Consider the following 230,188-nt stretch of genomic DNA (forward strand, 5'->3'; position numbering starts at 1 on the left):
GGTTACCATGGAAACAAAATGACAGATTTTGGGTCTTTTCACGTCTTTTTTTTAAGGACTAGATGTATATCATGTAAATGCAGTGTATACGTTTTTGTCAGTGATATATACTATGTAATCAAATAAATTATTGATCACATAGCATTTGCCCGTATTATTATAATCATTTCTCTAGCTTTATAGTTAAGGACAATATGTCTGCTTTGCCCAATTTTCATACATTCTGAACCGGGTACCGTGGAAACATCGCTTGAAGATCTCTGTATAATGTAAAAAGGTTAAATTACGCCATGTGAGCACCTTCAGTGATTCCATGGTGTTTGTCCTCTACATTTTTTTTTTAATTCTATAATGGCTTGTATTTTGTTCCAGGCCAGAAATCTATAATACCTATTTAAATATCAGTACACAGTTTCTACAACAAAACCTATTTCACACAATAAGTTGATTTTCTGAATTCATTTTATGTACATAATATGCTATAACATATTTCTACATTTTCAATCACATTTAAGTTGTAATATACAAGTCAATCGTCAGACAGATTTTACATTTGTTTTCTTCATATAATATTAGTATTGAACATGGGAGCAGATTCAGTTTCTGTTGCTTTAGAATGTGCCAATTATAGTAACAGAAATAGTGACAACCACCCTATAAACTGACATGCCCGAAGAAGATACCAATTATTGATTGAGAAACAAACAAGAGGATAATATACCATCAAACACATCTTACGTTGGTGGTTTGCAGTAAGAATTTCAGTTCAGTTGCATAACTGTATGTAAGTATTCATTTAAAAAACTAGCATATAAACTCTCGTGTTTAGCGTCGAACATTTTCGTCGTGAGAGATTGAGGGAAAGAAAAGTATTGTGGTAAATATTGTATACACATACTAATAAAATTAATCGAGAGACCAAGTTGAGCATGTCACCCACTCCAAAAGAACATAGTTTAGTTTACATAATTGCTTTCTTAGACGTGTTATTATGAATTGTAAGGTTCGTACTTACTCGTACTGCCTTAGAAAGTGGCATATGAATGTCATCTGAAATCTACATAAACATTCTAAGACAGTGATAAATAGAGATGTGTAATTATGTTAACAATTTCATGTTAAGCAATGTGCCACTCACCGTTAACAGATGCAGAGTTGTGCGGTTCAAATAACTTTTTAAATTATTGTTTCTGTAGTGGCTAAAATTCTGTAAAACCATTTACCAGAAATCACCCACCTCTCTACCAACTATTTAGTCAGAAAGTCAGTCAGAAAGAACATGCTACTGTTGCAAGATGACTGGTTTCCCACTCGCTGTGTTTACAAAAAATATATATAAGTAAGCTTCTGCAGACGTGTTGTCATTGAATGTAATGTGAAAAGATCTTATTAATGTGAAAACAAACGTGTAAAATTACTATATCGTTATTGTCAATAAAATAGAACAACGGATCGGACTATCGCGGAGAGGCTGTATAATTTCATAGCTGTTGTCTAGCGAATGCGAATGTAAATAAAAAAACTGACAGTACAGGCAATAACACGATTAATATTCAAATCTAAAAACCGCCAAAAGCTTTTTTTGCAATTCGTATTATTGAATGGAAGGGGGAATCAGGTGAGCGGAAATTATTATCACGGCATACATAACCAATTCGATATGAATATGGTGGTCGAAACTATGTTGTCGAATTTAAACAACCTAACGAGTTTATGACGTCTTCTATCGGCGGTTGACGGATTCGCATGCTTACACGAGATATAGATATACCAATAAACCAACCTGATATGAATCAATGTCATATAATGACGTAATGAAATGTTATCTTTATCATTGAAAGAAAAGGTAACAATTGTGGCCAGACGTGGCGTTGTGTCACGGATTGCTTAGGACATCGCCATGATTATTCACCCATAGGCTCTTTGCGTACATAAAATATGTATGACCGCTAAAAGCTGCATATTCGCAAGGTTACATACACCTTGTCTAGAGTAAACAGGCGCGTATTGATTTACGTAGTACTTATGTCTAAAACGCTCAAAGGGGTAAAGTTCCTGGTATGCGATATTTGATTTTGATTATTATTCTAGATCTTCGTATGGTGTGCCAGTAGGGTCAAATTTGAAAAACACCAATAAATAAAAGAATAAATAAATAAATAAATAAATTAAAGTATAAAACAATAAACAGAAGAAAAAAAGAAAAAAAGAAATTAAAAAATAGGAGAATAAATAAAATAATAAAATAAAAAATAAAACAATAGAAAAATAAATAAAACAATGAATAAAAACTTAAATAAATAAATAAATAAATAAATAGAAACAAAGAACAATAATTAAAAGAATAAAAAAAGGGAATAGGAAAATAAATAAAAGAATATAAATTTTAAAATAGAATGAGCTTATTTAAAGAAGTGTTTTAAAAAAGTTGTTTAAAAGTAAACCATCGTTGCGTCGCAACAGAGGTAAAGCTTTGACTCCAACCTTTAACCCAAAAGTCCCAACGCACATGTCGAGGGAAAGTCAGTTTGGTATCTGCGACTGAATCACCTCACCGAGCCGCTGATAACGTGGTGTAATTATTGTACAAACACCAATACCAAACAAGTCGTAGTTCCAAGTTCACAAAACAACAGCAGATCCTAGAATAGAGTCCTTTCTAAAAAAAACTTCAGCAAATATACATATATAGGCGGCCCGAGTTCAACAAGTGTGTTGGTATTTCGGCCACACGTGCACCAAATTGTGAATAACATAGCTTGTCTTCGCTTCAGTAATTCAGAATATAATATGTTCATGAGATATTCGTGCTCGCCGCTTTTGATTTCTTCTCTAAACCAGCAAGTTTCAATTGATTCTTATCCTCAGTACTTGGCGTCTTTCACAAAACTTATGTGTCTGTCACGGTGTGTTTGGGACTTGGGTTAAAGGTTGTGGTCAAAGTTTTAGCTCCGTTGCGACGTAACGGCGGTTTACTTTTTACCTTCGTTGCGCCGCAACGGCTGTTTACTTTTTAGCTCCGTTGCGACGCAACGGCGATTTAGTTTTTAGCTCCGTCGCGCCGCAACGGCTGTTTAGTTTTTAGCTCCTTTGCGACGCAATGGCGGGTTACTTTTAAACAGCTTTTTAAAACACTTATTCAAATAAGCTCATTCTATTTTTCAATTCTTTCTTTTAATTGTTGTTCTTTGTTTCTATTTATTCTTTTACGTTTTTATTTATTATTTTATTTATTCTTTATTTATTCTTTTATTCTTTTATTTATTTTTTTATCTATTCTTTTATTTTATTTATTCTTTTATTTATTGGTGTTTTTCAATTTTGGGCTTTATGGTACACCATATTCGTTCCGTTGCCGCGATTGGTCACAATTTCCGATTACATTAGTTTAGAGCATCCGAATTTCTTGAATATTTCAGTAAGGAAGATGACATTGTTCCTCATACGTATTTGGGGTCGTTTCAATATTATAATATTGAAACAAGCATGTTTACAGCCCAATATATGCGTGTTGGTGTGGGGGTGTATACGATCTGTGGCTAATTCATTGCCATGAAAATCTACTTGAATGTACATGCATCCCTCAGAAAAAATGGAATATCCAAATTGTAAAAACCAGGCACAGCTTCGCACGGGAATAGTTGCTGACTATGTTTATACAATGTCAACAGAAGAGACAATAGCGTCTGGTTTGGGTTCTATTGCGGACATAGCTGTATGCACTTACTTAGTAGTGATGTGTAAGTTTTCAATTTAAGTGTTCTTAATTTCTGTAAATGTACACATTGTAACTACCATCCACGTAGATTTTACATCACACATATGTACTCAATGTGAACAAGCTAGGTTTTTAACATTATTTTTTATTTTTGTAAAACCTTGGTATTGATATATGACAAACGGCATGTAAAGGACGATCGTCGCGCAGTGCGTCTTCGTATTACATGTAAACAAGCAATGTATTTTACACGCGTTGTGAACGTCGCTACGCGGCGCGACGACCACCGTGTTATGTGTTAATTGAAATAAATAGTTTATGCTTTGTACGGTATATAGGTATATATAATTATTTAATTGAAACTTTAGCATGTTCATGTTATAACTTTTGAAAATCTTTCTCTTTATTTCATCAAAATGTTTCATGATGCGTGTTTTTTAAAACGTGTTCAGTGGAACGGTTGTTGTAACTGCTTTGCCAATGCGATAGGGTCGAAAATATCACACATAAGACGAATTTCAAATAAACAGTGTTTATTTGTTTTACAGACATTAATCTAATCTACTAACATTATTTACACAAGTAAGTTTCGTCATTATGATATTAACCCGACTGATGGATTGGATTTTCGGATCTTGAACAAGACAGCGTGATTGTCCATTACTGTCGACGTAACATCGATGAATGCCCCAATACATTCATTCAGTCAGTCAGCCAGTCAGCTAATCAGACTCGGCTCCTACCTCGTACCGCCTAAGGCGAGAGCTGGACTGGTCACCTGTATGCTGTTTACTTTAAATTTACGTTAAAATGTATACATACATGTTGTGGGACTGTATTTTAGGGATTAGTTAGCAAAGAATCTTCATTAACACTGTTAACATATGGTACTTTTAGTACCACTGTTTAAACCAGGTGACTCAAGTGTTATATCGTTTTTCGCTTTTACTGTTTATTATAATGTTGGTTATTCCTATCGTTTACTGAATGCGTGTCAGATTCAGTGTTTGTGTTGTTGTTTTTTCTGTTTGTATTGTTTTACAACACACCGGCAATTATTTCTAATACAGCCTGACATTTTATATAACACGCGGGCAATTACTTGGTAGACAGACCATCATATAAAGATGCAATCAATCATGACATCTTTTAAACCAAATATGCACCCTATTTCTAAAGGAAACACCGCGTATATACTTTTTAATTCGTTTGATGCATGTCCAATGTACTAAAAAGTAAAAAGGACAAACGTTGCAGAGAACTAGCTTTGGAAAGAAAAAATAGAACCCAATATTCAATTCGTGGTATTGATATGACTTAGTTATCGCCGCACAATTACATCAATCAACTCGATGTAGGATTCAACATTTTCACTCCCCAATGTTGCTACACCGTACGGCATATTACGTATTAAGTTGTAGAAACGTCTGAGTGGCGGGCAACTAGTCGAACAATCCCAACAACAATATTACAGAATCTAATGGTAAACGCTAGTAAATACGTCACAATTTTAATAATCAACAAAATATACATACAAAACTTATAAGTTACACGTAAACTATGAATAACAGGAAAGATACTTACTTAATATGTTGAAGTTCGAAATGTTCAATTCACTCAACTGCAACATTGAAAAGAACTTAGGTCAATTATCATCGGTTACATATAGGGTGAGATTTTCGCCTAAATTACCCATATCAATTGCTTCCCATTATTTGTGATTATTTCGAAATAGCTAGCTGATATTATATTATTTGTTAATTGTTACGTCATTTTTTGATCATCTGGGTCTTTATTTGAACATTATTATTGTTACTTATTCTAGAATTATTCTATTATTTCGTTGTTATTTTCACAACTATTTTGTCAATATTTTCCAATTATTTGAATATTTCTTTGCTCAACATTATTAAACTATTTTACTATTTAGTCAGCTTATTTCACAAATAATGTAATTAATTATTGTCATAAATATACAATGATTATTTTTTCACCTTTTTTACCTTTGTTTTAACGATATTTCATCATTATTCGCTTGCGTTTGGCGCCTGATAATTTTTATGGGAAAAAAGTTGAAATACTTAAAAAAATAATTGTTCAACCTTGCACCCAAACTTAAATAAATAGTCATATTCCCATCCGTAATGGTTATTTTGACACAAGTTAGCTAATTTAGTAATCTATATCAAAGTACAGCAAATTGAGTCTACTCTATGCGTGTATATATGTGCTCGCTTACAATCTTTCGTTCAAGTAATAGAAATAAATAATTGTGGCAGGAAAATAGCTCATGAGACTCATCTCTTAAAACAGAATCGTAGTCTGAAAAAGGTGTACATGTGTCTGGAAAGGAGTATTCTTTCCGCATTTTGACATTTTAGAATGGGGTGTGGGTTTGTATGTTCTGGTGGACACGTGACACTCCTACCTGTTGAGTACCCGGTCCTAAGAGTTTGACCACAACTTCCAAACCCAAGATCATTTGAAAGTGAAAATTATACCACATTTTAGACAACCCCTTGGACACACTGGCTTCCCATTGTTACCTTCCATCATTAAAATGTTTTGAAAATATTTGTCTACTGTTTTAGACCCAAACGATTGGTATGTTCACCTACCATTTTAAACCAATATGTGCGATATGTAGATAGTATTTTAGGCGAAATTGCTGAAAAATAATCCCAAACGAACAGTACGTCTCCATTTGTGAAAGTGTTTCCTGGGAAAAATAAAACAAATCGTGATGAAATAACAGTGAAAAAATATTGACCAAATTGTTGAACAGTAATGAACCCATAATGGGCGAAAGCTCACTTTGTACGACATATATGGATAACAAAGTGTGCTTGAGTCCATTATGGGTTGTCGGGGAGTTCATTATTGTTATGTTGTAGCGTTGTCATTACCAGTAGCGGTCTTTCATTCCTGGCTTGCACAACGCTACGCTAGATCGCCGCCGTTGCCCGGGGCACATGTACGTAGTCGTATCGTTGCCTCATTCCACGAGTGTGTTCAAACCATCAAGGTAGATGTTATTGGCTACTGTCCTGTATGTGTAATAGTTATTTTCAAATTGTACGGGAGGTCGGTGATTTGACGAATAATTTAAAGCCAAACGAAACAGGCGTAGCGTGCGAACGAACATGACCGGGAAGCTAGTGGGTGTGAGCCATCCTAGAAGGTGAATCAACAGTGATTTTAATCTGTTATAGGCAACATACAGTGCTTTATGATGCCGATTTTAGTATCAAATGGTTGTTATTCAACAATTTCTCTTCTTTTTCAATAGTTTCTCCTTTATTCGTTTTTGAAAACAGCATTGTATTTATATCCATGGCACAAGGCCTTGATGCTCAATAAAGGGATATATTATTGCAAATAATCTGCAATGACGTCATAAAATCCACTAGTATTGATAATGCAATAATATAATATAATATAATAGGAACTAATGATCAAATGAGGAAATATCCATATAATGATGACAATGTGACAATGAAGTCCAAGTAATTGTCATGAATTTGTTTTTGCCTATCTGTTAACCGACTTAATTAGTTGATTATTAGCGAATTGCTGTGTTATGTCTGCCATCGTTCAGGCCTATTTGAAGTTTTGGACGGAACTTGGCTCAGTGATTTGGAACTAATTACCAGATAACCGTCGCGATTCTGACAGTTGGTATCCATAGTTATTAATGTAGTGAACGATTAATCAAAAGATATGACGTATTCAGTACTTAGTGTGATTGGCTTTATGATTGAAGGTTACGCCCTAGAGTCTTTTTACTGCTTTGTAATTGGTTAGAGTTGTGAAAATGAATAAAGAGAGTTTGAGTTGGTCTTAGGGAGCACAGCACGATAGACGCGGTCGAGAGTCCAGTCCAGGGGCGAGCCTTGAGGCAGTCCAGTCTTGGGCGAGTCTTGGTTCAGCCTTGTGAGAGTCTTGGGTACTTTTCCCCAGGGCGCTGTGTCTTATAGAGTGCTCCAAAAGATCGACTAGGACGAGAGTTGAAACGTATTTCGTTGTGTGTGCCTTATTTGACTGTAAAGTTAAAGTGACTTTCCCGATCCCATACCTCAAGGGGACGAGATAGAGAGACGAGGTGAGATTCCCCCCTGACACGTGTGGAGAACCCTGTGGAGAAGATTTTACCCCTGATATAATCATCAAACCATTGCTAAATAATGTAAATTCGTAATACTCAAGTAACAGTAACAGGTAATTTCCACAATGATCTTATCTCACAGTTTCTCAATGTAGTTTAAGTACACAAATTCTATTTTGAGCGTGAACGGAACATGCTAAGGAAAGTGTTCTAACATTGACTTGCTGTTATTACGGCGCAATAGGTAATTCCAATATTCTCCAATCTGATGTTTTATCAGATATTAGATAACGTGTCTGTAATGAGATAAATGGTGTTTTCAATGAAAAAAATCAGTAGTTACTCACAATGCTGAAATCAATATTTGGAATTAATATGATTGAAAAATGGAGACATATACAAATATTCTGGAAAAGATTATTTTTCTGAGACTAATGATGTAAAATATGCTAAAAGACCATATACAACCATATATGTAAGTGGCATAGGTTCTAAGAAAACAATTTCTTGGCTGTGCGTCTATCAAACTTTTTAGTGCAATGTGATTTGCCTGTTATTTCGTGTGACTACATACGAGTATGACATGTATTATATGTGTATACATGTATTAGTATATCTATCTTTGGCATATAAAATCAATTTCTAACTATCGGAACAGGTTCAATTCAATTCGCATCTTTTAGGGTGAATATAACGTAAATACATTTCGGTTGAGTGTTTTACTTCATGCACATAAGTATACAAATTAGGTAATTAAAATAATTATACATAAATCGTCGCATCAGTACTTTCTGTTCTCAAGTTTAACGTTTATCACCATACACATTTACCCAGACATCATCTGGCTGTACTACATTCAGTGCAGTAACTCATATACATGTAGTCCATATTTTGTGAATTTAACAGGTTACCATGGAAACAAAATGACAGATTTTGGGTCTTTTCACGTCTTTTTTTTAAGGACTAGATGTATATCATGTAAATGCAGTGTATACGTTTTTGTCAGTGATATATACTATGTAATCAAATAAATTATTGATCACATAGCATTTGCCCGTATTATTATAATCATTTCTCTAGCTTTATAGTTAAGGACAATATGTCTGCTTTGCCCAATTTTCATACATTCTGAACCGGGTACCGTGGAAACATCGCTTGAAGATCTCTGTATAATGTAAAAAGGTTAAATTACGCCATGTGAGCACCTTCAGTGATTCCATGGTGTTTGTCCTCTACATTTTTTTTTTAATTCTATAATGGCTTGTATTTTGTTCCAGGCCAGAAATCTATAATACCTATTTAAATATCAGTACACAGTTTCTACAACAAAACCTATTTCACACAATAAGTTGATTTTCTGAATTCATTTTATGTACATAATATGCTATAACATATTTCTACATTTTCAATCACATTTAAGTTGTAATATACAAGTCAATCGTCAGACAGATTTTACATTTGTTTTCTTCATATAATATTAGTATTGAACATGGGAGCAGATTCAGTTTCTGTTGCTTTAGAATGTGCCAATTATAGTAACAGAAATAGTGACAACCACCCTATAAACTGACATGCCCGAAGAAGATACCAATTATTGATTGAGAAACAAACAAGAGGATAATATACCATCAAACACATCTTACGTTGGTGGTTTGCAGTAAGAATTTCAGTTCAGTTGCATAACTGTATGTAAGTATTCATTTAAAAAACTAGCATATAAACTCTCGTGTTTAGCGTCGAACATTTTCGTCGTGAGAGATTGAGGGAAAGAAAAGTATTGTGGTAAATATTGTATACACATACTAATAAAATTAATCGAGAGACCAAGTTGAGCATGTCACCCACTCCAAAAGAACATAGTTTAGTTTACATAATTGCTTTCTTAGACGTGTTATTATGAATTGTAAGGTTCGTACTTACTCGTACTGCCTTAGAAAGTGGCATATGAATGTCATCTGAAATCTACATAAACATTCTAAGACAGTGATAAATAGAGATGTGTAATTATGTTAACAATTTCATGTTAAGCAATGTGCCACTCACCGTTAACAGATGCAGAGTTGTGCGGTTCAAATAACTTTTTAAATTATTGTTTCTGTAGTGGCTAAAATTCTGTAAAACCATTTACCAGAAATCACCCACCTCTCTACCAACTATTTAGTCAGAAAGTCAGTCAGAAAGAACATGCTACTGTTGCAAGATGACTGGTTTCCCACTCGCTGTGTTTACAAAAAATATATATAAGTAAGCTTCTGCAGACGTGTTGTCATTGAATGTAATGTGAAAAGATCTTATTAATGTGAAAACAAACGTGTAAAATTACTATATCGTTATTGTCAATAAAATAGAACAACGGATCGGACTATCGCGGAGAGGCTGTATAATTTCATAGCTGTTGTCTAGCGAATGCGAATGTAAATAAAAAAACTGACAGTACAGGCAATAACACGATTAATATTCAAATCTAAAAACCGCCAAAAGCTTTTTTTGCAATTCGTATTATTGAATGGAAGGGGGAATCAGGTGAGCGGAAATTATTATCACGGCATACATAACCAATTCGATATGAATATGGTGGTCGAAACTATGTTGTCGAATTTAAACAACCTAACGAGTTTATGACGTCTTCTATCGGCGGTTGACGGATTCGCATGCTTACACGAGATATAGATATACCAATAAACCAACCTGATATGAATCAATGTCATATAATGACGTAATGAAATGTTATCTTTATCATTGAAAGAAAAGGTAACAATTGTGGCCAGACGTGGCGTTGTGTCACGGATTGCTTAGGACATCGCCATGATTATTCACCCATAGGCTCTTTGCGTACATAAAATATGTATGACCGCTAAAAGCTGCATATTCGCAAGGTTACATACACCTTGTCTAGAGTAAACAGGCGCGTATTGATTTACGTAGTACTTATGTCTAAAACGCTCAAAGGGGTAAAGTTCCTGGTATGCGATATTTGATTTTGATTATTATTCTAGATCTTCGTATGGTGTGCCAGTAGGGTCAAATTTGAAAAACACCAATAAATAAAAGAATAAATAAATAAATAAATAAATAAATTAAAGTATAAAACAATAAACAGAAGAAAAAAAGAAAAAAAGAAATTAAAAAATAGGAGAATAAATAAAATAATAAAATAAAAAATAAAACAATAGAAAAATAAATAAAACAATGAATAAAAACTTAAATAAATAAATAAATAAATAAATAGAAACAAAGAACAATAATTAAAAGAATAAAAAAAGGGAATAGGAAAATAAATAAAAGAATATAAATTTTAAAATAGAATGAGCTTATTTAAAGAAGTGTTTTAAAAAAGTTGTTTAAAAGTAAACCATCGTTGCGTCGCAACAGAGGTAAAGCTTTGACTCCAACCTTTAACCCAAAAGTCCCAACGCACATGTCGAGGGAAAGTCAGTTTGGTATCTGCGACTGAATCACCTCACCGAGCCGCTGATAACGTGGTGTAATTATTGTACAAACACCAATACCAAACAAGTCGTAGTTCCAAGTTCACAAAACAACAGCAGATCCTAGAATAGAGTCCTTTCTAAAAAAAACTTCAGCAAATATACATATATAGGCGGCCCGAGTTCAACAAGTGTGTTGGTATTTCGGCCACACGTGCACCAAATTGTGAATAACATAGCTTGTCTTCGCTTCAGTAATTCAGAATATAATATGTTCATGAGATATTCGTGCTCGCCGCTTTTGATTTCTTCTCTAAACCAGCAAGTTTCAATTGATTCTTATCCTCAGTACTTGGCGTCTTTCACAAAACTTATGTGTCTGTCACGGTGTGTTTGGGACTTGGGTTAAAGGTTGTGGTCAAAGTTTTAGCTCCGTTGCGACGTAACGGCGGTTTACTTTTTACCTTCGTTGCGCCGCAACGGCTGTTTACTTTTTAGCTCCGTTGCGACGCAACGGCGATTTAGTTTTTAGCTCCGTCGCGCCGCAACGGCTGTTTAGTTTTTAGCTCCTTTGCGACGCAATGGCGGGTTACTTTTAAACAGCTTTTTAAAACACTTATTCAAATAAGCTCATTCTATTTTTCAATTCTTTCTTTTAATTGTTGTTCTTTGTTTCTATTTATTCTTTTACGTTTTTATTTATTATTTTATTTATTCTTTATTTATTCTTTTATTCTTTTATTTATTTTTTTATCTATTCTTTTATTTTATTTATTCTTTTATTTATTGGTGTTTTTCAATTTTGGGCTTTATGGTACACCATATTCGTTCCGTTGCCGCGATTGGTCACAATTTCCGATTACATTAGTTTAGAGCATCCGAATTTCTTGAATATTTCAGTAAGGAAGATGACATTGTTCCTCATACGTATTTGGGGTCGTTTCAATATTATAATATTGAAACAAGCATGTTTACAGCCCAATATATGCGTGTTGGTGTGGGGGTGTATACGATCTGTGGCTAATTCATTGCCATGAAAATCTACTTGAATGTACATGCATCCCTCAGAAAAAATGGAATATCCAAATTGTAAAAACCAGGCACAGCTTCGCACGGGAATAGTTGCTGACTATGTTTATACAATGTCAACAGAAGAGACAATAGCGTCTGGTTTGGGTTCTATTGCGGACATAGCTGTATGCACTTACTTAGTAGTGATGTGTAAGTTTTCAATTTAAGTGTTCTTAATTTCTGTAAATGTACACATTGTAACTACCATCCACGTAGATTTTACATCACACATATGTACTCAATGTGAACAAGCTAGGTTTTTAACATTATTTTTTATTTTTGTAAAACCTTGGTATTGATATATGACAAACGGCATGTAAAGGACGATCGTCGCGCAGTGCGTCTTCGTATTACATGTAAACAAGCAATGTATTTTACACGCGTTGTGAACGTCGCTACGCGGCGCGACGACCACCGTGTTATGTGTTAATTGAAATAAATAGTTTATGCTTTGTACGGTATATAGGTATATATAATTATTTAATTGAAACTTTAGCATGTTCATGTTATAACTTTTGAAAATCTTTCTCTTTATTTCATCAAAATGTTTCATGATGCGTGTTTTTTAAAACGTGTTCAGTGGAACGGTTGTTGTAACTGCTTTGCCAATGCGATAGGGTCGAAAATATCACACATAAGACGAATTTCAAATAAACAGTGTTTATTTGTTTTACAGACATTAATCTAATCTACTAACATTATTTACACAAGTAAGTTTCGTCATTATGATATTAACCCGACTGATGGATTGGATTTTCGGATCTTGAACAAGACAGCGTGATTGTCCATTACTGTCGACGTAACATCGATGAATGCCCCAATACATTCATTCAGTCAGTCAGCCAGTCAGCTAATCAGACTCGGCTCCTACATCGTACCGCCTAAGGCGAGAGCTGGACTGGTCACCTGTATGCTGTTTACTTTAAATTTACGTTAAAATGTATACATACATGTTGTGGGACTGTATTTTAGGGATTAGTTAGCAAAGAATCTTCATTAACACTGTTAACATATGGTACTTTTAGTACCACTGTTTAAACCAGGTGACTCAAGTGTTATATCGTTTTTCGCTTTTACTGTTTATTATAATGTTGGTTATTCCTATCGTTTACTGAATGCGTGTCAGATTCAGTGTTTGTGTTGTTGTTTTTTCTGTTTGTATTGTTTTGCAACACACCGGCAATTATTTCTAATACAGCCTGTCATTTTATATAACACGTGGGCAATTACTTGGTAGACAGACCATCATATAAAGATGCAATCAATCATGACATCTTTTAAGCCAAATATGCACCCTATTTCTAAAGGAAACACCGCGTATATACTTTTTAATTCGTTTGATGCATGTCCAATGTACTAAAAAAGTAAAAAGGACAAACGTTGCAGAGAACTAGCTTTGGAAAGAAAAAATAGAACCCAATATTCAATTCGTGGTATTGATATGACTTAGTTATCGCCGCACAATTACATCAATCAACTCGATGTAGGCTTCAACATTTTCACTCCCCAATGTTGCTACACCGTACGGCATATTACGTATTAAGTTGTAGAAACGTCTGAGTGGCGGGCAACTAGTCGAACAATCCCAACAACAATATTACAGAATCTAATGGTAAACGCTAGTAAATACGTCACAATTTTAATAATCAACAAAATATACATACAAAACTTATAAGTTACACGTAAACTATGAATAACAGGAAAGATACTTAGTTAATATGTTGAAGTTCGAAATGTTCAATTCCCTCAACTGCAACATTGAAAAGAACTTAGGTCAATTATCATCGGTTACATATAGGGTGAGATTTTCGCCCAAATTACCCATATCAATTGCTTCCCATTATTTGTGATTATTTCGAAATTGCTAGCTGATATTATATTATTTGTTAATTGTTACGTCATTTTTTGATCATCTGGGTCTTTATTTGAACATTATTATTGTTACTTACTCTAGAATTATTCTATTATTTCGTTGTTATTTTCACAACTATTTTGTCAATATTTTCCAATTATTTGAATATTTCTTTGCTCAACATTATTAAACTATTTTACTATTTAGTCAGCTTATTTCACAAATAATGTAATTAATTATTGTCATAAATATACAATGATTATTTTTTCACCTTTTTTACCTTTGTTTTAACGATATTTCATCATTATTCGCTTGCGTTTGGCGCCTGATAATTTTTATGGGAAAAAAGTTGAAATACTTAAAAAAATAATTGTTCAACCTTGCACCCAAACATAAATAAATAGTCATATTCCCATCCGTAATGGTTATTTTGACACAAGTTAGCTAATTTAGTAATCTATATCAAAGTACAGCAAATTGAGTCTACTCTAGGCGTGTATATATGTGCTCGCTTACAATCTTTCGTTCAAGTAATAGAAATAAATAATTGTGGCAGGAAAATAGCTCATGAGACTCATCTCTTAAAAACAGAATCGTAGTCTGAAAAAAGGTGTACATGTGTCTGGAAAGGAGCATTCTTTCCGCATTTTGACATTTTAGAATGGGGTGTGGGTTTGTATGTTCTGGTGGACACGTGACACTCCTACCTGTTGAGTACCCGGTCCTAAGAGTTTGACCACAACTTCCAAACCCAAGATCATTTGAAAGTGAAAATTATACCACATTTTAGACAACCCCTTGGACACACTGGCTTCCCATTGTTACCTTCCATCATTAAAATGTTTTGAAAATATTTGTCTACTGTTTTAGACCCAAACGATTGGTATGTTCACCTACCATTTTAAACCAATATGTGCGATATGTAGATAGTATTTTAGGCGAAATTGCTGAAAAATAATCCCAAACGAACAGTACGTCTCCATTTATGAAAGTGTTTCCTGGGAAAAATAAAACAAATCGTGATGAAATAACAGTGAAAAAATATTGACCAAATTGTTGAACAGTAATGAACCCATAATGGGCGAAAGCTCACTTTGTACGACATATAAGGAGTACAAAGTGTGCTTGAGCTCATTATGGGTTGTCGGGGAGTTCATTATTGTTGTTATGTTGTAGCGTTGTCAATACCAGTAGCGGTCTTGCATTCCTGGCTTGCACAACGCTACGCTAGATCGCCGCCGTTGCCCGGGGCACATGTACGTAGTCGTATCGTTGCCTCATTCCACGAGTGTGTTCAAACCATCAAGGTAGATGTTATTGGCTACTGTCCTGTATGTGTAATAGTTATTTTCAAATTGTACGGGAGGTCGGTGATTTGACGAATAATTTGAAGCCAAACGAAACAGGCGTAGCGTGCGAACGAACATGACCGGGAAGCTAGTGGGTGTGAGCCATCCTAGAAGGTGAATCAACAGAGATTTTAATCTGTTATAGGCAACATACAGTGCTTTATGATGCCGATTTTAGTATCAAATGGTTGTTATTCAACAATTTCTCTTCTTTTTCAATAGTTTCTCCTTTATTCGCTTTTGAAAACAGCATTGTATTTATATCCATGGCACAAGGCCTTGATGCTCAATAAAGGGATATATTATTGCAAATAATCTGCAATGACGTCATAAAATCCACTGGTATTGATAATGCTATAATATAATAAGAACTAATGATCAAATGAGGAAATATCCATATAATGATGACAATGTGACAATGAAGTCCAAGTAATTGTCATGAATTTGTTTTTGCGTATCTGTTAACCGACTTAATTAGTTGATTATTAGCGAATTGCTGTGTTATGTCTGCCATCGTTCAGGCCTATTTGAAGTTTTGGACGGAACTTGGCTCAGTGATTTGGAACTAATTACCAGATAACCGTCGCGATTCTGACAGTTGGTATCCATAGTTATTAATGTAGTGAACGATTAATCAAAAGATATGACGTATTCAGTACTTAGTGTGATTGGCTTTATGATTGAAGGTTACGCCCTAGAGTCTTTTTACTGCTTTGTAATTGGTTAGAGTTGTGAAAATGAATAAAGAGAGTTTGAGTTGGTCTTGGGGAGCACAGCACGATAGACGCGGTCGAGAGTCCAGTCCAGGGGCGAGCCTTGAGGCAGTCCAGTCTTGGGCTAGTCTTGGTTCAGCCTTGTGAGAGTCTTGGGGACTTTTCCCCAGGGCGCTGTGTCTTATAGAGTGCTCCAAAAGATCGACTAGGACGAGAGTTGAAACGTATTTCGTTGTGTGTGCCTTATTTGACTGTAAAGTTAAAGTGACTTTCCCGATCCCATACCTCAAGGGGACGAGATAGAGAGACGAGGTGAGATTCCCCCCTGACACGTGTGGAGAACCCTGTGGAGAAGATTTTACCCCTGATATAATCATCAAACCATTGCTAAATAATGTAAATTCGTAATACTCAAGTAACAGTAACAGGTAATTTCCACAATGATCTTATCTCACAGTTTCTCAATGTAGTTTAAGTACACAAATTCTATTTTGAGCGTGAACGGAACATGCTAAGGAAAGTGTTCTAACATTGACTTGCTGTTATTACGGCGCAATAGGTAATTTGAAAATTTGACAGCAACAGCTGTAAATAATAACATTGTGTTAATCTCAGCTTGATGGGATATAACACTGCGTGATTTTTTTCATGAATGAATTGGACCATTGAAGATGACCGATAATGCTGCAAAATCAATGATACTTTGCTGTGAAATCATTAAAATGTCATAAAACCACATAGAATATTGTTATAATTAGTGCATGGCAATTATTTATAAATGATTTCCTTCCTATGATATATATATATAGCCAGCTGAATGTGGGTCATTGAAATACAATTCACAAATGTCCACAGAGTATGTCCACAGATGGGCGTCGTTGTGTGTTATGAAAATTTGCATAAATTACGTGTTTTCATGTTTTAGGTTTTAGCATCGCTAACAGTCATTTCGGAGTAGCTGAGCGATACAACACGCTGGTGGCGAAGAGTCTACTTTAACTGGAGTGTGTTTTATAACATCTGATCAGAATCTCTAAACTTGAATCGCGCGAGTGCAATTTAAAAAACTGTAAATACTGTGTCAAACTGAAGTAAATGTTTTGTGTGCGTGTTACAAACCAACGCTGTCGTACGTCACCTAATAGCAAACTACTTGATATTTGCATCGGAAATCGTCATTTTCAATTGTATACATTTTTTTAAATTGTCGTCTTTGGTCGTGTGTGTTTGCGTGTTTCAATATGTAAATTATGAGTGCATGTCCGAATTTTGGTTGAGCTTATTCTGTGTGAAATGTAGTATTAATGAAAAAATATCATAACAATATTTGTTTTCAAACTTGTGGTTTGATTTTGCATATGCAATTCTGTCTTATTTTTGTTGTTGTTTTTAATATTTACTCTTTGCCAATTAATTGATATGGTAATTGTTGGAAAATTATACAATTAATATTTGACAGTTTCAGTACGTATGTCAATATATTTGCTCTGCTTGTTCCATTCTACGTTTTGATTCGTAATAATACAAGGTCCATCTCAAATTCATATACATGTATATATACATACAGGTAGACATAAACAACATTTATCGCAGTGCATGCTGGAAAAAAGTCGAATTGTTCATGAGTTGAATGTTGTATGCACTCGACGGATATACATGTGTGCGTAGAATAGATAAACTTTTAGAAGATCACATGACCGTGAAAATTGAGGATAAGACGACAGGAAAGTGTTTTGGGAGTGGGAAACTGTGGTGTTTTGAAAGTTCACCCTGAACCGAACACAAAAAATGCACAAAGACGATCGAGCAGTACACAAAGACAGTGTATTATGTTTTAATTTTTACAAAAAGTCCGCATTTTATCAAAGAATAAAAAAAAGAAAAAAACGGCGGTGAATTTGTATTTCAAAATAAGTGTACCAGCAAATTGTCCGGTCCATAATTAATATTATTATTTTATTCGAGATACTAATGCCCAGTCATTAGAAAGGAGACACGTGACTATTTAGCACACGTAATACAAGTAAATTACTATACTAAAATAATGATTACTTTAATAATTATAATAATTTCTGTCAACACGAATCACAGAGTCAACTATGTCAGCAATAAAAATGAGCAATGAACATACATTGTTATGAAAATACATAATTATTGATTTGTGCCCCCAAATATAATCACGGCGGCACTAAACTGGAACCCCCAATTGTTGCACGGAATTTCATATACGTACCATTGTAGTAATAACATATTTCGACATCCCACATGCAAATATAAGATAATCATAATATTCAATAAGCAATAACAGTAGTTGTCGATATTTACCCATATCGCATTGACATGTTAATAGGCTCTTAGATAAGATACTACTTGATTTTTGGTAAAAGTGTTGAAACATTTGTTAGTTATTGCAATGACCTGTTCTTTAATGTGAGTGTCAATGAGTGAGTGTTACCCCAAAATACCAATATTTTTTATTGAAACCACATTTTAGTGACTATTCACCAAAATTGCCGTTTTGATGTACTGGATGTTAATTACCATTGGGAAGGACCACTCTTTTCCGGCGTAAGCTTGGGAGTTGGTCATATTTATTTAAGAAAGTCATAGGGGAAGTCATGTTAATGATGGACCGCCCACTTTAATTAAGGGCATGGACAATAGTTTAGAAATATCCGAACAAACCAAAACAGTGAAAGAATACCTCTTATCTCCGTAGTTATGTTGGTATCAGCAGTATGGATTTACCCTGATCATGCGCCTTACGGTCTGTCATGGTCAGTCAACTTGTGGGAAAGCATGTTCTAACTTATTTATTGAACGGTTTAATCACATCCATGTTTTGTAATGTATGTATAGGTTTGTTGTAATTGCATTATGTTCATGAGTTTGTAATTTCCCTAAGCGATTTTTGTTTAATAATCTACGGTTGTAAAAGTTAGTTTTACTATACCATCATTAGTGTGCTTATTAATCTGATGTATTAAAAACTACATCAACTACCTCTCATTGCACAATTGTTTCACACTAACAATCTCGTCATCAGTCTATCTTGTTATAAGTAAACAAGATAAAATATAGGAACCTGCATTCAATATTTTGCACAAAAACATTACATTCTTATTATAATACTGGATCGAATAAAATCAACCCATTTCTTCATGTCATCGTTCAATTAGTTCAATATTGAAATCAGCATACTAGTAGTTATAATTTTGGTCTGAGAGCAAAATATTTATTATATAATTGTGACTCTTCTCCCACATTTGTTTTATAATCGTGGACTTTTGCCCATATTTGTTATATAATCATGGATCATAATGGACCTTATTTATCATGTTATTCTTGAATCTCGTTCATAGTTATTGTGTGACCGTGGGTATTCGCCAGCCAATATTCAGTTTATAATCGTCGTCCTTCATGCATATTTATTATATAATCATGGTTCTTCATCGCCCATATTTCTTATATAATCATGGTTTTTCACATATATTTATTATTCATTATTGAGGTTAGATGACGTAAATTAATACTATACATTGTGTTAAGGTCAATCAACTATGTTGTCAGTGCATTTTGTTCTGTGTGTCCCTCAACAGCAACGTTTGATAACAGTACCCCTAAGATATATATTATTCTATGCTTGGCCTCCTATGGTATTGTTGGTTACTACGGCTTCAATGTGACACGAATTCCATAGAATGCGTAAAACCTAAACAAATAATCTAACAAACTTAATTCAGCACACGTTAATTAGGCAGCACGAGTGCTCTGTAATTCAGGTAATTCATGTGCATCCTCATTTCGTGTCAAATAACATTCAAATTTACCAGCGTGAGATGTGAGCTACGACGATTGCTATTGCATTTTCACTACTTTTGATTTTGTCTAGCAAGAGATTAATAACCAGGAAATATAACTGCAAATAGTAAACCTGTCTTATATCCCAAACAATTGCATTATGTGTTTTGTGAAACCAATGCGATTAAGGTTTTCTAGAAGCGTCTTTACATCGTTTTGTGAAGAAATCGGGACACCGCTAGCAGACGTCGAGAATAAGAAGGCAGACGATCTATGCACGTTTCTCCGGCAATTCTACGTGTCATTTCTGATACATTTGGTGTCACTAATGGTTTTGTTTTCAGACATTTTTATCGACACAGAAAAGCCATGGTTCATACCATAAACTTGCGTAACACAAACGTTTAACGCCAAATGGCATCGCGAATAAAAGTCAGCATCACACCATGTAAAATACCACCACAAAGACTAAAGACCGACACAGAAAAAAGCTATGGCATTGCATGAGGCCATCGGTTGAGCTTGATATTAAGACAGGGTTTTCTAAACGTTGATGTAGACATGCAATTCTAGGCACGGACTTATATTCTAAACTTTTAACATCGACATAGGCGATATTGATGTATCTAGTTAGCGTAAAACATGATGAACTGGGGATTTTGCTATATGTATTTGTTTGAGGAATGTAATATGTGTTTGAATACAGTGTTTATGCCTTTATCAGGGGGGAAGTTCTTCTACTCTCGGGTTCTCCACACGTGTCAGGAGGGAATCTCGTCTCGTCTCTATATCTCGTCCCCTTGAGGTACGGGATAGGGGAAGTCACTTAAGCCTTACGGTCAAATAAGACACACACAACGAAATACGTTTCAACTCTCGTCTTAGTCGGTCATTCGAGCACTCTATAAGACACAGCGCCCTGGGGAAAAAAACCCAGGACTATCGCAAGGCTGACCCAAGACTCTCTCCAAGACTGCGTCAACACTCGCCCCAAGACTCTCCAGGACTGGACCACGACTCTTCCCAAGACTCTCCAGGACTGGACTGCGTCTGTCGTGCTGTACTCGCCAAGACCAACTAAAACAACTTTATTCATTTTCAAAACTCTAACCAATTACAAAGCAGAACAAAGACTCTAGGGCGTAACCTTCAATCATAAAGCCAATCACACTAAGTACTGAATACGTCATATCTTTTGATTAATCGTTCACTACATTAATAACTACGAATACCAACTGTCAGAAATAGTAGTCTGAATAGCGACGGTTATCTCGTTATTAGTTCCAAATCACTGAGTCGATTTCCGTCCAGGACCTCGCCGCCTAAACGATGACAAACATAACACAGCCATTCGCTAATAATCAGCTAATTAAGTCGATTAACAGATACGCAAAAACAATTTCATCATACCTTTTACAATTAAAAATGAAACGAGAGGTTCCTATTGGCTGATTGAATAACAATGAAACTCTGTGCTCGTTGATTAGTTAGTTGTATTCAACTGCCATTCAAATTTTTAAAGATACTTTTGTTGCGCTGAGAATATTTATATTAAGATTTGTTTTAATTATTATAGCTTTTACATGTGGAAAGTACATTTTATCATATGCAAAATTAAAATACTTTGAGTAAAATACTTTAATAAACTTTAAACTTTGCTCAAAAGTATTTCACTATATGGGAAATACTGTCTCAGTCTATTACTTGTAACTTTATGTAATTTATGAATACATTCCAATATTAGTTTGACTAGTGTATCTTACCTGTTAATTTTATTTGTTGACTTTGTAAAGTAGTAGACGAGAACTTTGACTATATTCGCCATTTATCAAAGACTGGGCAATCTTTTGAGATTAATCGTGTATTTCGGTAGCTTGAGATTTTATTATATTTGTTCATGATATAAAGAGCTCAGTTTCCAAAGTCTTCTAATTACATCCCAGAAATTTTGCTATCAATTAAAAAAAGGGAAACTTCCAGTGTTACCACACTTTTAATTTGACTTAAAGTGATTAATCGAAAAATGTGAACATGTCATTTCCTTTCATTTTCAAAACAAAATTACAACGCACTTTGTACGTGTTAAGTTTGTGTTTTCATTTCCACCAAACATAACAAAGAACTTGTATGCAATAATTTAACAACAAGTCGCCCGAAATATATTGTAATTCATACAGTGCTAATAAATTACTACTTCTATTGTCTATTGTTCTATTGAGTATTTCGTGTCATCTAAGTTTCTTGTCTGCAACAGTTGTAACTTAACTGTAGGTTTAATGGGATATGATTTTCAGCAAACATCATATTTGCATGACTTAGATATCATGATATTAGGTTATTAGTGAATGAAAGTTAGAGGAGATATCAAAGAAATACTGTCTGCATCATGATGAAACATTTACCATTTATTTCCAAACAATGGCATTCTCATGGGTGTGTTGTATACATACTTCGATTGCGGGACATAATTCTGGCAATACATTCAGTGGAAAACAACATGTTACTCTGTCACTGTTGGTATTGTCTCTTTTAACAGCGCGTCAATAGTGCTCTGTCTTGGTTTGCTTGTTATTATTTTACCTTTTTTGGCAGAGACTGTTTTGTGTCCAGGGGGAGGCGATATGCTGCCTCGGTGTTCAGTCTTCAGTATGTTGCTCGGTGTCTATAAGTCTTTCGCTCTTCTTTTAGCAATGTCATGTTCTATTTTTCCCCACTCCACTAACTACAGTTTTTACAAGCAACCCGATCTTTTGCGTTCCATAAAAAATATTAATTTTGTAATTTCTATTGGGACAAGTTATGAGATTAAGCACATATTGTAGCCTAGAAATGCCCTTGGATTTACTAATTTATACCTTTCCAAGCAGAGTTAAATCTTCAAGTTTCCAAAAATGCAACGACCTCAACGTTCTCTTGGGATAAATAAATTCCAACAATACAATACAATACAATACAATACACAATTACATCATATCTAAATACTTTTCAAACGTATCTTACAGTTTTAATAATGTCTGAAACAACTACAATTTAACTTCTTAACATCTACATAAAATTTGACATTATTCGACCAGAAACATCAAATGGGTAAAATAGTTGCATTGTCGATCTATACCAATACATGCAACATTCCATTATTCCCCGTAAAGAATGCGTCATTTATTGCCCATTTGAAGTAGAATGAGCTTTAATTGAACTATTCGAACTATAAACCTCAAAAAAGAAGTGGGAGCACTATCGTTAGTCATAATCTAACATCACAATAACCAAGCAAATTTATGATTCCGGGAAAACAAAAGTGACAAACACAATACATAGACCAACAGGAAAGCAACCAAGATGTATTTGTTAGGTCTTTCAAAACAGGGCATTATTATAAGGTTATTAAGAGAATACATCAAAGTATGCACGAAGACCGACCGACGTGTATACTTTGAGGTATTTGAGGTATCGTAATAACTTTATTATTATACATCCTTTCCTTCCAAGGATACACAATGGGGATGTCGAAATCCAAAATGTTTAGAACAGAATCAGCGAACTTCTTTGTGTGGAGTCCGGTCAAACCCCGGTCCGGTGCCAGCCATGTTTGTTTTTATTATTAGAGGACGATTACGCGCGTAATTCGCATTTCCTAATACGTTAGGATGAAAATACCCCTTAAAATACCGCACAATTACGTTACGCTATAACTTATGGCGTTACAGTGACAGATGTATAATAATAGTTTATATTCTATGAATGTAACCTCTATTTCAAGTCTCAATTTGTGGCGTCTGTGCTGGTCGATCGTACTCTTGCAGTCTTGTTGAGTTAATCCCCTGATTGTATATTCTCCCGCATCCCAGTTGAATTTGTGATATATATATTGCGCAACGTTCAAACACCACTCTTGGTTGTGCTCGTCTGAGATATATATTAATGTGAACAAGCGTGGTCCGTGCATTAAACCAATCACTGCATTACTGAACAAATATGATTTATCATGATTATAAAGCTATTCATTGAAGAAGCGATATGCGCAAAAACATATTTTTGTAATATTGTTGTTTGGTACTGAGACGTTTGATTTATCAGAGAAAAGGAAATGCCTCTGATTATGCAAAACACTCGTATGTCTTACTAATAGTGGGGATTAAGGCGATGTTTGAGGTGCAGAAAAACAATAAATACAACGACCTGAGCAAAAATCAATGAATAATTGTTTCAGAAATTATTTCAATTTTCCTCGCCATAGAATGCAATTTTTTTACACTCCCACACAATTGTGTTGCTAAAGTAGAAATAAGTCGCCCGGATGTTCACGCTTGACATTTTAAACAAATCATATTTCTTGAAGCATCACGACACCTTGTGTGCAATATTATAATTCTCTGCGCAGTATTCAAGTTGTTTTGATCTTAAGAATTTGTGTGCGTTTCCTGTGCAAAAAGAACCGATCGGATGTTCACGCTTGAGATATTCAAAAACTTGTTATCACTTCAGTCCATAACGACATCCTCGCACTGAAGTTGTTGTTGTTGCCATGACAAATAATATAATGCAGCACATATTACAAATGCTTGAGACTATTAAAACACACCGGTGGAACGACGAGCTTGTGTTGTTTATGAAATGGTAAGCGGTTGAGGAGATCGATAGTTATTTGGATTGCATTGGATTAAAAAAATGTTGTCGTAAACCAATCGCGCTGAAGCGGGTTTCATGAAGGTTTGATTTTTTATGGACACTTGTATATATTTCTAAAACATTTCTCGGTATCGAATGATTCTCTCTTCGAATGATTCTCTCTCGCCTCATTCAAATCCGAAAGGATGCTTTCAGAGGCTATGAACTTTTAGTTACCCTCGATTACCAATTTACCGTCGTGGACACAAACGATATATTCTATTTGTTTGAACTTGTCTAAAAGCCGGCAGAGTTCTGACTACTGAGCGAATACACGTCCATAAGCAAGTGGGCTGCCACACTGCCTGTCACAATTAGCATACCATATATGTATTAAACCACAAATAATAGCAAACGAATAGAAACGCACCTCTGTTTAATTTCGCTTCACTTAAATGAACAGATATTGCATTAGTGCCATGACCAAGAGTTGTATAAATGTTACCTATGACGTTCAAAGTAAGAGGAAGTAAGGCAGGATTTGTACCGTGTCTTCAACTGAGTCAGTCTTTTATTCATCTGAACGTCTAAGTGCGAAAAGTGCAAATGTTCCATCAGGATTGTTAATCATGTTTTGTGGTGTTATATAAATATTAGCATAGTTTAAACCAGAGGGTTTAGATGTTAGTTCCGTATTTTATTCCCCTTCATTCGTGTTTTGGTCATCCCCATTTTCTTCATTCCAACACAAGTGAGCAATTTGTTCTCTCATAGCACACATGTTGTACTCATGTACAATACTACGCATTTTACTCATAGTGCGACTATAAGGCAGACATGATGAAACGTTCAAAAGAACCAGTTTGATAGATTTGCGTACTATCGGTTCTACTGGAATGAGTTGGTTACTGACAGTTATACCTGTGACAGATTTGTGTTCATTAAAACTACACACAACACAGAAGAATAAGTTATATGTTCATCTACGAGTTGTGACCAAAGCCAACGCTAAACCAAAGCAAAATATTATTACTACTAAACTAATCATAAAGAGGATTCTGACATTAACCCCTATGAAACCCCCATATCCGCCATTGTCTTCTTAACAGTAAACAAATCCTAGATGTCACTTCTGTGGTTGTCATTTCAACGGTCTGTGGAATTGTTAATGGAATATGACCTCACAACTTTTTGGTTATTCAAGATCCGAGATATCATCTCAGGCATAGAGCAGCACTCCTAAGTACTAAGCTAACTACTATAATGAGTTCACAGGGGTCAAAACTATCTCAAACAGACTAATGCTACATACAATCTGATCAAAGACAAACAATTCCATCTACACGCGCAAATATAAATATTGTCTAACACCATCAACATAACCACAAACGGCCATTTCAGAAAGAAAACAATTTTACAGTTGAACAATTCATCAGTGGCGCTGAGTTATCAGTACGCGTACGGAACCCATGAGATCCACCAAAACGATGTCAAACTCGCATTTCAATTTATAATACATAGTACATATATTTAAGACACAACTGTACAAGTTACACACGAGCCACAAGCACACAATAGCGTGAAAGGCACATGTACCAGAAGACTACTAAAATACATCCTACCCTTGCGAGTAGTAGTAGTAGTAGATATATATTTGATGGCCCTGGTGATATGGTGCCCTGATTTGTTAGCGCATAAACGTCAGGTGAACTACAGAAATATTATGTTATAACTATGGCCTTCACGAGATGTATAAGAATTAACCTCACACAGCTCATAGGTGACCATTAGAAATATTGAATAATATGTTGCAAGCAATGCCTGCTGAGTGACGTAACCTTAGATCGTTAAAGATCGTCAAAGTTTTCATTGCACACATGAGTTGAATATGGCGATGGGGGTGTAAATGGGAGTAACGATGGCTTGTGTAACGATGGCCCCAAAGACGGTTCAAATTTGAACAATTTCAGTCTATTGCCAGAAACAACAACATTCCAAGGATTTTTTGTATAATTTACGGAAAAAAAGATGGCACTTGTTTATTACCGGAAGTGTACTATTTTCAATTTTTAGTCAAAAGGGATATGTACAATACCATTCTCGCTTCGCTTATTATTAACATGGGATTCATATTAAAACGTTGATAAATGATTATTATGTGTTTATTGCAGGTATAATGTCTCTATTCGGCAATATAATTGTTTTAGTTGTGAAAATAAAAAACAGAAAGCAGCTAAAGACGCATGACTATTTCATTGCTAACATCGCCATCGCTGATATCGGTGCCGTCACTACAGGTTATCTGCTTGCAGCAGTTTCCGCCTGTAAACATATGGTATGTGAAATAGACCACTTGATCTTTAGTTGCACGTTAATTAGTTGCACATGTCAGTTGTTTTTGTAGATTGTTATCAGTCGTCATTTTTTTGGCTGCTGGACCTTCATGAACTCGAAATATACATATTGATTGGATGTGTTGCCATTTTCACTGCATCACAAGGAGGTGTAATAGTTTAATCAGTATATGCACACAACTTCTATTACATCAAATATGATTTGCAATGCACCCAGTTTGGAAGAACGTATTCGTTGAAAGACATATAGTTCTATAAAGTCAAAGAACAACTGTTGGAACATATAATTTCTGTTAACCAATCAACATATGTGCGTCAAAATGAGGGACTAGTGATCAAAATGTTATTTGGTGTTCCAAAGATTTAAGTTTTTTACAGTGTTGATTAGCATAGACAACAATTTACTTGTTACAGTGTCGCAGTATTATGTCGCAAATGGACATCTATATATCGCTGTTCTCTGTTCTCTGTTCTCTATACACCCGTTGCATTTGAATCAGTGGACGTGACAACGAGCAAGACTAAAACAATATTTAAGGGGCGAAAACTAGTCATTTGCATCTAGAGTCTATTGTAATGTTCTCAGTGTAATCGACAACATGATTGACAGATAATTAGAATTTTTAAATCATTAACAAACTATTTGTTATAACATTGATACATTTCCCCTCTTGTATGGTAATGACTACATGCTTGTATATTCTCAATCACAGTAATACATTACGCTTTTTTCATTAATTCATACATTTAAATGTTGAAGTCATCATGTTATTTATTGTGAAAGACCCCACACACATTATGACATTGTTCTTTTTGTATTTTTCTAGTGGTATTTTGGTTCCATTGGATGTTCCTTGGTTGGATTTTCTGGTTGGTTCTTCAACTGTGTCAGCATGGTAACATTGTCAGTCATCGCGATCATACGTTATTTAATCGTAGTAGGTAACCATGGTAAGTACGTATACCATTACACGTGTTAGAAAAAAACTCAAATATCAATCTCTTGTAACCAACTGCCAAATATTGAGTGGCTCGTTATACAGATTCCATCGTTATCGATGCGTGTGTGTTATGTAAATTATTTTAATAGTGGGCTGATGGTAAGACTAAACTGTATCTGAAATGAAATGAAATATCATTCTTAGTTTGCATCACAACCTTGCTCTGGGACTGTCTTTTAAAGACTGGTCGGGTATTGGTTGATCAAAGAAACTGTGTGATAGACGATTGACGAGTAAACCAGTACACTTTCCAAACACTAGTTTATGTCATTGCTAATGAACCCTACTACGGATTTATATTACTAGACCAATCTAACCAGACATATACAGGTTAAATCACTGATGCAAGTTCGATTTTAATTTAATTGAATACCCTCAATCTGAACAGTATGCTCAATCGTACATCAAATGTGATCAATCCTAAACCAAGTATGGACTAAATGGAATTAATCATAAATCATATATATCCAGGAAATGTTTATCAAATCTCCTTCATCATATACTTTATCATACATCACACATGTTCATGTGTATCAAGTTCACCTAATGCCCTCCCGAGTTGAAGTTTTTTTGTCTGGCTTTGGTCTATCAATTTCATTGACTACATGTGCCATGCTATGCGGAACACAACACATAATATATATGCAATCCACATTTTCATATTGACTACATAGTTTGACTATATCACTGTTCCGATGTATGTAATAAATTCCTGTTAGTTCAGCCTTCTAATATGGCATAAAATTTGATAACAATTTACTTACTTTTACTTGCATATTAAAGCTTATAAATCTTAGGTAAACAATTGTCCTATTTATTATACCTTTTGTAATAAATAATAATAATAACTTTATTTAATTAAGCGCAACAATTCCAACATATGAAGATCAAAGGCGCTGATACAATAAACAATCAGTCAAATATTAAAAGCAAATTTGAATAAGTGCGTTTTCAGTCTGGATTTAAAAATGTCTACTGAAGGACTAGAACGAACAGACAGAGGTAATTCATTAAAAAGTTTAGGACCTAAATTTTCAAAAGCACGGTCTTTGTATAACGCCTTGGACTTTTTACTACACACCTGACGAGTTTTAATAAGAAACTTCGATTCAGATCTTTAACTACGACTAGGTACATAAAATTCTATTAATACACATAGATAATTTGGGGCAAAACCATACAAAGATTTATACACTAGTAAAAGTAATTTGAAATTGATTCTTTGTACAACTGGTAACCAATGAAGTTTAATAAAAATGTCTGTAATGTGGTCATATTTTCGAGCACGAGTGACAAGGCGGGCTGCTGCATTTTGTACACGAATAAGAGGTTTTATCTTAGTTACAGGGAGACCAGACAATAATGAATTGCAGCTGTCTAAGCGAGAAGATATGAATGCATGTACCAACTTTTCAGTATCAGATTGGGATAATGATTTACGAACACGATTAATATTTCTTAGATGGGAATATCCAGATCTACAAATAGTAGAAATGTGTGTTTCCATAGATAGCTGCGAATCAAACAAGACACCTAAGTTTCTAGCACTTGACGAAGCACTAACCAATTCTTCACTAATTGCGATACTAGACAAAGGGCACGAGTCTTGTGAGAATCTCCGAGACGACATGCACACAAATTCAGTTTTCGACACATTCAAAAGTAGGGAATTACAAGACATCCAATCGCTAACATCTTGAATACATGTCTGAAGTATCACCCGGGCGCGAATTTGATCATCTTCAGAAACCGATAAATAAATCTGTGTGTCATCGGCGTAAAAATGATATTTTACGCCGTGACGTCGCAATAACTCGCCCAATGGACGCATGTACATTGAGAACAATAATGGCCCTAAGACGGAGCCCTGTGGAACACCGGTTTCTAATATCAGAAAATACATTTCCAATTTTCACTTTTTGAATGCGGTTACTCAAATACGACTCAAACCATTTGATGATGAGACCATTTAAACCAAAATTTGATCTCAACCTATCGATGAGAATCCTGTGATTCACAGTATCAAAAGCGGCTGAAAGATCCAAAAGTACGAGAGCAACTGAATAGTACATCGTTAGCGACCCGCAAAAGAGCCGTGATTTATTGTCTAATCTTATATATTTATAAATAAAAAGTATATCATGTCGGAAACAATTCCTGACCCACCGTTTCCGTGGCAACAGTGTTTTTTTTTAGCTTGGCCGATTTTGTTCATACTTGGCAGGTAGGCCATACCGTCACTCTAGTTGGGAGGTAAAATCGGGGAAAACTTCCTGGCACACCATTCTTATGGCAACAGCCAAAACCATCATCTTTGAATAGCTTCCCGCCAAATGTATCTCATCCTACAATGCTAGGACTAAAAATCTCTGACATGAATCATTATACTCCGCTTAAGTGTGGGCACAAATTAATATTTGTTTTTTTGATATATTTTTGATATATTTTTTAACATTTGTGTGTTTTTTGGCTGGGCCGATTTTATTCATACTTGGCAGGTAGGTCTAGTTGGATGATAAAATCGGAAAACGAATTCCTGAATTAATACTTTTACTCAAAATGTATTACCTCCATCTAATCTTGTAATAGCAGTGTTCAAATGATCATGCTTTTTATTTTGGCTAAGTTACACACCGACCAGAGATCACCGGCGCCGACATTGTTACACTATATCAACTTAAGTCCCAACGCAAGTTTGAACTTTGAATGAACTGTCACGGTAACGAACAAATGTCCCGTTTTTAGTACTTTGAGAAAATAATACCTAACAGCAATATATGAATGTTCGAGGCTTGTGTTTTTGCCGATCTACTTAAGGTAATTTGTTCAGTGTTTGATAACGTCTGTAACCGACGATCACTGGACTGGTGGACTGCACCGTGACTCCGTGATGAATCGACCGTCCACCGTATAATAATGTTCTCGCGATCAATCACTGGTACTCACGTTTTTGTTATTTAATTAAGTATCAGGGGTAAATCTTCTCCTCGGGGGTTCTCCACACTTGTCAGAGGGGAATCTCGTCTCGTCTCTCTATCTCGTCCCCTTGAGGTACGGGATCGGGAAAGTCACTTTAACTTTACAGTCAAATAAGGCACACACAACGAAATACGTTTCAGCTCTCGTCTTAGTCGGTCTATCGAGCACTCTATAACACACAGCGCCCTGGGGAAAAGTCCCCAAGACTCTCGCAAGGCTGAACCAAGACTCGCCCAAGACTGGACTGCCTCAAGGCTCGCCCCTGGACTCTCTCGGACTGCGTCTGTCGTGGAGTATTCGCCAAGACCAACTCAAACTCTCTTTATTCATTTTCAAAACTCTGACCAATTACAATGCAGTAAAAAGACTCTAGGGCGTAACCTTCAATCATAAAGCCAATCACACTAAGTACTGAATACGTCATATCTTTTGATTAATCGTTCACTACATTAATAACTACGGATGTCAGAATAGCGACGGTATCTTGTAATTAGTTCCAAACCACTGAGCCAAGTTCCGTCCAAAACTTCAAATAGGCCTACACGATGACAGACATAACACAGCAATTCGCTAATAATCAACTAATTAAGTCGGTCAACAGATACGCAAAAACAAATTCATGACATAAGCTTTCCGAAAATATATAGTTTTGTGGACAATGGAGGTCATCTTAGTTTCCTAATTAACTAATTAAAATACCTGTCAGGTAAACTGCATATCTACCTTAAGTAGCATTTAAGTAGTTAATTATTTATATAAATAATTATTTCGTGCGATTGACTTGTTTGTCTCAAGGTCACAGTGCCGTGTGTTTATATTCAATAGATGTGGGTATGTTTTGTCAACATTCACGTTTTAAGCGGTGCCTCGCCGTCAACAACGCCCGACAGCCTGATTTTTGGGGTGTGCAAAACAAACAGATTGTCAAAATCGGCAAATGTTTCGATAGAAAAACCACCGTGAAGAAACAAAAAAAAATCTTAGTGAGTAGCATATTTTGGGACTTATATTTCGTCATCGCCATCGAACGGCATTCCATGACTCGCAAAATCGAAGTGTCAATGATTAAATATTTGGACACGCTTCAATCGACTGAATCATTTAGATTCCCTATTGATACTCTGTGTTTATCTCACTGAATTGTTTAAACGACCCGAACTAGCTACGTTAATATCGGGACGATCTGGATTTGAATGAAAATACTGTTGGCTTAGTATCATGTATTATACAACAATATCATATATAATATTATAGTGTTACGCTATACACAACTATATTACAGAAAAGACTTGCTGACTTAAAAAAAAATATTCATTTTTTGACAAATTTATTTAACTGAAAATATATGTATTTAGTTTTTGAATTTTTGAATTGCGCACAAACTAGAGGTAGTAATACTAACACTAACAACCCTTTTTCTGTGTGAATTTATGCAACTTTATTTGTACAATAAGAAAATGATTTTGTTGCTAAGTGGTGATATGGAAATCAGTGCTGCTTCTACTGTGAAATAACAGGTCAAGATGAATTAGTTATTGCTGTTAATTCTCATCAAGGGTCACTTAAATATTTAGGTACCACTTCTGAAACCAGTACATGCACGACAAACAGTCTCGTAACCTTGGTAACTGATTATGGATGCTGCTAATTGGAACAGCGTGACGCTCCAAACGACTGAGTCATTTAGATTCTCTTAGTTTGATGGTTAACCTTAGTGTTTATCTAACTGAATTTTTAAATGACCCGAATTAGCTACGTTAATATCGGAATGATCTGGATTACTACCATATACTATACAACAATACCATGTTCAATATTATAGTGTTACACTATACACAACTATATTACAGAAAAGTCTTGCTGACATCTATTGAAATTATTCATTTTTTGACAATTTTATTCAACTGAAAATATATGTCTTTAGTCTTTGAATTTTTCATTGCACACAAACTGGAGGTAGTCATATTAACAACCTTTTTTTCTGTGTGGATTTATGCAACTTTATTTGTACAATAAGAGAATGATTTTGTTGCTAAGTAGTGATATGAAAATCAGTGCTGTTCCTACCTCCAACTTGTATAATATCAGGTCAAGATGAATTAGTTATTGCCGGTAATTCTCATCAACGGTCAATTAAATATTAGGGTAAGGTAAGCCAGTGCATGCATGACATAAAAGTAACTGATATATTGGTAAAGTATCTGATTATGGATGCTGCTAATTGGAACAGTGTGACTAATAATAACATACTAGATATGGGGCGTATTTTATTTAAAACGTATTCTAACAGTCATTCCAGTATATATTTACAGGTTGCTGATTTAAATAACTGCATTTCATTTCATTTGGCTCACATTATTTTGGCTGTATTCCATGCACATCAATGTCTGGGTGCCTTGCTGAAGTTGACTTCTACCTTGACTATGCATTTCAGATATTGAAGGTTTTTTAAAGTACTCGTACTTGATCATTGCACTATAAACCATTTTTTCATGCTATTTGACACACTCGGTATGTACACTGGTTTGGTATTTGATATTTCACCACTTTCCTTTGTAAATACATTGTAGTTTAATGGTTTAGAGATTGTAGTTTTCGAATTTAGATTTTATATTGTATTATAATGATTTAGTTTGTAGTAATGTGATTTTACTTGCAGTATTTTAACCGATTATGGTCGAAAGTGCACGTGGTAACCTTACTGAGATTTTCCTTCACATTTCAGGTGTATGTCTTTAAAATAGTACAGGGAGCGGAAATGCCAAGTGTGTGTTATTCAATTATTAATACTATTTGTTTTTTCCCTTTTCAGGAACAGCCATAACACAGAAGACGACAACTATTATAATCGCCATGATATGGTTGTACTCAGCATTTTGGGCGACTGCTCCTCTGATAGGATGGGACAGGTTCGCGGCTTTTTGTAGCTCGTTTTGTTTTGGTCAGGAAAATTATGAGTATGTTTTTTTGGTTAGCGTTTAAACGTAGAACACATAAGTGTGAACAATTGAAGTTGCTAAACAATAGATCAATTACAATATATTGACTTTTTGTAAGTGAATTAAACAACAACTTTTTGAGACTGATTAACATACGATACCACACAATCTATTATCGTTCTTTTATGCAACCAGTTACATAATTATTTCCAGGTATGCCCCAGAACCGCATCTGACATCGTGTACGTTGGACTGGACAAGTACTCAACCAGCTGATATTGCATACATTGTCTGTATATTCGTGCTGTGCTTCGCATTTTGCTTAGTATCAATCATATACAGCTATGGCGGCATTATTGCTAAGATTAAACAGACACAAAGAAACTTATACCCAGAAAGTCAACAATGCGAGATGAATAAAGAAGGAAGAACAACTAAGGTAAACATTATATTTATAATTGAACAATTCATGGAACGTTTTATAAACGCGTTGGTTGTAAATACAAGCCCTGTTTTAGAGTGAAGTATGGATACACGTTTGGACGTTTGGCTTGTGCTGCTTATGTGGCTGTTACAATACAGTGAATATGGTTAGCCACACCCACTATCCTGGTCTTTTGCCTATATATTTGTTATCTAGTTTCACTTGGTGAATATTACCCGAGAAATTAACTGATTTTATTCCCCATCCCTGTTTGCTGTTTGTAATCTCCAACTCACGTTGTCTGAATTGTTTTGGTTTATTTTCAGATGTTCGCAATTACCACAATATGTTACCTTGTTTCTTGGACTCCATATGCAGTATTATCCTTAGTTTTTGTAATACATGGTAGTTCAGCTGACATTCCAATAATAGTAACAACGTTACCAACTTTGTTTGCAAAGTTTTCATGCGCGTACAACCCACTGGTATATTATATAACAGATAAGGTATTTCGAAAATCGGTCAATCAACTTATTTGCTCACAGAGTTGTGTCAATTGGGTGGCACCAGATATGGTAATATGAAGGACCATTATCAAAGCAGTGCACTAAACAAGAACCAGAACACGTCTATTAGGCTTTATTTCTTTGATTTATTTCAACATTTCAACAGAATCAAACGTTCAACTCAAAGTGTTGTTATGGTACTCTCACGTCCTTCTATTCAAGAGCGGACCTATGTGTTTGTGTTTGCCAACGTATTCGTGCCTATTTATCACCTAAAATAAAAAGAAAAACTATGAATAAGGCATATTTGAAGAAAAATTAATCTCCCGCGGATTTAGGTGTAATATCAGGGGGAAATTTCTCCTCTGAGGTTCTTTCTGGGGTTCTCCACACGTGTCAGGGAGGAATCTCGTCTCGTCTCTATATCTCGTCCCCTTGAGGTACGGGATCGGGAAAGTCACTTGAGCTTTATAGTCAAATAAGACACACACAACGAAATACGTTTCAACTCTCGTCTTAGTCGATCAGTCGAGCACTCTATAAGACACAGCGCCCTGGGGAAAAATCCCCAAGACTATCGCAAGGCTGACCCAAGACTAGCCCAAGACTGGACTGCCTCAAGGCTCGCCCCAAGACTCTCCAGGACTGGACTGCGTCTGTCGTGGAGTACTCGCCAAGACCAACTCAAAACAACTTTATTCATTTTCAAAACATTAACCAATTACAAAGCAGTAAAAAGACTCTAGGGCGTAACCTTCAATCATAAAGCCAATCACACTAAGTACTGAATACGTCATATCTTTTGATTAATCGTTCACTACATTAATAACTACGAATACCAACTGTCAGAAATAGTAGTCCGAATAGCGACGGTTATCTCGTAATTAGTTCCAAATCACTGAGTCGAGTTCCGTCCAGGACCTCGCCTGCCTAAACGATGACAGACATAACACAACCATTCGCTAATAATCAGCTAATTAAGTCGATTAACAGATACGCGAAAACAATTTCATCATAGTAAAATCCCGCCTGTGGCAGAGAGTGATTCCGGATTTATCAAGCTCGAAAACAAAGACAATAATCAGTCTAGTCTTTTTGTCAGCGTTTGAAGGCAGACACTTATAAATCAGTCTCCGAGATGTGAGACATGTGCGCATGCAGTGGTTAAGTGATTCCATCCAAGATGGTCGACTGTTTATTGAATATGCAGTCTCTCGAAAATAACTATTTCTCTAAGACTTATGGAATATATTTATTGATTTTTGGTACATACACATATCCATGATAGCTTCTTTCATAATCAGATCAAAGATGGCCGACTTGCAGCTATCTTCTTTTTTGAAAATATGTGGTGTTTATTAATGTTAGGATCCATCACAATCCATCACAATCGGATAAAATATGTTGACTGGTAACTATTTACTTTCTTGGTCTTACTACTAAGTCTCTTTAATTAAGTAAGTTTGAATATTACTATACTGTTTTTGTAGTAGTACATTGTGGTGTAGTAGTGATTTAACGTAAACATATAGTGTGAGTTGCTGTGTTATACACTTTAATGTATTAGTAATGTGTGAACTTGAATAAAATAAGTATGTGAAACAGTATACTATTTATTTAGCACCGGTTTTCACTTCTTCACTTCTATACCTAAATCAATGGTTTATGGTGTTTCTGGCTTTAGGCGCTTATCTCAGATGCCCATTCCATATGAGCCTGCTTCATTACCTTCACCCACAAAAATAATTCTACACTAGTATAAGCTACACTAGTTTAACTGTCTAGAACTGACATGTGAACTTGAGAATGTTTGAAAAACTCAAGTTTGGGGTGACATTTAATGCTGACGAAATATACTTTGAAAATGCTTGTATACATCAAAGACACTTAAACACCAATGGTTAGCTACAGTCCTCTAATAGCTAGAAGTCTAGGCGTGTACCTTCCCAGAGAAAGAGCAAGAGGGAAGTAATAGTGGTGATGGGAAAGGTCAAATGCAATGAATGAAAGTGTGAGGACAGGTAAAAATGTTGTCCTTGACAAGCCTACTATTATGTCAAATTCAAGTATGATAGGTCATGTACAAGTAAATGTTATTTCTAGTTCTGAATGGGATCTGATTCATCTTGTCGGTATCCCATAAACACTATTGGATCATTTCAATATTCCTATAAGAATACTATTTGATTCGTTTCATTTCAAACATATCCTTTAGTCTTCATGGATTAAAACAGTTCACACATTTACATTCATATTTTATGAAATGTAAGAAGTAAAAACGACATTGTTTCACCATTATCAAGAGCCTTTTCAAGTGTATCTTAAATACCACATTGTACATGCAATGTGAAAAAAGCTAATGGCAATTAAAAATTATATTTCATTTGTGTTGAATACAAATTGTTGTGATGTCTTGGGAGTGATAGTAGGGCTTGACTTGCACAATTCAAACGGAAAGCGACGCATGATATTTGTGTCTAAAGACAATCCTGCAGAGAGTAAAATGCCGGAAACAAACGCCTGCAATAACTCGCATGAATGAACATACTCACAAAAATGTAGGTGCTATAAAATCATAATATTTATTGCAATATTTGGAAACATTGATATAATGATCAGCTACAATATGTGTTATAATGTAAAATAACCCACATTTTTCATTTTCGACATTACTCGCTGAAAATCAATGTTTCGTTCAAAGTTTTCAACCGTTATATACCAGTACTATCTTTTTTCATTAGATATATATCAACAATTCTTTTAAGATCTTTTTAATTAAACCAGCTAAGCTGGAATTGTCAATGGTTTGAAAAATGTGTGTTGTATTTACTCATGTTGTATCTTTTTGTATTTTTGTTGCTATTAACTTGAATATGGCGTTGCTATCTTGTTAATAAAAATACAAGAAACGTAAATGAAAGATGATTAATACATTGGCTGCTTTTGTTTTCCACATGAACATGTCTTTGGCCTATTTAATTCGCGTATAGGAAACCTAAATGACACAGTAAATGATAACAGTAATAATCACATAGCATTACCACATGGTTTACATTGATGATAAGGTAAAATAAGCTTATTAGAAAAACAATATTTCTTAAAACTCCAGTGTCAATAAATGTTGTCTTCTTTGGACGAGGATGTAAATGTTCATAAAACACAATAATACATACATTTAACTCATTGTAATGAGGCAAATATATTCTCTACTGTAACATCAAACTTTATTTTCTATTTAGAACTAGTTTGTAACAACATTATGTACAGATCTTTCTGTTTTGACTTTCAGACCGTAAAGTCATTGAAACCAATGTTTTAAATTGCGTTGTACTGCAATGAGAAGTACCAACTTGTAAGGCAGATTTTTAGATCCTCGAAAAAATACAAAGAACAAACTTATGCGAATATGCGAATTACATTATGTCAATATCAAATATCAACAGGTGGCTGCAGAACCTTATATTGTCTATTAGGTTGTTATGGGTTACTTTGATTATTGTCAGGTACCTACAAAATGGAATCCAGGGCTAGGTTAATGCGACTTGCAAAATACGATCAAGAACACATCAGACAACTCAAATAAAAATCAGCTGTCCAAAACCGATTCGATTTATCAGATAAGTGAGATAAAAATCAGCTGTTCATTTCACTAATGAATGACAAAACCACAGCTGGGAGTCGACTGGCATTATAGTGGTGGCGGTGATGATATCTCGATTGCATCAGCTAGAGGGTTTGGCAAGGACCACCAAATAGATTTTGGAAGGAATCTACGTCCTGAGTAATGTTCCTCTAAATCATGCAATGGGATTCAACTCCACGACTGACTCGCACTAAATGCTCATGAACTTACCAACTGGACAACGTCTGTTTTACGCGACAAATTACCAGATATGGAAGTATAAACTGTCCTCTGTTATGGCTAGGAAAAATTTGCTTCAATTCTATGAACTCAAGAAGTCAAGTAACTACACTGGATGCTACTATTATTAGAATTTGCCAGTAATTGGAATCATCGGTAGTTGGAATGTTGTCACACAATGTACCCAATATTGTAGATGTGTCACCAGCAGTCTGGAGAAGCATTATTAAAGGTATATGTATATAGCTACTTATCTTGTTCTTTTAGAAGCGGTCTTTGGCTTCCTCGGAAACCGTGATTCCCCCCGGGGGTCACTCTATATTAAAACCTTACACCATGTGCGTTCTTGCTAAGAAATAATAGGCCCCTAGGGCTGGCAGCACATTGGCAAACCATACCCCCTATTGTGGACGCAATGTAAATTTAGTACCCCCTAGAGCAGACATATTGAAGAAAAAAACACCCCCTATTTCAGACATATATTGAGAACATCCTATCCCCTATTGCGAGCATTCTCTGCCGTTTTATTGCACTCAGGTGGAGTGTGATAATCTCAAACAAGTAACTGTGTATGCAACTCCTGTTGGTGTCATTCGTTGTTTGATGGAGAAAGATGAGAAATATTGACATGATTGTGAATAGTAATAATAATAACTTTATTGTTATCAAATCTTTGTTGAGATATAGATAAAATTACAATAAAAAATAAAATCATGATAATAAAAAAGTAAAAACAGAAAATTCAGTTGAATATGATCATTTATTTGATAGTTTAATACACAATGCACACAACTTTGCCAGGATTAGATATCATTACGCAATTTTATGTTCAGCTCCGAGTGACTTTGGCGTGAATACAGGACAGAAAACCCAGAAAAAGCAGGAGCTGAATGCTGTTATCCCGTTTCGTTTCGTTTCATTTTTTCGATTACAATAAGCCTCTATATGTTCGTGTTGGAAGTGGCGGGAAAGTTCAGGCGGACGTTTGTGGCCTGGTCGGGGCTATGGGCCCGCCAATTCGCCTATTGCAGACATTAGCATTTTAAATGGGACCTATTTGCCTCCTTCGCGGGCCCGTTTTAAAAGGTGAAAAACACCCTGCTTTCCCGCTAAATTTGGAACGCACATGAGGGAGTAACAGCATATAGAGTGACCCCCCCCCCCTCGGTGATTTCACACTTAATAATGGAACCCAGTTCGAACATAGAGTAAATTTGAGCATGGATGATAATTAAAAGCATTAAAAGCGACCAGCAGAGTCTTGGAGAATTAAGGCTTCAAAAACTGATCCATGTCATAGGGGAAACGTGACCACTTTGCATAGCAATGATCTCTGTTGTCCTTTCAAAGCCTTGCAGAGATACATTGAGGTTATGCATTGCAGAAATCTATTGATTGAACCGCCAGTTCCATGGTTTCTCATAGCAACTGTTCACACGATGTCTCAAACCTCTCTTTGCTATTGTAGGGAGGATGCAACTGAATATTCAGGTCATTCATTTCGAATAGGGGTTGCCAACACGGAAGATCGTGCTAGTGTACAGAATAATGTTATAACTATGGGACACTGATCCTCTGGTTCGCGTTGCTGACACAGTCTTGTTGATCATGAGTCTGTAAGAGTCGCTCACTTGGCATTGATTAGTTCACTGTAGTTAGTTCCCGTAGTCGGGAGATTTTTCTTTATTCTCAATTGCATATATTTATAACATCTTAGGGTCATGATGTGTTTTGACAACCCATTATTTCGATGACGTTATACTTTGTTTTTATTTATTCATTTACCCTTATTTAAATGTTTATTCGGGTGCAGCCCTCGCTGCTAAACACTTCAGCCTTGGTAGTTGCAGCCCTGTTGTTAGTTATGTATCATTACAACCAACACAAGTTTGCGTCTATTGATAAACAGATAACGTTTTCATGCTGTAGTTTTTTCCATTTTGTAATATACAAATTACGAGAACTTTTACTCAAGAAGTAAATGGAGTATGTATTGGTATGCAGAACAGATGTTACTACACATTAAAAACAAAAATTATAAAAATAGTGGTAAAATATTTCTTTATTACAAAAACTATAAAAACCTTCAAAAGACTATTAAAAGAATTCTGGCCAGCAGATACAACTATTCACATCAGTCAATGGATGCATCTTGAATACATTAAAATTAAAATACATCTTACATTACCAGTACATAATTGATATAACAATAAACAAATGTAATTATTCTAATAATGTGCATGCTATAATGTTCACAATGACCAGCATTCGTAGCATGACTGGAATATTGATTTATATTACATTTGAACATTTGGTTAAAAAGTAATTTTTGTTATTAAGGATGGTTGTGGCTTTTGGGACAGCAGTTTTTTGTGATTGGCTGTTTTAAATCCCAAAGAAATAATGTTGGATTCTAGTTTTTGAATTATAAACATGAATTGTAAGTACGAATATTTTTCACATTTGATAAACAACATCAACATGATTTTATAACTTATTTTGTCAAGTTTGAAATCTATAATATAAAAGCATGTAAATGTGCAAGGGGACGGGAAACCATTGCTACTAACATTGAATAGTTGATTATTACTTTTAGTCTTTGTGTATTAATCATATTGACTAAACACTTGACAGTTAGTATGGCTAATATATTGTAAAGTTTGGTGATACGGAGAGACTACAATATGTTCAAAGATGTCTTGAGGTTAGTATTGAAAGTTAATATGTATCAAAGTTCCAAATTATTAATGGTTGTGAGTGCATGTACATTACTAAAACTTTAATAATTCCTAACACAACCCAACGAAAACTGAACGTAAGCACAAAACAGTAAAACATTATTATAACGCAAGGCCACAAAATCCAAAATATGTTTTAAATTTGAAATACAAGTTATCTTAGTGGGAATCTTCTTTCATTAAAGATGTTTTTGTCAAATTTGCTCGAACTCAAATTGTAAATATGTTATAAATATTGTCTCACTGTATTAAACTTTATGGCATTATGTTAGCATTCTGTTATAGTGTCAACTGTGCCTCTTGGTGGCCACAGGTGTGGGGAGGGCAGTTAGATAAGTAAATTATATTGGTATTAAACTCAAAATGTACAGAAAGTGTACATCAGACTTTGCTTTGAGTAGACTTTTTAGCACGACTACAAGAATGTGTCACCCTATTCCACTTGTCTGGGTGTCTTCTGAAATAAATCACAGTACCAACAATTATAATAATAGCCGCTAAACATCCTAAGACAATGCCTACTATAGCGGCAACGTCCGATTCTGTGCGCACAACTTATACGCCACCTTCCTGCGTCTCAAATAAAACACTGTCCCCCTGCTTGACTGCACTAACTCGATGCCATGAGGAAAAGGTATCCGCATTGCTACGATATACAGCAATGTCTTCAGTTGTTGGGTGAGTAACCTTTATCTTCATTGTGAAAGTTTTATCATCTTGCGTTACTTTTTGTTGCGGGTGAAGAACAACATAATCACTGGCATATCCTGTACCAACTGAAATTTGGCGACCAATCTGATGCATCGCTGCCTCACCTTGTTTGGCCGCCCATACCTCCATTTGGAATTTATAAAGATCATCTAAAGTATCCCTTTCAACATGTATACCAGCAAGCCTATAAAAGTCAATGTGAGAAATGATTACAGTATTTTACTAGTACAACCAATGATAAAACCGAACAAGATAATTTGTAATACATGTTGGTACTTGTTGTAATATAAAACACAAAACAAATATTAGTAGTGTCATTACTCATCTATCTCCAGATTGAAAAAGCTATTAACAATTAATATAAAACAAGTCATTGTTAATGACACACTCTCTGATGCAATTAGGGAAAATGTTATTCATACCTAAGATAAAATTATATGGCCAAAAAAAGCAAGATGGCTGCAAGTCTGTCATCTGTGATCCAATCACAAAGTCTTATTAAAATGCAATAATTGGGTTTTGATATATACTGGTAGACAGGAAATTATTATGAAAATTAGGTAATTACTATGCATGGATTTCAATCCAAACATCAGGTGTGATAATTCTTTATAAAATCGTTGATTATTATGTAAATTTGGTAATTATTATGGATGTATTTAAACCCAAAACTAGGTCATCGTACTGTTTAAGAGTATTTATATACCAAGATTCATAATTTTTTAATGTTTTTGAGTGGATATGAACATCACAGTTGTATGACACATTATTTCAGAATAATCTTTTTAAAGCTTCTCAAAAATTAAAGACCAACAACATTATTTCTCTATCGTGGCCAGCAAGTTTAGTCACATGTTTTCAAAATGGCAACTTGATTCAATTGAAAATGCTCAGAAGCAACAGGTCATGTGTTAATATGCAGTTGTTTGGTATATCTCTTCTCAACTTTCAAATATGGTGGCCACAGCCACATATGGCTGTTTAAGTTACACATGCGTGACAAGACAGGATTTTATTGCAGGTCGATTAACAATGCTGTGGGCTGATACTTGGCATGAGAAAATGAGTTTTTCTGGCATTTATAAATAAATTTCAATGTTTTGTGGTTTTCAGTAGCTTTTTGACTTGAAAAAACAATAAATTTGTAGGCCAGATGAGCTGATTGGCATTCTACTTTTCACTGAATAAAACCAGAGTCACAGTTTCTTTGTAATTTGAATTAATTGAAGTATTTTCTAGTTTTCAGTTTCAGGGTCAGCTCATAATAAACAGGCGACCCTAAATTATGAAGCTTACGGTGAAATAATTATCATTGGGATATTCTAATAACATTTAGAATAAAAACTCAAAGCCCAAGTATAACACATACTGATTATTCAAATGTGGTTGGAGTGTTCAACAGAGGGAACTCAGAAGCATGTGTTCAACTGCATCACAATAAACAATCCATTTTATGAAAAGAAACCTACCCATCAATTGTAAGATTTCCACCATTCCAGCCAATAGCAGCACCTGAAATAATTTGCTCCACTGTCAAGATCTTGCCCTTCTGACTACGATTGGAGAAATTGTTATTCCTCGTACACATGAAATGGTAGTGACCATTTTCTGTTGTCTTTCTTGGTCCAAGATCAAAATATGTACCCGCATCATCTAACTCTGAAAGCTCACCTCGAAATTGGTCTGAATAAAAATGAAAATTAAGTAGTAACATGTAGTTATCATCAGTGAAGTGTGTGGGGGGAATTGAGAATAGGGTTTCACTTATCTCAACCCTAACGAGCATAAAGTTCAAGGCGCGTAAAACAAGGGACGGTCGATCAAAGGAACAGGAAACAAATAAACGATATCAAGAAACTGCTTTTATTAACTCGTCACTGGAAAAGGTTACATGTACTCGCGTGCTAAAACAAGTATTCAGGCCTTTTATAGGCTCGGTAGGATCAGCCACCATAACAAATTTTAGCGGGCTTGGTGCTGATTGGTTCATAGTGCTATGACCTATGATTGGCTAATAAGAGAATAGCATTTGAAATGGCGTCTGCTATCGTTATTTGTGCTAGTTCTCTTCGAGTTAAACATGTAATAAAGACGGTTGAATTGAATAAACACAATAACAATATAAGAAAGAACTGAAACACAATTGAATAATATTGAATCAATAATACTAACGAATATCACAGTAATAATTAGGGAAATAACAGTGGTTTATTCTCCCTCTCATCGACAAAGTGATCAATTTCCTATATTATTATTTTCAGTGTTGTTTGCTTACATTTGTATCATAATAATAACAGTTCACAATTACAAGTCTCACAATGCTATATCTTTAAAGTTATGGAAATAACAACTTTAATAAGATGTAAAAATTATGTGTATGGTTGAAAGCAATGCCATTTATGATGACAATTTGTTTTGGTTGTGTGATTATATTTGTAAATAAAAATATAGCAAAGCTCAATCAACTGAGTCACCAACAGCTCAAAACAATGGAGAATGTACGGTACTTCCTACTGTACCACCCATCTACACATATCACATACAGGGCAAGTGCTGCGAACATTCAAACCATAGACCCTCTAAAAGAAACTGCGATATTTCTTCTGATCAATAAGTTGTAATCATTTAATCCCGTTTATGGTTCACGCATTAGTGATAATCTCAACAAAGTCTCGCAAGTTACGTGAAGAGGTTATGCAAATCACCGTGAGATTATGTAAATTATCAAATGTCTGTTTGTCACTCAAACAAAATTTCAAATTGGAGACGGGTGTATTCAGTGACGACGAGAAGTTCATGGATGTTTTTACGGATTTTGACGGCAATGAGAGTGATTTTAGAGAAGAAGAAAGCAATGTTGAGAAAGATAAACTGGTCTATGTTCAAAGCTACAAAATATAATGACACTTACTTGGATTAAGAACAGCTAAATTTATAAGATCCTGTTGGTTCAATCCTAGAAAAGTCACATTATCTAAATGCATTGGTGTATTCAAACCAAGATGTCCATATTTGTTATATGGTTCATATGGATTGGAGTTTTCTCCTTCTGTGTACACTTGTTCTCCTAGTAATACTAAGTTAGACCTATCAGTGCCAGCCAATCCCTGCCCATCGTTGTTATTAGGATTAGTATTGGAACCAGTCCACCTGGGAAAAATTACACAAATATGCATGAAAATTTAGTATTAATAATGTAATTAATTAATGAGTTAGTTCAACACAAGTTTTCAAAACAAAAATATTTTAAGTAGTTCAAATTTGTTAACACACAGTATATCTTGTCTGTTCGATCAAACAATCAATTCCTATTTTCTGTCCGTTATTTCTATTTTTAACCAAATTAAAACCATCATTTTGAATCAGAATAAAATTCTATTTTTAGCAAATATCAAAAATCGAAACAAGCAGCCTATCGGCTGAGATAGCTCCGCTGTTAGCAATGCACATTTCAATTAAAGAACTGAAGACATCATCAGAAAATGAACAATATGTATAGTATCAAAGCAATCGGACTTACAGTTTTTAACAAGAAGTCGAAAATATCACTTTCTACCAAAAATGACTAAAATATTCACCAAAATTAGAGAATTGAAGATATCATCACGAAATGAACAAATCTGAGAAAGGTCTACATGTAGTATCTAAATATGTAATATCAAAGCAATTGAACTATTGGTTTTTAACAAGAAGTCAAAAATATCACTTTTTACCAAAAATTACAAAAATATTCACGAAAATTAGAGAATTGAAGACATCATCACAAAATGAACAAATCTGAAAGAGGTCCACATGTAGTACCTATATATGTAATATCAAAGCAATCGGACTTGTGGTTTTTAACAAGAAGTCGAAAATATCACTTTTTACCAAAAATTACAAAAATATTCACCAAAATTAGAGAATTGAAGATATCATCACAAAAGGAACAAATCTGAGAGAGGTCCACATGTAGTACCTATATATGTAGTATCAAAGCAATTGGACTTGCGGTTTTTAACAAGAAGTCGAAAATATCACTTTTTACCAAAAATGATAAAAATATTCACCAAAATTAGAGAATTAAAGATATCATTACAAAATGAACAATTCTGAGAGAGGTCCACATGTAGTACCTATATATGTAATATCAAAGCAATTGCACTTGCGGTTTTTAACAAGAAGTCGAAAATATCACTTTTTACCAAAAATGACAAAAATATTCACCAAAATTAGAGAATTAAAGATATCATTACAAAATGAACAAATCTGAGAGAGGTCCACATGTAGTACCTATATATGTAATATCAAAGCAATTGCACTTGCGGTTTTTAACAAGAAGTCGAAAATATCACTTTTTACCAAAAATGACAAAAATATTCACCAAAATTAGAGAATTAAAGATATCATTACAAAATGAACAAATCTGAGAGAGGCCCACATGTAGTACCTATATATGTAATATCAAAGCAATTGCACTTGCGGTTTTTAACAAGAAGTCGAAAATATCACTTTTTACCAAAAATGACAAAAATATTCACCAAAATTAGAGAATTGAAGATATCAACATGAAATGAACAAACCTAAGAGAGGTCTACCCAAGGTACATATACACCAAGTATCAAAGCATTCAGGCTTGTAGTTTTCAAGAAGAAGTCAAAAAAGTAAAACATTGACACGGACGACGGACGACGACGACGACGGACAATCACTCATATGATAAGCTCCGCTCGACAAAGTCGACAGCGGAGCTAAAACAAGCAGCCTATCGGCTGAGATAGCTCCGCTGTTAGCAATGCACATTTCAATTAAAGAACTGAAGACATCATTAGAAAATGAACAATATGAATAGTATCAAAGCAATCGGACTTACAGTTTTTAACAAGAAGTCGAAAATATCACTTTCTACCAAAAATGACTAAAATATTCACCAAAATTAGAGCATTGAAGATATCATCACGAAATGAACAAATCTGAGAAAGGTCTACATGTAGTATCTATATATGTAATATCAAAGCAATTGAACTTTTGGTTTTTAACAAGAAGTCGAAAATATCACTTTTTACCAAAAATTACAAAAATATTCACCAAAATTAGAGAATTGAAGATATCATCACAAAATGAACAAATCTGAGAGAGGTCCACATGTAGTACCTATATATGTAGTATCAAAGCAATTGGACTTGTGGTTTTTAACAAGAAGTCGAAAATATCACTTTTTACCAAAAATGACTAAAATATTCACCAAAATTAGAGAATTGAAGATATCATCACGAAATGAACAAATCTGAGAAAGGTCTACATGTAGTATCTATATATGTAATATCAAAGCAATTGAACTTTTGGTTTTTAACAAGAAGTCGAAAATATCACTTTTTACCAAAAATTACAAAAATATTCACCAAAATTAGAGAATTGAAGATATCATCACAAAATGAACAAATCTGAGAGAGGTCCACATGTAGTACCTATATATGTAGTATCAAAGCAATTGGACTTGTGGTTTTTAACAAGAAGTCGAAAATATCACTTTTTACCAAAAATTACAAAAATATTCACCAAAATTAGAGAATTGAAGATATCATCACAAAATGAACAAATCTGAGAGAGGTGCACATGTAGTACCTATATATGTAGTATCAAAGCAATTGGACTTGCGGTTTTTAACAAGAAGTCGAAAATATCACTTTTTACCAAAAATGACAAAAATATTCACCAAAATTAGGGAATTAAAGATATCATTACAAAATGAACAAATCTGAGAGAGGTCCACATGTAGTACCTATATATGTAATATCAAAGCAATTGCACTTGCGGTTTTTAACAAGAAGTCGAAAATATCACTTTTTACCAAAAATGACAAAAATATTCACCAAAATTAGAGAATTGAAGATATCAACATGAAATGAACAAACCTAAGAGAGGTCTACCCAAGGTACATATACACCAAGTATCAAAGCATTCAGGCTTGTAGTTTTCAAGAAGAAGTCGAAAAAGTAAAACATTGACACGGACGACGGACGACGACGGACGACGACGACGGACGACGACGGACAATCACTCATATGATAAGCTCCGCTCGACAAAGTCGACAGCGGAGCTAAAAAGAAGTACAATAATACAATTGAAGTAAAAGTAAGAAATTTATTGGAAATGCGTCTTAAATTGAAAAGAACACACATTGCATGTAAGCCACAAATAATTTTTCTCAAATGTTTTACAAGCGAATTTCATCCATTTTGTTAACTATTTTAATGTACGTAATATTTGTACTTTCAATAGAGCAAAAACAATATTTATTTTATCCTAGAATTATTTGGATAATGTAACACTTACTGTATATGGACATAGTCATCCTTGGATAGTCTGAGTGTATTGGGTACAAAGTCGTATTCCACCGCAGGGTACACTTGTACTATGTTTCCTCTTTTACCACGCACATTGAAATTATATATACGAGCACTCTGTAGTGATTCTGGTCTCTTACGTATGGCAAATGAATGTGATCTAAAAATAAATACCATTAACCAATTATTCCTTGTTTTATGTTGTATATGTCAAATAGAATCAATACACAGAATAATGCAGTATTGTTATGAGTGTAACAGTGGTGTGAAATATTGTGTTTCAAATGCTGTACATACTGAAATAAATATTACAAGAATAAAATTGCTATTCATTGATACATTGTAACATGTGTCATTCTTACACCAATATAATGAGCTTACATTGTAATTAAAATAACCATACCAAGGTTTTGTTATTTACTGATATAAAAATTGCAATGTACACCAAATACCAAATAGATTACTAAATTCATTACGGTAAAAAACTTTCTTTTATAAACATGGAATTATTTTCGCTGAAAAGCAGTTTTGGGTTTTTTGTACAAAGTTTATTTTTACTGATTTTTGATGATAACAAAGTATTTTACAGAATTCAACATAATTCTGTCATCTTGCATTCTTGAATAGAGCAGGTGTACCTACTTTCATTTTATGAATGTCTACTTTTTGGGCAAAATATATTTAACCACTGAAGGTTGTGGTTCGTTTTGCATTAAAAGACGTATATCTATATACTCTAACCAACAATGTAAAATGGAAGTTTCCATACCTGTCTTGGAAGACTCTGCCATACTGATTTGTGTTAATAGCTAACTCTAAACCAAAATCTTTACCATCTTCAGTGAATTCATCAAAGATTTCAACCACAGGATTTTGTTCATAAACATAACCACGAGCTGCAGCTTCCTCTCGGCTTGAGAATCCAAGTCTAAAAATATATTCTTATTAAAAAAAAGTTGCCCAAGCACCTTGCAAACACACAACAACAATTTTTGTTTCTGTTATATGGGTAGCCAAGAACCCACATTGTATAACGAATTAAGTAAATGCAAATTACATTAGATGTGAAACACATGTTGATATCGCTAACTACTCAAAGTCATGATCAATGGACAAATCATAAAATTTGAGTCAATGTAACATAAATCAGAATGCGATAGTAACAAAATTAAAATGTTCATATACCTGGTATGAATATCAAGTGTACTAGGTTCATTGCCATTGCTATTTAGCGTTGAGTTGACATTGGGATCCCAGCCATCAAATTCACCAGTTGAAATATTATACCTGAAATCCATAAAATTAAATAAAATTTGTACGTGTTGTAAGATGTCACAGGAATATTATATACAGTTAAAAACAGAATTATTCATACCCCTACTGAAATTTCAATGTTTTGTGTTTTTCTGGAAAACCACAGGTGGATACAGAATATTTTGGCCGTGGTTGGATACCTTTACTTGAAAGGTAACAATTCTGAATGAGTTTTGTACAACCTCATTTGCATAACAAAAAAGCATATTACTAGTACTTTATTTGTATTCTGACTCACTCAAAATTATTCATACCCTTTGTTAAAGCATGGCATTTGGCCATATCCATCTGATATGCACATGCTTCAGACATTCCACATGTTGTTTTGTTCACATGTAAAGATGTGTAGGCCAGTCTGAATAATTTCGAAGGTGTTAGGTAAGTAAGTTTTTGGAATGCCATTGTCCTAGAGTATAAAATCAAGTGCAATAATGAAATCTTCCTCAGTTGTTATGATCATGGCGAAAACAAAGGAATTCAGAAACGACCTCCGCATGAGCATTGTGAATGCCCACAAAGATGGGAAAGGCTATAAAGCCATTTCCGAACTCTTCAGAGTGCTGGTACCCACTGTACAGTCCATTGTCCAAAAGTACAAAAAGTTCAATACAGTGAAAAACATTGGCAAGCGTGGAAGGCAGTCGAAGATATCTCCTCGTCAGGGCAGGAAAGTATGCTGTGAGGCCCTTTCCAATCCCAGAACAACAGTCAAGGCTCTTCAGGACAACTTGGGTGAGATGGGCACCAAGGTTTCACTGCATACCATACGCCGCACACTGCACAAGGAAGGACTACACAGCTTTCGCCCAAGGAAGACTCTTCTGACTCAGAAGCATCGTAAAGCTCGATTTGCATATGCCAGAGAGCACCGAGATAAGGATCAACATTTCTGGTCATCAGTTCTATGGTCAGATGGGACAAAGATGGAACTCTTTTGCCACAAAGATGTTTCCTTCGTTTGGCGCAAGAAAGGCGAGGCATTCAACCCAAAGAACACTGTGCCAACCGTAAAGTTTGGTGGTAGGAGCATCATGCTTTAGGGCTGTTTCTCTGCAAGTGGGCCTGGAAATCTTGTAAAAGTAGAAGGCATCATGAAGAAGGAGCAGTACACCCAAATTCTGGAAGACAACATCAGGCAGTCTGCAGAAAATCTTCATCTCGACCCCAACTGGACATTCCAACAGGACAACGATCCTAAACATAGTGCAAAGGCAGTCAAAAAATGGTTCAAGGATAACAGTGTGGAGGTGCTACAATGGCCAAGCCAGAGCCCTGACCTGAATCCCATTGAAAACCTGTGGAAAACCCTCAAGACGAGGGTGCATGCCCTCCAACCTGACAGAACTAAAGATCGTAGCCAAGGAAGAGTGGGACAAATATCCTGTGGAGCTCTGCCAAACCCTTGTGAATAGCTACAGAAACCGCCTGGATGCTGTGATCAAGAACAAAGGCTTTGCAATTGACTATTGACTGTGATATTGCCTTTTAAAGACATTGTTTAACATCATGGAGGAATGGCTTTAATTTCTGTTTTGAACTTTAATGTCTATGTTATATAATGATGTTCAGAAAGGTCAATAAACAGCCAGGAATATAGAAAAGTTTTGAAACTTATGCAGTCACTATCTAAAAACCTATGACTGAATATCACCACTGAATAAACATGCTGTCACAGTCGTTTATGGGGGTAATAAGTATGGTGGTTCTGGGCCATTCTGGCCACTTCTCTATTTTCACTCTTTTGAAGCACTTAAATGATGATTAAGTGAAGTACAATTTTTTTTCATGGCTTAATTTCTGCACCTTACCAAAGACACTGATACCATTTAGGACCAGTTCAGATTTGTTCAAAGTTCAACAGTATTAAACAATGCCTTTACAGTTTTATTGACAAAAGGTATGAATAATTTTGAATGAGTCAAAATACAAATAAAGTAATATGCTTTTTTGTTATGCAAATGAGGTTGTACAACACTCATTCAGAATTTTTACCTTTCAAGTAAAGTTATCCAACTATGGCCAAAATATTCTGTATCCACCTGTGGTTTTCCAGAAAAACACAAAACATTGAAATTTCAGTAGGGGTATGAATAATTCTGTTTTTAACTGTATATATAAAAGGGTTCATTGTCAATATTAATAGATTTCAATTTTTTTAGCTTTACAAGTTTCATTTCTTGAAAAAAATAACTCAATTATGCAAGATTGATGAATAATCTCTAAAACTGTTTCAATAGTCGTAAATTTCCATGTTGCTTGCTTATAATGCATTATGGGTAATTGAGAAACATTGTGACAACCGGTGGTTATGTAAACAGATGCAATATCTGTACAATTTTCCTTCATTACCTCATTCTTAGAACACAGTGTTCATGTATGATGTCATCAGGTATTGTCCAATTATATACGTTGGGGTAACCACCTTTACCATTGCCAAGGTGATTGTCTCTTGTCCACTCTGTTTCATGACATTCTGGTGGTGGAATATTATGGGATGGAAATTCTCTCCATACTCCTCTTTCCCCATTCTCATCATCCTCAGGATAGAGAATATACTAAAAAGCAAAATACCAAATACAATGAGAATCTGTAATGTTTTTCAAGAATCTGCCAGTATACTATCAATCAAAATGCTGACTCTTGTCATACCAAATACACTTGAGAACACAGGGAAAGTAACTCTGACTCTTGTCATACCAAATACACTTGAGAACACAGGGAAAGTAACTCTGACTCTTGTCATAGCTATAGAACACAGGAACAGTAACTACAGTATTTTCTTTGATTATCACATAGTTTCCATAAACAGCTGACATTACAACTGAACCATGTCCACAAGTTTCAGTAAATTGAATTACATTATTACATTATACCTCACAATCCCGCTTATTAGTCGGCACTACAGGGGTTCTTGAGTTGATGTTCTCTTTCAGGTATCCACTGGGGACAACACATGCCCATTTACTCTTGACATTGGCACTCTCTTGTTGATAGTATGGACACATGCGAGCATTGTTGGTCATCACAGCAATGTCCTATTAACAAAATAATACTTCAATTTTTAATTTTGTACAAAATGAACATCATCAAGATCCCACATAAATTCCAACATATTCTTATGCGTGAGGTATACGTGAGGTATGCGCGAGGTATGCGCGAGGTATGCGCGAGGTATGCGCGAGGTATGAGTGAGGTATGAGTGAGGTATGAGTGAGGTATGAGTGAGGTATGCGTGAGGTATGAGTGAGGTATGCGTGAGGTATGAGTGAGGTATGCGCGAGGTATGCGTGAGGTATGAGTGAGGTATGCGCGAGGTATGAGTGAGGTATGAGTGAGGTATGAGTGAGGTATGAGTGAGGTATGCGTGAGGTATGAGTGAGGTATGCGCGAGGTATGCGTGAGGTATGAGTGAGGTATGCGCGAGGTATGAGTGAGGTATGCGCGAGGTATGCGTGAGGTATGAGTGAGGTATGCGTGAGGTATGAGTGAGGTATGCGCGAGGTATGCGTGAGGTATGAGTGAGGTATGCGTGAGGTATGCGCGAGGTATGCGCGAGGTATGCGCGAGGTATGCGCGAGGTATGCGTGAGGTATGAGTGAGGTATGAGTGAGGTATGAGTGAGGTATGCGTGAGGTATGAGTGAGGTATGCGCGAGGTATGCGTGAGGTATGAGTGAGGTATGCGCGAGGTATGAGTGAGGTATGAGTGAGGTATGAGTGAGGTATGCGTGAGGTATGCGTGAGGTATGCGTGAGGTATGAGTGAGGTATGCGCGAGGTATGCGTGAGGTATGAGTGAGGTATGAGTGAGGTATGAGTGAGGTATGCGTGAGGTATGAGTGAGGTATGCGCGAGGTATGCGTGAGGTATGAGTGAGGTATGCGCGAGGTATGAGTGAGGTATGAGTGAGGTATGAGTGAGGTATGAGTGAGGTATGAGTGAGGTATGAGTGAGGTATGCGTGAGGCATGAGTGAGGTATGAGTGAGGTATGAGTGAGGTATGAGTGAGGTATGAGTGAGGTATGCGTGAGGTATGAGTGAGGTATGCGCGAGGTATGCGTGAGGTATGAGTGAGGTATGCGCGAGGTATGAGTGAGGTATGAGTGAGGTATGAGTGAGGTATGAGTGAGGTATGAGTGAGGTATGAGTGAGGTATGCGTGAGGCATGAGTGAGGTATGCGCGAGGTATGCGTGAGGTATGCGCGAGGTATGAGTGAGGTATGAGTGAGGTATGAGTGAGGTATGAGTGAGGTATGAGTGAGGTATGCGTGAGGTATGCGTGAGGCATGAGTGAGGTATGAGTGAGGTATGAGTGAGGTATGAGTGAGGTATGCGTGAGGTATGAGTGAGGTATGAGTGAGGTATGCGTGAGGTATGAGTGAGGTATGAGTGAGGTATGAGTGAGGTATGCGTGAGGTATGCGCGAGGTATGCGCGAGGTATGCGTGAGGTATGCGTGAGGTATGAGTGAGGTATGCGTGAGGTATGAGTGAGGTATGCGTGAGGTATGCGCGAGGAATGCATGAGGTATGAGTGAGGTATGAGTGAGGTATGAGTGAGGTATGAGTGAGGTATGCGTGAGGTATGCGCGAGGAATGCATGAGGTATGAGTGAGGTATGAGTGAGGTATGAGTGAGGTATGAGTGAGGTATGCGTGAGGTATGAGTGAGGTATGAGTGAGGTATGCGTGAGGTATGAGTGAGGTATGAGTGAGGTATGCGTGAGGTATGAGTGAGGTATGCGTGAGGTATGCGTGAGGTATGCATGAGGTATGCGTGAGGTATGCATGAGGTATGCGTGAGGTATGCATGAGGTATGCGTGAGGTATGAGTGAGGTATGCGCGAGGTATGCGTGAGGTATGCGTGAGGTATGCGTGAGGTATGAGTGAGGTATGAGTGAGGTATGCGCGAGGTATGAGTGAGGTATGCGCGAGGTATGCGTGAGGTATGCGTGAGGTATGCGTGAGGTATGAGTGAGGTATGAGTGAGGTATGAGTGAGGTATGCGCGAGGTATGAGTGAGGTATGCGCGAGTTATGCGTGAGGTATGCGTGAGGTATGCGTGAGGTATGAGTGAGGTATGCGTGAGGTATGCGTGAGGTATGCGTGAGGTATGAGTGAGGTATGAGTGAGGTATGAGTGAGGTATGAGTGAGGTATGCGTGAGGTATGCGTGAGGTATGAGTGAGGTATGAGTGAGGTATGCGTGAGGTATGAGTGAGGTATGCGTGAGGTATGCGCGAGGTATGCGCGAGGTCCCAAGCATGACATGCACCGTATTAAGAAGAATTATGATTTTGTCGCAATAACTTGAGTTATTAATTGATAATAATTAGGACATTAGGATAATAATTAGGACAGGGTTCAAATTGAATCAATCACTGCATTGAATCAATAACTAGATCCGATGACTATGACAAAACATTCGCTCATTTCTCCTCTCTCTTGATCCTGTTGTTGGAATTATTTCATTGGGGGGTGTAGTAATAGACAGACAAGTATTAGAATTTTTGTATTTAAGCAATTTTATTTGGGCTGTTCAATAATAGCATACATTTCTAACATAAAAATAAAACTCGTCATATACATACATTTCATTATTTATTCTATGATGTAGGGAATCAGGGGAGACCACTTTTCGTAGTGTGCATTTTCCTTTTCATTTTGTTTAGCAATTTGACCTTCAATTTGGAAATGTTTCCGCAATAAATGCATTAGGTTTTGGTAAGTTGGCTTGGTACTTTTATATTTTGAGAAATAAATATGTTTTCTCACCATCAAACTAGTAAAGTTAATTTGCCAACTGTATTCCGGATCTCCCAAAACTGCACACAGCTTACCTGGTACTTTATCCAATTGAAGCGGTTCCCCTAGACTCTTTATCACATCTTGCCAGAGGCTGACAAGTATTAGAATTGAGTGTTTTAACTAATTTCATGACATGCATCTTTGGTTGTGAAATCTCAAAATATAGTAGCAATAATAACTTTAGTGGAGTCACAGTGAATTTTGTGAAATTTTGTCTACACAGCATAATTCAATCAACTTAAAATTCCTTGCATAGTGTACAGTATTCACTATTTCAGACTATAATCTTTGTAACTTTTTCATTTCTCGTAAAACTACATTCTGGATATTACATTTCATCCGACCATAACTTATGTAAGTACTGTCTACTGATAGATAACTATATGTATCTAGGAATAGGGAAAAAACTTGTCTGGTAATATGGCGAAGCTCATACAAATCAAAATAATTCTTACCCTCCATGGTGATGGTTGCCAATAAGGATAATAATCTCTTTCTTCAGGACATTCATAACCATAGCGATTACCATTAGGATTTTGTCTTGTATATTTAGCAGTGGTTCCTTTCACATTCTATAACAATACAAGTACTATTAAGATCACACAGTCTAGTTAACCTTGTGCTTTACTGAGCTAGGGACTTGTACCAAGAATTTTGAAAATTTGTACACATTTGAATCACATGAAATCATTTTAAAGGCAAACCAAAACTGTAATCACACCAGATAAAAAACAACTTTTCATGTAATAAATTCATTTCAGTGGTTCTTAGATTGGTCATGACAAATTTAAATACCCCAGTGAAGACTCGTTATTGTAATCTACTAAACTGTTATATTTGCAATATACCTGTAATACTGGTATTTTCACTAACAACTATGGGATAAAAAGATAAAATACAATGCATGCCCTCACAGGTATGAAACCAAAATTTTCTTGTTTTTTTGAAAGGCAAATTATTTGCGCCACCAATTTATAACAATGAAATTCTTTTGTTTTTTTACTTCAATTGAAAAGTACAATGGAAGTGACATGTTCATGGTTTTCACAAGTTGACGTCTTCTCACAATATAAAACTACTGATATAACTACCTGATCAGCTGTGAAGAGACCTTGATTTCTTTCTCTTAATTTACAATTGTTGTAATAATCATAATTTTCTTGCATGCCATATTCTAAGTCATTATTACAATCATATCCATAACAGTTGTTTAGGTCTGTTGGTATAGTACTGAAACAAAATATCAATCAGAATTGCAACAATTAAGTGATCATTTGTTTTTCAACAATAAAATACTGTTGGTGAGTAAACCAATTTTCAGTGTAATCCGAGTTGGTACTTTGATCTCATTTACCATGCTCTAACATACATCAGCTTGTAATACAATTCTGTATTCCATTCAGTCATTACTACTTAGGTAGGTTGTTGTACTTGCTTGATTAATTGATATTGACTTGAAATTCCATGACTTGAAAGCATGTCATGCATGCATACTGAAGGTACTCTGTATTAATCGCAAATCTCACAATATATTTTTACATTTATTTTTCTTTATGAATGTTTCTCGCCAACAATTCTGTGTATAGTTTTATGTATATTTCTACAATTTGTTGATTAATTCTGAACCAAATGGGACAACGTGACATGTTGTGATCAATATTTTTTTTTAAAACAAATATGGAAATATTGTGAAAAGAGGACAAAAAATGGCCTCTGGCATTGAAAGGGTTAAACAAGAAGTGAGATAGAATTACAGGGTGGTGACCACAGTTCACAAACACCCTGTTATCAGTAATATTGAATGACTGAAAGCAGTGTAAACCAATACGTACGTTGTAACAGCACCATCCCTTACATTGTCATGGCACATGTATTGTATTATCAATTCACAATGACTGTTCAGATCACCGCAGGAATGTTGATTTGTCCTGTAAGATTAACAACCACACAGATTAATATTACTACTTGACATTAGATAAACACTTGACCTAACATGCCACTGTTTCCACGCTACCAAAATGTGGTCACTTCACTGTGTTAAGGGGGAATACTAAATATTCTGAAATAAATGAAGGAAATGTATTTCCTTAATTCCTTATGTAATTTCACACAAGATACTTTTGTAATAAATGAATATAGCAATTTGGGTTTATATGTAGATATCAAATTTGCATAACAACATATTTGTCATCTAGAAATTAATTATATCAAGACTTGCATGCATGTTGTTATTAATTCCAAATTTGATTCCCCCATACAAACACTAAAATTCAGAATTTCATATACAATTCATTGTTTTATTACACATATTACTTGTACACTAATGGAGAATGTTTACTTCCACTTATATTTATTTTATTAAGATTACATAGGTCAATTATTAACAAAAATAGCTACAACCTGTGATTCATCCATGTTTGTTTCAATGTGTATTTATTTACACATGGGGGAGGGAATGTCACCTGTGTATTATTTTAACCTTGAATAAGATTCAATCTTTCCAATAATAATACCCAATGATACTGACCTACTTAAATATTGTTTACAACCCAAACCAGACAATTAAATGGGTTCGATTTAGTTATACATGTAACAGGAAATATATACCGGTATATATACACGTAATATGCAACCTGGTGATATTGTTATCAGGTACTGGGTTAAATGCATAAAGAGCAACAGATGGAAGGCTATAAGCCCCCAGCAAAGTATTTAATAACAAGTACCACATACAGCTCATATATTTTTAGACCACATTTAAGTGCATGACTGTGTAATTTATTTCAGTGTTTCAATTATATAGACATTTTTTTGTAAAATTCCTGTCAATAGTAAATTAACCGCTGGTTAACCTTGATACTCTGCATTTTTAGTTACAGTTGTAGCACATAAAAAGTGGAATATCTCATTATCAGAGTGAATGTGTTCACAGTTATACATGTCCATTTTCTAATGCAGAAAAAAATTTCCCCTAATGAAGTATCATAGAAATGTCATTACTGGTATTATTATTCATTAACATTATTTAAACCATTGATTTTAATTTTGTTTTCAAACATTTGAATGTATAAATTTAAACAAAACAAAATTTAATTACATAAACCTCATGCCACCACATGTCAATTTCCCCCTGCAGTGTTCTTTTAATGATTGCCAGTATTACACAACATTTTTTTTGTAACTTTTTACAAAATAAACCTGCAAAATATTTTTTTTATATTTCATAAAAATTTATATCAGGTTCTGCAGCCCAAAATTAACAAAAGAATTATAGAAAACTTCATAAAATGTGCAGATTCTTAAAAAATTATAGCTGTGAAAATTAACACTGAACACAATTACTTGTACACTGGTCACATTACAATGGATGGATGAGAGACACAGTGTAAGCCAGAAACATGCAGCCAACAAACACTGCCAAATAAAGGCATTACCAAGCGCTCTGATTTCTAAGGATATAATATCACCAAAAATAATTACTTGAATGTGATGACACACAGTATTTGTATTCTAAAAATAGAAACATCAGTAACACATTACCCACTGCCATATATGGTCATTATTGCAGCTGTCATGTTAATGCGATACGGACTGGTGAACAGACAAATCATGTCCGTATAAATAAACACCAACAATAAAATAGCACTATTTAAACACACTGCAAACAAGTAAAGACATAGTAACTTCCTTACTTGGTCAACTTCCATCTCTTACTTGGTCAACTTCCATCCCAGGGATGGACTAATTAACCATATAGTGTTACTAAAAACTTGACAATTGGTACAATATTAACTTCCATATTTGGTCAATGACTCACTGAAATTGCATTGAAGTGGGACTGACAAACAAATACACGTTTCAATCCCAGTTGAATATACCAGGTATTCTAAAGACATACAAAAGGGAAGCAATAAGTTAAAAAAAAAAAGACATACCAAAGTATTGATCTAACCCATAACAATTGTCAACTTCTTTGAATAGAAATGCAACAAAACCACTGAATTGAATCTAACACGCATCACAAGGCATATAACTTCTCAATAAATGGACATATCCTGAATGCAGTGTGGCATTACATGACATTGTTTGAATATAAATTAGTTTATACCAATACTACATGTATGTGTGAATCGGACCACTGTCTACACTGTGAGTCATCCCCTGGTGATCACAAAGTCTGTGTGTATGAATGAAATATTCACTGTAAACATTCTAACAATGGTGTTACGCCAATGTACGTAATTACTTAATTGTCTCCACGGGCATTTTTTATGCCTATAGGTATATGTATCTGAACCACAATTAACAGTCTTGCTGTATAGTGGTGAAAATATAATAAATTACTAATTTTAGAGATTAAATATTAACCCTATTGTTTTTCTGACATTTCATCCACCAATTTTCAATACTACCAAACTAAATGTGCACTGTTGTGCACTGATGTCATAAGTCATTTCCACATGACTCTCCCACACTTTCACTCTAGTCCAATGGCTTTTTGTTTAATAAAACTTTGAATGCTAAAGTCAACTTTTGTCTTGTTTCACACAAACACATTTTTTCTATATTTTCACACTAATTGTGATCTGGCAGTAAATCGGAGATTGCGTCCATCTGGTCCAAAACTAACAACAAAGTTACAGTACCATAATGAAAACCACATATAAATGTGCAAAATGCCACACCCAATTTTGACGGGAAAAGCAGTAGCATTCAAGGAGTTAATTACTGATAATGCAAGTTTTGCACCTAGAACTCCTGATGTAATAAAACATACCTATCTATGTTGTCCAAGTCGATTCTTGTTTTCATTAATATGGATTCAATGATATGGCAAAAATACTAGATTAATATTTTGAAATAAATCAGCGAAATATACAATACATAACAAATACATAATTTTGTTGAATTCTGTAATTATTCAAACATACCATTCTATCTGTAAAATGGATCCTTCGTAATAATATAAGCCACCAACATTGTAACCACCACGATCGTTGTTCTGAGAATCAAACAACCTTAAAAAGGAAAAGAATAGTACATAATGCATTCAGTATACGTTACAAAGCTTTTTTTTATGCAAAAAAAAATTATAGGTGACACACTTTGTTCACAACAACTTCACGGAAAAAAAAAATTATTTCAATATTTACCTTTTGTCATTTTTTCTAGCTCTTGTATTTTCATCAAGTCTGTTATTGCTTCCTCTGAAAAAATGACATAAGACATATAATTAGAGCAGGCCAATTTACTAATATCTTGTTAGATTATTGACAGTGTACTTTAGAACAGTTTGTTTCAAAATAGCCAAATTTATTATCACATGACAAAAATGATACCCGTCTGTTTTGAATTGTCATGGTTAATTTGCATTTGTATCGTTTTTATTTATACTATGTTTTGGTATTTTGGTTATTTGCCTGGGAATGCAACATTTTGAATTATGTATAGGCAGGTATTTGCTCTATTATAAGAAACTGTTTATGTAAATGCTTCCTCTTCTTTTTTTTCAAAATATAGTTTATGACACATTGTTTTATCCTCTCAAGTAAAAAAAATAGGACCGTTCATTAACAATGGATTAACATATAAGGGCTAACTACTGAAAATGACAAACACTGTATTTTGATACAAGAAATCTGATAACTGAGTAATTCATTTGTTTTCCCCATTGAATCCTATTTTGTAATTTGTGTTAGGTGATTTAGTTTGTGACTCAAATTTGTTTTTCCTGTCTACAATCATGTACAGCAATAGGCAATATATTCACAAAGTATTATGAAGTTCAATTAAACTTAGAGATGAACCATTATTTGTGCAGGGGTGGGGTTATTCATTTGTGCTAAAAAAAAATTCAGTGAGTCTTATATGTGCTTTACTTTATTGAGAACACATAATATTTGCCAGGAGGTTACATAAACAATATATATATATATATATAACATACAACAATATAAAAGTTAAAGGGTGGTGGTTGTGGCACCATGCACGGAATATTGGAATATTGTTGCCTATGTACATTCTTTAAATGTACTCTGTGATCTAAACTCAAAGTCGCAATCTTTGTTCGTATGGGACCCAGCAGCAAACAATTTTGTCTACTGACCACGGATCTTATAGACCCCCATGGTCTAGGGCAAGTACTTTTGTGGTACACACTGCTACCAAAGTTAGCGTCAATTCGTCAATTTTCATGCACAGTGTACTATGTCAGTATTAATCCACGTCAGAGATGGACAAGTAGGCCTGCATACAGTAATGTTTGAATTTGGGTTGTGGTGTATACTAGCTATTCCCTATGAATGAGCAATGTGGAATGACATTTATTGCAATGATACAGAATGTACAAAGTGAAAATAATCTATGAGATCATTGTCAAACACGCCACTCACTCTAGACCATCATGAGGTATAAGAGTTCAGTTGACAAAGTTGATCACTGCATGGGACCCATATCTCCCCCATGATTGGCGCAACAATCATCAGCCGTTAATTATACAAAGTATAAAGTACTACAAAATAATATACAAATTGAGGTATTGCTGTGTTTTATTATTATATTTATGGTTTTCTCAATTATATTGTACACACACAGTCAGTATAAAGCATGTTGTGTACTGTTAATGATAAGATTTGTAAAATTACTTATACTTACAGTTACTGCATGTGCCCATCCCACACCGCATTCTCCCCTCTATACAAATGTACATGTCCCCATCGTTTAGCTATGCTAAAAGTTTAGACAGTCAACATATTCGACAGCTGGCTGGCTTTGTATGTATGTGATATATCCATCATTTTCGGTGATGATTATTTTTTTACCATTTTGAAAATGGTTCACCAATAGTCTGAGAATTTTACATCCTAACAACACGTTCTGTTTTGTTTTGTCTTACGTACAACTCAAAACTACATGTCTGGCTATGGAATGGATGTACATATAACTTAAGTATTGCGGGGCTAAATCCACAGTCAGCCAGCATGTGTATCACTCACGCCGGCTGACTGTGGCTAAATCACTCAAAACTTACCTTGGGTTGTGTAAATATATATCAGCCTGCACACCAAGTAGAAACAACAGTAATACTGTCACGGAATACATGATTTCAGAACGAATGAATTTTAGATGATCACGGCCAGCGCGATCAACTACGATGCCAAAAACAGCAGACTTCGTAAACTCCGAGTCTGTTTTGAAACGGTTCAAAGTTGTGTGTACAGTCACCTGTGAATGAACTCAGTTTCTGTGCCAGTTGAAGGTCATTTGTGCATCCGCGCCAAATAACGTAGTCCCGTAATTCAAACTTTTACATTCATCTAAAATAAATATATTGTTCCGTATCTGGCTTTATTTCTTAAATTCCAAAATAATGGCAAGTGATTTGAATTAGTTAATGTTATATAATAATTATTACTAGTAAGATTAACTTAATCGTAGGGATGATAAGTCAATGACGTCAGTGATTGGGTTTATGAGTAATTGATACCCGGAAGTGTTGGGAACAGTGGAGTCACGAGTCAGCTAAAAAGCGTAGGAGTCGAGATACCCGGGTAATAGTAAACTGTATCACAACATGCAACGCCGTGGCTTTCGGACACGTACTGTTCCATCGTGATACCCTGTTCTGAAAAGTGTGAACGTATTGTTTGTGACTCCCAACTAAACGTAAGTATTCTCTATCAATGTGCTTGTGTTAAAACTCATACTACAGTAGTGAGGTTTCAACACACCGCAACAACACGTCATGGGTGCTAGCGCTACTAAACCGGAGTTGACACGGTTACTAGTAATCCCTGGGATAACCCGTGCATGAAACTCCATACTAGAAAAAGTATGCCAAAGTCCGTTCAAGAGATCTCAAAATCGTATGTAATTAGATTGTTGCTTGTGTACTTTGGTTTCGTCTTTAGGATATCGCTACATATACAAGTTACAAACTGCGAAACTTCTTTTCAGTTTATTCAACAAGTATGAACTCTCCATCTCACTTCAGCAACTACGACTCAGACAAGGATTCTGTGATTTTATTTCACTCAAATCATGCTACTTTTATGTACGTACATGTGGACCATATCAAAGCAAATTTAAAATACAAATTTAAAGGTCAAGTTAGTTTTCATGAATTGTGTATCCCCAGACCCCCCCCCCCCCCCTGGCCATGCAATATAACAGTCTCTCTATTACCAAGTAACTTGTGCTTCACTTTAGTTTTAATAGTTTGGATCGTGTTAGATTTTTTTGGACAAGTCAAGTCATGATATGTCCATCATGTATGCACCATATATGGACTGTTTAACATTTCCTGTGTCCAAATTAGAATATTTACTTATTAACACCCACTCAACGGTTTTAGAGAGTACCGGTACTATTCTAAGAATGATACAAAGGCATATGCTGTATTAGTAAGGAGTATGAGTCATTCGTCAAACATATTGTTTCCAGATTTATTCACATAATATAATATAGAAATACCTAATATTTATTTATTTATTTATTTTATTTTCAAGAACCAATGATGAGACTGTGTATGTTTCTAGTGGTAATTGCAACATTTAGTGATGCAGACATTTATCTGCACAATCCACGTGGATCAAATGATAGACTCAATGAACAATCTGCTGCAAGAACTAATGCCAACAGAGTATTTGATTCACAGGTAAGAAATAGTGTTCTCCTTGAAGCATTATAAGAGGCCTAATCAGCTATGACATTTTCCAAAGAAAACTAATATGAACTTCTGTGATACTACTATTCATATCATACGATATAATTACCAAAAACCTATGGTCCAGTCTTACAGTTTACCCCCCCCCCCCCCCCCCCGTGCATATAATAATAATAACAACCTTTATTGATATCGTATCCCCTCTGGGATCTAGATTAGAATACAATAAGGATATAAGGAACAATAAAATACATAAGGAATAATAATAATAAAAAAAAAAGAAATAAATAGTAATACTGTGAAAATATTATTATATAGATATTTTTTGGTGTTATTTTGAGGCAGCTGGTAAATTGCTTTTCATGAAGTTCTCTCTTTTAGTGAAACAGTCGCTGATAAACTTGGCAATTGCTTGGACAGTTTCAGAATTTTTGTTATTGAGAAATAACAAAACATATATACATGTACTAGTAATCATATTTCAATAAACATTAGTCAGATAAGACCTGTTTTCTACTTATAAACATACTTAGCCAAAAAAAAGTTTTGCTTTTTGTCCTATGGGAAAATTGAAAAAATTATGCAATGACACAGTTTTAATTTTTTTAGCTCCGCTGTTGATTTTGTCAAGTGGAGCTTATCATATGAGAGATTGTCCATCTCCGTCATCCGCGTCAACCTTTTACTTTTTCAACTTCTTCTTGAAAACTACAAGCCCGATGAATATTTTTGTCAGTTTTGGTAAAAAGTGATACCGGTATTTTTGACTTCTTGGAGTAGGTCTATGGCAAGATAATGTGTGAGACGAAGCCAAACACATTATCTCGTCTAGACCCTTATCTGAATTTAATACGACTTCACGGTGGATTCATTATTGTTAAAATCAACATCAAAATTAAGTATATTTTGGTGAATTTTGGGACATTTTGTTGAAATAAATCTATCGGTATTTATAAATAGAGCTTTACATTATAAAAATCACTAATTATGATAGTGTTTATGATAACACAAAATAATGGACAGTCTTTTATTTCAATTTTAATACCCCACAAGGTCAAACAAATTATAAATATGTGCAGCTTTATATGCTTTAAACTCAATGGCTCAAGCATGCAAAAACATGCTTGTAGATAATTTTCCATATAAAAATGACCAGAATTTCTTAACATAAATAAATCATATGATTATGGGTTTCTTGTTTGAATAATCTTTATAAATGTAGACAAATATTATATTTTGGATATTTGTGCATAATCTTGTTTGTGCATTGTCCCCAAGCACTGCCTAGTTATCGTCTGTTAACTAGACAGTGCTTGGTACTACTAATCAACCAATGCGAACATGCCAATGTAGCGCACAGTATTATACATTATATTATACATTTACATAATATGCAAATCAAAATTATGAGTTTGATGTATGTTTTTGTACATAGAATAATGCCCGTGGTGGATACAACGTTGGTGATATCAGCGATACCGCAGCTGATGATGAAACTGGACAATACAGAATGGTAAGAATCACATAATCTCTTAAAAGGCGGTGGTCGTCGAGCCACTTCCTGTTCAGTATGGGACTTGAATTTCAAGAGTGCCAGTATGAGTAATACAGTTCTTCCTGCAAGGATTCTTATATGATATTATTAATGATTCCTAACAAAGTGGATTAGGAAATACCTGAAGAATTGTGCAATATAGCTAACAGTTTTATTAAGTTCAAACAACAAATTTATGTTTTTGATGATTAGACAGCACCCGTTTTATTGACATTTTAACATCACATTCAATTGCGCCCTCTATGGTAGAAATCATTGAACATTTGTCAAAAGTATTACAGTTTACCATTCTCATTTTTGACTCCCGTGTGCGAAGCACAAAAGGGAGTCTTTGCAGTTACCCTGTCTGTATGTCTGTATGTATGTATGTATGTATGTATGTATGTATGTATGTATGTCACTTTTTTTGTTCCACAGTTATCTCAAGAACCACTAATCAAATTTTTGTGAAACTTGGTACATAGATGCTCTGGGATAATGCGCAGAGTTGATTAGGTTTTGGTAAAAATCTATGAATATTAATTAACTAATTTGCATGATAATTAGCTGATTTTTAGCTCTTCCAAGACTGTTCCACTGATATCTGAAGAACCACTCATTGGATTTTGATGAAACTTGGCACATGGATGCTCTGAACTAGTGCGCAGATTTGATTAGTTTTGGGTAAAAATCTATGAATATTAATTATCTAATTTGAATGATAATTAACTGATTTCAAGCTGTTCCATGACTGTTCCACTGATATTTGAAGAACCACTCATTGGATTTCAATGAAACTTGGCACATGGATGCTCTGAACTAATGCGCAGATTTGATTAGTTTTGGGTAAAAATATGTTAATATTATTAATTACCTAATTTACATAATGATTAATCAATTTTCGGCTTTTCCACTGATATCTCAAGTACTAATCATAACATTTCAATAAAACTTGGTACATAGATGTCATATGACACTGCACAGACCTGGTAGTGTTTAGGGTAATATCAGTACATATTAATTACCTAATTTGCATAATTAATTAATTTTCAGCTTTTGATATTTCGAGTAGTAATGATCACATTTCAATGAAACTTGGTACATAGTTACTTGAGGACTGTGCAGAGACCTAATTAGTTTTGGGGTAAATATTTGTGCATATTAATCACCTTATTAGCATAATTAGTTAATTTTCAGCTTTTCACCTGATATCTCAAGTACTAATCATCACATTTCAATGAGACTTGCGACATTTTCTAGGACTATGCAGAGACCTGATTAATTTTGGAATAAATAATTGTGCCTATTAATTACCTAATTTGCATAATTAGTTAATTTTTTGCTGTTCTATGGCTGTTGCACTGATGTCTACAAACCACTCATTGAATTTCAATGAAACTTTTAAAGAGTACCCATCACATTTCAATGAACTTAGGACTATACACCATATTAGTTTTTGGTAAATATGTATGCTTCTTAATCACTTAATTAACATAATTAATTAATACTGATATCTCAAGTATTGATCATCACATTTGAATAAAACTTGGTACATAAATGCTCTAGGACAATAGACAGCCTGATTAATTTTGGGTTAAAATCTGTTCATATTAACTCTCTAATTAGCATAATAATTAATATTTTTTGGGTTCTAATCACATTTCAATGAAACTAGGTACATTGTGCAGACCTTATTAGTTTTACACTTAAATCTGTTCATATCAGTTACCTGATTTACATAATTAGTTTTCAGCTATTCCATCAATATCTCAAGTACAAGTAATTTTGAATTCATTTTTACTGTGTCTTCAATACTCTCTCAGCACACGGGAGTTCTTTCTAAGCTTTTTTTGATTTTGTATTCCCACCAAATACAAAAATATATTCAAATTTACCAAATATTGTATTTGTTGGCTTCACATCATTTGTCAAAAATCTTAATACCAAGTGCTTCATGAAAACTGCATTTTTGCAATTTTGAATCCTGATAAATTAGCTGTAATCTCTGATTGTGTCTTTACTGTCTAATATGTTGCCATCTTGAGAGGCTAAGTTTTCCTCTAATTGTTTTATGTGTAATTTTCAACAACAGTGTAAGTTGTGCATCATGATATTCTACTGTCCTCTCCTGATTGACTGATTGCAACAAAATTTTTACATTGCAATTCATGTGATATTCACTTTGTGTAGGGTCACCATGCAATTGTATCTAAAACAAAATATGATTTAGTCATCTTTATGTGATTATATTTTATAAACAAAAAAATCAGAGCTATTGTTGCTTTAAGACTATGTGCAAAATTGCCTGCATAGTGCAATATGAACATCATAAAATTTTTTGACTCTATTTTTGTGCCACATTTTCATTCATTTTTCTGTAATTTCTTCCGTAATTTTGACTCAATTTTCTTTCAGTCACTTGCCTTTTATCTAAACATTTGAAAATTATTATGCAGGTTGTTTTTATGAAATATATCTGTATATTATTTCTCATAGAAATATTTTCAGAGTGGTTCTGCAGTGAATGAAGGTACTGGTGAAAGTCACCTGACTATTGAATGGACCAATCAGCATGGATGTGGTGGGAGTGAGGATGATGATCCACATAAAACCAATTGTCATCTTGTTCTCCAATACATGTGTCAAGATGATGTCAGTTCAGCAACAGGTATGATTATATTATCAGAACTGATAAAATTGAATTAATCTCTTATTCCTGCGTAGCTTGCAAATGAATACTAGTTACTGTAAAATACTATATCTTAACCGGAATTAATCTTTGCTGAAAAGACTTTTTGGGTGTTTTGTATGGAATTTATTTTCACTGATTTCTGAGAAGTTGAATGTAAAATATAGGAAAAGGGTATATTTGCTGGATTTTATTTTCACTGCATCATTCCTTCAGCGAAAACAGTGAAAACAGTATTTTACAGTAGTCAGATTTATAAAACAAAAAATATTTGTTTGTATTCACAAGAAAATTATAAATTTATCTATAAAGTCTGGTGTACATTAGACCTCGCTACTAGTATTTTAGCTCCGCTGACGACAAAGTCGACAGAGCGGAGCTGTTTATATTACTGATTGTCCGTCGTCATCCGGCGTCGTCAACTTTACCGTTTCAACTTCTTCTTTGAAATCGCAAGTCAGAATGTTTTCAAACCGCAAGTCCAATTGCTTTGGTATTACATATATAGGTACTACATGTGAACCTCTCTCAGATTTGTTCATTTCGTGATGATATCTTCAATTCTCTAATTTTGGTGAATATTTTTGGTAAAAAGTGATATTTTTGACATCTTAGTGAAAACCGCAAGTCTGATTGCTTTGATATTACATATATAGGTATGTACTACATGTGGACCTCTTTCAGATTTGTTAATTTCTTGATGATATCTTTAACTCTCTAATTTTGGTGTATATTTTTGCAATTTTTGGTAAAAAGTGATATTTTCGACGACTTGTTAAAAACCACAAGTCTGATTGCTTTAATACTGTACATATTGTTCATTTTCTAATGATATCTTCAGTTCTTTAATTGAAATGTGCCTTGCTAACAGCGGAGCTACAGCCAACAGGCTGCTTGTTTTAAATGTATTGCTGAAATAATAATTTATTTCATCCCATGCAAGGTAATGATGATACACTACGCAATGGTAAAGACACCGACTCTCAGGAACACACACCCATTGATGATGAATTGGATGAAAGTAAAAATGACAAAACAAACAGAAAAGATGGTGATGTCAGCTCTGATAAAGTGATCCAAGAACAATGGGAATGGTATGATAAATGTTATAACAGAGAAAGAAACAAAGGTTAGTATGACGTGTGCTAACAAATCTGCATCAACCATGCAGGAAATACTGTGAATGTGAATGTAGCAATGTGAAATCTACAACTCTGCTTCAGTGTGTTAATATTCATTATTCACGAATCTCTCTCAAAAATATTATTCATTGACGAATGAACACTAATCAAAATATTCTCTCTCCATGAACGCAGTACCATTTACTTCAAAGAAGTAGAGGGCTGTACTAATAATAATGATGTATAAAAACAGTAACATGGTGCATAGTGATGATTGATTAGAATTGCTGGATACATTTTAATTGTAGAATGAGAATGATTTTTTTGCTGCAGTGTTATTGGTAGTAGGTACAAAATTTTGGTGAATTTAAAATTCATTATTAGATTTATTTGCATATATTTGTTATTTTTGTCAGGTTTGTTTACAGCTGACCAAAATTTAAAAGATAATGACAATGGTTACAGTTCAGCAATCTACACAAGACAGAATCCAAATGGTAATCGCTATGGTTACGAATGTCCTGAAGAAAGAGATCATTATCCCTATTGGCATCCATCACCATGGAGAGATATTTCAGTACTTGTACAGGAAACCACTTTGTGCAGGTTAGATAACTTTACTCAATAGTGTCTGTGCGTCATTAAAGAGCTTTGATTTGTGTATAGGCCTCACACTCTGATGTCATTTGTTTTAATTTTTGTCAACCAGCATGCGAATGTCGAATAACTTAATGTTGCTTTAATACTGATCAGCACTAGCTCGTGATCTGTTGTGACAAAAGTTGTTTTATTAACAGGAATGCAAATTACACAAATACAAAACGTTAAATGAGTACAATGGCCTATTATATAATAGTTCATAATAAATCAATTAATACTGAAAAAATAAATATAAATTTCACTCCCCAACCGAATAGTACTGAATAATAAGTTTCAATAGCGGTGAAATAGTATGTGGTGTGCAGCAAACAGGATACAGTGATCAGCTGAGCATGCTTCGCGCACTGTTTTAGACTTTGGTCCCATTCACACCTTTGAACAATAGCCGTTTCCAGATAGGTCTATAGAGGGACTGTGCTTCAATAATATTAAAACTGAAATTTGATAAATTGAGAATCTAATCAGTTTTCTTTTCACTGTAGTTATTTTCAAGAAGAAAGTTTTAATGTTAAGGAGAGATACGAATGTGTTGAATATTACAATGCTCAAAGAACACAAGCAAAACATTGGTCAAGATGGAATAATGAGAAAGACTGCCTGGACAATAATGGGGACTGGTTAGGATTTGTTAACTATCTTGAAAAAGCTCCAGGTAAGGTGGAAATTATTTCTATAATAGTCATGACTAACTTACTGTCAACCAGGATATATGTCCTGATTGGAATATATGTCTATTTCTATCAGGATAAATATCCCCAAAGTGATAATATTCATAGCTTGATTAGGATGCTTTCAATTTTTGTCACTCAATGTTTCTGTGGGCTAAACAAAGACTTGGCCAAAGAAAAATATCCTGATCTTGTTAAGTACCATTTAAATAAACAACAGACTGTATAGTGTGAGTGAAAACTGCTTCTAAGTTTTTTTCATAACTAGTTGAACTCTACATTTGCTACAGTAATAGTAGTGACATCATTGATGATGTCATACTTTTTGATTAATCTCCCAAAAGCTCAGATATCCAGAATAGCCCATATACATTGTATTGATTAGTGGGCAATACTTTTTATGTACAATTTTCTGTGATAGGTGACCCAATTTGCATGTATTCAACATAACCAAATATATATGTATACATTGTATATACGACACAATAGGTCGGGGGGGAACCACTCAGAAATTTTTTTTTTTGGAGGCCAAACATTTTGAATTTCTCAGCACTGTACATTATATTATTTTAGCTAAAATTTGGTTTCACAGAATATTAACTACCCTAAACATGCAAAGAAAGTAGAAAACAAGCAGCCTGTCGGCTGAGATAGCTCCGCTGTTATCAATGCACATTGCAATTAAAGAACAGAAGATATCATTAGAGAATGAACAATATGTATAGTATTAAAGCAATCAGACTTTTTATCAAAAATATTCACTAAAATTAGATGATTGAAGAACAAAATCATCGCGAAATGAACAAATCTGAGAGAGGTCTACCTGTATGCCTATGTAGTATATATATAATCAAAGCAATTGGACCTGCGGTTTTTAACAAGAAGTCGAAAATACGACTTTTTACCAAAAATGTTCATGAAAATTAGAGAATTAAACATATCATCATGAAATGAACAAATCTGAGAGAGGACCACATGTAGTACCTAGAAATATAGTATCAAAGCAATTGGACCTGCGGTTTTTAACAAGAAGTCGAAAATATCACTTTTTACCAAAAATGACAAAAATATTCATGAAAATTGGAGAATTAAAGATATCATCATGAAATGAACAAATCTGAGAGAGGTCCACCTAAGGTACCTACATACCAAGTATCAAAGCATTCTGGCTAGCAGTCTTTGAAGAAGAAGTCGAAAATAGCATTTTTGACCAAAAATAACAAAAATATTTGCTATAAATAAGATAATTGAACATATCCACACGAAATGAACAATCCCAGAGAGAAGCACCCAAGGTACCTTCCTAGAAAGTTTCACAGCTACACAGTTTGTGGTTTTTAAGAAGAAGTCGAAAATGTAAAGTTGACGACAGCGACGGCGGAGCTAAAAAATGATTTTTTTAATTTTCGTATTCTGCAGTATTTCACTGTAGTTATTTTCAAGAAGAAAGTTTTAATGTTAAGGAGAGATGCGAATGTGTTGAATATTACAATATTATTTTCCATTATCCTGAATTAAATGTTTTTGTTTTTTTGTCTATTGCCTTCAGATTACACCAGTGAAGAAGAATGCCAATCACATACCGGTAGTGGACAGAGATATATCTGGGCAAGGCCATATGGAAGTATTGCCAAGGAGTGTTTAGTTGCCTTAGAGATGCCAGAGTGTAAACAATCACCATGGACACGGGATAACCATCTTGGTAATGATCGTGATGGGTATGCTAGCAACTACACATGGGTATTACCTCATTTCCCATCACAAAAGGACAAAAGATGTGTGTTTCGTATAAGGTAGGAATGAATTTTAATTTGGTGAATATAGCTATCAAAGTTCTGGTTTCTAAATTGGGGTATGTTATGTACTGGTAATCAAGCTTGAGCTGTCATTGTCTATTAGATCTAAAGGAAATGGAGTTATATTTTCCTGTCAGCATACAGCTGTCTCTTTGTCATTGTTAGGTGCTGAATGTTGTCATATATACAGTAAACCAGGCCCGCCAATAAAAACAAACAGAACACATTTCAATAATTCCTTGTCATATGGAACATTTACACCTTATATCAGCCACAAGGATGCATATTACATGACCAAATTCTGTACTGATCGCAAAATGTGTACATTCTATACACTTCACTCTATTACCTTGCAGATACAATATTTCCACAGATGACTACGATCCATATAACACCAATTCAAGTCATAATCATAACCCGTGAGTTTATTTTATTATTTTTTTTTTACAGTATTGAATGCTTGTATATCTAATACTAAAAGGCGATGGTCGTCGCGCCGCGTCCTGTTCGATATGGGACTCATAGTGACGTATACAACGCGTGTAAAATACATTGTTTATTAACATGAATTTCAAACATGCGCTGCGCGGCGACCACCGCGCTTTAATGTTTGTATATTAAACACACTACTAAAGACAACAGTACATACATAACCGATAACAAAATTCTGTTTATTGTTGGTAAAACGCATTAAAAACTGTGATTCAGACTTTCTCTAAGTCACTATATAGCATGCTACTATAACAATCTATATATCTGAAATCTTAGACATAGGCGTATATGATGGTGCGTAAGCTGTGCCAATGTCTGTTTGACGGTTTACCCAATAGCGAGTATCGCTACTATGTCTCTGAATATTGAAAACACCATTTTTTGCTGGTGATTATTATAATACATGTAGTGAATTCAGGGAGGGGGAAAATCTTGCTATGAAAGGATATAGAAGTGGCTAGTTGCATGCAAGTATAAATGCAACCATACATTCCACTGTGATGTGCATAATTCAAATGAGGTGTATTTTTATTTGATTTCTAGACAAGAAGGTGTAATATCCCCTGTTGTTAATAATCCAGCAGTAGATATCGGTGCTGCTAACGTGCCACTGAGACTTGCAATCAATACTGCTCAGTATGGACGTATATTTCAAGACCGTACACATGTATTCAAACTGACACCAAGACCTGCAGGTAGGTGTAATTTGCAGTTCAACTTCACCTAAAATAGCATGCTGATTTACCTGTTTACCTGGTTTCCTATCCTTCTCATAAGAGGGGCTTGCTGATTTCAAATGAGTGAAACTGGGTGGTGATTTCAGCTATGGTTTTCTGTCCTTTTCCACATGAATGGAGATGGGTGGTGATTTCAGCTATGCATGGTTTCTTATTCTAAGCAATGATTATTTCATTCTTATTTCAGTGATGACAGTTTTTATGATTTGCATCTCTAATCTTAATCGTTTGAACATCAACATTTTTTTCATGACAATTTTAGAATAACATATTGCACATTTTCATGTATTTTTCTGTGAATTTAAACCTGATAGTCATAATTTCGCATTAGGTACACGTCTTCAAAGTTATTTTGAAGGAATCTTATATGGAGTTTGAGGGATTTGGCTATTTGTATGACAATTTCCATCAACTTCACTTGTGCAGTGCAATGCAATAAGATCCATCGTCATATAACAATATTTGTCACGTTTCTGTGATTTTCACGCATGCTAGAAAATATTTCTATCACAGTTTTAAATGAGAACATGTAGATGATATAATGCACTGTTAGATGATACACTGTATACTTTAAAACATTCAGTTGTCAAAATGTCTAGTGACTGCTAGTTTTATTGTTATAGGCATAGACACAAAGAAGATATATAATTTAAATGTACGTGGTAAAAGAGGAAACATAGTGCAAGTGTACCCTGCAGTGGAATACGACTTTGTACCCAATAGACTTACTATAGAAGATGGGGATTTAGTTCACATACAGTGGACTGGTGAGTAGAATAAATTGTATTTGTTACATTAGATGTACAATATGAATAAGGGTCTAAAGGATTTATCAACATTTACATAATAATCAACTTATGAATATTCATAATCTTACTTCAAACATAATACATTGTATAGCCCAATTAATGCCTGACATCAAGTTCCAGGTTGCTTATAGGCAGTGTGTCCGTCATACATGTATTGCCTTTTGTGGTTAATTCTTAGCCATAATGGTCAGTGTTATGCTTTTAATATCATGTCATCTATATACAAGTCCTAGAATAATTCACAAGAATGAAGAGATTTGACTTGGGAAAAATAATATAACCTGAATGTTTACAACTGACTAGTTCGGGGAAGTGCCTCTACCTCCTAGTTTCTCCCAAATACTATTTTATCAGGGTTTTATGAAATACCTGGTCAATATCAAAGTGTTTGTATTACTCATAAATATTACTTGATTGGTATTATTCATGGTGATTTATAAGAAATAAATAAATGAATTGTGATTTTCAGTGAAAATTAAGTACTACCAAAAATAATTCAAACTCCACAGTATTTATTGGACACTTGTGACCCACAGAATAAAAATGGGAATTCCAGAATGAGTTGGAAGTAATCACGTAGCACTCACCACTGTGTGTAACTGCTTTTATTTTTGTCAGTAATATTCAATGTGACCAATATTATATAGTGTAGCACCTATCAACAAGTCTTATATATGCAATTTGTTTTTAGGGTCAAACACACATAATAATGGTAATCCAGGTGGTGATGGTCAAACAGGGGATGATGGTCAAGGCACTACAGGTACGAAAAAATTCATGAATATTCATTTTTTTATACCGTATTCATTCAAGTACCATGTTTAGGGTTTCATGTGATGAGAAAAAAAACATATTTTGGTTTACATGAATTTCAAAGTAGATGACTTACCCTTGAAGAGATACTGTCAAATGTTTAATTTTCACTGCTAAAAATATTTCAGGAGTTTATGGCATTTGTGAAGAAAAATTTTGCGAAAATCAATCACAAACATTTTTTTTCTTGGGAATTTGAAGCGGTTGACAGTAACATTTACAAATCTTGCGAGTCAGAGAAATCAAAACAATTTTGTATGCTTGAACGAGTGAACTGGGAATCTTCAGCTTTTTAACGCCATATTTTTTCCAACCCAAATTTGTTAATTTTGGTCCAGATGAACACGATTTCCCATCGGCTACATATCTTTATCAACATTATTAATATTGGGGAAAAAAAGGAGAAAAAATTATGCAGGTGTATTTTGTGAACGGTGAAGTAAGTTGACTGTCATTCAGAGAGTTAAAATCATCAATTCATGAAACTTTAAAAGTTTATTTGTTGTGTCTAAAAATAATCATACTGTTTTAGGTACTGATCGAAATAACTTTGTTCAGATGAACCAAGCTTTGGAAAATTATCCCCTCCCATATGAGAATACGACGTTATGGTCCTCTGTGAAAGTTGTATGGATTTATCATGAGGAATCAAATGTTGCTGCGAAAGATCTAGCCGTTAACATGGCATCGGCTGGATACTACAGGTAATATGCCCCAAAAAAAGCAGGTGTCAATATTGTGTTCATAAACATTTTTTCACCTCGAAATGGCCCTATTTTGGAAATCAATATGTTTAGTGTTGATTTTGAAATTTTAGTATTAAAATGGCTTCCAGTTGAGTATCTTTAATCATTTCAGTAAAAAATGAAGGTTCCCATATATATCCTGATATTAGTAAAACAATATCTGGGATGCATTTATGAAAATAAGATGGCCACCAGACAGCCATTTAGAATCAGATCGTAAATGAACTTGCATGCATACATGTGAGGCATAATGTACAACATATGTGTGAAGTTGATAGGTTAAGGCATGGATGGATAAGACAACGAATACAGAGTATGACCTATAATTAATATTTCTCTCTATAGGTGTATGAAAAGTTCCATTTGTAACCAGCATTCCGTGGAAACTAAAGACGCTCTGAATAAATTACTGAACAATGCACCAGCATCTTATGAGGGAGCTCTACTGGAGTTTACCAAAGGAACGTACCATTATATGTGTACTAGAAATAATGATTTTACAAATCGGAGTCAAAAAGGTTATATTAAAGTTGTTTAAGAATTTTTTTTTTCATATTAAGATCTTGTTGACAAGAATCTTAGTGTGAATAAGTTGTACAATAATGTTATTACGAGAAGCAGTAATCTATTGCCATGGTTACAAAATTCTTATATATCTTAAATATTTGTATTGACTTTTTATGACCATCTATTTGTGAATATTTTAGCAACAAGTTTAAATGTGATAGAAGCAAACAGTTCATAACGCAACTCTTTGATTGGGGTATTTAAAAAAAAAATTGAATATTCAATACAAAACTCAATATGTAAAATATATACCCTGAGATTGAGACTGCAAATTAGTTTACAAACTTGTTATGCTTTTTAACAAGCTGGTTTAAAAACCGTTAAGATAATGATGTTGAAAAACGTTGGGATCATTTGATTCATATAAATTGTTTCATGTATATATTGAATAGATTGACAAGTACAAATGGTTTTTATATCACTGCATGTAGAGTTCTTGCAGTATTAAATTGTGTACCAATCTCATAGGTGGCAGTTGTAAGGTCTAAATTATCTAAACAAGTCAGATTGGACAGGTTAAGACCTCTGCAGCATTGTATTTGCTATGTTGGAAGCACATACACCATCTCCAATCAAGCCACAAGTATTTGTTTTGATTGTATCAGAAGTGACTTGATCCAATAACAGTTTTACCTCGGTGCAATAAAGCAAATATACAGTTGCTGTCACAAACACTTGTTTCATGAAATAAACATGACATTTATATATTTTTTAACTAATACTGATATTATACTCTATCTATAAACCATGACAATTGTTTTATATCACCAGATACCTTAATTGAAATATTTTACTAATTTTGAAGCAAATTGGTGTATTATATACCAGTAACAAGTATACATATTTTTTTCAAGTTATAAAAATGTTTTTGAGATATCAACAAACATTATTTTTGATACAATTGCATCTTCAGCTATTTGATGTACTGCGATAGATGTCTGCTGGTCCAGACTGTTTTAATAAATATTTTATACAAAAGCCGTATCCAATGTTTACTTTAATACTCTGTGATAAAAGCAAATTACCCACAATCCTATGGGGTGTATACTTAGATATTGGTTGGTAAGTTTGGTAAAACATCACTCGTGCACAGGCATCTGTGGATATTATTCTTGCATGCTGAAAACAAATCTTTTCTTCTCCAAATTACTGACAGTGAACTATTTCTAAGATGATTACGGTAATTTCCAGCACCTGGTTATATTTTTCAATTGATGAAACAAGTATTCCCCCCGGAGATTGACAGATTTCCTAACACCTATAAATTGTCTTTCACTAGATTGAGGTAGATTTGACAGTCCTTCATTGACGCGCATTGCACGAATGAATGAATGACTATGTTCTAGATCAAATGTGTATGCACACAGACGAATGAATGACAAGCCTTGGTACCACAAATGTACATTCCACTCTGATGTTAGTAAACGCTCTGCTGCACCAGCAATCATAAAATAAAGGAAAACTGAGCCTCTGACCATATCAGAATTGACAATATTCAAAACCCACAGAAAATTGACCTAACGCCTTCCTTTAATATTTGAACAATACAACCAACCCATTGTCTGCATCAAAAAGAAATAACAGAAAAATTGGAAAGTAAATTGGAATTAAAGTAAAAATTAAGGCTTGATTATCAAGTAATGCCCGAGAGATTGAACAGATATATTACTGTTGATTGGGTGTAAAGTAAATACGGTTTCACTATGTGAAATGACATTGTCACTGAGGTGAAAATTTTATTTATTATAAGTACTCTATAAAATATATCAGTTATAATTTGTATTATTTTTCATTGCTATCTCCATATATACATAATTCTATAAAAGGTACTTGAGGACACAAGTTAACATGTCACAACATCACATTTGGTGAAATACTGCTAGTTTTCAACATCAATATTGATAACCATTTCACATAGTTGCAATATGACATATGTTTACATTTTTTCCAACCAGAATGCAATGATGGAAAAAACAGAATATTTCAGTGTATTACAATAGACCAATTTCCTTCACTGAGACCCCATGTTATGCATGAAATTGGACATAACAAGCCACACATGGCACAATCCCTGTTAGTTATCAAATTTAAGATGTATAATAGTTTATTATTATAGTAATATAGTATTAAAACATGTCAGAGGTATGGATCCAGAAGTTGATGCTTGATTATGATTTTTTTTAAGATTAAAATGATTGACATTCAGTCATCTTGTATCTGACCATCAAATGAGTACTTGACTATATTGAGAGATATTGCTCTGGAACAAAATGGCCGCCAGTCAGCCATCGAACAAAATTTACCGGTACTGTAAATAGCCAAGATTTGGTTTCTGGATGCCAGAAAAGCTTGTTTTCAGTACAAAAATGGTCGCCATTCGGCCTCCTTGAATTAGATCATGAAACAAATTGATGTGCGTATAATATTGCATATGATGTATGTGTGAAGTTTAAATATAATCAGTCCAGGCATGTCTAGGCATGTCTAAGATATTGGACGGACGCACAGAGGTCAATACATAAGTCCAAATTACTTGATTTCTGTAGCAGATTCGTGCCTTTATGCAGTATGCAAGATCTCCCAGTGAAAGAAAAATTGCCTATTGATGGAATATTCCAGTGTATTACAATTGATGGAAACTGTTAACTCTTACTAAACCATTGATTGGTTTTCAAATATGTAATGGTATTATATACAAATATAGTATTTCTGTTTCCAACAAAATGACCACTCGATAAAATCACAATCCTATTATACCAAGTTCCTGCACACCTAATGTTCTCCAAGCTTGACTTTATTAATCCATTGTCTTGCTATGATCATTCTTTGAATCTGAGTAGTTCCTCCATAAATCTGTAACAAATACAGGTAAAGATAATTTTCTCACCACAATACTACGACAAAAAAATTCATTTAATCAGCATTTTTGAAACCTACCCTTCCATGTTTTGAACAAAAAAGGTATTCCTTATAACACAACCCACTGACAACATCACAGCACTTTTTTATCATACTTCAATTCATACTTAATTGTCATCATTTATAACATAACAAACTGAAATATTGTTTATCTTTCAAAATGGTTGCCGTACAAAATTCGATAATATATATGCCACCAGGTTTTATCAATATTCCAAATTTGAGAAGTAACTTTGGAACTCTGAGAAACAAAACACTTTAGGCCATATTGGAACAATTATGGCTGCCAGTCAGCCATTTTTATTCTGATAGAAAAACAAGATCAGAAATGTATGTATGCTATCCTACATTAAGTTCGGAAAAAATGTTTAAATATACCCAATGTCCCCATTTCATCCAGAAAATAATAATGACAATATTTGGTGATTTTTTGTGTACCTGAAATGCCTTGGCATCCCGCATCAGTTTCTCCACTGAATATTCACTATTATACCCATATCCACCAAATATTTGTACGGCATCAGTAGCACATTTATTAGCAACATCTGCAGCCCATGCTTTGGCAATGGAAGCCGAGTATGTGTTTTTATGACCTTGATCATATTCCCAACAGCATTTATAGATGGCCAATCTCGAAGTCTCGATTCCTATTGCCATTTCAGCTAACATGAAAGCTACAGCTTGATGCTATAAAAAGATAATATTATTGTAGTATAATGTGTTGATAAATGAAATAATAAGCTTTCTATGCTGGTACATGTTGGCCATGGATTGACCTGAAAAATGCTGAAACTAATCTAACATTGCATGATTTGTTGTGTTATTAACTGGTCATCACATACAATTGTATTCCAATGATATACCTGTGCAATTACTTTGCCCATAGTTTTTCTTTCCAGTGCATATTTAGTGGCTTCATCAAAGGCTCTCTGAGCAAGCCCAACATGACCTGCAGCAATCTACACAAAGATAATCATAATGTAAGTCTCTATGTTTTTCAGACAGTGACATCATACAACATGTATTCCACCACAGATTCCCCACCACAATTCTTCACTATAAGACAGCTTTTTTTACCTTTATTTTAGACCAATCCATAATACAGCAGGGATGGGCGATGCTATGCTACTCAAACCTAGCTAGTCTAAAACTGCACATATAATATATTACACCAGAGGTACATTACTTGGGGTTTGCAACTACGGTGACATAATACCAAGATCCCGTTTCAATCTCGCTCTCGCATAGACGTTCCAAGGTAACTAGGATACTGGGATGTCCAGGTGGATCAAAATAGCTGCTCACGATATGACGGATTACGATAACTATATTTTCTGTACATTTTCGATGTATTACATTTTTTCACTATTACAAACCGCCTATGTCATGTCAGAAGGTCGTAGCACCAGTCTCGCTATCTACAAGATGAGACTTGAATGGGATCCTGACATGTCACCATACAGTACTATGCGCGTTGCAAACCCCAAGTAATGTACCTCTGATTATACTTATTTCTCATACCCTATTTACTCTTAGAAACACATCTTCAATAGAACTGCATATAAACCAAAAATTGCATTGTTGTTTAATGAATCATTAAAATACAACTTATTTTGTCTTAGAAACATGTCTGTAATTTTCTTATAAGTGCATGTGTTACAAAAAGTGGTATGTACAACTGGTCATACTCATCTGTCTTGTAAAGTCTGTATAAAATATTATATTTTTTTAAAGATTTTTTGCAAATGTTGTTATGGGGGGGGGCAAGGGGGGATAGCTGATACAGGTTACAGGAAATAAAATATGCATTTAACGTTTTTACTGGAAATAAATGCAAAGTTCCATTTACAGTAAAAAATAAGTTTAGGTTACAGGAAATAAAAAATGAATTTTTCGTTTTTACTGGAAATAAATGCAAAGTTCCATTTATAGTAATAAATAAGTTTTTACACTTTACAGATAAAGCAAATTCATAATTACATTTTAACAAAAAATAAGATACAAATTATGAACAAATAAAATAGCTGATTACATTTTAACCTTGCCCATGTCTACGAAATTACGATTTTTATTTATTTAATTTACATTATTTCGAAAATAAAAACAATTGATTACAGCTTACGAAAATGCCCCTTGCCGACCTTTGATCGTTACAGTGTAAGATATATTAAAAATTGTATATTGTGAATATACTTATGTATAGCAATCATTTGGTAAGTCAATGAATAGTGACAATGTATTCAAAGACTATTAAACCAGAATTCAGGTTGTTGTAATGGCACAATCAAGGACGATTCAATGGACCTGGGTGTGTTGCAGTACATGTAGGCAAGTGCATGTGATGTCACTCTCATTTTATACTCACTGGTGGCCTTGTTCTATCAAAGGCAGCCATGGCAATCTTAAAACCGTCTCCTTCACCTAACAAGACGTTTTCCTTTGGTACAACAACATCTTCAAAAGTAATACCACGAGTGTCACTACAGCGTTGTCCCATGTTGAGTTCCTAATAAAAGTAAAACGATTATCACATCAAATTTAAACTTATTAATCAAAATGTTCAGCAACAATCATAAATGCAATAAAAAGTGAACAACAAATAAACAAATCATTGACATGACACAGTCCTCTCGTCCAATAGCAAACAAAACTGAAATGGTTATTTTGAATCAGAACATGCTAAAATGTACAACTTATGTGGATGTTGATTTTATCCTGTTCTAGAATGAGTAAAAAGAATAAAATGATTCTCAAAACAAATGCATGTGCGTATGTGTGACATGATGTATTTGTGAAGTTTTATTTTCAGAAATGTCTATGGAACAAATGGCCACCAGTCAGCCATATGACAAAAAATAGGACACACCTGTAATCTATAAAACACAATCACCATACTATATTTGGGCAAAATCACCTTTCTGGGAGAAACAGCTTCGGACACATCAAATTGTCATGGGGTTTGCAATATTAAATTGGATCACTACAAAATGAAGATGTATATGTCATGTGCATTTCAGAGAAATTATCAGGAACACTATAAAACAAATAAAACGGCCACCAGTCAGCCATTTTTACTAGAATCTCCCAAAGAAATACCAGGCACCTAAACCTAAAATCACAAAATTAAAATGACATTGCTCTGTTCATCTCTGTAAAACAGTTCTGATTATATGTTGAAGAGTTTAGTGAATTTGAGGACCAACATGGCCACCAGTCAGCCATATTTTAATTGAAAGGAAAAATTACATGGACTTTGTGTTTGAATGAGATGATCAAAGCATTTCTTAGAAACAGCTCTGAACAGATTCATGGATGGATGTGTGTAATCTAGCTAAAATAATAGTCCCCAATTTCTGACTTTGTCAGAAAATCCGAGCTAAAAAAACAACATAACATTCATCAATTTCAAATATGTCCATGTATGGCAGTTGAACAAAATCCATCCACCCATCCAAATATGACTGAGATCCCGTTCGTAAATACATAGAAAAAATACTTGCTCTTGATGAAATTTTAGAACTAAAATGAGACTAAATATATGATTGATGGAGCCTTGCACACTGATTAATTGAAAACAAATAAAAACACTCCATTACATTGAGAAATTTTTTAAATATTTAGGTCAATTTTTTTCCAATATACCTCATTATTTTGTATCAGACAATATCAGTGATGATGTTAGTTATTAGAAACATAATATCCACATGCACATACATGTACATACCTTTCTACCAGGTGTAACACCAGGCGTATCTCTATCAACAATGAACCCAGTAAAGGCACCACTTGCTGGTCTTTTTAGATCAGGATCTGTTCTAGCTAATACAAAATACCAGTTAGCTTTTCCTCCATTTGTAATCCACATTTTTTGTCCATTTATCACGTAGTGGTCACCTTTATTTTCAGCAAAAGTACACATCCTGGCAACATCAGATCCACCACCAGGCTCTGTTGCAGCATATGCCTAAGGGAAAATATGACCACTCACAATTTTTGAAGTAAATTACTGTGCATGTATCTGTTGATTTTCAGAATCAACATTATCAAGCTAATAGTTTTTTAAAAAAATAGTTGATATTATGTTTTCTTCCAATTTGACAAATATATCCTCACAAAATGAACAAATCTGATAGGAGTTACCGGGGTATATGTACATATCAATCAAAGCAATCAGGCTGGTGGTTTTCGATAAGTTGTCAATAATATAATTTTCAGACTAAAATGATCTGCATATGTACAAGAATAGCAATCTTGGCATGCATAGAATGGGATTTTTATTGAATTCATGTGACTGTAATGGTTGCAACTATTTAAAAATTGCCACATGGACAGCATCAATATACAGATCAAAGCTGACTAGTATCAAAGAATTTCTACTTACACACATTAGCGGTTCTTCCACCATTCGTCCAAGATATTTCTTCTTCTGTTCGTGATTCCCAGCAATAATTAAAGGTGCTTGCTACAGACATCAACATGCAGTAGTTAATTTATTCGTACAGTACATTAATACTATGATTCACATGACGTGTGATCATTCACATGCAGAACTTACAAAACAAGTCATTGTTAATGACACAGTCCCCATTCAACATTTTGTGATCTGACATATCAATTTGATGCTGATGAAGCCATTGAGATTAGATTGAAACTATTAATAGGAGATGGATTTGTAAAAAATTATGATTTAGTGCTTTTACACGAGAATTGGACATTGGGCAGCATATTGAATCAAATTACAAAAATAATGTTCATGTAGATGTATATTGCTATACTATCTTTGTACAAAATTTAAACAGAAATGTTCATTGCATTCAAGCGAAAGTAGCATGGCTACCATGAAAAACAAAATGGCCGGCAGTCGGCCATATTTGTTTGAATCACGGAAAAAATATAAGGTGCGCCTATAACCCAATATGTATGATCACCATACCAACTTTGATCCAAATCGGCCTAGTCATCTCTGAGAAACAGCTGAGGACATGTAAAAATGACGATTTAGCACTTTTACATGAAATTTGGGCATCAGTCAGCCATATTGAATCAAATCACAAAAATAATGAGGGTGTAGTTGTATCTCTTGGTATACTATCTTTGTACACAATTTAAACAGAAACGTTCATTGCATTCAAGATAAAGTAGTATGGGTACCATGAAAAACAAGATGGCCGCCAGTCGGCCATATTTGTTTGAATCACACACAAAAAATGACGCGCACCTACAACCCAATATGTATGATCATCATACCAACTTTGGTCCAAATTGGCCCAGTCATCTCTGAGAAACTGCTGCGGACAGGTTTAGGTATCAGAAATAGTAAATTTTACATCCAAAATGTCCGCCAGTCGGCCATTTTTGCTCCGATCATAAAGTAACTTGACGCACATATGTAAGACATTATGTATTGTCTTCATGTAAAGTTTGAATGAAATCCGTCAATGGTGTCCGTGATATAGCTTCGGATGTACGTACAGACGAACGGAACAAACCCAAATTATACTAGTAGTCCTCGTTTTCAGACTTCGTCCAAACGGGGACTAATAAACCCTTCAAACACCATAATTAAAATCAAAGAAAGCTTAGAAGAACTCCCATGTGCTGCGAGTATTAGAGACACATTAAAAATAATTCGAAATTACTTGTACTTGAGATATTGATGGAAAAGCTGAAAACTAATTATGCAAATGAGAAAATTAATATAAACAGATTTGAGTGTACAACTAATGAGGTCTGCGCAATGTAACAAACCATCTATGTACCAAGTTTTATTGAAATGTGATTAAAACCACAAAATTATGAATTATTATGCTAATTAGGGAATTAATATCAACAGATTTTAACCACAAACTAATCAAGTTTGTACATTGTCCTAGAGCATCTTGGTACTATATAAAGTTTCATTGAAATGGAATAATTTATACTTTAGATATCAGTGTGATAGCCTAAAATTGGTTAGGTAATTGATATGTACAGATTTTAACTCACAATTTATTAGGTCTGTCTATTGTCCTATAGCATCCATGTACAACGTTTCATTTGAATGTGATGGTTAGTACTTGAGATATCAGTGTGAAAGTTGAAAATTGGTTAATTATGCAAATTAGGTGATTTAATATGCATAAATATTTACTGAAAACTAATTGGATCTCGCATAGTTCTAGATTCATTGAAATGTGATGATTAATACTCAAGATATTAGAAAAGCTGAAAATTAATTAGGCAAATTAGGTAATTAATATGTACAGATATTATCCTAAAAACTATCAGGTCTGTGCAGTGTCCTATGACATCTATGTACTAAGTTTCATTGAAATGTGATGTTTAGTACTTGAGATATCAGTGAAAAAAACGAAAATTGACTAATTATGCAAATTAGGTAATTATTATACACAGATTATTATCAAAAACTTATCACATCTGCGCATTAGTTCAGAGCATCTATGTACCAAGTTTCATTGAAATGTGATGTTTAGTACTTGAGATATCAGTGAAAAAAAACGAAATTGACTAATTATGCAAATTAGGTAATTAATATGCACGGATTTTTACCAAAAACTAATCAAATCTGCGCATTGGCCCAGAGCAACTAAGTTTCATCAAAATCCAATGAGTGGTTCTTTAGATATCAGTGGAACAGACGGACACACATACATACATACACACATACACACATATACTCATACTTACATTGCTATATGTTTCGAGGACTTCATTTGATTAACTTTTAATATAGTTAATATTAATATAAACTGAACCATACCTTTCCCAATACTAAACCTAAGCTACGCAAAACCTATTAAGAATCAAATTAACTATTAATATAAATTATGTTTTCCGAGGACTATGAAAAAGGTCCTCGAAGGTGTGTATGTCCTCGGAAGTTGGTATATATATTTGTATTTATGTCCTCGCAACATATAGCAATCCAAGTACACACACACACACATACAGACAGACACACTAACTGCAAATACTCCCATTGTGTGCTTCGCACATGGGAGTCAAAAAATCATTTGATGCAACATCTTCCACATTTTTATTTACAATTCATAATTTATTTGTTAATTTTGGACCAAATAGACATCATTTCTCATTGCACACAGAAACAGAAAAGTACAAGTGCTCAAATTATGTTAAACATTGATGTATAAACTTCAGTAGCAGCAATATGACTGGAAGCCTAATTCAAATTAACAGGTTTAATTACACAAGATCTTTAAACCATGTTTATGGAATGAATTTCAATAACTTACACCAAGATTATTGGATTCCATAGCTACTTGCATAGCACTACATCCGTAAGCCAATTCTTCAGCAATTACACTAGCATCAAGAATACTTAACTCTGGCCCACCTGAAACGAAAAAAATCACAATCACTTTCAGGTAGATAGCATATTTTGTAAATCAAGTCTTTATATTTATATGGTATCAAATAGAGTAAGTCATGACACTAATAAACTTGTCTAGAAACCAACTTAAATCCTCAAAAAATCAGACATTTTAGAACTATGGCATTAATATTACATTCCAAGAGCTTCTCATTGGTCGTGAGGAACTATATTTTGCAGAGTGTTTGACAAACATATTACAAGTATGCACAAATTATAGGAAATATTTGATAAATCAATTCGGTTCACCAATAAATTGTGCCAAATTACAACAAACCACAGTGAATCAGAACAGACGAAAACCTTGGCAAATCCATACATGTACACGTCGGAATACTATTTGGAAATTCAAACACATATGGGAAGCTGGTTGGTCACTGATGTTTGGACTGAAATTTATACATGAATTCCATATTTCATCAAATATTTTTTCATTGTAGTCACTAGACACCTCAGCTATTTATACAAGAATGATATTAAGCTCTAGTTTAATTAATTGAAAAACTATTTATAAATTTATCCTTGACAGTTTTATTTTACCGAATCCGCTCTGGATGCAGAACAAATTTGATTTTCAAACCATATAATAAATATCAAAATAAAGTATAAGAATAAAGTAAACTTCCAGATTTATCATACAAAAATCTTAAATACAAGGCTTAGTTAAGTTCTAAGGATGCAGTTAGATACAAGGAGAAACATTTTGGAACCAAATGAAATGACATTCATTATTGGCATCACTTGAACTGGGTGGTCATCTGTTTCATAGAATTGATTTACCATATCTCTGTGGAATGAGTACATTCATCAGTCCAATTTCCCATGCTTTTTTGAGAATATCAACAGGAAACTAAAATAAAATGAAAAACTATGTACAAATAAGCTTTCATGAGTGAGATATAGCAGGGTCCATAGCACCAAGAGCCAAATGGCTTTTCCAGATCTTTTCCCAAAGTTTCTTGCATTTTTCCAAGACATCATCACCAAAGCTCATCAAAGTTCTGAGGATATGGTAGTTCCGCGGAGAAAACAAATTTTTCTAAAATGAATTAATAACTATGAAGAAATTTAACTTTTCAAAGATTTTTTATTTTTCCTGTAATTTAAAGACAACTCAAAGACTTTCCAGACCTCAAAAAATCCAAAGACTTTCAAAGTATTTTCCCAATGCTATGGACCCTGTATAGGTCACATGAATGCTCACATGTCATAAATAATCAAAGAAACTTTGGAAGCAATTTAGGCGAAGGTTCTCTGAACCCGCCTATTCACATAGTTCATACCCACCATAAACTCGGGTCAGTCAAAATGACTATTTTGAATTGTAGGCATTAATCAGCAATTCTGCCGGTGACAGAGAGATAGAATCTAGGTCAGGGGAAGCCCCAAGACCCCAAGATTCTCTTTCCCTTACGTCCCAAACCACGTGACCGAGCCCATAAAAAGTCTTTTCCGAGTCCGAGATGAAACACTCTACAAAAATCACTCAACACCCTAGTTAAGACTCAAAAAAGGGTGGTGTCTTACCTTGCCTGTGCTGTCCCCGGAGCAAGAAGCCAAAATGCTGCTACGGTGACAGGGTTCGGTGTGCCCGAGAAAGATAGACCCCAACCCAATTCTGGGGGGTAGTAAGCTTTCGAAGTAAAGACCGAAACAGTTCTGCATGAGGGCATAGGCCACAAAGCAGGACCTGGGAGCTTCCAGGGGAATGCTTATGGTAGAGAAATCTGTTTGCGGTCGTTCGGGCTGGGTCAGCAAACCAAGACTGACCCGCTACGACGGGACCCAACTTAGAGAGACCCTTTTCAATGGATTCGGTGTCTCTTAGGTGGATACGTTCTGCGTTCTCCAGAAGCCTGCCCTCCATGTGTGCTCGAGGGGGGGGCGCCTGACGCTAGCACTAGTGAGTTAGCAATCGCACAGACCTCATGCGCTCGTACTTGGTGTCTCTGCAAGCTCTGTGTTGAGGAAGTTAAAGTATTATAGACCTCTAATACAGTCGCAGTAAACCACCTGGTTATGGAAGTTGGGGAGGCCGGCCTATCCTGCCTGCCTGGGCCATAACACAAAGATATGTGCCTGGCACCCCATTCCAAATCCTTAGTACAGTTTGGTGGCAACTCCGTGCTCGAACCGGGTAGAGAAGCAATTCCTCCTGAACCTCCCGGCAGACAAAATTTGACAGCCGGGGGATGAAGATCGGGTGAGGATCGTGTCCAGGGATTTGGCTCTAGGCGAGAAACCCAATTTGTGTCTGTACAACTTGATTGTCCATAATGGTGGTACATCATCCGAGAAGGACAATGCCCCCAGCTCTGGCCGATGCCTACCTGAGGCGAGGGCCAGTAGGAAGACTATTTTCCACGTCAAAAATTTGAGTGATGCTGATCGGAGAGGCTCAAAAGGCGGTCTGCTTAGAGCAGACAACACAGCCGTCAAGTCCCAGTTGGGCGGCTCCCTTGTATGGGGTCTTGGCATCTGGAAAGCAGTAAATAGTCTCCTAATAATAGGACAATCGGCTAGTCTTGTTCCTGTACGTTTTGAGTGGTGAGGGACAAGGCCGACCTGTAGCCAACGATCGCTGCGTAGGACAAACCTGCTTCATCAAACAGGTGGACGAAGGAGCCTGCTACCTGGCCAATAGAGGGATGGTATGGATCAATCTCCCTTCCGCTACACCAATCAGCGTATGCTCGCAGCCTAGAAATGTAGACGTTGTTGGAGTCCCTGTTCACCTCGGCCAGGATGTTGGCAGCCCGCTCAGATAAGGCTTTCGTATGTGCGGGTCCACTGAGAGCCTTATGCGTGTAAGTGATACCTGCTGGGCTTGTTGGTAGTCCGCCGGCAGGTCCGGTAAGTCTGGAACACTGTTGGTGTTTCGACTAGCATTTCTGACAGAAGTGGAAACTACTGTGTAGGCCTTGCTTGGCCAATTGGGTGCGACCAATGATAATATGCAGGTGTGCACCTGTCAAAGTTTTCTCCAGTGCCCGGTGAACTAGCGGGAAGGGGGGAAAGGCGTACACAACTAAGTGGGTCCACGGGGTTAGCAAAGTGCCCCTGGCCCAGGCTCCTGGAGTCAGCAGGAGTGTTACATACTTTGGAAGCTTGGTGTTCCGGGGTGCGGCAAACCCGTCTAACCTTGGACCGTCCCACCGCCGAAACAGCCTGAAGGCTACCCACTGGGGTATCAGCCACTTCGTGTTCTGGAGACGGAGCCGTCCTGAAAGGGCGTCGCCAGATTGTTCCTCACCCCTTGAAGGTGGTGTGCGGTTAGCTCCACATTGTATTTCAGGCACCAAAGGAGGATTTGCTCCGCTAGGACTGACAACGACGGGGAATGCGTCCTCCCCTCCTTCTTGAAGGAGACCACCGCAGCGTTGCCTGTGTGGAGCAGGACTCTGTGGTCTCGAACTACTGGTAGAAAGCATGGTAGTGCTAAGTACACAGCTTTCAGTTCGAGCCGGTTGATATGGTAGTCCCGAAACTAATGTGGGGGCCATATCCTTGGGCTTGTTGGTCCAATAGATGTGCTCCCCAACCCTGGGGGAGGCATCTGTTACCAGAGTCATACCTGCGACGAGCGGGTCCAAGGGGCCCCCCTGTCCGAGGTTGGCCAGTGAGGACCACCAGGGCAGGGCTTCCTTCACTTGGTCCGCGATCGAACGCCGCCTATCTAGTTCCCATAGGAGGGCTCAGCGTTATAACAAGCGTTATACCTGGCGGCTGCATACATGTAGAGCGGCCTGGGGAACGACCCTTTAAGGTCATTCCGATGATCCGCATTAGTTCTCGGAGTGACACTGAGGGAGCGCTGACTAGGCATTCGGCTAGGCTGCTTAGCCCTAAGCAACACGCTTGAAATAGCTAAGGCAAGCTTACCTCTGTGTCCAAACTCCATGCCCAGGGACACCAACTGCGCGTTGGGTCGAGGTGGGACTTGTCGATTTACTAACGAGCCCAACTGGTGAAGTAAATCCTGCATTAGCCTGACGCGTTTGGCTATTAACCCCCTGCCTGGGTTGTTAGTAACCAGTAGTCTGGGTACGGATTGAGGTGTACCGACATCTGATGAAGCAGCAGCACTACCGGTTTCATCACTCGGGTGAACACATAGGGTGCTGTGCCTAGCCCGAACGGGGGGCACCCAAAATTCGAATACTTGGCCCAGCTGGGCAATTCGAAGAAGATAGCAACTCGCCTGGTGCATCGATATGTGCAGGTAGGCCCCGCTAAAGTCTAGTGGGGCAAGCCAGTTGAAACGGTGGATGGAGAGAAGAACCCTGAATGGTGTCTCCATGTGGAACTGATCGAGGAGCACGTACTGATTCAGTCTGCCTAAATCCAGAACTGGACGCCCGCCACTTACTACGAACACATTTGGGTAGAAGCCTGGACTTAGTTCCGGCTGATGTACCCTGTGTATGGCGTCTTTTCCCAGCAAACTGCTATTTCCTGTCTGATTGAGTCCCCTGGCAGTGGCCAACAGGGGAGACACTGACGGGGGGAAATGGAGATTTCAGCGGTATCCCGTAACAGGATGTCACCACCTGCAAAGGTCCAGGGGTCAGTCTCCCGCTGTCTCCAAACCGGACTACACCGGCACAATCTGTGTACGATAAGGATATGTGGCCATGGGTTCGGCAGTTGTGAGGGGGGGTGCTCCCTTCCCCCATGAGGTGAGTTCCACAAGGCCTGAAGTAGTCACTAAGTTGTGACCTGGCCACTCGCCGAACACATGTTGTTGCACGTAGATGTGCGGTGGCCCACCAGTAAAATGTTGCCTGGTCTAGGAGGCTGGTACGTTCTGCCTCCCAGGTCTCCAGAGTCCTGGGCGCGCACAATAATGCGCTCAAGCAACTCTGCCCTCAGGGCAGGATGGGTCGTCTTCGATTGGCAAGAACGCCCATGAAATGCAGCTGTCCCCCTTGCCCGGTTTGCCAAATTCGTGGTACCGGGGTCTGGGGAAGGAGCCTTGGGATCCGGTTGGGGGCGTTTTGGTCTCATCCCACGCTATGGGGTCTGATCCCAAAACCGCACCAATTGGGTAGCGTTTGGTCCAGCGGGAAGTGTTGCCTAATGTTTTCCCCACCCAGTGGCCTTAAGTGTTACATCCTCCACGGCTGACCAATCTCCGCCCATCAACACAGTTTGCGTGCTCTGCGCCCCACTCTGCACTCGGCCCGACAGGGAGAGACGTGCCGATGGGGTTGCTTTGGATCCTGACTCCCGTGATCCCATAAGCGTTGAAGCAACCTTAGGTGGTCGCCTTAGGATCAAGGGTGGGGGTATTTACATTGTATCACTGGGATCGATGATACTCCGCATCACCCCAAAAGCGTGGCTCACCGAGTCATTACGAATGGAAGATTCTGAGGGACCGCCCGGAGTACTGGCTGTATCCGACACGAGCGAACTGCGTCTCCTTTCACTTTAAATATGTGAAAGGTAGCGTGTTTGACTGTGCGTCTCACGACAGGGTCGGTTCCCTCTGGAAGGAGTCAAACTGCGTCTGATCTACCCGGCCTGCCAAGGACGCAATTGCCCCGACAGTCCTTCGACCAAAGCCCTCAACTCGGAGGCAAACCCGGCGCCATGTGAGGAAGGGTCCACAAAGGGACCCGCAACGGGCCCCATAAGAGGAAAGCCTCCAGGGGCACAGCCTCGCTGCAGCCGGTAAAATCGGGTAAACCACCGCATGAAAAAAACAGACTGTGAGGATGCCCTCCGATCAGCGGGGGAAGACTGAGAAAAATATCAGTACCTCCATCATCGGGCCTCCTACTCGACGTCCTGGTACACGATGCACCGGTAGCCGAGTGTGAGGACTTCCCACTCATGCAAAACACGCAACTCACTTTAACCGATTTGTTTACTGGACGCGCGACATTGCTGTGACACGGTCAGTCTCAGCGATTTTGATGGCTCTGAAAGAAAATCTCAGGCCTCAGAACTCCAATGAAAAATCAAAGAAAGCTTAGAAAGAACTCCCATGTGCTGAGAGTATTGGAGACACATTAAATATAATTCGAAATTACTTAGCTGAAAACTAATTATGCAAATCAGAAAATTAATATGACCAGATTTGAGTGTAAAACTAATGAGGTCTGCGCAATGTAACAGAAAATCTATGTCTCCAAGTTTAATTGAAATGTGATTAGAACCAGAAAATTATGAATTATTATGCTTATTAGGGAATTAATATGAACAGATTTTTATCCCAAACTAATTAGGTTTGTACATTGTCCTAGAGCATCTTTGTACTAAGTTTCATTGAAATGGAATAATTAGTACCGTGAAAACTCCAAAATTTCGACCCCTCTTAAAATTCGTACGCCTATTTATTTGCCGGGTTTTCTGTGTTTTATTTACTTACAAATTTTCGACTCCACTAAAAATTGCCGACTCATTCTTATTCGAAAATTGCGACCAGTTTTAGTTTTCCCCCAAACGAAAAAAAAAACGATGTGAGCGTTCAAACGGGACCTTCCTCGAAGGCATGAATCCGGGTTCCTGATTGACTGAGAGATTTTTATTTTATTGGTAACGAAAATATATTCTAAATAAACGAAGTTTCAAATAAAAACGAACACAAAAATCTCGGCATGCTGCGTTTCTGAATTGTTGATTATTACTGTACTCAGTAGTGATTATAATAATGTACACAAAATAAATTTGTTGAATGGTTATGAAATACAAATAAAAGTCAACTTAGTTTCATCGTAAGCGAATGATTCCGGTCTCGTATAAACGTTTGATGCTGTAGAATATCCGCCATGTTCTCTTAGGTCAAATAGGTCAAATCGCTAATTAACCAATCAAAAAGCTGGATGATGCCAACGTATTACCATAGCTTATTTAAATATGTTAATGTTATTGAACGCAATGCGGAAGAGATTGATGTTGTAGTACGATATTTTGGCTTGGATTTTGATGCGAAAACGGCATGATTTTTTTTAAATAAAAAAATTAGTTGTTTTTAAAAAATAAACTGGTCATCTGAAGAATAATTTAACATTGTTCACAGTGATAACAGCTCATTCTCGAAAGGAAGCTTACCCGCTCACGCTAGTCACGATAAAAATCATACACGTGTACTCTTGAATAGACAAATGTCAATGACTACGGTAAAACTTAGACTCTATTTTAGCCGGCAGGATTGATTGAAATGTCCGAAAAATGACGCCAAAATACACCTTAAAAGTCCCATTTTATTTTCTTAAATCCCATTTTATTTTTTAATCCAAGGGCGAATTTACGGCAGAATTTGGTCCCTCAAATAAGGGACACGTGTGCTTTGATTCTAACCGGATACATTGCACTGGGTCGGGGAGATAGTTTGCTAAACTTCCATGCATCTTTTGTCTAATGGGTACCTGTACTTCGAACATTCGCAAGTTTTTCTAGGTAGTGCGAGACAGCTTTGTCTTTTGACCTATTAGTTTTGTGCTGACCTCTTCTCCGCGTCTTGATGTTTTGTTTTGCTTGTCATACATACTCACTGATTGATGACTTTGTTTAGATTTTGAGTTACAACTCGGCCACGACCTTTGCTTTTACCGTGAAACATGAGGAAGTTTACGTCAATTGACGGACATTGCATTTTTTAAAAACTAATGAAGCACACTGTCTATCATCCCCATTTTTTCATTTGCTGATTTCTATTCTGAAAAATTCGACCGTCCGAAAATGCACCTTAATTTTGACTCTAAAAACACGTCACATATCTAACACCAATTATTTAAAACCGGTCGAAATTTTGGAGTTTTTACGGTACTTTAGATATCAGTGTGAAAGCTTAAAATTGGTTAATTATGCAAATTAGGTAATTAATATGTACAGATTTTAACCCACAATTATTCAGGTCTGTCTATTGTCCTACAGCATCCATGTACATTCATTGATATGTGATGTATAGTACCTTAGATATCAGTGTGAAAGTTGGTTAATTATGCAAATTAGGTGATTAATATGCACAAATATTTACCGGAAACTAATTGGGTCTGCATAATTCTAGATTCATTGAAATGTGATGATTAGTACTTTAGATATCAGTAGAAAAGCTGAAAATTAATTATGCAAATTAGGTAATTAATATGCACAATTATTTACCCTAAAACTAATCAGGTCTCTGCATAGTCCTAAAGGATCTATGTACCAAGTTTCATTGAAATGCGATGATTAGTACTTGAGATACCCGTGGAAAAGCTGAAAATTAACTAATTATGCAAATTAGGTGATTAATATGCACAAATATTTATCAAAAACAATCAATCTCTGCATAGTCCTTGAGTATGTAAGTACCAAGTTTCATTGAAATGTAATGCTAACTACTTATATCAAATGCTGAAAATTAATTAATTATGCAAATTAGGTAATTAATATGTACTGATATTACCATAAAAACTATCAGGTCTGTGCAGTGTCGTATGACATCTATGTACCAAGTTTCATTGAAATGTGATGATTAGTACTTGAGATATCAGTGGAAAAACTGAAAATTGACTAATCATTATGCAAATTAAGTAATTAGTATCCACGGATTATTACCAAAAACTCATCAAAACCTAGCATTAGTTCAGAGCATCTATGTACCAAGTTTCATCAAAATCCAATGAGTGGTTGTTTAGATATCAGTGGAACAGTCATGGAACCACTAAAAAATAGCTAATTATCATGCAAATTAGGTAATTAATATGCACGGATTTTTACCAAAAATTAATCAAATCTGCGCATATGTTCAGAGCATCTATGTACCAAGTTTCATCAAAATCCAATGAGTGGTTCTTTAGATATCAGTGGAACAGTCATAGAACAGCTAAAAATTAGCTAATTATCTTGCAAATTAGGTAATTAACGAGCATGGATTTTTACCAAAACCTAATCAAATCTGCGCATTGGCCCAGAGCATCTATGCACCAAGTTTCATCAAAAACCGATGTATGGTTCTTGAGATAGCAGTGGAACAGTCGGACACACATACACACATACACACATACACACATACACACATACACACATACACACATACAGACACACTAACTGCAAAGACTCCCATTTTGTGCTTCGCACATGGGAGTCAAACACACCTTTACGCAAAAACCCCAAACCACGCACGCAGCTACGACAAAGTATCTCAGATGCGGGTTCTATGCTGGTAAATTCTGAATATAACCACAGTCGACTCGAAACACAAGGAGACCAAAAGGAAAACGGCAGCAAGCCCTGGTGCTGTCATTACATCTATATATTGCTAAATACATTGTAAATAAAAGACAACATGCATGAGGGAAAAACGAAATACAGTTGTAAAAGGTGCCGCAACAAGACCAACAAGTGGTTACATAGTGGCGCCGGGTTTTAATTACTTTGTTGTGAAAAATACTACACACAAAGGGGAAAACGACACAAGGGTAAAAATGACAAGGAAAATTTATCCTACCAGCTACAATGTCAGATGCCGTGCAGAGGCAAAAACCCAAGCTAGAAACCCGGACAGGAAAAAAGGCAGTTGATCCAGCAGAGTCGCTAAAACTTCATCCCCGGCGAAGAGTGATTGTACAGCCGTCTATGGCGCTGCCATATGGGCTTGGTCACGTGGTTTGTGACGTAAGGGAAAGAGAATCGTGGGGTCATGGGGCTTCCCCTGACCTAGATTCTATCTCTCCGTCACCGGCAGAATCGCTGATTAATGCCTGCAGTTCAAAATAATCATTTTGACTGACCCGAGTCTATGTTGGGTAATTGAACGTACTGAATTAACTCCTGTGTGCTAAGATTATTTGAAAAGTAGAAAGAAGAATACAATATGTGCTATTTTAGCAGCACATCACTGAATCATTGAAATATGTCTTTTTCTGATCATACATTCATCTGTCATTTACATTTAAGCACATGAACTTCTAATATAAAGCAAATTTAGTATTAAGAAACAAAACTGCAAGCAGTAGTCCGGGTGGTTAAGCTATAAATGATGCCAAACATAGTAATGCTTGCATACCAACCCAATCTTAGTACTGCTTGCATACCAAACCAATCCTAGTGGTGCTTGCATACCAACCCAATCTTAGTAGTGCTTGCATACCAACCCAATCCTAGTAGTGCTCGCAAACCAAACCAATCCTAGTGGTGCTTGCATACCAACCCAATCCTAGTGGTGCTTGCAAACCAACCCAATCCTAGTGGTGCTTGCATACCAACCAAATACTAGTGGTGCTTGCATACCAACCCAATCCTAGTGGTGCTTGCATACCAACCCAATCCTAGTGGTGCTTGCATACCAAACAAATCCTAGTGGTGCTTGCATATCAACCCAATCCTAGTGGTGCTAGCATACCAAACCAATCCTAGTGGTGCTTGCATACCAAACTAATCCTAGTGGTGCTTGCATACCAAACCAATCTTTGTGGTGCTTGCAAACTAAACCAATCCTAGTGGTACTTACATACCAAACCAATCCTAGTGGTGCTTGCATACCAACCCAATCCTAGTGGTGCTTGCATACCAACCAAATCCTAGTGGTGCTTGCATACCAACCCAATCCTAGTGGTGCTTGCATACCAACCCAATCCTAGTGGTGCTTGCATACCAAGCTAATCCGAGTGGTGCTTGCATACCAACCCAATCCTAGTGGTGCTTGCATACCAAACCAATCTTTGTGGTGCTTGCAAACTAAATCAATTCTAGTGGAACTTACATACCAAACCAATCCTAGTGGTGCTTGCAAACCATTCCAATCCTAGTGGTGCTTGCATACCAACCAAATCCTAGTGGTGCTTGCATACCAACCCAATCCTAGTGGTGCTTGCATACCAACCCAATCCTAGTGGTGCTTGCATACCAAACAAATCCTAGTGGTGCTTGCATATCAACCCAATCCTAGTGGTGCTTGCATACCAAGCTAATCCTAGTGGTGCTTGCATACCAAACCAATACTAGTGGTGCTTGCAAACTAAACCAATCCTAGTGGTACTTACATACGAAACCAATCCTAGTGGTGCTTGCCTACCAATCCAATCCTAGTGGTGCTTGCATACCAAACCAATCCTTGTGGTGCTTGCATACCAACCCAATCCTAGTGGTACTTGCATACCAAACCAATCCTAGTGGTGCTTGTATACCAAACCAATCCTAGTGGTGCTTGCATACCAACCCAATCCTAGTGGTGCTTGCATACCAAACTAATCCTAGTGGTGCTTGCATACCAAACCAATCCTAGTGGTGCTTGCATACCAAACCAATCCTAGTGGTGCTTGCATACCAACCCAATCCTAGTGGTGCTTGCATACCAAACCAATCCTAGTGGTGCTTGCATACCAAACCAATCCTAGTGGTGCTTGCATACCAAACCAATCCTAGTGGTGCTTGCATATCAAACAAATCAGAGTGGTGCTTGCATACCAAACTAATCCTAGTGGTGCTTGCATACCAACCCAATCCTAGTGGTGCTTGCATATCAACCCAATCCTAGTGGTGCTTGCATACCAACCCAATCCTAGTGGTGCTTGCATACCAAACAAATCCTAGTGGTGCTTGCATATCAACCCAATCCTAGTGGTGCTTGCATACCAAGCTAATCCTAGTGGTGCTTGCATACCAAACCAATCTTTGTGGTGCTTGAAAACTAAACCAATCTAGTGGTACTTACATACCAAACCAATCCTAGTGGTGCTTGCATACCAACCCAATCATGGTGGTGCTTGCATACCAAACAAGTCCTAGTGGTGCTTGCATATCAACCCAATCCTAGTGGTACTTGCATACCAAACCAATCCTAGTGGTGCTTGCATACCAAACCAATCCTAGTGGCACTTTCATACCAACCCAATCCTAGTAGCGCTTGCATACCAAACCAATCCTAGTGGTGCTTGCATACCAACCCAATCCTAGTGGTGCTTGCATACCAACCCAATCCTAGTGGTGCTTGCATACCAAACTAATCCTAGTGGTGCTTGCATACCAAACTAATCCTAGTGGTGCGTGCATACTAAACCAATCCTAGTGGTGCTTGCATACCAAACCAATCCTAGTGGTGCTTGCATACCAAACCAATCCGAGTGGTGCTTGCATACCAAACCAATCCTAGTGGTGCTTGCATACCAAACCAATCCTAGTGGTGCTTGCATACCAAACCAATCCTAGTGGTGCTTGCATACCAAACCAATCCTAGTGGTGCTTGCATACCAAACTAATCCTAGTGGTGCTTGCATACCAAACCAATCCTAGTGGTACTTGCATATCAAACTAATCCTAGTGGTGCTTGCATACCAAACTAATCCTAGTGGTGCTTGCATACCAACCCAATCCTAGTGGTGCTTGCATACCAAACTAATCCTAGTGGTGCTTGCATACCAAACTAATCCTATTGGTGCTTGCATACCAACCCAATCCTAGTGGTGCTTGCATACCAACCCAATCCTAGTGGTGCTTGCATACCAAACAAATCCTAGTGGTGCTTGCATATCAACCCAATCCTAGTGGTGCTAGCATACCAAACCAATCCTTGTGGTGCTTGCATACCAAACTAATCCTAGTGGTGCTTGCATACCAAACCAATCTTTGTGGTGCTTGCAAACTAAACCAATCCTAGTGGTACTTACATACCAAACCAATCCTAGTGGTGCTTGCATACCAACCCAATCCTAGTGGTGCTTGCATACCAACCAAATCCTAGTGGTGCTTGCATACCAACCCAATCCTAGTGGTGCTTGCATACCAACCCAATCCTAGTGGTGCTTGCATACCAAGCTAATCCGAGTGGTGCTTGCATACCAACCCAATCCTAGTGGTGCTTGCATACCAAACCAATCTTTGTGGTGCTTGCAAACTAAACCAATTCTAGTGGAACTTACATACCAAACCAATCCTAGTGGTGCTTGCAAACCATTCCAATCCTAGTGGTGCTTGCATACCAACCAAATCCTAGTGGTGCTTGCATACCAACCCAATCCTAGTGGTGCTTGCATACCAACCCAATCCTAGTGGTGCTTGCATACCAAACAAATCCTAGTGGTGCTTGCATATCAACCCAATCCTAGTGGTGCTTGCATACCAAGCTAATCCTAGTGGTGCTTGCATACCAAACCAATACTAGTGGTGCTTGCAAACTAAACCAATCCTAGTGGTACTTACATACCAAACCAATCCTAGTGGTGCTTGCCTACCAATCCAATCCTAGTGGTGCTTGCATACCAAACCAATCCTTGTGGTGCTTGCATACCAAACTAATCCTAGTGGTGCTTGCATACCAAACCAATCCTAGTGGTGCTTGCATACCAAACTAATCCTAGTGGTGCTTGCATACCAAACCAATCCTTGTGGTGCTTGCATACCAAGCTAATCCTAGTGGTACTTGCATACCAAACTAATCCTAGTGGTGCTTGCATACCAAACTAATCCTAGTGGTGCTTGCATACCAAACTAATCCTAGTGGTGCTTGCATACCAACCCAATCCTAGTGGTGCTTGCATACCAAACCAATCCTTGTGGTGCTTGCATACCAACCCAATCCTAGTGGTGCTTGCATACCAACCCAATCCTAGTGGTGCTTGCATAACAAACCAATCCTAGTGGTGCTTGCATACCAACCCAATCCTAGTGGTGCTTGCATACCAAACCAATCCTAGTGGTGCTTGCATACCAAACTAATCCTAGTGGTGCTTGCATACCAAACCAATCCTAGTGGTGCTTGCATACCAACCCAATCCTAGTGGTGCTTGCATACCAACCCAATCCTAGTGGTGCTTGCATACCAACCCAATCCTAGAGGTGCTTGCATACCAAGCCAATCCTAGTGGTGCTTGCATACCAACCTAATCCTAGTGGTGCTTGCTAACCAAACCAATCCTAGTGGTGCTTGCATACCAACCCAATCCTAGTGGTTCTTGCATACCCAACCAATCCTAGTGGTGCTTGCATACCAAACCAATCCTAGTGGTGCTTGCATACCAAACCAATCCTAGTGGTGCTTGCATACCAACCCAATCCTAGTGGTGCTTGCATACCAACCCAATCCTAGTGGTGCTTGCATACCAAACCAATCCTAGTGGTGCTTGCATACCAACCCAATCCTAGTGGTGCTTGCATACCAAACCAATCCTAGTGGTGCTTGCATACCAAGCTAATCCTAGTGGTGCTTGCATACCAAACCAATCCTAGTGGTGCTTGCATACCAACCCAATCCTAGTGGTACTTGCATACCAACCCAATCCTAGTGGTGCTTGCATACAAAACCAATCCTAGTGGTGCTTGCATACCAAACTAATCCTAGTGGTGCTTGCATACCAAACCAATCCTCGTGGTGCTTGCATACCAAACCAATCCTAGTGGTGCTTGCATACTAAACCAATCCTAGTGGTGCTTGCATACCAACCCAATCCTAGTGGTGCTTGCATACCAACCCAATCCTAGTGGTGCTTGCATACCAAACCAATCCTAGTGGTGCTTGCATACCAAACCAATCCTAGTGATTGTCGCATACGACTTGTTTACCTCTTCCGTGTGACTGTGAGAATGTTCTAGAACCGTACTGTGTCTGGGTGTCATTTTTAGAAGCTGGTTGAATAGGTAATAGGACACTGTAGAAGGCAATAGAAGGTAATGGAACATTCTAGAAATTTGTAGTAAATTCCAGACTCATTATGTATGCTGATGTAATGGTCTATTTGTAGACAGTGTGGGTATATATAGGGGAGTTGTTCAGCACTGAGATCAGATCGGAGATCTCGTTGAATTGTGTTGCAGTTTAAGTATCTAGTTATTGGAGTAGTGGAGTTTTACCGCGTTATTGTACTTGATGTTTGCAGAGTATAATAATACCAGTACCAGTTGAAACCTCATCTGTTGGCTCCGTGTTCGTATTTTATCATCGCCGCCAGGGAAGTCTTTTTGTTACTGTTGCCATTTTGGTATTTGAACCATCACACCTGTACTATACCAATTACGGTAATATTACGTTGCGTGTGACAGTGGTGCTTGCATATGTGATATTTATTACATAAGTTCCAGTCATCCTGCAGTACTCCGCTACTTGTTGCGACAAGAATGCTGTGATTTGTTTACTTGCACTGAACATAAAAGTAGCACATTGGATCAACTGCTTTACATCCTCTCTATCTTGATACCATAGTCCCAACCCTGATTGCAGTGGCAATTCAGCAATGTGTACTATTTTTTTTTACTGTAGAGTGTGCGCAGCCGACCATGGGAGTCAATCCTGCAATCTCCCAGATGCTGGGTAGACATTAATCATTAAGCCACATCAAGTGACATGCCAGAGTCAAAACTGATTAATAATTCCAGGCCTGGGTTATAGTATGTGTACTGCAAACCAATTCAGTCAATTCAGAAGGTACCTCAAATCAGAGGCAGCAGCATTCCCTTGACTGGTTGAAATATTGATAGTGGTACATGCAAATTAACTACTGTATGTAATTGAAATCATAGAAAGGCTGAGTACCCTGGTCTGGTTGATACATAGCTAGTTGGTTTATGTTTGCATGTCCAGCAACAGTCGATTTGGGGCGTTTGAAATTATAAAACACTCTTAAAATTACCTCGCCTGTTCTATCATACTCAGCAGCTTTGGGTATCATTTCTTCTCTCGCAAATTTGCGAGCTAATTGCTGATATTCCTTCTGATCATCTGTCAACTCTGAAATAAATTTCATAAACCCTTACATTGTATTTGTAGAGCTCTGTAACATCTGGACAATAAAACAAATATGCAAAACTAAAAAATACATGTACTGCTGCTCTTGGCAACTTTCATTATTCAACATTTACCATTAATCAAATTCAATTATTTAATAACTCGAGAGCTTCACATTGACTACACCTATAAAGCATATGCAAGACTTCAAGTGACATAGCAACTGTGACCTCCCACTTATTCAAAATGAAGGGCTTGCTAATTAGATACTGTTGAACTAGCTCAGTTTTAAACCTACCAGTAATTTTCATGTATGAAAATTAATATTTATAAAACATTTATAATGTCTCCATCTTTATACCTTTCACTGTAAGAAATGTACTTTCTAAATGGATGCATTAAAAGAAGTATATTCTATATTTGTAAACTGTGTTTCAATGAACATTAAATTAAATACAGTAGTTTGTACTTTATTGGGTTGATTTCAAGTCTTTTTTGGGGTGCAGTTACTGTGGCCAAATTCGTGAGTGGAGATCTGCTACCATTGGCAATTAAGTCTCATTGCCTTTGCAGCGAGTTCAAATCTTGTCTCGCTTGTATATATGTTCGTAATAAGCTGGTAATCTATATTGGACAAACTACCCATGACATGTATCCATGTAACTTACCAAATGATATACCAGCAATTGAATGTGAAACAGCTTCAGTTCCTGGAATTGTAGTTAAGGCTCCTACATTATTATTCCTTAACAAACACTATAAATATATAATAGATACAAGTCTTTCACTATATAAATGTAAAATGTTTTATTCAGTATTAATAATGTATCTGTTATAATTATTTGTGCAGAACAAATGTACTATTTTGACACCCGTCAAATTTTTAAGCGAGGAAGTGTCAGATTGCCATAGCTTGTCATTGTTTACAAACAAGCGTCTACCCATGAGCCTCTGCGTTTTAGCATGTGTTGTTATCGTCGCTTGGGACTCAATTCCCGCGCGTGCGCAGGTGACGACCCTCCCGCTTTAATCAAAGGGTCAAATGCCACCTTTGACTCCGTTCATCTTCGCGGTTTCGAGTAGTTGTCTGGATATTGGAGGCCATTTTGACGTGTCATGGAAGTTACGTAACACAAATATATAATGAACGTCGCATGAAGTCACTTGAAAGCGCACTGTACTCCTCGACTATATAACTTTTGGCCGAGGCCGGGTGAGGGTGGGCAGACCCGATTCAACAACAAAGTATATTATTTTATCCATATACGTTAGATGTAAAACTGTCAACTACTCATAACTTGTTAGGTGATTGATACCATATATGTTAGAAAAATACCTTTGCTGCAGTATATCCGAAAGCCAAAACACGTCCAGCCATCTTTCTTTGAAAACGTTGGAAAAGATTTGTCATTGACGTAGAGGGCGGTACAAACCGGCGTCGGTCTGCTCGACGTGGAACTCATAGTTGTTTACATGATGTTGTAAACACGTCGAACGCGCGACGACTACCGCCCTTTAAATTGTCAACGAAAGTTATTATATGCCTCTACCGGTATCAAGGGGTTACTGTGAACAAATAACAACCCAATCAGCAGTATTGCGAACAAAATAGAAATACTGGTAGTTCAATTGTAACAATTTTGTATAATGGTCGTATATCAATATTGCAAAACAGTGAGCTATTTGCAAAACTGCTAATTGGGTTGCTTTTTTACAGTACATAGCCAAACTAAAGAAACTAATCCGTTAACCGGTGTTTCTGTTTGTACATTTTTCAGCAGCATTCCATATGGGGTTTTTTCTTTGCTTTTTTTTTTTTTTTTTTTTTTTTTTTTTTTTTTTTTTTTTGTAGATGTTGACTTATTAAGGACAACACACAATTACACAACTCCGATGTCAAGTCCCCTGGTATTGCACTGATGTCGTGGAGACAGACAGTCAGTGGTGACAAAGAATTCTGTACCGTCTGCTCAAAAAAAAATACGTAGCGACTCACAGGGTGATTCAAGTTGTTCTGTATTTCCAATGGGTTGGTTAGACCTACTTAATTGTTGACATGTCTCCATTAATATTACATATAAGTATTTAGCAGTAAACTTGAAAGAGTTCATATAAAATTTATTGAAAAGTAAAATGCTTCAAATTTCACGTATCATATATGACAACATTCAAATGTAAGGTGATTCCCGTTCACTGCGAGATATTGCGTAACGTGTGAAAGTCTTGAACCGAACGTCTGCCACAAAAATCGAACGACTTGATTTTGAACTTTAGTTTTTTGTTATATGGTTCAATGTTGAAATGCCGACCTTCGAAAGGTGAATAATACCCTTACTTCATCAAAATTGACCATCATATGTGTACAGCCATAGGTACGTTAGGTACGTTATGTCACAGTCCCTGAGTGTTGAGGGACTGTAGTTATGTAGAGCGGGGTGTCACGTGTCCCTGGTAAAACACATTATTAAACGACGATATACCATAGACCCTCCAGTAGACTCTACTGGAGGGTCTATGGATATACCCACAAAATACAATGTTTGATTTCACGCATAACCCGGGATCTCGCAGTAAATGGAAATGGCCTATTTTCGGTCTATGATGATACATGTATTGGGAATTCCAAACTCGCGTTCATCATTACGGTTATCAGAATTAATATCATCCGATGAGACACCTGAAACTTGTCGAAGACTCTGTAAAAACTTGTCATAATCGTACCGTGCCTACTTTGATTCTTATTTATCTGATTTTATGGAAAACTCCAGTATCTTATGTATTCGACAATTTGTGAATTCATTTTTGCTATTCTTGATCATTATCGATGATACTATCCCGATACTGAACTTCAGAATGATAATATCATGATAGTGACTTTCAGCTTAAAAACAATACAAGAACATATTTTGATCACTGATAGTTAACGGTAACAGTTTTAGTTAGTTAGTTAGTTAGTTAGTTAGTTAGTTACATTGTAGTTAGTTTTAGCCTGAGGTCTGGGGCAGCAAATGCTGAACAAAAGTTACCCGCCAAAAAGTAGTATTACTGTAGTTTTACGACCTCAACCATTACTTTTGATACTAACATCGTGATTGATACATTTGACAATCAAGCATTTTACTCCCAGTATTGATATCACCCGTTTATCTATTACTACATTTACACGACAGCATTTTATTGGAGCCCAACGCCGTGTGAAGGTGTTTGGCTCGAGCCAGTTCGGCTCTGATAAATCTCGGGGTTGAGCCCTGATTTATTCATTTATTTATTAACACACAACATCCTCCGGAGGAGATGAAAAGGGTTACAAATCAGATATTAGTAAAAGAAAAATAGCTACATAAAAAGTAAGGGAACAAAAAGGCATTAAAAAAAAAGATAAAAATTTGTATATACGGAATGTATTACTGGCTTAGTTTATGTAGGTGCTGCTGTCTTGTATTAAAACAGTTTTTTAAATATTGCGCTAAAGGAATTGACATTTTCTCGTCACTTAGTAATGATATGAAGTTATTTTCACTAGTAAATTTGTCAAAATTTGGTATTCATTTATTAGCTACAATGTAAAGTTTTAATCTTATTTCATTGTAATGAGGACAATTTATGACAAAATATTGTTCATCTTCAACATGGTCATTGTCGCACATATTGCAGACTCCGTCTTTAAAATCCAATCCCGTATGCCGGCCTGTTTCAATTTTCAGACAGTGGTTGCCAAGTCTAAATTTTGTTAAGAATTTGCGAAGTTCAATGTTTTTCATAATTGTTAAGTAGTTTTCTTGTTCTATTTTGGTTTTAAAAAGTTTGTAGGTTCTAAGTTTATTTTTAGAATTTGATTTTTTCCTATTGTCATTATTTATTTCATTTTTCCACTCAGTTGTAAATTCTTCTTTTAATTTCTCATCAATTGTTTTTAATTTTGATAATGAGATAATATTTGTTTCATTTAAAAGATAAAAATGATTTATATTTGTTAATATCAAATCAAGTGTTTTAAACCATTTACTTTTAATAATTTTATTGACATAGTATGCTTCTTGAAGTAGAGTATTTGTGGAATTTGCAATACGATTGGCATATTTTATCATTTGTTTCTTAATAAAAGAGTCAAGAGGTAATTTTCCCAATTCACTATATATTGCCATGATTGGTGTATTTTTGAGATACCAAGAATGTACCGATAGTATGTAAGCTGAACATCCTCTACAATTGATTTTGTAGAACTTTCTTCTCCCCAAATGTCACTCCCATATACAATAACTGGTCTGATAAGTTTATCAAATAGTGACAGTAGTATGGACATGTCCAGATTACCAGATATAATTTTGGTCTTTAATGAGAATAAGGCTTTTATTCCTTTTTTTTTAGGTTTTTCATGGCATCTTTAAATTTACCATTTGGACTCATAGTTAAGCCAAGATAATTGAAATCTTTAACTATATTGATTTCTTTTCCTTCATAAAAGAATATTTCCTTGTTAAGGAGTCTGTTACACTTATTGAATATCATTATTTTTGTTTTATCTGTGTTGACTGACAACTGCCATTTTGATGTGTAGGCTGGTAGTTAATCCAAACAGTTTTGTAATCCCTTTTTGGATTTTGAAAGAATCACAATATCATCTGCATAAAGAAGGCAATTAATGGGTGTGTTGTGTAACAGAGTAGGGTCACAATGATCATTATCAAAAATATCAGGCAGGTCATTAATAAATAAATTAAACAGACCAGTCTTTTTTTTTTTTTCTAATATATTTTTTGTGCCATGCGACAGTTACGGACATTGAATGTCACTGTTGTCTCTCCTGACTTTTTTTTTGTATGTACAAATTGCAAGTGCTAGTGCTGACACATGGTGCATCTTTGCCACAGAAGTCATATTCATGTTTGGGACTACATGACAGGGATGTGCGGCCATCTTCCTATCAAATGGCAATTTAAAGTCGTCCAGTCTTGATCCAATTCCCAGTTCACTGTTAAAAATGGAACATTTTACCTATTTTGTCTCCCATTATCCCATTATCAATAAATAAATGGGCTTGAAGTTAATACGCTAAAAAGTATCGCCCGATTGCTAATTTGCTTTATATTTGTAGGTTATTGAGAATATCGTTGCAGAACAGCGTCATCAGCATTTGTCAAGGTTTGTATTGATAATGTTTGTTCATAACCACATGATCTACCATTTGATTTACCACAGTGCATTGTCTTAGGCCCTATTCATTCCACTTTGTATTGTGCTCCCCTAGAAGATATTTGCTATGTTCATGTTATGGGATCTCGGCGTGTGCCGACATGTGTTTTCAGCAGCTGTGTCACGTTAGTCAGACCCACCCGTCTCATGCCGAAATCACGCCCTCATTCGTTGATCTGTTATTTGACCCAAACATGGAAAACGATACGCATATGATGATAATTACTATATTGAAATTATATTCATTTGCTGTTATGATATTTATGAATGGATGGATGGCCGAGAAGATTAAAAAAACAATTATTTTTTCACGTTGATGTAGCATTGCAAGAAAAAAATGGTTGCAGCATTACATGAATATGCATCACTGACAACGGTTTGCATTCATTTCATTCATTACTACACCATTTGACAATTTATAGCTTCTCTCCATCGTCATTTCATACTAGTATGAATCAGTATATTTTCTCTAAAATTCACCACTGAGGGTGTGATTTCATAAACATGCAACCTGACCAAAAGTGGTATAACTGTATACATCACATAGTGTGCTGGTGCAGTCAGCGAGGCACTTTGAGATACAATTCATGATTCTTGTCAAAGGGATGTAGAAGCTCTTTTGACAGAAAAACAAACATCCTGAACCTGAGCCATTGACTATTAACAGTCTTTTCACAGTGAAATTATTACAATATGTTACGAAACTTTGTATATGAATGATGAGATTTCATAACATAATGTGATATAGAAAAAAACAACAAGTTTTCCTTCACCATGATTTAATATTCAAACCTACATACAATATGTACAGTATATCATTTATAATCTATATTGATTTACAAATACTTCATCATTGTTTGATAAATATAACTCTGAGTCAAAATGCATATAAATACAACCTGAGTGAAACAAAGAAAATGCCAAATCACATGATAACTACAATTAGAAAATGGATGTTATGAGCACAACTTAACATTACGTAATCTTATACTCATGTTGTAAGATTCAACATATCATCATGCTCTGTTCATTTAGTTTTCTCCAAGCTTGACTTTATTAATCCATTCTCTTGCTATGATCATTCTTTGAATCTGAGCAGTTCCTTCATAAATCTGCAAAAAAAAAAAAGAGATGTGTCTTATTATTATAGATTGCTGCTGCCAGACAAGATGAACAGCTGAACACAATACGAGTCATTGATTTCCGATATACAACATATATATCATATTCTTGGACGTAATAAATAATGTAAGACAACAAGTATTTTGTAGTCTAATCACAGCTTCCTCTACTCTAATACTCTAAAATTCCCTCTCACTAACCCGAAACTCTCATACATAAGTATATAATATGGGATGGCACGTCTAGCTAGCAGGCCCCCTAGCAACCTGTAGTTGCGTCAAAGTACGGCAACTACATTTGTGATGCTATAAAATAATTGCTCAAAAAAATGCACTGTGGTATTTTAGCAAACATAAGTTCAAAAAAAAATATTGCTGTGCTGTTAGTCGCCCGAGTACGAACATCACCACTCGTTCATTTTTAGAGCTCAAACGAACTGAAATTGACATTATATTATACTTCTAAATGTCTGGACTATACAAATAACATTTATAAGACCCCCGTTAATATTTCTTTTATCGACAATACCCATAATCAACAAATGGTTGTAAAATGGTTAATGATTTTACTTCAATCAATTTACCTGGAATATTTTGGCATCCCGCATTAGTTTCTCCACTGGATATTCACTATTGTATCCATTTCCACCAAATATTTGTACTGCATCTGTAGCACATTTATTAGCGACATCTGCTGCCCATGCTTTGGCAATGGAAGCATAGTATGTGTTACGATGACCTTGATCATGCTCCCAACAGCATTTGTAAGTAGCCAATCGAGCTGTTTCAATTCCTATTGCCATTTCAGCTAATATGAAAGCTACAGCTTGATGCTACAAAAGAAAAGAAATTATTATTATGTCAATAGAATGAGTTTATTTCGTCTGTTCAGGCACTGTTACAAGAAGAATGGTTAGGAAACTCTCTATTCTTTTGTAGCATACTGCACACTGCCAGATCGAAATGGATCGAAAGTTGTCATCAAATACATCACAGCTGGTCCCACAATCCTCTGAGTTCTCAACACAGTTTTTCAGCAATTTACCTGAGTTGTTATGACAAAGGCAGACAAAATGGATGACCTCGCTAACCTAAAAAAAAAACAACGTTATTTTCTAAAGTTATGATAACTGCAGTTTCATATTAAAATACCTAAACAATAACGTAGTATCGAATAACAACATTTTAGAACATTTGCAGACCAAGTTTTTATGCTAAGAAATACCATGGTCAAATTTGATTCACAGACGGCAAATCTGTCAACAAAACAAACTACCAGAATTTTCATTTTTTTTAGAACAACAAAACCTTGAATATATGGTTGGACACTCATCAAAGAGAGGTCAATGGGTAATTAGCATATCTAACAATAGAGTTTCCTAACCATTCTTGTGGTAACTGTGGTATTAGGAGAACTAACTTGTTTACACTTTGCATATGTTCACAAATGAAAGCAAAATAATGATCACATTTAATATACATGTGTCCCAGTTAATAAAGCAACACATGGGCAACATAATTACAGTATTTGCGAGCAAGTTTTAGCATGCCCTTGCTGTTGGTAGAATAAAAGACATCACCATGCGCCAGCACAATACACAGTACATTTCACAGAATGATGATTATATTTCAGACATCACCCAGAGGTACATGTAGACCCTGAATGTACCCAGTAATCCAACATGACTGGCTGTGTTCTTATCTAACTCATGACATGCACCCTTACCTGTGCAATTACTTTGCCCATAGTTTTTCTTTCCAGTGCGTATTTAGTGGCTTCATCCAAGGCTCTCTGAGCAAGCCCGACAGCACCAGCAGCAACCTAAACAGAGATACCGGTAATTGCAGATTCAGTTCATCACAAACATTATTAAATCTTTAAATATGTTATATTTTGAGCATGATCTGTTATCAGATTAAAGTTGCTCAATACAGTTTCGAAAACATGGTGGGTTCAAAGTAAATTTGTTTATGTGAGGGCTACATTCTATCACCCATAAGTGTTGGCATATAGGACAAATTACTGAAACTATCATAAAATGTAGTTCCAGACACATTAGTGGTGTTCTTCTCACAACGCCTTTCATTTGAGAACATTGTAAAAATGTGTGTGAGAACAGAATACGCCATTGTATGGCGTCGGCGTTTTGAGACCGTTGTAAAAGGGGTGGATCAGATCCTAAACACCGTTGTCACACCGACTCTTGCACAATGCAATGTGCCGTGTGAACACAATATGGCGACCAAACACCCTTTATCGCAGACTTATTTATTTATGCAAGATGGCGTCAGAGGTTACAGAACGAATGTTGAACTGGTCAGACAAAGAAATGAAATTACTGAATAACTGTATGGAGAGAATCGAATATTCAAAGGATGATGGTCTAGGGATGCTAGAGTATATGCTGTGATTGCAGAAAAAGTGACTGAAAAGGGGTTGGATAAGACGTCATTACAATGTCAACGGAATATCAAAACTTTACGTATACAGTACAGAGAAGTGACTGTGCACAACAACAGAAGCGAAAACTATGCCATTTTGGATGAACTACACAAAATATTAGGTGGACAATTCAGCAGATTAATATTTGCACAACGAAAAAACAGTGTTAACACCAGCATTTTTTAGACGTGTGAGAACATGGTTATTGTCATGTTTTACTTTTCTCCTATGGACTCCCATGCATTAACTCTGTATCCACATACAGTGATATCACATTTACCTAAATAGGGCCGTCTCCTAAGACTTTTATTAAACTGTATTGAGCAACAATTGTAGAGTCTAAGACATGCAGAAAAAAAATCTAAATTTATTTGTTATTTGCATAAAGGTTATAAAAATAAAATTTTGTTTTTTAAAGTAGAGTACAGTAAAAAATGAGCTATTTTATACTCACTGGTGGTCTTGTTTTATCAAAGGCACCCATGGCAATTTTAAAACCTGCTCCATCACCTAACAAGACGTTTTCCTTTGGTACAACAACATCTTCAAAAGTAATACCACGAGTGTCACTACAACGTTGTCCCATGTTGAGTTCCTGAAGTAAAAGTTGCAATATTAATATATATTTTCAACAGTATATTAACCTGTGGCAAACCTAAGACAGTTGTTTCACAGTGAAGGAGATGAACAAATAACTGATTACATACCTTTCTACCAGGTGTAACACCAGGCGTATCTCTATCAACAATGAACCCAGTAAAGGCACCACTTGCTGGTCTTTTCAAATCAGGATCTGTTCTAGCTAATACAAAATACCAGTTAGCTTTTCCTCCATTTGTAATCCACATTTTTTGTCCGTTTATCACATAGTGGTCTCCTTTTTTCTCAGCACGAGTACGAATCCCGGCGACATCAGATCCAGCACCAGGCTCTGTTACAGCATATGCCTAAAGTAAAAAATACACGTACTTGTATTGTACATATCTTACATTGGGTAATAGCAAAATGTGATACATATACAATAATACATCTCGTATCGTCTAAGGTGGTAGATATGTTTATATATACAAATGACAAGCAAAAGGCATCTCATACAGAATAGTAGTCCAACTTACACACATTAGAGGTTCTTCTACCATTCGTCCAAGATATTTTTTCTTCTGTTCGTCATTACCAGCAATAATTACAGGTGTTTGCTATGAACACCAATATACTGTGGTTAGTATCAAACATTAATTTAAGAACTCTTTTCCATCACTGAAAGCCAGTGTTCACAAATTATATTCCCATTTGACAACTTTTCTTTGTCTGGTTATGAACACTTGTCAACAACAAGCAGCCTGTTGGCTGGCTGATATAGCTCCACTGTACAGTTAGACAGTTAAAAACAGCATTTTTTACCAAAAATATTCACTGAAATTAGAAAATTAGACTTGTTGTCATATAAACATGATTGTTCATATAAAAAAAAAACATTTTTACTAAAATTTACCAAAATATTCACTAAAATTAGAGAATTGAAGGCATCGTCACAAAATGAACAAATCTGACTAAGCTCACTCAAGATGTCTACAGGTAAAATAACGACGCAATTAAAGCCATTTTCAAGTCAAAACTATTGGTAGCATTTTTACTAAAATTAAAGATTTGAAGATATCTTTATGAAACAAATTTGTGAGAGGTCCACCTAGTATCAAAACAATTAGACCTGCTGTTTTCAAGAAGTCAAAAATGTAATTTATATTAAACATTAGTATATTTTATATACTTCTTTATTTCAATGCACTCAGAAGTCAGCAAAAAGAAGATTTAAACTTAGTCAATATCATAACAGCTCCATCAACTCCTGAAGCTATAAACATTGTACATTCTGTTCCTTCAATGTCAAACATAATACAAGATCTTTAAATCAAGTGTAATTCTAATGCCATATTATCTTACTCCAAGATTGTTGGCCTCCATTGCTACTTCTATACCAGTGCATCCATACGCCAACTCTTCTGTCACTAAACATGCATCAAAAATACCAAATCCTGGTCCACCTGAAATAGGCAAATCAACAAATCATTGTCAATGACATAGTCTGAGTTTGTATTTGGGTAAAATAACATTCAAAGAAACAGAACATGTTGTATATTTGAGATCAGTGAAGTCATGTTCAAGAACCGGTTAAGGATATAATAAAATGAAATCAACATGGCAGCCAATCAGCCATTTTGAATCAAGGCACACAAAAAACATTATGTTTGTTGTTCATACTAAGCTTGAAAAAAAATTGGCCCAGGCATGGCTGATAAATAACATTTATATTTGTGTTTCTGAAAAATGGAAAGAACATTTGAAAAGAAAAATGTTTGCCAGTCAGCTAATTTGAATCAAATTCCCCCACCATGAATGATGGAGGATTTTTTGAAAACTATAATTTATCAAGAATAAAGCTCAAAAGTTAGAAATAGTAAGAATATTTTTGAACCAAATGACATGATTCTATCCATTTTTGAGAAACAGCTAAATCCACACTGATTTAATTTTATGGATGACATCCTCTGAAGACCCCCAAAACTAATGCAAGAGAGCGAAAAAAAAAAAATCCTGCCAAAAAAAAAAAAATGCTGCTAAAACCACAGGACTACGGAGCTGTTATAACGAATTGAACCACAGTGTATCAAAAAAACGACAACAAGTTTTTATTTGTAGGAGGCACATGTTGATGTACACATCTCGTACTATATTACTGTCACATGTATCATCACCTTTGATTTTGAAAAGGCAAGAGGATAAGGCAGATGTTAGCTTTGCCAAAGGCATACACATCAACTCAATAAAAAAAAAAAAACTTACTGTGTTGTATTGAAAAAAAAAAAAATAATTAAAATGAACAATAAGTTTGTCAACAGCAACCTGGAAATTAACTTCTTTGACATTCAAACTACAGCTTTTAAAGTGACACTTCAAATAGACTAAGTGTAGACACAAATGCTCTAGAACTACTTCAACTAAGTTACAAATTATAAGAGGCTCGATATTGAAAAAAAAAACACCAACAGAGAGTCCACAAAAATTTTGATGCAGAAAATTATGTACATGTATTTTGATGAAAATTTGTCATATGATCAAAAAATTACTGACTGTGTGTGCAAGCAAATTATTCGAATCAGAAAATGAAAAAAAAAAATAATAAGAAACCTATCTTCACCCCGAAAGGGGACTTAGGCCGAGGAACTTCTGCTGCTTTCGTTGCAGTTTTGGCGACTTCAATGCTGACAAAGCAACCGAACTGACTTGTCGCCTGACCGACTTTTAGGCCACCATACACCTCCACTCCTCTCCCATTTCTCTCATCGTTGCAGAAAAAACGAGGAACAGCCACTCTGGACAATATGTCCTTACAGTTGTCTGGGCAAAACTCGCTTGCCGCTACCGATCTCTCGTATAGCTGTGTAAACGTCACATCTCCCTGGCCAACGTCAATTGCGTACCAGTCTACAACAATACCTCCGTTTTACCTCTGAACTTTTATGCTCACGTATTTTGGTGGTGTGGTCGCCATGTTGGATCATTTATGACAAAATTGGCATGTTTTGAGACAATCTCCTTCCCATAGGTCTTTGCGCTTTACGTATCGCGCATCTAACTGTGCAGAGTTTGGTTTTGAGGTAGTCCAAAACGAGTTTTACGACAAGTCGGCACTTTGCAACAATATGAGTCGGCAAGTTCCGGACAGAAAACCGATCTGTGGAGACTCGTCAGAGATTTTTTTTTTTTGGGGGGGGGGGGGGAAACAAGCGAAAACTAATGCGCATGCGGATGTCATCCATAAAATTAAGTTGGTATGGCCTAAAGATTGTAATTGACAATAGGTAGTAACTGATATATGGTTATATATGTTATCTGTTCTATATAACTAATTTACCATATTCCTGTGGAATGTGTGTGTTCATTAGTCCAAGTTCCCATGCCTTTTTAATAACATCAACAGGAAACTGAAAATGAATAAATAATTGCATTACACAAGGTAAATAAACAACTGTGACTGGACTATCCACAATTTCCAATGTTTTCATCTTTTTTTCCATTTAAAAAAATATGGCAGACAGATTTGAAAATACCATAGGTATTATTCTTCTTTTATCTATCTGCTTAAATCTATTTACCGGTATGTCTTTTTTATCTATTCCCCATGCCAAGGCACATAGTATATGGAACTATGACATATAAAATATAAATAATATTAAATAAAATTTTAAATCTGCTTTTAAAATACTTTGCTGCATAAAAATAACTTAATTTTAAAATATGATAAGTTTGTGTATAGTGTTTTTAAAATCAGATTTGATTTTGGGTTTACCACCTTGACCATTTTCTGCACAAATAAAAATAAATTTTAATAAATTAGCTATGAGTCATTCCAATATGTGGGTTAACCCTGATATACATTTTTGAAACATGCTAATGAAAAAAAAAAAGAACTTCATATACTTAGATTTTATAAGATCAAAAACTGTGAAATAGCTTATGTTATGTTTTGTATTACCCCTTGCCGTAACTTCACTAAAGAATTAATTGACGGGGACAAATTACCTCGCCTGTCCTATCATACTCGGCAGCTTTGGGTATCATTTCTTCTCTCGCAAATTTGCGAGCTAATTGCTGATATTCCTTCTGTTCATCTGTCAACTCTGAAATAAATTTCATAAATCCTAATTTAGAATGAGTAAATAGATCTTGTTCCTAAACATGCCTTTCTACGGCTAGTAATCGTATATGCAAAGAAACTTCTGTCTTTTCAATGGTGAATACATGAATGTATACACTTTTTGTTTTGTAAACAATTTTCATTGCAGTACTGCGTAGACTGACACAAATACTTTAGACAGCTGTATGATATAATGCCAATGTTTTTCTGAAATGTGGCTGTGATTCGAATAGAGGTTGTGTCAAGTCTATTCTGGGATGCTCACATAAACACATGTGTGTAGATTATATTTACTGTAAAATACTTTATTTTATTAAGCTGAAATTAATTTTCACTGAAAAGACTTTTTGGGTGTTTTCTTTGGAATTTATTTTCACTGATTTGTGACAGAGTTGAATGTAAAATATAGGAAAAAAGGTATATTCGCTGGATTTTATTTTCACTAATCATTCCTTCAGTGAAAATAGCGAAAATTAATTCCAAGCAAAAATAAAGTATTTTACAGTAACTTGTATTTTACAATAATTGTTACAAGCTTGGGCTAAAAAAATGAAATATTCTGATCATAAAGCGTTCAAAGGAGAGCTATGAAATATTAAACCAATGATATTTAGTACAAGGATCACCTGATGAATTGTATCGCCCGCCTAAAGCTATACGAGAGATTTAACTGATTGTGTATGTCTGGCTAAATGCTGCAATAGGCCATTTTTAAGTTCACTGCAACATCCAAAGCGAAAAGATCAGCTTTTCAACATTGAGATATGAAAAAGGAAATTCAAAATCAAACAAAGTCTTCCACTCAATAAATGGGATCTTGCATTAAAGTGGCATTCATCATTCATGTTGTTAGAACTCACTATATAGAGTCTATTGAGAGGTTATTGAGCTTGTGAAAATGTGCGGATAGCGAGAAATCAGCCCGAAACAGACAGTGACTGGAGAGAATTTTATTTTTCGGTGGGCCACCCGTAAACAAAGACCCGAACGTCAGCTACTCGGCTTTGTTATTGAAATCAGTTGACCTAGGGAGTCTCGAGCTAAATTGTTTTTATCGTGTGTATGTTTTTTTGAACGTGATTTGAGTATACATGATTTGAATATTAATTCAAAGATAACAATATTTAGACCAGAAAAATAAATTTTGTCATTCAAATTTTAATGGGATATATATATTAATCATGAAATAAATATCCATATCTGGAAAAATCTATGCTAGTACTAAATGATACAAATCATGTTGAAATATTATACCAATGTGCTCCACAATAATTTTTCTGCAACAGATTCCTATACATTAGACTGTATTTTGAAGCTACAAGATTCAATTTGTTAATAATACATATTTGTACATCTTGTAGGTCTTTTTAAGTTTTTATAAGTACATGTGATAAATGGAATTGAAAAACATATTTTTATGTATTTGTTTACATATTTGACGTATTCTGTATATGATTACTGATACTGCTCGACTCCTCATGACATCATAATGTATTCATGTAACTTACCAAATGATATACCAGCACTTGACCGTGAAACAGCTTCAGTTCCTGGAATTGTAGTTAAGGCTCGAACATTATTATTCCTTGATATCCACTACAAATACACAACAATGGAAGACAGTTACTACAACATATGCCATATAAAATGAAACAAGATTTGACTGGAATTTATATTCGAATTTTGTTGAAAAACAATTTATTTTACATGTGTTGTATACGTTAACCCATATCAAGCATTACGTAGCATTGAGACTTATTCACCACCAGTTTCGTATACAGTAGATTGTTCCTGTTGTCCCCCCAGCTGACAGGAAATTGCAGAATTTGAGGTCTGTGTCTTTGACTGGGCATTATACTACGAGAAACATAGTACAATCATGTCAATTGAAAGCTAATAAAATATGCTACCAAGCATTCAACTACTTCAAAAATGATATTTGGGTTAAAAAAATGCAGAATTGGCAACAAAAAATATATACATTGCATGTACAAATATAAAACATGATTCAAACTGTGTAATATTCACGAAATTGCTGCTGAATAAATGATTTTTGTGGTGAAGAAAAACAAGATTATTAATTTTCATGTTGTGACCAAAACAAAAAGACTTGCGTGAACACTATAAGAAGACAGTGTTTTCATATAATATATGTGTCACATAATTAACTGTTTTAGTAAATAAGGCCTTTTGGTAACAGTGGCTGCCAGCTGGGAGATCATCCCGGTTTCAAAAAAACATTGACATTGTTAAAACTATTGTCCTTGATTTCATTTTCATTGCAAGATTTACGGTTTTAACCTCCAACTGAATTCATGGGTGTGGGAAAAGTGAAAAGACTTTATACTCCATCAATGAATAAAAAGTCAATAGGCATGGTGCTCATTGATCATAATATAATGAGAATGTATCTCACTGCCATGAGCTAGGAGCATTACCAGGATTATAAAGAAAAGAAATACTAACAATTGTTAAATACAAGAATATATGTTCTCAGATGATTTGCCATGAAAAATTGATAAAGTGAAAATGTACTTGGAAATAATTTTAGTCAATCACAAACAATTCTGGTAAACTCATCCAGGAGCCATGTTTGATGTTTTTTATCACTTTCCAAATTCAGTACATAAAGGCCTAGAGCTTTCACTTGTTCCCCTATACAACTTGGATGCTTAATCATTACAGTGCCAAGACAGACAGTGGCCACAGGCCTCTTGAATAAGGTTGGCCAAGAAGTCATCAGATGTCTATTTCACCAAGAAAATCAAAATATTCTTGTTTATTTTCTGTTTTGTATATAGTTTAATTTTACTGATTTTTGATGAGTTGATTGTAAAATATAGAAATACTGGTCTCTGACTGGATTTTATTTTGACTGATTCATTCCTTTCAGTGAAAATAGCAAAAATAAATTCCTAGTAAAAATGAAGTACTTTATAGTAAATCATTTAGGTATTTGGATAATTTTTGATAGCTAATTTGCATAATTTTCAGAGAATCGACTTCTCATGAACAAATTTCCATCTATACTCATCAAGGCAGCTTCACAATAAAAATCAATTCAAATGGTTCAGCGTTTTTTGAGAAGACGCCCACATACATCAATAAATTTTAGATTAATAAGATTACAGTAGAGAACCTGTTGAAAACATCAATATGTTATAATAGATGTCTTGCCTGTAGTAGACGTAATTAATTTGAGCTGTCTTATAAACAGGTCAAGCTCTGTTTCATCACATATTTTGCTGTGTAGTGATAAAAACAGTCCCACACACGAAAGGCCTGTGATGCGATTTCTCACTCATTTGGTCTCACACTTTCACATTACAAAATCTCGCAAATATGCCTATCAGTGAAGACTTACAAAAAATATTCTTTCTATATATTCCTCCAATCTTCCGGACTCAGAAATTCAAACCCCCATATTGTAAGGGAAATTAAAAACACCTTTTTGTCAGTATACTAATAAAAGTGTAACCGTCCGTGCTGTTGTAGCGTGACTGGGTCATGGTCAAATAGTACAGGCTGTACGCTGTTGACTGTGGGGCAGGAGATCGTTTCTCGATGCCGCGTAACAACGTTGAACTTAAACATTTGTTTTAGTAATCTAGCAATATATTATTAGTACATTGTCATCCGTGGAAAACTATTAAATCGTCTGATACATAAGAAAAAATAAAGGAAATACCTTCACTGCAGAACAACCGAAAGTGAAAACACGACCTGCCATGTTGGAAATGGGAATGTGGTCGTAGAGGGCGATATACACAAATCGTCTTTTGTTTCGACATGAGATCAATTGGCTAAATGTGTACTAATGATGTGTGGTACCGTTGAAAAGGTCTTTGCGTGTATTTTTCCTAAATATGTGCTAGTCAAGTCAAGTCAGTAGCTTACAATGTAATGACAATTTAAAACTGTTGTCAGATTATGTTTTTTGCTTGTTATTTGCCTCCACGAATTTATATTCACACTTTGATACAAGAATGTCTATGCTCAAAAAATGTACACGACCATAGTACCGTGATAGAGGGACTGTGACACGACGTACTTATTCCGACTCTGCTCATTTGTTTATATCACAGTCCCTCTATCTGTGTTTATATTTTACTACCAGTCCACCATCTCAACATTTTATGGTGTATAAATCAGCCAGATGCTTACAAAGAGTTAATGTAACTTTGACACTGAGTTATTATTCAACTATATCACTATTAATTTCATTGTCTTCTATTAAAATCAAAGAAAGCTTAGAAAGAACTCCCATGTACTGAAAGTATTGGAGACACATTAAAAATAATTCGAAATTACTTTCGAATTTCTTGCTGAAAACTAATTATGCAAATTAGAAAATTAATATGAACAGATTTGAGTGTAAAACTAATGAGGTCTGTGCAATGTAACAGAACATCTATGTACCAAGTTTTATTGAAAGGTGATCAGAACCAAAAATTTGTGAATTATTATGCTAATTAGGGAATTAATAAGAAAAGATTTTAACCCCAAACTAATCAGGTTTGTACATTGTCCTAGAGCATCTTTGTACTATGTTTCATTGAAATGGAATAATTAGTACTTTAGATATCAGTGTGATAGCTTACAATTGGGTAATTATGCAAATTAGGTAATTACTATGTACAGATTTTAACCCACAATTAATCAGGTCTGTCTATTGTCCTACAGCATCCGTGTACAAAGTTTCAATGAAATGTGAAGATTAGTACTTAAGATATTAGTGTGAAAGTTAAAAATAGATTAATTATGCAAATTACGTGATTAATATGCATAAATATTCACCGAAAACTAATTGGATCCCTGCATAGTTCTAGAGTCATTGAAATGTGATTAGTACTTGAGATATCAGTGGAAAAGCTGACAATTAATTGATTATGCAAATTAGGTAATTATTATGCACAATTATTTATCCTAAAACTAATTAGGTCTCTGCATAGTCCTTGAGTGTCTATGTACCAAATTTCAATGAATTATTAATATGTACTAATATTACCCTAAAAACTATCAGTCTGTGCAGTGTCCTATGACATCTATGTACAAAGTTTCACAGATTTTTACCAAAAACTAATCAAATCTGCACATAAGTTCAGAGCATCTATGTACCAAGTTTCATCAAAATCCAATGAGTGTTTTTTTAGATATCAGTGGAGCAGTCATGGAACAGCTAAAAATTAGCTAATTATAATGCAAATTAGGTAATTAATATGTACATATTTTTACCAAAAACTGATCAAATCTGAGCATTGGTTCGGAGCATCTATGCACCAAGTTTTATAAAAAGCAATTTATGGTTCTTGAGATAGCAGTGGAACAGACAGACACACAGACACACACACAGACAAACTAAATGCAAAGATTCCCATTGTGTGCTTTGCACATGGGAGTCAATAAGTAAAATCTGCAATTTGTAATCCAAAGAGTTACTGCAATGAAGTTGAGAATAAGTAGCTGCATAATTTGTGTGTGTGTCATTGCCACAAATATTTTAATTTATGCAAGCAGCCATTCCCTGTATGTAAGGTCACCCCCAACTATGCCCGTCCTGTCATTTTTATGATAATAAGTCAAATAAAGTGAGACAAATTTGTTTCATGCTGTATATATTTTAATAATCAATGTTTGATATAATTGTAATCATGTGATGGTTATGTAACTTTGGGAGAGTTCTCAAATAATCTCCATTACAAACCAGGTGTAAAACAGTGTACAACTTAAAACTAGAACAGCAATTAATGAACATCTTCCCTGGGATGTTCAAGTGATATTCTTCCTCCTCTGTAAATCTCACCCAACACATACGATTCCGGCTAAAAATACGAAAGGAATTGCCTTGGGTTGTTCCTTTGAGACAGAAAACAAAAAGACAATCCGATACAACCGAAATTCTATCCTCGATGAACTCAACTCTGAAGTATGGTTATAATAATTTTTGCCAAACTTGTCTGCAATGCAAAGAAGTAGATCTGTGGGGAAAATAACTAGGCATTAAATTTTGTCACATTGAAAAGAAAATGTTAAAATAAAAATGTTATTGTTGTTCAAAAACTGCATTATATCACACGGATTATCAACATGCAAGAAGTTATGGAATAATTACACCACCCTTTTTGACCAAACTTTTGGAACAACAATTAAGCAAACAAAAATCCTAACAAAATTTACTGGGCGGTGTACATAAAATACATTTAACGGTAAAATGTTTACGTTCTCTACACGAGTCTACATCGGGTGATGATATACATAATGAATGTTTTTAAATTAGTGCAAACATTTCTTGAATAATAATTTGCGATATTGTACATAAGATGCCATTTCTTGAAAAGTATTACAATATTCACTAAGATGAAGTGTTTAAAAATACAAACCAACAGAACTACATTATATACACGCTATATGACACTGTAACCATGACAGTAAATTCAGCTTTGGATAAATTAAAACTTAACGAAATACTGTGCTTCTACACTTAACAATATTTTACATAGTTGTTATTCAATGGTCTCTCTGTAACTTTAATGTTGTAGTTTTGTTCTTACGCATATATGCAAATCATGCTATTCTCAATATTAATGTTGTTGTTTATTGTTGTTTACCCTAATTTTAAATTTACTGAACCAAAAACTTGCACTATAAATATGTATTGTGACCATTCATAAAGAAGTACAAGGAATTTACTTTTATTGTGCGAAAACCTTAATACAGTTATTTCCGTGGTCTGCGACCACAACCTTACCAAATGGCTTATCATCAGTGACACAGACGCCTGTAAGATTATTCAATCCATCTTGGTCACTATCAATACGAGATAGAAATACACCGTGTGAATCATATTTCATAACTCTGTGATTAAAGCAATCACAAACATACATATTACCATCATTATCACAAGCAACATCGTATGGACAATTGAATTGGTTATTACCATTACCCTGACTGCCAAAACTGAATAAGAACACACCATCTGAATCACACACCTGGATGCGATGGTTGTATTCAGCCACAATGACATTGCCCTTGTTATTAATGGTCATTCCATATGGGTTGCTAAACTCACATTGCCCATTACCAAAAGAACCAAATGACTTGACATAGTCTCCATCTTGTGTATAAATTCTGATACAGTGCGAACTGTTATCACAAACATACACTCTACCATTTGTAGGGCTGATAGCAATTCCGTCAGGGCATCCCAATTCCTGATTCCCAAAACATCTAATTATCTTGCTGTTCTCATCACATACAACAACCTGTTTGTTTCTATTATCTGTTATGAAGTAATAACCTTCCTTTGATACTGCTACATGGCGTGGGTCAAACCCTGATGTAAACGTTGTGAACTGAATAACACGTTGATGTATCCCATATAAGGAAAACAACTGAACTCGCTTATTGCCTTTATCACATACAGCAGTCACCCCATTCCCAAATACCCTAACTCCCTGGATATTTCTGAACTGACCCACACCTGAACCTTTTATACCATATTTACATAACAATCCCTTATTTGGAATTATGGTAATTACAGTTGGTGACCCCTCAACATGTTTGTTAAGAGCTAAAACGGATAATTCATGCTTTCCTTCTACTTTACCCTGATATTTCAGAGATAGTGTCTCGTCAAGGTTTTCTAAAACCGATACGTTTTCCTCAGATGCCCTCAGCTTGGCTCTAATTTCATTTATAGCTAGTGGTCTTGAACAGTCATCACTTTTTGTCAAAGAAGCTGATAATTCTTCACCAATTCTTCCATACTTTGGGACATCTCTGAGCTGAAAGTTATACCTGTGATAAAGTATAACTCCAAGGTTTTTGGTTTCGTGGAAATCGGATCTCTGGAATTCAATGTAGTCGTCTGTGATTGGTTGCTGTTGGGTCTTCACTTGTATTAGCATTTGTATCTGTGACATCATTCCCTTCTTTGCTGACATCATCTGTGCAGCATTCCCATAATGCATTATATTCCTCCCAAAGTCACGTACATGTTTCATGTCATTCTCTGCAATTTCGAGTTCCTTAATTTGTGCTTGCAAGTTTTGTTTCCGGGATTCATATTCACACTTCATCTCCGCCATCAGTTTACTCCCATTTTCACGGATCTTGGCTGTGATTTCTACGATTGTCTTTTCTATGTGTTCATTCAGTTTCTTCTCTTCTTCTTGAAATTGGTTCTCCAGAGCTTCTGATGTAGTTTTCACTTCCTGTTTACTGGCCCCTGCTTGTAGTTCCTTCTCTTGCAGTTTGTCTAACATCTCCATGATGTACCCTTTATATTCCGATGCCGCATCATTAAGGTATCGGTGGTTATGCTCAGTCAGTTTATGATCCAGAGCAATACATTCCAAACATATTGGGATATTGCATGTATCACAGTAAAATTTTACCTGGTTGTCATGGTGACTGCTACAATAAACTGGAGGCTGTACTTTAGCTGGATCGGTAGAGCGTGTATTGTTGTATGTTTCAAGCGACATCAGACGATGGGTCTTTAAACATTGGATCTCTTTATGCCCCTGTGTGCAGTTGTCACAAAGTCCAACTGCACAATCCAAACATCTAGTTTGTGATATTCCTTGTTTGCAACTACCGCATTTGTCGCCTTCTGCTAGTTTGCCGTCTCGCTTCTTCTCAATCAATCCAGCGAGTTCACTGAGAAAGAAATTCTTGGAAATACTTGCCAGTCCTTCTGGTAGGTCATGACTTCTTCTACATACGGGACATAGTACAGTCTTTCCACCAGCTTTCTCGACTAACGTACCGATACACTGTTCACAGTAGCTATGTAAACAAGGTAGAATTCTTGCATCTCTGTATCGCTCTGAGCATATCGCACAGATCAGAATATTCTCATCCATTTCGTCAAGGAGTTTTGACTCGGCTGTCGCCATAATGCAGTTACAGCGGTTGTGGTCGTTTATGCTGAACTTTACAGTCTTATTGAGTAACTTTAAATACGAGGCCATTTAAGATAATCCCAATTGTCATTACCACTCGCTACCGCCTTTTATCTTCACCCACCAAATACTATTTGACCATTGAACCTCATCTCGTATCGCCTGTGACATACGAGGCATTATATGACTGTATTAATTTGTTTTTAACTGACAGTGAAATGTACTTGGTGCCTGCAAAGTGTTAACCATAAAAGCATGTGTGATAAAACTAAGTGAGCTAAAGGATCCTGTTTGTCGTTATGACAATAGAGTACGCGGAAATTCGGAGAATAAGTCACGTGTGTATGTATATTGTATACAAATAAGATGGTTGCACTTCTGGGTATTTATGACTCTTCGTTGAGAAAGGGGGGTTAAGGTATATCGCGAGAAATAAACATAATAAATAGGGGTCACGGTGAAATGTATCTCAGTTGTTTGTGTTTCAAAGGTTTTACATAATTATTGATTTTGACACATGTCATGAACTTTTTGTTTTCTTTATACGAATTATTTTTTTCTAAAAACCCATATTGCAAATCTCCAGCAAATCTGATCATTTGTGTTTATGGTAGCCATATTTATACATGTATTATAATGAAAGTGACAACTATAAGACTGATATGGACACTACAGCTTAATGTAATTAAAAACAGATTCTGAGGTAACAATTCACATTCGACTGACTTCATAGTACTGGCGGGTACGGCGGGTACATAATATTACGCATTTTCTTACAGACAACTACTAGTCTATTATTCGCCTGATCACGAGATATTATGTACCGCCACCACTACAATGCTCGTCGACTGTGTTTAGTGTATATGAAGTCCCGCAATGAAGCATTCTGATTGGTCGAGAAGCATTGAGCTGATTTTCACTTGAGATTCTGCAGATTCTGGCAAAGGAAACGTGCAAATTACAGTGTTACGAATAAGTTCGATATTGGTAGATGGGTAGATGGTTCTAAACTCTACAGATACGTATCGAATATAACGTTTACTTCTACAAGATGGCATAATGTGTGGTTACTGACCACTTCTTGGTGCCGTGTCATAGCTATAAAAACATCTCTATGGCTCCCTCTCTCACGACGTGTGTTTATATAGGAAATTGCGTGTTCATTTCACCCATATCTGTTATAACTATATGCATCATGTTTTAACTACGTCATATTAAAAGCTTTCGTATAATTGGCATTTTTAAATTATTAAAGTTATCATCATCATCATCATCAATAATACGTAACCTATCCCATATATAAAACTCTCCATTTTTTTTCTCCATATACTCTCTTTTTTCATTACTGGTGACATATACTGGATAATTGGCAGCACACCGACATTGAATCACCGTCCCCAACATGAGAGACGGTGATTAAATTTTGTCGTCATGCGATGGACAATCTAAAAAGGGCACAATTTTAGTTTGTTCTGTTTCTGACCTACTGAAAGCAAAATATCATCCGTTGTTTACTCCTAGCATTATGAGTAATTCGTGACGCGCTTCTCAAAATTGATTGACTAAAGTGGTACTCATTCTGGTCCAGTATCAAATCTGTTCAGGACCATTGTAGCGACGAGACATACCGGCTGCACTTCACTCGTGGATGACGATGCACAGTTTGGTTTGAATGCAGAAGCAGGGTCGTGGACGTACTGAACTATACAATGTGTTTTACATTGTTTATATTTTAGACAGTTTTGGCGTTATAGTGATAAAATGTTAGAGATCTTCCACAAGTGGGACGTACTTAGAAACTAAAATTATCAGAATAATTGCAAATAGGTCTTTTTTCGAAAGCAAGACTGCACTTAAATAGCGAAAAGTAAATTTGGTTTTAAAAAGATGAGAAAATCTCCGTATAAATAACAAGATAGGATGGCGTCAATGGAACCACAGTTTGTTGTTTGTTTGAACCATTGTAAAACGAGCTTGATTGAAAACGACTACAATTCAGAAACGTTCGATAAAAACAGTAGTAACTTTAATAATTAATAAAATACAGTAATATGGTTATTATAATTTAGGATTAACACAACATTTTGAATGGAATGCGTATATCACATACAGTGTTAAACATGCATGAAGGGCAATTTATATAAACATAAATACATTTATTATAACAAATTATTTTCTGATAGTTCGTGACGTCACTGTCCCAGAGGGATGCGTACGCGGGAGCATAGTTAATCGCAGTTGTCCAAGGATTGGCTCTTCGATATTTCGGCGATAGAGGGCAGTTGTTGTACCTGAATAATACTTGGTCTCTTGCGTGGTCCAATGACGTGATTTTCACCTATGTTTAGTCTCTGCATGTCATCCACAGTCTGGTCAATGTCGCCATTTCTGTTGACACATTTCGGGGTATTGTCATTTGTCATTTCGAGGTCATTGTCACTTGGTGGGTTCGATATAATTACACATGTTGAATAAAAAGCGTCCTTGCGAAGATTCCGAAGAATATCTGTGGTAATACTGACGATTTCGTTGAACCACGGTCTTTTGGTTGGGTTCAGCTACAGATATAAATAGACAGTAAATAAATAAGTAAGTAAATAAGTAAGTAAATAAGTAAATAAGTAAGTAAATGAGTGAGTGAGTGAGTAAGTGAGTGAGTGAGTGAGTGAGTGAGTGAGTGAGTGAGTGAGTGAGTGAGTGAGTGAGTGAGTGAGTGAGTGAGTGAGTGAGTGAGTAAATAAATAAATAGTCAGAGTAGACCAAACAGTTAAATAATATATTGGAAACAGCATCGTACTAAACTTTATATCGACATCATGTGGTTATTAACTTAAATACACATCACTATTTACAAAAAGTAGTGCTTATCACATATATCTATAACGTGAACACATCTAATCTCAGACTAGTAATACTAGTATTACTACTCAGAGATCTAATGTACTAACAGTGTTATGTTTTACGAAATACGTAACTGGACTGAGAGACAAAAGGAATTTCAGTGGTAACAGACAGGTCTTAAAATGAGTGAGACGGTTGATCTTATTCAGATGTCATAGTCGATATATCCGTCCACAAAGAAATGGGACTCCAACCCCGCCCCCTGCGTGCATAGTCTGTACTTACATCGCAACAACACTCAGCTAATGACATAATATCGTTCGGACAGTCTTGACATTTCTCTCTGAAGTGTTTCACGTCCAAACCAAATGACTGCAATAAAGGTGGAAAAGTAGTTAATATATTGCAGGCCAATCTCCCAGGCAGAGTTCTATTTCCACGAATATGTACTTTCGGTGATCTAACCGCAAGGAATTCTAGGAAGGAGAATGATTGCAGGCATCACGGCCACTAACCTAAGTCAATTTTAACAACACAGCTTACCTTAAACCTTTCTCAAGGTAGAGGTCATGTTATGTTATACATGTATATGTGGAGTATATATGACGTATATGTGGAATGTATATGACGTTTTTGTGGAATGTATATGACGTATATGTGGAATGTATATGACGTATATGTGGAATGTATATGACGTATATGTGGAATGTATATGACGTATATGTGGAATGTATATGACGTATATGTGGAATGTATATGACGTTTATGTGGAATGTATATGACGTATATGTGGAGTGTAAATGACGTATATGTGGAGTATATATGACGTATATGTGGAGTTTATATGACGTATATTAGATTGAAGATGACGTATTTACTCACCTGGGTTCTCAATAGCTCATCAGGGTCAGCTTCTATCCTCGCAATAATTTCACAAAGTGTAATACCAAACGAAAACACGTCTACTTTTTTATTGTAGTTTTCACCGCGGAGCATTTCAGGAGCCATCCAGTACGGTGATCCGACCAATGACATCTTCCGTGGGGTGTCTTTTTCTACGTCGGACCCGGTGGAGACCACTCTCCGGGATAGTCCGAAATCTGCTACCACGCACTCTCGTCTCTCCGATAATCGTAATAAACAATTCTGCAACAAATGAACGGTAGTGTGTTCATTTCAGAGATCGTGTATTATTAAAAGATGGTATTCCAGATGTTAGTACACACTGTGTGAATACAAATACAAGGGCATTTGGTGGAATACAGTAATGAAAAAGATACGAAAACATTAACCAAACACGACATGCGTTCCGTAAGTTATGAGACATTTTGTTATTACTTTGGCTAAATCTATATAATTCATTTCATTTTCTATTCCCGGTAGACGAGAACAAACAATATGCCATACTCTTTTTAGAAGAACTACAGTCAGTTTGTAAGTTATCTCTTTACAAGTTACCAACATATTAATCTTATCCGTAACAGATGACAATAACTATTTATTGAACATGTCAAGATTTAGAAATTGTCTTAATTTAAAAAAAGTTTGACTGCATTACCCATGATTGGATAACGCTAGAGCATGAATTAGAAACCGGTGAACATATGTTATTTAAAAAAAAAAAAAAAAATTCTAGATCACTTGAAGATGAATTATTTTGCATATAGAATATTCTCAATATGGTGAACAAAAATGTATACTTTTAATTTGTAAATTTCTAACGGCTGTAAGAAGTTTCTTAGTGAAAAGTATACAGCCTTTTTTACACTATTTAAGTAAAAATACATTCGCGATCATAAAAAAAATGAGGTGGTCTGTGTCACGGTGAACAGGGCCCTAATAGATCTACCAGGAATCAACACATTTTATCTAAAAAAAGGAAAATCGATATTTTTCAGCAAAAATCTCAAGTATATAGGACAAAAATGTATAATGACTGTTTCCGCTGGAATGGCTGAGAAGGATATTATAACAGATAGAAATTTGACAATCAAATTTAACTACGTCTTGGAGACTAATATGGAGTACAATGTAAATAGTAAAATGGTCACTAGAAAATTGCCTGTGTAAATTGCGAATAGACAATTTGATTCCCTGTTTTCGTAGCCCAACACCCCCGCCTTATCCCACCTCACTATTTACGTAGATCATATACTTGCGTGATCAGCGCCCTCAACCGGCCGCTACAAATCTGGTTAAGTAAACGTCGACAGGGGGCGCAAACCACGAGACATCGACACAGAATCTGAATCCTTACCATTGACGTTAAATCTCGATGACAGACATTGCATTCGTGTAAATACGCCATACCACTGGCAATGTCTCTGGCAAAGTTGACTCGTTCCTCAAGACTGATCGGTTTTTCGTGGTCCAATAATAAAGTATTTAAACATCCTCCGGACAAATACTGCAATCGAAGAAAACTCCACAACTTAAAACATTGAAAAAACTGCACTCATTATATATTCTCGTTGTATGTACGTCAACTATCAAGGACCAGGGAGTCCATGTCACAAGTGTCAGAGATCAAAGTATTGACATTTTCAGAGTTCCGTATGTGTATCGAGTTATGACCCTCAATGAGGTAATTATCGTTCACTATGTCGTAGATAATTCTCCACTTTCATTGGTAAATCCGCTTTTCGAGTAAGTACAATTGACATTTTATTTTATTTATATTTGCTCCTTGCTGGAATTACGTTGAAATAGTATGCACAGTGCTTGATACGACCTCGAGTTTTACGATGGCCGATTTCTATGGGTTAGTGTGTCTTTTGTTAATGTTATTGATAAAAGGTAGACAGTGGACAATTTATCGCTGAGCACGTATTAAATGCAATACAGGAAATGGGAAGTAAAGTTTATTGGTTCGGAGTAGAAATTGCAAAATGTCCAGTTCTTGGCTTGAAAGACCACTAAAACGTAAAACATATAATTTACTAAGTATAGCCTGAAAACTGTCAGTAAAGGTGTGTTGATGTCGCATAGCAACATTAGTGAAGTACCTCGAGCATTGGATGCAACTGACCCTCCTTAATACATGCACCTTCCAATTTGATGACGTTGCGATGGTGTAATTTATTCATCAATTCTAGTTCTTTGACCATTTTGCACTGATCCACTCTGTCTTTTGACTTGCTGATTTTCACAACCATGACATCATGGTTGCCACGGTGACGCACCTGAAATTGAAACCAGACATTATAGAGCTGAATGACTTCCTATCGAGTATTGTTATCTACAAGTATAGCGAGAGCTGGTTGATGGGTGGTGCCGAACTAGTCGTTGAAATACCGGCGTCATGTGTTGTAAAAATTAAGTGAAAATATTTTAAAACTAGATCAAATATTGTATATACGCTTCTGTAGTCATCGCGTCGCAGAAGAGTAGGCTAAACGCCCCAAAATGCACTTTAAAGAGAGTGATATAATGACAGGTAGTATAATCCAAACATACACGTATAAGAACTCGAAGTGAGCGAACTGTTATTTGGTTTGAAGCCCCATTGACTAGATAACAATAGAGCAAAAACCAATTACCACCAGTCACATGACCACCTTTTATCACGCCAATCGATGGATTAGCGCGAAATATAAATACAAATCACACCCAGAAGATTTTTTTTTTCGAAAAATTTCAATTGTTCAAATTTATTTATCTTGTGGAAACGTCAAGAATACGCGACACTCCCACAATATTAATTTATCATGGGAATGCATGTGACAGTACCGTGTATTGGACATTTGTCATAACTGGTGGGCTTTCAATGAAGTATTTGCTGTCAAGTTTGCTTGTATTGCTACTAATACTACCTATTTCGATACCACCGATACGGAGGCCAATGCGATAACTTTATTGCCTCATTGTAAATAAATTAACACGGGGTTATATCTACGACTACGCGAAGATCCAGTAATTTTTAACTCAGTGTATCATAAATGGTAAATATTTGATGTCCATTCAGTAGTTTACAACAGTGTTCTTTACACAGGTGTTTGGTCAGCACAGCCCTAAGCTGGTAGCGCTGTGGAATCACGTAAGTGTTGAAGGCCCTACCGAAATGTATATTGCGCTGGGAGATGCGTCATATTTTTTTTGTCTGTGTTACAGACATTTGTTTACGGGTAAAAACAACTCAATCAGTATGAATCCCAAAACGCGTAAAATGTGACAAAAACTAATAGTGGTATTTTTGGAATGTAAAGCACCAGGTGAGGTGAGGTGTGTGTTCATCGAAGCGGTCCGTGACACAATTTCAGTCGAGTGTAAACACAGTACGGCCATTAATTATAATGAAATTGTGTTGACTGCATTCTTGGGTCTAATAAATATAGGACACAGGGTTGGGCATGTTAAATTTTACCTTATATACGTCAGCAAAAAAACCACTGTCCAATTTTTCGGTATCAAAATCTTCCCATATAGCTAGTTTAGTGACCGCGGAAAGCAGGGCGTCGCAAGAACTCCCTGGCTGAGCTTTGCATTCACTCGACTCTTCTGACGTGTCGGGGATCGACCCGTACCCTTGCTGTATCGTGCTTGTCACTCTGCTTGCCATCGTGCGTAGTTTGACATCGTTCCAAAACTGGTAAACTTTAGATTCCAGAGAGCGACGTAGATTATTTTACAGTGCCAAGTAGTACTACAAGCGTCTCTGAAATATGACAAGCACTGTTTTTGTGCGTGTTCTATTCACTACTCTGCATCATTGATGGCGGTCTATTGTTCTTTGGTGTTCTATTGCCATGACGTTGTAACCTTATTTGCATATCGTGTAATTCAGGTAGCGTACCTTGCCTATAGGTAATAATCACAGAGGTGCAGGACAATAGGCTTTGAATGAAACCGTTAATTACGTACAATTTGCTCGTTATACAGTTTGTTGTCAAATAGAAATCATCGAAACGTCTACCATGTCCCTTTACTTCACTCATTTCACACTTGCCTGAACACTATAATTATAACCACAATTCCCTTTTTGCCTCATTTTTTTTTATTTATTTCTATGTTTTCAATTTTATTTTTATTTTTAGACAAGGTACCCATCAACACATAACGATACAAATATATACAGACCAAATTAGCAAATAAAGAAATTCGACAATATAACAACAGCCTAAACAACTTCAGCAATTCAGGAATAACAGAGCAAATTGTGTAAAAAAGCAAACAAACATATAAATAAAATATAAATACAAAATTTTCCTGGGATTCATTTCATTTTAAATTTATTAGGAATGTTTTAATATGCGAAATATATTATTCTGGATATACAGAAAAATGAAATGTAAACAAGCATTCACACGATTCACTGAATATGTTGCTATCATCAAACATGTCTATCCGTTGCCATGGATATTATTATAACGAATATGTGAGTATTTATAGATTTATTGAGTTATATAATCATTCATGTTATATAATCACTCATACAAAGTTTACAAAATGAATTGTTTTCATATGTAAATTTTGCTATGTGTTTTGAAATCAACTTCGTAACGGTTTGATCCACGGTGCCGAACTGTGCCATTTTGTTAACAAATCTTGATAATATATGTTGTTGCTGACTAGTCGTGGTGAAATTAATACCGAGCATTCTAAAAATAAACCAATTGCTTGAGCTTCTCAGATATTTTGACAATGTATACGTCACTGGCAATGGTATATATAACGAATACCTTACTGGTTTGACATTCAATTTTGCTTTTTTGGGAGCTCAATACTAAAATTGTGCGAAAAACAACAAACAATGTCAACTGTGCCACTACTGTTGTTAAATAATTAATCTAAATAAGAAAATTGATTGATGTGTGTTAAAGTTGTGGTGATTGGTTTTATTTTATTCTTGCATGGAAATATTATCATTGATTCTCGGGTCGGGTTCAACTCTATTCGTGCAATACCGCCCTCATTAGGCAGTTCGTGCATACAATGAATGCTGGTTTTTCGAATGGGGTTATTTTTTGGATTTGTGCAATGCATTTGACCTCGCTGATAATCGTGCTCTTTTGACTATGCTCCAATGTTATGATGCTAATACTTAATCACTAAGAAGAATTCACAATCACAGACTCAGATAAGGTTCTGATCAAAACAGCCTTCAAATGTAACTTCTGTTAGAGAACTTTTTCACCTCTTTCTGCAGTTGGCATCTGGAGCGATATCCCCATCGGCATTAGAAATTGGGTCATAATCGCGAATTCTATTATAAACTCGTGTTTGTCATTAATAACAAATAATCTCCCATTTTGAACATATTAACCATCGTGACTTAGCTGTAACTGTTATTCCGAATAACGGAATCTTGAGGGCAATATCTCCTGGATGCGCTGTCATTGCTTGGTAATACGATAACCCGCGATCACACATTGAAGAACCTATTACTTGCTACGGCAAATTGTCTGTGTCATAACAATTATTACATATCGTATATTTAATATTTGTATTTTCATGTTTGTTTTTCATACTATATAACTTTCTTGTTAAATTAATAGAATCCCACATGAACCAATGACGTATGTAAATAACGGTTCTTGGTCCGCTTATAGCACGTCAGACTTCGATTATTCGTAAGGTGACGGTGAAGGTTGCAAATCAATGGTTGTAGTCGACAGAGGGCGCAACAACATTGTGTCTTACCAGAGGTACATTTCAATACGGACCTAAAAATACATGTATGTTTAAGGTCTATGAGTACATATACCTGCGGTATACATCACTTGGTTGTATCGGTATAGACAGAGTATGTGTCATAAAAGTATATAGTATATAAATTAAATGTGTATAGCAGCCCTGTGTACATACATGTAGTTGATTTAGACCTGTGCACAGAGCTATATGCGTAGATAACATTGTAAAACTTGTGATCTTGCACAGCCATAGTAATTTATTGTTTCATATAAATTAGTGGGAATTAGTCAGGCAATACCTTTGACGAACTATTAAACTGTGGGTACTGAAAGAGCGCCACCTGTGCGTTTCGCGGTCGTACCTATTTTTTTTTTTTTTTAAACCTAGGGGGTCAACAATACACGAAGCAAAGTAAAGATGGCGGCCTGGCAGAGGTTTTGTGTACTTATAGTGCTGATTTTGTTCGCTGCTACCACTGTTATTACGGCGAAAATTACCGACCTTCTTTCATCACACACGTCGATACTATCTAGTCCTTCGATGAGCCAGCAAAGAAGATTGTTGCAGCCTGTTAAATCGAAAAAACGTGATATCCGGAACTTGTTTCGCAGAGAGGCACCACAGTGCGGGGATCCACCCATTGAAATTACGAACCTCCAAAACGGCAAAAATCATGTAAGTATCCCTGAAAATGTGATGTTTTTTTTTATAATTTTGTTACTTCGATTTAATAATAATGGACGTGTATAATATTATGTTAACGTCCACTTTGTAGATTTGCCAAAAAAGTATGTAACCAGAAATGATTCGTTATTATTATTTTGGTGTCGTCATACTGATGTGTTCCATGCCTACTGGTTATTATGTATGTATGTTTGCGTATCACACCAGCTGGTGTTACCTCACAAATCACAAAACGTGCTGCAATTGTTTTCGATATTGTGCGTTATTTTTTATGAAAAATAGTATTATAAGGTAATTCCAGAAATTGCCTCACCTCAGGAACAGGTGATTTTAAGTTTTCACATTTGTCCCTGAAGTCGGAAGGTATGAATGTTGTCTAAAAAATTCAGTTTAGATATGGAAAATTCACTAAAATAATGTCTAAATTTGTGTAAACAAACAATGACATGACAAGGAGTATGTGTTCAGCAGATTTTGACAGAAACTTGTATTCTCTGAATTTCATCTCCTGTTTAGTTCATAGTGTAGCATCATTTGTTTACATTTACAGTCTCCCTGAAATCTACTATGACAACATTTTTAAAAGGGACATGTACATGTTCATATAAAACACGCAGTGAACAATACTGTTATTTTACCTTTCAGTGCAAGTGGCCGATTCTCTGCAGTAAGTTACTGTGCATAAAAACATGAGCAAAACATACAACAAGTGCGATGGCCATGACTGATATGTCGTCTGATATTTTAAAAAGCCTGAAAAAAATAATCTCACCAACCTATGTTAAGTTATCACACATTTTGGTATGGCCTTATTAACTTCAGTATTCATAATACCACTAAACTGTTTTAAGTAAATGTATCAATAAAGAGTGTATGGTTATAATGTCACAAGCCTGAAGCATGTAAAATAACCACAGCATTTATTGGCAATTCATGCTCCAAAGTAAACTGTAAAGTAAATCTCAAAGTAAAATCTCATCAGATTTTCTTACTTATTCATGCCTCAGTTATTTATATGAGTATCAGTTTAATCAATGAGTTAAAAGATGCTTAGTTGGGTATGCAGTGTATTACCAGAAATGCATGGGAAATGTACACATCTTACATTTTGATGGATTTGTGCATATTTTAATTATGTTACATTGTTACAAAAAACTGCTCACAAAAACAATAATCCAGAATGAATGTGTCACCAAAAGCTTTGCAAAGCATAAAACCATCTGATATTTTTTGGACCTACAAAATTGGCCATCAAGCAGTCCCTTAGACAAACATTGGTTTATTGGTATGACATACATGTATGCACTACCATTTTAGTTTGTATTAAATATTCAGATGATGTATGTGTTGTTATACTAGCAAGCTAGTAACTTTTGGAGCATGTCTTAATCACAGATCAATTTTAAATTATTCTTCCCTTGTTGCTACCTTGATTGTGTTCCCAGGGTCAAAATTTTTCCCGCTTCTTGAATTCATTGATTCACAAAATTTCTAATTTCTCATTCAAGTAGTTTACCATACATGTATATCCACCAATTTTCAGTAGGTATGTAAATGAATTTCCAATGTTGCTATGTTAATTGTATAAATCTAAATTTCACATCATATTGTTTTTTTTACAGTTTGAGTTTACCAATGAATCAAATTACAACATTGCGTTGACCTGGGCTGGTGTTGATAATGAGGTTAGTAGTAATAAATATAGCTGCAAGCAGCATTAGTGAAGTTTCAATTTCTTTGGTTGCTTAGTTACCAGATTCACCAATATTTCAGCAGAATATGCAGTTTCAGGCAGAAATTTAAGAATCTAGCTCTGTTTTCTACCATATACTACATGTTGATTTTTAATAGTAGGTAAGAAGTTTGTCGTATGATATATAACATCTCGATATATGTTGGTATAACGTTGTACACGAGTCTGATATTTCTGAGGGACAACTTTCAAGTATGGCTATTCAACTGAAGCAATCAGGTTCCTGAAGTCTAGTTATAAAATTAACACATGCCCAGTAATGTAGTAATCAGAGAACTCAAAGCTTGTCTGTTTGTTGTCTATCTTCAAAATATCTTGTTTTGACCATAGACTAACATATGTTATACAAAACTCATTTACATTAGGGCATCGTCTTCTATCACAGAAAATATGGTAGTTTTTGTACCATTAATTTTATGCATGCAACGATATGTATATAGCCAGTCTTGCTTTTGTTTAATTAATTAAAAACACTATACCCGCGTAATCAAATAACCATTCGTCTCGGATAGTATTCTTGTTTCAAGTAAATATATCGCGATCAGCTGATCGCATTACCATACTTTCTGTTCCACTTACATATACACGCCATATATGTGTGTTATGTCTGTTTTTAAAATCATGGGCACTAAAAAAAAATGAGCTGGTGATGTTGCAAACTATTGACGCCTTTCGCTGACAAAATGGGTTTTCCCTCTAATGTAATGTGCATTGGAGCACCTACTTATTATTGGTGTGCTCAATTTGATTTTCTTCTTTTGAAGTAAAATAATTATTTACAGTATGTTTTTTTTTTAGAATGTCCTGCACAATTGATTTATAAATATAAAGGGTGTCATATGTTATTAAAGATAACAATAATACATGTAACAAAGTGGTGTTGATTAAAACATCTGTTGCACCCTATATGATCCTGGCTGGATGTGTACCATCTATTACTATTATTATGTGCATCAAATGACTCATTGCTTTTAGCATATTTCAATGTTATTAAAGATAAAATTTAAAATAAAATGTATCATTTATTTTCTTATGTTTTATCATATCATTATACATTTTGTTTAGCATATCCTCGGGGGCGGAGCTACGTCACAGACGTTCCACGTTGCTAAGACGCGCACCACTGTACCATGCATTTCTATGGGCTCTGTGCGCGCTGCTGTGGAACGCCGGTCGAGCCGGTGAAAATTCGAGAAAACAATACAAACTCAACTTTGAAGTAATCCCGAACAATCAAATTTATATATGTTACACACGTAGGGCTAATCTTGTTGCACTGTTCAGAGGAGTCTCAACAATCACCCCAAAGTACCGTTTTCTGCGAGTTTTGGGCCTTTGTTTTCACCGCCGCGGGTTGCCAGGCGGTGAAAATGCCCGGATGTCCGCACCCGAGGATAGCGCATACTGTGAATAATATTGATGTACTTAATTAAAGGGCGGTGGTCGTCGCGCCGCGTCCTGTTCAATATGAGACTAATAGCGACGTATACAACGCGTGTAAAATACATTGTTTATTTACATGAAATTCGAACACGTGCTGTGCGACGACCACCACGCTTTAAGGAAGCATTATTCTATGTTTACAAGCCATGTTAGACTGTCCATTGTATCAAGAAGTATGCTAGATACAGTGAACACAACATCTATACCATTTGAAAAGACAAACGTTTTAAAAAACTGTAACTTGTACCTCAGACTACTATCTGAGCTTGTACTGAATGTAAGAGACTGTTTATATTTGCTATGGGTGGTGACTATTATGCAAATTATCTGTCAATTATGTCTTTGGCTGATTAATTAAACATAGCTTTCAAAACAATGACATGTGCTTTTGCTTTTAATTAACAAAATGGATTTTTACATCCTATAAAATCATCAAATTCACTTTTTTCCTACTGAGTGTTTGCTCCTTGTAGTCCAGCATTAAAAAATACATTAGGTTTCAAAGCAAAAAAAACATATACAGCATCCTTAAAAAGATTTTCAACAATTTGATCAACAATTTGAATGCTATTTTGTGAATGTTATATGAATCAGGTGCAAATGCCTGGGTACAACGAACAAACAAGTTCAAATATGTGTAAAAGGGTAGGTGGATCCATTTTGAATGTGCCAAAATTGTAACACATGTTTTTTTAATTTTTTATAGTTATAGTTTTTATTGTCTTAATCAAAATGTGCACAAACAAATGTATTTTGTGAGAAATGAAAAAAGTTGACAGACTTTCAATTGATTAACTGTGCTGTCATGCTCTTGTGTATACATTATTAAACAAATTTCAAAGTATTTTGTTTTTTTTATTTCTTCTAGGCAATAATAATGCTAACAACTTTTGAACTTGGTATGTTTGTTGGTGCATCGCATCTTTGGAGGAGGTAAGTGTTCATAGAAGTTGTTTACCCTCTTCTCCCATACATTCACATTTCATATTCCTCCAAGACAAATCTTTCACTGTAGACCTTAATTGAAGTATTAGTGTTGCAGGGATTACAAGATTTATGTGGTTATATTACTGTTGATTTAATATGATTGATTCTTGATGTTTTTACTCCTTACAGTTCAAATCATGGAAAAACTTTTGAACGCATTTCAGATAAAATAAATCATGCATATGTCAGAAGTAACAATGGTGTTTTTAAAAGTCCTGTCAAACCAAATATGGTGAGTAAGATGTACAATATTTACCATCAGTTCAGATTAAATACTTTTACATAGGTGATGTGCACAGTCAATGATGTATATATTAACATGGTAATTCTAAGTTTCATGAATTACTAGAATCAATTTCTTATTTTCAATCCCATGTGTACAGTAGTTATGCATGTATTCTGATCCGGTAAATAACAGAATCTTTTTTCTCTCTTGTGTACCGCCAGCCAATCACAGTTATTGTTATAACAGTCATGATGCGAAGGCTGTTGACTCACTTACAAACCATTCGTTACATTAACTTTTTAGCTTCGCTGTTGACTTTGTCGAGCGGAGCTTATCATATGAGTGATTGTCTGTTGTCGTCGTCGTCCATGTCAATGTTTTACTTTTTTGACTTCTTCTTGAAAACTACAAGCCTGAATGCTTTGATACTTGGTGTATATGTACCTTGGGTAGACCTCTCTTAGGTTTATTCACTTCATGTTGATTTCTTCAATTCTCTAATTTTGGTGAATATTTTTGTCAATTTTTGTAAAAAGTGATATTTTCGACTTCTTGTTAAAAACCACAAGTGCAATTGCTTTGATATTACATATATAGGTACTACATGTGGACCTCTCTCAGATTTGTTCATTTTGTGATGATATCTTCAATTCTCTAATTTTGGTGAATATTTTTGTCATTTTTGGTAAAAAGTGATATTTTCGACTTCTTGTTAAAAACTGTAAGTCCGATTGCTTTGATATTATGCATATTGTTCATATGTCTTCAGTTCTTTAATTGAAATGTGCATTGCTAACAGCGGAGCTATCTCAGCCGATGGGCTTCTTGTTAGAGTTTTCTTGTGTTTATGACAAATACACAGATCTTGTATCATTAAGTCAATAGATGTGTAATTTTCTATTTTCAAAGCAATATGTGTCTTAGTGCCTCTAGATAAAAAAAAAACCTTCTTCTTAAATCGTTCTTGGACAATTGTTGACGAAAAAATTATAGATGCTGCTTCGTCAAAAAGAATCCCATGTGCAAAGCACACTATGGAGTCTTTGTAGTGACCCTGTCTATATGGCTGTTCCACCAGTATCTCAAGAACCGTCATTTGGATTTTGATGAAACCAGGTACACTGTATATAGATACTCTGTGCATATTAATAACCTAATTTGCATGATAATAAACCAGTAATTAGTTATTCCAGTAACCAACCGTCTGTATTGCAACCATTTTGGTCACCTTGGCGGATTAAATTTTTGTTATTTTGATATCTTCAATTCTCTTATTTTGAGAAATATTTTTGGTAAAAGTGATATTTTCAACTTCTTGTTAAAAACTACAAGTTCAATTGCTTTGATACTATACATATAGGAACTACAGTTTGACCTCTCTCAGATTTGTTCATTTCATAATGAGATATCTTCAATTCTCTAATTTTGATGAATATTTTTTGTAAAAAGTAATATTTTCGACTTCTTGTTAAAAACCACAAATCCGATTGCTTTGACACCATACATACAGGTAACTACAGGTAGACCTTTCTCAGATTTGTTCATTTCCTGATGATATCTTCAATTCCCTAATTTTGATAAATATTTTCTCAGATTTGTTCTTTTTTTAATGATATCTTCTGTTCTTTAAATGAAATGTGCATTGCTAACAGCGGAGCTATCTCAGCCGAGAGACTGCTTGTTTTTTCTGTCACAAAAATCTAACCTGTTTTGTTGAGTAATTTAGCAGAAACGATAATGGGTTCACAGGTAAAATATACAATGGTGATAAGGCTTGAAACAAGAGAAACAAAATATATCAATTGGATAAAAATCCGTCCTCTCCTGTTCTTCTACCTTCCATGTGCTAACGAATTGCAAAGATAATCATATAATTGTATGATATGAAATCAAACATATATTTCTAAAAATACAAATGTAGACAAGTGAGTATGTTGGAGAACTTGGTTAAATTGGTTAGAATTATGTTATAAATTCTTGATACATTTTGGGAAACAATTTCTACTTCAAGGTCTCTATGAATAAATTTTTCTTCACACTCACTTTGTTTACATGTTGCATTACCTGCATCATTTTGTAAATTTAGAAGTCTATTTTAATTTTAATTTAAAGCTGGATAAAATTGAAAACCTGACTGGAAAAGTTTTTCTGATGAAGAGCAAGATATATTAGCTGATGTTGATCTTTTTACATTTGATGTTTTTGTCATATTTCAGTAATCTTTATTCTTATGTTTTCTGTGAATAATTCAGTTATTATAAACATTTTTAGTAAATTTTTAAACAGGTGTCATCACTAAACTGCAGCACCAAAGGTGTGGTTGTTATAACACTCTGTACAGACCACTTACTATAAACACAGCACTAATTAGTCCCCGTTCGGACGTAGTCTGAAAACGAGGACTTATGTTTTGCCCTGTGTGCGTCCGTGTGTGCGTCCGTGTGTGCGTCCGTGATCACCTGTATCTCGAACATGCATGGACCGATTAAGTTCAAACTTCACTCATACATCACACATTATATGGGACATATGCACATGCATTTTTTTCATGATCCAATTAACGATAGCCGAATAGCGGCCATTTTAAGGCCGAAAATGTATCAAAATCGCACATTTTCACCATTCCGGACCCGGATCTCAGTTATGCATGGACAGATTTTGTTCAAATTTGGTACATACATTAAACATAATAGGACCTTGATGCACGTCATTTTTTTTTTTTTTTTTGGATCGGGTTTGAAATGGCCGACTGGTGGCCATTTTGTTTTAAAGAATTCAGTTCTGGATCCGTATCTGAGACATGCTTGGATTGATCGAGTTCAAACTTCACAAACTCAAGGTACATCATGTCACAAATATGTATGTGCATTTGTTTCATGATCTCATTAACGATAGCCAAATGGCGGCCACTTTAAGGCCGAAAATGCATTGAAATCGCACATTTTCACCATTCCGGACCCGGATCTCAGTTGTGCATGGACGGATTTCGTTCAAATTTGGTACATACATTAAATATAATAGGACCTTGATGCACGTCATTTTTTTTTCCGAATCAAGTTCGAAATGGGCAACTGGCGGCCATTTTGTTTTAAAGAATTCAGTTCTAGATCCGTATCCGAGACATGTCTGGATTGATCAAGTTCAAACTTCACACACACAAGGTACATCATGTCAAAAATATGTATGTGCATTTGTTTCATGGTCTCATTAACGATAGCCAAATGGCGGCCACTTTAAGGCCGAAAATGCATTGAAATCGCACATTTTCACCATTCCAGACCCAGATCTCAGTTATGCATGGACGGATTTCGTTCAAATTTGGTACATTTAATGTATGTTTGGTACATTAAACATAATAGGAGCTTGATGCACGTCATTTTTTTTTTTTTGGATCAAGTTCGAAATGGCCGACTGGCAGCCATTTTGTTTTAAAGAATTCAGTTCTGGATCCGTATCCGAGACATGTCTGGATTGATCAAGTTCAAACTTCACACACACAAGGTACATCATGTCAAAAATATGTATGTGCATTTGTTTCATGGTCTCATTAACGATAGCCAAATGGCGGCCTCTTTAAGGCCGAAAATGCATTGAAATCGCACATTTTCACCATTCCAGACCCAGATCTCAGTTATGCATGGACGGATTTCGTTCAAATTTGGTACATTTAATATATGTTTGGTACATTAAACATAATAGGAGCTTGATGCACGTCATTTTTTTTTCCGAATCAAGTTCGAAATGGGCAACTGGCAGCCATTTTGTTTTAAAGAATTCAGTTCTGGATCCGTATCCGAGACATGTCTGGATTGATCAAGTTCAAACTTTACACACACAAGGTACATCATGTCACAAATATGTATGTGCATTTGTTTCATGATCTCATTAACGATAGCCAAATGGAGCGCTTTAAGGCCGAAAATGCATTGAAATCGCACATTTTCACCATTCCGGACCCGGATCTCAGTTTTGCATGGACGGATTTTGTTCAAATTTGGTACATACATTAAACATAATAGGACCTTGATGCACGTCTTTTTTTTTTTTCGGATCAAGTTCGAAATGGCCAACTGGCGGCCATTTTGTTAAAGAATTCAGTTCTGGATCCGTATCCAAGACATGTCTGGATTGATCAAGTTCAAACTTCACACACACATGGTACATCATGTCACAAATAGATATGTGCATTTGTTTCATGATCCACTTAACAATAGCTGAATGATGGCCATTTTAAGGCCGAAAATGCATCAAAATCACGTATTTTCACTCAAATATCAACGGAACGGGGACGTGTCATTGACAATGACTTGTTACAATGAAATCATCAATGTCCATCTTTGGTTCGCTGGATCCACAGAGCAAATTATGTTTAGAGAGATTTGGGTGTGGCCTTTAGTGACCCGTAGTATCATCCTCAATACAGTAAATGTTCATGCATTTATTCATTGTAACACTGTTATTGATGTTACACACTTTAGCAAAACGTACTGATAGATAAATTATGTAACCATATTCATGCATATATATTTAATAATCTAGTATATTACATATACTGCTTAACAAAGCAAGAACGTGTGTATGCAAAATAACAAATGTAATGTACTAAAAATTCACTCATGCAAGAGTTGAACAACGTCTACTCCAAAGAAAAATAATTAAAAACTAGAGGTGGTCATTTTATTGAGTGGAACACATTTCAGTTTATGATGAATTGTGCTGTATTTCATACATGTAGTTATATTCATGCATGGTCACATTTGCACATTTTGATATGCTTCTGTTGTTTTTATACCCCACAATACATTATACCATATTAAATGCCCACATTTACCTTGCACTCAGAATTCGTTTTTTGTTCTTCTTTGAATTTTGAAATCATAAAAGTGTGTTTATCCTATATTCATGAAAAGGGCAAATCACAGTACCTGTACATTAAAAATTAGATGGATATTTTGATGCCGTGAATTTTTAATGATTTAGAAATAGCATTGTCAACATTTTTGACTCTCGTGTGCAAAGCACAATTGGGGTCTTTGTGGTTAGAGCGTCTGTGTTATGTCCATTTTTCCGGTTATGTCCATTTTTCCGTCTCCAACATTTTCTCAGAAATTCTACAGCAGATATCAGTGAAACTTGGCAGGTTGATGAACAAGTCTCTGCTGAGTATGCACGTAATTTTTTTTCCAGATCTGAAAATCTCAAGTGGGTCTTTTTCACGATTTTCATCAAAAATTACCTCTCCCGGCAACATTGACAGAACGTCTGCGCATGCTCAGAATAAATTAATTACTGTAAAATACTTTATTTTTGCTTGCAACATTTTTTTGCTATTTTCGCTGAAGGAATGTTTCAGTTAAAATAAAATCCAGCGAATATACCCTTTTCTTATATTTTACAGTCAACTTGTCAAAAATCAATGAAAATAAATTCAATACACAACACCCAGAAAAAGTCTTTTCAGCGAATGATAATTCCAGCTGAAATAAAATATTTTACAGTAGATTACATCTGTGAGTAACGCTGCTGTTATTACGGCACGTGATTTCTCCATTGCGTGCAAGTTATTATAGTACATGTTTATACATGTATTCTGTTCGGCTCAGTGGTCTCATTCACTAGTTACTAGAAGAACTATTAACTTTATTTGATTTCAAGAACTTCAAGAAGGCGGCATAAGAAACGTGTTTGCAAAGGTAAGTTCTCCAGTTGCAGCAAAATTGAATGTTTATTGGGGTACGATTGGTGTACATTCCGTGACGTACGGACGTCAATATTATGATGATTGCCAGCTTTATATTCTTGTCAAAAGCCAAAAAAGCAAACAATTGTCTCCAATCTACGAAACTAGTTCGTAAACTGTCAAATTATTGTACATGGAGACATAGTTTTCAACTAAATCGTTATCCGGTCTTTTGCTTGTGTCGCGATTTCCGAAATATCCACAACTCGGGGGGGGGGGTGTCCCTGTATCGATCAATTTATTCATTATATAATAGTAGGTTGCCTATGATTATATTCGTATTTTTTATGTTGTGAGCATTAAACTGTTAGTTGTAATGAAGATTTTGCCGATCTCCTGCGATTCAACATGGCGGATGTACAGTGACAACACGTGTATGGACGGTCGGTCGAGTAGTCTGCAACGGACCATGAAATCGCCCGGCGTTTTTTCGGCAGTTTTCTTTTTAATATTTTGGATATTTCATTCACTCCTGACGCCTAAAAGGGTCTAATTTATATTTTACCGTAGTCATCGACACCTATTCAAGAGTATGATGTTTATTGTGAATAGTCTGAATGCGTAAGCTTCGTTTCGACAATGAGCTGTGTTATTTCTGTGAACAATGTTTAATTATTCTTTGAATGCTCAGTTTTTGTTTTAAACAACTAATTTTTGGATTAAAAAAAAAAATCATGACGTTTTCCCAGTCAAAATAGCATAAAGATCTTGCTACAACATCGGTGAATCTCTACAGTACCGCCTTGCGTTCACCACGAGGTCACTGAACTGTATTAACATATTTAAATGAGCCCACGTGTAAATGGAAACATGGCAGATATTGAATCGTACCGAGCATTTACATTCGACCGAAATCATTCGTTTACGATGAAACTAAGTTGAATATTACTTCAAATTCATAAAAATTCAACGAATTAATTTTGTGTGCGTTATTATAATCATTACTGAATAATAATCAACAATTGCAATACTTCGAAAACAAGTAAGTTATTCACTTGCGAAACACAGAATGACCAGATTGTGCTTCCGTGATCATTTGCTACCGGTACTAACCACTAAGCAATGTATTCGTGTTTGTATTATTCGAAACTTCTTTTAGAACATACTTTACTTTTCGTTATCAACAAAATTATAAAAATAATGCATATTACATTATGTGATTTGGGGATTCAATTCCAACATTTCGCGGTGCCTATGAACCAAAGGCCTTTCACTCTTCTCTGAGTGTGACACCTAAACCAGAGGTTTTATGGTGTATAAACTGGCACTAAATGAAAAGGCCGTTGAACCTTATTCAAATTTATAAATACATGTTATTATGTATTTCATTATGAAAACTGACTAAATTAAATGTGATCTTATTTTTAATTGTTTGAACAGAATGATTTATATCGGTAATGACGTTTTCATCCGATATTAATTGTGCAATTGTTAAAATGCCTACCTACACATTTATTGTTTTTGCTTCTGAAATAGACATTTGTAAAAAAAAAATTAAAAATCATGCTTGACTAAAATTCAAAAAAAAAAGATGTAGCCATGTAGCCCCTTTCTGTTATCTGTTTCCGACTTCTTCCAAAGTAAAACTGGCAAAGGCATGTAATTGCCATACAATCATCATTTGTGGGAAAACTTATATGTTATTGAAAATCTTTATTTTGTTGTCTGTGAATTAATATAATATTTGAAATGGCGTCATGGATCAAAATATTCTCAAATAATCTGTCTTCTGGTGGCACTACACTGCGCATTTATGCACAGTCAGTATCCCAATGCGCGATCTCAGCTTACTAAGTGATGATGGTGGTTGAAATGGAAAACTGAAAACAAAAATCCAGGAACATCTCAAACGAATTTCCGTCTGCTGTGAATGCATGTTTCGTTGCATCAAATAAATAACCCAATTTTATGACAGAAGCTTGCGATCTTGTGCCATACAGGGTCAAGTGATTGAGCAATAAAAAATGTGGTTTTATGTATCAGGTTATTGAATGTATCCAAAAACATGGTACCATTGATCTGAAATTTCTGAAATCTGAAATATTGTCTTGTTCTTTTTCAATCCTGCATTTCAGTTACTAGAATTCATACTAAAAAAATAGTTTCTGTTTTTCTTCTAATAACTCGGCCACTCTCAAAAACAAATATTTTTCCATGGTCGAAATGCAAGAAGAATACAAAACTACTGTGATTGCATAGCGATACCTGTAGGGCCATTGTCAATTAGTTCGCCTGATCAACACAGCGTTATACATAGGGCTGATATTGAATCACGGAGAGTAAAATCTTGTGATACTAATCTCTAGAACCAACTCAGATTGGTACATATGTCTTATGTACCCACATGTGTATATCTTTGACTATACTCATTTTAAACTTTTTTTTTTTTTTACAGTGGTGCTGTGAACTGAATTTTTTCTGGGTTCCTACAACATGGAGTGTCAGGGACTTTATTGAAATCTTGTACACAAATTTCATAAAATCCTGAATATATCTAGAAGTGAAAATTAAATGGTTTACAGTATTTTATACCCATTAATAATGATTGAAATGCAATAATATCACTGCACTAAAAAGACTTCGAACAATTATTGTTACTTCTCCATTGAAGGTTATGAGCAGACCAACCTTTATCACTACTGGCTTTCTTAATTATTACATGTACTTGCTCTGAAAACATAGCTTTTACAATTGTTTAAATTAACAGATGTTGTTCTATGTACAATGAATACATTTTAAATACTAGTAATAAACCTTACTGTGTTAACAAATTGTATTTGACAACATGAGAATGAATCTGATGCCCAGTGGTGATGTTGAAACAAACCCAGGTCCTGGTAATATACTAAGACCTGATTAAACAAAGAAGTCATGTACATCAAGGTTCACTCAGATTTATGAATGCAGTTTCTTGAGCAAGTATACATGTATGACAAATACAGTGTACCTAGTTTTGTTGCACTTGTGTACTCTGAGATTCTGAACATGGGTCAGTGGAAGTTTTTAGTTGTCAGTACAAAACTAGATTATGGGAAATCACTTGATGATGAGTTGTACCCACAAAGAGTACATATTTATTCACCTGTTTGCAGATGTGCCTTGTACTACCTGTATTTTATAATCAAATAACGGGGACTGTAACATTTCATGTCTTGTTTAAATACCTACTTTTCACCATCACTTCAGTTTACCATTGTAGTTATGGTGCTCGCCATTTCTACCTTGTAGCTTTGCTACCTACATATACTAATAAATCCTTTGTAGTACAATACCAATGTATCTATCAGTAGAGCTACCTCTACCATCTAACATTCCTGTAGTTACAGTTATTCGGTAACTACCTTGTAGTCGCAGTCACGCTGCTTCTACCGTTACTCTGTAGTTGCACTCAGGCTGCTTCTACCATATATCATTGTAGTTGTAGTCATGCTACATCTACCAGGACATCTCATTTACTAATGTTAACCCATCTTTATACAGTGTTGATGGTTATTTTTGTAGGCAGTGTCATCACAATTGTATCAAAATAGCTGATAGTTTTAGTAGTGTGATCATAAAGTTAATATTTATACATGCCTTTGTACATTTGTGCTCTGTACCCTGCATTGGGTTTAACTGCTGTATGGAGACCATTTCAATTGTTGAGAAATTTGGTTGTGTTGAGCCATTAGCTATGAGTGTATGTCATTAGTTGTGTGGTGTTATATGCCTGTATGTATCCTTCTTATTAATTACCTGTACTTCCTAGCCATCATTGCTCCCAGTGTTCAAATATATATATTTATTTTTAGTTTTACAACATGCATGCCTTGAATTCACAAAGTCATATTGTCAATTTGATGGTAGTATTGCTGGTAATTGGTGTGCAAAAAAAAACATTACCTAGTGCTTGTTGAAGCAGCCATTCATAACTAGTTTGGACATAATACATTTATGTGTAAATCAATTTAGATTCAGGGATTGAATCTTTCTCCATCATTGACTTCTCAATGGAGGAATGAAGGTGAAATCCAGTGACTATATATTTTATGAAAGGTCTTGTGTGTCTGATATCTGAGTAGACTTGGTCATTATTATGTGGGTAGAAAATTTAAATATTGGCACTCTGGCAGTAGTCATGAGTTTATTGTACAGATCATAGCATCAAAGATCATTGATCAAATTCATAAACTGATAAATCCAATGATAATGATATTTTCATTATTTTACAATAAATAATGCTAAAAATATTTCCAGGTGTGTTGTCCCAACCATAATATTAGGTTTGTAGTTCCACAATATGTATACAGGTATTCACTAAAAATAGCCAGTAGTTCGTCATGATAAATGTGTTTTCATGCTCTCTTTCTTAGCAGATATCTAGAATTTACATAAAAAGATACCTTTCAATAAATAATATTAATGAAAACCAATTTTTGATTGTTTTTATTTTTCTGTTACAGCTTCTTCTAGTAGCATATAATGAAGAGTCTTCACAGTCTTCCTCAGTGTTTTATGTGACAACTGATGGTGGGGAAAATTGGAGCTCTGCAAATGCACCTTTTGAATTATTCGGAACTATTGAATTTCATTCAGGGCAATACAACTGGATACTGGCAAGATCCACACCTTCTCAAGGAGTAAGTCTGTAATGAATTGGATTCAATTATTGTTACCTATATACATTGTATAAGCTTAAATGACAGTAATGGCTTGATACACAAAATAACTGTCTGTCTGGAGACATACATTGACATTGTTCAATGACCAGTATCTTTCAAACATGGTACAAAGACAATATATAATGTATATTTGTGGGTTTTTTAAAGATATAGATGCAGGTTCATGGACACTTTGAGTGAAATTATTTTTTTTTTGCTTTTTATTACCCAGACAGTCTTTGATATAGACTGTTAAAATTTCGCAGCTTTGTGAATAGTGAAACATATTCGAAAAAACAATTTTAAAATATACAAAACTGTTACAAACATGCTCCCTTTTGATTGCTTAGCAAGATATAGCAAGGATGTACATAAATATTCAAAAAAAAACATGGTGAAACAAAGTAATAAAGGAATCTCCGTATTATGCACGGTATTTAACTTTTTACAAAAGATTTTAAATTTAAGACTGTGAGCCAATTTAAATATGAACATTAGCAACAAAATTTCTGAGTGAATGGTTATTTCCACTTATGATTTTCAGTTTTCCAGGGACGTTAAAATCTAAATAGCTCTCACAAATGTTGTTTATTTCAAATGTTTGTCAGTTGTTATTAACAAAATTGGATCCAGGCTTATAGATAGCATGTTTAATATGTTTTTAGCTCTGCTGTTGACTTTGTCGAGCGGAGCTTACCATATGAGTGATTGTCCGTCATCCCTGTCAACTTTTTATATTTTCAACTTCTTCTTGAAAACTAAAATTTGTATTGCTTCGATACTTGGTGTATACATGTATGTACCTTAGGCAGACCTCCCTTTGTGATGATATCTTCAATTCTCGAAATTTGATTAATATTTTTGTAATTTTTTCCAAAAAGTGATATTTTCAACTGCAAGTCCGATTGCTATGATATTATACATATATACGTAGTACAGGTAGACCTCTTTAAGATCTGTTCATTTTCTAATATCTCGAGTTCTTTCATTGAAATGTGCATTGCTAACAGCGGAGCTATCTCAGCCGAGAGGCTGCTCGTATGATTTTAAAATGTCAGAGGCACTAATATTATTGACTTTTACTATGTCTTGTTTTCTTTTATTAGTCCCCGTTTGGACGAAGTCCGAAAACGGGGACTTATATTTCGGTCTCCGTCCGTCCGTGTGTCTGTGCGTCCGTGCGTCCGTCCGGAGTCATATCTCAGAATCCCTTGGATCGATTCCGTTCATTCTTTGCATGTGCCTAGTACTTTATGTGGGACATATGCACATGCAGTGGTTTAGCGATTTGATTCAAAATGGCCGACTGGCAGCCATCTTGTTTTTTGAAAATGTTGTATTTTGGACATGCTTTGTCAGTTTTCATTCAAACTTGGTACATAGATTATACATGTTAGGATACATGTCCATGATGATTTATTTCACAATTGGATCAAAGATGGCCGACTGGCAGCCATCTTGTTTTTTGAAAATGTAATATTTTGGACATGCTTTGTCAGTTTTCATTCAAATTTAGTACATAGATCATACATGTTAGAATACATGTCCCCGACCGTCCGTGAGTTCCTGAGTCTGTCTGTCCGTCCGTCCGTGTGTCCGTCTGTCCGTGCGTCAGTCTGTCCGTCATATTTTAGAATCCTGTGGACCGATTCCGTTCATTCTTTGCATGTGCCTAGTACCTTATGTGGGACATATGCACATGCAGTAGTTTAGCGATTCGATTCAAAATGGCCGACTGGCAGCCATCTTGTTTTTTGAAAATGTTGTATTTTGGACATGCTTTGTCAGTTGTCATTCAAACTTGGTACATAGATTATACATGTTAGGATACATGTCCATGACGATTTATTTCACAATTGTATCAAAGATGGTCGACTGGCAGGCATCTTGTTTTTGTTTTTTTATGCGGTATCTTGGACGTGCTCTGTCAGTTTTCATTCAAATTTGGCACATACATGTACTTTATACATGTTAGGATGCATGTCCATGACAATTTGTTTCAAAATCTGGTCAAGGATGGCCGATTGACAGCCATCTGACTTTTTGGCCTTACTACTATATTTCTACAATTTATGTACAATTTATGTATTTTCATTCGTATTTGGCACATCATACATATCAGTGTGTTTCATAATCAGATCAAAGATGGCCGAATAACGGCTGTTTTTATTTTGGCCATATTACTATGACACGAAACACGTGTTTTGATGTAAATAAACAATCTGTTGTATACGCCACTTGGAACTCAAGTTTCAAGGACACACTCTCGACAACCCCTCCGCTTTAATATGACAAGCACACAGAGAACTTAACGGGGACTGTGTCATTTTCAATGACTTGTTGTATATCCCACCAGTCAACTCTTTGGATGTCAACAAATTTTGGATTAGGCTGGCAATCACTGGGAGACGGAGTAGAAGAATTTAAATGGGGTACGGCTATAAGGGATGAAGAAGTTGTCTATTTCACACAAAAAGAAGATGCATGTAAGTATACTTCCAACCCTGACAGAACAAATCTGATATTCTCTTGGTGGTCCAGAGAAAACTACTCAATTTTGTAATTTGGGATTGCTTAAAATGATTCATCACACTTCTAAACTAACCCAACACATATCACCTGTGTTCTGCTAAACATAAACAAATTGGACTTGAGATGTGATGGAATAATAAATAAACGTGATGTTACATTATTTGCTGCAACTTTCTTTATTATAATGCATATGTGTAAAATAAGCTACTACATTACTACGCTGCTGTTGCTCCTTTGAAGGTATATATTTATATTTTCTTTTAGCTGTTACTACATATAATTTGGTGAAATGCAGTCAATTAGGGAAAAAGAAAGAAGGTTAGTGTACAGTACTATATTTGCTCTATTAGAAACACACATACACAACCAATAAACATTTCACAGCCTGAAAAGGGGACTTTATAATTCAGGTTATGTCCATTTTTCCGTCTCCAACATTTTCTCAGAAATTCTACAGCAGATATCAGTGAAACTTGGCAGGTTGGTGAACAAGTCTCTGCTGAGTATGCACGTAATTTTTTTTCCAGATCTGAAAATCTCAAGTGGGTCTTTTTCACGATTTTCATCAAAAATTACCTCTCCCGGCAACATTGACAGAACGGCTGCGCTTGCTCAGAATAAATTAATTACTGTAAAATACTTTATTTTTGCTTGCAACATTTTTTTGCTATTTTCGCTGAAGGAATGTTTCAGTTAAAATAAAATCCAGCAAATATACCCTTTTCTTATATTTTACAGTCAACTTGTCAAAAATCAATGAAAATAAATTCAATACAAAACGCCCAGAAAAAGTCTTTTCAGCGAATGATAATTCCAGCTGAAATAAAATATTTTACAGTAAATTAGATCTGTGAGTAACGCTGCTGTTATTACGGCACGTGATTTCTCCATTGCGTGCTATTTATTATAGTACTGTTTATATATGTGTTCTGTTCGGCTCAGTGGTCTCATTCACTAGTTACTAGAAGAACTAGTAACTTTATTTGATTTCAAGAACTTCAAGAAGGCGGCATAAGAGACGTGTTTGCAAAGGTAAGTTCTCCAGTTTCAACTAAATTGAATGTATATGGGGGTACGATTGGTGTACATTCCGTGACGTACGGACGTGAATATTATGATGATTGCCAGCTTTATATTCTTGTGAAAAGCCAAAAAAAGCAAACAATTGTCTCCAATCTACGAAACTAGTTCGTGAACTGTCAAATTATTGTACATGGAGACATAGTTTTCAACTAAATCGTTACCCGGTCCTTTGCTTGTGTGGCAATTTCCGAAATATCCACAACTCGGGGGGGGGGGGGGGATGTCCCTGTGTCGATCAATTTATTCATTATATAATAGCAGGTTGCCTATGATTATATTCGTATTTTTTATGTTGTGAGCATTAAACTGTTAGTTATAATGAAGATTTTGTCGATCTCCTGCGATTCAACATGGCGGATGTACAGTGACAACACATGTATTGGACGGTCGGTCGAGTCGTCTCCAACGTACCATGAAATCGCCCAGTGTTTTTTCGGCAGTTTTTTTTTTTTATATTTTGGATATTTCATTCACTCCTGACGCCTAAAAGAGTATAATTTATATTTTACCGTAGTCATTGACACCTATTCAAGAGTATGATGTTTATTGTGAATAGCGTGAATGGGTAAGCTTCGTTTCGACAATGAGCTGTTATTTCTGTGAACAATGTTAAATTATTCTTTGAAAGCCCAGTTTATTTTTTGAAAACAACTAATTTTTGGATTAAAAAAAAAATCATGCCGTTTTTCCCGTCAAAATCAAAGCATAAAGATCTTGCTACAACATCGGTGAATCTCTACAGTACCGCGTTGCGTTCACCACAAGGTCACTGAATCGTCATTAAAAAATATTTAAATGAGCCACGTGTAAATGGAAACATGGCGGATATTGTATGGTATCGAGCATTTACATTCGACCGAAATCATTCGTTTACGATGAAACTAAGTTGAATATTACTTCCAATTCATGAAAATTCAACGAATTAATATTTTGTGCGTTATTATAATCATTACTGAATAATAATCAACAATTGCAATACTTCGAAAGCAAGTAAGTTATTCACTTGCGAAACACAGAATGACCAGATTGTGCTACCATGATCATTTGCTACCAGTACTAACCACTAAGCAATGTATTAGTGTTTGTATTTATTCAAAGCTTCTTTTAGAACATACTTTACTTTTCGTTATCAACAAAATTATAAAAAAATAATGCATATTACATTTTGTGATTTTTTGGGGGGGATTCAATTCCAACATTTCGCGGTGCCTATGAACCAAAGGCCTTTCACTCTTCTCTGAGTGTGACACCTAAACCAGATGTTTTATGGTGTATAAATTGGCACTAAATGAAAAGGCCATTGAACCTTATTCAAATTTATAAGTACATGTTATTATGTATTTCATTATGAAAACTGACTAAATTAAATGTGATCTTATTTTTAATTGTTTGAACAGAATGATTTATATCGGTAATGACGTTTTCATCCAATATTAATTGTGCAATTGTTAAAATGCCTATCTACACATTTATTGTTTTTGTTTCTGAAATAGACATTTGTAAAAAAAAAATTAAAAAATCATGCTTGATTAAAATTCAAAAAAAAAACAAGATGTAGCCATGTAGCCCCTTTTCTGTTATGTTTCCAACTTCTTTCAAAGTAAAACTGGCGAAGGCATGTAATTGCCATACAATCATCAATTGTGGGAGAACTTGTATGTTATAATTGAAAATCTTTATTTTGTTGTCTGTGAATTAATATAATATTTGAAATGGCGTAATGGTGCAAAATATTCTCAAACAATCGGTCTTCTGGTGGCACTACACTGCGCATTTATGCACTGTCAGTATCCCAATGCGCAATCTCAGCTTACTAAGTGATGATGGTGGTTGAAATGAAAAACTGAATACAAAAATCCAGTAACATCTCAAACGAATTTCCGTCTGCTGTGAATGCATGTTTCGTTGCATCAAATAAATAACCCAATTTTATGACAGAAGCTTGCGATCTTGTGCCATACAGGGTCAAGTGATTGAGCAATAACAAACATGGTACCAATGATCTGAAATTTCAGGAGTGCTCGCTGAAGGTTTATCAATCTTGCGTATTGTCTTGTTCTTTTTCAATCCTGCATTTCAGTTACTAGAATTTATACTAAAAAAAATAGTTTCTGTTTTTCTTCTAATAACTCGGCCATTCTCAAAAACAAATATTTTTCCATGGTCGAAATGCAAGAAGAATACAAAACTACTGTGATGTCAATTAGTTCGCCTGATCAACACAACGTTATACATAGGGCTGATATTGAATCACGGCGAGTAAAATCTTGTGATACTAATCTCTAGAACCACTCAGATTGGTACAATCTTGGACAATACTCATTTTAAACTTTTTTTTTTTTTTTTACAGTGGTGCTGTGAACTGCTTCAATTTCGCAAGGCAATTTTTTCTGGGTTCCTACAACATGGAGTGTCAGGGACTTTATTGAAATCTTGTACACAAATTTCATAAAATCCTGAATATATCTAGAAGTGAAAATTTAATGGTTTACAGTATTTTATACCCATTAATAATGATTGAAATGCAATAATATCACTGCACTAAAAAGACTTCAAACAATTATTGTTACTTCTCCATTGAAGGTTATAAGCAGACCAACCTTTATCACTACTGGCTTTCTTAATTATTACATGTACTTGCTCTGAAAGCTTTTACACTTGTTTTAATTAACAGATGTTTTTCTATGTACAATGAATACATTTTAAATAATAAACCTTACTGTGTTAATAACAAATTGTATTTGACAACATGAGAATGAATCTGATGCCCAGTGGTGATGTTGAAACAAACCCAGATCCTGGTAATATACTAAGACTTGATTAACAAAGAAGTCATGTACATCAAGGTTCACTCAGATTTATGAATGCAGTTTCTTGAGCAAGTATACATGTATGACAAATAGTTTTGTTGCACTTGTGTACTCTGAGATTCTGAACATGGGTCAGTGGAAGTTTTTAGTTGTCAGTACAAAACTAGATTATGGGAAATCACTTTATGATGAGTTGTACCCACAAAGAGTACATTTTTATTCACCTGTTTGCAGATGTTCCTTGTACTACCTATACTTTATAATCAAATAACGGGGACTACTGTGACATTTCATGTCTTGTTGTTTTGACCTTAGGCCTTTCATCTACGAAAGTAAATGTGCAACTATAATAATAAGATTAAAATGGTTATTTGCATTATACTTACAATGAATAATTTCCTGTTTTTAATCAATGGCAAGAGATTATACTTCAAAATTGATAAAACACTTCTGTGTTGCATTCACAAAAGCAAATATTCAGACATTCCTGGATAATTTTCGGCTGCACCACATAAACTCTGATGATTGATGTGAACTATCAGTTTCCTCCTATGAAAAGTAAACACTGAAAAATCAACATGTCACCATCATTTTGCACATGTGCACATTCATTCGTTTCGTGGTCCATTTCAAGATGATTGAATTTTGGTCATTTTAATGTTAAAAATTCATCAAAATCAAACATTTCTGTAATTTCGGATATGGACCTCAGGTACAGCAGGTGGACCTCTCTCAAATTTGTTAATTTTGTGATGATATCTTCAATTCTCTAATTGAAACTGAGCTATCTCAGCCAAGAGGCTGCTTGTTATAATTGACACTAAACACCTAACATTAACAGTGACTTTTTGTTTGTTGCAGTAATTGCCCAAGATGTATTCACTTTTGGAGTTGAAGGAAAATTCCTATTTGCATCTATTGAAGTTGAAAAGGTAATTTCAAATCACAGTTCAAAAGAGATGATATCACAATAAAGAAATGCAGATGTACTTTTACATTGTTCTGCAACTGCATTATCAATATGTCATTCAAGACTTCCTTACAATATCAATTCAAATGAAATCTGAAAACAATTATTGGTTTATTTTAATATTCTGTTATAATATTTGAGCATATTATCAATTTCAGGGAACCGAAGATCGTTTGATGCACGTATCACTAGACAGTGGTCAGACCTGGAATGAAGCACAAATACCAGCTATATCAAAAGATAGGGTGAGAAATATATTTTATATTATTCTCAGAAATACAAAAATTAAGATGAAGTAAAACACAGAAAAATAAATGGTATAAAAATGTGAGATATGTTAACTATTAGTCTTACAACTATACATTTAGTTGAATTATGGAATGTTACATAGACCATAGTGTGTTGCAGTATATTTAAAGGGGAACCGATACTATAAATAGGGGCAAGATGGCCACCGCAATTAGTATGCTAATCCGAACCAAGTCGCTCACATCGTGGCGGGAGCTCCGGGAAATGTGCCATTTATGATGTTTAGAGATCAAGCTGTGATTCCTGGCCTGGCTGAGAAACTTTCCAGCCAATCAGTTCAATGGTGACATATTCTGGGAAATTTGATCAGTTGCAAGGACAATATTTTCTCGATTTGTGTGCCACCGTGCGTCGATAAAAATGCACAGGCCAGTCTGCTGCATCGATCAAGTTTTTGTAGCTGGCGAAAAGCAAAAAACTGTAAATAGGCATCACTCTAATTTAGGCGTCGGGGAGGAGTCAAAGGCCTTAATTTGGTTCTAAAATGGGCATCACGAAATGTTGAAAAATTACAGTCAATCAAAAAAACTGTTCACATAATAACAAAAATATATTTAATGTAATATACATTATTTTTTTAATTTTGTTGATAATGAAAAGTATATTCTAAAAGTTTTGAATTAAACAAACACAAATGCATAACGGTACGGTAGCGCAATCCTGTTATGCTGCATTTCACAATTGAAGTAACTTATTTGTTTTTGAAATGCAAGTAAAATTCAAATTAGTTTCACTGTAAGCGAATTATTTTGGTCACATGTAAATGCTCGATGCAATACAATATCCTCAATGTTTTTCCAAGCACATGAGTGACCTGATATGAGCTGCACGCTACAACAGCATCTGTGATGTTACTTGCCGGTCGTGGATTGAATGAGTCTTGGTTACCAGTTAAAATGTTGCTTATTTGGTGTTGGTGACCTTTATTTAGAATTGAGTATCAGTTTAGACTGATGACATTCTTGTGTCCACTTTATAATAGTTGTTTCGGAAAAACGGTACTCCTGAAAGGACTACTTTGTTTGCTCTCAGACCATTTGCATATGGGGTGTGGAAATATCAATTTTTATTTCAGGGACGAATCAAAATAAACTGCAGTACATATGTAATGATTGAAAGTATTGTTGCAGTATCCATATTTAAAATATTTACAAGTTTTCATTTTTGTTTTGTCTTGTCAGTTTTACTCCATTTTAGACATGTCAGAAGGCATGGTGTTTTTACATGTGGATAATCCTGATGGTAAGTACTGTGGTATTTACTGTGTTTTCCAAATCTGTTATTGATTTATTGGGGTTCAGGTGTTTATTGATACAAACAATCAAATTTTAGTGTTCAAGGCCTAGATCTTGGTCTTGATGGATTTTGTACTAACTTACTACTTACATTGGACTTTGATACCTATCTATTTTTAGATTAGATTTAAATTGGCCGATTGGTGGCCATTTTGTTTTAACAAATGCTGTTTGTCAAGACCGATCTTGTTTAAACTATACATTTTACGTGTAATACATAAGCACATTTGATGCTACAAATAGCCATTTTAATGTTAAAAATTCATTAAAATCAAGCATTTCTGCAATGTTGGATCTTGATATCAGTTGTGGATGTACAAATTTTACAAAGTCCTTAGTGCATATTATTTTGTGAACATGTTGGCTGATTTGTTTTCATTACATTGTTGTCATCTTGCAGACACTGGCCATGGTATAATTTTCACATCCGATGGTGATGGTATTGTTTTTTCACAGTCATTAGAGAGACATCTGGTAAGATAATCATCTAACTTGTAATTTTGATTCTGTTAGATTCAGTGGGCTTTATTATTAGTCCCCGTCGGATGCAGTCTGAAACAGAGACTTATAGATTGACCTCTTTGTTATGTGTGAATGCATGCGTGTGTCCAGACCTATATCTCAGACATGCCTGGACTGATTACATTCAAACTTCACACATATATCATACATGATATTATATCTCTCAATATGAACAAGTACTCGTTTGATGATCATGTACAAGGTGTCAATCATTTCAATGTTAAAAAAATCATTATAATCAATCATTAGCTTCTGGATCCATATCTATGGCATGTTTATGTTCCAACTATTCACTAACTGAACTATATATCTTAAATTTGATAACTAACAGTGACTGTGCCATGCATGGCTTGTTTCTAGGCCAGGGAGTTTTTAATAGTAATGTAAAGTTTCTTATTCATAAAGGGAGTTTACAATTAGTCTTGCATTGGTTTCTGTGATAGGGAGCCAAAGTGAGGTCTCTGCAATTTCTGGTGTAGAAAATCTGAGCAATGTATATTGTTTCTTGTTGACATAAGTCTTACATTTGTTTCTGTGCCAACAAGACCCCCCCCCCCCCCCATCTACTCGTGGTTTGATATTTGTAGATTCTAAAAATAGGTCAAATAGATACCTTCTAATGATTATAGCAATTTACATACTTTATATTATTGATTATAATGCAAATTAAGCTTTATCATTCATTTATGGTGTGGCAAATTAATCGTGTCTATGTGCCAGGTAGTGTGAATTGCTGATAGAGGGCGCTGTTATAACACCTGTTGAGCTTTATAAATACAGCATATCAAACAAGTGATACAAGCTTCACTTTTCACGTTTTCTTATAACTGAGTTTCCTCTTCCATTCAGTATCCCAATCATGACTCTGTGACTGACTTCTACAAAGTGGAATCGTTACGTGGTGTGTATCTCGCAAGTCAAATTAATAGCGACTCCAGTATTCGTTCAATGATTACCTTTGACCGAGGAGGAGTCTGGCAAACAATTCAGAAACCAAGTGGTATGGCATGTCCTAGTGGTAGTTCGGTGAGTGTATTTTGTTTGTTCAGTGCATGTGTGTTTACGTAAGTTGTTAGTATATCAGGCTGAGCTCAGACCACCAAAATAGAGATTAGCAACATGGCTTTTCCTTTGATGGGATGTGTGCCAGGTTTGTTTTGGTGTTTAACTCTTCAATTAAATAAACAACTGATAAAATAAATTTGTTTTTACGTGTTCTGGAATAAAAAATAATATAAAAATAGCAATATTACTCTTCATAAATATTGTAGATGGAAGTAGGAAACATTAAAAACGCTGTAACTCTCCCAAAAATTCTGAACAGAATCAACAACCTTCGAAGGTTTTATGCTCACAGATTGTATTTCCATTATGCTTGTGGCATAAAAATGATATTACAAAGACACACAAAATAAACCACCAGCAAGGTCTGCTGTGGCTCACATCCTGCAGTCTCAATCCCATTCACACCTAAAACAATTTCCATTGCTGGTAATAGAATAATAGGGCTGAGGTAATAGAATTCTAATTCTTAACTGACGCTTATCAGAGGTTGATCAGGTTCTTTACTCTGTATAAGTGTATTTTTTTAGCTCCGCTGTCGACTTTGTCGAGCGGAGCTTATCATATGAGTGATTGTCCGTCGTCGTCCGTGTCAATGTTTTACTTTTTCGACTTCTTCTTGAAAACTACAAGCCTGAATGCTTTGATACTTGGTGTATATGTACCTTGGGTAGACCTCTCTTAGATTTGTTCATTTCATGTTGATATCTTCAATTCTCTATTTTTGGTGAATATTTTTGTCATTTTTGGTAAAAAGTGATATTTTTGACTTCTTGTTAAAAACAGCAAGTCCGATTGCTTTGATATTACATATATAGGTACTACATGTGGACCTCTCTCAGATTTGTTCATTTTGTGATGATATCTTCAATTCTCTAATTTTGGTGAATATTTTTGTAATTTTTGGTAAAAAGTGATATTTTCGACTTCTTGTTAAAAACCGCAAGTCCAATTGCTTTGATACTACATATATAGGTACTACATGTGGACCTCTCTCAGATTTGTTCATTTCGTGATGATATCTTCAATTCTCTATTTTTGGTGAATATTTTTGTAATTTTTGGTAAAAAGTGATATTTTCGACTTCTTGTTAAAAACCAATAGTTCAATTGCTTTGATATTACATATAAAGATACTACATGTAGACCTTTCTCAGATTTGTTCATTTTGTGATGATATCTTCAGTTCTCTAATTTTGGTGAATATTTTTGTCATTTTTGGTAAAAAGTGATATTTTAGACTTCTTGTTGAAAACTGTAAGTCCGATTGCTTTGATATTACATATATAGGTACTACATGTGGACCTCTCTCAGATTTATTCGTTTTGTGATGATATCTTCAATTCTCTAATTAATTTATTTTGGTGAATATTTTTGTAATTTTTGGTAAAAAGTGATATTTTCGACTTCTTGTTAAAAACTGTAAGTCCGATTGCTTTGATACTATTCATATTGTTCATTTTCTAATGATGTCTTCAGTTCTTTAATTGAAATGTGCATTGCTAACAGCGGAGCTATCTCAGCCGATAGGCTGCTTGTTTATTTTCATTATAACTGTATTATTATTGTACATCTTTGCTCTGCTTGTAGTAGTAATTCATTATGAGTTAACAGCTAATTAAAAATGCCAACGAAAAATGTTTTGCACTGTGTAAACATTTGCCTTCCATTTTCATCACAAGCTATACTGCTTGTGTATTCAAGGAAAGTGCTTGCGAGTGCAGATAGATTTTTGAATGAATGCAGATACAGCTTTTACTGAAATGGCAAATTATATTGTTTTTGGTGATAGATGTATAATATGCGGTTATTACGAGGATATTGAAAAGTATGCACGAAACAAAGACAGTACAGCGGGAGTATCGACCGATGCACAGCGGAGGTTGATGCGACGGCTTACTGCCTGAGTACATAATTTTTGATATCCTCATAATAACCTTATTACCGGTATTATACACCTTTCCTCCCAAAATATTTAGAACAGAATCAGCGAAATTCTTTGTGTAGAGTCCGGACAAACCCTGGTGGCAGCCGTGTTTGTTTTTATTGTTAGAGGAAGCTTACACGCATAATCATTCTATATTTGGAATTTGCATTTCCTAATATTGTAAGATGAAAATACCACGTAAAATACTGCAGAGTTATAGCAGATGTATAATAATAAATGTTATGCTTATGTTACAGGAATGTACATTGAATATTCATTATCAATTCAGTCAAAGCAAAGGAATCAATGTGCCTTCAGGACCATTGAGTGCACCAAATGCTGTTGGTATTATTTTAGCACATGGTAAGCCAAAATAATGATTGAAAAATTAATCACTTCGGAACTGAATAATAATCTTATAATAATGTTATCAGGTTTAGAGATTTTGTTTCCTCGTATAGAATTTTCAGTTTAAACTTACAGTAAAACTCGATCAATTCGCGGTAGTAAAAATAATTATTCTTTCAAGTGCGCGAATTAATAGCGTAAAAACGGAAATTATTGTTTTTTGGTGCGCAAATTAAAAGAGTACTTTTAGATCGATTCAAAAAGGAGCTTTTTTCATAAATTTATTAGTGATTTGTTTTGTTTTTCAATGAACATGATTACAGGACGTTGTTTTAGTGCCTCTGAGACTTGTGGCTAGCGACATTCATGGCGTATAGTCGAGCAGAGAACACGCACTGCGTCGAGGACCATGCACCATGTTACACTTGAAATGGAACAGTGAAATGGCAAAGGTCACTCTGTACACAAACAAACAATGAACACGTGGCTACAAAGTAGCCATCTGGCTGCACTGCCTTTTTTTTTAATTTTTCTAGGCAGTACCGTCAGATACAACAGGTTCGACAGGACGTCGGCGGTTAAGCCGTCAAACCAATCACCATCTTCGTCGTCGTCGTTTAAAAGCAGATTAGCAATGATTTCTGCTATTTCAGTGTTGCTTCGGATAAGGTGGTCTTCTGCCCTCGTTGATTGCATTTTTGTAGCCATGTGTTCATTGTTTACATGATTGTTTCTTTTTTTTGTCTAGCACTTTCATCTATAATGAAAATGTGACACGAGGTCAATCGCCCCACCAATCAAAAACGTCAATTTACGCACCATAGGGCGGTTCACTTAAATGACGTAATAGAATAAAATCACTTTCCAAAATGGCGGGCACATGGTCAAGGCATCCCTGTGGACCAGCGACGAAAAGCCCTGTACTAAGCTTTCGATCACGGAAATTCGTAATCAATGTGCTGACCGATGGATATTTATCGACTAAGTAATAATCTTGCCCAACATCTGTAGTGTCGTGGGAAAATGACCAAACCTAAACTGCTTGCTAACTGAACGGCTGTAATGATGGAGATCGTCTGCAATTGCGGCTACACCAAGTACTGAAAACATAAAAACAAAATGTATATTTTTAATGTCTTCATGCAATATATTCTGAGTTATCCACTTTATTCTGGTCCGCGAATTAATAGGATAAAATTTTAAACATTTTTTTGAATGCCGCAAATTAAAAGGATACATTTAAAAATTAATGGGTGCGTGAATTAATAGGGACCGTGAATTAATCAAGTTATTATGGTATGTACTCGTTACAAACCACGCATAGACTGATAATTTCAAAGTTGCCAACATTGTGATACAAAGTGCAGTAAGTTCTGGTAAGCTCTGAACTAAAATTGCATTTGTATTACCAAATCGCCTAGACGACTGGGAAATGATTTTATCTCAAAACAAATTTATTTCCCTGCTATTATAATTATAATAAATAATGCCATATTATATGACATATCATCATGTGATTTGATTTACCTTACCCTAGGTCATGTGATTTGATCTACCTTACCCTAGGTCATGTGATTTGATCTACCTTACCCTAGTTCATGTGATTAGATCTACCTAACCCTAGGTCGTGTGATTTGATCTACCTTACCCTAGGTCATGTGATTTGATCTACCTTACCCTAGGTCATGTGATTTGATCTACCTTACCCTAGGTCATGTGATTAGATCTACCTAACCCTAGGTCGTGTGATTTGATCTACCTTACCCTAGGTCATGTGATTTGATCTACCTTACCCTAGCTTATGTGATTTGATCTACCTTACCCTAGGTCATGTGATTTGATCTACCTTACCCTAGGTCATGTGATTTGATCTACCCTTACCCTAGGTCATGTGATTTGATCTACCTTACCCTAGGTCATGTGATTTGATCTACCTTACCCTAGCTTATGTGATTTGATCTACCTTACCCTAGGTCATGTGATTTGATCTACCTTACCCTAGCTTATGTGATTTGATCTACCTTACCCTAGCTTATGTGATTTGATCTACCTTACCCTAGGTCATGTGATTTGATCTACCCTTACCCTAGGTGATGTGATTTGATCTACCTTACCCTAGGTCATGTGATTTGATCTACCTTACCCTAGGTCATGTGATTTGATCTACCTTACCCTAGCTTATGTGATTTGATCTACCTTACCCTAGGTCATGTGATTTGATCTACCTTACCCTAGGTCATGTGATTTGATCTACCCTTACCCTAGGTCATGTGATTTGATCTACCTTACCCTAGGTAATGTGATTTGATCTACCTTACCCTAGGTCATGTGATTTGATCTACCTTACCCTAGGTCATGTGATTTGATCTACCTTAACCTAGGTTATGTGATTGGATCTACCTTACCCTAGGTCATGTGATTTGATCTACCCTTACCCTAGGTCATGTGATTTGATCTACCTTACCCTAGGTCATGTTATTTGATCTACCTTACCCTAGGTCATGTGATTAGATCTACCTAACCCTAGGTCATGTTATTTGATCTACCTTACCCTAGGTCATGTGATTTGATCTACCTTACCCTAGGTCATGTGATTTGATCTACCTTACCCTAGGTCATGTGATTTGATCTACCTTACCCTAGGTCATGTGATTTGATCTACCTTACCCTAGGTTATGTGATTGAATCTACCTTACCCTAGGTCATGTGATTGAATCTACCTTACCCTAGGTCATGTTATTTGATCTACCTTACCCTAGGTCATGTGATTTGATCTACCTTACCCTAGGTCATGTGATTTGATCTACCTTACCCTAGGTCATGTGATTTGATCTACCTTACCCTTGGTCATGTGATTTGATCTACCTTACCCTTAGGTCATGTGATTTGATCTACCTTACCCTTAGGTCATGTGATTTGATCTACCTTACCTTAGGTCATGTGATTGAATCTACCTTACCCTAGGTCATGTGATTTGATCTACCTTACCCTAGGTCATGTGATTTGATCTACCTTACCCTAGGTCATGTGATTTGATCTACCTTACCCTTGGTCATGTGATTTGATCTACCTTACCCTTAGGTCATGTGATTTGATCTACCTTACCCTTAGGTCATGTGATTTGATCTACCTTACCTTAGGTCATGTGATTTGATCTACCTTACCTTAGGTCATGTGATTTGATCTAACTTACCCTAGGTCATGTGATTTGTTCTACCTTACCCTAGGTCATGTGATTTGATCTACCTTACCCTAGGTCATGTGATTGGATCTACCTTACCCTAGGTCATGTGATTGGATCTACCTTACCCTAGATCATGTGATTGGATCTACCTTACCCTAGGTCATGTTATTTGATCTACCTTACCCTAGGTCATGTTATTTGATCTACCTTACCTTAGGTCATGTGATTTGATCTACCTTACCTTAGGTCATGTGATTTGATCTACCTTACCTTAGGTCATGTGATTTGATCTAACTTACCCTAGGTCATGTGATTTGATCTACCTTACCCTAGGTCATGTGATTTGATCTACCTTACCCTAGGTCATGTGATTGGATCTACCTTACCCTAGGTCATGTGATTGGATCTACCTTACCCTAGATCATGTGATTGGATCTACCTTACCCTAGGTCATGTTATTTGATCTACCTTACCCTAGGTCATGTTATTTGATCTACCTTACCCTAGGTCATGTTATTTGATCTACCTTACCCTAGGTCATGTAGCTGATGCACTTCAGACAACTCCACCAGATGTATTTGTGACTGATGATGGTGGATATACATGGACTAAAACGTTAGATGGACCGCATCACTATGCTATCACTGATCATGGTGGACTCTTGGTTGCTGTATCAGCTCAGTCAGACGTAACCGATACTCTCAAGTAAGAAATTGTTATCTATATCAGGTTTTAGGAACATATTTTTGTTATAGAATTAGAAGAAAAAAAAATTCATTCAAAATAAATGCACAATTTTTAAAAGAATTTAAAAAAAAAGATTGTGTAACCCTGCATCTTAGCCATTTATATTAGACTTAAAATTGGATTTCAGGTAATTACTCTGATGGGGCAATGACAATAACTCAAAATAATGATCACTGAAAGTTCATTTGGAATAAATGTCTCTAAGAAGTGTGACATTTCTACCCATTGTCGGGGGATAACTGACTATTAATATGCTTTAGTTGTCATGCATAATTAGCATAAATCTGCATATGAATTACAAGCGTAGCTCTGTAAAATTTGATGCTCGGAGTCGGTCATGTGATAAAAAGGTTATCACCTGATTTTGCTTATTCGTAGAGTTGGTTGGTACTCGTCATTAGCTTCATTATCCACTCATTCACCTTTACTATCAGTTCATGAATAATACTAGCTCATGATACCAACTCTACGAACAAGTGATATCCGATGATAACCTTATAAGATTTAATACTATTTGATTTTAAGCTGTATATATTAATCACTTTCTTACATCGGTAAACTTGCCTTCACCTATTTTCTTCTTTCAGTTCAGAGCAAATAACCAACTAAAATCTCAATTTTATTTATTTGAAAGGTTTTCATATGATGAGGGTCAATGCTGGTATTCGTATAAATTCATAGATGAGCCAATCAGATTCACTGGATTGCTGACAGAACCAGGATCAAAAACATTGAGAGTATCGTTGTGGGGATTTGGTGTTGATGACAGACAATGGAGAGTGGTTGTTATAGATTTCACTGAATTACTTACTCAGCAATGTAAGTCTGCTTCATTTGTATACAAGGATCAGCACTTTTGTTTCTATGTTACTTTACATAATTGCACGCTCTACTTTTCACCTGCATTACTACAACTTACTTTACTTTCAATTGTTTCTTTAAAGAGTTATTATGATTAATTTCCATATTTTTGTTCATTCTAATTAGGTGATTAATATCCCACTTCTATATATGACCAGTCTATATGCATAGATGACCTTCTCTTTTGCCCTTTGTTATGTACTGGTATCATCACCCAACCATATGCTGTGATCTTCCCCACCCTTTATAGTCAAACTCTCCATCTTATGCTGTGATCTGCCCCACATATGTAATGACATCCTCACCCTATGCTATGATCACCCTTACATATACAGGACAAGCCATGTGTGTAGCGTTAATAATTCATATATGCGACAGAATCTGTCTGCACGCATTACCCATCATTCCTTGTATTCTGGTTGTCTCTAGGTATTGAACATGATTACGTGGAATGGACGGCACATGAATTCAATGAAAACAATGGCTGTCTACTGGGCAAAAAAGAAGTTTATAGACGCCTAAAAAAATCATCATTTTGTCGAAATGGTTATGGTTATGAAATTAAACAAGCTTCTTCGAAGTGTACTTGTACTAAAGATGACTATGAGTGGTATGTTGGGAGAATGTACATCCATATTCAATTGTGTTCTGTACTGTTGTCTCTATCACCGTTGTCACCTTTTTGTACAGCAGATATATGGATAATATGCAATGTATAATTTATTATAAAGTGAAGACATTATTTTGGCAGAAAATGGCAGTATTTGTTTAATGAAATTATTAATAATAGAAATACATAAACATGCTGATTATCTGTTGACATATAAACATTTCTGACAGTTATTTTTTCATCTGGTTTTGTATTTTTAAAGCGATTATGGTTTTTTCCGTAATACTAATCAAGAGGAGTGTGAAGAAAATCCTTCATTAAAAGGAAAAACTTTAGAAGTGTGTATAGAGGGAGAAGAAGAAGATCTTGTTACAACAGGGTTTGTTATGTTTTCACTTTGATGTTTTATTCGTAACTTTTTCAATTGTCATTGTAAGGGTTAGAGGTCAGAGGTCAGAACTCACATAACAATGAATGTTTTTTTTCATATTGTTAGAAGCCAGTTTTTGAGATTAGCTAAACGCCATTTGGACATTTACCTGATAAGTTAGTAGATATTAACAATCTATATGTATATGTCATGCTTGGACATGTTTAATAACAGCACAGTAGATTGTGCAATTAAAATGACGGTGTCACTTTAAACATTCATTTTATTCAATTACATCATTACTATAAGTCAGCACAATAACTGATCTGTTGAGAAATCCCGAAATTATGTGTATTTGTGCCTAGGATTAATTTCTGTTCACAGCTATGAATGTCATAGCATTGATTGTATGCCAAATTTATAATCGCTTGTGTGCTCAAAGGAAACAAAGTTGTGGAATCATATTTGAATAATTTACTATCACATAATGGCATCACTGGGAAACTGCATAAACTATTTGAAGTGGAGTTTACTTAAGGTAGCGAGAGGGGAAACACAAGTTATAGTTTGATTGAGATTAGGATTTTCTTTGCCAGTTACTAAGCATGTAGTTATGGCAATGTATATGTTTTCAGAAAGCTGAGTTATAGCAGAATACGATCATATATGTTTCGTCTTGATATTTGCTCAAGGGATTAAGTTACGATCGTTCCAGTGAACCTCCTAAACATAGAGTTTTTTTGCGGGATTGGCCGTTTCTCTGTGTTCCTTTTTTCTATGTTTCTGATCTTTTCACTGTTGCTTTATCAGATAACAATCTTTGAAATTACGTCTCGGAATTTTTATGTGCCCCACAGTTCCGGAGATAAAGTCTGTTGAACTTTATGGACTACATTTTATGATCGTCTCCATGTTCTCAAGGCCGTAACTCAACGTCAACGGCTCACATAAACGTCCATGAGACATCATATTTTAGCCCATTTTGTGGCATTTGTACATCGTTAGCGCAGAAAAAAGCGGTAAAAAATGATGTCTTCAATAGTTATGATAGTCAAAAAATAGTTTCCGTAAAAACGTTTCTTCGAATTTGGCCACAGATAAACAGCTAATTAATGACCAAATGTCTACCATTTCGATCATACTTTGTAAATATTCAAGTATCTGATCTGCGTGGACTGTTACATCGTGAAAAATTGGTTGGTTGTTTCTTAAAAAATGTCAAAACTTAGCAGTTTCATCGAAAGTGGGTGCTAAATTGAACAAGATGGCGTACCGCGCAATTAATTTATTCAAGTCCCTTTGCTACATTTGTTTGTTCTCTAAACACGAGGCGGGCCATCGTGGCAGCATATATTTACTAACGGGATATACATGCCTTCAAGTACAGATATGTTTACTTTATGCCTATGGAGAGTGTACCGTTATCGGATTTGTTATAATCAATTAGCTCCAAGTCAGCACTAGTTAGTTGTTTTTCCTACCGATGAAAACGAAATGTTGGCCATAGTCACAGAGAACCACAAGCAGTCTACTAGAGCACAGTACTCATTTCGCCCAACCTCCCGCCCGCTCCCGCTTTCCAATCGCTTTTTTTCGCTCACTTTTGCGACCGCTTGTTGAATTCGACCAAACAATTTCCGCTTTATTTTTGACCGCGCAAACCCGCTCGCCCTTATTTAAAATTCGGACTAACAAACAATTTCCGAGGTTCGCATTTTCTTATAATTGTCTTTCTGGTTTTCATACATGTAGATATTGAACAACCGTCAAAAGTTCAAATATTTATTGTTTTAACTATCTATAATTATAATTATATGCACGCAATCTGACCCTTTGACCTCGATTTGGCTGGGATTGAATATTTTATTTTAAACAATATTCTGACGTGAAATACAAAATGTATTTCAACACAAGTATGGCATGTTTGTCTGCGTTTTCTTTGCTGTTTGTTGAGTCTTCGCAATGTGTTTGTATATCGAAAGAATGTTCACTCTTTTTTGACGCCGGAAAAATATCAGTCGCGGAGTTGCATTTTTGATTCTTGCACTTATAGTAAAAATGGCTCCCCTAGCCATGTCGGATGTTCGTGTTTTCTGCCAAAACGACATCTATATATCACTGTCAATTTTGTTTACAGACTGTAACTCTACCATGATGAGTGAACCAGCGTCTGTATCCAGGATTTCCATCTCGTTGCCGTCATCGTTGTCGTCTGAACTGTCAGTGTCACAATCACTCAGAACAATTTTTTGCGCAGAACTTTTGTTGCTACTGTCGATTGGCTCGTCTTCAAGCCACTCTGCGGGCTGACTGTGATATGAGCCCAGGTCACTTTCATTTAGATATCTTTTAATGGCTTCAGACATTTTTCGTCATCTCGGAACTCCTTCCCATGATATAATAGTTTATTAAAACACTGAGAAAAGCTTGACTACAATAGCGTAATGTTTGTCTGTGCTTCGATCGCGTAACGGACACTACTTATAGATTACACAGGATATAATAAAGCTGGATGGTCAACAAATCAGTATGCAAATTAAATCCTTTGTCTTCAGTCTGTCACTCAACATGAAGTGTAAACGCATGGAGGTCCACAACTAGATTTCCGGGAATAAACTGAAATTACGCAACAAATGCACCACGCACTGTCAATGTGGACCAAAGATAAAGAAAGTACACAATATAATGTTTCATTATCCAAATTTTTTTTAAAAATGTTTTTTTACTTCTAGTTTTCCCCTCTCGCTACCTTAAACAGAATCGTAACACAGTTAGACTTAGAATTTCCTAAGGAGTGAAGGAATATTTCCTTCACAGCTCTTTTCACTGACCTTTAATTCTGTGTATCTTGAATGATCCTGTGTTGACTGACTACATTGAGCAAAAGAAACTTTGCTCATTTTTTTTGTGCAGATCTATGTTTAATAATATAGGATTCCAGGCTAGTTCAAAAGTTATGTTTTTTTGAGGATATTTATGTTTGGCTGTTCATATAAACTATTAATCTTATGTTTATCAATAACTTAAGATATGATGATTGCATTTAACAGTGCCTACATTGTTTTCATTTTGTAGATATCGTTTGATACCAGGTGATGAGTGTAAAGATGGATATGAACCTCCAAGAAAGTTAACAGATGCAAAAAAAAAATGCCAAGAAGTTGCAAAAGCAGCGGCGCCAAAAGAACTTAGTTCACATCCACACAGGGTAAGTTTGCAATCAGTATTCTTTCTGTAAATGCACTTTAGTTTCATGAGAATCTAATATTAGCAAATATTATGCAAGTTGCAATCTCATCTGATGCAAGTGAAGATTCCATTTCCTTTTTATCGCTTAACCAGTGTATTATATTGTCTGGCCAAGAGATAATATATATATATATATATATATATATATATATATATATATAAAACTATTTCTGGCCAAGCTTCTTTCCATGTTGCATCCAGATCTTGCAGGATCATGGATAATGACTTGTGTTTCAGACGGGATTCTTGTGGGTTATGCGCTTATCCTACAAAAAGGTGCTTCAGTGAACAAATTTTTGTGAACTTCTTCAAATAGTGCAAATGTACAGTACTTCTTATTTGTAATTCATGCCTCCAATACTTTCTTTGATTTAAAATGTTTTTGTTTTTTCTAGTCTTTCTTTAATTTTCATGTGTTTTCAACTGTGTCTTGTGTGTACCTTGAATGATTTTGTTGGAAGTAGGTACACAGACAAGAAATATAGTATACATTAGGCATATTTATATTTACTGAATGTCACTGACCAGTGCAATTAATACAATCTACTAAGAGAAGATTGTGGGTGTATACTCAATGTAACTTTGCTTGTAGCACATTTTTTGTCTAAAGAAATACATGACATTTTGTAGCAGTGAACATTTCATTGAGATCCATAGTCTTAGTAATTTTAACAAAATTCTTTATTTTGAGGTTATCAAATTGTGTTTTACTGTGTCTCATCCATAATTCTGAACCTGTTTTTTTGTTTTGTTTTTTTCTCTCATTAGGGTGGCCATACTGCTGGTATTGTTATCGGTCTCTTATTGCTTATTGTAATTGTAATTGCAGCTGCTGCTTTATTTGTACTTCGAAAAAATAAATATTTCAGGCACAAGTAAGTAACATAATTCAATACTGTATGAGTGGATTGAATACCAAAGTCAACTTTTTAGTCCCTATTCGGATGCAGTCCGAAAACGGGGACTTATGTTTTGACCTCCATGTGTCTGTGTGTGCATGCGTGCCTGTTTCTTAGAAATGCCTGGACCAATCACAATCAAACTTTACATATACATCATACATTATACATATGCACATCAATTTGTTTCATGATCTGATTCGAGATGACCGAATGGCAGCCATTTTTGTACTGAAAATCATCAAAATAAAGCATTTCTCGGCTGTTTACAGATAGATTTTGTTCAAACTTAGATTGGACATTATAGGACCTTGATGCACATCATTCTGTTTTTCAGATAAGATTCAAAATGGCCAACTGGCGGCCAATTTGTTTTAATGAATGGGCTTCTAGAGCCATGTCTCTGACATGCTTTGACCGATTATGTTCAAATTTGTATTATTCATTATACATCATGTCATAGATTTACAGATTTATTGGTTTGACGATCCTATTCAAAGTGGCCGAATGGTGGCCATTTTTGTGCTACAAAAATCATCAAATATCAAGCATTTCTGGCATTTATGGATGGATTTTGTTGTAAATTATAACATACATTAGACATTACGAGTTCCTGATGCACGTCATTTTATTTTTCAGATCGGATTAAAAATGGCTGACTGGCGGCCATTTTGTTTTAATAAATGGGATCTAGAGCCATGTCTGACATGCTTTGACTGATTATGTTCCAATTTTATATATTCATTATACATGTATTCAAAATGTGGACAATTATTCGATACAAATGTCGTAATCATATTTTCTGACATGGTTATTAGTCCCCGTTCGGACGCAGTCCGAAAACGGGGACTTATGTTTTGCCCTGTGTGCGTCCGTGCGTCCGTGCTTCCGTGCGTCCGTGCGTCTGTGATCACCTGTATCTCGAACATGCATGGACCGATTGAGTTCAAACTTCACTCATACATCACACATTATATGGGACATATGCACATGCATTTTTTTCATGATCCGATTAACGATAGCCGAATAGCGGCCATTTTAAGGCCGAAAATGCATCAAAATCGCACATTTTCACCATTCCGGACCCGGATCTCAGTTATGCATGGACGGATTTTGTTCAAATTTGGTACATACATTAAACATAATAGGACCTTGATGCACGTCATTTTTTTTTTTGGATCGGGTTCGAAATGGCCGACTGGCGGCCATTTTGTTTTAAAGAATTCAGTTCTGGATCCGTATCTGAGACGTGCTTGGATTGATCGAGTTCAAACTTCACACACACAAGGTACATCATGTCACAAATATGTATGTGCATTTGTTTCATGATCTCATTAACGATAGCCAAATGGCGGCCGCTTTAAAGCCGAAAATGCATTGAAATCGCACATTTTCACCATTCCGGACCCGTATCTCAGTTATGCATGGATGGATTTTGTTCAAATTTGGTACATACATTAAACATAATAGGACCTTGATGCACGTCTTTTTTTTTTTCGGATCAAGTTCGAAATGGCCGACTAGCGGCCATTTTGTTAAAGAATTCAGTTCTGGATCCGTATCCAAGACATGTCTGGATTGATCAAGTTCAAACTTCACACACACATGGTACATCATGTCACAAATAGATATGTGCCTTTGTTTCATGATCTGCTTAACAATAGCGAAATGATGGCCATTTTAAGGCCGAAAATGCATCAAAATCACGTATTTTCACAATTCCAGAACCGGATCTCAGTCATGCATGGATGGATTTTGTTCAGATTTAGCACAATGTGTTGTACATATGCAGGTGCATTTCGGTCATGATCTGCTTTGAATGTATATGTCACTCAAATATGAACGGAACGGGGACGTGTCATTGACAATGACTTGTATTCCAGCTATATTACTATAAACAAAACTTATATCCCTGCACTTAAACTGAACCACTTCTGGTCATTTTGCTCTGTGGGAGATAGACGAAAATAACACAAATGAGATGGAATGAAAGGCCAAGTATTCTTGACATTTATTGAAAAATGAGAGGCTTGTAAACCTTAAAAAATCCCTCGCCAGTTTCCTCAAACTGAAAGATTACAACAGAAAAACCTCCAAGGCGGTCCGGGTCAAAGGTCAACTGACGAGGAAAACTTTCAAAACAATAAACCAGTGAAAATTAAGCACAAATTAATCTCCCACAAAGGTGTGGGCCCCAGAAACGCCACAAGCCACACTAGTGTGTGGCCGCCCCACCCAAAATGACCAGAAGCAGAGGTAAATCCTTATGAAAGTACATTACTTAAGTGAACACTAACTAAATTGCTTGAATCCGAATACAGCGGCCCCTGCCTGACCTATATCGAATAGAAGGAAAAACAGAACAATGTAAGGCACCCATATATAGCAGCCCCTGCCTGACCTATATTCAAGTGCAAAACATGTTTCGTCTATTCCTATAAACATGTTACCATACTGCTGGTTGCCTAATATATCCCTTGAATGCATCTGACTTCCATCTACCTAAAACACGGATCTGAGCATCAGACAACCCATCGAAAGCAGCTTGTGAGGCTGCTCCTATACGAAAATTATGTCCCTTGAACCTATCAACATTAAAGCCACAAAACTCAAGAGAACACCTAAGCTGAGCTGTGAAATCACCCCTGTCCAATGCCCAATGCTCCAGGCAGGCAGGCAGGCAAAAAAGTGGGCCCGCATCTACTCCCCGTAACTGGCAAAAATCCCACATTGCCTGCACAGGGCAAAGGTCAGTCACCTCCCTCCTACAAAATGAAATAACAAATGCTGTGCCTGGTTTGCAATGCTTAAATTTGGATAAGGTTAATCTCATTGACTGAGGTTTACCCATGGTTCCAATAAACTACAACTGATTGAAAAGAATGGCCCCACCCACATCATGCCTATTTTTAATTGTAATTTCCCCAATCCTGAGGAACCTATAGAATGCTGTTAAAAACATTGCTCTAAATAAACACCCTTGATAAGCAGATTAAATAACGTGTGGAATAGCCTTAACTAGACAATGCAAAATATCACGAGTGATAGGAAGACGGTCATCCAGTTGAAGTTTTAACTTTAGATATGACTGCACCAATTTGTATACCATAAAAGACTTGGTTGGGTCTGAAAAACCTGCAATTTTATGAACGTAGCTATTGGCTGACAAGTAAGTTGAAACAGTGGATGGTGCCAGGTGCTGCCTAGAAAGGTAGCCAATAAACAAAGCAATGGTTGTTTCCGGAAGTGGTAATGATGGACAATGTGTACCCCCAACTGGCTATACAAAAATTGGGCAAAAACCTGCACGCTGATATGTTGTCCTACAAATAGCTGCAAATAGCCTGCTAGAAAAGTCTGGCTACTGCCATTTCCAATTGACTGGTAGCAAATGTGAAGGAATTGGGGTTGGATTGATATCCATGCCATAAGCCATTGATCTGAACTGATCCACCTGCAAACGAGAAAGACAGTCGGCCAAAATGTTATGCCTGTCTGGAATATGTTTTGCTCTAAAAAGAATGTTAAACTGAAGGCCAATGAGCACGATCCGATGAACTAAAACCATCAGGTCTTTATCCTTTGCCGACTGCTTATTCAAGACTGACACCAGGGCCTCATTGTCAGTGAAGAACAACACCTGCTTGTTACTGAGATAATGCCCCCACACTTCAAGAACCAGCATGATTGGAAATAACTTCAAGACTGCAATATTAAGAACTTTCCAGTCAGCTGGCCACTGCCCAAAAAACCAATGAGAACTAAAAATGCCACCGTACCCCAGTGACCCTGCTGCATCTGTGAACAAACAAAGAGATTCGGACGAATGCCAGATAGCATCCATAAAAATTGTCTTCCCATTATAACTATCCAAAAACTGCTTCTACACAAGAAGGTCTGCTTTAACCTCTTTGGTCAACTAGATATAAAAATTTGGTTTCTTTATCCCCTTTGTCAAAATAATTAACCTACGCAAAAATGCCCGGCCTGGAACCACCACAATGCATGCAAAATTTAAGGTCCCCACTAAAGACTGAATTTCCTTGAGCATCACTTTTTTTCTTACTAAGAAAGTATCAATCAAGCTGCGGCAACACAACAGTTTATCCTGTGGCAGTCGACACTCGCCTTGAACTGTGTCAAACTCAATACCTGCAAACACCATGGAAGTGTTAGGTTCCATAGTCTTTTCCTGTGCAATTGGAACCCCAAGGTCAGCACACAAATCCAAAAAAGCCTGCAAATCCGAAAAACAGCGCTCCCTAGTTCGTGCCAGAAATAAGAAATCATCCAAAATGTGGATAGTTGCCTCAACACCCACAACTTTAAGCAAAATCCACTCTAAAGCTGAACTAAAATGTTCAAAAATGCGCCATGATGTTGAGCACCCCATTAGAAGACATCTATCGAAAAAGAAATGATCATCCCACCTGAAACCCAACAAACAATGGTCATGTGGAGCTACTGGAATAATTCTGATTGCTGATTTGATGTCAGTTTTAGCCAAGAAACAGCCTAGACCCAGATCCCTAATAATCTTAACTGCATCATCAATATTGGCATACTGAACATTTGCCAACTCAGCTGGAATACCATCATTTATTGATGAGCCTGATGGACAAGATAAGTGGTGTATTAAGCGAAACTTGTTAGGTTGTTTCTTGGGCACTAGTCCTAAAGGAGAAATACGCAAATTGTTAAATGGTAGAGCTTGAAAGGGACCAGCAACCCTGCTTGCCTGCACCTCAGTTTGAAGCATATCCCAAACAATATCTGGATTATTCAATGCAGATTTCAAATTAGGGGATGACCCTCCAACTCTCGGTCCTACATATTTTAAAGAAAACCCTTTTGAAAAACCATTCAACAAATACAGCGCCTTCCCCACATCAAAACCCGTCAGTAATCTACTCATAATGGGCACTTTTACTGGGGTTACCACTAAAGGCAGCAGTTGGGGGTTTGGAGCCAACAGGACCTCGGGGAGTATAGTGGGGGCTCTCTCTTTTTCTGGTGTTAGCTTGCTGTGGCAATCCCCCATTGATTTGACTAGTGGAAATGCGGGAACCACATTTGAAAATTGGAAGAGTTTCCCCACACTTGAAGCACTTGTGGTCGAAACGGCACCCATGTCAGAACTTTCCCCCATAAAAAATTCAACAGAACCCTTTCGGAAAGGACTGAAATGAATTAGCAAACTCCGATTTGTTAGAAGTCGAAAAGCTTCGACCAGCATTGACATTTTTCCCCCAAATGTAATGCTTGTAACCATAATTCCCAGTGTGTCTGGTCCCAGGGTAGTGGGGTTGACTGCTTCAGAAAGCGAAATTGCTCATCATAAAACATCCAGCCAGCCTTTTTGGCTGCCAGATCATGCACCACCTCTCCATATTTCATAAGACCTGAAATATCCTCAGGCTTCTTTAGAGTATACATTGCTACAAAAATGTTAAATGCAGAAATCCACTGCTCAATTGACGCAATTTTCTTAGTACTAGCAGCGGGCTCAAGACAAAGCTGAGGCCTACCCACACCATCAGATAATGCAACGGTGTACCTACCATCCCGCAGGGAGGGATTACTAAGCAGAGTAGCGAAATCAATATAATCACCTGCCCAGATTTTAGATTTAACCTTATCTGACACCCTTGCTACCAAAGGTACAGACTGGCTAGTGAACAGTGTGGTTGGCTACAGCTCTCTCTCTCTCTCTGAACCCTGAATTATAGGTTGCTGTGTAACCTGAATTACAGACAAATCACTAATCTGACCCAGTGGCTGTCTAGCAGCCTGAACCCCCTGGCCTTTACCCGTAATGTCATTGACAACTGGTTGGACGACTTGAGATGCAGTAGCTGCTGCTGGGCTTGCAACGTTGCAAAGACCAGCATCCTTCAAACTTTGAATAACTGCACGTGAGATAGAGGCTGCTAACCCTTCTGGATCCAAATGTTGCGCTGCAGCCCTATTACGTGTTGTGACTGCAGCAGCTCGCTGTTCACCTTGTTGATCGGTAGTGGGGACTTGCAGCACCGCAGAAGGATTACTCCTTACGCTTTGCTGTAGCTGCCCTGGTGACTGGTGCTGTACGCTTTGGTGGCATACTGTTGACAAAATAAATTATTGACAGAAAATAAACTGTACTAAATATCAGTGTTCTATCGCATGATAATAACAATGGTAATAGCAACAACAGAAGTGAAAGGATACCGATAAAAATTACATGCACGTAATTATGAATAAACAGAATTAATTTTGTACAGACAATTAAATAATAATAAATGTTTAACAAAATAAAATCCATGCTAACTAAAGATGGTACATACAACCAATAAACCAATAAAATTGGTAAAACCACTCTGCCATGACAAGGTATGTCATTGGAAGAGGGTACAAAAACAGTACTAGTGCAAATGGCCACCAAAACGGTTACCGAGTATGAATATTGCACTAATCATGCTGTACTCAATCAAAGTAAAACCACCACTGGGTCAAGTAAATTAAATAAATATGCATGGACAGAAGTACTACATCTAATCCGTAAACAACAAACAAATTGCATATATATATATATTTGGATAATCACAAAATACAATCAAATTAATTGTAAGGATTTAAGTATTGCTCCACGTAAGCTTCTATAATATCTGACCTCACTGATGCCATTAAAGTGAATGCCATCGGGGCAGAAAATTGTTGCAGTGTTGCCAAAAACACGCCTATGCTTCCAGAAGTGTCCGTAAGCCACGCCCCCTAACTCCACCTCTAAGATATTGTTTAACTGTGCCACACGTTCGTTAAAGTTACTTCGAGCTGCTGTGACGCGAGGGAAAACCTGACACCCGATAATGACCTTGACGTTCATGCGATCATGCAAATGACGCACCAATTAATTAAACGTGACCCTACATTGGATGCAGAAAGTGATGCTAAATCATTTGTACCCAACTGTAAAATAACCACGTCTGGGTTGAAATCCTGAACGACATGTAAATCGAAACGCTGTATCTTTTCCATCGTACGCCCTCCGACACCATGTAGTTTTATTTCTGCAGAATTACTCAAATTGAACGAAAGCGGCAAAGCACGTGCGTTGCGTTCACTTGACATGGACGTACTCAATCGCGCCACAAAAGAATGACCCAAAATTTAAACTTTAGGCTTCATGATGACTTAAACAAACGTGTGAAAGAATGCCTGAAACCTCAACAGCGGAACGATAATCCCAGGTAAACCAGAACTTGCCTTAAAATTGTCGAAAATACAACTAAAATTGTAGAAGAAACAAACTGCAAGCCGGCAAGTCAACGGTGTAGTTCAAAAGAGGTGGATAAATGTTGCTGCCCCCCCTCTAAGGCACAGTTAAACAAGAATGCGCAAGATTATCAAGATTATCTGTCTATAATCTATGCTATATATTTTAAATTCAATAACAGGGACTGTGCCATACATGGCTTGTTAGTCCCCGTTCAGACGCAGTCTGAAAACGGGGACTTATGTTTTGACCTCCGTGTGTCAGTGTGTGCGTGCGTGCTTGTGTGCGTGCGTGCGTGCGTCCGGACCTGTATCTTAGAAATGCCTGGATCAATCACAATCAAACTTCACACATACATCATACATGATATTATACATATGCACGTCAATTTGTTTCACGATCTCATTCATGATGGCCGAATGGCGGCCATTTTTGTGCTAAAAATCATCAAAATCAAGCATTTTTCGGCTGTTTACAGATGGATTTTGTTCAAAATTGGTATATACGTTAGACATTATAGGACCTTGATGCACATCATTTTATTTTACAATCTGATTCAAGATGGCCGAATGGCGGCCATTTTTGTGCTAAAAAATCATAAAAATCAAGCATTTCTCGGCTGTTTACAGATGGGTTTTGTTCAAACTTGGTGTATACATTAGACATTATAGGACCTTGATGCAAATAATTTTGTTTTTCAGATTAAATTTAAAATGGCCGACTGGCGGCCATTTTGTTTTAATGAATGTGGTTCTCGTCCCATATGTCTGACTTGCTTTCACTGATTATGTTCAAATTTTAAATATTCATTATACATCATGTCATAGTTAGACAGATATATTGGTTTGACGATCCTATTCAAAATGGCCGAATGGTGGCCATTTTTGTTCTAAAAAAATCATCAAATATCAAGCATTTCTGGCATTTATAGATGGATTTTGTTCAAACTTGGTACATATATTAGACATTACGGGTTCCTGGTGCAATTCATTTTATTTGTCAGATCAGATTCAAAATGGCTGTCTGGCGGCCATTTTGTTTTAATGAATGGGTTTCCAGACCCATATGTCTGACTTGTTTTGACTGATTATGTTCAAATTTTTAATATTCATTATACATCATGTCATAGATATCCAAATATATTGGTTTGACGATCCTTTTCAAAGTGGCCAAATGGTGGTAATTTTGGTGATTTTGTTCAAACGTATAACATACATTAGACATTACAGGTTCCTGATGCACGTCATTTTATTTTTCAGATTGGATTCAAAATAGCTTACTGGCGCCTATTTTGTTTTAATGATTGGGCTTCTAGAGCTATATCTCTTAAATGCTTTGACTTATTATATTCAAATTTTATATATTCGTTATACATCATGTTATGTATATATATACATGTATTCAAAATGGCTGATTTTGAATGCTGTTCCAGAGCAATATCTCTCAATATGGACAAGTACTTGTTTGACAATCAGATACAAATGTCAATCATTTTAATGTTAAAATATCATATTTCTGACATGGTTATAATCCAGCTATATTACTATAAACAAAACTATATATCTTAAATTTGATAACTAATGGGGACTGTGCCATGCATGGCTTGTTTTTTATAATTCAGTCCCCTTCTGTCCGTTCGTTCCGAGTCATATTTCAGAACCCTGTGAACCAAATCTGTTCATACTTTATCTTGGACATGTGCACATGCAGTGGTTTACTTGCTTCAATCCAAGATGGCTCACTGACAGCCATTTCTTTTTTTTGAAAATGCGGCTTCGTTTGCATGCTTTGTCTGTTTTTTTTTGTTCAAATTTGGTACTTACATTTTACATGTTAGCATACATGTCTATGACAATTGTTTTGCAATCATCAAAGATGGCCAACTGGCAGCCATTTTTTTTTAAATGTGGTATTGTGTGCATACTTTGTCAGTTTTTGTTCAAATTTGGTACTTACATTGCACATTCTAGATTATATGTCTATGACTAATGACCATCTTGATGTCCATGTCAGTCAGTTTTCATAATTTCATAATCATATCAAAAATGGCCACCAATCGACCATCTTGCTTTTTTACCCATACTACTATAATATCTCCAAGGCTTATAGATCATTCATATTTGGCACTTGCATCAATTTGGCACTTACATCATAAATGTTCATGTCACTTTGTTCCATAATCAGATCAAAGATGGTCGACTGGCATCCATCTTGTTTTTTGGAAAAAGTGGTATCTTGGACAGGATTTGTTGGTTTTCGTTCAAATTTGATAAAAACATTATACATGTTGAGATACATGTCCATGATGATTTGTTTCATCTTTAGCAGCTGGAAATGCAGTTTAGATACATGAATACTATATCCTGCTTAATTTCTGACCATATGTTTTAATTTTGGAAGAGTCAATACATATAATTTCTGCTGATACTAACCCAGCCAACTATTCCCTCTCAATTACTAACTACATGTATTCTTCTAATCCATATTAATTAGTCCCCGTTCGGACGAAGTCCGAAAACGAGGACTTATAATTCGGTCTCCGTCCGTCCGTGTGTCCGTGCGTCCGTCCGTGCGTCCGGAGTCATATTTCAGAATCCTGTGGACCGATTCCGTTCATTCTTTGCATGTGCCTAGTACTTTATGTGGGACATATGCACATGCAGTGGTTTAGCGATTAGATTCAAAATGGCCGACTGGCAGCCATCTTGTTTTTTGAAAATGTTGTATTTTGGACATGCTTTGTCAGTTGTCATTCAAACTTGGTACATAGATTATACATGTTAGGATACATGTCCATGACGATTTATTTTGCAATTGGATCAAAGATGGTCGACTGGCAGCCATCTTGTTTTTGTTTTTTTATGCGGTATCTTGGACGTGCTCTGTCAGTTTTCATTCAAATTTGGCACATACATGTACTTTATACATGTTAGGATGCATGTCCATGACAATTTGTTTCAAAATCTGGTCAAGGATGGCCGATTGACAGCCGTCTGACTTTTTGGCCTTACAACTATATTTCCACAATTTATGTACCATTTTCATTCGTATTTGGCACATACATCTTACATATCAGTGTGTTTCATAATCAGATCAAAGATGGCTGAATAACGGCTGTTTTTATTTTGACCATATTACTATGACACGAAACACGTGTTTTGATGTAAATGTTGTATACGCCACTTGGAACTCAAGTTTCAAAGACACGCTCGCGACAACCCCTCCGCTTTAATATGACGAGCACAAAGAGAACTTAACGGGGACTGTGTCATTTTCAATGACTTGTTTATTTTTGGCATGAATAACATTTCCCCTAATTCTAACACTGACTTGTTTTTAATATTTTATTTTTGTGCCAGGCAACAGTTTGGAAAATATTATAATATGTCACTGTTGTCTCTTCTGGCTTTTTTATGTGCAAATTACAAGTGCTGACACATCATGTATTTTTGCAACAGAAACCCATAATCATGTTTGGGTCTAAATGACAGGGTTGTGCATCCATTTATCTATCAAATTGCTATTCAATGCATTGTCCTTGCGTCAACCAGGCCCAATTGAACACAAGCACCTGCAAACCTGAACCCAAGGTTATATTTATACTACACTGTCCTTTTCAATATCTAAAACATTCATATTTCTGGGCAAGGTCTCAACTATGTTTTTTTTATTTTTACAGCAAAAAAGCTGTGTACAGGTATTCCACACTGAACCAGGTTGATGAATTAGATAATGAGATTGACCTATTATCTAACGGAGCTAACACAACTATATCCTATCATGATGATTCAGATGAAGATATGTTAGAATGATCGGAAATCAAATACTGTAGAATACTTTATTTTCGCTGAAGGAATGATTCAGTGAAAATAAAATCCAGCGAATATACCTTTTTTCCTATATTTTACATTAAACCCATCAAAAATCAGTGAAAATAAATTCTATACAAAACACCCAAAAAGTCTTTTCAGCGAAAATAAAATCCAGCGAAAATAAAGTATTTCACAGTAAGTGGGAATATCTACACAGAAATGAACACACACAGCCGTACAAGTTAAGTGATCACACCAAGGCTCTCAAAACACTGGTATTCATTCATAGTTTGTAAATTTAAAAAAATACATTATTTAAGTGTTGGATTTGTGGTACTCATCATTACAAATTGTCAATGATTAAATTTATTAATTATTTGAATATTGTTGTACAGGTTTAATCTTTCTTCATTGCAATTTTGTCACTTTTTTCAAATTAATTTTCTATGGGTTCCATATCACAAACAGGGCATGGCGAAACGATCACCTCCTAAAGCTGTGTATTTAAATTGTTGTCCAGTGTGTAGCTTCTTTTAGCCGTAATGATTACAGTTACATTGAAATAAAATAGCTTTATTATTTTAAAGAGATATCAGTGCATTTGAAGAAATGATTACTTTGTTGAAATCAATCACAAAACATGCTTACGCAGTATATATGGGGTTTATTTTTTATTTCACTGTCATAATGCCTCCCTGTGTAGACATTTTCTACTTTAATTATTCTGAACAGACAGGAATACAAAACTTGTTTACAGTTTGAGATAAAGTGCGATGCATGTGTATATTTTACTTTATTTTGTCCTCAGTTGTACATTTGTTGGTTTTAAGTTTTCTACTGTAAGGTAATAGTATATTTATAACTGTGCTATCTGGGTATTTCTGATATTTATGATACTCAAGGTATAATGTGAGGGGAGGGGATGGGAAGGGTAGGGTAGGGGATACTTTTTTAATACATACTTTTTCTTTCTTTTTTTTATTTATTATTGAAAAAACACCTGCTGTGTAACGACTTGTCTTCCAAATAACTTTAGCCAACAGTTTTAAAAAAAGGTTAACTGCAGGAAAATGGGGGACTCTTAAATGTATATATTCTTGGTTGAGGAGGCACCCTTAAGACTTATTTACATAATGTATGTTGAATGAAGACCAATGTTTTCTATTTAGGTGCCTTTTTACATATACCTAGGTGGCCTTGGCTCATACATCTCAGTTTTATGTAGAAAACTTTACATTGTAATAAGCAATATTCAGTAACGGGATAACATTTGTATGACCTGTTTTTTTTTCTGAACTTTTGGTAAACTACTGTACAATCAACACTGTGATTGTAATTGAACTTAATTTAATTTGATTTATAATAAGAAATCAATCTAATTAAGGTTAAAGGGAGAAATAAATTTCTATAAATTCTATTGTCTGTGTGTTAATCTGTTGCAGTGTGCTGTGCTTGTTATCGAGATACTGTGATAAAACTATTTTTTTGTGTGTGAGTTAATAGAATCTTTTTTGGTTGATTCAGTAAATAGTGATTTTATTTTTTAAAGAAAATGGACACAGATAGACATAACATTTGCCATGATGTAATCTAGCATTGACAGGCTTAGCAGCAAGTCAGTGTCGTGCCGATGGAGCTTTGTAGAAAGTATGCAATTCTGCCAAAAATAATACTGTGACATCCAAGTTACACCCAAAATGATCATTCAATAAACTGGGTACTCTCATTTTCCCCACAAAATATATAATGCATATAATAATATATAATTGAGTAAGATGCTATCATAAATTCAAAATTATGCAACTGAGAGCTTGCACAGTCAGCTGGCGCACACATGATAATGAAATAAATACGATATTTACTGTAAGGGGGCCGCCATCTTGAATGCAGCATAAAACTAAATAAGAGACAAGTTGTGAAACGCGTTTTTCAGATTCTCACAAATCAGTACAAAAATACAAATCTTTCACAAAAATGCGATCCGTTGAGGTTATATTAAGCCAACCGATAACAAAATTCGGCCGAATTCTGCGTTTTTGTGTGGAAAAATCCCTTGCATACGAACACCTAATTACACGAAGAACATAGAACACTTTCCTGGGGTATTTGAAACCAAAAATTGTCATTCCAGCAGCCAATCATCAATGGCCTTACAGTCAGATGACAATTTCGGTTTCAAATACCCCAGGAAAGTGTTCTATGTTCTTCGTAATGTTACATATCAAATATCGAACAAGGATAGATCAGTAGTAGGAGGAATGCTCATAGGAAAAATTATATGTGTATGACCACCAGGTTTAATTTCATAAAGTCAATTGATCAAAGTAATGATGATTGAATATCTGTGATGGCAAAAGCTCATATTGAGGTTTTATATGTGAGCCAGAACGAATCGTTAACTCTGTGACGGTGAGAGTGGATGTGGGGGACCAGTTTGTTTATAACTTAAAATGACATTCCAAAAAAAACTAAACAATACTCACTTGTCTGACTGTCAGAATAAGTCAATGCTGTGTATTCTGCTGCATTCACAAACTTCAATTGTGCTTCCAGAGTAGATTCACATCTGTATTCAGTGATCAGGAAGCATGCTTCACTCCATGACAAATATGTCATAATGTGTGCTGAGAATGCTGCTCCTTAAAGTTGTTTGTGGGGAATGTTATTATAAATATATAAGGAACGGGTGCATCTAGTAATAGGTGATTTTCCGTACAATTGCGAGATCTCGCGAGATGCATGAAAGACGCGCGTCGAACGTCTTCCGTAAAAATCGAACGATTTGATTTTGAACTCGAATTTCTTTATTTCGTAGCTCACATCGACCGGCCGATCTTTGACAGAGGAATATTGCTTCCGAATACCCTCACTTAATCGAAATTGCCTATCATCAAATGTGGACAGCACATTATTAAGCATGGGAGTGTCCCCCAAAATACTTTCGCGTTTGTTGAATCCCACGCGATGTTTGACGCCACTACGACGCTATGACCTTTGTTTGTCCTGTTTTTACGTTCGATTTCACGCATAACGCGTGATTCTCGCAGTGAACGGAAAATGGTCTATTCTGCCTTCAAACATATTGCATATATAGAGTGAAATTATGGCAAATCACAGGTCATTCATGACATTATTAGAAATTTACAATCCGAAAAAAAACAATGACTTTCCCAACTTATATTGTATACCTAAGCTGCATACAAAGTCATATAAAGCCAGATTATAGCAGGTTCATATAAGTGCTCAACCAAAAACCTTTTCCAGATCATTTTTTTCTGCCATCAAAGATGGTCTTCATATACCCGGTATGTGGCGCTGTTGTATTTTCCCCATCTTTGTAGTAATCTCTCTCCCCCTTTCTCTCTCAAATATGGTGTATACGTTTTCCACCTTTTTCAATATTCTAGATTCACACTGTATATGGTTCTTGTTTCATGTTCGACTGATAGACGTTAATGTTAAAAGCAAGAATTAAAACAAAAAAAACTTGTGGACGACCGTGAATGAAATATGTGTGTGTGCAGCATAGCTTGTACTGAATGCAAGGAACTGTATATTTTCTATTGGTGGTTACTATTATCTGGGGGACATGAAAGTAATTACAAATCTGCCAACGAGGATGTACACCTAAGATACTGCCAGTATTTACTTTGCGTCTCAAAAAATACTCCCAAAAAGGGCATTTACAGAGAACTCGGCAGATACCAATTAGATATATTAATCAAAAAACAAATGATCTGATATTACATTTGCATAATGAATACAAATAATCTCTTCCGTAAAGAAGCTGCAGATTTAAACAAGAAAATTAATAGTAAATGGTGCAAGAAAGTGGAAACCCAATTTGCTAATATCAACCAATCATGATTTATTAACACTGAAAAAATAACAAGAAAAAACTCAATCGAAATGAGCAGACATACAAAACCTAAAACTTTGATTGACAATAGAATTTGTGACACACTGTGTAATGTCATGTAAAAATACAAACGGCAAAGAAATTTACTTTTTGACAACGCAGCAAAAGTAATTACTACGACCACCTCGGATTATAGAAGCATTTAACGTTTGTTTCTGTGTCGTTCCGCGTTTCGTTTTGTCACCTTAATGGGCACCAAACATTTAATACTAGTAAGAATGACAACAACATAATCATCCCAGTTAATGAAAAAAAGCTAACAATATTTTACTTATTGTGATGCCATTTTGAGGATTCAAGAATTCGAAAATGGAAAATAATTATTTGCATAAATAGTGCTACTGAACCCCGCTTGTGTCATTGTACGTATTTTACTTGTTGAGGAGTCGCTAGATCGCAATATAAGGCAAATTAGAGCAACAAGAGCGCTGGATCGTCAAGAAATCACGATGGCAATACTTATAACAAAAAATCGCTGAAGTATATCAATAAAAAACACAGACTGATACTTGCACTTAAATCTGACAAGATAAAATATTTATGGCAAAATAAATATATAGTAAGTTTGTGAAAAGTAATAATGGACGGATCTCGGCTAAAGAAAATGCGATTGTCATTTCAAGCTCGCATTTTTGTAAAAGGTTCGTGGGGTGAAATGAGTAAAGGCACGCCATCAACGACGAAAGTGGGACAGGGTGGATCATGAAGTGGCTACTAGTATTTGATGACCAGCAATGTGGCCTGCTACTTTCCTTTCTCTATAGATTGTTTGTATCATACTTCATATAGTATACATTTATTAAATGTAGTAGTAATACGGTTTGTGATTAAATGAAATTTATTTGTAGCATTAATGTTGAATGTAATGCATTCCGTTGGTAAAAAGAATATCATATATTATGTGGGTGTTCGTTTGAGAAATTACGTATACAGACATATACCAGAGGTTGCTTGTGATAAAAATTTATTCTCGTAAAAGAGATATGGATAGCAACAAGTCGTGAATCTCATAGTGTATGTACATTTAAAATATGTACGTAAAATAACACCTTTAACTGAAAATATCGCCACCTACCGTAGTGTCAATATCCGAGCATGGAGCATGATCCGAGTAAGCTCGGCTCTTTTCGCTGTCATGGGCTGATACAGTCGTATATCAGACACTGTTATTATAAAAGAAGTCTCTTTCAGATAAATTTGTCGTTGCTCTGTCAGTTTATCAGTATTTTTTTATATTCGACTTGCTAGACATGGCTCCTCGTACGAAGTTCGGTTTGTTGTGGTTTGGAAACAATATTTAAAGTGCTGCGTGAAGATAGGCGTGGCTAAGGAACGTCAGCTGACACACTGCGTCAATTTCTTTGTAAAAGTTGTTGTGCGGCATTATAAACATGATAAACGAAAGGTTGTACAAACTTCACCTGTCATCGTCCTGCTGTTGGAGATTCCGTTCACAGTGCTGGGTGGCGAACACTTGTATTGTGAGTTGCTGTTGTCATTCAACTAAGATATAGTGGAGATTTACAAACCACTAGGCTTAGAACCGACACCGGGGACTGACTGACCAAGTTAGTGATCTGTCCTTCAGTCGGGCGCATCGAGGCCGAAGTCTCACAGTACGAAGACGGAGGTTCGGCTCATGTGTGCAAGTAACCAAAGTGCACACAACAGAGAAGTTGTATATTTTCTTTTGATGGACACGGCTCTTCGATGCAATGTCGAGACGTGACAATTATTAAGAAACGGTGTCTTAAAACTATGTGCATGCAGCAGTTCTGTGACCCTGCTTGGATTCGAATCGAGTCAAAATGGTGGACAAAGTAGACGAAAGGAAAAAGAAAATTATTTATTCTGATCGTGGGAGCACTACTCCAGAAAAACAAAGTATATTTGGGGGATTATTTGGACGTGGGAAGTCAAAAGGAAAAGCTCGGAGGCCAAGGTCTAGGTTTTATGAAATCAGCGGGCCCGTCGACGATGGGGCAGTATCGTCTCCTCCCACCGAGAACGAAGCCACGCTTGCAAGCAAAACGACGTCGTCTGCAGTACAAATCGAAGATGACGAAAACGTGCCGGGAGCCGGACACCTTTTTGAGCCTTGTTCGCTCATAAATGCTACTTGGTGTGACAAGTGTGGAGACTTTATTTGGGGAGTTTATAAAAGGAGCTTAAGATGCAAACGTAAGTACAACATTATTAGAAATAATTGCAAATGTCTCGCATCATTATTCCCTTCACCTGTGTGTCGTAATGAGGTTGAGTCGTTTACTCAGACCCTGAAGTAGTCACAGTTCTATTTCAAGCGACAATTTTAAATACCGAGTATGTGTATTAATTATTTAATATAGAAAAAAAAATGTCAAAAAAGATGATATAGTAAGTACATAATTATTAAAAATGTATAAATTTATGATTTTCAATATTTCATATTGATATATGCACTCAATTATCTCCCCTTTTATAAGACATTGTCAAAATAACTACATATGCAATTTATCATATTTGTATACCTTTGTTGAAATTAATTAAAGTAAGCCAGAGAGGAGAATGCAGGTGCAAATTTCGACTGGTGTCTGGGGACCCGAGTTCAACTTTTCATCAAAAGGGCTTATGCACAACTCCCAGGTCAAACATCTGAGTGATTTCAAATTCCGGGGTATAAATTCACTATCAATTTCATTTTTCTCATCGTTTCTTAAAAAGTGCAAGCAGTTGGCATGCAAGTTCAAAAACATTTAAAATTGGAAACACAATTTTAGAAAATATTGATAATTTTTACATTATGATTTTCCTGTTGAAAGGTCTAACAAAATATAAATTATGAGTTTAGCTAGACAGCAAGCCAACATTGTTAAATATAAAATGTATTTTCACATGTAAAATGATTTACTATATTCTAATTTGAAGGAAAATCATCAAATAATAAATGATAGAATTCATCAAGTTTCTCCAGGACAATACCGATACGTCTAGAAAGTGCCAGAACTGGTGATTTTTGAGGTTCATATCCAGAGTCCTATCAGGTCTGATTTATATATGAATAGCGATTATAACTTTTTTTAAAGAAATTTTTTTTTTTAATCTCTCAATTAGGAAAGTCTTAGTAAATTTAAAGCTGTTTCTGTTGATTCTGTAAGAAATTCATAGTTTTGTATCATTAAAAGCACAATGAGGAGCTGTGATTCATTTGTGGCATGATTAGTAACCCCCCCCCCTTCCAAAAAAAAATCCACATGCTGCTATGGATCAATTTTGAAGAATGATATATGTACAGCCGCTTGACCTTATGTCCAGTGGTTCTGTCAAATGAGTTGAACCACCATCCGCAGTGTAATATTTCATGCTCTAATTTATAACTCTTTTATATGTTGTGTCAATAGAGGGAATTTTATTGCTCATTTCACCATCAGTAAAAATTTGAAATAAAAAAAAAATTTCTTTGAGTTAATTTTGCAGATGGTTAATTAATAATATCGATGAATAAAAACATGGTCATTTTGTTGGGATATATATGGGTTTTTGTGTAGTGGTCATATAATTTCAGTTGTATTTTACTCCAACCATGTCAACTATCTACAGAACCATTTTAAGTAAATAACATAAATAGCCAGACACATTTTGTTAACTGGATTTGTACTGCTGTCAACAAAATATGTTCCAATATAATTTAAAATATGTTATAAGAATAAATAAAGTGTGTTCTCATTTTAAGACGCACATCAATATTGGAACACTAATAGGAATTTAATTAATATTATCAACCATTTTCTGAGGTCTTTAGTATTTTGGTTTCTTTTTCAAGATAAGTTACCGAATAATTTAATGTTGCCTTGGAGTACCATATTTAAGTTGACGTGCAGCACAAGTGAAATGAAAGTTGAGACTTCTGTGAGTGAATTTTAAAGCGATATTTGACAACAGCAATCATAGGAAGAGATAGTATCCACCAAATATTGTCTTGTTCTAGTGTCAGGTCTCGCTACTATCGCTGAGTTTCTGTTCAACAGTTCAAAATAGGCCATATCCAAAATTAAATTAAAACCGATTGTGGTGTCCACTCTTTTCGCCATCCACGATTCAAACTAGGATTAAAGACACCATTCCGTTGATTCAAACTATTTCTTCGTTACTGACTTTTACTACTTTATGAAGAGACACAACATGTTGAAGTCCACCATGTTGGACATTTGTGACGTAACAAATCTGCAAAGAAAAGAGGGCTCTTTAGGTCTACATAAATAATGACGTTTTGACTGTGTGAAAACAACTCTAACTTTAATCTTGTTTATGTAACAAACAAAGAATTTGGGCAGGCCTTAGGCACCTAAATGGGAAACAGGCTAATTAAACTTGTTGATTATTTCATTCATAATTGTACGTACAACTAATGAGTACAGCACATATACCACATCATTGCACTTGTCATTAGTTGTAGAGGTAGGTCATATTACATGTATATGAGCTAGGTCAGGCGGCCTTCTACTTGTAGTATTGGTACACCTGTATCACTATGCAAACACTGTATTGTATATATTACAGCTCTTATTATTTATTGTACTTTTATATATGGTAAGCTGTCATGCAATCTCTGATGAATTTGAATATGGCCTCTAAAGTCGTATATATGGGCTATTACCCATACAATAAGATTCTTCACATTTCTCAAGCAAAGGAAAGTTTACAGTTTAAAAAATACAGATCACTTAGTATAAAACAACATATTTTTTTTACATATATGGGTATATTTGACAAATTCTAAGATTATTGGAATTTTGATCAAAGAATTGTGTATAATTTCTCACATATATAATCTACAGTATCAAGTATACATGTATTTTAATAGACATATATCTGCTTACATAATACCCTCATAGTAAGTAATTTACTCCAGTTATTGTAACCTAACGTTCATATTGCTTTCTCGGCCACATAACTATGCCAAATAAGATGCTTAAATACTATTGAATAAACTTTGAACTTTTTTGCCCATAAATCTTTTTTTTGTATAACTGTGTATAAATAGTGTAGTACTATAAACATGTTTTATATATGAAGTGATATTTATATGATTCTTTTATTTCTTTTAAATATGACACATTTTGAAAATTGTGTATATGTAGAGTATTATTATTTAGAAAGTGTTATCTAATGACTTTATGGAAATACCATTATAATGTAATATAATACTTAAATATTGAAAGAAAATTGTTTTATCTATTTTATTTTGAGTTTTTTACCATTTTAATGTTGTCCTTCGACATACCTGATAGGAGAGATTCCTGTGTACCCCCTATGTCACCATGGTGCTTGGCAAGCTTATCATCAAAATCAGGTCTACTTTGTGAATGCATGTATACATATATGGATAGGTCATTAACTTATTGAGGGGGGATTTATCTAGTGAGGGACAGGTTAATGAATTACACAAATGGGAGAGGGGTTAGAGATTGCACTAAAGATAGGTATTTAAAAGAATGGAATAATTCACACCAGGAACAACTAAAAATATAAGAAATTTGAAAGGAGTTTTTCTATAGTGTAAAATTATATACAATATATGACAGATTTCCCCATTTTTTTATTTTTTGTGATAACCTTACTCTTTCGATCATTTTGAATTAAAAATCAGACAAAATACGCAGCTGGGGTAAAAATTATAAAACCTAGTTACTACAAATACCGGTAAGCCTGAAATTCCTTTATGAGAAACTGTTAGACAGATCTATCCTTAATCATAAGATGGACAAAATAGAACATGGATCCTGCAAACCTCAGCAAGGATGAATTACGTGTAAGTGTAATAAGGAATCGCTTTACAATCAACTGTATTTATATATCCAACCTCCCACTGACTTAGGAATTATATACTGTTAGGGGTTGACCTATAGAAACTCCGGGGATTGAGGCAATGGCAGAATTGAAGAAAAAAATTGTACAGGAAAAAAATCCTGTGAGATTAATAACATAATTTCTTTATGCTTATTTCTGAGGGAAAACAGTGAAACACAAAATTAAAAAAAAAAATATAGCAAATTCAACATGGGGGGAGGAAGGATGTTTTGCGTAGTATCTCACCCAGAGTTTCTATTGGTCCACTCCTAATAAATATTTGTCTCCAGTACTTTGATAACAGAATACTATCCTATGGCATTTGTGGGATATGAAAATTATTTATTACACATGATTTAAATTTACATAGTTATTTGTTGGGTCATAATTAGTATTACATCAGCATACATTTGACGACCTGTAATAAAATCATTTGATTGCTTAATGAGTGTATTTTTCGAAATTGTCAACATTCAAAATACTGCATTCCTGGGTCTACTTAAGTATTTGCAGTAAAACACAAAATAAATATTGTATAACTGTTGTGACCTTTGACATCAAATTGATGTAAATAACAAAAAAGAAAATGGTGTCTGTTCACTTGATGTTGTATAGTGCATGTTATCTGAAGAATCAAATTTTTCAATTTTTTCCCCTTTTTATATTTGATATTTTGGACAATAAAATTATCAGGTGTTTTCATGCACAATATTATGCCAGCTGCTTGATAATGGTGAATTTCTTTTACATTATAGTACAATGAATGAAGTCACTTTCATGGATGATGACTCAGACAAACCATAATATATTCTGAGAAAGCAGTCATTTAAAAACAGAAAAGTAAAAACACCTAAACATATATTTTTTTTTTTAAATATACCATAGATAGCCAAATCATACCATAAAATATAGTTTTAGACACATCGTACAATTGCATGGGTAAAGTGATGTGATGTGATGTGAAAACGGTTGAGTAGTCTCCATCAGTGAAATCAGTCAAATTATTATGCTTGATGCACATGGGAAGTGACACCTAAAATAATCAGTGAGAGGTCATCAGAGAGAGGCTTACCCCCTCAAGATACATTGAATATTTCGCCCAGGGCCTCCAGTAAGTTGCCATCTTGTAACATAATTCCTGAGGTTCGCTTGACAAAACTGGATTTCAATAGATGGCACCCTCTATAGACCTGGACGCAACCCCGGCGGCCATCCTTTTTAACCTGCAAGTGATTTTAATATGCAACATCAGTATATAGCGAATATGCTATGCTTTCAATGTCTACATATCAGTGATGTCCATTACAAATTGGCACAAATGACACAGGAAATGTTTGATTCAAAATGAAAATCAGAGAAAAATGATCGATAGTTACAACTACTGTTGCTTTAAGTTAAAATTTTAAAGAAGCTGATTCTTGTTTATGGTAATATTAACAACCAGTGCTAAAACTATTCTACCTTTTTAATTGGAAAGGCCTAGATATGTTGTAGCTTTCAAAACTATTTATTGTACATTTATTTCAAAAAAGATCAAAAATATATATTTGTTTCTGTTATTTGACTGGTTAGCTTGGTGCTAATTTATAGCATTGGTTGAAATTAACCAGTTGACACTTAGCCTGCTGTAAGCCCCCATGATAGCTGATACAAATGGAAGAAATGGCATCACCTAGTGGGTGATATGTTAATAGTACAGGTAATACTATTTGTGGTTATCAGGATATAGGCCACAACTGAGTTTTTCCGTTCCGAAAATGATTTTATTATTGTTTGCATCTAGGATACCATAGAATTTTACAAATAATGTTTGTAAAATGTGAAAAACCTTGTGGCGTCTTGGTATAGGTGGTTATGGACAGTAGTATAGACCTTGAGGCAGCTTAGGTTATTTAAGGAATTCAACATCGATGTTTTAGTGTCCCGCTTTGAGTAAGCTTTGAGTAAAAGTGTTCGAACAATGAAACGATTTCAGGAATGTCAAGCGTGATTGCAACTGGAGAGCTTGTCAAAATATTATTTTATGTCAGTATTGTAGAGTAATGTACTTGGCTTGGTTTGTTTTGTGTTCTAGCTGTTGTTTGAAATTGATTTGCCCTTGAGTGATGGGATCTCATTTCTATCTATAAATCAGCTTCAGTGGTTTTAAAGTAATATAAAATATACAAAAAGTTTTAAGGGGAAATAACCCAAGATTGTTTAACTGTCAAACCTCTGAACAACTGGTATTTTTTTTGGTTTGAATATGTTCTTGTTTAAAAGTTTCATGCCGGTAGTTTCCTCAGACTGAATTTGGACATGGTTGAATTATGAATGAATTTATTAAATTAGGCAGAGGTTTATCAGGAATTATCTTGATATTGGCATTAATATTTAAAAATAGAATTATTTTTAATAATATTTTGATTTCTGTCCAAGAATACATGCTGGTTGTGCAGTGTGTGTGTGTGTTTATATTTAGTATAAAAAGTAGAAGTGAAAAAATCTACAGTAACTTTCTAAAACTTGTATGATACTGTTAGTTGAAGACACTATCATAAATTCTATTCTAGTTTGAAATGTAATGATCATATTGCTGAACTTTGGTATAAAATGAATACAATTTATGAGTAACGTAATGTGTATGCCATTTCCCTATGATAGCCAGCAAAGGATTCAATGCTCCCGACCATAGCAATTTTCGCATATTCTTTTTTCAAAATATCCCATTTTGTTCAATAATTTCAGACAAAGGGCCTGACTGTTTTCAGTTAAATTTACTGTTTTACACCCAAAATATGGCAGATAATTAGAAATGTCCCATGACACTAGTTTCCATTATGACAAAATGTCCTAACCTAATTTTAAAATAACGAAATCCCTGGCCAATAGGTATTAAAAAGTTATTATGAATGAGAAAATCATTTTTTTTCCTATGGCTATTTAATGATTTCTAAGTAGTTATGCGTTATTCTGATATGAAACTAGCTTAGGAATTGTCTCGTTTTCTAATAGTTATATATTCTTTTGTGCCAACATACACTGTACATAAGGTGTTCTATGCATACACATGTACTAATGTCAACCAAACCAAATGGTGTTTGATGTCTCACTATTCAAGTAAAACACCTCTGTTAGTACATGTATTACCATAAAATATAGTAGCTCCTGTGTACAATACACTACGTATATAAATGTTGACTATCTTGGAATATAAACAGGTAGACAATAAAATACATGATACTCAAGTATTATAGAACATTTCTGCTTTACTACTGGTATCAAATAATTCATTCTAGCTTCAGAACCAGATATACATGAAATATTTTAGAAACATCAAAATGTTGGTGAAACATTTTTGTCTTTTTGACTCTGTGTACCAAGCACACAATGGGAGTCTTTGCAGTTTATAGTTTGCATGATAATTAGCTAATTTTTAGCTGTTCCATGACTCCTCCGTTGGTATCTAAAGAGCCACTGATTGGATTTTGATGAAAGTTGGTACATAGATGCTCTGGACTAATGTGCAGATTTGATTAGTTTTGCGTAAAAATCTATGCATATTAATTACCTAATTTGCATATAATTTTTAATGAATTTTTGACCTTTCCACTGATATCTTCTATACTAATCATCACATTTCTATGAAACTTGGTCCATTGATGTCATAGGACAATGCACAGACCTGATTATTTTTTAGGTTACTACCATGCATATTAATTACCTAATTTGCATAATTAATCAATCTTCAGCTTTTGATATTTCAACATACTCCATTTCAATGAAACTTAGATGCATAGATGCTCTAGGACAATGCACATACCTGATTAGTTTGGGGTTAAAATCATGCATGTTAATTACCTAATTTGCATAATTAACTAATTTTCGGCTTTCCCACTGATATTTCTAGTACTAATTATTCCATTCCAATGAGAGTTGGTACATACCTGGTAGATGGTCTATGACATTGCAAAAACCTTATTAGTTTTTTACACTCAAATCTGTGCATATTAATTACCTGATTTGCATAATAATTACCTGGTAGTCAGTTTCAGCTTTTCCATTTTTGAAGTAATTAATATTTAATGTGTCTCCAGTACTCTCAGGAAGTTCTTTCTAAACTTTCTTTGATTAATGTATTTGTGCAGAAAGCCACAATCTATTAAGGAACATCTACAGTCGACTAACGCAAATCACTCAGTCATGAATTAGTTAACAATTTGATAGCTTTATTTCGGAAACCAAGAGTTAACTACCCGGTAGTGTACAAGAGTGTACAAGAGTTAACAAAGCTGGCAGTACAATGAGAAAGTAACAAAATTTGAGCGGCAAAACTGTGATTGGCTGAACATTATACATTGTATCTAAATATAACAATGGCGACGTAATCTTAATATTTCTAACATAAATTAGAACATGTAGGTTCCAACAATAGTATTTCATTAATTTTGGACAAAGTCGAAAAAATTTACCATTGAAATTTTTTGCAGGTTTAATTACTTTATGAAAGTTGACAAATTGTAATAATTATTTTTAATTAATGGTTAATTTGTACCAAACTATATTGAGCTTATATGTATGCACCAAAATTTAAAAAAATAAATGTGATATATTGAAAATAATAGTAGGTATATACTTGCAACACTTGGCAGTGTTTATAAATCTGCAGTTGCATGCATTCATGCATCAACGTACGTGAACCCCCGCAGGCTGTTCTGCAACTAATAACCTTTGACATTATAGTCACAGTTTAAAAGATCTGATTCTTTTCTATCGTTGTCGTTTCTGTATAAGTGCACAATACCGAGTACTTCCATGTGCTGTAATTATCTAAATAGGTTTTGAATTGAGATCATGTTGTCACCATCCCTCTCATCACTGCCCCACCGCCACCATTGTCAGCTTTGTCACTTAATCACGGAATGCATCACTTTTTTTTTTACCATTATGAAGGTTTTTAAATGTAATTATCATTAGGTTGATATTTCAGCTAAAAGTTAGAGTCTTACACAAATACTGTGGTGGGAACAACGTTTGACCATGAAAAGGGTAAATGTACCAATCAATTCTGGTCTCTATGACGATACTGTGTAAGATTTAGAAATAGCCTGTACCTAGGCTAAGTAACTACAAGTATGAATGAATTTCCATTGTTTATCACCATTTTTCACAAATAATACATGCTGGCTAACCTGTGTTTTTGTCAAAGTTTATTTTATTAAAGTTGAGTTTATTTACTTAATACTCTAAATTAATTTTGTTACCATAGAAACCATTATGAGACCACATTTTTAAAAACATTTTTGAATCTTACACTAAAGCACTTTAGTGTGATTGTCCTGAAATTGTATAAAAGTTATGATGAATGTTTAATTTTTGACCAATGAGAAATTTACAATATTAGATAATTGACAAAATTCATGGCGTTTCTGAATACAAAATTTATGGTGTCTCTGAAGACTATATAAATTCGTGGTGTTTCGGAAGACAAAATTTCTTAAAAGTCACTGATAATTCAGTGAAAAGAACATTACAAAAAATCATGGGTTTCACTGACTTGTGAAAATCTTATTAAAATAAAAAGTGTTTGCAGTATTTTGTGAATTCAACCCGAAAGAGACACTGTTCTCACTTTAAGTGTGGGTCCTATACAATGTATAAGTGATAGAAAAAATGTAAAAAATGTGCACTGTGCATATATATCTTAAACCCCGTACCAGTCATATAATCCAAACAAGGCTAGACAGTCTGGGTTTACAACTTAATTGAATACGTGTCTCATTATTCACAGAATTAAATAATTCTCTCTGATATGGAGACATTGCATATACATAGCTGTTTGTTTAGTATACATATTTTAATTTATATATCCCTTATCTATCATAATAAAAATATCTTTCTTGTTCAGCTGTATAAGATATTCATGTGATAAGGTAATAAAAAAGTAATAAATAATAAAGCAAAAGGTTAAGTATAATATTAGTAATACCGTTATGGCATTAATAATTTTTGGTTGAAAAAGGAAATGTCCATTACTGAATGTTGAATATGGGCAATGCTGACATGCAATAAACATTTGTACGATATTATCAGGCCTTAATATTAATATTTCTACATCTTTATTACATTTTTAGAAATACATATATTAATTTCTATCAGTAAATAGCATCAAAGAATTACCAAAAAATGAGATGAATTGTAGATAAGATTACAAATCATCTTTTTTATTTCTTACTAAGAAGGTATTGTGTATAAATTCTCCTGCAAATTTGATAATATTTTTATCTCTGCTTTGCAATAATAAACAAATATTTGGAGATTAGTTTGTATTTCAATGGGAAACTTTATCGCAGACAAATATTTTTTATATTTGACAGATATATTACATGTATATATATATCCTTTGCTGTCTGCATTAAGGCAGCTGATAAAATGTATTTTAATATTTGACTGACTCAATTATTGATTGGCCATCTTTACTTCTCAGAATAATTGTCTTTACCAACTAGATAAACCACAGGTTCTATTCATGTGTTATTGGTGTGCCATTGATCATATGGCTGTCACACCTGTTCCTATCATTGTTAATAGATTCACACAGATTTTTTGTCAGAAGTAATAAACAATAATGAATTTTTCACAGTGTGATATTAGATTCTGAATTTATTTGTGTGCAAACAAACAACAAAATATGGCGGCTGGAGAAAATTGGTTGTCAGCAAAATTTTAATCATAGAAGAGAATAGAATAATGCTTTATTACATCCTTAATGAAATCTGACATTTCAGTTTTGGTAATTGCTGTATTAAAGCTTTTTTTAAAATAAACTACAATTAAACTACACATACAATACAATAATAGATTTCAAATAAACAACAACTAAATCACACTGAAAATATAGAACAACAATACAATAATAGATTTCAAATAAACTACAACTAAATCACACTGAAAATATAGAACAACAATACAATAATAGATTTCAAATAAACAACAACTAAATCACACTGAAAATATAGAACAACAATACAATAATAGATTTCAAATAAACAACAACTAAATCACACTGAAAATATAGCACAACAATACATTAATTATCACCTTTTCTGCATATTTTTCTACATGCATTTTCAATGATTACTTATCGTGCTTCACTTAAAGTCATCGAGTACATCTGTCGGGCACCCACTTGACAATGACAATGAGGAGAAGTACAACTTGATATGGTTGGATGCTGCAGTAATGAATGCAAAATGTTGTCTGCGACATATAATTATGCGTTGCTGCCACCAGTTTCTTTAAATCCTTCATTGCCGTTCATGTACACGATGACTCATAATAAATACCATAAACAGCAAATGGATGTGATTTTAATATAGTAATTAATATTATCATCATAGGCATATCGGTCTGAATGTTTGGATTGAATATCAGATTGACGAATGATAGTGTGATTTCATCACAAGTCTTGTGGGCTCCGATGTGGGTCCCGATGTGGGTCCTAATGTGGGTCCTAATGTGGGTCTTGATGTGGGTCTTGATGTGGGTCCTGATGTGGGTCCCGATGTGGGTCCCGATGTGGGTCCCGATGTGGGTCCCGATGTGGGTCCCATTGTGGGTCCCGATGCTGCTATCAATGCTAGTCTCAATGCTGTTCTCAATGTGGGTCCCGATGCTGGTCTCAATGTGGGTCTCAATACGGGTCCTGATGCTGGTCTCAATGCTGGTCTCAATGCTGGTCTCAATGCTGGTCTCAATGCTGGTCTTAATGCTGGTCTCAATGCTGGTCTCAATGCTGGTCTCATTGTGGGTCCCGATGTGGGTCCCGATGCTGGTCTCAATGTGGGTCCTGAATAACAGGAATGCTACTGATGTAATCCCTCTCCAAACATGAAAGACTAAACATTTTGGCACATGCTGGTGTATGAATGGAAAGGCCATGGCGACCAGATTTCAGTAACTATGCAAATATCACACTCAATGGTTTTGTATCCGGACAGAGTGCTCTGTGAAATTGCTCTTCTTGATAATCATAATGTGTTGAAAACTTTAAATAACGAGCGAATGATGAACGGTCATTCAAATTACATTTCCCATGATGCACTAGTGCAATCCCAGGATTGTATAGCTGCACTTTAACTCTTAATTCTTCCTGCCTAAAAAAATAAAAATATTTTGATCAGTAATTGACATAAAATATATTATTAGCTATCAGTCTAACTAAAAAATATAAAATACAGAAATAATTAAATCCTAAAATTGACAAATTTAAAACCATTGAATACTGCGATGAAAATGATAATTTATCAGTCCATCTTGTATATCTATAACCTAATATAGATGACAGGCCATCACATCAAAAGAGCTTGATTAAAGTGAACATTGTCATGCATTTTTACAGGATATTTGTATAGGTGACTCATTACAAGCTTATTGTATAATGAGTCTAAGAAAATGACATCTACATTTCAAGTATGGAACGTTGCATTGAACTGGGCAGTTGAAAATAAAATGAAATTGGTAGAATACAAAAAAGAACAATGATTCTTTGTTTCCAGTTATTGAATGATATTGTGCTGGGTTTGACTTGTCTGAAAGGTTGATGTAGCTTGTAGACATCACATTTAGTAATCTATTCACAGCATACAGCAGTTCGGATAGTAATATGTATACAGTTCATACCCTATGTCAAAGCGTAATTACTAATGCTGTCACCTCTACACAGAGGTGACTGTGTCAACTCGTGGAACATATGCCTGGAGTGAAATGGGAGGTGTGAGTTGAAAGATTTCTGTCGACAGGAGATTCCTAAAACCCATTTCTCATTTGTAATAGATTTACTATTGGTATAAAATTGAAACATTTTCAAATTATGTCATTGCCCACTGCACTCGATGATTGGCTGGTTGGATTCAACTGCCATTGAAATACCTATTAATATTTATAAAAATCAAAGGAATGGGCTTGTTGACCTGACAATACCGGTAGATGTAGGTTCTAATAACTCATCAAGTTTTTATCGGATTGTTTTCAAACATGGATATTTTGTCAATACAGGCTCTGTACTTTAAACTTTGGGTGATATAAGAGCTTTCCACACTGTAGTGTCAAATGTCTTGAAGCAGTCTTGGAGTTCTGTCTTTGATCTTGGAGTTCTGTCATCGATCTTGGAGTTCTGTCATCCTATGCAAATGTCCTTGACTGTAATGATTTGCAAATGCCTGAAAATGTTTTTAGTCCATGTTTGGAGGAAAACAGGGACTTTTGTTTTGACCTCCATAAGTGTATGTGTGCATCTCCACATGTAGCTCGAACATGCCTGGACCTGTCACATTTAAACCTCAGACATATATTATGCATCTGGTGATATATAGGCACATTCTTTTGTTTCAAAACGTTCCAGATCTCTGTTGTGTATGACGGATTTCAATCAAACATTATGGAACATTGCTGTTGGGTATTTTTTTTTTTTTCTCAATTGATTCAAAATGGCCGACAGGTGGCCATTTTGTTTATAAAAAATGCAGTTCCGGAGCTGTATTTTCAACATTTTCTGACTGATCATGTTCATAATAAATAAATCAAATTGTACATATTCACATTTATTCAGTGACATTTGGTGATCAGATTCAAGTTTTTGATATACAAATGTACTTTATTTTTCATTAGTATTAATTTGAAAAGGTTTATACAGTGCTCTTTATATATTGAAATCACAATTACTAATTTAAAAACAAGACATGCATCTAATGAAAAGTATGTGATTCTTTTTAAGTAACCGTGTTGAAATATAATATTAGCTTATAGATAGAACTACATTTTATAAAAGCTGTTAAAGTGCCTGTGCAATGCCCACCCACACGCTTCCCATTTTAGATCTGTGCCCCACTGAAATGGGTAATTATTGATTTTTTTTGCTGAAAAAGATTACTCGTATCCAAGTAAATTTGAGATATTTCCCGTGCTGTAGCCACGCCCACCTATCCTGAAACGGTCGACTGTTTCCGGATTTCTGACTCTCGCCAAAAGTGCGCCATCAAATGCAAAAATATGAGAGGAAGCCATACCCCTGGGCCGTACTTTTATATCACTGTGTCATTCAACGTACAACTGTACTTTTAAACGATATATCGTGAAAATAATGAGAAAAGGTTGGGGTGGACTTCCTCCTAACAGCGTCATATGCAGTGTCCACTTCACCTCAGATTCTTTTTTTTTTTGTCCATGACAAAACAACTAGGTTTTAACGAGAAACGCCGAAAATACAAAACGTTTTCGAAAAAATAGATTCCGGACCAGCCCATGATCACTGAGACGGATTTCAGAAGGGAGAGAGACGTCGAGTATGTGTTTCAAATGATTTGATTTTTTTTGCGATCCTGATTATCACTTTATAGAGACCACCCGTGTTATGTAAAAGGTAGCAGTAATTTTGATAATGACGCGAAAACGAAGCGTCGGACAAACAGGAAATTACGCAGCCCTCCGAATATTTTCATTTTCGCAGGCTAAAAGTGTCTGAATTGTTCGGTTATTGGTGTTGAATGTCGAATTCACACCTTTGTTGCCTTTACTTGCAGCTTGATCGGCGTAATAATTTACGGAATAAGAATCCGGGCTTGAGCTGTCAATGTATTTCTTTAATATGATGCCATAATCATGAAAATCACCCTAAATCCACTCTGAATTTGTCTGTATGTGAGTCGCTCTCAATTATTTTTGTTATCCAATTAAACGCCGCCATTCACACACTTGTCCCCCTCATGACCTGACGTGTTCAACCATTACAACGCGGCAGTCATTTATTTAGTAACTGTGTTTTGTCGTTTTTTTTAATTATTTCTCTATTTTATAAATCAATAGTGTCTAGTAACCTGCTAAATAACAAGACCATTCAGCCGTCAAATTTGATTTTGTCCAATGCCGGAGTCCAGCGACAGTGTACAAACGTGCTCCGGTGATCGTGACAACCATGGTGACTAGCTACACCAGACCGGACATATTTCGCATCTGACTCAACCCCATGCAACAAACTTGATACTATGTGTTCATTATGGTCCATTCTTCCTCGAAGAACAAATACATAAGTGGCAATTTAGTCAAAGACGAGAAAACAGCACAAGAAATTTGCCTTATTTACACATATCGACAATGCAAGCTGCCTAGCGACTTCCCCTTCTGACATCACAAGGGGAATTTCTGTATGCAAACGAGAAGCTAATGAGGAGCCTCGTTTTAAAATACACAAAAAAAAGTTTCCGTGGACTGAGTTTAAAACACATTTTTTTACTTAAAAAAAAATATTTATGCTTAGAAACATAAAAATTAATAATATTTATGTATCAATGGATAATTTTAGGCGTGAAAATAGCAGCCATTTCACAGGCACTTTAAGAAATGACTGCGCATTGGTTGATACTCCCGCTGTACTGTCTTCACTGTACTGCATATATTGCAGTATCCTCGTAATAACCTCATATTGTCTTTTCAATAGTCTTGGCTACCATATCCATCCTAATACTTGCACGAATACCATCGATAATAAATTCTCAGTTCTTAAAATCTGGTCTGCAGTCAATGAGTTTGTTTGTATATAATATATTTCGGTTACTACATTTTCATATTTTGTTTACCTTTTTTTAAAGACTGTAAGTACACATGTCATCACAAGTGTGTGAAGTATGTGACGTTGGATTGTACAGAGTTAAAAGAGGAGAAACCATCGCCAGAAAATACTTTACTTACAAAGGTAAGATATCATAGTTATTCCGAATTTTTAATTTTTATGGTTGTAAGGTAATGGAACTTTGATTATTTTCTTTCATTTCTCTGATATGTGTAGATGATGATTCCACTAAAACATTGGGTGAAAACAGTAAATTCTATCCTACAAAAGCCTCCAATTGGTTTTCATAAATAATGGCCAACAAACTGCCATTTGTATCTCAACAAAAATATAAATACTTTTCTTAGGAGAGTCACAGTGACTTAAAGTCACGAAGATATGCTTACAGCTGATTCTGCAACTTGTCGTTCACGTAATTTTGCCCTTGTGGCAGCTATGTTTGTTTTTATTATTAGAGGACGCTTACGCGCATAATCATTTCATATTTGGAATTAACATTTCCTAATATGGTAAAATGAAAATGCCACAAAATTACGGCACGCTGTAACTTATGGCATTACACGTTACGATGACAAATGTATAAAAATAAATGTTATGTACAGTACAGTTTGGAGGTAAATTTACTTCCATGGTGGCTCTCATTTGGCTTTTTCATGAAAACATAACATTTTTAAAGTGAATCTCATTGTCATCAATAATTTATTTAACTTTTTGTTGTAATGTACCTATTAATAGAGTATGAACTCAACAATATCGGTAAACGGTTTCATCTTTATTAGCATCCGGTTCACAGAAATACAGACGGCACAGCTCCAAAAAAACACACGGAGCATGTGACACAAAGTACTGCACATGCGCAGTTCACTACATAAAAGGTCAACCGGATGTTTACCCCAATGCATGCTGGGAGTTTACTGCACTGCATACTGGGAGTTTATTGTACAGCAAGTTTAACACCTATGATATGCAGTTTTCCCTGCACAATTTACATATTTAGGTAGTTTTTCCTGCACAATTTACATATTTGGCATTTTGAAAAGCAAGCCAAGCTAGCTCCAAGTCAGCTTTAAAGGTAGATAAATGTTAATTTACATTCGGACCATTCTGTGCATTCCGTCAGGTATTTTGAAAATTTGATTGAAAAAGTCCTTTTGTATGCAACTATCTTGTTGACAATAACTGAAATACAAAAATGATACCTACTTACCAACTCTATTTTTGTTTTCAGTGCTATCAGAAACACACTATTTATTATTCATAAGTATGCAACTATCTTGTTGTTGATAATAATTGAACCTATTGATAAAAGAAATGAACGACCTTTAGTACCTACTTACCAACTTTATTTTTAGTCCCCATTCGGACGCAGTCCGAAAACGGGGACTTATGTTTTGACCTCCGTGTGTTTCACAATCTGAGTCAAGATGGCCGAATGGTGGCCATTTTTGTGCTAAAAATCATCAAAATCAAACATTTTTCGGCTGTTTACAGATGGATTTTGTTCAAAATTTGGTATATACGTTAGACATTATAGGACCTTAATGCACATCATTTTTGTTTTTCAGATAAGATTCAAAATGGCCGACTGGCGGCCATTTTGTTTTAATGAATGTGGTTCTAGTGTCATATCTCTGACTTGCTTTGACTGATTATGTTCAAATTTTAAATATTCAATATAGATCATGTCATAGATATACAGATATATTGGTTTGATGATTCTATTAAAAATGGCCGAATGGCGGCCATTTTTGTGCTAAAAAATCATGAAAATCAAGCATTTCTCTGCTGTTTACAGATGGATTTTGTTCAAACTTGGTATATACATTAGACATTATGGGACCTTGATGCAAATAATTTTGTTTTTCAGATTAGATTCAAAGTGGCCGACTGGTGGCCATTTTGTTTTAATGAATGTGGTTCTCGTGCCATATGTCTGACTTGCTTTCACTGATTATGTTCAAATTTTAAATATTCATTATACATCATGTCAAAGATAGATAAATATATTGGTTTGACAATCCTATTCAAAATGGCCGAATAGTAGCCATTTTTGTGCAAAAAAAATCATCAAATATCAAGCGTTTCTGGCATTTATGGATGGATTTCGATCAAACTTGGTACATATATTAGACATTACAGGTTTCTGATGCACATCATTTATTTTTCAGATCGGATTCAAAATGGTTGTTTTATTGAATGGGTTTCCAGACCCATATGTCTGACTTGTTTTGACTGATTATGTTCAAATTTTCAATATTCATTATACGTCATGTCATAGATATACGGATATATTGGTTTGACAATCCTTTTCAAAGTGTCCAAATGGTGGCTATTTTTTTGCTGAAAAAATCCTCAAATATCAAGCATTTCTTGCATTTATGGATGGATTTTGTTCAAACTTATAACATACATTAGACATTACAGGTTCCTGATGCACATCATTTTATTTTCAGATTGGATTCAAAATGGCTGACTGGCGGCCATTTTGTTTTAATGATTGGGCTTCTAGAGCCATATCTTTTAAATGCTTTGACTGATTATATTCAAATTTTATATATTCGTTATACATCATGTTATGTATATATATACATGTATTCAAAATGGCTGATTTTGAATGCTGTTCCAGAGCAATATCTCTCAATATGGACAAGTACTTGTTTGACGATCTGATACAAATGTCAATCATTTTAATGTTAAAAAATCATATTTCTGACATGGTTATATTCCAGCTATATTACTATAAACAAAACTATATATCTTAAATTTGATAACTAATGGGGACTGTGCCATGCATGGCTTGTTTTTTATAATTCAGTCCCCTTCTGTCCGTTCGTTCCGAGTCATATTTCAGAACCCTGTGAACCAAATCTGTTCATACTTTATCTTGGACATGTGCACATGCAGTGGTTTACTTGCTTCAATCCAAGATGGCTCACTGACAGCCATTACTATAAACAAAAAACTATATATCTTAAATTTGGGACTGTGCCTTGCATGGCTTGTTGTTTTTAGTGCTATCAGAAACAAACTATTTATTATTCATAAGTATGCAACTATCTTGTTGACAATAATTGAAACTATTGATAGTACCTACTTACTAACTTTATTTTTGTTTTTAGTGCTATCAGAAACAAACTATTTATTATTCATAAGCTTTTGAACCAAATAAATTTAATAAAAGTTCTGAGGAAAGGCATGTATAGTTTCATTATGTTTGATTTTAGATTCCTGAGGATGTGAAGCCTGGAAACATGACTGAGGATGAGGTTAGACGACGAGTAGAAAGCTACAATTCTAAGTCAAATGGTTTGGTCATTACAATGGTAAGTGAAATTACAATTATAATTTAAATCCTTGTACAAATAAGGCTTTTAAATTACGTGTCATTCCAGTTATGTATAAACTCATTATAAATAGATATAAATTAGAAGATTGATTGCAATTTCATTTATATCTATAACTGGAAAATGAATGTAAATGTAAAATACTTTATTTTTTGCTGGAATTAATTTTCGCTGAATAGAATTTTTGGCTGTTTTGTGAAGAATTTATTTCCACTGGATTTTATTTCCACTGAATCTTTCCTTCCGCAAAAAATAAATTTGAAGCGAAAATAAAGTATTCTACAGTATTTTTTTTCCACAGAGAGTTTTTGGCTGTTTTGTAAAGAATTTATTTCCACTGGTTTTTGATATAAAATATAGGAAAAGGGTCTATTTGCTAGATTTCATTTTCACTGAATCATTCCTTCAGCGAAAAATAAATTTGAAGCAAAAATAAAGTATTCTACAGTAGTTTTTTTCACAGAGTTATAAATATGAATGCCATCATATTTTCAATTGGTAATGCACTTAAAGTAAAATTGTAATAATTGTTGAATCATTACAATATGACTTAAATGACTAATGTGCTCATGTACATACCATAGTCATTTATGTACGAAAATGCACTACTAATACGATAATGTGGGAAGGGGAGGGAAGCTGCCAGGAAGTACGATTGCCTTGTTTTGTAGCAGTCAAAATCAGATTCTGTCATGGCATTAAGATTCTGACAATGCCTTTTCTCACTGTTTTTACTGATTAGTTAAGAATCTTACTTCCACATAGTAACTAATATGATGTATTTTTACCCTATAATTTAATTTTGTCCATGAGTCATTCTGATACTAAAACTACCAAACAGACCTGAGAAAAAAGATAAAAACAATAACATATTATAAAGGGATATTATAATGTCAACAAAATCTTCCATAAATCTACTATTTAAAATGCTGACAACAAGAAATTTTAACTAGAGTTTCTCCAATGTTTTGACCCAGCTTACACAAAACAGTTGCCACTTTGGCCTACGAGAAAAAACTCAGATCAATGTTTTCAATAGAAACAAGTGTACATCTTTTTTTTAAAGTTAAATTTAGAAAGTTAAATCTTGAAATTATTACTCTCATGGAAATAATAGATGGTTCACCAAATCAACAATGTAGCCAGGTGATTGGCTAACGATGTAACATTTTAGAATTTGTTATTCACCATCCAACTTCCCTCTCTGTTGTTCTTCGTTAAATGTACTCAAACCTGGTGGTGTTCCCTCCATTACTTCTCTGACAATTCTGGGGTATTGGACCTCAGGAACAGTTTGTGAACACCACCTTAGATGAGGTCTGACAACATAAAAGTTGATCTTTTGTAAATGATCTGAAAATGGCAACTTTCTCTGTGCCTTTTTTCCTTTGTTGCCAAATACAATGTATACTTACAAAGTTTTGCAATAGTCTAAAAAAAAAAATGAAGCTCAATCGTGACTATAAACTTAGTTCCTAGCAAGTTATTGTTTTTTTCTCACATGGTTTCATTTATCCATTTTTTCATGAAAGAGTCGATAAAATTTATTATCAAATCCTGGATCTGAAATTTAATGCTTGAGTGTGCCTCTTGGAGTAAATAAGTCGTGTCTTTCTTTTAAACCAAATAGACAAACTGTATTTGCTCTATTAGTGTGTGCACTAATGTGTTTCTATGGTCAAAATAAGCAATATTTTAATGATTCTGTGTACAACAACAATGTGCCTCTAATAGAGCAGTTATCAGCTTAAAGTTGACTTCAGTGTTTTTGATATCTCTCTCTCTATTTGACTATTATATATGAACTAATTTGTCTTTTCTTGTATATACATGTAGTTGCCTACCGGGTAATTTACTATTTATATTTTTTATTTTCTGCAGGATGAAAATGGTGATACATTTCGTGGTTTTGTTCGTGTACACATGAATTTATCTCGGCCTATCAATGTTATGGCTGGAACAAGACCAGCTTCTGTATTTGGTGTTATAGACCAACAAGATCTTAAATCTAAAAAAACGTCTTTCTTTCTACCCAAAGGCACAGTAAAAGTGAGTACCCCGGTATTTAAAATCTGTATGGTAAATTACTGACTTTTCTATCAATGAATCACTATAATCTGTGTTGTACATAAACAAATTCATGTAAGACATTGACACATGCGTCAAGACGACTCTAGCACTTTAAAATGGAGTTTCTATAAATAAATCTTTTTATGTGATTCATGGTTGCCTAGTCTGTTTCAAATTTCTTATTATTTTACTTGGAGAATACAGATAAACCATTGGAGTACTCATCTCATGTATTTATTTATTCAGGATTTATTATTGTCAAAGTCCAGCTTATTAATCAAAATGTCATTACCAAAGTTAGAAAGAATAACTCATGTGTCCTTCTCTCTGTAGTTATTACATATTACAAGTGACACAACATCACAGGAAGTTATTGTAGCTTTACTCAATAAATTTAAAGTTACTGACAATCCTAGGAAATTTGCTCTTTTTGAAAGAAATGACAAAGACCCAGATAATGGTAAGCTAGCTAATTATTCCAGGGTGGAACTGTGAATCATGGAGCATCCAATGTGATGATATAATCCCCATTTGGCAATATGGTACCACAATTTATCAGTAATTTTTAATGCCACCATTTGGTATGTGTAGTGAATCTGGTGGGTGAAACATGACTGGCTAATTTAATTTAATACTCTATGCTAACTTTCAAATCTTGCAGCATGGCTACAGACGTTTGTTTACATTAGTTAACAAAATATTTGGCATAATATCATCACAAATATTTTATTATTCATTGTCTAAATTCAGTAAAATCTACAATCGTACTGTGTATATTGTAGACCAAACATGTATCAAAAAATTTCTATGATATGATTTTATTTACATGTAGCTGCACAATTTTTGATCTTTTTGTAAATCAGATATTGTGTTGCACCAACAATTTAATCTCGCCAGATTTCTTAGAATAATTAAATATCACAGCATCAATAAAATGATATAGTAATATTTTATGTGTTTGATATCACACAAATTAATGGTATCTTGGCGTCAGTATGCCGTTCTTATCATGTTACTTTGGGAATATTGGATGATGCGGCTTTAGATATCTGATAGAATAGCATTAGAGCAATGCTGCCATAGAAGACAATTACCAAACAGTATTTCATTTTAACCTATTTCTAAAACCCAGGGTTCAATAAAATAACTCATGACAACAAGAAGTACCTTGTTAGTCACAATATTCAATTTTTTTCATCTTCTGGAAATTTGAAATGTGAGTGAATCTTTCAATATGTTGGTTTTTTTGGTCACTAATCTATCAATATTTAATTATTCATCTCAACGCTGGATGTCAAATATTATTTTCAACACGTTTCTACTTATTCTCTTAGATATGTTTGTTTGTTTTTGGTTTTATAAACCCTGTACATATAGTCGTATCTGTATTCACTTGGAAATATTCCAACTGCCTTGTTGACTACTTGTTTATATATCTCTAGTAAACCTTGACAACGGTACCCTATTTATTAAAGGTCATCAGTTCCACCAAATCTTTTTGTAGTTTATATGTGTTTAGTGGCAATTTTATGTTCCAGATATAAATTTAACATATAAATAAATAAATATAAATTTGATATAAATATGAGTTGTTTCGTTTGTTGTTTCTAATTTCCATAACTGACAACTATGTTTATTTTGGTAGAGGACTTAGTTTCAGGGTTACTTTAATAGTGTCAAAAAAGCCGAGACATTTATTGAATCAAACCTAAAGCACAGCACACATGGTTACAATCCAACCCATAGAACCTTATACCCTGGTAATTTTCCCACTAAAATGTTGAGGTAATGTTTAATGGAAAATATGGAAAAATAAAATAGGTTTATTTTGTGAAATGTGACAAAGTCGATTTAGTTGTTGAAAGGATATTGCATATTTAAAGAAATAATTGAAAATATTTTCTTTCAGTGACTATGAGAAGACTGTCTGATTATGAGCGACCACTACTTCTTCACTTATTGTGGGGTCCCAACAATACAAATAGAAAGTTTGTACTTCAAGAAAACGAAACAGGTGACATAATGGTAAGTGCAGTAATAGTACTCTCCATCCATATCAGTTTCAATAGCCACTCCCAGGATCCTTAGCATGGCTGGGAATGCTCACTTACAGAATTCACCTTTGCACTGAGTTCCACACACTTTATTTGAGCATTATTCTGACCAATAGCATCACAGCAACTCAGCTCAAAAATCTGAGAAGCAACATATCTATTGCTAGTGAACATTCAGTCAAATAATGTACTGTAAAATACTTAATATGTGCATTTTTGTTTAATTGCACTGCCGGAAAGTGTTGGTCATCATTTTATAATGTTGGACTATTCTAACATTCAATTGTGTAAAGTTGAATAAAGTTTTCAAAGAAATTAACCTATGATAAATAAACTTGTACTCCTGAGTTGAGGAAAGGGTTTATTTTGCAGTAATTATTCACTGATTTTTAATTTCGCTAATAAGTAAAGTTTGCTGTATTAAATCAATACGAACATGTCAAATAACAATATAATTCATTGTTTCCCTGCCAATTTCATGAATTAAAACCCAATAGTGAAATTAAATGCCAGTGAAAAGAAATGGTTGTACAGTATAAGGTTGGAGAAAAAATTATGTTAGATTTTACTTTGTGTGGCAAAGCTTTTTTTTGAGTTAGCATAGCTCAAAGCAGGACAATGAATGTCTGTGTTTGATATTTAATATGGTTTTGTTAATGGTTTCCTTCCGGTAAATTCTTGCAGTGGGAAGCTTTCAGTATTCCGGAATTGCAGAATTTCCTAAAGATACTAGACAGAGAGGAGAAGGAACATTTGATACAAGTACGTAAGAAGTACAAGGTGTACCAAGAAAAGATGAAAGATGTAATGAAACAAAATGAGGCTTCTTTGAAAATTTAAACAGCTCAACCACTATCCAGATGCAGAAATCATTTTGGATATGTGACTAATCTGAAAGTACATTGCTAAGCAACCAAATATAATTATAAATTTATGTAATCTTCAGTTTTATGTACTTTATTTAGAAATGTGGTGGTGGCAATTTCACTCGTGCTGTAGTATAATGTAATGTGCAATAGCGCCCTCAGTTGTTTGAATGGGCAAATACTTTTGTTGCAATCCGTATTGGAATGCATGTTTTGTTTATGTTGTTGCTTGCCAATTACTACCACTATAAATGTGTATAAGTGCACCAGCCTGGCTTACTAGGCACAGGTAGATGGTAGAATACTAGAATCATGGGGAAGTCCTTCAATGTTTTGACTGAGTGTGGGGAAATGGCTAATTTCTGGGGTGTTTGGACTTCATGATGCTGGCTGCTAGAGGGCGCACACACAAATTTCATATTTGGCCGATTATAACAATAACTAAATAATGCAAGTAATTGACAACGACTGATAAACAATGAAACTTGATTTCTCAGTTTTTCTAATAACTTTGGTACTAATACCTGAATTTAAACTCTGCATAAAGAGGTGCATTTGGTTATGATGTGATTATTTTGTCCAAGTATTTCAACCTGAATATAATCTATGAGCTGTTGTTGGTTAAAAAAATCAATGTATGATTCACTGTACATGTGGTTACGTAAAATCTGTATCTGTATTATGTTAGTATAATCAAAAGATCAGCACTTCTATCAGAAATAAGGTGGTTGTGTTAATCAATTAACTCCAAGCATTGGAGTGTATTTCATTGTAATCCCTGTTTTAAACTTGGCCTTTTAACTGTGCAAGCTCTATCACTTCAGTTAAGTTTATTTGTGATTGGGCGTATCAATCAAATTCATGATAGAAATAAACAATACAATGAGCTGCTTGGTGGAAATAGATCCAGACTTTAGATTCATATTCAAGATTTGGTTTATAATACAGCTATTTTTCTATAGATGGTTGAATGTCAGTGAATTTATCTTAGGTTCCAAGACTTGCACTTTTTCTTGTATATATTTCATTATCAGCTTTTACTTTCACCAGTTGGATATTTTTCCATTGGTTTGAATACACATAGCAGTCTTGTACAGGTATCCCTCTACAATTAGACTGTAATGTAAGAACGTTAAATGCAAGGCAATATTATTTTACCAAAAGTGGTTTCTTCAGTTATTAAAGTCCCACAGTGATCAGTATCTTTAGTTAACCCAGCTGATAACTCATTCATTAAAGTTGTATTCACACTTTGCAAATAAGTGAAACATAAGCTCTCAGAACAAGCTAAAGATATAAATGATATTGTACCATGACCTTTCCATACATTCATTTTGAGAGTACTGGAGGTTCTTATTCTCTTGCACAGACAGTCAAACTGGCCTTCAAGGTTAAACAAAGCCCCCTAACTCTCTCTGTTAGTTACCCATCCACAATCTCAGTGTGTATATGTCATGGGATGGTATGTACCGGTACCTCACAGATTTGTAAAATATCAATTGAACTTTAAAGCGCGGTAGTCGTCGTGCTGCGCATGTGCGACATTTGTGTTGATAAACATTGATTTTCCCACAATCCAATGCGCCCTTCAAATGGAAATCACAAGTATGAGGTTTGACCTGGGCGCGACTTGCACTGATTACCGCCGACTACTCCTTCGATACCTTCCAAAAACATGAAAATTGCTTAATTAAAGCTTCGAAACGTCTCATTTCGTACTCGTTGATCTGCGCAACAGTCAAAGTCGCCATCTTTGTTTATATGAAACCAGAGGTACATTACTTGGGGTTTGCAACTCGCATAGTACTGTATGGTGACATCATGTCAAGATCCCATTCAAGTCTCTTCTCGTAGATAGCGAGACTGAGGCTACGACCTTCTGACATGACGCATATCAATGTTCAAGGTTTGTAATGAAAAAAATAAACTTTTCTTGTCACTATCATAGTGAAAAATGTAATAAATCGAAAATGTACAGAAAATATAGTTCTCGTAATCCGTCATATCGTGGGCAGCTATTTTGATTCACCTGGACATCCCAGTATCCTAGTTACCTCGGGCATGCGCATTCGCATGTTTTCTGAGTTGGAACGCTTATGCGAGAGCAAGATTGTGACGGGATCTTGGTATCATGTCACCGTAGTTACAAACTCCAAGTAATGTACCTCTGATGAGACCCATATATCTCGCACATGCAACTACCGCGCTTTAAGTCTGCTATTTTTTAAACAGTTTGTTTTCACTTGGGTCTTACTCAAAAGATTTAACGTCTGGTTTTCAGGATGAGTGGCTATGATTTGCACATGAATACAAATTTTATTTGTTTTGTGAAGCCTGTAGAGAATCCTGGCATACTTATGACCTTAGTAGCCATCTTGTATAGAGGATTATGGGATATAAGCTTATAAGCTTAGTAGACATCTTGTATAGAGGATTATGGGACATGAGTTAAGTATAAAAACTTCCATAATTTCTAATTATTTAGTCACATTTTACTTAAATCTCTTGAATTACGGGATCTATATTATTTTGTAGAAGTTTTCCAACAAGAAAATTTTATTTTACATAACATTCTATTGTTTCAATATGTGAGGATATACTTGCATTGTCAAAAAATATTCTTAAAGTATATGTACTACTGTTTTACACACAAGTCTCTTCCATGCTAAAAAAAAAATCAAGGTGTGTTTGGGGTGAAGAAATTTTAATTTATTGTTAGCTTCCTTAATATTCACAATGGAAAGTCAGTTTTATTCCATTAAATTTTAGAATTCTTATCCACACTATCAATGTTCAGATAAAATACCTTGTGACAACCTAAAACAGTCTATTGGTTGTTGTATGAACCATTGCTACGCAGTAAACTGCACAAGATGGCAGTAATCATCAAACTGAATTTGTTAATCATGTGGTGGTCATGTGGTGAATGAACTGTACTTGCTGAAAAGCAATGTAATCATTAATTCCAAAATACAAGCATTTGTGACCTAGTGCATGGAGAATGTCTGCACAATTAGGCAGTACTATGCTATCTATAATGGATTAAAAAGAGTAAATAACACATATAGCAACAAAGAAAACAATCTGGTTTAAGTCATGCACGGTAGATAGAGACGACATGCTTTTCAGCAAGATCCACTCTGTTTGATAAATCCAGTCAGATTGTGACTTGTTAGATAATTGGGCTGATGTCAAGTAATCACAGCCTCCTACATCAGGATTTACTCGTTTGCCTTGAGGCTTAACAAATTATCCCCTGATCTAAGGGCATTTAAACCCTTGCATAAGGAGAAAACTATCTGAAAACTGGCCCTCACTGATAATTCTGTATTTATGTGTGATGGCTTACTTTTACCCTCAGGAATATACCTTTCTCACAGTATTATTTTAATAGCTGTTTTTTAAACTTTTTATTTGCTATACATTTTTTTTCTTAGATAGTAGTATATGGCATGGACTTGAATGATTACAACTCTGAAACACCTACTGTAGAATACTTTATTTTAGCTGGAATTAATTTTTGCTGAAAAGACATTTGGGTGTTTTGTATGGAATTTATGATTTTTGACAAGTTGAATGTAAAATATAGGAAAAAAAAGTATATTCACTGGATTTTATTTTCACTGAATCATTCCTTCACTGAAAATAAATTCCAAGCGAAAAGTATTTTACAGTATTTGATTTCATCAGGAATTGCCAAATCAACTGAACATTTTTTTCAACACAAAATCAATGGGAGGTATTCTGCATATAATACAAGTTGAATGTAATTTTAAATAAACCTCATTTGGTCAATACACCATTTGAAGATACTGTATATCCCCCAATCTTCTGGCCGAGAAAATGATTTATTTATGCATGCACGCTGTTAATTTGTAGACATGACATCAGTTTACCTACAGAAGACAGTTGTCTTGACTTGCAATTACTGGTATTGTCATTAATGCCTAGTACGTACTGATACCATGTTTTCATTTTTTTTTTGTGATATAAATTTTATATATTTATCATTTATATATTATGCATAAAATTATTGTATGAATAAAATGTCTTCCATAAGATCGTCCAGGTGTTTTCTTTTCAGAATGCCCTAATAAAACAAAAGAATACACAAATGGTGGCTCTTGTGGCGCTGTCCAACTGAAAGATTTCTCATGGGAATTGCTATATGTGTACATATAACTCGTGGTATATGCGCCCAGTCAGAGTTGGCATGACAACTAATCATGCTGACTATGAGTACCACTTGATCCTGTAACAATGCATATTTAACCATAGACCTTTGTTTTCCAAGTTGTATGATTTAACAGTCACCACAGTTGAATCCATGTGTCTGTTTCTTCTATGCGTAACACGGTGCCTCCACCTCAATCGTGGGTCGTTCTGTGCAAAATATAGAAATCATTGTTTTAACTCATAAAGTATTATCAGTTCACAGTTCTTACCCGAGAGACCATAAATATAGTAAAAACAGAATCTCAATTTAGCTAATTTAGTGCCAACAATCTAATCGTGAGAATAAACTTTATTTCAAATTAGTGACATCTTGAATTACCAACATTGTGAATTAGCTTTAATAACATACTCGCTAAAAAAACACATTTTACACTACTATCATAAGAGCATGGAAAGTTCTAATAGATGCTAAGAGCATTATTATTAGCTTGCATCGTGCATGCAAATATTACAGTGCATTTCATGGTAGTCATATTTCATAGCTTTTTCTTTTGTGTAGGGTATTGAAAAACAACAAAATAATAAATTGAGATGATACAATTAGTTTGATCTTCAACCCTAGGCATCTAGTAACAGCAGTATATTTAACACTGTTAGTCCTAACAGACATTGAAATTGAAATTGAATTTAGTCTTGACCATATGTTGTCAGTTATTAAATGTGAATAGCATTTATTAACAAAGCAAACAACCCAATAGAATTGACTGACAGTTATTTGTGACATTGTCAGCTTTCTAATTCTCTAATACATAGATAATCCTTACACTGCCTGTACTTTGATATTTCACACAAATTACAATATACCCTGCACGGACATAACACTAACCAGGCAACATCTAGTCCCAAACATAAAAATACACAGCGCTACTGTAAATGCATTAATTGTTCACTGGGTTTTAATTTGCCTATTTTCGATGATTAGTAAAATCCGCTAAATTAATCTGTGTGAACATCTGAAATAACAATAAAACTCATCGTTTCCTTATAAAATAAATGCAATCAAAATATTGAAATGAAATGGTTTTACAATACCTGCTTGTCAACTGCATTATGCAGGTGTCATCAGAATCCTGCATATTACAAGTATATTAACTAAATTTTATGTAAGTCTAAAATATATGATGTAATTTTATGTACATCTTGAGCAAAAAAAATCAACACTTATTAAAAGGCTGTCGAAACTAGGTTTGAGTGTATATGATTTGCCCCCCCCCCCTCCGCGACTGTCCAATAAATGCTGTGCACTATAAAGGTGCTGCCTAACCAACAAACCAAATATTCTGCATCTGTTACAAGTTTTAAAAGAATGTGCCTAAATGACATATCTGCTATTAGAAATGCATATGCTTATGTAAATACCCTGTCCAAATAGATTTAGAAAACAGATTTAGATTGGCAGCTGATATATTGATAACCTAAACAATATATATATATATATATATGATATTTTATTAATCAAATTATGTACATTTCACATATTCTGTAAAATGTACATTATGAAAATAAAATTTGTTTTCATTGCATCAGTCGAAACTGTACATACCATGTGGACAGTTTTCAAAACAATGTGAATTTAATACCTCTTGCCAGCTTTGAGATATTTTCTGTATATATACTTTTCACTCGATATGATTCTATCTTGGGAATCCCGAAACTGAAATAAATATGCCTTTTAAAATACTTTTTATAAAGCAACACTAATTCATTATTAACTAAGTGACAGAATGCCATAAGAGAATTGAGGAGTTAGTAATTAGTCTGGACCTGGTTTAAATACCATCAACTATTTACAAGAGGTAGTTTCTTATTTACACGTACAATAGCCAATTGGTAATTTGCATCTTCTAACTAATGTTGGGCGGGGGGATCACTATCACATTGCATTATGGGAATGTAGGAGCAATAAATGTTTTGGGGTGTACATATATGGTGAATTCTGACTGTATGTGTAAGATATTCATTATCATTATTTTTAATTTTCTCAAACCAGTTTTTAGACTTCAACAAGACAGGTAGAGAACTACTGACAGACACTAAATATTTTAACTATTTCATCTTTCTCAGACTTCTTAATTTGCATAATATTTTAAGGAATCTTAGTTGCATAAAACTTTGATTAAATTTTATTGCTTTTATTCATTCGGGCCTCTGCATTCCTTGGGTCGATTCTCTAGTGAACAGTATAAACCTAAATCATACTTTATAAACCTAAATCGTACTTTATAAACCTAAATCGTACTTTATAAACCTAAACCGTACTTTATAAACCTAAACCATACTTTATAAACCTAAATCGTACTTTATAAACCTAAATCGTACTTTATAAACCTAAATTGTACTTTATAAACCTAAATTGTACTTTATAAACCTAAACCGTACTTTATAAACCTAAATCATACTTTATAAACCTAAATCATACTTTATAAACCGTACTTTATAAACCTAAATCATACTTTATAAACCTAAACCGTACTTTATAAACCTAAATCATACTTTATAAACCTAAATCATACTTTATAAACCTAAATTGTACTTTATAAACCTAAATTGTACTTTATAAACCTATATCATACTTTATAAACCTAAACAGTACTTTATAAACCTAAACCGTACTTTATAAACCTAAATCGTACTTTATAAACCTAAATCGTACTTTATAAACCTAAACCGTACTTTATAAACCTAAACCGTACTTTATAAACCTAAATCGTACTTTATAAATCTAAATCATACTTTATAAACCTAAATCGTACTTTATAAACCTAAATCGTACTTTATAATCCTAAATCGTACTTTATAAACCTAAACCGTACTTTATAAACCTAAATCGTACTTTATAAACCTAAATTGTACTTTATAAACCTAAACCGTACTTTATAAACCTAAATTGTACTTTATAAACCTAAATCGTACTTTATAAACCTAAATCGTACTTTATAAACCTAAATTGTACTTTATAAACCTAAATCATACTTTATAAACCTAAATCATACTTTATAAACCTAAACCGTACTTTATAAACCTAAACAGTACTTTATAAACCTAAACTGTACTTTATAAACCTAAATTGTACTTTATAAACCTAAACCGTACTTTATAAACCTAAATCATACTTTATAAACCGTACTTTATAAACCTAAATCATACTTTATAAACCTAAATCGTACTTTATAAACCTAAACCGTACTTTATAAACCTAAATCGTACTTTATAATCCTAAATCGTACTTAATAAACCTAAACCGTACTTTATAAACCTAAATCGTACTTTATAAACCTAAATTGTACTTTATAAACCTAAACCGTACTTTATAAACCTAAATTGTACTTTATAAACCTAAATCATACTTTATAAACCTAAATCGTACTTTATAAACCTAAATCGTACTTTATAAACCTAAATCGTACTTTATAAACCTAAACCGTACTTTATAAACCTAAATCATACTTTATAAACCTAAATCGTACTTTATAAACCTAAATCGTACTTTATAAACCTAAATTGTACTTTATAAACCTAAATTGTACTTTATAAACCTAAACCGTACTTTATAAACCTAAATCATACTTTATAAACCTAAATCATACTTTATAAACCTAAATCATACTTTATAAACCTAAATTGTACTTTATAAACCTAAATTGTACTTTATAAACCTAAATTGTACTTTATAAACCTATATCATACTTTATAAACCTAAACCGTACTTTATAAACCTAAACAGTACTTTATAAACCTAAACTGTACTTTATAAACCTAAATTGTACTTTATAAACCTAAACCGTACTTTATAAACCTAAATCATACTTTATAAACCGTACTTTATAAACCTAAATCATACTTTATAAACCTAAATCGTACTTTATAAACCTAAACCGTACTTTATAAACCTAAATCGTACTTTATAATCCTAAATCGTACTTTATAAACCTAAACCGTACTTTATAAACCTAAATCGTACTTTATAAACCTAAATTGTACTTTATAAACCTAAACCGTACTTTATAAACCTAAATTGTACTTTATAAACCTAAATTGTACTTTATAAACCTAAATTGTACTTTATAAACCTAAATCGTACTTTATAAACCTAAATCGTACTTTATAAACCTAAACAGTACTTTATAAACCTAAATTGTACTTTATAAACCTAAACCGTACTTTATAAACCTAAATCATACTTTATAAACCTAAATCATACTTTATAAACCTAAATCATACTTTATAAACCGTACTTTATAAACCTAAATCATACTTTATAAACCTAAATCGTACTTTATAAACCTAAAACCGTACTTTATAAACCTAAATCGTACTTTATAATCCTAAATCGTACTTTATAAATCTAAACCGTACTTTATAAACCTAAATCGTACTTTATAAACCTAAACCGTACTTTATAAACCTAAATTGTACTTTATAAACCTAAATCATACTTTATAAACCTAAATCGTACTTTATAAACCTAAATCGTACTTTATAAACCTAAATCGTACTTTATAAACCTAAACCGTACTTTATAAACCTAAATCGTACTTTATTAACATATTTTTGAGATACTTGGTCATAAATCACATGACAATGTTCATTATGTACAATCATGGATTTATTTCCATAGCAACGTAAAACATTTTTTTTCTTTATATTTAGAATAATTTCATGTTTATTTTCATTTGTTTTTCCTTCTGAAACCAAGAATTTTGAAGTAATTCAGGATAAGTAAATATTACCCAATCAAACTTTATATACTGCTTTTTTTTTGCCCTATGACCCCAGCCAACAATTTGAGATATGGCATAATATTTCAATCGTAGGAGCTGATGGTAAAATCCTTAACATCCTGATAAAACTAGTCAAATTGTCACTGCTACAAAAATTACTGAACATTTGTTGTTTGTAAAAATAAACCAGTGAATAGTAAAGTTCAAAGACAACATTAGAGATACATTTCTATTTATGATGCTACCTTTTCAAATTTAGTCATGTCATCCACCACTATTCTGCTAATTTTCATATTGAACAACGTCCTTGTATCAAATATTGTGACAAAAAAAACACATGAAATGCATACATTCAGCTGTCAACTATATAGAATGCAAATAGTTATCTTACGGCAATCAAAATATCAAAGGGCATTTTTCTAGCTTTATTCTGTGGAGAGCAAGCATTGTATAAGTCATCAATAGCATTGTTTGCATTGTGTCATCATATTGTAGGTCACATGACATATATCGCTGATAGCGAGATGATAAAACTGATTCATATAAATATGTACTTTGACAATCTAATCTAGCTAAATTAGCTAAAATACAGAGAAGCTGGATTAGCTAAAATACAGAGTACCTGAATTAGCTAATATCAGAGGTACTTGGGGTTTGCAACATGCATAGTACTGTATGGTGACATCATGTCAAGATCCCATTCAAGTCTCATCTCGTAGATAGCGAGACTGATGCTACGACCTTCTGACATGACATAGGCGGTTTGTAATAAAACAATAAAACATGTACGGTATTACCACATTCATAGTGAAAAAATATAATTCATCAAAAATGTACAGAAAATATAGTTATCGTAACCCATCAAATCGTGACCAGCTATTTTGATCCACCTGGACATCCCAGTATCCTAGTTACCTCGGGCTCGGGCATGCGCATTCGCATTTTTCTGAGTTGGAACGCTTATGCGAGAGCGAGATTGAAACGGGATCTTGGTATCATGTCACTGTAGTTGCAAACCCCAACTTATGTACCTCTGCTAATATACAGTCTCTGTAGCTGGATTAGCTAAAATGCAGAGTAGCTGGATTAGCTAAAATACAGAGTACCTGAATTAGCTAATATACACAATCTCTGAATTAGCTAATATACAGAGTAGCCAGCTGAATCAGCTAAAACTCAGTACCTTGATTAGCTAAAATACAGACTGGCTGTAAAATACTGAGCAGCTGAATATTAGCAACAAGTCATTGAAATGACACAGTCCCCTTCAAATTTTGTCAACATTGTTTTTATGTGCTCATCATAACCACAGCAAAGAATCAGAAAATCCATAGAAAGAACTCTCATGTGCCGAGGGTATTGGAGGCATAAAGTACAAATAAGAAATACTGTATAATAGAACAAACACAGAATTTACAAATATAACTGCAAGCAGTGATCCAAGTGGTTCTAATTGGCTATGGTACAATAATTCCAAAAATCGGTCATGTATCTTGTCTAACAGCACAATTATAGCACTGGTTGCATGTCACAATATCAACTCTGAAGTAATCAGATCTGTTCAATTATCCAAAAGTATCTATGTGCCAAGTTTCATTGAAATTTGATAATGCTAAATATCTAAAACACCTAATGGGTAATTTATGCAAATTACGTAATTAGTAAGTACAACATTAAATCCTGAACTAAACATGTATATGACTTATCCCAGAGCAAAGTGATAAGTGGTTGAGTTGAAAAAAAAAGAGGCTAATATGCAAATTAGGTAATTAGTATGCACAGATTGCAACAAGAAACTAATCAAGTCTTTGCATTATACCAGACCATCATGTATCAAGTTTCATTAAAATTTATTATGTAGTTCTTAAGAATAAACACGAGAAGTCTTAAAATTGCCAAATAATTACCGGTATGCAAATTATGTCCACAAATTAGTTTGAGTTAATCAGCTTAGGCATGTCTGAGATACTGAAAAGACAAAGATGCTCAATTAGCTAAAATACAGAAGAGCTAGTTTAGCCAAAGTACAATTGCTCAATTAGCTAAAATACAGAGAGCTGGTTTAGCCAAAGTAAAATTGCTCAATTAGCTAAAATACAGAGAGCTGGTTTAGCCAAAGTACAATTGCTCAATTAGGTAAAATACAGAGAGCTGGTTTAGCCAAAGTACAATTGCTCAATTAGCTAAAATACAGAGAGCTGGTTTAGCCAAAGTACAATTGCTCAATTAGGTAAAATACAGAGAGCTGGTTTAGCCAAAGTACAATTGCTCAATTAGCTAAAATACAGTGAGCTGGTTTAGCCAAAGTACAATTGCTCAATTAGCTAAAATACAGAGAGCTGGTTTAGCCAAAGTACAATTGCTCAATTAGCTAAAATACAGAGAGCTGGTTTAGCCAAAGTACAATTGCTCAATTAGTTAAAATACAGAGAGCTGGTTTAGCCAAAGTACAATTGCTCAATTAACTAAAATAGAGAGAGCTGGTTTAGCCAAAGTACAATTACTCAATTAGCTATAATACAGAGAGCTGGTTTAGTCAAAGTACAATTGCTCAATTAGCTAAAATACAGAAAGCTGGTTTAGCCAAAGTACAATTGCTCAATTAGCTAAAATACAGAGAGCTGGTTTAGCCAAAGTACAATTGTTCAATTAGCTAAAATACAGAGAGCTGGTTTAGCCAAAGTACAATTGTTCAATTAGCTAAAATACAGAGAGCTGGTTTAGCCAAAGTACAATGGCTCAATTAGCTATAATACAGAGAGCTGGTTTAGCCAAAGTACAATTGCTCAATTAGCTAAAATACAGAGAGCTGGTTTAGCCAAAGTACAATTGCTCAATTAGGTAAAATACAGAGAGCTGGTTTAGCCAAAGTACAATTGCTCAATTAGGTAAAATACAGAGAGCTGGTTTAGCCAAAGTACAATTGCTCAATTAGCTAAAATACAGAGAGCTGGTTTAGCCAAAGTACAATTGCTCAATTAGCTAAAATACAGAGAGCTGGTTTAGCCAAAGTACAATTGCTCAATTAGCTAAAATACAGAAAGCTGGTTTAGCCAAAGTACAATTGCTCAATTAGGTAAAATACAGAGAGCTGGTTTAGCCAAAGTACAATTGCTCAATTAGCTAAAATACAGTGAGCTGGTTTAGCCAAAGTACAATTGCTCAATTAGCTAAAATACAGAGAGCTGGTTTAGCCAAAGTACAATTGCTCAATTAGGTAAAATACAGAGAGCTGGTTTAGCCAAAGTACAATTGCTCAATTAGTTAAAATACAGAGAGCTGGTTTAGCCAAAGTACAATTGCTCAATTAACTAAAATAGAGAGAGCTGGTTTAGCCAAAGTACAATTACTCAATTAGCTAAAATACAGAGAGCTGGTTTAGCCAAAGTACAATTGCTCAATTAGCTAAAATACAGAAAGCTGGTTTAGCCAAAGTACAATTGCTCAATTAGCTAAAATACAGAGAGCTGGTTTAGCCAAAGTACAATTGTTCAATTAGCTAAAATACAGAGAGCTGGTTTAGCCAAAGTACAATTGTTCAATTAGCTAAAATACAGAGAGCTGGTTTAGCCAAAGTACAATGGCTCAATTAGCTATAATACAGAGAGCTGGTTTAGCCAAAGTACAATTGCTCAATTAGGTAAAATACAGAGAGCTGGTTTAGCCAAAGTACAATTACTCAATTAGCTAAAATACAGAGAGCTGGTTTAGCCAAAGTACAATTGCTCAATTAGGTAAAATACAGAGAGCTGGTTTAGCCAAAGTACAATTGCTCAATTAGGTAAAATACAGAGAGCTGGTTTAGCCAAAGTACAATTGCTCAATTAGCTAAAATACAGAGAGCTGGTTTAGCCAAAGTACAATTGCTCAATTAGCTAAAATACAGAGAGCTGGTTTAGCCAAAGTACAATTGCTCAATTAGCTAAAATACAGAGAGCTGGTTTAGCCAAAGTACAATTGCTCAATTAGCTAAAATACAGAGAGCTGGTTTAGCCAAAGTACAATTGCTCAATTAACTAAAATAGAGAGAGCTGGTTTCGCCAAAGTACAATTACTCAATTAGCTAAAATACAGAGAGCTGGTTTAGCCAAAGTACAATTGCTCAATTAGCTAATATACAGAGATCTGGTTAAGCCAAAGTACAATTGCTCAATTAGCTAAAATACAGAAAGCTGGTTTAGCCAAAGTACAATTGCTCAATTAGCTAAAATACAGAGAGCTGGTTTAGCCAAAGTACAATTGCTCAATTAGGTAAAATACAGAGAGCTGGTTTAGCCAAAGTACAATTGCTCAATTAGCTAAAATACAGAGAGCTGGTTTAGCCAGAGTACAATTGTTCAATTAGCTAAAATACAGAGAGCTGGTTTAGCCAGAGTACAATTGCTCAATTAGCTAAAATACTGAGAGCTGGTTTAGCCAAAGTACAATTGCTCAATTAGGTAAAATACAGAGAGCTGGTTTAGCCAAAGTACAATTGCTCAATTAGGTAAAATACAGAGAGCTGGTTTAGCCAAAGTACAATTGCTCAATTAGCTAAAATACAGAGAGCTGGTTTAGCCAAAGTACAATTGCTCAATTAGCTAAAATACAGAGAGCTGGTTTAGCCAAAGTACAATTGCTCAATTAGCTAAAATACAGAGAGCTGGTTTAGCCAAAGTACAATTGCTCAATTAACTAAAATAGAGAGAGCTGGTTTAGCCAAAGTACAATTACTCAATTAGCTAAAATACAGAGAGCTGGTTTAGCCAAAGTACAATTGCTCAATTAGCTAATATACAGAGATCTGGTTTAGCCAAAGTACAATTGCTCAATTAGCTAAAATACAGAGAGCTGGTTTAGCCAAAGTACAATTGCTCAATTAGCTAAAATACAGAGAGCTGGTTTAGCCAGAGTACAATTGTTCAATTAGCTAAAATACAGAGAGCTGGTTTAGCCAAAGTACAATTGCTCAATTAGGTAAAATACAGAGAGCTGGTTTAGCCAAAGTACAATTGCTCAATTAGCTAAAATACAGAGAGCTGGTTTAGCCAAAGTACAATTGCTCAATTAGCTAAAATACAGAGAGCTGGTTTAGCCAGAGTACAATTGTTCAATTAGCTAAAATACAGAGAGCTGGTTTAGCCAGAGTACAATTGCTCAATTAGCTAAAATACAGAGAGCTGGTTTAGCCAAAGTACAATTGCTCAATTAGGTAAAATACAGAGAGCTGGTTTAGCCAAAGTACAATTGCTCAATTAGGTAAAATACAGAGAGCTGGTTTAGCCAAAGTACAATTGCTCAATTAGGTAAAATACAGAGAGCTGGTTTAGCCAAAGTACAATTGCTCAATTAGGTAAAATACAGAGAGCTGGTTTAGCCAAAGTACAATTGCTCAATTAGGTAAAATACAGAGAGCTGGTTTAGCCAAAGTACAATTGCTCAATTAGCTAAAATATAGAGAGCTGGTTTAGCCAAAGTACAATTGCTCAATTAGCTAAAATAGAGAGAGCTGGTTTAGCCAAAGTACAATTACTCAATTAGCTAAAATACAGAGAGCTGGTTTAGCCAAAGTACAATTGCTCAATTAGCTAAAATACAGAGAGCTGGTTTAGCCAAAGTACAATTGCTCAATTAGCTAAAATACAGAGAGCTGGTTTAGCCAAAGTACAATTGCTCAATTAGCTAAAATACAGAGAGCTGGTTTAGCCAAAGTACAATTGCTCAATTAGCTAAAATACAGAGAACTGGTTTAGCCAGAGTACAATTGTTCAATTAGCTAAAATACAGAGAGCTGGTTAAGCCAAAGTACAATTGCTCAATTAGCTAAAATACAGAGAGCTGGTTTAGCCAAAGTACAATTGCTCAATTAGCTAAAATACAGAGAGCTGGTTTAGCCAAAGTACAATTGCTCAATTAGCTAAAATACAGAGAGCTGGTTTAGCCAAAGTACAATTGCTCAATTAGCTAAAATACAGAGAGCTGGTTTAGCCAAAGTACAATTGTTCAATTAGCTAAAATACAGAGAGCTGGTTTAGCCAAAGTACAATTGCTCAATTAGCTAAAATAGAGAGAGCTGGTTTAGCCAAAGTACAATTGTTCAATTAGCTAAAATACAGAGAGCTGGTTTAGCCAAAGTACAATTGCTCAATTAGCTAAAATACAGAGAGCTGGTTTAGCCAAAGTACAATTGCTCAATTAGCTAAAATACAGAGAGCTGGTTTAGCCAAAGTACAATTGTTCAATTAGCTAAAATACAGAGAGCTGGTTTAGCCAAAGTACAATTGCTCAATTAGCTAAAATACAGAGAGCTGGTTTAGCCAAAGTACAATTGCTCAATTAGCTAAAATACAGAGAGCTGGTTTAGCCAAAGTACAATTGCTCAATTAGCTAAAATACAGAGAGCTGGTTTAGCCAAAGTACAATTGTTCAATTAGCTAAAATACAGAGAGCTGGTTTAGCCAAAGTACAATTGCTCAATTAGCTAAAATACAGAGAGCTGGTTTAGCCAAAGTACAATTACTCAATTAGCTAAAATACAGCGAGCTGGTTTAGCCAAAGTACAATTGTTCAATTAGCTAAAATACAGAGAGCTGGTTTAGCCAAAGTACAATTGCTCAATTAGCTAAAATACAGAGAGCTGGTTTAGCCAAAGTACAATTGCTCAATTAGCTAAAATACAGAGAGCTGGTTTAGCCAAAGTACAATTGTTCAATTAGCTAAAATACAGAGAGCTGGTTTAGCCAAAGTACAATTGCTCAATTAGCTAAAATAGAGAGAGCTGGTTTAGCCAAAGTACAATTGTTCAATTAGCTAAAATACAGAGAGCTGGTTTAGCCAAAGTACAATTGCTCAATTAGCTAAAATACAGAGAGCTGGTTTAGCCAAAGTACAATTGCTCAATTAGCTAAAATACAGAGAGCTGGTTTAGCCAAAGTACAATTGTTCAATTAGCTAAAATACAGAGAGCTGGTTTAGCCAAAGTACAATTGCTCAATTAGCTAAAATACAGAGAGCTGGTTTAGCCAAAGTACAATTGCTCAATTAGCTAAAATACAGAGAGCTGGTTTAGCCAAAGTACAATTGTTCAATTAGCTAAAATACAGAGAGCTGGTTTAGCCAAAGTACAATTGCTCAATTAGCTAAAATAGAGAGAGCTGGTTTAGCCAAAGTACAATTGCTCAATTAGCTAAAATACAGAGAGCTAGTTTAGCCAAAGTACAATTGCTCAATTAGCTAAAATACAGAGAGCTGGTTTAGCCAAAGTACAATTGCTCAATTAGCTAAAATACAGAGAGCTGGTTTAGCCAAAGTACAATTGCTCAATTAGCTAAAATACAGAGAACTGGTTTAGCCAGAGTACAATTGTTCAATTAGCTAAAATACAGAGAGCTGGTTTAGCCAAAGTACAATTGTTCAATTAGCTAAAATACAGAGAGCTGGTTTAGCCAAAGTACAATTGCTCAATTAGCTAAAATAGAGAGAGCTGGTTTAGCCAAAGTACAATTGCTCAATTAGGTAAAATACAGAGAGCTGGTTTAGCCAAAGTACAATTGCTCAATTA

General features: G+C 35.2%; 9 protein-coding genes across 10 annotated transcripts; 4 read left to right on the forward strand and 5 right to left on the reverse strand.

The window, feature by feature from the left end:
- Positions 1-12,324: 12,324 nt before the first annotated feature.
- LOC102810400 (opsin-5-like) lies at positions 12,325-39,337 on the forward strand. Its single transcript, XM_006822403.1, has 6 exons — positions 12,325-12,472; positions 26,817-26,980; positions 27,827-27,950; positions 33,792-33,888; positions 34,132-34,357; positions 39,248-39,337. The coding sequence occupies exons 1-6, from the start codon at positions 12,325-12,327 to the stop codon at positions 39,335-39,337; spliced, it is 849 nt and encodes a 282-aa protein (XP_006822466.1).
- A 1,417-nt stretch (positions 39,338-40,754) lies between these two features.
- Positions 40,755-62,824, reverse strand: LOC100372690 (protein DD3-3-like). Its single transcript, XM_085497123.1, has 14 exons — positions 62,633-62,824; positions 60,756-60,809; positions 60,534-60,620; positions 57,435-57,530; positions 56,694-56,832; positions 56,058-56,174; positions 52,673-52,834; positions 52,149-52,354; positions 49,671-49,772; positions 49,255-49,413; positions 48,475-48,645; positions 45,071-45,309; positions 43,629-43,842; positions 40,755-42,343 (listed from the first exon to the last, which is right to left on the reverse strand). The coding sequence occupies exons 1-14, from the start codon at positions 62,701-62,703 to the stop codon at positions 42,004-42,006; spliced, it is 2,157 nt and encodes a 718-aa protein (XP_085353249.1). The 5' UTR covers positions 62,704-62,824; the 3' UTR covers positions 40,755-42,003.
- Positions 62,825-63,113: 289 nt separating this feature from the next.
- LOC100372842 (protein DD3-3-like) lies at positions 63,114-77,883 on the forward strand. Its single transcript, XM_085497124.1, has 14 exons — positions 63,114-63,267; positions 64,110-64,258; positions 65,703-65,780; positions 68,298-68,469; positions 69,434-69,619; positions 70,028-70,217; positions 70,754-70,923; positions 72,489-72,732; positions 73,092-73,154; positions 73,771-73,922; positions 74,588-74,731; positions 75,465-75,536; positions 76,119-76,290; positions 76,678-77,883. The coding sequence occupies exons 2-14, from the start codon at positions 64,115-64,117 to the stop codon at positions 76,868-76,870; spliced, it is 1,980 nt and encodes a 659-aa protein (XP_085353250.1). The 5' UTR covers positions 63,114-63,267; positions 64,110-64,114; the 3' UTR covers positions 76,871-77,883.
- Positions 77,884-78,610: 727 nt separating this feature from the next.
- On the reverse strand, positions 78,611-104,253 carry LOC100372993 (medium-chain specific acyl-CoA dehydrogenase, mitochondrial-like). The gene is made up of 11 exons (XM_002739464.3): positions 104,194-104,253; positions 103,526-103,613; positions 102,763-102,860; positions 87,989-88,058; positions 87,072-87,172; positions 84,200-84,280; positions 83,543-83,782; positions 82,184-82,324; positions 80,682-80,777; positions 80,257-80,505; positions 78,611-79,752 (listed from the first exon to the last, which is right to left on the reverse strand). Exons 1-11 carry the CDS (start codon positions 104,233-104,235, stop codon positions 79,672-79,674), a joined length of 1,287 nt encoding a protein of 428 aa, XP_002739510.1. The 5' UTR covers positions 104,236-104,253; the 3' UTR covers positions 78,611-79,671.
- Positions 104,254-108,812: 4,559 nt separating this feature from the next.
- Positions 108,813-120,057, reverse strand: LOC100369789 (medium-chain specific acyl-CoA dehydrogenase, mitochondrial-like). The gene is made up of 11 exons (XM_002739443.3): positions 119,999-120,057; positions 117,819-117,906; positions 116,196-116,293; positions 115,528-115,597; positions 113,556-113,656; positions 112,730-112,810; positions 112,322-112,561; positions 112,069-112,209; positions 110,898-110,993; positions 109,756-110,004; positions 108,813-109,162 (listed from the first exon to the last, which is right to left on the reverse strand). The coding sequence occupies exons 1-11, from the start codon at positions 120,038-120,040 to the stop codon at positions 109,082-109,084; spliced, it is 1,287 nt and encodes a 428-aa protein (XP_002739489.1). The 5' UTR covers positions 120,041-120,057; the 3' UTR covers positions 108,813-109,081.
- Positions 120,058-121,908: 1,851 nt separating this feature from the next.
- LOC100373137 (E3 ubiquitin-protein ligase TRIM71-like) lies at positions 121,909-125,254 on the reverse strand. The gene has a single exon (XM_002739465.3). The coding sequence runs from the start codon at positions 125,208-125,210 to the stop codon at positions 123,003-123,005; it is 2,208 nt and encodes a 735-aa protein (XP_002739511.1). The 5' UTR covers positions 125,211-125,254; the 3' UTR covers positions 121,909-123,002.
- Positions 125,255-127,220: 1,966 nt separating this feature from the next.
- On the reverse strand, positions 127,221-132,752 carry LOC100373286 (dual specificity testis-specific protein kinase 2-like). Its single transcript, XM_002739466.4, has 6 exons — positions 132,421-132,752; positions 131,063-131,239; positions 130,315-130,464; positions 128,940-129,203; positions 128,343-128,429; positions 127,221-127,774 (listed from the first exon to the last, which is right to left on the reverse strand). The coding sequence occupies exons 1-6, from the start codon at positions 132,613-132,615 to the stop codon at positions 127,445-127,447; spliced, it is 1,203 nt and encodes a 400-aa protein (XP_002739512.2). The 5' UTR covers positions 132,616-132,752; the 3' UTR covers positions 127,221-127,444.
- A 2,340-nt stretch (positions 132,753-135,092) lies between these two features.
- LOC100313736 (sortilin-like protein receptor) lies at positions 135,093-185,421 on the forward strand. Of its 2 annotated transcripts, NM_001168188.1 has the most exon segments (21): positions 135,096-135,362; positions 136,994-137,056; positions 139,436-139,500; positions 139,684-139,786; positions 149,963-150,139; positions 152,517-152,646; positions 152,957-153,010; positions 157,447-157,517; positions 157,714-157,800; positions 159,046-159,106; positions 159,560-159,633; positions 160,531-160,707; positions 162,927-163,032; positions 166,738-166,906; positions 167,583-167,767; positions 168,239-168,419; positions 168,682-168,798; positions 171,865-171,997; positions 172,807-172,913; positions 183,872-184,016; positions 184,201-185,421. In NM_001168188.1, coding segments are annotated over 20 exon segments (2,451 nt in total). In that variant the 5' UTR covers positions 135,096-135,104; the 3' UTR covers positions 184,005-184,016; positions 184,201-185,421.
- A 3,602-nt stretch (positions 185,422-189,023) lies between these two features.
- Positions 189,024-216,468, forward strand: LOC102801102 (ras association domain-containing protein 1-like). Its single transcript, XM_085497125.1, has 7 exons — positions 189,024-190,104; positions 205,377-205,480; positions 208,582-208,680; positions 210,583-210,750; positions 211,105-211,231; positions 212,681-212,796; positions 213,510-216,468. Exons 1-7 carry the CDS (start codon positions 189,732-189,734, stop codon positions 213,663-213,665), a joined length of 1,143 nt encoding a protein of 380 aa, XP_085353251.1. The 5' UTR covers positions 189,024-189,731; the 3' UTR covers positions 213,666-216,468.
- The last annotated feature ends 13,720 nt before the right edge of the window (positions 216,469-230,188 follow it).

This window comes from Saccoglossus kowalevskii, chromosome 3 (genome assembly GCF_978046115.1).
Source record: "Saccoglossus kowalevskii chromosome 3, keSacKowa6.1, whole genome shotgun sequence".
NCBI lineage: Eukaryota > Metazoa > Hemichordata > Enteropneusta > Harrimaniidae > Saccoglossus > Saccoglossus kowalevskii.

Bases quoted from the DNA above. Each gene is read 5' to 3' on its own strand.
- LOC102810400 (XM_006822403.1), top strand. From the start codon at position 12,325: ATGGAATATCCAAATTGTAAAAACCAGGCACAGCTTCGCACGGGAATA. The intron at 27,951-33,791 runs GTAAGTACGTAT...TTCCCTTTTCAG, and splicing joins AATCGTAGTAGGTAACCATG to GAACAGCCATAACACAGAAG. The intron at 34,358-39,247 runs GTAAACATTATA...TATTGCACTCAG, and splicing joins AAGAAGGAAGAACAACTAAG to GTGGAGTGTGATAATCTCAA.
- LOC100372690 (XM_085497123.1), bottom strand. From the start codon at position 62,703: ATGTATTCCGTGACAGTATTACTGTTGTTTCTACTTGGTGTGCAGGCT. The intron at 52,835-56,057 runs GTAAGAATTATT...TTTTGTTAATAG, and splicing joins GGCAACCATCACCATGGAGG to GACATTGCTGTGATGACCAA. The intron at 48,646-49,254 runs GTATGGAAACTT...ATTTATTTTTAG, and splicing joins GGCAGAGTCTTCCAAGACAG to ATCACATTCATTTGCCATAC.
- LOC100372842 (XM_085497124.1), top strand. From the start codon at position 64,115: ATGATGAGACTGTGTATGTTTCTAGTGGTAATTGCAACATTTAGTGAT. The intron at 69,620-70,027 runs GTTAGTATGACG...TATTTTTGTCAG, and splicing joins TAACAGAGAAAGAAACAAAG to GTTTGTTTACAGCTGACCAA. The intron at 73,923-74,587 runs GTAGGTGTAATT...TTATTGTTATAG, and splicing joins ACTGACACCAAGACCTGCAG to GCATAGACACAAAGAAGATA.
- LOC100372993 (XM_002739464.3), bottom strand. From the start codon at position 104,235: ATGGCTGGACGTGTTTTGGCTTTCGGATATACTGCAGCAAAG. The intron at 82,325-83,542 runs GTATGTACATGT...TACTTTTATTAG, and splicing joins GTGTTACACCTGGTAGAAAG to GAACTCAACATGGGACAACG. The intron at 79,753-80,256 runs GTACACAAAAAA...TATTTGTTACAG, and splicing joins GGGATGCCAAGGCATTTCAG to ATTTATGGAGGAACTACTCA.
- LOC100369789 (XM_002739443.3), bottom strand. From the start codon at position 120,040: ATGGCAGGTCGTGTTTTCACTTTCGGTTGTTCTGCAGTGAAG. The intron at 112,562-112,729 runs GTAAGTTGGACT...TTTTTACTTTAG, and splicing joins TAGAAGAACCTCTAATGTGT to GCATATGCTGTAACAGAGCC. The intron at 112,210-112,321 runs GTATGTAATCAG...CTTTTACTTCAG, and splicing joins GTGTTACACCTGGTAGAAAG to GAACTCAACATGGGACAACG.
- LOC100373137 (XM_002739465.3), bottom strand. From the start codon at position 125,210: ATGGCGACAGCCGAGTCAAAACTCCTTGACGAAATGGATGAGAATATT.
- LOC100373286 (XM_002739466.4), bottom strand. From the start codon at position 132,615: ATGGCAAGCAGAGTGACAAGCACGATACAGCAAGGGTACGGGTCGATC. The intron at 131,240-132,420 runs GTAAAATTTAAC...TTTCAATTTCAG, and splicing joins TTTTTGCTGACGTATATAAG to GTGCGTCACCGTGGCAACCA. The intron at 130,465-131,062 runs GTACTTCACTAA...CTTCGATTGCAG, and splicing joins AGTTGCATCCAATGCTCGAG to TATTTGTCCGGAGGATGTTT.
- LOC100313736 (XM_085496490.1), top strand. From the start codon at position 135,105: ATGGCGGCCTGGCAGAGGTTTTGTGTACTTATAGTGCTGATTTTGTTC. The intron at 157,801-159,045 runs GTGAGAAATATA...TTGTCTTGTCAG, and splicing joins CAGCTATATCAAAAGATAGG to TTTTACTCCATTTTAGACAT. The intron at 172,914-183,871 runs GTAAGTAACATA...TTATTTTTACAG, and splicing joins AATAAATATTTCAGGCACAA to CAAAAAAGCTGTGTACAGGT.
- LOC102801102 (XM_085497125.1), top strand. From the start codon at position 189,732: ATGGTGGACAAAGTAGACGAAAGGAAAAAGAAAATTATTTATTCTGAT. The intron at 208,681-210,582 runs GTAAGTGAAATT...TATTTTCTGCAG, and splicing joins ATGGTTTGGTCATTACAATG to GATGAAAATGGTGATACATT. The intron at 210,751-211,104 runs GTGAGTACCCCG...TTCTCTCTGTAG, and splicing joins TACCCAAAGGCACAGTAAAA to TTATTACATATTACAAGTGA.